Raw genomic sequence first — 211,499 nt, 5'->3', positions numbered from 1 at the left:
GATTTATTTGTAGTTTAGCGTCAGCTGATAAATACCGGATGCCTACAGATTTTTCAATATGACCTTTTCGATCGTTCATTTGAATTTTAAATTTTAATTAGCTGTAATCCCATCAAAAGTGAGCGCCTTCGGGGGGGGGGGGGAGCGGAGGGGAGCGCGGACGGGGCCTGGCCGCGGTTCCCCCAGAAGCGCCTGGGGACAGACCCGGCCACCGCAGGGATCTGCCGCTGAACTCCGGTTGCCGGAGTTCCGGAGCCTCCGCGGGAAGCTGGAGCGTGGCCGGCGGTGGGGATACGCTGAGGGGGATGTCCCGGGAGGCTCCGGCCATGTCAGCGCTAGAGCGGCTGCAGGCGTGAAGCAGCGGGTTGGGGGTCCGGGTCGAGGTTGGTGCTCAGGTTTTTGCTGTCCTTGGAAAAGAAAAGGGACAAGTTTGGGAGTCCTGTTGGGTTTGGGGGGAGCGGAGTTCTGGGGTCACTTCAGAGCTCCCTGCGAGCACCCTACGAGGTGTTGGTCAGAGTCTCTCTCCCATGTCTTAGCCGCCAACGAGTAAAGCAGGGAAACTCCCTTCCCCTGGGTTGCCTTGTCTAGATCATAATAACCGCAGGATAGCAGCTTTTTGCCTTTTTTTTTTTTTTTAAATATGTTTTCTCCAATGCACAATGGTAGTATCAACATCTTAATACATCAGGTTATCAAGTGGTACATTTGTTAGTAACTTAATCCTGGGTTTGGTTATTTTATCTTTGGGCAGTTTGTGAGAGAAGTCAGGGTCCGCACTGCTGACACCACTTTTTTTCTCATGGACCTCAACCTGTTGGCAGTGAATGTCAGGATATTTTGGTGGTTTTGAGCATTGACTGCGTCATCATAGAGCTTTTAGGTATTTGGTAATACTATCATCCATACAGTTCAAATTGTGAAACTGCAGCCCAGAACGTAAAGCTGCCCAGCTCCAGCAAAATAGTTAAAGGTCCTGTGGTTAATTCTGTCACCGTTCAATAAAGCTGAGAGCTTTTATCATTTTGTCCACAATGGCAGACAGGACCAGGGAATGGAGGTCACTCTCATGTTGAAGATGGTCTTATCCTGCAGGTGCAGCCTGATAATACAGCCTGTTTCAAAAGCAGAGCAATTTCTTCCCCAAATTAAAAGTGCTGCTTCCACTAAGTTACTCCGAGGATTTGTTGCCTTGCAGAGTTTCACTGTCTTCATACATTGGAAATGTGAGGCAGTCTCTTGCATTCATATAAACTATGCTGCTTAGCAGAAATCCCTTATTTTGTGTAATTCGTTGTTGATTTTTCCCTCTCCCCTTTAATAATATGGGGAGAAAAAATAAGATTAAAAAAAAAAAACTAAGGCTCTAAGTCCTGCTTGGGTGCTGTAAGCTAGGAATAATTATCTACAATTAGGCAGTGTCTTACTTTTAGTAAACCAATTTCAATTTCACAATAAGCCTGTGGTCACTACCGAGTTTGACATGTCAGAAAACACAATAGCATTCCCATTTTCTCTAGGTATCCATTTTGTGCATTGCTGGCTTGCTTTTCCAGTGCTCAGAAGTGCTATACTCACTTTCACACCAAGACAACGATAGATACAATACAGGTGTTGTACTGATTTAACTACAGTTGTATAAAATACTGGTAGTACAACTCTCTAATGTAAACAAGCCTGAAGTCATTACTGGAGGCAAGGCAACAGGAAGAACTGCCCCAGAAACTTTATTTTGAGTGCTCCTGTGTTTCTGAAAGCCCTTGTGAAAGCACGACACGGGAAGCAAACCCTCAGCTTTCATCTCCCTGGCCCCTGAGCCCTTTGAAGGCTGACAGCTCCCCGACCACGAAGCACTGAAGAGGCTCCGTTTTCAGTCCTTCCTCGAGGGAACAGAGCCAGGCAGCAGCTGTTCGGACGATACGGAACTCTCCAACCAGTGTCTGTGCTCAGGGGAGATCAGAATCATCACACTGCCATTAGTATGGCTGAAAGTGAACAGGAGCTGATGGAAGACATTGGGAGCCACTATGTTAGTCATCCTTGTGCAGCCACGTGCGTTCCTGGGTCTGGCTAAAACCCTCTTGGGTGCCAGTGAGCCTTATGCTGCTTATGGAGCCTTCTATAGTTGATGATGAAGCCTAGGTTTAGGGCAGAGAGAGTGAAAATCAGTGGTGCTGGCACAGCTTTCACTTGCCAAGCAAGGCTAGCCCCACTCCTGGTTGTTTATGTTGCCTGGACACCAGCCAAAGCCCACAGAAATTAGTAGAAAACCCAACTGGATCAGGTCCATAAAGCCTGAGGACTCACTTCCATTCTTACCCCTTTGATCCAACAAGAATATATATTTACTGAGCAGGGCCTCTCTAGCCCTCTTTGTTGGCCAAATGCAGAAGTGGTAACAACAGGTTTTTCATGCGATTTAATCACTTTTTCTCTCACCACATTGGGCAGAAGCCTCTTTGTGTTCATTTCTACATGATTTTAGTGCTTTTATGTTGTTCATTTGCTTTGTTTTGTTTTATTTGTAGGGCAACTTTGTGGTAGTCCAGTCACATTTCATATGCAGAGTCAGGGCCTGAGACTGTTTAATACTTGCGGGATTAATTTAAGTGCGTTGGTCATAGTGAGGTTTATTTGCTGATGTTCTTCCAAACTTTCCCAAAGGTTGGTTTATCTCGTGCAGACATCAAAGGGCATTAGAAGGACTGAATGTTTCATTCTCTCCTCTGAAATGGAGAAATGTAACCCCAAAGGATGCTGAGCCCTGGGGTGGTAAGAGAAGGAGCTGCCATCCGTGTCCATGGATCTTCCCCAATTAGCAATCTACTCCAGTACTTACCCTGCAGTCAAATCTAAGGTCAGGATTCAGGGGGTTGCTCAGTTTTGCAGTCACGTCATAAAAGTGGGCATGACCTTCCCAAAGATCTTTTCAAGCAGGTCATCTAAGACTCAAGGAAGCATTAACTTGCACTATTGCCATTCCAGACATTAATCAGAGCATACATTGCAGTCTCCTCAGAAGTGTGCTTATGTGAGTCGTATTTTGTTTATGGCTGTCCTGCTGATTTCTCCCTGATAACAAGACCCTGTGTGAACTGGAGTATTTGTGAGTACATATTGTAGCAGCTAGGGCCATTGTCAAATCATTCTACCAAATAGATAGGCTCACAGCACTAAGCATATATAAATTACATATTAACTTGGTTTTGCTATAACACAGCTGTCAATCAGAATGCACCAATCTAGTGACATACATTAAGAGCGCAAAGGACTCTGCAGAGGTACCGCTGGCACAGGTAGTGTTCTACTCCACAGCAAGAGCTTGCAACATCCCCGTTTGAACCAGCCAGGCATTTAATGTTACACCTGTACTTCAGCTCCCTTGTCAGCAGCTGGGATACAGCTTCCTCGCAGTTACTCATCTTCAGTAGTTGCACTCAGCTTACCAAACCCTCAGCTTCTGGTTGTTTTTGTTACAATCTGCTGTGTTCTGGATTTCTAGAAATGGTAAATGAAGGTACTTTTTCAGCCTTTAAAAATACACTGTTTTTTTTTCCATAAAGGGAACGCTTCTTGGTTTGCAGTGGTGAAGGAAATTTGCATGGCATTGATAAAACACACTCTCCTCTTTGAGAGGGTTTTTTTCCCTCTTTCACCCCTGCTAATCACCCTGGCAGCCATATTTTAATGTTTCTTGGGTTTCCTTTGGCACATTCAGAATATAATGTGCATCTACTTAAAAAAAAAAAAATCTAATACAATGAAGCCTGTTATTTAATTCTTACGATTTGTTTTATTTAGCCACCCCAAGAATGAAATCTGAGAGCCCATGTTATAAATTAACATGTATATAAAGTAACGTGTATAGAAGTTTGTAGTGGGATATATGGAGAATGACAGTGAAAGGCCTAAATACCAGTGGACAGTAGGAGACAAAATTGATGTCTGCTTTGGGACCAGGCATAAGATTTAGCAGGCCCATGCAAATGTCTTTAAATCAGATGTTGATATTTTCTCAGATCAGCAGAGCAGCACTGGTAGGGTCCAGTGTAGTTACTAATTTCTTATTAAAGGAGAGGTTCTTAATTGGCATTGCTCTATTTGTAAACAAATAATACACTGTGTTAACAATGCACTTTATTTTAGTAACTCCCAGGAGAGGGCTAAATACTGCAGAAGTGTTTTGCTAGATTAGGCCTGGGAAATCTCACAATGGAAATACTTGCTAAGCGAAAGTATAACCTAGAATAAAGGGCTTCATACTAGCAGTGTTCTGGTGCCAGTTTAGAAGCACTCCCTCAGAAAATGTTTTTTTCCCAGGATAAATCAATTTACCTCTAACAATTAGCCTGAGCTTTGTATGTCAGAGAGTTGGCATACCTATCCCACTGTCTGTAAAAGGTCTCTCAAGCAGGATCCATTAATCTTTTGGGACTTGTGGGTTTGGCTGACCATATTCTTATAATAAGTTTTGTGATCCTCATTAGATAAACCAGCAATCTGAGGGCATAAAAGACTCCTATCTTTTCCCATGTGTGTGGCATGTAATCTCGGTCTTCTCTTGAGTTTTGCTTTTCCATGGGGTTTCCAAATCCACCCAGCCTGAGCAAATATAAACAAACAGAAGCATCCCAGATGCCAGTTAAAATAATAAAATCCTAATAATCTTACTTTTCTCCATTCCCCATACTAAAACCTTCATGAGCTACACAGTCCTACGTGTACTACATTGTCATTGCTACAGTTTCTTTGTTGTTGGCCTTAGTGATTCCCACTTCTGCCTTCTCAAACCCATCGACATAGCTGCAGCAATCACCTCTATTGCTTCTTTATCGTTTTATCAGGTACAGAATGAAAACCAAGCTCCTTGCTCCCACCTCCAAGACCCTCGGTAGTTTGGAGTGATCACACTGGCGTTACCTTTAACCCCATTCTGTACCCTCCCTGGACATTTTCTTTTTCCCTCACCCTATAACATTTTTGTGTTGTCATGTGAGGCCCCTTCAGCATGGACATCTGTCTTGCTCTTTGCCATGACTCAACCTTTCTTTGGTGTCATTCACAGTGTAGTCAAAAGGAGCGTGACCAGCAGGTCGAAGGAGGTGATCCTGCCCCTCTCCTCTGCTCTCGTGAGACCTCACTTGGAGTATTGTGTGCAGTTCTGGTGTCCTCAACATAAAAAGGACATGGAACTGTTGGAACTAGTCCAGAGGAGGGCCACGGGGATGATCAGGGGACTGGAGCACCTCCCGTATGAAGACAGGCTGAGAAAGTTGGGGCTGTTCAGCCTGGAGAAGAGAAGGCTGTGTGGAGACCTCATAGCAGCCTTCCAATATCTGAAGGGGGGCTATAGGGATGCTGAGGAGGGACTCTTCATTAGAGACTGTAGTGACAGGACAAGGGGTAACGGGTTAAAACTTAAACAGGGGAAGTTTAAGTTGGATATAAGGAAGAAGTTCTTTCCTGTTAGGGTGGTGAGGCACTGGGATGGGTTGCCCAGGGAAGTTGTGAATGCTCCATCCCTGGCAGTGTTCAAGACCAGGTTGGACAGAGCCTTCGGTGGCATGGTTTAGTGTGAGGTGTCCTTGCCCATGGCAGGGGGTTGGAACTGGGTGATCTTAAAGTCCTTTCCAACCCTAACTGTTCTATGAGTCTGTGATTCCATGATTCTAGTTAGAGGAGCTGGGATGCGGATTTTGAGAGAAGTGGCACTGGATAGGAAGGATTTTGGGGTAAGTCAGGGAGCTCTGTGCAGTGAGAACCTGGGCTTGGTATGCTCTCAACCTCTGCTTGACTCCTTTTGGTGCCTGGATGCCAAACCCATGCCTCTTGCAGCAGCCCATCCCCCAGGGATGGAAAGAGAAATGGGAGGCTGGGGAGCAAGACAGAGGGTTTTTTTCTGGTCAAACAGAGCTGCTGTTTCTTGGGACTGTATAATAGTCATCACACTGGTCGCTCTACTTCCCTCTGATGTATTCCAGGTGGAGGGGAAGTCCAGAGAGTGTCATGTAAGAAATGCAAATAAAAATATCTTTCTAGACTTCCTTCTCTTACGTACTGTCTGCCAAAAATCTTCACTCCCCTCTTTTACTGTTTTGCCTATGGATGCGCTTTACACTTTTATCTTGCTTTTCTGGTAAAAGAAGAAGTACTTGCTGTGAGTTTACATAACTTGCCTTTTACTGCTCTGGAAATGCATGTGGAACTTTGGTCTTAATTAAACTCTCAGTGTAAGTCCTGTTTTAATGAATCACTAAAATATGTGAATAGCATTAAACTTCAGAATATGGCTGCAGGCTGGTCACCTGGCTGGGTCTGTGGAGCACTGAGCACCTAGGTGAAGGGATGCTCTATAACCTGAGTAGGTTTGAATTTAGCTTCAGGTAGACCCATCGGCCTGTGGAAGGTTTTGTTCCTGTCTATTGAACACTGCTCCTGCTTTATGGCTTCACTGTGCAACTAAGTGATGCACTTCATGGCATTGGGGGTTCAAGCTGCAGATTGGGATCCCAGCTATTATATTACCTAGTTCCTCCTGCACCACAGCTAAGAGCCTGAGCTCCACCTGCACTCATGGAGGAGAATGTTTTTAGTAGGTTGCTTTTGGAAATGGAGTGGATGGTGAAGATGCCAGAAAACATGCAAAACCTTGGGAAAAAATACCAGTTCTTTAAGACATACTCCTGATGTTCTGCAAAGTGTCAGTCTTGTCTGGAGAACCCAGTGACACTTATTAAAGAACATTTGAAAAAAAAGGCTTCCAAAAGACACTTAGCACCATGCTTAACTGGAGGTTAGCCTGTAACAGTTAATAAGTGAAAGGAAACAACCTGGAATGGTAATCACCTGCTGGGGACCTTGGGCATCTCTGGTAGGATGTTGTCTGGTCAAAGCAGGATGGGACAAAGGGACCACTGTCATGGAAATGGTGCTGATGGCAGCATTTCCATGTGCTATACAAAGGGGTTTTGCAGAAGTTGGCACAACAATGAAGTGTTCCTTTGCAGGGGAAAAAAGAAAAGGGGGGGGGGGGGGGAATTAAGAGTACAACTAAATGGACAAGGAGATTTGCAGAAGAAGTAGCAGTGAGCCAAAACCCTGTGTTTTTTACTTCTCTCTTAGTTTGGATGACCTTCAAGACCCAGACAGGAGGATGTGCCTTGATGGTCCTTTTGGCTGGTATGACCATAGGACTTTAGTTTCTGTAGCCAGCAGCGTACACAAAGTGATGTGCTGCTGCTCATGTCTGCTTTTAATTCCACAGTCCAAAAGGCTAAGTACTTATTTTCATCCAAGTGAAGCCGAGATAGCTTCCAGTTCAAGTCCAGAGCAACGTTCAAACTACACCTTTGTAATAGGGATACTCACCAGCTCTCTGATGTGTCTTAGTGATGAATATGGGGGAAGATTTGTGACTACACATGTTTAGACCAGACTTGTAAGAAGGCAATGCAAGAAACGTATAGCAGAGGTCCTTTTAAGACCAGTTATGATAAAGAAACCCCTGAAATTTTGGGCTTTTGTTTGGTTATCAGAAGTTACCAAGACTCTCCCAGCTCTTCCAGCGCTGCATTTGATGCAGAATCACTACTGAGAAGACTGACTCTGATGCAGAAACTGAAATCCAAACAATCTCTCTCTCCTAACAAGGAGATCAGATTGCCAATTTAACTTATGTCTGCTGGTAAGGTGGGCAAATGTAAGGAGATTTCTATAAAGCAGAGATTGGAAAGAAAGAAATTGCAAGTTAAATGGTGTTTGAAGTGATAGGGAACTCTGGGGAAATAGGCAAAACCTGAAGAGCTGCGAAAGAATAAAAATGGTGAAGCTCTCCAGAGAGGCTGAAAACAGTACATTTTATTTACTGGAAAAGTAAGATGGGTAAAGGCCAAATCCCACAATCCCTTACTCATGCAAGGAATCCTGTTGACTTAAATACTTGTGCAAAAGTATTTTTGCGGGTAAAGGATTTGTTGGACTGCGTCCAAAGCTGGGTTAAGGCTGGTGTTTTCACAGAGGTGGCAGTCTTCCGTGCGCCAGCCCAGGCAGCGAGCGGCAACCAGGGCACACGTTTCACAGGGCGCGCCGAATAAACGAAATACCCTCCCCGCCGCTTTGCCTAAGCGTGCGGGAGCGCGGGGCGCGCGGGAGGGTGGCGCAGTGACCTGGGGCCGGGTCGGCGGTTACAGCTCTGCCGCGGCCGAGCGCGGACCCTCTGCCGCAGGACGCGGCTGCCAGCGCAAACTCGCACAAGTTGTTTTGGCGCCTGGCCTAGAACAACACGGGGCTGTTTTTTCCCGTCTGTGCTCCACTCAGTTGCACCGGGACAATGTGAGATTTTTAATTTTATGCACAGGAGGAAGAAAGAACGCAACCTTTTTATTTCTTTTTCTTGTTGTTTTTTGGTTGGGTTTTGGGTTTTTTGTTGTTGTTTTTTGTTTTTTTTCTCTGTACTCATCTTTATGTGTGGTGTTACAAAGCCAGGTCAGCAAATACTTTATTCTGGTGACAAGTTTTCGTGCAAAGGTCACAAGGGGCAGCTGTGCGTGACCGGGGCACCTGAAATAGTCACAGACAGAAGAGAAACCCCAGGGTGCGCTGCTCTGATTCGGAGAAAACTCCCCCTTTGTCTCAGCCACCACCTTTAGCTTTCTGCAATGGGCTCCTTAGTTGAGGGCTGCTGGGTCCAGCTGAAGCAGAAAGAGGAGGAGAGCAATGAGCAGAGCAGAAGGGAAGTTTTAGGTGCTTAAACCCCTGCAGACGGATGAGACAAATCTCTCCTGTGCCCTGCTCTTGACACCAATGACTCAGGGAGCCAAGATGCAAATCTTGCACTAGTCCAGGTGTGCCTGGATGGAGATGAGTGACTCTGGACATGCACAACTCTTTCCACATCTTCAGTGCAGCCGTCAGAGTGACAGCAGCACCAGGAAGGGCTCCATCTGCCTGCATAAGCGCCATCTGAGAAAAATGAAGGATGCTCATCATCCTTATCCTCCTTCAGGACTCTGTAGAAGATGCCATGAACATGCAAAGCCCCAGTGTCATTGAGGCTTAGCACTAGACAGGTGCTCCCTGGATCAGGACCTAAATGGTTAATTTTCAAGTGTCTTCTTAGAGCAGATGTTCCCATGTGTATCCCCTCCTTCCCTCTTCTGACACATTTCCTACACAAACAGCAGATTGCATTGCTGCTGTCCTTTTGATCTGCGGGAGGGGAAGGAAAATCCCACACAAATGATATTAGTTTGCTTATCAAGCAGGCTGGTGACGGTGCAAAGGGGCATGAACCTCCCTCCCACCTCTCCCTGCCCAGATGTGTTTTCTGGGACTTTCTTCTTCAGCCTCTCCCCACTTCTGGAGCTGCTTTTAAGGTTGCTTCCCTTAAAGTAAGTCTGGAAGGAAAGAGGAGGTAAAGTTGGACAAATAGTGAAAAAATTACAACTGCAGAACATCTCTGTCTCTCTAAACACATGCAGAGGCTGGGTACAGGACAATCCGTCTGGTGACACACTGCTGGCACTTGTGTCCCTGTGCTCCTTCTGGGTACCAATGAATTAAGCCACACTGCCTGGTAAGGCTTAAGATCTTATCAGAGAGGAGACTCTCTTTGAGCTTGTGCCTGAGACCATTCCCAAACCCAAACTTACTGTCCAGGTTGGTGGAATGTTGACTCACATGTCTGCCTGGCCTCAGGGTGGTTGCAGAGGGATGGCTCTTGCAGCCTCCGTGCAAAGCAGCTTGGGGAGGGCTGGCAGGAGCCTACAGGATCAGATCAGTACAGGGAGATCAGTCCTTCCCTCTTTCTTCCAGGATAAGAACCAGGAACAGCAGATGAACTTGGCAAGATGGCAGATTTAGGATGAATCAAAGGAGGTGATTTTGTATGGGATTGTACTTAACGTGTGGATCTCCTTGATACAGCATCTTCAGTGCACCAATACTGCATGGTTTTGGAGGACCATGAGAAAATTTAATGGTCAATAAATTCACCAAAAGCTGTTAAATTCAGTGTTCTGGTTTTGGCTTAGAAAGTCACATAGTGTCGACAGCATGAAGAATATTCCGGGGAACCATCACTGATTGCTCACCCTGATCTTACATCCATCTCTCTATAATCACTGCTGTTTGTTGAAGAGAAGGCACTAGACTATGTGTACCTTTGGTCTGCCACAGGATGGCCTTTTTTATATTACTATCTTGAGATAAGGCAGAAAGCTTGCTTTTGCTCTGCTGCAGGTGGTAGTTCTGAAAGTCCTCTAAACTTGGTGGAGATGATGGAGGTAGGTGTGGTGGCCACTGATTTTTCTAGCATTGTCCTCTTAATTCCTTCCTGTGACTTGACTGGTGTGAAAAAGGCAAATAATTCTGCCTGAGCTCTTTCCTAGAAAGACCAGACATCATTGTTCAGGAAGACCCTTTGGGATGCTTAGAGCTGCCAGTGTCACTGGCCTTGCCACAGCAGCCAGGTGGATGCAGTGACATGGAGCAGGACACATGCATGAACTAGCCTAACACTGAGCTGGCTGCTGCTGAGAAACCTAAACATAGCTGGTGGAATTTGGGAAATTGGATCTTTTTCTGCTTTTGATTTTGTCTTCTTTCCCTGCTTTAGCACCATCCTCATTTCTAACCCCTAGCGGTAGGCTCATAGCATCAGTGCTCTCTCCTGTTTTATTTAGAGGCTTCTATAACAAACACCTGATTATTATGAAATAATGTTTCTTGAGGCAGGGATGGGGAAGCTCAAACGTGACACTGTCACCAGCCAAAACAGCAAGCCAGGGAGTGACTGGTTTAAATGCTCTAAATAACAAATTCTTTTAAACCAAAAACAATTCCAAAGAGATTCAGCATATTTGCAGATGTTATTCATATAAGAGGAGAGTCAAATATCATTAAATAACTCACTAAGCCTGACTGGCTCACTGGCTTAGAGAGGATACACCAAGCTTTGCTCTCTATTTCACTTGGTTTCTTGAGCTTTTAACCAGAATCAGGCAGTTTGCAGCAGTCAGCCCACATGTTCAGTTCAGCTCCTTCTTCTGTGGTTAAAATTTCTCAAAAGTATGTAATGAAAACAGCTCTGTGTGACTGTTCACCAGCATTTCCACAGAGGCATAAAGTACTCATGGATGCTGGGTGGGCTTATGTGGCTGTGTGCATTAGGGAGAGTACATGCAGTGATGCAGGCTGGCATGGGCAGTGCCATCACCTCTGCTCTCCTAGCATCAGAACATCTGCCCCCAGTGCTGCTCTTGGAGTGAGCTCAGCCCTTTGCAGCAGTCAGGCAGAAAGTATGCACAGGCAGCAGTGGGGAAAGGGAAGAACAGGTTGTATTTCTTTCATGGCATTTCAAATGCAGCAGCTTTTCCAGTTGCATTTGGGATATTTCTTGGATGGCAGTTTTCTGATATCCTTGGATTTCATAAATTTCTGATGTTTAGTGTTTCATCTTGGCTCCAGGTGAAAAAAAAACCTTCCCAGTTCTTTCTTTCCATTTACATTTTCTTATTATTCCTCTATTGCAACAAATCAAGTGAGCTCTCATTTCAAAAAGTGTGGGGTAAAAAATCTAGAGTTTAGTGTACTTTAATTTTCCTGTAACTATTCTGAAGCTGATAAAGTTATGAGAAGTTAGAGACTGAAAGAAAAGCAGTTGGGAAAATGGGGACAAATAAATCATTCCCGTTCCCCACCGTGGCACTTCCCCAACATTTTGTTCAGCAATAAGAACAATAGGAAACAGAATTATTTATTAAGTCACCAAATGTCCTTTGTGAATGCTAAAGAAAGTGTTTTTTTTTAGTTTATTTCCATTAAGTACTGATCTTCGTTGCTGTACATTTTTAGGGTATTCAAAAGGGGGGTTGTTTTTTGGGAGCATACGTTTAGTTGAAAGGACACCAGAACTGCCTGAAGCAAATTTGTTTCAAATTCAGATGAAATCAGGTGAGGGAGGGGGGAAAATAGGAAAAGCTAAAAATAAAAGCTTTGGAGAAAAGCAGGTTATGGTAGGCTCATTCCCAGCCATCAGGAGTTCATGCTAAATATGGGAAGCAAGGATTCACCTAGAAGTGTGAGAAGAACAGGGTGTCCATCAGGCCATAATCACTCTGTGATACGAGTAGAAGCTGAAAACAATTTCTCTGTGCCTTTCCCAAAGTTGCCAGCATCTCTCATTCCCACCCCATCGTTCACGTGGTACAAGCTCCCTTTCCCAGCTGCATTTGCAGGTCCCACCAGAAGTGTTACCAGAGCTCAGGCTTTAGGTGGTTGCCCTCCACATCAGTAGACCATATGATGTCTTTCAGCATTTAAATAAATAATTTTGTCAGTTTCATTGCGTTGTGTGTAATATATATTTATGAAATGTGTGTCCATATGATTTCTACCACTGAGCTTCTAACCCTGTGGCGGCCTTAAGTCTTAGTAGACTTACACACAGCAAGACTCAAATTCTTTAACATCAAATCATTCATTGCTTGTTGTTGGCAATAATATAATCATATGCAGGGCTTAATCCTGTAAACATACACAAGTAAAGTTACTTACATATCTTAGACTTTGGTGCATGCAGCCATTTGAATAAACTCCTCAGCCTGAAAGTGCATCTGTACAGTATTTAATGCGAAGGGTTTAAGCCAGCCTGGGGTCTTTGAGCTAAATATATAATAATTATTATAATGAGAGTATTAATGATTTGTTTGTGTGCTGCTCTTGGATCTAGTGCCAAATATTATATAGAATGCGTATCTGGGAATAATTCAGCCCTTTGTATTTTACATCTGTAATGATCCATGAGTGAGTTGCTGGATTCCGTCTCATTTGTATATGCCGTATTTTTTTCCAGAACATCTGTTTAAACCCACACTGGATAGCTGCCAGATTAGTGGAAAGGATATGATATACAGAAGACTTTTGTTTCCTCCGAGCAAGGAAAAAACTCAAGTTACAAGTTGGTGCATATTGCCGAGAAGAAGCAACTTTTTCTCTCCAGAAGCAGATGTCCTGTAGTGTTTGAAAATGAAATGTTTTTGTGTCTTGCAGGCAAAGGTTCTGTGCTTCAACAATATTGATTGTCAGTTAGTACAGGCTGTCAGCCTGCCGTGGTTAACCTACCAGTTGTTGGAGAGACAATCACAAGCAATTAAGAATCACATTTCGCAGTTTCAAATGCATCCATATTGCCACTTTATTCAAAATCCTTTTTTTCATGTTGGAAAGTACATTGGTGAGAGAGAAGTTTTCTTCTTTCCCCCTGCCAACCATATTTTCATTGCTGGCCAAATTAAGAGAGATATATATTGCTCATAAACTTGCTGCAGCTTCTTGATTAAAATCTTACATCCAACACTCCTTTCAACATCAATCTATAATAATAAGGAGGGAGCACATTGCCTTGCATGTCTTTGTGTTGTGCCTCAGATGCAAAGCACCAGGGAAGCATCAGGGAAAGATTCAGCTGCAGAACCAGCAGTAGTGCAAAGATAAAAGGACAGACCTTTGAGGTTTGAAACATGGAAAAGAATAGTAAGATTAAAACTAAGGGCCAAAGGCTTAGCAGCTGCAGGTACAATGGTGCTGGCTATGCAGTGGTTATGGGGTAGCAAAGTGCTGAAATCAACCTGTTATACCAAGAAAAACATCCTACGTGGGATGAAACACAGAGTGCTATACACCCCCTGAATCAGCAGCACCTGGAGAACTTGTGGCTCTTGTCAACCCTCTGACAAGCCTCTTTCAAGGCTTTGGTAACTGGAGGTCTTTTACAGGTAAATATTGGACACTGGGCCTTGGCATTCTCTTCCCATAACTCAGTGTGTTACAAAGCCTAGTTGCCAGGCACTATGCACATTATGTTTGACAAACTGTGCATACAGTCACCTTGGCTGGTGGTTTTGGTCCAAACATCTGGGAACCATCTCAATCTCATAAGCCAACATGACTTAGAAGGACTTCAGGCAAAAACAAATCCTGTCTCCTTTTCCAGAACTCTTCCAAACCAAATCACTTCCTAAAAGTAACAAAAATCCATCAGTTCTTCCAAGAGAGCACACCACTCACAGCCTTGAAGAGATTTCTGACCAGCAGATGACTCTCCCCATGGGGTTTCTCAGCACCCTGAACTTCAGAAGCCCTTCTCATGCCTCAGCCATCCACCTCTCATGAACTCCATATGTGGTCTGGGTCCAGAATGCCCAGGGGAATGGGATCAGAAGCAGCACTGGCAGGTTTTGCTGGCGGGAATATGTCCCTTGAAGGACAAATGAAGTTCTGCCTTACACACAGGAAAGGCAAGTAAATCTAAAGGCCTAAGCAAAACCCTATACATCAATCAGAGATGATTGGCAAGACCTCTAGTAGAAATGTCAGCATGCACTTACACAATTGAGAGGCTCAGAAAAACAAGTTGTCTGTGAACCTGTCCATGGAAAGGGTTTCTTTCCCACCTCGCATTCCCCTCCATCCCTTCATCATTACAAAAACCCCAAACCCTGAGCAACATTCAAAGCAGAGCAAGCCAGCAATGGACCTGAATCGAGTCCCATGCTGCTGCCTTGGCAGTGCAGCACTGACGGATTAATCAAGTGAAATCTTCATGATGTAGGATCTCAGCAGAAGTATTTCAGAAATGATCAACGATTTGGGGCAGCAGTACTAACAAATAAAAGGTGCTGAAAATGGGGAATCACAAGAGAAAGGGAAATTATGTGGCTGAATAATATTGAAAAGTCGTTTCCCATGCACGAATGTACACAGGTTCTGATACCAAGGCTGGTATGAGTATAAAAGTGAAGAGTTTTGCCTTAGTAAGACTTTGTCAATTCAAAACTTAGGTAAAAGGGGTTCCTGTGCAATAGCTCTCTTATTCGTCTCTCCATATTCATCTCTCCATATTCATCTCTCCTTCATACAAAACACAAGTTTGTGGTTTCACAATCACATTTTCCCATTTTTAAAACACATTTTCTCTTGCTTTGTGAGAAAGATACTGAAACTGCAAATGAAACTGTCTTGACGGAGAAAACAGAAATGGTTTTGTGTAGGACACATGAACAACGGAGCAAAGTAAACACTGACGAAAATAGGAAAGAGTGGTTTATTTTCTCTCTGATCTTTAATTTTTAGGGAATGTGGAGAACTTCCAACATTTCAGGCAAATGGGAAATTTGTAAACAACTAATGTAATAGCGAGTTTAGGTGTTAGCATGCAATGAAACAGTATCTTATTCTTACTGACAGCAGGATACAAAGATTTTTTGTATTAAGGACTCTTCCTGAAACTAGCAAGAATGATGGACAAATATCTTTAAATGGACTGCAGATCTTTGCATCACACTCAGCAACTGAATGTTCTACCTTTTTAATTCTTCTAGGATTAAACATTCAAGAAAACTAAACATGATTTTCCCCCTCTCCTATGTTTGCCATTGAGTTAAGTAGAAGGTTTTTATTGAGTGATTCAAGCTATGGAAAACATCAAGTACCCTGAGCATCTTATTATGATTTACAATCCCCAAAATCTTGATCCTGGTACCAAAGATGAGAAACTTGGATCCATATTGAGAAAATAACTTGGATTTATGCTAATCCTGATCAAACTGTTGACATAAAGCAAAGATACTAAGGTGTAATTACATTTTCCACTGATCTATGAAATATTCATGTAATAATAATGAATACATACATGCAATCATACAATATCATCATCATATACTGTGGTCAAATACATATGATATTTGCAATGCTTATACCTTGCTCATATAAATAAATATTCATTAGAACTAAAACTAACTACTGCATGGTTGGTGACAGCTGAGAATATTAAGCACTGCTACTGAATTACACCTTCAAAGGCAATTTTGAAATGACATTAATTTTCAAGTTGTGGTTCAGTTTATTTGTCCAGCTATGATAATACTTTTTCCAATGGAAAGAGTAATGTTTATACTAATTGTCATGAGAATGTCTAAGCATTTTCTGTGACTAGTAATCAAATTAGGGAGCTGTGAGTGTCTGTAAGTACACCAATGTTATTCTATTTTCATATTTAAAACTGGCCTTTCCCACAGCTCATTGAAGTTTATGTTCTAGCCACATGTCCCACAGATAAATAAACAGATGCTCTATATAAAGAGTTAGATCGTATTTTGAATGAGTGAGGAACATATGTCATCATTAAGGGAAGCTTTGGTGCCAATGCTGGCATTAAGGTAGAGGAAAGAAAACAAGGAAGAACTTGAAATAGAGCAACATAATCCCAAGGAAGTTGTCAAAACCAGAAGAGAGGTTATTTGTACTAGAGTTGGCAAGAAAACGTTGTTTGGCAGGTTTTGCTGAAAAACAAAAGAATAACAAGAGAAAATTTTGATTTTTAATTAAAAAACATCCTTTGTTGTTGGTAGTTTTGGGCTGAAACCAGAAAATATGTTTTCTTTACCTCAATGCGCCAAGCCCCTAAGTTTTGTTTGAACAGAACTTTTTGTGAGGGATTTAAGGTGCCCAGTTTTCCAATTAAAACAATGACAAAACGAATAAAACTGAAAAGCCCCGAGAATATTTCTCTCTGTTGTAAATCTGATGTTTTTTTCTTAGTAGAAAATTTTCATGCAAGTTTTTTTTTTTCACATGCCACTGGTGAAAGGAGGATATCCAGATATAGATGATAATAGATCTTTACTGTCTGAATGCAACTAGATGACATTGTTTTTATTGTTACTGTTGTGTGCTTCATAAATAGAGACTGCAAAGACAGTTCAGGCCCAAGAGATCATTGTAATCTAAATATAAGTCTAGAGACTTTATTTATAAAATGTACAGAATCAGGGTTTTTTAATTGCAAGCAGAAATATTGTTCGTAGAAAAATACCGTGTTCACAAAAAGAATTTTAGTTTCCAGGTTTGGAAAAAACTCATGATATAAAAAAAAAAAAAAGAAAGAAAACCAAAAAAAGGAAAATTTATCTGCAAAGGCCTCGTTAATTTATCTGCAATTTGAACATAGGAAATGAGCAGACAACTAACACTGAAAATCTGGAAAGGACCAAATTGCTTCTTGAAGTAGCAGAAGAGGCAGGGAAGTGTGTGAGGGGTAGAGGGGTGATCACTGATGCAATTAGAAGGCTTATGTAGGATATTGTTTCCAGGTGATGGTTGATTTTCTAATCACAAACTTCCTAAGATACATCTGAAAGTGCAGTGCATAATAATACACAAGGCACTGGAAGGATACAGCTGCTGTTACACTGATTTGTATCTCTAAAGTACCTAGAAAAGGGTTTATTTCTGGGATGAAATCCACAAGAACCAGGGGAGCCAAGGATAGGAAGGGAGAGACTGTCTCAAGGAAAGGAAAACACCCATTTCTGTGCTATCAGTGTAGCACAGTGGGATCAAGAAATCAGGGGACATGCTGAGGAGCCTCTAGCTGGTGGTACAGAGGGGAGGTGGGATGTTCTGCATCTGCACTTCAGGCATCACCTCTGGAGGAGTTTGCTGGATTCAGTGAGCTGCTTTTGGCTGCCAGTTGCATTGGCCAGTGGCAGTGTGTAAAGATTTGGCAGTACGCGGCCGGATCCGTGTGAGACTTGGCTGCCTGCACCATCTTTTTATGCACTTAATTTGAGAAATAAGTACATGACAGAAATTTCTAATGGTGTGACACAACAGAAAACATCCATTGCTCCATAGGCTGAAAACCTCCTATAAAGCCCCACATCCAGCTATTCCTATCTGAAGGAAACACCTACCTGGCACTCTGGATTTGGAAAAGAAACTTTATCAGGGAAGCTGGAAGGTTTGGGGGTTTGGGTTGTTTTTTTTTTTTTGTTTGTTTGTTTGTTTGTTGTTTTTTTTTTTTCTGGAACAGGACCATTCACACTGAAAAGCTTTGAGTTATTTCTTGTCCACATTGTGCAACTGCCCTTCTGCCTAGGTTTTCAGCCGTGCCTCTAAATGAGGCACCCACACCAACCAGCCCCTGCCAACGGGTCCTGAACGTTTAGGAGTGAGGGGCAGCCTGGTCCAGGATAGCCACTTAAATTGTCTTCTCCCAGTTGTTGGTCCCATCACCACTTGCTCTAGATCTCCTGGATGGGTAGGTCTTCTGAGGGTGACTGGAAGGAGAGCAGAGGCATGGTTTGCCAAATGCAGTCAGTGGGCATTGGCAGCCGATCGGCAATCAGGTACATTCCTACCTTGCTCCAGCTCTTTCATTTATGTGACAGTTTGTGGGAAACATCTGGCACAGCAGCTGACTGACACATTTCCAGCTACAGAAAGCTGAGAAAAATCAAAGCAGCCACCAGGGATAACAAAATGTGGGTTTATGCATCTTAAGCCTCACTCTCTTCTCGCAGTCACCAGACCTGAGCCAGGCGTAATTCAGCTAAGGTCAGTGAAGGACAAGCTAAAGATAACATGAACTTTGGTTAAAATGTTCCTGACTGATGAGACAATCCATGAACTAGGCCATCCAGGTACCCCTACTTGCACCATCACTGATTTTGTGTAGGACCTTGGACAAGTCATTTTTCTTTCCTTCTCCTCCGTTTCTCTCTCTCAGTGAGGGAAACAAGACAGTGTCACACATTTTGATATCTGCCAGTGCTGTCTATAAAAGTTAAACATAACTACAGCCATTCCAGTTCCATCAATGACTGTATGTAATTCTTGGTGATTATCCAGCAGCCAAAGGTAAAACAGGACTAGGAGCTGGAAGGTGAAATGTTTTCAGTTCAGCCAAAATGTGTAAAGCATGTTTTTACGGCAGATGATGAAGCACTGCAACAGCTTACCAGTGACTATGGCAGATTCTCCACACAGAATACCTACAGGCAGTCTGGGTATTTTTCTGACATGAAAGACAGAGGTTCTAGAGGACTAGAAATATGTTTTAACGTTCAGCTTTTGAAAGAACATCCAACAGCTGTTGTCCTTGCTACTATAAATTAAAGATAATACTATTATATGAGGGAAACCCAGGTCTCTGCAGGGCTCAGATGAATAATCCACTTACTGTGAGTGACATCAATTTGATGGATGGACCACTCGGTGGATAAAGAACTGGCTGGCTGCCGCACACAAAGAGTTGTGGTCAATGGCTCAATGTGCAGCTGGAGACCAGTAACGAGTGGTGTCCCTCAGGGATCGGTGTTGGGACCGGTCTTGTTTAACATCTTTGTCGCTGACATGGACAGTGGGATTGAGTGCGCCCTCAGCAAGTTTGCCGATGACACCAAGCTGTGTGGTTCAGTTGATACCCTGGAGGGAAGGAATGCCATCCAGATGGACCTAGACACGCTTGTGAGGTGGGCTGATGCCAACCTCATGAGGTTTAACCATGCCAAGTGCAAGGTCCTACACCTGGGTTGGAGCAATCCCAGGCACAGCTACAGGTTGGGCAGACAAGAGATTCAGAGCAGCCCTGCGGAGAAGGACTTGGGGGTGTTGGTGGATGAGAAAAGGAACATGAGCTGGCTTCAGTGTGCGCTTGCAGCCCAGAAAGCCAACTGTATCCTGGGCTGCATCAAAAGGAGCGTGACTAGCAGGTTGAAGGAGGTGAACCTGCCCCTCTCCTCTGCTCTTGTGAGACCTCACCTGGAGTTGTGTGCAGTTCTGGTGTCCTCAACATAAAAAGGACATGGAACTGTTGGAACAAGTCCAGAGAAGGGCCGCGAGGATGATCAGGGGACTGGAGCACCTCCTGTATGAAGACAGGCTGAGAAAGTCAGGGCTGTTCAGGCTGGAGAAGAGAAGGCTGCATGGAGACCTCATAGCAGCCTTCCAGTATCTGAAGGGGGGCTATAGGGATGCTGGAGAGGTACTCTTCATTAGAGACTGTAGTGATAGGACAAGGGGTAATGGGTTAAAACTTAAACAGGGGAAGTTTAGATTGGATATAAGAAGGAAATTCTTTCCTGTTAGGGTGGTGAGGCACTGGAACAGGTTGCCCAGGGAGGTTGTGAATGCTCCATCCCTGGCAGTGTTCAAGACCAGGTTGGACGAGGCCTTGGGTGATCTGATTTAGCATAAGGTGTCCCTGCCCATGGCAGAGGGGGTTGGAACTTGATGATCTTAAGGTCCTTTCCAACCCTAACGATTCTATGATTCTATGATTCTATGAACAAGCTACCTCATGGCAGCTGAGATGCGGTAATTCTGTGGGTTCTTGCTCCTACAAGCAATAACAATGGCTCTCTATAGCAACTGTGTGCTATTTCAGATTTGCATTCTCCACCACAAGAAGTGCGGCTCCACTTCCTTTTCAAGAGATGAAGCATGCACATGGTCATTAACAGTCCCCCACTCAGTTGGGCTGAAAAGCATTAGCTTGTCAAATGACAGTAACTTGATCAAATATCTGAGCACTAATATTGAAACTCCACTAGAAATGAGCAGACTTCTTTGGAGATGTGTTCATTCTTAGGACATTATAAATGTGGATGTGATTTTACGAAGTTCAAACAGGTAGACTCACATCTTCTGCCTTTGTCTACGTAAAGCTCTCCAGCTTCATAGCCAGTTACTGCTGCTGCTATCCAAAGTTACTGCCTAAAATACCCTCTGCTGTTGGAATAAACCACAACACCCCTCCTCCCACATCCAACCCTCATACAGAATGATCTAAATGCAAAAGAAATGACAAAAAGAGTGGTTTTGGAAATAATTAGGTCAATTAGAATGTAACAAGGAAAGTGGTCTAGACATAGATGGGATTTAAATTAGCAACAAACTGCTCCATTTGGGTTCTTCAGTTCAATCAGCTATTTAATCATCAATCCATCTATGTGAATTCCTAGCAAATTAAAGAATTTGCTAATTTAACATACCCTGAAGGTGGTGACTAAATTATGTATCAATGTCACTGATGCCTGCTCTGTCTAAAGCGTAAGAGAAACGCAACCAGACTCTTCAGAGGGGGGTTTTGGTGTCATACGCTAAGGATCATACAGAATGCTTCATTTTAGAAAGGTCTGTAAGTTTAAAAAAGACACTTTGGTTCTGCATTAGCCAATCTGAATTTCATTTAAACCTCCCTCGCTCAAACCTGAAGCCCATGTACAAAGCTGCCGATAAAAGAGAGGAAACTGAAATAAATTTCATTCTCAACATGTCCTGTACTCCAGAGTGGCACGTAGCCCTTTTAAAGCCAAAAGTAATGAACAATAACCACTTCTATAAGTGGCACAGTATAAGCAGATCTAAAAGTGGAGATGATATTGGGGACAATAGAGTTCTCTTACATGATATGCTAAGAGCCTAATCCTGTGGCTTGTATAGGACTTCTCCCAGGCCATACAAGATGCAGTCAGTCTCTCCTAGTGGGGCTAACCCTTCCCTAGGTGAAACTGGCCCCTATAGAAAGCCTGTGCAAGAGTTATCCATCACACAGGTCACTATTTGCAAGCAGCACATAAAAAAAAAAAAAAAATGCATTCTGGCTTTATAATTGATGCCCTGCCAGAAGCCAAAGTGTCCTTCTTCCAGGGCTCAGCTGTGATCCTCTCATGTCCTCCTTCAGAACTGACACAGTGAGGCTGAAATCAAGCTCTGAAGAAAACAAGTATATGGTCCTTCTCTGAAAGGGATCTTTGCAGAAAACGTGGGTGGGGAGGGAATGGAAGATGAGGAAGTTGGGTGGGGAACAAATCTGGAAGGAAAACAGACCTGGAATTTTTGAAAACTCTAATTTTATGCTGTACAACCTGCATGTTTTGTCCTCTTTCCTGTTCACTTTCATTTTAGACTCAGCAATATGAGGAAGCCCCTACTGTGTAGTCAGTAACAGATTGAGGATTCAATCTCAGGCCCTGCCTAGAGCAAAAAAGATGGTATTATTTGTCACACTCAGTAGCTCTGCTTAGACATACCCTAGAAAAGGGCATGCTCCTGTCTGATGAGACCAGGCTGACAGTCCTATAGATCCTTTCAGGTGTGGTGAATGGAGCGGTACTTCTACATGTAAGAGGCAGCATAGTTCCAGTGAGAGGTGCGCTTTGTCAGCACAATGACATGGGCAGGGGTTTCTGAGAGGTCTCTTGAAAACAGGCCTACAGTCAGAGTTCACATGCTTCTTGCGTGGTATTCAAATGCCCAGAAATATAGGGATGGGTGCAGCTTTGGCAAGATTTTAAAAGCAAGATAAGGAGAAATGAATAATTAGGCATCTGACTGGAGCTGAAAATTCACATCTCTCCTCAGGATTGGTGAACTGCTTTGGCTAAAATAAGATACAATTTGAATCTTTGCCAGTTGCCTCTATTAAATTGAACCTTTTTTTCCCTTAAGATCAGAGATTGCTTTGTTCAATGTTGGAGCAAGTCAGAAATTCTTCTGTGATCTCTGGAAGTTTAAGTGAGGGGGGTGGAGAAGGAGTTACCATATTGCTGCCTTTGGCACCAGATGCAACCAAGTGAATACTGCCTCCAGGTCTGGGTCTGTGTTTCATCAGGGATTCTGATGAATTAAAGAGGCTGCACAGATGCAGGTACCCACCTCACTACCTCTCCATGCCTATTTTAGGCCATTTGGCTTGGTTAAATATAAACTCCAAAGAGAGGGTCCCTCTGCCCACCCTGGGGCTGGCTGCTTTCACACAGGTTTTGCCCTTCAGCCCAGGACCTTGCACAGAGACCAGCTTTCCTCCATAGCCACTTGCTGGCTTTAAAATGACTTGTTGCCTTCCTAGATGGGCCTGATAACAACTCAGAAGTGGCTGACCACAAGTCTCGCAGGTTGTTAAATCAGATCAAGCACCACCACTGCAGCCCAGAGTAGAGCCAAAAGAAGGGTTACTAGAAAAACCCCCTTTGACTTCAGCCAAAAGTGAGATTATTTGGGCAATAAATGAATACAGCAAGCATATACTAATGTGGCCAGATCTGAAATGAAAATTAAGACAATTTTATCATTCCTTTACAGTGCCTGATTGAAGAATTTGGTCACATGGCAGGAAAGAAGGTCACTAAAGACAGCTCTTTTAACTGAATCTCATTTGTATTTTAAACTGGTCATATGCCTTTTCATTTGTGTCTTCTCGGATGTGAGTCTCCTCTTCATCTTTATTTACATTGATCTGTTTTCATATTTGGCTTTGAATTGCAAGCAGACTTTGCTAGCCAGTTTGAAGGGGCAGCAGAGGCATCCCCACTTAATTCCCATTTGCCTTGTGCCCAAGAGAAGTAACTTTTCTTGATGAAAGAGCATTACGGCAATTACATTGGCATGACGCATTTTATGCTGACTGGTCAACATCAGTTCTAGAAACAAACTGTAGCATGTGAGTGTTTCTACTCTTCCATTTGTCTCTGCAATCAGGGACACGTCAAATACATTCCATGTCACATCACGGACCAGAACAAAAGGTTTGTAACTAAAACAGTGGGACTCAGCCAACATTATCAGAAGTGTTGCATAGTGATGTTACTATAGCAAAACAGAGATTTCTATCAGAGAAACATATATCACACTCAAAAGGATAGCAGTGTTTGTAAAAATATGCAGTACATAACAAAGAGAATTTCATCATACACAGCAAGAAGATATGTTGGTGGCTACAAAGCAACAGATTTAATTCATACCTGAGAATAATTTGATTTTCAGTTTTCCTCCACACTAGTTACGACATCCAAACAGCTTGTACAAACTACTGACGGGCAGAAATTGTCAGGGAATTATGGTTTTTTAAGATCTGACTTTCTCAGCAGTTGCAAATACAAGAGCAGAATGCTGATTAGCAATAAGATGACATACGCATAAAAAAAGGACCCCAAGAATATAATAATTCAGTGCTACTTAAAATGAAATGTGGTTTTGTAAACATTACGCAAATAATGATTTGGGGAATCTAAGCCCACAGCCAAAAGTCAGGCTAAATGCATTTCCAGGGAATGTGCTGTTAGTACCTCGGCCATGATAAGATTACAGTGAGCATTTTCGACTATTGCTAACTATAAACAGAAATTTGAGCTGTGTGGGTCAATGTGGTGACTCAGCAATCAAAGTTACTTCATCCTGCTGCAGTCAGAGGACTGCAGTTTGGTTTCCAGCACCACGTTTAGGGTTTTCAGGGGGAACAGGAGATGAGTCAGGGAATTAGAGCAACCTTGCATTACTTAACTGGTGCTTGTGCCTTGATCAATGGCCATGGGAAGGCTCTGCTGTAGGGAACCCCTGCAACAGTGTCGCAGTGTCCTCACTGTTCCAGAGCGCTGTGGAGGCTGCCAGTGCTGTCAGATGGGGGGGCGGGGGGGTGAGGGGGGGTGTGGAATAGGAGAGAGAAGGAAAAAAATATGAGAATTTACTGCAGCATCACATGGCAGATAATATTTACCTTATTGTGCATGAAGTGATGCATACTGTGTCCTAGCTGTGATGCAGGTAAACACAAAACTTTATACCCCATGGCTCAAAACCACTGCTGTTTTCAGTCACTGGTAAACTAGCATGCACACAAACCCCATGACATTCCTAGAGCTGGAGTGTGTCTTTACCAGTGTGCTGCAACATCAGGCAGGTAATTAACAAATGCCTGGATAAAATGAGCAAGGTCTTGTTTATCAATCAAGGTACCATTAATTAGCTCACATGTCAATTTTAATTGGAGTTATTTGTATTAATAGTGGTAATCAGTGTAAGTTCTATGGCACACCTGCAGGGATCTGTGCTTGCTCCTGGGCTTAACTTTTGGCAAATATACTAACCTAGAAAATATCTTCACAATTTCAAAGTACAATTTTTTCGAGTGATAACTAGCTGTGTAACTGATGGCTATTTCCTAATAGAACCTATACATGGAAAAACATCATCTAACAACTGCACCTGAAATAAAAACAGAGTAACAGTGTTACGTTAGAAACTGTCTAGCTGAAGCTGTCATAAAAAAGCTCCAATGACACATATAAGGGGCTAACATTATTTGCAAATTATAATAATAGCTTTCCACATCTGTTCTCATGAAGAGGGAAAGCTGTGTGGCTGCTGGTATTTTATTTAAGGTTTGAATACATCCATATTGCTTTACATTTTGGGAAAAAAAAAAAAAAATCCATGACTCTCTTCATTATACCTTTTCTTGCTTTGTTAAAGGCAATGCTGTAGCTCAGGTTACTCTGGGGTTGCCATCATCCCAGGATCAGCTTGAGTCTCTTCAGGAACTGAATCGTCTCAGGTGTGCCTTCAATTTAAAAATGTCTCTATGAGGACAAATATTAAGGCAACCACAGCTGCTTCTGTGCTACTGAACACGCTTGTTATTTTATCATTTATAGGATTGCCAGAGCTCCCTTGTGCTGTGCGGTGTCCTGGCACCTCACAAGAGGCAACGTCTGCCCCAAGGAACCTATAATCAAAAAACAGAGGGGTGGGGGAAGGGAATTAATCAATGATTGACTTTCTCTGTGTTAAATAAAGGAGTGCCTGAGGTATGGAGATTCAACGATTTGGCTAGGTTATTCAGAGTCTATAAAAGAACTCGGAATTGAAAGTAGCCCTCTTCCATCTAAATTCAGCCATGTTGAGTCATCAGTCAATAACAAGACTGATTTCCATGGCAGTAACGTTTGGAGGCTTTAATCAGGTTTCATGTCCTATTATACTGGGTACTGTGTAAATATAGAATAACAGATACTCTCTGCAGGCATGTCCTTAAACAGATCCCCGCTGATTTCAGTGGAACATTACACATCCAGAAGGATATCCTGGGGTAGATCTGATTTTCTAAATAGGGATGAGCTGCAGTAGCAGGGAGTAAAACCTGCAGGATTTATGGGGAACAGATTATAGGTAATGGGATCACAGGGGTGCCAGTGTAAGGCATACGGTATAGCAACTCTGTTGATCATTTGTTTTATTTTGGAAGAGGGTAAGTGAACAAGGAAAAATAAAATTTTTCAGCGGGAGTCTGGTACCTATATGCTTTGTATCTGAGTACTGGTGTTTTACTGAATTGCAAAGTTTTCCTGCCCAAGGATAAATAAAAAACACTTAACTGCAGCAAAGCTCTTCCATTCTTTTCACATGAATAGTCTTTAGCAAAGAGTTATCCTTTTGCTAACTTAAAAGGTGGGACAGTGAAAAGTAATTGGAAAACAAAGATGCTATAATGGGAAGAACCGTCAGCACATTTGGAGGACATCTGCTGAGATGTTATCTGTGGCAAAGAAGCCCTGCCCATTCAGTGACATCATTTTCTACAACTGCCAGCCTGTCCTGGCAGGCTCAGGGGCTGCAGTGGGAACACTGTGTGAGAGCCAGGCTGGATGCGGCAGAAAAATACAGTGAGACTGATTCCCTCCATGCTGGCAACAAGTATGTGGCCGAGGAGCAGCCACTTCTCTTTAGCCAAATGGAGATGATGAGGCTGAGGACAATGGAGACTGCAAGGCAGGTCAACAGGTTGATTTCTTTCACAGTTGCCTTCATTATTTTAATACTTAGCATGTATCTTAGATAAGCACCAAGAAGCTCCTGCAGAGACTGTGCTTGGCACTGGACACGGACATGCTGATAGGTAGATCCTGTTCCACACAGACCCAAAGGGATGGTTATACCAGCTCTTGGTGAACCCAGCTTAATGCATAAGCCATTCTGTTCAAGGCTGGGATAGCAAGTTCAACAGACAGGAAATGCTTGATGACTCGAGGTCCAAGAAAACCAACATTATGTGCTGAGTACAGTGAGGGACAGGGTAGGGAGGGCAACTAAATAGGTACTTGATATATCAGCACGCATGTAGGGTTTTTTAGCCTAAATTTTGCAGTGTCTGTGGAAATGCCTGATTTGTATTCCTAATATCTTCTTAAACTTCTCCTAATACCTTCTTAACTTCTGGATACCATCAGTTTATGTGGCAGCAATGTTTTCAATACCTGAATCTACATTAGCATGTTTGAATCAGGAGTGTGCTTTTGAAGCAAATCTGATCATACCAATTTACTGTGCTTTGGTTTGTATCATGGGCCAGTCTGGGAGTACATAAACTGGGCTCCCTTCCAGTGAGATCCTCCAGACAAGTTCACATGAACTCTGGCCACCACTCAGCATGAAGTCACGGGACCCCATTACAAGCTAGCTCAAATCAGCCCCACTTCACTGAAACAACTTTGGTGTGGAGGCAGGGTCTCAAACACCCCAGAAAACCAGTCCTCCGGGGCCACTACTGCTCACGACGCCTGAGCACGTCTCAGCTTGTTGTCCACAGGAAACTTCAGGCTGGTGGGAGAGAAAGAGGGTTTGGGCTTGGAGAGGAGCCCTGCCCCTCAAAGCAGGATGGACATAACTCACTCAGGCCAGAGAGTGCAGTCACAGTTCTATCTGTAGGCACAGCTAACAAAACCAGCGTAGATGTAGCCAAAGGCTAGAAAAAGCACCTGACAGTTTTGTGCAATAAGAAATCAGGCAGAAAGTAAGACCTCAGTGACTTGACTGAGTACAAGTGGTAGCATGAGCTCAAAACTGGTTAGCCATTGAAGAATCACAGGAGAGAGATGCTCAAACAGTTACACACCCTACTTCCCCCCACCCGCTGCAATACATATTATATATATAAAAATATTTATATTGTATATAAATTATTACCAGGGTTCTTCTTTCATAGGACTGTTTCTTATACTATAAATAAAGCAAAAACTCCTCCCTCTTATTGCTTCATACGGCATTGCTTTTTGGTTGATGTCTGATTGGCATGACTGCAGAAATGAGGACACAGCAGGGCTGTGAAGTAAAGAGAACACTAAAGATACTAATTTATCTTTCCTCTCTTCTCCTGCTTTTATTCATGGTAGTGTCATCTCTTTTACCTATGAGGTGTGAATACAGATGAAGGCATCACTAAGTGCAATTTTATGGCTGCAATAGCCAGAGGGTCAGACCACAATGATGCTGAAATGGTCACTTCTGCCCTCAAAAGTTCCCAAACTGTACATTTTTGAGGAGGTGATTCAAAGTTTCCTCCCACAGATCATTGGAATTTCAGCATTTTCAGGTATCTTTCCAGAACTAAGAACTCATGACATGCTACTTTATAAGCAAGGGGGAAAAGTAGCAGACTTCAGTTCCTTCAGATCAAAGACTGTGCCTTCTGATGTGTCTCTACAGCACCTAACAGCTCCTGGTCCAGATTGGGATTTGTGGTTATTACTGTAACAACAAAAGCAGCTGCGGTGGTGTATGGGACAGAACTGACATATTTGCTATTTTTGTATGTTCTGTGTCTAACTAGCACATTTTCTATGCAAACCAATTTGGTTCCTGTTTATATACCAAATTCCCCATAGCACGTTTGCTGCCTCTTGTCATGGCTATCATTATTCCTGGTGAGGAGCACTGTATTGATCCCACTTCAGTGTTTGTCAACAGCATTCGTGACCAAGCCAGAGAAGCTCTTTGCAGACTGTGAAATGTGCCTTCTTCCTCCAGCTGGAGAAAGCACAAGCATGCTGCCATCCCAGAGCTGTCCAGCTTTAGCACCCTGGAGACCAGGAACAGAAGCTGGAAACCAAACGTAAGCCTCCTGTCTGACCTCTCCCAGGGCTTTTAGCCAGCTAGTGGGAAGAGCTCCCAAAAATGCTTCAGCAAACAGACATCTTTCAGTTTGTGACTCTTCATGTTACCAGATTAGTTAACACCTAGTCTTGTACGAAATTCATTGGAGAAGTACAAACAAAATCATACATTTATATATTCACAAGATGAATTCCTAAAAAGAAAAATGAAAATTTTCAATATGATGCATTTATTGTTTTTTTTCCAGATAGCCTGCTACTGTTTTGCTATTGAGAAGTACACCTTCAAACACTGGGGTTGTTTAATTTCAGAAGCATGGCTATGCTTATTATATTTGCTGCTGTGAAACACACTTCTAATTTGTATTTTTATTGAGCTAGATTTTTGACTGAGACCAAACCTGTTTCTTTAAAAGCTGTTAGTGCCTAGACTGAGATACTAGCTCTGTAATTCCAACACAATGTCATATAGACTCTTCCTTTGAGTACAGCCCACCTTTTAAAAACAGAGGAACAAATCCACTGTTGGACCATGAAAGTGTTGTCATTACTTGCAGTCATGGATCAGAACTTAAGTCTACTGGGGGTTACCTCAATAATTCCACTTCATCTTACCACACTAGAGCTTCTTCTTATGCCTGACTGGCTAAAACCCATTTATATCCAAAGTTGCATAATTTCAGTGTTTTAAAGTAACTTTTAAAAGTTACATTGAATTATATGTTACCTATGTAAGTGTTAAAAATGGATAAGAATAGGAGTACCTGCTCTTCTGGTGTGCTATCGATACACTGGCAATCGATTCTTTGCCACTAACCATTACATTCAGTATTTTCGGATAACATAATATGAAGTTTAAGTTGATGCACCTTATCTTGAAGCACTTAATAAACTAGAGTCGACAGCTGTGAAATTTGAGGAAGCACTCAGGGAAACCTAGGGACTTCCCTAAAAATTAGAGTTTAGAGACTATAACCCCATTGGTGATAACTGAGTAACAAAACCAACATTGTCTGCATTCATAACAATTCTTGAGTAATTTCATTGTTCTCAAAGGAAAAAAAAAAAAAGAAGCTGCTTTTGTTCATTGTTGATACAAAGTCACTTTTGTTGTTGCAGACCAGGCACTTCCTACTTCACCTGGGTATTTTTATCCACAGTACTTTGCTGTGTTTGAGAGATAAGTCCTTACTCCAGACTGTGAATCACACTTCCCCCTCAAATTCAGAGAATGTCAGATCCAGATTGGGATCCAAACTTTCTAGTTTGGGCCTGTTTTTCATCATGGTAAATCAGCAGTCAGAAATTTAAACAATCTGTTCATGTTGAATTTTTTTTTTTTTTTAATTGCACTTCCTTTCTAGCAAACAACAGAGGTTTATTTTCTTCTCTTCAGGACAGAAAACTGTTTACTCGATGACCTTATTTTTTAAACTGCTGCTTCATTTGTAGGGGGAAGTCCTAACGACCTTGCTCACCATGCAGCCTGGGAGCTTATCAATCAGGACAGGGATTGGCAGGAAAACAAGAAAGCTTTCCTGCAATCAGATCTATTATCAGAGATCCCCCTGCCTGGGCAAAAGTGTCTTAAACCAGTGAACATACTCTATATTGCTACACGGAACTGCAGTCTGAAGACTCAAAATTAGTTAATAAATGAATTTTCTTCTTGTTTTTGTTAAGTTCCATACACGTCCTCTGAACTGCCTACAGGCTGTGCACACTGGTGATTAATTTAAATCGTATCTTTAATGCCTGCCTACATTTTAATTTATACTAAATATTCTGTACATAATGCATGGTAGGTTGAAATGTAATCACAAACCCAGACTTTTCCTTTCCATTACCTTTGTGTCTTACAGGGTTCTCACAGCCAGTTCATTCTGCCCCAATATCAACAGAAATCTTTCCACTGACTGCAGCAGATGAAGATCTGCCCCTAAACTAGGTAACTGGGCCTGTACCACAGGGTCTGCTTATTCCACCAAGTTGCCCAAATGGTACATTTTTAAAACTGTGCTGAAATATGTCCTAATAAACCTTAAAGAGAGATACAAAAATACCACACTGGTGTGTCCCAGCTCTGCCAGGAGGAACTGGTCTGTTCCTTGGTGGGAAAAGAGGCCTTGCTCTTTATTTCTTTGCCATGAAGAAAAGTGAAGCTGTTCCGCCTCTGAGTCATCACTGACTCCTCTAGCACACTGGCATATCCAGTGATCCATTTGATGCTCAGGAACCCTCTTGACATATATTATTAGACAGATGGAGTTGACCAAAACAGAAAAAGAAAGTGAATTTCACTAATTGTGTACAATCATTCAAATTATGTAGTAGAAAAGCCTCTTATTAGATCAAATAAGTTTGCTACTAGTGCAAAGCAGGGTCATATTCCCTAGCTTTACTGCTATAAATGCATTCTATGTACCTTTGTGCTGTTAACAGTGCGAAGCTGTGGGAAGATGTGCTGTTGTCTAAATTCCAGATAGCTTGTGATTGCAGAAATGCGATCACTAGTGATCATATGTTTCCGAAGAAATCCAATTAATTCTTATAACCCAGTTAGTGTTTATGGCACCGTCAGTTAGAAAATAAACAAAATCCCTTACTGACCAAAGAGGGCAAATTTTGATACTGGAACTGTGGAGATATAATAAATCTGACAACACCGTTTTTCAGAGCTCTTTAAAATCTTACAATATATTGCCATGCTGTAAGCAACAGTTCAAGTAATTTGTGATTTTGAGACATTCCTGCTGCAAGAGCTGGATGGCCTCAATCACAGCAAGGCAGTGGGAAGCGCACCATCCAGACTTGCCACTCGGGCCCCTCTGCCACCAAGTCCTTGGAGAATTGCTTAACCTTTCCACACCACGCAGCCCGCCTGCTGTGGAAAAGGATATTGAAATATCCTCCAAGGTACAGTGATACCCGATTATTTATTCAATTGGTATTTCGTGGGTGCAAGAGAAAGCTCTGAGGACAAGGTAAGCGGACTGGCACCCCATGCTTTCAAGGAAGCTTGCTGGTAGCATCCCAAGAGATTCACAGGTTCTGGCCCTTCCCAGAGGCTGAAGAGCCAGGGACTGCCCTGGCCTCTCCTCTGCGCAGGGGTCGGTCCCCTACTTTTTGGGGTAAACTGTCCACGTTCCGGGTACCAAGCTCCTAACGCCGGCGGTTCCCGCAAAGCCAGGTTAGGAGGGGCCGTCACACCGCGCGGGGCACGGCGTCCCAAACGCCCAGGTCAAGGGCCGGGCCGGGCCTCAGGGGTGACTCTGCCGCCGGGCCGCCCGGGGCCAGGACGCGCCGGGGACCCGGAAACACCGCCCTCAGGGCCTGGGCCTGGGCCCGGCCTGGTGGGTGGGCGGATGAGGGCGGCTAGAGGGCCGAGCCGCCGGGCGCTGCCCCGCAGCGCTGAGGGGAGCTCCGAGGGCGGCGAAGCGGGGCTGGTCGACGAGGCCCCGGCGGCGGCGGCGGATACCCCCCTCCCCGGGGAGCGGCGCGGAGCGGGACAGCCCCTCGGCACGGTGGGGCGGGCGGGAAGAGGCGCGGCGGCGGTAGGACCCGGCGGCCGCTCCCCGGAGGATGTGAGCGAACGCTGCGGAGACGCGTGTGGGACGAGCCCGGCCTCGGCTGCGGGAGCTCGGCCCGGTGGTGGTGGGGAGGCGGCAGCAGCGGGGCTGCTGAGCGAGACGAGGGGCGGCCTGCCCCTCCCGGCCGGAGGCAGGGCAGTGGCGGGGGCGAGGCGGAGCGGCGGGGGAGGCAAGCCGGCAGCCGGAGCGGGCGTGTGAGCCCCATGGGCCGAGCGCCTGCGAGAGGGGGAGGAGGAGCCGCCCCGCCGCCCGCCGCCCGGGGATGGTGAGGAGGCGGCTGCTGCCGGGAGCCCATTGAGGCCTTCGCTCCGCACCCGCCGGAGAGCCCGCCTCGCCAGCCTTCCCCTTCCCCCCGCTTGCTCGCTGGCTCGCTCCCCCCTTCCCTCCCATTCCCCTGCCTCCTTCCCCGGCTCCCTTCCCCTGCCGCCGCCACCCTCCCATCACCTCCTCCCAGGCTCCAGCCATGTAAGTGACCCACTCCTCCGCCTGGGAAGGGCTGGGGAAAGGAAGCGGCGGGCCGGGGCCTGCTCCGTTCGGCCGCGCTGTGCCAGCCGCATTGTGCGGGGCCGGGAAGGGAAGGGGGCGACCGCCCTCCGCCTCTCCCGGGCGGTGGTTGCAGACCCGCCTAGGCCGCGACGGCGGGTGAGGAGCTGCCCCGCCGCTCCACCTGGGCACCACGGGGCTGCGGCTCTCCGGGGTGGCCGGCGGGGTGGAGGGGTGAGGGGATCCGGGCTGCGGGCGTCCCCGGCCGGCGTCCTGCCGGAGGCGCCCTGGGCGGGCAGGAAGCTGTTGGCTTCCCAGGATGCGGTGGATGAGAGGGCGGGGGATACCCGCGGCGGCCCTCGGGCCTGTCCTGGTCCGTTCGGAGCCGCCGCTCTACCGTGCCGGCCGGGGCTGGGGTCGCCCGGGACCTGCCCGAACGTCCCACGGGAAAGGGGGTGGTGGTGGGACATTTCGTATATTGTGGCAAATAAAGTAGCCAAGTGCCCCCTCCCTCCCTCCCTCCTATTTCTACCCCTTCCCACGCCCCCATTTTTTCTCCTTGTCTTCTGTAGGCGCGTTGTTCAGCCTAGCTCCGCTTTGCGGACCACTAAGTGTTTGCCGACGGGGGTGTGATTATCTCCGTGGGCATTTGGCGTGGGTAGGTGGCTGTGCGGCGTTTGTGGACTTGATACTGTTTTTTTTTGTAGTCGCGTTTTGCAGAACTGTAGGAGCTGTATGCAGCTTCCCCCCCTGCCCCTCCAGGTGGAATTCTGCATTTGTCTAAATGTTCTTTGAGAGTTGTAGGACTTTTGCTTCTGTTCCTCTGTAAAACGCATGATTATAATAAAGTATATGAACGTGCTGGGGCTTACATATTTTACTGACAGTACGCTACTGATGTTAATGTAGCTTGCACCTTATAAATATTCCCACCATTGCCGGTCCCCCGGGGGGGGGGGGGGAGTATTTAACTGTTTTTGCTTTGTTTTCCTACCACCTCTAACACATAAGAAGCAAATCTCTGATTTGCTCGTTTGTTTTATTTATACCACGGAAGGATGTACATTTCAAAATACAGTTATAAAGGGGAGTTCCTAACACTTAATTCAGAAGAATATTTGTTTACAGGTAAATAACATTGACATACTGCATGACTCGTAATTACTTTTATGTAATAGTTAATTTCCTGATGACAGCCACAACATTTGTCTGAGTTAACAGATTTAAAGACACTGTGGAACTACTTTTGATTTTTTAAATAGGAGGGTTTGTATTGTATGCAAGGTTTATAGAACTGTTTTTTAGTGTGCAGCAGTGGTAAATTTAAGAATTGATCCAGCCTCAGGTAACCTGTAGCTCCAACATTCATTTGTCGTCTTACAAAAATGTTCTGTAAGTGATTAAGAATTAAACAGGTTCAGGACTGGCTTGATTTGTTTGGGGACAGAACAAAACTTCTCTTACAAAAACTTTAAAATGGAATTTGATTAAATGCATCTCATGTTGGTACAGGCGTTCTTAGCAGCATGGTTCTTAAATTGCATAAGTGTAAACTATAAAAGGACTTGTTCTTGTTTGGGAACATAAAGAGGATTTTGTCTGGGCTCTGTCTTTGACAGAGAGGATATGAAGAAGTCTCTTACCGGGCATCACTCAGTTTTGAAATAGGCAGTTTAGTTTGTCCTCTTAAACTGTAGCTGTGGTTGTAGCTTTGACAGCTGCATATGGTTAACTCTGGTCCATCACCTGAACAATATTAACCTCCTGTCTATGTGACAAGCTGTACTTGCTTCTGTGAAATACCAGTTTAGACATGGTGTCATTTGTTATAAAATATCTAGTAGCAAATACTGGTGGCCACACCTAACTTGGGGCCCACAGTGCATTTTTGTAAAGCAAACTAAAATGGTGGAACAACCTGGTCCTTCTAAGCTTTCTTGAAAAGCTATCTGCCCAGATTTGGTAACTTTGTCATGGTGCAAAGCTACTGGGGCTTAGAGGGCCTTGAACGTGCTGAAGCCACTGCTGCTCCTGCAAAACACCCTGTGCAGCATGGGAGATATACTTTACTGGTTGAGGCCTGGTAGGGACACCTATCTGTACTCTCCACTTGAAATGTTGGCTGGAGCCCAACACTGTTGTGTCTGTGATGTTCAGCTGCAGTTGGCTGTCAGCTGTGAGTTTACGCTGGGATCTGGGGTCAGCTGTGGGAAGAGAGCTTGGGTTGCTCATGATATCCCATGTAATGGGCCTGAATACACGCCCCATTCTCCGGTTCTTGCGTTTCTCATGACAGTGTCATGTGGCCAAGGTAGGCACACATGGGCAGCTGGATCCTTTTTTACCTGGTCCTCCTGCTGTGTGTTGTAAGAACATGTAAGGATGAACGTTAGGGCTTGGGGTGTCCTGGGAGCATCAGGATTGTGCTAAACCAGGGCAGTGGGCATTGGTAACTGATAGTGTGATGGGCCAAGTATTAATCCAGGAGCATGCTTTGCTGTAGCCTACTTTCTGATCTGGGCTAACTAGTACAGCCTGGATAGTCTAACATGCCAGGTGAGGCAGGGGCAGGGCTGAGGTTGGTGGGTCTCATCCTCCTTCAGTCTCTTGCTTCCTCTCCTTCATGAAGATGAGGTGATTATCATGGAGGTTCCTGCATCCTGTAAGGTTCGGTTTCTGCTTCAACATTATGGAAGAATTCCTTTTCTTCCCACCCTGCTTCAGGATGTGAGTAGAAATTAATATAAATTTCATCTTGGATAGAGGGCAGTGAGGACAGATTCATGTCTTGATTTTTGTAGAGACAAAAGAAGGCGAGCATAATAAACAGAAGAGAACAAGAGAAGGAACCTTAATGCAACTCTCCCAAATACGGAAAAGATGATTCTGCTCCACCTTCTGTTGGGTGGTTGGTTTGACTGATTCCTTAAAGCAGGTTTTGCTGCTGCAGTGTGTAGGGAAGTGAGTTGTTATTTATGAAAAAGTTAATAACCACTAAGGAATTAATATATGCATAAAACCAGCAGCACTGTGATAGGATGCTGATGTCATGCCATTCATGACTTACTCCACTTCAGCTCTGTGAGGATACTTTGGTGTTGAAATAGGTATTACAGAAACGCATATTGAAAAGCAAGCAAACAGAAGGCTAAGAGAAAGAAAGAGTTGTTTAGCTTTTGACAGTATTCAGGCCTATGCAGACACAGGCTGAAGCAGCCAGGTCATACTTACCTCAGATGCCCTCTGTTCACTGGGAACCATTCCTAGATGGCCATAAATGAGGACTGTTAATCATTCCTCTCTTTTTTTTTTTTTTCTTCCCCTCTAAGGGTTTTATGGAAAAGGAACTTTCTCTGGTTTACGCATCTTCAGTAGTACGTTGACCTGGAGTTAACTTGCTCTTCTATTCCGAGAAATTACTCTTACTTGTTGCCACTGTCTTGAATAGAGTCTTTTACTAAAACAGATATATTAGGCACAGCTTGAATGTGTGTTTTAAAATATACCAGGTACAGCAGGTTTGCTGCTGTTGGAGCTGTGTCTATGAACATCTTGTTAGACAATGAGAAGGGATCCTCTGTTCTTCACAGTGTGAATTAAAAATAGCTTAAGTTCCCCCTTATAAAATAAGTGCTCTGGCATAGCTGATTGAAGGACCCAGGTGGAGCTCATGCTGCAGGTTAGTGCTGGATGACATTTAATGTTTTCCTGCTTCCTTGTGCTGTGGTACCAAATCTTCTGTGCATGGCTCCTTTATAATACCCCTTTACCACCTCTCTTCCTTTGAAGGAGACAGGCAGATAAAGACACAACCCTGATAGCAGGACTGCAGTAGCAAGCGGGGAGTGGTTTTTGGGTAGATATTGTAGGGAAAAGGCATTCCAAACTTCCTTGACACAAAGAATAGAAAAAGTAGTTCCTCTGGACTTTGGATTTTTTTGTTGATGTACTTTTTTTGGGCTTTATCGTCATTCAAATTCAGATTACCAGACGACGGTTTAGCCCATAGAGCAGGAGGCTGCCAAGTTGCAATCTTGGCAAGCATTAACGCAGAAACACCTGGAGTAAGTTAGCTGCAGATTGCAGAATTTTGTGCCTTTGTGCTTTTTTTCTGGTTTTAATAATAGGATTGTCCTTTCTACAGACTAGTTTGGCTTGTAGCTTCTTTTTTTACTTGTGGTTATTGGAAAGGATATTGATTTTTTTGAATTTTTTTTTTTTTTAATCCCCCCAATGCACCTAGATTGCTGAATTCAAGGTGCAGAGGTAGGTTGCACGGTCCCTGCATTCTGTTACAGCACAAGGTTAGAAGTGTTAACTTTCACACTTAAGTGTTGCGTTTCCAGACATTCAATCTTAGCAGTTTTGTTCAACAGTTTGCAAATTGCTCAGTGCTTAAACCAAGCCTCCAAACAAGGTCTAGTCTCCTTTTGACATTAACAAGTAAGTCTAGCTCACATGACTACTGTGCATGCAGTTTTGAAGGGAGAGTGAAAGCCTTGAATGTTCATCAGGTTCTATCCTAATTGCTCTGGAACTAAAGGAGTTTGTTCCAAGTAACTCTGGTAGCTGTGGGTTATTGAGCTTTATTCTGCAGGCTATGGTGTTCTCATATTTATTAATGAAATTAAGGAATCCTTACATATCTCTTGTGCCAGCATCAATTTTCATGCATTTCTCCTCTCTAGGCAAGCATCTATTTCTTGGAGTTGATAATTATAACCGGTGAGATATATCAGCTTTGTAATTAAAAAAACCCAAACACTGAACACCTTGTTTCTGGGGGAAAAAACAGAAAATAAAGTGTTACTGGAAAAGCCTGAGGGATACTGATAAACAATAAAATTTCATGGGCTAAGTATGAGGGGAGTGACCTCCCTTCTCCTAGTCCATTTCTGCTGGCAGTGATGGAATTTGTTCAGACTTCACTGCTTTGCTTTGGAGGCTGCCCGTTTCAGAGCACTGATGATGTATGGTACAGAGCCCTCTGTTCGTGCTGTGGTTTCAGTTCTAGGTTGGATTCATTTTGACCACCTGTTTCTTCCATCCAGGGTTGTGGCTTAGTGAGTTACGGGGAATTAGTTGCTTTTTAATCTAGTATCTGATGGATGGCTATCACCTGCAAGCTCAGAGATAATCGATGCATGTGTGCCAGGTGCATACAGAGACTGTGTATATTTGTTAGGTGGGAACGTGATGTCTTTCTGGTTGGAGAGACACTCCGGTAAAAGTCGGGTCTTTGGTGGTGGGTTACAGATGCTTCTGGATTCTGTTTTATTAAACTTCTTGGTTATTGCTGGGAACTTGTCACCAATTACAGTTTTTGATCACCCAAGTAATACCAAATTGAATTGCAGTATGGACACTTTGGAGAACACAGATGTCATTAAAGAAAAACAAACATAAAATTTGTACTGCAAGAAGAAAAATAATCAGATCCAATTTAGAAAATAATAAAAGCTAATGCATTTGGGAAGAGATTACTTTCAGTGAGGGAGAGGAGCGCGAATAACGTTTCTGTGGTAGTCAGCCATGAGCTAGACATGTTTTCAATAAGATATGGCAATTTTGAGCTATTTAGATAAAAATTGCCTCTCATAAACCAGAGGGCTAAAAATCCTAAATTGTGTTTAGGTGTCTTTCATTGCAAGAAGACAACAGCAAGCTGCAGGCATGTTTGGGGAAACGCAATAGGAGAGGTAGGAATTACAAATGTGAGAGAAGACACTTTTTGAGGAGTTTTGGAGATCTGAGGGGGATTAACAGGATGATGCCAAAGGTAGAAAAATCTGTAGCAGAATCTTGGGAATATTTACTGTCAGAGTTTATCCCCAAGATGTACTGTGTGCTAGTTGATAGACTGCTACGCATCAGACTGTAGAGAAACCTTCCAGAAGAGGTTCTGGAAATTGTCTTTCTGGGAAATACTTGAAACTGGACTTTCTGAAATCTCAGAACTTTTGTTGTTGTGAAGAGTGAGGTACTGTTAGGAAGGTGGAGGTCTGCTGGGCAAGGTCTTACGTCCACCTCTGATCCAGATAGTGTGTGGTGATGATGAGAGTCTGACCGCGACCAACCTGCTCAGTGAAGGAGCAGGACTTTAGCAAGTACATATTTTGGTACCTCCGTCTGCCAAGATATAAAAATCTTTGTGAAGAGCTACAGCCCTTATTTAAGATTTGTAATAATAGTAATAATAACGCCCCACACACACTTCCCCAAACCAGCAGCCCAGCAATGAAGGCTACTCCCTGTTGTATCCCTTACTGTACATATGTGACATACTTAAAAATGATGGCACACTCTTCTTTTGATCTTTTTAGAAATAGCTGAGGAGGAGAAAAACAGAAAAGAAACTTCCGTCCCTTTTGTGGAGCCTCCTGCGGAAGTTCAGGAATTTCAACAGAGTGATCTTTGGGCATAAACTGGTTTTTCAAGAGACATTCCTGCCATTATGAATGAAGTAGCAATAGTGAAGGAAGGGTGGCTTCACAAACGAGGTAAGTGTCTCTTCGCTTTAGGACAGCAGACTTTCTCTTGTGCAGCCATCTGTCTTTTAGCAGCATATCTTGAAATAGTCTGTTATTTTCCTCTTCACCCTAATAGGAAATGGCATATAAGGAGCCTGTGTGAGTTGCTCTCGGATTTGAGAAGGTGCACATATAAGGGGTTTTCTTTGGGTGTGTTCATGTCTGTGTGTTCACCAAATCTGTGTTAACTGCTTTGAAAATGGTGATAAAGATAGCAACTGAAGGGGATGGTACTTAGAGTGTTAAGGGTTAAACTGTAGCAAATTATTTTGATCTATATGTAGGTCTGTAGCTTTTCTTTCTGTGTTAGAAGGTAGAATTGTCTTGAGGTGAATCTTCATTTGAACAGTGAAAAATACACCTGTGTTTTGTGAGCAGTGCTGTGTTCTTGCAGACACTTGCTAGGAAATGTGCTGTTTTGTTCGTGTTTGAACCGCTCTTGGTAGCAGTGTCCTAGATCAGAAGAATAGCCATGAGATTATGCATGCTGTACATTTCTGTTGCACCACTAACGGCATTTGATTTTTATGAAAAGTCTTAGTTTTTAGCTGGGTGGCAAAACTGAAGTAGTGTAGTCACAAGGTACCGTTATGCTTTTTGTATTCTTAAATGTTTTATTCCCCAGACGGTGGGTTTGTTCTTTTTCTGGGGATAGAGGGGTGCTTGTTTCTGAGTACTACAGCATTGCTTCTATAAGCTACTTACCCGTTTCTTTGTATTCTGTGATAGTTACTTGGAAAGGAGAGAGCAGTGTTAGGTACTTTCCATAATATCTTATTTTTGGACCAAGAATAGAATCTGTGTGCTCCAGCAGTAGGAAAGCTTGCATGGTTTTGCAGACTCAGGATTTTTCTAGAGGGTTTGCAGCAACTTGCCTGAAGGTGCAAAGGTGTATAATTTTTCTGGAAGAAAAGGGAAATACGTTATCATAACTTTGATAAAGGCTGATGGTTCTTCTGCAATTGTAAGAAATTTCTAAGAATTTAGAAAATGTTCATAATCTGTGTTTTAAAAGGTGAAAACATTTCTAACAGCTGGATACACAGCTTAGTTTAGCAAACTCAAGTCATCTGATGCTTGATGTAAAAATGTTTTGATAAAGTTGTTTCTGTTGAGTGTTTGGGGTTTGTTTTGTGTGTGTTTGGGGTTTGCTTTTTTGTTTTGTTTTTGTTCTGGTTTATTTCAGTTAAAAATGCCTTTTCACTCATTATTTAAATAACTCATTTGATAATTCTGTTGTACGAAGTCTACCTTGTTCTGATAACATTTGAGAATTATGCTGTGTTTGAATAAAGCAGGAGAAAGAAACACTGAATTATGCTTCTCATTCTCATTTATGAATCTAGAAACTCTTCAAATGAGAGATATGTTTGAGAGATGTTTTTAGTTATAAATGATGTTTTAGGCTGAGGTTTTTTTAACTGCCCATTGTTACAATTTTTCTGCACTTACCTGTAACTTTAAAAATAACTATTTTGTTATTTTCAGGAGCACTGTATAAACATTTGGGGAAGAAACATCTCTTTTGGAAAGCATGAAAATGGAATTGTATTTTTAGGAAGTGTCTGAAACTTTAAAACAGTCATGTTGTATTTCAGACTTGTCTGTATTTACATTTGAGAGTTGAATTTTCTTTCTTTCTAGGTTTGCAATAAAGCTACTTTCAAGTAAGACCTCTGGAAGAGGTCTTAGTAAAGGATGCCCTGGTTTTGAATGCTAGGTTTCCTAATCTTTTTAACCTGCTTCCTGTGCCTTTTTGCTTTCCTGGTACGTGTGGTGACACCTATTTCATTCCACTTCATTGACCTTGCAACTATTAATTTGGCATTGTCCATACAAAGAGTGTTTTAGAAAGCGGTGCTATCTCTCCTCCTTGGCTTGCCAGTGTGAGCTCTGTTACTCTCTCGGTGAGCTCTGTTACTGTCTTGGCTTTTGTAGCTGTTTTGGGATCAGTGGACAAATTCATTTTTTTTGGCTGGGGGTAGCTGTGGGGGAAACTGATCCACTTGTGTGTGCGTGTGTTTTGTAAAGAATTTTTTTTGTTTTTTTTTTTAATCACCTATATTTATTGCCAGACCCTATCAGTCTGCTGGCTCTGCAAGATCAAGTGCTTCAACCACAGGATGTTTCCAAAACTGATGTCTGATATTGTGAGCTTCTGAAGTTAAGGCATAAACAGTAATTACTGCAGGGAGGGACTGCTAAAGGAGGAGTTTAGATACAGGAAATGTATATTGCTTGTCTTTTGGATCATTTATAAAACTGCAGGTTGTACTGCATGTGTTCTTTAAAGATCCTAGGGCTTTCCACATGCAAATACAAGTAGTGACTGGCCAAAATCCAGACTGGGCAATGATCTCTTTACCTAACCTTCCCCCATAGCTTTAGTTGGATATGGTGGCTCTCAGTTCATATCATGAGCAGTTGAACAGAATGGCTGTGTGCAGTTAAACAGTTGATACATCTCACCCCAGCAGTGGCTTAATTTTGGTGGTTTTAATGATTTGTGTATGTATAAATCAGGCTGCAAAGTGCTCTGGAGCCCTTCTGGATGGCAGGTGTATATAAGCATAAAGCCATCATTAGCAGAAGCAGGTGTTTTGGCCTGGCAGGGAACTAGCAGGGCTTTGTAGAATTGTGGGGTTGTTTTCTTCTGTCAGCATGCTTTAAATTTCTGTTTTTGTTTCCAAGATTAAAAACACGAATGGAGAAATGAAATTAAACATTGGTGCCTGGCCGAGAGCTCTTGGCAGTTCTGTAAGTCAGTCACTTAAAGGAAGCTCGACTTCCAGTAGCGCAGATGTTTGTGCATCGGCCAGAGTCATCTCTGTGGCATGTCTAACCTCAACCAGGCAGAAATAGAAGAATTAATGAATGAACTTATTTTTTTTCCCTTTTTTTCTCACTGGCAGTGCTCGGTGCTGTTACTGTAGTCACATTGAGGTGATAGATTCTTGTGTGAAGACAGAAACATTAGTTAAAATACTATCCACTCTGCATAACTGCATGGCTGAAGAGTTCAACACACATGTAGAAAATGTGAAGAAACTCAGATTTGGTGTATTGTGTGTAGTCTCTGGTTGTGTTACATTGAAGGTTTGTTAAGTGGGAAAGGAGGGGGGAAATGGGTTGATGCAGAGGTGCTATAATTATGATTGAATATGAGGGGAGAAGGAGAAAATGATCTGACCAAGTTGCTGCTTGCTGAGTCCTGAGATTATAGGTTTTCTGGATGTATGTTATGAGTATTTGATTGTGTATGGTGGAACTTTTTGGATAAAAGAGGTATGCCTGAGTGTATTTTGTTTGCTTTACTGATCCATTTTAAAGATCTCATTGTATTTCTTGCATCTTTCTGCTCTGGTCCCTGGTTATAAAGGTCCTTCTATTGTCTTCAGCCTTCATCCTGTTTTTTCTTTTTTTTTTCTTCAAAGTCTCTCTGCAAGGCTAACAAAGAGAGGGATTGTGCGTTTTGATACTCTGTCATCTCTGTCTTCCCTAGTATGTCCGGTTTTCTTACTAGGGCATAAACTTGTATGGAAAAAGGAGTCTTTTGGAGGCAGGGAAGGAGGGGGAGGGAAAATGTATACTGACATTTAGAAAAGGAAATAGAAATCTCAATTTCTCACTCTGAGAACTCTGAAACAATTATAAGCAGCGGGAGAGACCCATGTATTCATACATTAATATTTAGCAGCAAATGTGAAGCTACTTCTTGCTTTTGTTTTTAAATTGTGTATAAATGCTGCACAGTAATTTTAACCGTGCAAACCAGTGTCAGTTTGTGTGGACTTCAGGTCACTATTTGACTGGTTGAGAGTCGGGCTTCCAAGCTGATTGAAATTAGTAGAGGTCCTTAAATAAGAAATTACACAAAAGATACTTATTCCACTTACGAAGACATTACTTTTGTTGTCGAAGAATTATTTCTGTGTTGAAATGGAGTGACACAGACATCCTCATAAATAACCGTTAGTCCATTGTGATTTGTCTTCTTATGGCTTCATTGCGTAAAATTAATGCAGGATCTGTACATAAAATAGAACCCAGGAATTAAATGCTGATTGTTGCCCTTTTAATTTACTCTAGCAGAATAGCATAGACAGTGAACTTCAGCTTTGCTATTTTGAGGTTCATACTTTCAGTATTCTGTTAGTATGAATCAAAACAGGATCTTACGAGGTATGACCAATAGTTAACTCTTTTAAGCCAGTAGGTGTCTTGTGTTGCTGTGTTTCTTCACCTCTCCTTTCTTTTCCGTTATCACCATGTTCCAACCTCTTTTTGTGTGTGTGTTTTATTTTGGGGTGGGTTTTTTTTTCTCCTTTTGGTTTCTGTCTGTCTCTGCGACATAGCAGTGCACTTTCTTGATGACCTTTGTAGGCAGAACCGCCAAGGTTTGGTTTAGTCTGGCTTTCATGATACCACAGGGGAGTAGCTGTGGCACTTGATACAGAGGTTCCTAAGACACTTTGAAGATGCCGGCTATAGAGGGCATGGCTGTTCTAGAGGAAAAACTGGGGAGAAGAGGACAGGGTAAGAAGCAAAATAGGGGCTGAACAAACAATGGAGTGGGAAAGTTTTTAACAGAGGGAAAGAGGCTGATGCTACTTCTAGAGCTGAAGGGTTGGGTTTATAGGGAAATCTGCTGCTACTCTTATTGGAAACAAAAGATAAGCTGTGTCAGTTTGTGGTTTTTCTTGTGTCTTTTTTTCAACACAAGGGGCAATAATTTTGCAATGCTAGCTCACAGTTGCTTTCATTTTGCTTGCCCTGTTCTGGGAAAAGGAGACTGGGGAGGAACCAGGAAATAGTCGACCAATAAATTTGACCTTGGTGGTAGGCAAGATGCTAGAGACATTAAGAAAGGATGAGATCACAAAACAGCTGGAGAAATATGAGCTGATAATGGCTAGTCAGCTTGACTTTTGGAAGGTAAATCTCATCTGATGCAATTATTTGTGGAGAGATCATGGGGGGGAGGAGGGGTGCGGATTGGCAAGGTGTGATGTCACCGTCAGCTGTGGTGACGTCACGCTGCCCCTGTGATGTCATGGCAGAGTGGAGGCGCAGGGAGGCAATCATGGCCGCCACTCGGCTCACACAGGCGCTGGTGGATCACCTCAACGTGGGCGTGGCACAGGCCTATGTGAAGCAGCAGAAGCTGGACCATGAGGTGAAGACATTGCAGGTCCAGGAAGCACAGTTTGCCAAGCAGACGGGGCAATGGATCACCATGGTGGAGAATTTCAACCAGGCCCTCAAGGAGATCGGTGACGTGGAGAACTGGGTGCGCAGCGTGGAGATGGACATGAGGACCATTGCCACCACGCTGGAGTACGTGTACAAGGGACAGCTCCAGCCACCCTGCTCCTGACACCCCCGGGTCCCGCCTCCCACCCCCCCGCAATAAAGGCTGCTTGTGCCGTGGCCCCCTCAATTTATTTTTTTTTCAATTTTCTTTTTTTTTTTGGTGGGATTGAGTGCGCCCTCAGCAAGTTTGCCGATGACACCAAGCTGTGTGGTTCGGTTGATACGCTGGAGGGAAGGAATGCCATCCAGAGGAACCTCGACACGCTTGTGAGGTGGGCTGATGCCAACCTCATGAAGTTTAACCATGCCAAGTGCAAGGTCCTACACCGGGGTCGGAGCAATCCCAGGCACAGCTACAGGTTGGGCAGAGAAGAGATTCAGAGCAGCCCTGTGGAGAAGGACTTGGGGGTGTTGGTGGATGAGAAAAGGAACATGGGCAGGCAGTGTGCGCTCGCAGCCCAGAAAGCCAGCTGTATCCTGGGCTGCATCAAAAGGAGCATGACCAGCAGGTCGAAGGAGGTGATCCTGCCCCTCTCCTCTGCTCTTGTGAGACCTCACCTGGAGTATTGTGTGCAGTTTTGGTGTCCTCAACATAAAAAGGACATGGAACTTTTGGAACAAGTCCAGAGGAGGGCCATGAGGATGATCAGGGGACTGGAGCAGCCTCCTGTATGAAGACAGGCTGAGGAAGTTTGGGCTATTCAGCCTGGAGAAGAGAAGGCTGCGTGGAGACCTGTATCTGAAGGGGGCCTATAGGGCCTATAGGGATGCTGTAGAGGGACTCTTCATTAGGGACTGTAGTGATAGGACAAGGGGTAATGGGTTAAAACTTAAACAGGGGAAGTTTAGATTGGATATAAGAAGGAAATTCTTTCCTGTTAGGGTGGTGAGGCACTAGAATAGGTTGCCCAGGGAGGTTGTGAATGCTCCATCCCTGGCAGTGTTCAAGACCAGGTTGGACGAGGCCTTGGGTGATATGAGTTAGTATAAGGTGTCCCTGCCCACGGCAGGGGGGTTGGAACTAGATGATCTTAAGGTTCTTTCCAAACCTAATTATTTTATGATTCTATGAAACAGGCTGGATCTAGAGCACTTTAAAAAGTCTGCTTTGGATGACAGGGAATTCAGATGCTGAGTATTACCTAGTACACTATAACTATAGTGTACTACATCTTTGAAAGGGATGGCATAGCCTAAAGATTGCTCATCTTCCTTCCACTGAGCAGACTACTTAAGTCTTTGACCGTCTTTGTTCCTTTCCAGTGTCCTTTTAGAAAAGTCTTTATTCCAGAATATTTTTTTTGTGTAGGAAAACCCATTCTTTAAGCCATTTTTTGAAGGGTGAAATCTAAATAGTTGTCTTTTTTTTTTTTCCTGTAAAAATGTCTCCCTAAAAATCATTATTCCAATGATTTCTCCACCTTTTTTTTGCAAAATACATTCAGTTCTTTAGAGAAGTTGAGCTGTGTTAGATGTTTTTCGCTGTGTGTGTAAACTGACTGTTTGGAGTGACACCAAGTACACTCTCGCTTTCAGTGGCAAAGAGGAAGAGCTCGGATATTGTTGCCCGCATTATTTATGTCAGTCCTGGAAGTTTACTTTCATATTCTGTTTTGTTGTACATCAGAAGAGAAACAAACAAGGTCTCAATTTTATCTCTAAAAGTGGGGTAGAGTAAAAAATTACTGTTACTTGTTTGTTAAAAGAGATCTGAGATTGAGAGATCTAGGACGTTGCAAGCCCTGTTAAAGTGAGCCTGGGAATGTGTGATGCAGTGGATCATGCAGAAACTGCCTGCATTGTCTTTTCATCATCTTTTTCATAGTTCCTTCATTTTCAAGAAAGAAAAGGTAGGCCTCTGCAAAAAGTTGTCCACATACGGGTTTTCTGTTCTTTCAGTAGGCAAACTGAGAAGCCATCAGGTTTGGATTTAGGAAGAAAGAAGTACTAAATGAGTATGCTGGTTTGAGGTAAAGAGAGAGCAAGAGAGTAAGGCTAGCTTGTTGCTCTTGCAGGAGTGGTTTATAGCAAGGTGCTGTGCCATGCATTTTAAATTTGACGCCTTGCCCTCCCTTGAAAATGTCTTCCCCTGTAGCCCCTGTGTGGATGCCAGCAGCTTCCTTCCCTTGCCGCATTCCCTGCTGGTGCACCCCCTGCTTAAGCACCATCATCTGCACCCCTTGCATGTGGCTGCTGCTTCCCCTGCCTGAACTTGGTCTGTGTTAGCACTCTTAGCCCTAGACTTTACCGTCTGAAAAAACCGGTGAGGACTTTGATCCTCTGAGAGCAGTACATGGTGACATGTAGTGTATTTCCTTTTATCCACTTTTTATGTTTGTATTACTAATGATTCCCTTAAAAATTACAGTGGTGATTGGTCTCAGTCTTATTCAGGAACAAACCTTACTGTGTATTGGAAAGAGGGATTTGCTTAACATTTGAGCATTTAGTTTGAATGTGTTTTAAAAGACACAGCATTGTAAAAAAACAACTGTTAGCCTTGTGTTTTTCCCTGTTTTACCTATTGAAGTAACTGATTTGCTAAGAAAAAAAGATTGAGTTAAATCTTCTTTAAAAAGCCATCTCTCATGGGGGGAAGACAGAGGGGGGATTATTATTTTCAGACATATTATGTCACAGGTACAATGTGCCTTTTATAGGGGGGAACAAAAACCAGGAAACTGTGAGGAAAGAGGAAGAAAAAGAATGGCGAAAGAATAGCACCATATTAGGTGTGAAGTAGTGTGCTGCTGGTAGAAATATTTACTGCAGCTGAAAGAGGGGAATAATGAAAACCAACATGGAGTGCAGTTAGAACACATGTTATGGAACTCTGGGATTATCCTCTCACCTCTTCAAGTTGAGCCAAAAATGTGAAAAGGATAGCTGGTCAAACAGTATTGTGAAATTTGTCAATTTATTCGAAAGTGCATGGTCATATTTGAGAACAGCAGAGGTAAACAATCATCACAGACGGTGTCAGTTACTGTTTTCCTGAGTCTCCTGGGTGAGTCAGGAGAGTGTGTTTTGAAGTGCAGTCCAAAGCCCAGGCCATTGGTGAACTGAAATCAGTGGTTCTGTGCGTGACTACAGTGGTATTTCAAGCCAATATTGAGACGGAGTGCAGCATCTGAATCATTTACGGGGCTGTCAAATCAGTCTCCTCTGCTTATTGTTTATTATTGTGTGCAGTTCTGGTGTCCTCAACATAAAAGGGACATGGAACTGTTGGAACAAGTCCAGAGAAGGGCCGCGAGGATGATCAGGGGGCTGGAGCACCTCCCGTATGAAGACAGTCTGAGAAAGTTGGGGCTGTTCAGGCTGGAGAAGAGAAAGCTGCATGGATACCTCATAGCAGCCTTCCAGTATCTGAAGGGGGGTTATAAGAATGCTGGGAAGGGACTCTTCATTAGGGACTGTAGTGACAGGACAAGGGGTAACGGGTTAAAACTTAAACAGGGGAACTTTAGATTGGATATAAGGAAGAAGTTCTTTCCTGTTGAGGGTGGTGAGGCACTGGAATGGGTTGCGCAGGGAAGTTGTGAATGCTCCATCCCTGGCAGTGTTCAAGGCCAGGTTGGACAGAGCCTTAGGTGACATGGTTTAGTGTGAGGCATTGTTGCCTATGGCAGGGAGGTTGGAACTGGATGATCTTAAGGTCCTTTCCAACCCTAACTGTTCTATGATTCTGTGATTCTATTAACATACTCTTAATGAAGACCACAGAACATGCATGTCAGAGAAATGGGTTTTCTGATGGTTGTGAGCCACAGCCTTTGTAGGAGTTAACTTGTTCTGGGAGGAAGCTCTAGTCTTAGAACAGTTCAAGTTGGAAGGGATCTTTAAAAATCATCTAGTCAGCCCCCTTGCCCTGAGCAGGGATATCTTTCAGTAGACCAAGTTGCTCAAAGCACCGTCCAACCTAGCCTTGAGCCCTTCCAGGGATGAGGTAGCCACAGCTGCTCTGGGCTACATCTCACAGTGTTTCACCACCCTTATAGTAAAGAATTTTGTTCTTATATATGCACATTGTAAATTCACTCTCTTGCAGTTTAAAACCATTACCCCTTGTTTTGTCACTGTAGGCTCTGTTAAAAGGCCTCTCAGTCTTTCTTATAAGCCCCTGTTATACGTTCAAAGGCTACAATAAAGTCTCTCAGCCTGTCTTCCTAGGACAGGTCTTCAAGATACGTGTTACTGAGCCTGGTACAAGAGTCAAACTCATGACATTGACACTGGTGTTACTTGGGTGGACTTCAGATGCTGATGGAGGTCAGGGCTGCTTAGGGCAATCACTGCTAATTCTCAAATTTTAAGTGCAGCCATTATGATGTTTATGATGGCTTTATAAATAAGTTTTCACCTGTAGAAGTCACAAGATTTTTAAAGTTTTGTCCTTTTTTCTTTGTGAAACAGGAGCTTGCTAGTCCTAATGACATAGAGAAAAACTGGAAAGCATCACCCGTGTGCCTTCTTCGCTGTTTAGGCTAAGGAGAAGGAAAAGTGCCATTTAATTGCTTCTGATGAAAAATCTCAAAAATCAGAGGATTTAAAATAATTCTCTGAAGTCTTAGCCTTAGCAGTATACCGTGCTATGTCTGCAGTTGCATCAAAGGATCTGCTGATCAAGAAGTGTGTCCTGATTACGCTGCAGAAAGCAGTGATAGGAAAGGATAACTTGCATTTTCTGTGAGAAGCTTGATGGGTCTAATGGCTAATAGAAACATACAAACGAAACTATAATTGAACTGCTTCTTTATCCAGCAAACTCGAGTTAAACTAGATCTCAAGATTTAAGAGAAAAAATATTTAATTTTTTTTTGCCGTGTGTTTCCACAGGAGACTTTGTACATGCTGTATTAAGGCTGCTATTGTAATGCTATCTTGTTCAGAATGATGTAATTACACTGGTGTGGGAAATACTTGCACTAAGTAGGGTTTATGCCCTGAAATACAGGGGTACACACTATTTTGTGTATTCTTGCCATTATGCCTAAGTTGGTGGTTCACAGTTGGGAGTATCAGTAACAAGTTACACCTTTGAACACACTTGGTAAGCAGTTCAAAATCCACTGTCAGTCATCTTCATAGTTGCAAAGTGTGAATACCACCGTTTATTTGCTGTTGCTTTACAGGGCTTCCAGGCATGGATTGCCTGGACTGGTGTGTTTTATGTGTCATACATATCCTTGCCCTTGTCTGTGGTCTGTAAAAACCTTCTATAAATAGCAGTCAGTTAACTAAATGAAAGTGTTTTCTTTGTAATGCAGATTTTTTTGGGGTTTTGTTGTTTGAATTTTTAACTTTTGATCAGGCAGTCTCCTTTCCCTCCTGTCCTCTTCAAGTAGAAATGAAATCTGAGAACACCAAGAGAAAAGGTGGCATTTATTTCTTAATTCAAGACTTGACTTAAATGTGTAGTTGCATAGGTTTAACTATATTGTATGTTTATTATTCCACTGCAGGTTTATGCATGGAGCAGACTGGAATCCAGTTGTGATAATCTATGGTGGTAATGCTGGTTTTGGGGCTTGGAAGGAGTTTTATAGGTGGAAATTGATTTCTTGACATAGGGTATGAATCTTTTGCCACTATAAATTCAGTAATCAAGTCATTCTGTTGTAAGTATTCTTTGTGCTGGTCTGGCAGCATCTTGAGAAGACGATGCTTTAGACTGAGAGGTTAAAAGCCACTAATCATGGCTTTTTCTTCAGTAATTATTAAAAAAAAAGAAATCTTGCCTTTTTACATGGTTTTAATAGAAAAATGGTTTTGCTGCTTTAATACTGCTTCTGGTGATGTGTTTCAAGCAGTGAAGGACTAGGATAGTGGTTTTTCAACTTAAAATTTTCTTTGCATTGGAGATCATTGTAGTTCTAGGTCTTCTTTTCTAGCCTAGGCAGAAATGTTAGAAGGTATATAACTGCTGTATCTCCTAGGGTGGAAGTCAAAGTTGCCTTGTTACTTGGATTATAGGAAAAGTACTTATTCTAAATAAGAATTAGAGACGAATTACTTTTTCATGTGCAAAAAATCCCTATAAACTTGTCAGCAATAGCCTTTAGCTGGCTTGCAGAGATACTGCCTGTTGAACTCTATTGTGACAGCTTGTTTCTGACATTTTGCTGAAGTTTAGCCTGTAAAGTCAAGATAATCTTGATCTGAGAAACGGGGAGATGGTTAAATTACATCATCATGGAAGAATACCAGCATACTTAGCTTTAAAGCCATTCAAGACTACATTGGCACCCCTTTGTTATACAGTGTAGCTGAAAAAGAACTGCAGCAATAATGAACCAATCCATCTAAATCACAGCAGCTGAACAACTGACTGTTGTATCTCGAAATGCAAATGCCTTGTGTAGAATGGATTTAATTGTAAATGTTTGCTTAGTAGGGAATATGAGCCTTTTAGTTTGCAACAATAATTGTGAATACAAAGACCCACAGAATTTTAGGGTTTACATAGCTTGTCCCTGTTCTCATAACAATATTTCAAAGTCAGTTTTTAAAATGTACCATTTGGCTTTTTTCTAGCCAGTGAATAGAACTCTAAATGCCCAATCTCTAGGCGGCATTTCGAAAACTGAAAGATAAATTTAGCTCTATGTATTTAGATCAGGCAGGATTTTCTGTTGTATTTCTTTCAAATCTATGCTAGGGCTTTTATATAGCTTCAGATAATAAAAGGAAAAAAGTGCTGACTTTCAGAGCTTGGATTTGGTTTTGCAGTGCAGAAATGCCAAGTGTAACTTAGAATATTAGCATTTTCTCTGTGGTTCTGGTAAGGTGCCTCTCAAATGATTAAAAGGCTACTGTTAGGAATTTCTTTTCTAGCCAAACATTCTCCTCCCCTACACCCCCCACACCCTCCCAATATTAAAATCTTCATTCTTTGTTAAATTCTTGAAACGTAGCTGCTGAATGAAAGTCATGAGGATGAATCTCTGTCACTGATTTGGATGAATTAAAATAAAGTAGTTTTTCTGTTTTGGGGGGAAAGGGGAAAGCTAACTGAGCTTCACTAATAGAGAGAGAAAGAAGAACTACCTCAGCCTCCAGGCTGTTCCTAGGTGTCTTTCTGTGTAAAGAAAGATAAAACTTTGAAAAAACACACACTCACGGAAAAAGTGTGCATGTTTATGCTTCTGTTGGCATTTTGTGTGTACTGTAATAGCCTTCACATGTGGATTAGTCCTGAAGAAAAGGCAGCTAAGCCCCCTGAAGAATAGGCCTTTGTGATGCTGGAGAAGTTTACTGCGCCAAAGTTATGGTAAGAATTTGTAAATTTTGGCTGCTGAACTACTTCCTTCCTCTGCTATGTTTTTTTATGTTACAAACTTGTGAGAGTGCAGTAGAGGGTGTTTTTTTGTTTATTTGCTGTTGTGTTTTTTTGGTTTTTGTGTTTTGTTTTTTTTTCCCTAAATGACAGTGCGAACATTCATTTCTCAAACTAAACCACCCGTTCACATGAGGCTGCTGGTTGTATCTAAACACCCTGTTGATCTTGTTCTGCAGAAGTCTTCATTGGGCTTCCTGAGTCATACAGAAATGCTCTAGTACTCTTATTGGGGCTGTGCTGGGGATTTAGGCTGTATCTGTTCAGATTTAGTTTGCCAAATTGATGTTCCTGAAATAAATGTTTTTACTTGGAAAAAGTAAAAACAGCTCAAAGCTGGGATGTTTTTCTATGTCTCTTTTTCTAGCTGTGTTTAAAGTAGTTCATTCTGCTGTCATGGGAGTGGGGTTTGTTTTGCCTTTATTCGTCAGATAAAGCTGAACCTGTTGGAGAGATGGTTAGTATTTCTTAGTTGCAAAATTGTTTTTCTCTTACGTATGGCGTTCTTTCTTTACACATATCTCATGTTAAAAGTCTTAATTTGTGGGTAGGCAAATCAGCTTGGGATGAGACCCTGCAGATCGCAGAGGGCCTAGAGGATGCTGGTAGCTACACTGCCAGGTGAACCTTCCCAGCAGCCCAGGACATGGCTACAAGCTGTACAGCACATTTGACTTCTTGGGGGTTTTCTGGAGTAACCAAGGACAGAATTTGAGTCCAAGGCTAGACTGTCATGGTGACAAAATATTTAGAAAACATTTTCTTGCTTGAAACAAAAGCTTGGATTGTGCAACACCAAGTAGCGTCCCAGTGCAATAAATGATGCTGTGTATTTTCAAAGAGTTCTGTGTGTTCCCTGACCATCAGCTCTTGCCAGATTTAGCATGTTCAGGTAAAATGAGGAATTTTTCCTCTGGACTGTTGCCTTCACAACAGGGGGTTAATTCTCCCCCTTTACACACTGGCATTGCAACAATGGAGCAACCAGATCTGGCCTCAGATTTTGAACACAATGAAAAGCCCTGTTGAAGACAAGCAGTGGAGCAGCTTCTTCTCTTCAGCCATGGTGGCTCAGCTACATTAAGAGCAGTTGCTTAAAACTTACACTTTGTCTTTGGTGTAGGCTGGTCTGATCCTGAGTGAGCTCTAGTCCTAGACTTGATGATTGCTTTTATTGGGTTGGAATGTGCTGTTCTTGCTGCAGTAGAAGTCTTCTGTATTGTAGGTGTTTCATCCTTCATAATAACTGCTTAACTTTTTTTTTTAATGCTTCATGTTTTGAGATGTCCCAGCATTACTGATATCTACCCTCTGACTTGAAAGGAAGCCAGAGGTCTAAAGTGGCTGTAGCAGATCGTTCTTTGGGAATAATATAAAATGATTTCAAGGTGAGTAAACCTTGAAATGGTGGCAGCTGAGTGAAGACTACTTCAGTTCAGCATAACTGCACCATTTGGTTAATGCATTTTTTTCTTCCCCAGTCTAGTCTGTGTTTCCTGGGTAATATCAGTTGTAATTTCGGAGAAAAGCATGATTTTGCATGTATACCTCCTTCTCTGCTTGGAGCAGGAGGTGGCCAGATTTCTGTCTGAATAGTGACTTGTCTTGGCTCTACAACAACTATAACCAGATCATCTGTAGAGACTTTTTTTGATCTTCAAGGAAGTTGATGTTTTCAAAGTTGCTGTAGTTGCTGGAGTATACTGTTATTCATGGAAATGGAAAACCAAAGCAAAGTATGGAGGAGGGGGAATATTCTTTTCTAAGGTTTGCATCATCTTGCATCTTTGTATGCTTGGCATGTAACAGTGTCCCATTCAGAGTGCTGCTCTGAACAGGGCAGAGCTCCTTCTTTCCTGCTGCTTTGTTGTTTCTCTAGTTGTACTGAGCTGCAAAACCAGCTGCTTTTGCTTTTCATACCTATTTTTACCATCTCTGATTTGCTATTAAGATGTTAACTTCTGCCTCCAGTTAGCCTAGCATGTTTCTATACTGCAGCTACAACGTGGGGGCAAGCAGACACTTCTCTGCTTTCTCTTGTGCTACCCTTTCACACTTGGGAAACGGTCCCCCATAAACAGCTGCAGTACTGCTTTATTATCCTCTTTAAAAGCTCTCACTCCTTGTGTTCCTTACAAAAGGAACTTGCAGTGCATGTGTACTGAGACCGCTGTTCACTGCAGTGCCCAGTATTGGTCCTCCCTTTTTTGTGTATCTGGCCTTCTGTTATCCTCTTTCTTGTGACAGTAAACTCTGCAGAACAGGGACTGTTTCACTGTTTTATTTGTACAGAAGGTGGCTTAGCTGCAGGTGTGTATCTGAAGCTGCAGTGTACTGCAGTAATACAAATCATTATGTTATAGAAAGCTGTATTTAATATAAGGAAAGAAAAAAAAGATCAGATTTACTGTGGTGAGTTTTACACTTTTTTAAGGGTTGTTTTTTGGTGTATTTTCTGTGGTGGTTTTTGGTTTTTTTTGTTTGGTTGGTTTTTTTTTGTGTTAATCCTCTGACAGGTTACTGGCAGGAATGTGCAAAGATCAGTGTATATATATATATATATATATATATATGAAGTTTTCTTGCCATTTTGAGGAATCCTCCTCCCAATGGCCAGAGGAAAGCTTTCTTAGCAGCTACTCCAGGCTACTAGGAATGGGCTATTTCACGGCAGCTCTTGGTGTCTTGGAGAGGTTTGCTTACTCCTGCAACTAGATTGAGTATGCTCATAGCAGAACCTTGTGTTTCTGGAGATTTTTCTGTTTTCAAGGCACCATTTTAGAAGTGGAATGACACACAACAGGATGTGTGGTTGTCGATACATGTTCACACTTAAGAGGCTGTGCATAGCTTTTTGACCATGTACAATCCTTTGCTATTTGTCTCATCATTCGTGTGGTGAAATAAAGCATGGAGGAACACAGAATTCATTTTTCCTTTTTATGCCAAGTACACACACAGAATGTTTATTGATACTCATCTTTCTGCTAACTCTCACAATCTTCAAACTAGTTTCTGGAGGCAAGGAGATTAAAATGAGGGCGCATGGCCAAGCAGACTTGAGGTTTTGTTCCTCAAATTTGATTTGAAAGTTGCAGTTTGATAAAGTTGCATTCTTTCTGGGTTTTTGCCATGGAATTTTTATAATTCTCTTGAATTATCTACATGTGCTGTTAGTGTCAGGATTTGTATGTAGAGTTTTGAATGGCCCTTCTTTGAGTGGATGATCAGACCACATTGTCTCTAATGGCTCCTTTCAACATAAAGTATTCTATGATTCTTGACCAGTTTGATATTGGGAGTCTCATGTAAAGCCCAGTCTGGTTTTGAAGGAGAATAACCACCCCATTTGTAGAGGTGTTACTGTGGGTGTTTTGTTTTAGTTTTGGTATTCCTTGCAATGGCTGTCAAACAGAAAATAAATACCAGTTCTGTGTTACCAACAGGCCTTTTCACTTTTCAGTGTTCACTGATCTATTCAAATACAGAAGTTGGGTTTTTTCAAGGGAAAGGTTCAAAACATGGAATAATAAATCTTGCTAATTTATAACTTGTTAGCATTCTGGGTCTGTGCTTTGGAACCAAAAGTTGCTTTTTTGCTTTAATTACTAGAATGTCTGGTTTACTAAGATTGCTATATAGCTGTGATGCTGATGGGAATTTTGCTTTCTTTTGGTTGGTTGATTGGTTGTTATTGCTATAAAGCTCGCTATCAGAAAGTAGAAATGTTCCTAACGTCATCCCAGCCTTTCACTCTTTTGTAGTCTTGGTGTAAAAGAAGGGGGAGGAATCGGGGTAACAGGATGCATGATGGGGCTAGCTCTGTTCTTTCCCATCGTCTCCAGGCAAGGCTTCAGTTATGTCACTGATGGAAGTTGAATTAGGTGCTTTGATAGTCACCTTCAGGAATAGCTGGTTGGCTGCAGTTCTTTGGGACTCTGATCATGGCAGAGGAGGTGGGCTTTAGGTTCACATTGTGTTGCTGGTGGCTAAAGTTTACAGCGTCAGCCTTATAAAGGTAGAGACCTGGGCCATAAGGTCCAGCTATCATCAGTGGTGGACAGCATAGCCTACTGATATCTGAGGTGACCTGGAAGCTGAGTGTGAGCTGAGCTGATGCCCTCTGCTAGCACCAACTTGTGAATTTCTTCCTTTGTCCCAGTCAGTATAGTGACTGTGTCCTTCATCGAGGCCTGTTTGTTATGGTTTAATAGTGGGCTGTCATCCTTTGGCCGTTGAGCAGCCACTTTCTGGAGTCAGACTCAATAAAGCAGATGATCCGTAAGGTAATGGAGCTCTGCTGTTTGTTGCAGGGTAATAGTCACCTCAAATGGTTGACATTAAATGCTGCTTTATGAATGCCCTTAAGCTGTAGGAGCTTATTTCGCAACTGGTGCTCTGGATGGCTGCAACTGGGGTCCCAAAGGACACAGTAAATTTTGGACCTAATTTGCCATTTCACTTAGAAAAGAGAGCCTTTGAGTGCAGGGTTGAAGTTTGGCTCAGCCAGAAGTGGGAAACTTGAGCAGTCTCCAGCCTCTGGAATTTGTTTTATCTGAGACAAGATTGTTGTGTGAAGTCTGAAGCCAAGGTCTCCAAATGAAGCTACATCAAACCTGTGTTTGAAATGGGAGAGCTGTAGTTCACAGAATCACAGAAGAGTTGCAGTTGAAAGTGACCCCTGCAGATCATCTAGTCCCCCTGCTACAGCAATTCCAAAGGTTGGGATTTTTTTATTTCTTACTGTTTTATAACCTAAAATCTCTAGAACAGGGAGGTTCTAGAAGGGTGCATGTCTAATACCAGCTTCCTATTAAAACTTTCATTCATTATTTTAAAATTGTACTTACGACCTGACATGGATTTTTTTTTTTTTTTTTTTTACTTCAAAAACTTGATCTGTCTTCCTTCTTTTTCCCACAATACCAGGAAAGTGCTAACTATTTTGGATATTGTTTTCTTTGTTCAGATTTGGACTTCTGAATGCAAACAACACTTGAATCTGATATCCTTTCCCATTTTTGCTAAGCTGGAAATGCTGTTAATAAAAGGCATAAGCATTCCCCATTCCTTGTTGCTGAGGGCATCAAACTGAAGGCAGAGCATCTAGGAACTGAAAAAGTGGCTGGTGTATTAGAGAACCAGCCTGGAACTGAGAATCGAAGCCAGTCCTCCCCTGCTCTGACACAAACTTCCTACTATATGATCACCTCGGATAAGGTTATTTTTATCTCTCTATGCCCCAGTTCCCTATCTGTAAAACAGTGATAACGGCACTTCCCTACTTCACAGGGATGTTGTGAGGACAAATGCAGCTAAGGCTGAGAGGCTTTTGGAAACTTTGGTAACTGGGAGCACAGATGGAAGAAGGGAAATGTTCCGCATAAAAGCTTTCTGTTCTTCAAGCCCAGTGGTAGGTTACAGTGCTTATGTGAGCATGACTTCCACTGAAGTCATGGCTTGACTGGTGCTGTCTTTTCTCTGACTGTTTCCTTGCTCACTACTATGTGCATACCAGCAAAGCACTTAACGTCCTTGCTAAATACTATTGTTTGCATCCTTGGCTGCAGGCTCTGAGAGCCCAAGAGCCTGGGTGAGACTTGCTGCTTGTGTGTTTGCCAGTGTGGGCTGCTCACAGTGACTGAATGGAGTATGTGCTTCTGGCAGCAGCCACCCAGTGCATTTCACAGCTCACTCAGACACTGGAAGGAGTTAAAAATATGTATGAATGAATTTTCACTTGCGAAATTCAAACTACTGTAGCAGTTACTCTGAGGAAGCTGTGGACTGCAGTCTGACCAGAAGCAAGCAATTGTCCTTGATATAAATGGTTAAATTTCATAGAAACCACATCCTTTGTGATACTCCTGACAGCGTAACATTCCTTAACATTTGATTTCAAGTGGTGCTTTATTATCCAGCTGTACATGCAGACATACTTTCTTTGGAAGAATTTCTGTCCAGAGACACCACAGAAAAGTGCAAACCTCTTTCCTTTTTAATGTGGACTTCATAGTACTTGTTTATATATAGTACAAGCAGGTAAGAGACAGGAAACCTTATCTGCTTAACATTTACATTGTCACGTGTCCAAAGGCAGGGATGTGGTGAGTTGAATATTTGTTCAATCAAATCTCGCTCATGCAAATTGAAGTATGTTTTGGGGAAACTTTCAGGCCAGGAGGTAGGAGTGTACTTTGCTTATTGCTTGCTCCTTGAAACATACGGCTCATGTCATCTTCCTTCTTCACCTGCTTTGATAAATTCTATATTTAGTTGACTCAGCCCATCCACTTGAAGAGGACAAAAATAACATCAGTGTAATCCATCCTCTCTGTCCTTTCCTCTCCACCCCTTCCCTCCCCTTTCCTTTCCTGCTCCTGAGTTTAGGGCATTCAGTTGTTTGGGAAGAGATGGATTTTTTTATTTGCTTTGCTTTGTTTCCGCACAAGTGGGGTTGGAGCAGGAGAGAACATTTATACCCTGCAATAAAATTGTTGTGAAGAGTATGCAAACTGTCAGAAACACTTCCTCATCTCTTACAACATTTGCTGAGGGGTAAGAGTGTGCGCAGAGTGCATGGAGGGAGGTGGAGCGGAGGGGTTGGGAAATGACTTGCATGTGGCATACATCTGTCTGACAAAAAGCCAACCGTGCCAGGGGATAAATGGACAAACAAATAGTGTTTCTGTTCTGAACTCGAAGGTTGAACCTGAAGTTTGCACAGGAGCAGCTCTTCAGATAAGTTTCCAATGGACCTTGACTCCTGTTGTGCAAACATGTAGAAGCGAGCACAGAGGAGACTGTTCTCTAAATCCCTGCTCTGGAGAGGATCTGCGTTATAGGCTCTGCTTTATATGGCTTCTCCTGTGTCCAGCAGTGGACATCTAGCTGTCTGTCTATATCTACCTAATCTGTCTGTCTATCTCAATTATAGAATCATAGAATGGTTTGGGTTGGAAATGACCTTAAAGATCATGTAGTTCCAGTGCCCCTGCCACTGGCAGGGACACCTTCCACTAAGCCAGGGTGCTCAAAGTCCTGACCAACCTGGTCTTGATACACTGTCTCACAAATCAACACTGACCAAAACCCCCAGAAGTATTTAAGTAACCTTGTATTTAAGTATTTAACCCCTTGATTTTAGCATGAATTAAAGACAAAATCAGTTCAGCACTTAATGCTAATCTAGCTGTGGATGCTGACTGTTTTTTATCTGCAAATTGGATAAAGAATGTCCACTCAACATACCAAAATATTTGCTGCCTGTGTTATCTGAAATATTACTGTCTTCCACTATTGAGTTGATAGGGATTTGAGGGAAACTATTGTTTTGGTGAAACTGCTTTGAAATACAGCTTGGCAAATTCTTGTATCTTGAGCTGAGTGCTGGGTATGTTGTTGTTCCTGACAGACACATTGTCTGGGGATGTAGAGGTAGTAATTGTTCCCACAAAAAATTGCCACTTTTTGTAACTTCAGCAATTTTTAGGTTGTGTTAAAGGTGGTGATGAGGAGCAGAAAGATTGAGGGGAAAAACCTTCGATTGGTGCCTAACAGAACTCAAGTTGGTTTTCATGATTTTTTTCATTCAATGTCTACGTTTCAAATGAAAGTAAGATTATTTTTTTTTTCCTTAGTTTTGAGTTCATGGAATTACTGTAGGACAGGATGAAGAAAGAATTGGTTTAGAAAATTAGTCACTAATTTAAAGACTAAAATTCTCCTTCCTTCCTCTTGCCTGTGTGCCATGAAAGCCTGAGCCCCATGGCAGTATCAGTGGTAGTGCTGCCCCGTTTTGACTTGCAGCACCCTAAGTGACACAGGTCTGAAGGACAACTAATTGGATCATGTAGGGACTTCTTTGACATGAAGTGTGTTGGGCAGTACAGTGGAGCCACTAACTAAACCTAGCTTTCAGTTAGGAGCCTAAATCCCAGTTTGAGCCCCCAGGCCATAAATTTGTAACAGGACTCACTACTGGAGCCTGCCTTGCCACCTCACCTCTGTTAGGTGGCATCCAGTTGCCTTGGCTCCTGTGCTCTATCTTGCTGTTCAAGCAAAAGACACTTTAGTTTTCAGGCATGTTAATTCCTTACTTTGCAAGCACAAATACATGCTCTGGGTGATTGAAAAGGAGCAGGTCCCAAATTGAGAGTGCACTTCTTATGGTTCCAGGCATAGTCTGAGTTGCATGATGGTACTGGACAGGCCAGCCTGCCTAGCAGGCATCTGCTTCTCTGCCTGTTAAGTCAAGTCAATATTCTCCAAACTGTAATTTTCACTGTAATGATGGATTACACTTGTCACAGTTTACAGCATTTTGTCTTGTGAGTTTAATAAAATAAAACAGATTCTAATGCTTATTATTTCTGAAGTCCAATACGTCTGAACTAAAGCTCAGCATATGCAAGACAAACTATGCTTTAATTTTACAATTGTCTGATGGGACTTTGCGATTTATTTGTTGTTACTTCCTTAATGATGTTGCAGTCAGAGGCACTGTTTTGCTAAATGTTGTGTAAAAAGTAAATTGTAGCACAGCAGATGTTGGTATTTGGATGGATGTCGGTGCAGTGGGGGGACAGCAACAGTCATCTCTGTCAGCTGTCTTCAGGCTCGGCAGGCCTGCTGTGTGGTTACTTTGGTGTGTAAAAACAGCTCGTTTTGCAACTGGGAAGTTTGGCATTACATTTGGCACTGAGCCATGTAACTGGGTTAACGCAAGTGTTTATCCAGGGATTTTCTCAAAATTGGTAACTTGGAGGAAATGTTTGTTAAACTTAAGTACAAAGGAAGGGGGAAACATGACTGGATCCCTTCTTTTTAAAAAGCATTAACGTTTGTAATGCTAAACCCCATATTTTTAATTCTTTTTATTTCCCCCACCCTGTCTGTCTTTTGCTGTTTCATCATCAGCATTTTTGCAGCTTACTGTTTACAGTTTCCTTTTTTAAAGATTAAACCAGGGAAGCATACCTGATGAAATGCAAAGTATATACAGTTCCATAACCATCTTTCTCTCCATCCTGTGTGCTGTCATGAAGTAGGTGCAAAGAACTGAGTGTACTGCAAATGAAGCTATTTAACTGCCTCCACCCCCTGTTCAGTAGAGATTCTAACTGCAGCATGGAACAGGAGCCCTGATCTGCAGAGCGTTTGATTTTTGTATGATAAATTCCTGTAAATTTTTTTTTGGGTTAAGTACAAGAATCCTTGCAGGCCATTAGGAATTTTTCGTAGATCTCCTGTCAATATTGGACATACATCTTTATGGAAAAAGCCATTTGGACTGCATTTTCAGTAAGGTGGGGCAGGAGAAAGCAGTAGTTTTGCAAATCAACAGCAGCAATTTCAATTGGATTTTGTACCTGAAATTTGGAACCTGTTGATTAAAGGTTCATTGAGAAACTTCATCATAATGGAGAAATTTTGGATTTATTTTTCTAGTCTATTCTAATCTTGTACTGCCACTATGATGTCTTCATTGCTTGAAAAGGCTCCCATTTCCCTTGGAAAAGGGAAGGTGATTAAACTAAGAAATTTGGATTCTCTGGTGAGGGGAAGAAAAGTATGTAGATGAACGTATTCTAAAACCAGTGATAGCGACCTGGTAGCGGACTTGTGCTTAGCTAATTTTGTAGTCGAACTGCAGTTTTATCATGAAGTACAGTATCAGGATGGTAATTTTCATGTGGGTCCTTTTTCTCTCTGCCTCTCTCAACAGAGGGTATTGCCTGTACCTCCTGATTTCTGTACCCAAATGTGGGTTCATTTAGAAAACAGTAATTTGCAGGAAGGTCTGCCCACAACAAAGATTAATTTAGTTTGTTGTGGATAAATGAAAATTGGATACTGCTTTTTTGGAAACATTTTTGTCTCTTACTGTGGTACTGAAGCTGATGTTAAAATAGTTTTCACCCACTGTGGAAGGAGAGGAGGAAATAAATGCATGAAAGAGTTAATTTGGGAATAAACTAAAGTTTATAGCTTCCAGTGACCAGAGGATGGGTTGAGTTTTGGAAGATTTCCCTGTGAGCACTGGCTCTGCCTGTGAAAGCAGCAGGGTCAGTGCAGCGATGTGTGCTCATGGCCAGGCTCTGTGCTGGCTCTGTTTAACGTACGTACGTGTGTGTGCGTGTATTTACACGATGTAGCTTTGCTATTTAAACTTGCTTTGATTGGCTGTGTTTCAAGAGGTCCTGAATGGGGAGCAATATTCACCGCATGGGCTGGGCACATCCTGCCCTTCCAGCTGCTCATGTTTCTGCTGGGATGGGACCTGGACCAGGACTGGTGATGGCTACAGCTGGTGTGGCCTAGGGTGGGAGTCAGACTTCCACTTCTCCCTGCCCTGCCTGTTCTCTCAGCAGCCCAGTACCTTCCTCCCTGCTCAGCAGAGATCCAGCTCCAGGGGCACCCCTTTGTCAACACCCTCCTTTCTGATGCAGCCAGAGTGCATCATCTCCAGCCAGAATGGATTCATCTTGGCTCATGTCTGCCACACTATTTGCCCTGTGCAAGGTGCCTCTATGCTCCCCCTTTCTCCTGCTGCTTCCCTCCTGCCTTGTTGGCAGCAGCAGCAGGGTTTTCAGGGTGGTTTTGCTTGGCTTGACCCATGGGGCAGTAGAGGAGCCCCTAGCAGCTGCTGCCTGAGCTGATAGCATCAGATCAGGGACCAGTGGAAGAAAATGCTGTAGCCAGAGTGCGCACTAAGCATAGAACGACAAAGCAGGGTGTGCATGCAGGGTTTTCTGTACATGTGCATCTACCTTCCCTTGCAGAAGTCCCTGAGGCATGACATAGCCCTAGATGACCTTCCTCAGGAACGTTACCCCAGGTGACCTGTAGTTTGGTTTCTCCGTCTCTCTCTCTCTTTCTGCCTTTCTCTATCAACAAGGCAAAACAAAAAACCTCATATATGTGAGTTTGAAGCTTTATTTTACAGCTTTCTGGTGTTCTCATTCTTAAAGTGTGGGAGCATAACTCTCGTGGACAGCTGCTGAAGTTGTTGGAAGTTCTTCTACAAACCCAGAACATAGCTGTAACCTGGCTAGGCAAATGATGTGTTTTGGTGTTTGTTTTGCTTCTGTTCTTTGGGGACATGCAAGTCAAGATGAGCTACAGAGAGCAGAGTGTGCTCAGTTGTGGGACGGGACTTTTGGGATTCAGGTGGTAGAGGGGATGTGCATGGTGAGGAGCAGTCGTATGGTGTGCTGTGCTTGAAAAATCAGGTGCAGAGGAAAGCTGCGGCCCTGACCTCTAAAAATGCAGTGGGGCAAGTGCCAGGTTTGCACATGGGAACTGGTGTGAGTTTAGGGATGGCTGGGGGTGCAGAGCTGTCTTTGGTTTTCCCTTGGGAATGGTAGAAGTTGCAAAAGAGGAGATTGGAATTTTTGCCCTGTCTTCCCAAAACAACAGTTCAGGTCACTGCAGGCTAGAAAGCATTATTCAAGCTCGTGTCTTCCTGTGCCCATCTGTTTTTTGCTTCTGTGTGGTATATACTCCTAATTTTTGATGCCTTTAAAAAAAATAGAAAAAGAAAATTGGCTTTAACATACTGAGATGCTGTTGCAACATTAAAATTAATTCATGGTAACAGTGTCAAGGTAGGTCAGTCTTTATTCAGGTGGATCTTTATTTCATTCCTGCTTGTGAAAGGAACAGCTTTCCATGTTACTGTCTGGAATGCATTTCTCCTGGAGCTTTGAGCAGCTTTGAGAGGTACAGCTTACTAGAATAGATGACTTTGGGGCTCAAAAATAATAGTCACAATTATAGGTATGTGTTTTTAATAGTGCATACATATGTTCCAATATTACAGGGCTAAATTGTGGTACCACTGAAATCCAGCCTGATTATACTGAGACTAAAGATTTTTGGTGGTTCTTGTAAAAATAAATTGAATTTTAGTAGTGTTTAAAGTGACAGAGGTGTGTCCAGCTGAGTCTGTGTCCCTGTTGAGGCAGCATTGTGGATTGTGCTTGGCTTTACAGTGACGAGACACCTAAGTCCAAGGCACAAAAATTCTTCGCAAAGTTTCTTACACCTGCGTTGCTTAGCTGAGCTTAGCACCAGAGCTGCAGCGGCTTTGTGCTCTTATGTTACCCAGTGGTGAAGTTGCTGTAATAAATTCTCAGTATGCAATTAAATTATTTTGCAAAATTCCTCTAAACTGAGGCAGGCACTCCTGTTATCTGGAGGCGACTTTCCTTTCTGAGTTTGGGGTAGTGACTCAGTGAAAGTTATCTCTGGAATACTAAATTTGGAGGAGTAACCAGGAGGTTGCCATGATAACAAATATTAGAACTTGCTTTCTGGGAAGTGCTTGTAATTTTTCCATTGATTGCCATTAAATGGCTCAAGATAAATTAAACTTATTAGAACTAACATGGTCTTCATGTACTTCTCCAGGGTTTTGCAGACTTGGTAGTGATAAAATGAAGAAGGGAAGTCCAAAGTAGCCTCAAACATATAAATAGCACACCCTTTTTTATGTTGCTTCTTATTTTTGCCATTGAAATATTTGTTTAACTTGGCTTTTATGCATGTTTCTATAAAATATTTACCCAGTAACTGTCTGTATAAACATGTTTAAAATTCTGCATTGATTTTTTTTTTTTTTTCCTTGGCACTCTTAAAAAAATTTCCTGTTGCACAGCATGATCACACAATTACTGCTAGAGCTTTTATTGTAAGTGGCCTAAAACAACTCTGTATTTATGTTGAAAATTAGGACTCAGACCCAGAAGCTGAAGGATGGCAATACAATGTGCTAATTTCTCACCCTCCATAAATTGTTCTGCAGCTTAGTTTTCACAAATAGAGCTTTTTTTTCTGTTTCAAACTGCTTCTGAAGTTGGTCCATATTGTCTGTTTTGGAAAAGCTTCTGTTCCCATAAATCTCACCTGATGTCCTTTAGCCCTTTTTTCACCATTTCTTTACCATTCCCTGAGTTTTTGATTTGCTTTGTGAATGACCCAATGATCTAGTAATGGGAGCCTAGAACAGCAAGCCAGGGGCTCACTGCAGATGTTTTCTGCGTGGTTGCATCCTGCATTTTCCCTCCTCTGCTCTTGCTTTCCTATGTGCATCCACCCCCAAGTTATCAGCTCACCTCTCAGCTTCACCAGCTTTGGGATTTTAATGGGGAGCCTCTGCTGTGTAATTTCCAGATTTAATGTTCGCAAAGCAAATAAATGCATCATGAAAACCACTCTTGCCTGAGTGTTTGGCTCTCCTAATCTTTTTTTTTAATGGGGCAGAGTGGGGGAAAGAATTAAAATCAATTTTTAATCAATTAATGATGCTTTTCCTGAATATCCTCTATGTGTTGGCAGCCCTAGGAATACAAGCTAAAACTGTGCTTTCAGACTGACTTTGTTTAATCTCTGGAAGAGCTTTAGTTTGTGTGTGTTTCATTGCTTTGTCCCCTATTACACTATCTGTCAGTCTCTAGACAGTATTTACTGAAGAACAGAACTGGGTATATCATATTCAAATAAGGCATGTGTTCAGATAAACTCAAGAGTCACAGCTAAGGATGCTTATGCTAAGAGTTAAAGTAATTATATCAGCTTTTAGATAATGTCTAGAAAAGCCCTTCATTGTTCTAATAAACCAGGGTGTGGTATGTTTGGTGTTTTTGGTTTGGGTTGTTTTGTTTTTTTTCTCTGTATTTTTAGTAGAGATCATAAAATCTTTGGAGGATTAAGTCACGCCTTTTATATAAATGCATGCAATGTATTTAAGAGCTGGATTTGCAAAAATACTGATTGTATTAACTTCAGTATGAGCTCGAGGAATAGTTGTGGGTGCCTCTCTCCTCTAACGGAAGATATTTAGAAAGTTGGAGAGGCTTACTAGTTTCGGTGCCTTAGCTGCTTGTGCTGTTTACCATCATAGGTAAAAATTACCTGGGGAGAAATAATTGTTCCAAGCATGCTTAATTCAGTTCAGTGAATCTGACACCTCCTCTGTCATTTTTGTGTATTTATAAATATTAGAGAGTTGGGTATCTGTCAAAAGCAGAAGATATGTGATGACACTTTCTGTTACAGGAACTTACTTTGTTAAAATGCTGTAGCTGCTTGCGAGTATACTATAGAAAAGATTTCCCTAATTGTGTTGGATGCCTCATAGCATCATAGAATAGCCAGGGCTGGAAAGGACCTTAAGATCATCAAGTTCCAACCCCCTCTGCCATGGGCAGGGACACTTCACACTAAACCATGCTACCCAAGGCTTTGTCCAACCTGGCCTTGAACACTACCAGGGATGGAGCATTCACAGCCTCCCTGGGCAGCCCATCCCAGTGCCTCACCACCCTAACAGTAAAGAATTTCCTCCTTATGTCCAATGTAAACTTCCCCTGTTTAAGTTTTAACCCGTTACCCCTTGTCCTGTCACTACAGTCCCTAATGAAGAGTCCCTCTCCAGCATCCCTATAGCCCCCCTTCAGATACTGGAAGGCTGCTATGAGGTCTCCACGCAGCCTTCTCTTCTCCAGACTGAACAGCCCCGACTTTCTCAGCCTGTCTTCATACAGGAGGTGCTCCAGTCCCCTGATCATCCTCGCGGCCCTCCTCTGGACTTGTTCCAACAGTTCCATGTCCTTTTTATGTTGAGGACACCAGAACTGCACACAACTCCAGGTGGGGTCTCACAAGAGCAGAGGAGAGGGGCAGGATCACCTCCTTCAACCTGCTAGTCACGCTCCTTTTGATGCACCCCAGGATACGGTTGGCTTTCTGGGCTGCAAGCACACACTGCAGCCGGCTCATGTTCCTTTTCTCATCAACCAACACCCCCAAGTCCTTCTCCGCAGGGCTGCTCTGAATCTCTTCCCTGCCCAACCTGTAGCTGTGCCTGGGATTGCTCTGACCCAGGTGTAGGACCTTGCACTTGGCATGGTTAACCTTCATGAGGTTGGCATCAGCCCACCTCACAAGTGTGTCAAGGTCCCTCTGGATGGCATTCCTTCCCTCCAGCGTATCATCGGCAAACTTGCTGAGGGCACACTCAATCCCACTGTCCATGTCAGCGACAAAGATGTTAAACAAGACCGGTCCCAACACCGATCCCTGAGGGACGTCACTCGTTACTGGTCTCCAGCTGGACATTGAGCCATTGACCACAACTCTTTGCGTGCAGCCATCCAGCCAGTTCTTTATCCACCGAGTGGTCCACCTATCAAATTGATGTCTCTCCAGTTTAGAGACAAGGATGTCGTGTGGGACACTGTCGAACGCTTTGCACAAGTCCAGGTAGATGACGTCAACTTCTCTAGCCCTGTCCATCAGTTCCGTAGCCCGATCATAGAAGGCCACCAAATTGGTCAGGCAGGATTTCCCCTTAGTGAAGCCGTGCTGGCTGTCACCAAGCACCTTGTTGTTTTTTATGTGCCTTAGCATGCCTTCCAGGAGAATCTGCTCCAAGATTTTGCCAGGCACAGAGGTGAGACTGACTGGTCTGTAATTCCCTGGGTCATCCATTTTCCCCTTCTTGAAAATGGGGGTTATATTTCCCTTTTTCCAGTCATTGGGAACTTCACCTGACTGCCATGATTTCTCAAATATGATGGCCAGTGGCTTAGCAACTTCATTCACCAGCTGCTTCAGGACCCGCAGATGGATTTCATCAGGTCCCATGATAATTTTAAGTCTCTTTGCTCCCACTGTGAGGTAGTGGAGATGCAATTCACTCTGAAATTGTTTTCAGTGTAGCCAAAGAAGTCACTTCATACTTCCCTGTAATTTATGTAGCTATCCTTAAAACTGCTGTTTTCTTAATGAAACTTCATTTACATCTTCTCCCACTGGAGACAGCTGTAGGTTAGTACTAGCCTGACTAAGCTGTGCCAAAGGTAGGAGTAAGGAGTTTTTTACATGCTGATTAATTCTCTTTTGCTCCTTTGGGAATATCTGGTATTGCTTAAATTGATTGCTGTAAGCAATATGGCAACATTTTTGACCTTCTAAAGCTGAAATTCAGCAAAAAAAAAGGGGGGGGGGGATGACACAGAACAAGAGGAAACTCTGAGTTTTACATAACCATACAGTTGAAATACAGTGATTAAAAAATACAGAGGTGTCATTTTCTGTAATGGTGGTGTTGGCAGTGATCTCAAACCCTTTGACAGAGATGGAACTGAAGAATGCATTACTTGTCCATCTCCTGCATGGAGAACATACTGGGTGAGAATTTATTTTTCTTTCTCCGTAATCTGCCTTTTCATCTCTCCCGTGGCCTAGCTTTGTGAATCAGAGCACCCATTCCTTGCCTTTGTTAGGTGTTCCCCATCTGCACTGTTGTGTAATTAAAGACAGAGGTAGCTTCCAATACAATTATTTTTCTACACAGTGCACCCATAGAGCTTTGTGGGAAGCGACAAGCCAAGGCTGTTGCTTTCTGAAGTTAATTTAGAGCTGTGGGGTGCCAGGTGACCAGGAGTAGTCCTCATGGGGCTCCCTTTGTTGCTTGAAGGCCAGGCCGCTCAGCCATCCCCCTTCGTTCCCCTCTTCCCTCCCCTCCCATATTCCCCCAAGATATGATAATGAAGCAGGTGCCCTGTATGGCAGCTTTCTGTGAGCGTGAGAAACGACAGTAGGTTTAGAAAAGGCAGAGCCGAGCCGGAGGAGGAGGAGGCATTTCTTCTTAACCTGTTGGCAGTCACATCACTCACAGCCATGTGGGCTGCCGGCATACTCCACAACCTTCCAGCTGCCTGAGGGAGAATAAAGTGGGGAGTGGATTTGCTGTGCACCAAATTATCCCATTGCAGCCACGGGACCCCACATTAGAGGAGCCAGCCTGCGAGCTGCGGAGCCCTGGCCTGGTGCAGACGGGCAATGGGCTGACCTGCTGCCCTGCCAGGGAGCGTGCCAGCAGCAGCCCTGGCTGCCTCATTGACATTCAGGGCACAAGCGGTGCCTCCGCAGCTGTACGCTGGAGGTGGCGGCTGAGGAAGCATCCAGAGAGGGGCCCAAAAACATCATCAAAGAAACTGCCCCCCTTTGCTGTGCCTCTCAATAGGCAGACAAACCAGAGATCCTCTCACTGAGCGTGTTGGGAAGGACATTAACATAACCTCCTTTCCCCCCCCCCCCCTTCTTTCTTTTCCCCAGAACCTGGCACTGTACTTAAATATCTTGTTTCGACAGTTTGTTGAGGAAAGGGAAGAGTGGTGCACCAGCCTGGTGGGTGTCTGTGCAGCTATTTTTAAAAAACAACATATTTGAACTGAGAGTTTTCATTCGGGTCACCCTAGACTTAATTTTTTGGTGTCAAGTCGTTAAGATCCAGAATTAGCTTGCTGTGTTTGGAAAGGGCTTCCTTCCGAGTGCTTTAGAAATGCAAAGGCAAGTTTTCAAGCCCTGCTTTCTGTTTCCAAATCTGTTTTGATTTCAGCAGGTTTTGAAATGAGCAGACGCTTACCCTATTTACTCAAGCAGCACAAACTAACTGTAAATCTGTCCCGCTCTTCAGCACACATGAGATGGCAGGTTCGAAAGCTTCATATCTTTAAGGAAGCTGGCATCTGGTTCACCAAAGCCTTATTAGGCTGACAGGATGCAGACCACTTCTCATAGCCATTGAAGTCTCAGAAATGAGTCACTCTGCCTTTGACCAGTGGCACGTTAACACTGCGATTGGCGTAACTTTCGTGTTTCCCTCGTGCAGATCAGGGCAGTACAATCAAGGAATGTCATACATCTTTGGAGTGTGTGGGAATGTAGGGAAAGCTTGCATAACTCAAAGCTCTAATATTTTGAGTGTTACACTTAATTGTAATTCATGGTGATAGTTTGGATGCTCAGAGCAGAAAGTTTAATGCATTATTTACCCATGGATTTGTGGTGGTCACTTGAGTGCATGTCGTATAACTGAGATATTGTTTTCAGTTGGTTCTCCTGGGCTTATTCGGGTTACTTTGGAGCATAAGAAAGTTAATAGTTGGTCCAACGCTTGTGGAAATATCAAGGGTATCACTGGACACTGATTTAGTTAACCTAATGACTTTTTATTTTCAAACCATTGGTATGTATAAGTTGATTTAAAAAAAAAAAGCAGAGGCTTCTTAAGTGTAGTCTGTTCTGAATTAAAGGGTGTGGTGTTGGCTTTGAATGAGCTTGATGCAGCAACAAGCATGCAGCAGTTGGTAAATAAAGATGGATTTTCTTTTGTTCTGCTGGTGCTTGCTGCTCATTATTCTCCACTTACCCTGTGAGCTTCCCAGGGAGTGGCAGCTGTTTCTGATGTTAGACACTCTATCAGTGGTAGACAGCTCCAGATTCGGTGAGGAGAGGAAAATAACCTAACCCTGCATTATTGTAAATCCTCAGTAGAATTAACTTTTCATGAACCAGAAGAGTTTTGTGTTTAACTTTTTCTGAAATATTCAGGCGTAAGCATGCTTTGCTGTATGTGTTACTGTGAAAAAGCTTTTCTGGCATGAGATGGATTTACATTCTAAGTGTGTGTTAAGTGTTATAATGTGCAGTGTGTGGGCGCAGACACAAGGCAATAAAGGGAAATTGGTCTATAACAATCTTCATGTATATTTCCAGATATATACAGTTTGGGAATCTTTGCAGTTTGGAAATTGCTTGGAGTAAACAGAATGGTGCATAAAGATTTTAAATAATAAAGCTAGCAAGCTACAGAGGAGTCTGTTTGGTTCCAGGATTTTATATGTAGGATTTATAACCCATGCTTTTGCTTTCCTGTCTCTGCAGTGTTAGCATTCTGTTACTGAAAACAAAGAAGGCTTTGCCAGGGCATTACACAAGCAATGAATCAGAGAGGAAAAAATGTTTTGCTTTGTAAATTGTTCATTTTTCCATGGTGGATCATTATTATTATTTTTTTCAGTGTTGTCTGATAGCATTTGCTACACATGCTTGCCTTTACTGTATTCGGTACAGTTCTGGTGTGACTGCATAACTATGAGTATTGGTGACTTCAGGTAGCTTCTTGTGATTCTTAAAAACAAAAACGCAACAGGAGCAAAAAAACACAGGGCAAAAATTGAAACAGCTCAGTTCACTCTTCAGGCATGACAGCTTAGTGCATGTATCAGAGGAAGGAAAAGGTGTTAATGTTTTTCAGTCAGCTTTGTCCAGGTGGTTCCACAGGATTGTTTTTTTCTGTATTGACCAACTCCTTTTCTGCCTAAAATACTCAGACTTGCTGTCATGATTAATGTGGTCCTTCTCACATGTTGCAGAAATTTTGTAGTGTTTTTGGCTAATCGTAAAAATGTAAGTTTGTTTCTCAAGAATACATACTTTGTACATTTTCTTGATGACTGTGTTGTTCAATTCGTGTTTCAGAACTTCTGTAGAGGAAGGACAGTTTGTTCTGGCTTTAGTGTAAAATTATGCTTACAGATGATCTGATTGGGAAGTCATGCACCTGGCAATGTCTTAGCAGTGTGCTGGAAGATACAGAAGTATAACCTTAGTGTGTTATACAATAAAATTTATACCTCTGATACTTCAATGTGCCTCATGCTGCCCTTGGCAAGGGCAGTAATCACTAGTATGTGTTCTTGCCATATTACAGGTTTCATTAAGCTCCATATATGTGGAAAAAGAAGTTTAAAATCACGTTACTTTTTTGCAAATTGAAAGGTGGATCAGGTCCCAGAACCAGCTAAAGCAATAGCTAAGGGAAGGTCCAAGTAGAATGGGCTTTGCAAAATGCCTGGCAATAATGAAATCCTTGAATTTTCACAAAGAAAGAGTGAAGGAAGAGTGAATGTGGAGGAGGATGCTATGTATGTATGTATGGAATACACCATTTTAAAGACTGTGTGATTAATTCTGTTAGATGATATGTTTCTAACAGAAAAACAGATTGGTGGAATAAAGCTGGAAGAGAGTATAAGAGCCAAACATAAGCATCTAATCTAAGAGGAAGAGTCTCTTGTGACATTACAGTGTAATTTTGTGCAAAATTATGCATACTTAGTGAAAATAACCAGATAATAATTTCAGAATTTGCAAAAAAATACATGTCTTTATAAATAGGAGGAAGATGCATAGTGTAGATTAGGAAGTAAGAGAAATGGAAACTGTCTTGCCCCTCTTATTTTTCATCACATCCAATTTGGATTTAGTCCTAAATGCAGGTATGATAAGGGGTATGTGATGGTGCCTAGGTCTTCTGGGTCTGCCTTAAGCAAGAGAGGAGTGTACTGACAAGTCAAGTATGTAAGTGTGTTCCAAAATCATGACAGTCTTGGCAGCTGTCTCCTTACCTGCAAAACCTCTTCTCAAGAGCTATGCTGAGTATGCTGTGCATCTTCTTGTCCCTGTAGTCACATCACTGGTGTAATAGTGAGGTTGGAGTAATCTCACTGACCTGGGCTGAGGTGGACTGATAATTTAAGTGTGAAAGGCTTCCTAATCTCCTACTGATCCCAGAAAGTTTTCAGCTTTTAATTAAGGTTAGAATTAAAAAGATGTTGAAAACAAAACCTTTTACGCTTACTGCCTAGCTTATAAATGTTAAACCATGACAGCTATAGGTGAGGAGTTCTGAAATTCATAAAGCAATGATGACATTCTTGTAAACCCCTTATAGGTTAGTATAATGCAGCTGTAACAGATGTCTCAAAGAAAGACTGAGGTTTGTGCTCAGAGATTCCTTTTTCTCTCTTCCTTGCCCTGCACCCTGTTTCATCAGTGCAAATGGATGTTTTCTGCAGACATGGCAGCTGGAAGGGTGGCTCTGTGTGACTCTCTCCACCAATTCAGTAACTCTGTTTTTTGCTTTAGATGAGAATATTCAAAGCCTAACAAGGGCTGAATAGGTGAAAGCAGCAGCTAGGGGTGCATGCGCCCCTGGCCATGTGGTGTTGGTGTTGGGATTGCTTGTGCTTCTGTATGCAGAAGAAGAAATGGCACAGCTGGTGCCCAAAGCAGGTTGAAACTGCACCACAGAAGGAGAGGAGGTCTGTGAGGAGGGGAAGAGGCAAAGCAGCTGCAGGGGAGTTGCTGGGGCAGTGTGTACATTGCTGGGAGAGAAATTACCGGCGAAAGAGAGCTAAGCAGCAGGGAAACAAGTGTGAGCACAGCCTGGGAGAACAGAAGAGCAGCAGAAGGTTGCTGGAGCCAGTAAATCTGGGGAACCTTTTCTTCTTGCTACTCCTGGTAGTTGTTTGAAGAGCTCACTAGCAGAAGAAATTGTGGGCACTGGGTACCAGCCACTACAAGGGCAGCATCACAGGGTGTGCAAGTCTGCTCCTGCTGCAGCAGACCAGAAGGAAGCTTTTCTCCTGGTGTGCTCCCTCATCCTCTCCCTGGTGTTGAACAGACAAGTGAGAAAAGATATAGAGGGAGGAGGGTATAGGGGCTGACCAGCTGTGGGGGCTTTGTAGTGACTGCTTCTTTATTTAGTATTTTAAAATCAGTTATTGTTGGGGTGAGCAGTTGGAAATGTGTGGCTGGTACCCTGGTTTGAATAGCACCTCAGGTGGGACTTTTGCGATTCACCTGAGTAGAATCATTACTGCAAGACCTTGTAGGACCTAGAGGGCCAGCTTGACAGCATGTAAAGCTGTTTGAGGTTCTGGAGAGACTGCCGCAGAAAGTGACAACAAGGGCAGTGAGCAAGGGGGAAACTGAGGTATGCTGACAAAGTCCCCCAGAAGAGCCACAGGTGGAACCCCTGTCTTCCTTCCCTAAAGCCCAGCTGAGTAAATCAGTAAATAATTGAGGGTTTGATCCACTGTTGGTTTTACTCTGCTGCTGGACATTTTGAATGTGGCTCTGTCACAGTCATGTGACTGTCACCTGTGCAGGTTACTCAGATGAACAGTAGAATGGTGAGAGCAAGGGATGTTTTTTTCTGTCAGAGAAAGGTGGAATATCTTTCACAATAGATGCTTGTTTTCTTCACTGTGGTAGCTATACATCATCCAGTGTTTTCCCCTTCATATTGTGATATATCATCTCATGTTTCATGCTTGAGATGTCATGAGAGGAGTGAGTGATGTTATGTAACATAAGCAGAGAATTATCTTTTTGTGGTCTAAAAGTGACTGTTGGTTTGGTAAAGCAGTTGACTAATTAGTAAATTACCCATTGTTGTTTAAAATACTTGCACTGCAAAATGTAAGTGAAAAAAATTTCTCCGCTTGTCAGTATGAAAAATGACAATAGCAAAAATAATACATAGGACATCTGCTCTGATTTTTTTTAAATTTAAAATGCATTTAAGGCAGATGTTGCAGAATTTGAATGGAAATCGGAGTTGATGGAAGAACAAAACATAGCTGTTTACCTTTTATGATTAACATCTGATAATCATCTGATAACCATTTTATGGTTAACATCTGACTCAGTGCCTGTATTTTTCCGCTGTTTGTATCAGAATGAACTGAGTGTTCTTAAAACTGTTGCTATGTCAGGGTGACATATAGTTTCAATATTAACAAAAACCTAAGTATTGGCAAGCCAGTTTGGGGTGCAGATTATGGGGTGTTTTCTGATCTTCTCTCCCTTTTCCCATCCTTTCTTTCCAGGAGAATACATAAAAACATGGAGGCCGCGGTACTTTCTTCTAAAGAATGATGGCACGTTCATTGGCTACAAGGAACGACCGCAGGATGTTGACCAGCGGGAATCGCCTTTAAATAACTTCTCAGTAGCTCGTAAGTGGTTTTTACCTGCTCTCTCATCCAGTCTGGGGGATGATGTCTTCTTTTAATCATAGCACTGGTAAGCTGGGTCAGTAACATCAGAATCTGCCCAGAGTGATGTATGTAAACACTCAATGTGTTTATTTGAAATGATAACCCCTTCATGTGTTTTTCAGAATGACTGTGGTGTGAAGTTTTTTCTACTAATTTACTATTTCTGGGTATAGAATAAAATGGGTTTATTTGTTAATATTTTGTATGTCTGTTATTCAGCAAGTTGCTTTAAGGTGAAAGTTCACCCAGGTGCGTGTCTTGATACTTGGCAGGTAGGCACAGCTGAAGTGTTTCAGCCTCTGTTCTGCCACCAGGTCTGGATTCTACTGGCATTGACATAGGTTGAAGTTATTTGATTGGTAGCATAAGAGAATGCAGAGCAAGTACTGTTTTTAATGAAATGCACTCCATTTTTCTGAATTTTGAACACAAACTAGTATTTCTTCTATTAGAGCCAATGAAATGGTTTGGAAATAATGACATCTCCTAACCTCTGCACTCTGTCCCATGCAAACATTTCCGACTTTGCTCAGGTGCTGCAGTACAGGATGTGACAGAAGACTCTGAAGAGAATTTCCTTTTCTTGCTCGTGTTTTTAACCTTTCGCTGTATACTTCCAGCTTTTATTTTTCTCCTGTTCTTAATCTTTCCTGTCTCATGATTTCCCTGTGTCTTGTTCTACCACTTAAAAATAGATCATTGTGTTACCTGTTATTAACAACAGTCTGTTCTGTGTTCCTGGTGACTAGTGGGAGTGAACCTCTGCAGAGAGAAAGGGTAGGGACTTTCCTTCTCCATTACAGGGTAACTTGAAATATGTGGGGTTCATCTTTGTAGTTGAACTTTAAGCAGACAGAATTATTTTGGAACACCCTGGGTCTGGAAGAGGGCTGGGCAGAACTAGGAATTAATGCAGATATTAATTTTTTTTTCCACTGGTAGCAGTGTATACCAGTTTTGACTGATGATGGGAATAAATAATGGATGTGCTGTTGCCTGGTTCCTCTGTGCAGGATGCCAAGAGTGCTTTGGCGTTTTTGTCTCATTTTATAGAGGGAATTGTTGTAGTGGTTTTGTTTCAGTAATGACACAGTGCTTTCTTCTTTAGACTGGTATCTCCTTATGGATCAAGAATGTAAAGAAAAGCAGCAGAAAGCCATTAATTCATAAATTAATTCAGTACTTGGTCTGTAGCCAGAAGCTTTTAACAAATACACTTTTTGCAGGACACTTCTATGCTGTTGCAGCCAACTGCATTACTTAAAATAATTAGTTACTGCAGCTCTGTCCTTAGGAGTAAAAAAGAAAAGATGCATCTTTTGCCTTTGTCCAAGTTGCCTTCAGAATGGGTTAACTTAAGTCGGTTTTTACAACAGGAATATGGCGTGCTTTGTTTTGGCAGATTGAGCCCAAGTTTGTTACCATGGTGTCAGAGCGTTGTCGAAAAAGACTCAACACATGCTTTTAGAATAAGATGTAGCCGCCGTAAGAGGGATGGCGGGGAGGGTGCTGAGTGGAAGGATGTTCCTACCAGTGGGTCTTGCCTGGTGAACCAGTGACAGGTCAGCAAGCTGGGGGGAGCTCCTTGCTAGAAGTCATTATTGCGGTTTTGGGCTCATAGAAGCAGCTGTTGCCCCACCAGGATTTAATTTCTCATGTAGGCACAGGCATGCAATGCTGCCAGCATCTGATGTGCCGTTCCCTTCTGGGTACCCTTCACACTTGAATCATTTGGATGTGTTTTGCACCACGAGTTTTCCCTTTGAACCTTCTTGCCTGGTACTTTCATTTAGGTTAACTTGTCGAGTTAGCATGAGTGAACTCAAGCTACCTCGAGGAAGACTCAGGGCAGAATGCAGCCTTGTGCTGCAGAGGCAGCCTGTAGAAGCCTCCTGCCAGTGAAAGGTGGGGAGAATTCAGATTAAATGTTTTGTAAAAATGAATGTCTTTTTTTTTTTTTTTTTTTTTCCCCAAGAGCTTTTGTTAAAAAAAAAACCTGGCTTTTTTGTTAATTAGTGAACTAGATATTTTATTTTTTTTTCCTCTCTTTTTTAATGAGATGGCAGGCTGTCTGTGTCAGTTTGTTCTTTGGAAGTGGTCCCATGTTTTTGATTAAAATCTTTACCCTTTTCTGTTATAAACTAATGTAGGCTTTTTCATCTGTGAATGTAAAAGTGTTTTTTTTCATGACTAGGGGACTCTTCTTACATGTAGTGTAAAACTCATACTAAGTGATTTTTGTCAACCCATGAGAAAGAAGTAGTCCATTCAGGCAAAAGCAGTGCAGAAGAAAACATCTAATGATCATCTGTCTTTTCCTGTAACAGGCATGAAAACACTATTGGTAGTAGGTAGAGTGTGTGTTCCATGTGTTTCCTGGTCTCTTCTTTCTTCTGCATTAGACTTCTCCTTTCAGTCAGTGAAGGTTTTGATGATACATCTTTGAGAACTTGTGTGTAGGCACCCCACGGGTAAAGAAAGGCTTAGGGTTTTTTTTAAGTACCTTTTTCTCCACATAATTTTCAATTTAAAGTAGCTATATTTCTGTGTTTGTAATGTAATAATACGTTTATTTTCCCCAGAGGTTACCTATTGGTGATTTATTAAAAAAAACCCCAACCAAACAACAAGAAAACAAAGCAAATAAAACAAACAAACAAACCCAAACAAAACCCAGCCAACCCAAACAAAACTCCCACCAAAGCAAAATTTAGGAAAGATTGTGCCTGAGCATTTAACTGTGATTTCTGAATCATATTTGTGTTCATATTCTGTACTTCACCACTAGTAAGGTAGAAGGAATAAAAAAGCCTGTAACTAAACAGTTTGCTTCGGAGACCCTGTAGATAAACAACCAATAGAGCCTGTGTTGTAAATCTATGAGATAAATAGCCTTCATACTGATTTTAATCTCAGATTATCATGTATGTCTGCCTGTTAGGTTATAAGCCTTTAAAACCATAGCTGAGAAGAGCAGTATATTGTGAAAAACCACATGGAGGGCGAGGCTATTCCCGTTAGAAAGAAGGGATTATTTCTACTGACTGTCAAAAAGGAGGGTGAGCTGTGGTGGTTTTGTTGTACAGCTGAAAACATAATTGCTCAACAATATGAGTGCTCCTTCTGGGACAGGACTGCATGTCTGCAGTCAAGCATTTATCAGGGGGCACGGGGTGGCCAGATCAGCAGACAGATTTTTTTGTCTGCTGTTACGAGGGGCCATTTTAGTCCAGGTCTGTAACTCAGGGCTCCCAGCTCCTTCCTTTTGCCAAGTTTGGGAGTGAGTCTATATGGCAGTGCCAGCAGAACAAGAGCACTTCAACATAATATTCCTGTTTGCCTTTCCAAAGTTTTATTTATTCATCATTCCTCTTGCCTGATTTACCTTCTTCCCCCATCCCCATCACCTTCCATAAGGAAATCAAAGCAGAAATGGGAAGCATTCTTCCTTGACATTATTGTTTTAAGTGTGATGTCATTATAGAGGAAGCAGAGTTTGACACTTCCATCGAAAGTAATCTGACTCTTAGTTTAAGTGCTGGGGAAGCAAATATTGTGACATTTTAGAAAGTCACTGGGATAATACTAAGTGTCTTTCAAATACAGAATGGTAATTTACATCTGAATGCCTTGGTGTCTATTCCTGTTAGGAACAATTTCTCTGTCCTACTTTAAAAGACCAAATGCCAGGGAAGAATCAAGAGGTTCTTTAGAGCAATTTAAATAATTTTTAACAGGCTGCTGTTTATAGTACTTACTTTGTTTCAAATGTGAAATACTTATGTTGGCCTGTTTGACAGGAAAAACTGTCTTCAGTGTGGATAGTCGACCGTATTTGAAATGTGAATATTTTTATAGGAGAACCCCCAAACATGCCACAAATTAGACATAACATTATACAGCGTTTGTATCTATGCTGTAGTGGTGCATGTTGAGGTACGTGATATCAGGCAAGTTTGGTGCTTCTCTAGCTTGCCAACTACAGTAAAGAGCACAGAGTTGTTTTTAAAAGTAAGAAAAATTTATGGCTTCATTTTTTCATTGGTAAAATCTATGTGATTATCGTACATGGGGAGAGCGAACTGGTAGCTTCAAACTTTGTGAAGCCTATGTTTTGCAGCACTTTGGTAAAGCAATTTAAAAATAAAGCCGTCTGTATTTCTTGATATGTGCTGTTATGATTGAGCAGGGTAATTAGACAGCATATTGTTCACTAAACAAAACGCTTCTATGTGACATTCTTGAATTATAGTGGTTATTAACTGACAAATCTCTATTATTCATCTTGCTGTATGCCTTAAAGATTGCTGGATCAGCAAACTTACCAAATATCAGTGGACAGTGCTGATTTAGGGGAAAAGTGGTGATGTTTAATTGGTCCCCTTCTATGACAGAAAATGCCTTGTGTGGTTTATTGTGCTGAAATTAAATGGTTAAAGTTTAGAGTTTATGGCTAGTTTAAATATCTGTACTGCTACCTAATCTGGAGCACTGAGTCTGAATCTAAAGTCTTAAAATGGTAAGCAAAACCTCTCAGTTTTTTTCTTCATAATGTTGCATTTGTGGGTAAGTACAAACAACTTTGGATTAGCATGAGGTCAGAAATAGGCTGATTTTCTTCTTCAAGTCTTCAGCCAAATTCAGTATCTGTTAGGGCTGCATTATGCAGGGTCATAGGTAACAACCCCAGCCTTAATCTAATCATGTTAAACAGACAAAAATGGGAGACATAACAAAGAAATAACAAAACCAGAAGAGCAGCTAAGCTAAGGTGGGTGATCTGGGAGCATGAATGAGATCTTTTGAGCTGAATTTATTTATCAGTACTGGGCTGCACCACCTCTAATACATTTGTGGTTGGTTTTCATTGCCATTCTGAGAAAGAGGGTGGAGGTGGCTGGAAGGCTAAATAAGGCACTCACTGTGCAGCCACGGCTGTGTCGCTGTGTGGAAGTTCTTTAATCTCGGGGAATAAAGGAATGCCGTTCATCACACTAAAACCTTTTCATGACTCATTAATAAACTTTCTCTTATCTAATTGCACTGTTTTAGTAGGATGCAGTATAACCTCAGTGTGCTATTAAAGAAAAATTAGATTTTGTTGTCATGAAAAATGCAAAGTTACTCATTGAAAACCTTATAATTCCAGTAGCACATGAGGCATGAAATATATTGCCAAAAATACGGTGCCCAAAACCACTGGCAGTAAATATTTTATCTTGGTGCAAATTAAGAGCTTGAACTGAGCTTTCTAAATGTCCACAGTAATAAAATTAACGATACCAGTGTAGCCTTAGTAACATGAACTGTTATCCTGGCCAGATTCAGTCCTCAGCTTGCACATTGCTGATGGTGGAAGATGTTCACAGCTCTAGCAGTGCGCAGAAATTTCTTGTGTTCATAGTGCCTTTTTACGTACTTGGATGTTGATACAGAACATGAATACCAAATAATAGCAAGCTTGTGGTTTCATTAACTGCAAGAAATGCTTAATGTAAGAAGAAAAACAACCCAGTCTCTTCTTTGGCCCCGCTCACTTGGTTTCTTAATTTGACTTCACTTTAACAGGGGCTGTTTAATTAGCATTAGATTTTTCTATTAATATAAAGCTGAAAAATGTGGAGTTTTGGCTTCTGTTATTATTTCATTAATTATTTTTTTTTTCTGATCCTCTCCTTTAATTTAGCTAGTGGACCCTTGATCAGGTGCATTTTCAGGCCAAAATTTGAAGGATAAACACTCATAACACCCAATGAAGCTTAAAATAGTAGGTGTGATTAAAAACCAAGCAAACAAAAAATGCTCAGCGCTCGAGACAGCATTTTTATGAAGGAAGTGGTGGTTTTGCATGTAACCTTACTCCTGTAGCCTTTTTAGGTTGAGCTTAAATACTGGCAATGATGGAAGCTGTTAGCTGTGTGTCCATACAGCATCGCAGCTGTCCCAACAACAGTGTTTTGAACAGGGTCTTTTCAGGGGGTGCCTCTGCAGTATGATGTTCCCTCTAGTGTTTGAGGACTGGAAATGCTAAGGCTTAATTTTCATCAGGTTGCTACAAAATAACTGAACACCCTGCTAGCAACTCTTTGAAAGCCAAGGGTCCATTTAACCTGGGGAAGTCAAAGGGAGGCAGTGTGCAGGCTTGGCTTTGGTTTCAGTGTATATAACTCCTGTGTTACAGCATGACTTTGAGCATGCACTCTGCTCTGAATGACCTTCAGCGTGCAGGGTCTGAGTCGGACCAGCTTCTGTGTCATCCCGTAACTTTTGTACTTACTTCTATGAATAGACCGAATGCAGAGCCTTTCTAAGCAGAATTTGATTTCAGTGCTGCTTAGATGACTACCTCCCAAGCTATTTATTGGTTTCATCAACACGGTAAATTGTCTCAAGTCTCCTAAAGAAGTACTTACAGAGATTTTTATGGCTGATTAATTGCAACAGTTTGCTAGATAGGAATAAAAGACAAAGGATTATTTAAACCTGTTTATGTACCATGACTTTCTTCCTTGATTGTGGTAGAGTGCCAGCTGATGAAGACAGAACGACCTAAACCAAACACATTTATCATTAGATGCCTCCAGTGGACCACAGTAATTGAAAGAACATTTCATGTGGAGACTCCAGAGGAGCGGTATGTTTCATTCATATTTAATACATAAACTATTTGCAAAAGCAGATGCAAGTGTTCAGCATTAATAGCAAGTCCTTTGCTGAAGCTCTTATTTATCAGATGATGTACGTCTAGACTGAAAATCGACAAATAATTTCTGAGCGTCTCTGTTTTAGTGCTTTCCAGTATAAAAGATACCTCAAAGGGGATTTCATAGAGTGGATTTTGAGTAGTATCTGTAAATGAAGTGCTGCTAGGTTGGGTATCCAAAATGGACGGGTGCAGGTATGTACCAGCACATAGGTAGTTATTTCTGGAAACCTAAGGCTCAATTCTCACTTTAAATGTTGTGGTATGTGAAATGCAGGGTTTCTTACCTGAAAGTTTCTGGAAGGATGAGCACAAGTGAAATAGAGATTTGAGCAAAGTTGTGTTGTATGAAAATACTGACCTTTTAAAGTCTTTAGCACACTTTTTAAAGAAAAAAAGTTAGTTGTGTCACTGCTGATTTCTAATGTTTCATGCAAATTAGATAATAAAGGTGATAGTTATCTGCTGCAGGTGCAGATTTCTGTTTCAGCTGTTAGGAAACAAAGCTGAGAGCATACATCCTGTGTTCTCATCATTGGAGAATTGATCTCTTACCTCCTGAGAGAACAGTTTTCCAGCACAGCTATTCTACAACTACAGAGTATTTAAATATTTACTTGCTCTTCAGGAACTGAACTTAAATTATTCCAGTACTGTTGCCCTAGGGAAAGAGGTATTTTAAAACCCTTGTCCTCCCTAGATATGACACTGGCACATGTTTATTTTTAAGATCAGAATATTCTACCTAATCTTTGCTTTTTTTTTTTTACTTTTGTAGCCTTTGCATGCACCAATTTAAATAAGGTTCCTGTTTATTGCTGTTGATTCTATTACAATGATCAGAAGAAGGTGAAATCAAATTAAAAACAAAGAAGAAGAGACTGGTCCTTGTTTCTTTTAGTAGCTTTGTGGTCAGTGACCCTAAAGGGAGTGAATAACAGTTTCCACTTGGGGGAAGATTGTATTTCAGTCTTGTTTTGTTCCCTCCTAACCAATTAAGTCAGCTTTGTGACACTTCAGGGCTCGGAGTGTTAGTCACCTCTGTGTGTATGCCTGAGACATAAAAGCTGAGGGTGAAATTCTGGTCTCCCAGAAATCAAAGATAACTTACTTCAAGAAGGCCGAGATCTCAACAAGTCAATAACGGATCTTAAAAGAGATGTGAAGGTAGATATTCCTTTAGCTTTCTCTGTGCCTTGAAAACCATTCTTTGTTTTTTTGAGAGAGACGGAGAGATAAAAATACAGCAGAAAAAGGTTTTTGTAATCTGAATATGACAAATGACTAGTAAATAAAGGAATGTGTTTGTGATGGTGAATGAAGTAGTCTGTGGTGGGAGGATAGGGAGAATGTTCAGAATGTTTAGCATTACCTTGCTGCCCCAGATAGGGCTGGATAGTGCATGTTCAGACAAAATCCAAAATAAAAAATGTACAGGGCAGGAAAATCCTAATGTGTATTTGGTATAGTTTTTATTAGAATCTTGTGTTGGGTACTATTTCCCATGGACTTTGCTTTCTCTGGGGAATGATCTCCCTGTTCTGTTCATCAGAAAGTGAAATTCACATGTTCAGATAAGATTTTTTTTAATTATTTTCTGTTTTTTTTTTTATTTCCAATAATTTCATGGACTCAGTGAAAAATTTTACATTGATAGGAGGATAGTGTGACTTCATTACACATAGTGCATAGAATTGCTTAACGTCGGCTACTCCTGTTCCTGCTGTAGTATGAACATGTTTTACCTAGGGTGTCCCTGGGAGAAGAGTTTAGCCACTGTCCAGAAAATATCAACTAAACCATTATTCTATACAGAAACAAAAGGTAGTAAAATGCCGTAAATTCACCCAGTCCACTGAACATGTCTTGAGACCAACTGTGCCTTAAAGCCTGTCCCAAAACCCTGTGAGTCCTTATGAGCTGTATGCTTTATGTTCAATAAATTTGCAGTGAGATGAAGTGAAGGCCAAGAACTTTCACTTCAGTAGTTTCCAAAGGTGTGAAATTTCCCAAAGGACTCTGGAGTGGAAGTGGTCTCCATGGGAGTTGAAGGGGTCAGTATCAGAGCACCTATTGCTGAAACAGCTGTGGAAACTTTCTCATAACCAAGACTTATGCCGAAGATAAAATGTTGCTGCTTTGGCTAACATTCTGCTAAAACAAACGTGGGAATTGCTGTACTTCTGTCATCATCTTTACAACACAGGAATAACCTAAGTATCCTGGGCTTTCATGCCTTCTTCTAGAACACTCTTTGCCATTAAAATTCAAGATATGTGTTACAAAGAGAAGGCATAGTGCCCCCAGCAGTTTGATATATGTGTTTCAGTGCACCATAGGAATGGCAAAGCTGTGTTGAATTGTTTTGTGCTGCATGAGAGCCTTTTGCTTTTTGGTTTTGGCAAGTCTGGTTTTGTTATGTAAATCTCTGTATCACCAGGTCATATCTTGAGCTGCTGACTGAATGCCTATTAGAAATTCTGTTGTCTGAAAAGCCTTATATTGTATCCAGACTGTGAGGACTTCAGTTGTCTCTTGTTTCTGGTATGATTAATAAAGATGTATGTTAAAAGTGCTTTTAAAAATGCATTTTTACAGTGCTTGAAAATGCACATAATTCATCGTATGTTGCATTGATTCATCAGAAAGCATTAGTTGCTCTGTATTCCTTGGTGGCTTTGCCGTGGCAGACAGTAATCTGAAGTCACGAGTAATGGATGTCTTTGCTTATATTTTGCCAGGGAAGAATGGACAAAAGCCATCCAAACAGTAGCAGACAGCCTCAAGAAACAAGAGGAGGAGATGATGGATTTTAGATCTGGCTCTCCTAGTGATAATTCGGGTGCTGAAGAAATGGAAGTTTCTATGACAAAGCCAAAACACAAAGTGGTAAGTCAGTGTAACTATTTTTTAGGTCTTCTGAAATGTAGGCAAGAAATAGCCGTTAAGACACCCATAAAAATAACACGGTTGTAAATGCAGCTTCTGGAGGAGACAGTTGTCTGAGCTGAGCAGGTACCAGACAAAGCCTGTCTGGGTCCCCCAGTGTTCCGAGTTCAGATGTCCTTGCTGGATGGCTTTCAAGACCAGCACAGGTCTAAATCTGATTTGCCTGTTTTCCTGTGGTACAGAGCCTGAATTCATATCTCCTGTTGGACAGTGTGACTGTGAAAACTCTTTGCAGGCTGGTGTAAAGATATTCCAGTGAATTTACAGGACTCAGGGTGATCTAGTGGATTTAATTGCTCTGGGTTAAGGGTTTAGGCTAACTCCCAGACAGCTGCTGCATCATCTCTCCATGGTGGTCCTAGAGCTCAGGTCTTTGCATCAGGCTCAGCATTGTCTGAATGCACAGGGCCATCTCAACAATGGCCTTCCATGAAAGAAGTATCTGCCAGAGGAGAGCTTTACCTGTGGGAACCCTTTTAGGTATCTGTCTTCTAGAATTATAGAATGGTTAGGGTTGGAAAGGACCTGAAGATCATCTAGTTCCAACCGCCCTGCCATGAGCAGGGATGCCTTACACGAGACCATGTTGTCTGAGGCTCTGTCCAGCCTGTCCTTAAACACTGCCAGGAATGGAGCATTTATCATTTCTTTGGGCAACCTGTTCCATTGCCTCACCACTCTCACAGTAAAGAATTTCTTCCTCATATCTGACCCAAAGTTCCCCTGTTCAAATTAAAACACATTACCCCTTGTCCTATTACTGCAGTCCCTGATGAAGAGTCCTCTGGCATCCAAGACCAAGGAATGTCTTCAACCTGCCTTCATTTCTTTCTACTTCTCTGTGGTCTCCCATTTGGGTTTCCATTTTCTGAGTGTTCCCACCTGTAAGAGAGAATCCCCAGACATAACAAATGCTGCCTGTGTCATTGCTAATTATGTGTGTCACCCTTTTGTCATGTCAGGGGTTTTAGACTTATGTGGGTGACTACTTACATGTCACTGTGAATTGCAATTGCCATGGGCCTTCCGTGACCTTGAGTGAACAGACACAGCTCTTGCTGAGCAGCTCTTCATAGAAATGCAAGAGCCACCCTGTTGGTCACATGCATGCATTCTTCTGAGACAGTGACTCTCTCTAGGCACGATAGTGAGGATAAGCAAAATTATTACTGGGATCCTGGCATCAACTAGGCAGTGATTAGCAGAAAGTTTCCTAAGCCAGTTCTCGGGAGGGATATGGAAGAAGTTTGCCATGTAGAGCAGCTTAAAATCTTTCCCCAGCTGAGGCTGCAGTAGCCTTTGGCTGTATGTCTTACTGTTGCCATGTTGGCAGTGATCATCGATACGGCAATAGAGAGACTGTTCTTGGCCTGCAACAGATCTTGATTTTCTCCAACATCTTTCCTATGAGTAAGAGTAAGTGGCTAATTTGTGAGGTAGTTCTTTTTTCTGTGAGTTTTGGTGCTGCTTAATGAAGCACAAGAAAGCTGGTCACCTAGAGAGGTGGGGAACATGAGAAAAAAAAGGTACGGGTTTAATCCCTGGAATTAGAGTAATATGTGTTTTTTAGTGAATGTCTGCACTGACAAAGTGATCAAAATGCCAATGGAGTAATAATAATATGTCGAGTGGTATTTACACAGTTGAGTGTTGAGTTGTGAAAGTGTTCTGTTAATTGAAAACTTACAGCCGAAACAGCCTGGTAGATTATCTTTATGAGTGCACTGGTATTCATTTGTGTGGAAGAAGCATTTCTGCTCCTGAATTCTGCTAAGCAAAAGGATTAAAAAACCCCACATATGCAACATATACAGTGCATTCTCACGTGAATGAGAAATTCTAGTCTGAGAATAATATACTTATTAGCTTCTGTAATTCAGTTTTTGTTTTATCTGTACCATTAACAGACCATGAATGAGTTTGAATACCTTAAACTACTGGGAAAAGGCACTTTTGGAAAGGTCATTTTAGTTAAAGAAAAAGCAACTGGACGGTATTATGCTATGAAAATTCTGAAGAAGGAAGTTATTGTAGCAAAGGTGAGTAGATGGGAAACTTGGGCATGTTGATACAGCCTTTGGGAAATTCATACCAATGATTCTCTGAGTGCATGTAAATAATTGCTCTGTTAGTATTTGAAATGGATCTGTGGTCTCGGGAATCACTTTGCTGATTTCCTTCTGCTTGTGTTTCAGGATGAAGTAGCACACACACTGACAGAAAACCGTGTCTTACAGAACTCGCGGCATCCATTCTTAACAGTAAGCATTTCTCCCTCTACAGAGTGTAACTTGACATCATGACAGCCAAGACTTCTCTTACTTTTTGTTACTTATGCAATACTTCCGAGATCTGTGTTTTCAGAGTAGCTTTGTATTTTTGTACCCTTCCATTTTTGGGAGGCAGAGATTAAAATGCTTTTTTAGGTCTTCTGATTCTTGCAGAGCAGGTCCTCAGTACCTCTTGAAGACAGTGTTTCGGGGTGTGGTTTGACTTTATGGCTCACGCACTTAATGGCTTGCTATTTCTGAGAGAAGTATCTGCTTCCCTTGTCCTCCAGATGTTTGGTCTTCTCCTTGTAGCAGAGATCAGGGTGACCCTGATCTTCTGACAGACAAGTTCAGGAAGATATACTTGGGGGAAAACCCTTTAATTTTGCCTGCATTTGTTTTTTTTAAGCTCTCAGAAGCAGCTCACTGTGGAATCAGAGCACTGGTAATGCCAGCTAAATGATAGTGGTGGGAGCATGTGGTGTGGGACAGGAAAGAGCAGGACTATGCTTTATCTGCTTTTCTTTTGGATTGGCTATGCTGTAAAATCAAACCATAATCTCAGTTTAAACCTTTAATGCCAGCAGTCTCTCTGGTTTGGGTTCAGATACATAAGTTCCACCTCAACATTTTGTTTCCAGTATTTATTGCAAGTTGGCTGTGAGTTGTTTCCAACTGCTTAAGCCCTGTAAGAGACTTCTGTGGGATCCTGGTTGTTTCCTTTGTCCAGGTACACAAAGGCCCAGCTGGAATTCAGACCTGTTAAGCGTGGCCTCTGGAAGTAAATATTGGCTGTATTGGGTATAATCAGTAAATGTTTGTTGACGTGTCTAAAGCCAGGTCCTCCCTTTCTCTGTGCAAATATGACTGGTTTAAAAATGCCACACTTAGTAATGAAGACAATGACATCATATGTGGTATTTTCTTTTTAATGCTTTCATAAACCCAAATATCTAAATCAAGAGCTGTCTTGAGAAGTTGGCCGCAAGACTGGGTTTATGACCAGAAAACTTAAGACTCTGTGAAACAAGCTGATGTTCCTCTAGCCACAGGAATACACATGACAAGACTCTACAAAGGCACCTCGTGATGCTTCATCACACCCTTCATCTAGTCTGGTTTTGTAAATTGCTCACAAACTGATATTGACAGCATTGCTCAATCCTTTGGCAGGCTGTCAACTGGGAGCAGTTTCAGGCAGCAGGGCAGAGACCAGGGGGCTGATGTGTATAAATACATCTGTGTTTCCTGTCAGAGAGCTTGTAGCCAGTGCAGTAAAACCTTGGGGTTTGGTTATGGCCTCTTGTCTGTGAGATGAAACTGTGGGAGCTTATGGCCTGGGAAGGAAACTTCAGAGCCACTATTGGTACTTCTATGTCACTGTTAATGGGCCAGGACTTAGTTTCACAGGATTATAGGTGTTACTGGTAGTTTCTGCCAGGGATTGTTTTAATGTTTGATTAAATTTATTTAATTAAATAAGTTAGCAGTGTATCAGTCTTCAGCTACAACAAGGAAATGTAAATATTATATAAGATCCAAGGACAAAAATGAAAAAAAAATCCACTAGAATAGGAATTTTATATCTGTGTTTCTGAAAATCTATTTAAAATGCTCTTATAACTGTTAGTGTGATCTAAGTTTTGATTTAAATCTGTTTTAGGCTTTAAAGTATTCCTTCCAGACACATGATCGCTTGTGTTTTGTCATGGAGTATGCTAATGGAGGGGAGGTAAGGGAAATGTAATAATGTTTAATACTTTAGGACTTTCCTGTATTACTACTAATTCTGCTTGATGTTATTTAGCTAAGGTCCATGTTTGCAATTCTAGTTAACCCAAGCTGTCCCAGTTAAACAGAGCTGTTTGCAGGTTTAACTAATATTAAGACTCTTAATTTTCTTAACTCATTTTCAGAGAATAAAAGTTTTGGGTGTAGCTTCACAGTTTGCATGGTGGCAGCATATTGTAATCTGACACGTAGTAATTCAAGAATACAGGGTTGTTTTCTGGTTGCTCTTCAGACAAGTATTAACACTTTTTAATGAATATTGTGAGTATGTGTTACTTTGGAGGGAAAACTAGATAAAAAACAAGCTACTGTTAGTCAAGAAGAAAAGGCTGGAATATTAACATGAGTGAATCATGTATTGAGCTGTAGCTTTAGTATGTAATTGTACCTCAATCAAAATGGGGTTTTACAATTGTCTGTACATGCGAGAGTGTGGAGCACACAAACTGGTTATCAGTGTGCAGCTGTGAATGTGAGATACAATTGTCTAATCATTTAGTTTGATGCTTTTTAACACATTTGGGCACACAGCTGGGTGCTGGGTGAAGATGGGAAGAGGTTTTCTCTTTGGTAATATCACATTCCAAGCAGGGTGGCCTGCAAAATGTGAGACATAATTCAGAAACGTGCAATCTAACAGTAACAGATTACTGTTCTTGTAGTTATTTTTCCATCTGTCAAGAGAGCGTGTCTTTTCTGAAGACCGGGCTCGGTTTTATGGAGCTGAGATTGTTTCAGCACTGGATTACCTGCATTCAGAGAAGAATGTGGTTTATAGAGATTTGAAGGTATGTAGAAAAACAATACTGTAGGCTTTTTGAATTTGGGCTTTTTGTTCATTAGTCCAAAAGCAAATAAGCCTGAATTATAACAAAGCCTTTCGCTATTGAACTTTAACATAACAGTTATTGCAGCTGTTGGACTTGACTTTACAGGGTGCCTAAACACTTCTATATTAGGTTGTATAATGCATTTTTGAGGACCCTGGCAATGTTTCAGAGAATATGAAGGGGTAGTGAGCTGCTTGAGTTGCATTTACGCTTGCCTGCTTATGTTCGAAGAGAAACCCTGCTGGCTCTTCTGCATGGTGGAACATAATCCTGGGCTTTTCATGCCAGGTCTTACCAGATAGATGCAAATTTATAGTGCATGTATGTTGCACTTCCTTGCACTGTGCTGCGCAGCACTACTTTCGTAGTATGTGCTTGCAGTTAGAAAAAAATGGATAAGCCTCAAGTTGCGTATTTGTTTGGTGAGCACAGAAGGAGAAAAATAAGCAACGCTTCCAAAACCTAACCAAACAAGAAATCTCAGGGCAAGCAAACTTGGGAAACTGAGGAAAATTAAACAATAGCTTGGTTACTAGGTTTTTGTTGTTTTTTTGTTTTCTGAGAAGTGTTTCCAGGTGAGGTTGAGGGGATACTGGTAGTTCATTTAGGAGCAATCTGCAGTGAAGCTTGCTGTAGAATGTTTTCAGGCTATGTCATTTTGGGATTCCTGCTGGGATTTTATCTCCCGTATCACCATGACTCCTTTGAAGGTGTGTTTTACTTCATACACAGTGGAAACTTTATTCTGAAATCTAGATGGCATTTTAAAAAAATTAGTGGTGCAGGCTAGGATAAATACCACAACCACGTGCTGGGTAAATCTGTATTCTCGTGTAAAGGGTCTCCTTGGAAGTTGTTCCTTAGCCTTGCATTTGATTTTTGTTTCATTTGCTGTCCTTTACTGGTACAGTGTATTTCCTAAAATCACTTAGAGTAAAAGCAGGGATGAAGTTCTGTGAGGCACAATACTTAATATATGTTTAAAAGAAGCAGTGTTCTGTTGGCGATAATACTATAGAAGCATTAATATAATGTCTACATTCTGTATTCTCTGTGTATATATAATCAGTTACCAGAGACTGCAAATTGGTGACCTAACGTTTCATAAAGAACTAACGAAAGTGATATAAATGCATATTTACATCATATGTGCTTTGGCAGCTACTGAGGTTCTGACCCCAGTGAGAAAGAGGTTGAAAACTGATCTGCGGAAATTCATTTCCTTCATGGACTTGCTGAGGAGCCAGTGCATGTCCTGTGTAATGATGTCTTTCATTTGGATTGTCTTCCCAGTTGGAAAATCTTATGCTGGACAAAGATGGACACATAAAAATAACAGACTTTGGACTATGTAAAGAAGGCATCAAGGATGGAGCAACAATGAAGACTTTCTGTGGCACTCCAGAGTATCTTGCACCAGAGGTAGGTTTACGTTGGCTGTTGTACTAAATTATTTTCTTAAATGCCATCCATGATAGCAGTAGCGGTACAGAATAATTTCTGTACCATAATGTGTTCATACAGTAACTACTGTTACATAACAACGCATACTGAGAATCTTTTCATTCATCATGTTCTGGGACATATCTTTAGCATAACGATACGTGGCAATTTTCAGGCACGGTAGTACCTTCCTTCCGCTTTAGGGAGTATTTCCATTTTACTGGAACACTGCTTGCTCCTTGTGTCAGAAATATAACAACAAAAAAAAAACCAAATCCTTTTAAATCACTTCTAATTCTACATCTTTGCTTAAGAAGTGAAAGTATTCTCCAGTTCTTTTACTCTTTGAGGACAGCATAAGGCAACATGTTTTAAGAACAGAACAGACCAAGTTTTTTCACAGCCTATAGTATGGTATGCAGTAGAAGCATGGACTGTTTTGTGACTGTTAAGAGCATGAGGTATTTCTCAGTCTTAATTTAAACTTTTTGGTTTCAGAGGAAATATATCCAAGCAGAGGATCTCAGTTCCCAAACCTGATGTTTTGGGGATTTTTTGTACAATTTTTTTTTTCTAAGTGTAAAACACAAACATGTGTTTTCAACTTTCATTCTGGAAATACTCTTCCTGAGAGCTGTGCAACACAGGTGGTGTTATAGCTGTGAGTTAGTTACAAGAAGATCAAAAGGGAAGTTGTGTGATAGAGGATATATGTATATGTGGTATTTTTCAGGCAGACTCTGGTTTTCTCTGCCCACGCTCTGAGCTGTCTGGAAGCAGACTCACTGCATTAGCAGGGCATGGAACCTGAGCTAACCTCATGTGCCTCACAAGAAGGGCTGGTTTCCTCAAAGGGGTGCATTGCTACCCATGGCGTTAAGACTTCCATCCAGCTTGGAGCACAGGCAGAAGCAAGTCTTGGGGTGCTGGCAGATTATATATTGTTGGCACAGCCAGGATATAGCCTTTCTTTGAGGCGGGAGACTTGGGCATTGCAAACCTTTCTTCAGTGAACTATGCAGAAGTACAAAGTATGGAAAGTTAAAGTGGATGAGGAGGAGGAGGAGCATTTCCACTGAAAGCTGGTGCCTTTGCTGATCAGCCTTTGCTGATCTCTGCTTGAAAGCAATGGCAGCATGCTCTTGTTTTTTGTTTGGTTTTGTTTGTTCTTTTTTTCTTAACTGCCAGCTGCTTTCAAGGGCTTCCAGTCTCTGTAATAATGAAGAACGTGGGCACCTGTCAGAGTAGCTTGCATCAAGGAGGTGGAGCCAGTCTCATGATAGCTGCCAGCTCTCCATGGATCACCAGAAGTCTTCAGTGAATCTAAATTGGGGTCCATGCACCACAATTTGAGATTTACTGATGCAGGGAGTAATTAGCAGCATGACAGAGTGTTTATTATTCATAAATAGGGCTTTTATTTTAGCTTCTTTCTTAAAAGCAGTTGCTGAACTTCAGTTTTTCGTCAAGGATTTTATGAGGAGACTAAAACTATTTATTGTTTTGGTTTTGTTTCTTTCTAACTAAACTCTGGAGGCTTTTGTCATCTGGTTGATAGCATGCAAAAAATCTGGAAATTGTGTGTGAGTGATATTCCATGCATTTAGGGTCACACATCCTTAAAGCAGGGTCTCAATCTTCTTGTCTGCATTTGTAACTTGACTCTGGCATAGCAGCGTGTCTGTACAGTTGTTACATCGTTGGTTTTAGGTTCATACTGGAATCTCGTGCATGGATGACAGTGACTGAACCATGTCAACTTTGATGTGTCAGATGCATCAATGGCTGTGATGTTTACAGCTGTTCTTCCTTCTCTTTCAAATTCCATCTCACAGCAGTGTAGAGCTGCTCATTAGGAAATGGTGATCCTATAATGTAAGTGAAATGACCTTGTTACTTTACTGCCCCCCAGCTATTCTGCGTGTGGTAGTAAATCATGAATGAGTGCAATACCTGTTTTGTTACGGTGTATTTTTCATACTAAAACCATTGCTGTGTTTTGTGCAACATGTGTAAAACTCACTAACATGAGCGTATGCTGGTTGTGATAAAGAGATTTGAAGAAATACACATTTTACATCCAGTTTAGGATTAACAGAGGTGAAGGCAAAAGTTGTAGTTAGTAATCTAGATTATAATTCAAAGTATTAATGCGCTTTCTGGAGTAAGATTCAAAGTATTTGCTGTATTTCAGAAGCAACTGTAGCATTTATTACACACACAGCAAAGGCCTTTGTGTTTTTCTTTCTCTTTCAATCTCTCCTATTGCATCTCTTGCAGCAGTTTAAAAAATAAAAACAAAAATTGGAGGCCTGTGACTGTTTTATTTTCAGAATCCCAAGTGTAGGGTAGTGTGAACAGGAAGTGCTCATTGAACGGGGTGACTCAGAGAGCCGTAACTGCATTGTCACACAATATCTCCTGCGAGCTGCAGGGCTGCGATGCCTCGGGAAGGACAGGGCTGGCTCCTGGAATCCTGTCCGGCCGGCAGCTGTGTCAGCCATATACATATATGGGGCAGCTGCACAGCCAGCTGTCGTTTAGTGTGAATCATACAGCAGGGGATGCTGTAAATAGACCAATGTGGGGTAATCTAATACCTGGCAGCCTTTTGATTTTACTGCAGGCCCTTTCCCTCTTTCAGATAATTAAGGGGAATAATTAGTGAATAGAGAGAAGCAGAGTGCAAACAGTTGTTACATGGAGTGTCTCGATGCCTCTTTTTTGTGTGCAAAACACCTTTAGCAAGGTTTTGAAGAAGTTCTAATCCTGCTTTTATTAAACTTGCCTCAACTTAATTTGGCTCTTTCACCCTTTTAATTTTGAGCGTACAGTATTCTGAATTGTAGCAGTGTAAAGTTTATGCTGACACCATGCAGCAAGAAGACCAGATGGTGGTGCAGTCATTATTTGTGCTCTTTACAAAAGTAAGCAGCTCACTGCAAACCCATGAAAAGAGTAAAGATGACAACTAAAACCTGAGGACAGGGTCTGGAATATGAGACGCTTGGTGTCAGCTACAGACAACTGCACAGGAGACACAAAGTCTACAGAAGTCCTCTAACATCCACTCCATAAGCCACAAAACATTCCCTTCAGCAACCTGCAGTGTGGAAGATCAGAAATGCACTGTGACAGGGCTTCTCCCAAGCAAGCAGGAGAGATGGAGGGCACTGCTGGGGTCTCGAGTCCCTGCACCAGCCGTGGCTTTGTTAGGTTAAAGTATCAAGGGAAAACTGAACTGGGTTGGACTTCTGCTGTGAACCCTGGAGAAGTCCACCCCAGTGACAGATCTTGGGTTTGCAGCCCTCTAAGCAGAGGCAGGAGTGTTAGAGCTAGCGAGTAAGTACCTTTGGAAGGGGGGGGGGGTAAAGGGAAGGAGGAGAAACATTTCCAGACAATTTGACTGTTGTTTTATGGCCTTACAGCCGGACAAATGTAAGGACTGGTGTTCTATCTCTTAGTGTTTAATGTCGACTAGTCATTTAGTATTTGTGGGTGGTCTTTCAGGATGTGCAGAGCCACCATTTCGGGGGTGTAGGTTGATATGAAGATGATGGGAATGTTTGGCTTGTTGCTTGTGAAGTAACAGGTTGACGGTCTTCTCCCTGCACTGGCTTCCTGGTAGGTTAGGGTTTTTCTAGAATACTGGTTCCCATTTGGAACAGTTTGTGATGAATAAGTGAGAATTTAACAGCTGGCTCTGTAAGGTGAGAACAGTTCTTAGCCTTTGGGGCTTTCGGAAGTTGTACTTATCACGACCATAATGTGAGGGAGGGTGGGAGGGAGAAGAGAAGGAAGCTGCCATAATGTACCCGCTGCTGCCTTTTTCCCTTCTGCTCACCTAGTGCTGTGAACATGGATGCCAGTTCTTTTCAAATGGATCTTCTGCAAATACTCTTCTGGTAGATTTAGCTGTGACATGAAGAGATGAATTTGGTGGAGTAAATTTTCCCTCTCAAGTTGTGTGTTCATGCCTGATTTGAGAATGTCTTCTAAAGCCTTTTCCTTACATTTCTGCAGGTGCTGGAAGACAATGACTATGGTCGTGCAGTGGACTGGTGGGGTTTAGGAGTTGTGATGTATGAAATGATGTGTGGCCGGCTCCCTTTCTACAATCAGGACCACGAAAAGCTCTTTGAACTCATCCTTATGGAGGAGATTAGATTTCCACGCACTTTGTCACCTGAAGCAAAATCTCTCTTGTCAGGTTTGCTGAAGAAAGATCCTAAGCAAAGGTGAGACTGTTGCAACTTTTAAGCATTCATGGCCTCAGAAATACAAAAAAAAAAGGGCAAAAAATTTTCTTTTAAAGGCTTCACAGAGAAGTTAATGATTGTGCTTTGCAGAGGCGTGTCTGTGAAAGGGAACTGTTCAAGACAGGTGACTTAAAAGTGACTGTTTTTGTGCCACCATATGAAGTGCCCATATCATCATCATTGAAAAACAGCTGCAAATGGTACTGCACAAAGGGCTGTTGCATGCACACATGTGCTAGCTTTGGTTTCTTTAAAATTGAAGAAGGTATTTCTACAAAAATTGTAGTTTTGTTTCTAATCCATTCAAAGCGATCATCTACCAAGATGCAGCAAGTGGACCTCTTTCTGGTTTAACTTCTGACATGAGCTGACGACATAAATAGTGACATGGAGCAGCTTTGATCAGAAGGGTGAACTTCAAAATGTGGTGGCTGCCGTTAGCTCAAACTATAGCCTGGGACTAAGCAAATTAACCTTGCCTCTGGTTATAATGAATCCAATGGCTCTTGTGGATCATAAGCTGCTCTCCACTCTCCCTGTTATTTTTTTTGTTTGCTGTGGAGCGGGTTTCCTGCTATGCTGTATTATTTAAAAAGTAACCTTCGATCTAAAAACATGAAAAAAACCCAACAAAACAATAACCAAGAACTCCAAGCCCGTAATGGCTAAATAAAACAAGATCCAAAAAGGATGTTGACCTTCACACAAAGATAAACATCAGTTTTAAAACCTGCCATCCTGTCAATCCAGACTTTTTTAAAACAAATAATGTTGTGACACTGCCTATGATCCCTTGCCCTGAAACTTTCCACTGTAGATGGGCCCCATATAGGAAATCTTTCATGTGAGGTGTAAGCAGAGTATTCCAGTTTGCTTTCTGATGTTTGTTTAGTCTGTATGTATGTGTGCGTGCACATAGCAGGAAAATGTTTTTTTGCCATATATACTTGTAGCAGGGATTTGTCATCACTGTAGGCTATTTCCATCACTGTTTTTGATGGAAAACCCTGTGGAGATGTCTTGTAATGCAAATCTACAATTTGTACTACCAGAGGGCTCAACTTGGTGATGACATAGGGAACCAGGAACAGCTGTAGTCAGGAACGTGGCCAGCCTTGTACTAGGTGGCAACAGCTGCACACCCCTCCTGAACCCAGTGCCTGCAAGGGGACCTCCAGGAGAAGGTGGTGTAATTGATTAGCAGCCTCCCAGTTTGTTGCTCTGCGAACAAATGTGGCTGCAGCCCCTGCCAAGAGGATTCCAGTCCAGGAAAGCACTGGTTTAAGTACAGTTGTGACCCTTCTGTAGCTTATTCAGGTGGGACCTTTCAATCACTAGAAACACAAGCGGCACCTCTTGTAACTTGTTCTTAAAGGAGCATCTCTGATGACCAAAAATGCAATTTGTTTACAAAGAATGCCCACTTGTTTCTAGTTACAAGGTTTTCCCAATGCAAATAATTACTCCACAATGTGCTCACTTTATATAGCCACTTCTTCATGTGTATCTTCTGCAGGCTTGGAACCTCCGATGCTCTTGATCTTTTGGACAGATGATTTTTCATGCTGCTGATAGAAATAACTATAGACTACAGACAAGCCTGCACACATGCCTGGAGCTTGCTAGTTACACTGATGCTTCCCAAGCTTTTTGGATCATGGACCATTCTTAAATACTGTTTTTTCACCAAGCACTCTTCACCCAACTGTTTAAAAGAAGCTACAGTTGCACAAATCCCCTACACTTCATGGTGTTTCAGGCAGTACAGAGAACTGAGCTGGGAGCCCAAGGTGTAGAAGTCCTGAGTCCTGGCCTTGTACTTTCATGTTCTTTTTGCGGTGTGATCTGTGTGCTGGGGTGGTATCCTGGGTTCAGCTGTAAATGTTTTTCTCCTTCTTAGTAGCTGGTGCAGTGCTATGTTTTTGACTTTAGCCTGAGAACAATATTGATAACACACTATTGTTTTTAGTTGTTGCTAAGTAATGCTTACACTGATCAAGGACTTTTCAGTCTCTAATGCTCTGCCAGTGAGGAGGGGCACAAGAAGCCGGGAGGAAGCAGAGACAGGACACCTGACCTAAACTAGCCAAATGGGTATTCCATACAGAGCACGTCATGCCCAGTATGTATACTGGGGGGAGTTACCCAGAAGGCCCAGATCGCTGCTCAGATCGGGCTGGGTATCAGTTGGTAGGTGGTGAGCAATTACACTGTGCATCACTTGTGTTTGCTTTCTTTCCCTTTTCTCCTTTTAGTTTTATATTCTTTCCCCTTGTTATTTCCCTTGTCATTATTATTATTGGTGGTGGTAGTAGTAGTAGTTTTATATTATACCTTAGTTAGTGGCTGTTCTTATCTCAACCCTTGATTCTCCTCCCCATCCCTCCTGGGGTGGGGGAAGAAGGTGGGGAGTGAGCGAGCGGTTGCATGGTTCTGAGTTACCAGCTGGGCTTAAACCACAACAGGTGGGTGCCTGGCATACTTGGTAGTTGACTCATAGGGAGTTCATGAAGCCGTACTGAAAAAAACCCAGCCAGATAGCTACAAAAATCCATTGAGTGAAAAGTTAAATAATGTGCAATAGTCTGGTTGACATTAGCCTGCTGATGATGCTTTGGGGAGCCACTGTGTAATTCAACAGAAATTCTCTCATCCACAAAGCCCAGTGGTGGACAGAAGTTGGTGTCATCGTAATGCTGTCTGTGTCAGAATTGATAGCATTTAGTAACTGCTGATGAACTTCAGAGTGGGACAGAGGAAACGGTGAGAACCAAGAAAAAAAAAATGAAAATGGGAGATGTCCTTTCCTGTAAAATCCTCAAAAAAAAAAAACCCACCAACGACAAAAGGTTGATATAATGCAGTTCAGTGATGTGGATATTTTAAGTTAAATGTCAAGGAGCTAGGAAACTGTGACCTGCATCAGTGAATTAATTACCTATTGTAACTGAGCTGGTTATATAGAAGCAGTCTTAGCATCTGCCTTCAGTAATGCCAGTTCAGTCTCAGACTCACAGGCATATGGGGAAAATGTGGAGAACAGTGAATTGCGTTCTGCTTTTAATCATGGTGTTTCCTAAATTTGGTCATATAAAATCCATTTTGTAAGAGAAAAGGAATTTTGAAGTTTCTTTTGGGATTGCTGGAAGTTTATTAATCTTGTAATGTGAGCCCTAATTTCCCTAAGAAGGAAAAAAAATCTATTCTGTAAATATTTCCTGTTCTTGTGACCTAAAATTCTCCTTTGTTGCTTTGTGCCATGTATCACATGGAAGGAGGCAGTCAACATTTTTTCACACAAAAACCAGTGTATCTTTTAACTTTTCTTATTCTTTTGGCTGCAGATGCCCAGGAGTATCAGGGTCAATCAAGCTTTTACCTGTATGAAAACCAAACTCCTTGTCTTTTTAAGTTGTGAAAGGAGGTGATTTGTAGTTACAGCATATGTCTGCTTGTGGTGCTCTGCTATGGGAAGGGTAGATGGCTTGAGCAAACCTCTTGGGTGAGAACAGTACACGTGTGAATTTGTAAACAACAGAAATCTGTCACCTAAAAGTGTGACAGTGTCTTCAGATTTGGCCCCCAGTCAGCGTCTGTATTGTGGCTCCTAATATGGTGAAGCACAACCTTATGAATGGCATTATTTGGCAGGGCAGAGAGAAAGTGGTGCTGCCCACTCTCCTCCACTGGGGCTGCCCTTGCTGTAGAAGCTTTTTAACTGTAAAACTAGGAGCTTGTAGGTTTCTTCTTAAAGAGCTGGGAACGGACTTGGGTGCTGAGCACTGTTTACTTTTATGTGGAGAAGCAGAAAAACAATATTTTTCCTGTGATCCACTAACTGCAATCTTCTGGCCTATGATAGCAATACTTCCACTGCTGAATGTGTGTTTAGATGCTATATTTATATTTTTATATATATATAAAAATACAGTACATAAATTTTTAAAGATATTTGCACATGATCTCTCTGTGGATTCATAGCTGATTGCCCTTAGTTTGTGGAGTCCTGTTTATACTATTTTTGGTTCTCCCTGTAGCCTTAAATGCACAGAGTTTAACCTGATTTTACAAGAATCTTTTCAAGAACTGTTACTCCTGATGTATTTTTTTTCAGTATGTCCTTAGGAAGGCAGAGCTGCTGCTCGTTCAGCTTTTGGTGCTTAACTGCAATTTTTGCATTAGGTGCTGATTTAATTTTGTTCTCTTTGAGAGGATCCTTTCATAATTCTGAAAGGAAAGAGTGTATGTTGGAATAAGTCCATATCCAAAATATGAGGTTTCTATCATTCCCCTGCTCATTTTGAATGGATTTGTTTAATAGTACAGATTTTTAAAAGGTAAGTAAAACATCTGGAGTTTTTCTTGGCATTTCCCTGAGTATGTGTTTGCCCTTCATGGAACGAGGGCTCACATTAGCTAACATATCCTCCAAAACACTCATACGTGGCTGCAGGCAGCCAGCCTTCCTGGTTGCTTCTGCAAAACACAATTCAGGTTCTTTTTAGCTTGTAGTCACTCCCGAATTTCTGTGCAGAAGGGCAGTGTGTTGGTATCTGTGGATAAAGAGGATCAACTCCTTCCTCTTCTTCACTGGCCTTCCTCTTCTTGCACTGGGGAAGCAACAGGGAGCCTGGTAGAGATTTGGCAAAGCCTCTAGGTCTGTGTGGAACCACCCGAGAGATGATTACTCACAGAGTTTGTCTCTGTTCCCAGGCTGCCCTGGAGTTTGTTTCTGTTCCAGGCTGCTCTGCAGCTGTATAATGTGCTGCCAGGCAGATGGGAGAGCCATCATCTGGCTTGGTTTGGCCTGTGGGGCTCTAGGGTCAATTTAGGCTTGGTCTTACAGCTTACCTGAGGAAGGAGAGCATCACCCTACACTTTGCTACTGTAAGACTGGGGTACACGTTCCCTCTACTACTGCGCATTTCATGAAGGAATGTGAAGAAGCAGACCCCTTAAGTTACTGTGCAATCATGGGTTCTGAACTGCCAGGCACCTCTGCTGCTTGGTCTCTCTGGTATAGCTGTGGCCTCTTTCAGCTTGCATTCTCTGAAGATGCTGCTTGGGCACAGCTGAGAGGGTTGAGTGCACCAGGATCCATTCCCAGACAGCAGTTTGGACGAGGTGTCACTGAATTTGACTCCTCTGCACTAAATGATTGTCCAACATTTTCTCAGTAGGGTTGTCCCTTCAGCGCACTCTCAGGCTGTAAAAATACCACTTCAGTGGGCTTTAGCACAGCCATCACGTTATCTTTGATATTTTGAACCAACATCCTCCCCTCTGTTCCCAAATAATTATGTGTTAGGGCAGCAGGGTTACCACATGTGGCCTGGAGGAGAGTCAGAGCCAGCTGTTGTGCAGCACGGATGAGGTCTGACCAGGCAGCTTGGCTTCAGGTTCAAAGAACTGTCCTTGGCCCTCTTTCCGTAGCAGTATAGCTCTTGCCTTGGTCACAGAAAGCCATTGTTCCAAGCTCTTAAAATAGGGATAATATCTCAGTTTGCCAGTGGCACCAAGAAGCAGGGAACAGGCAGATCCTAGAGGTCAGCCTGGATGAACATGGTGGCACCTCTTACACTTAAAATCCTGAGCGTCTGCTTAACCTTGTTACCTGAAGTAAGTCTCCTGCTGATTATTTAGTATGTGTGTTGTTTTATCAGTGCATGCCTTTGCTTGCAGATGTGGTTCAGTCTTCTAGAGAACATTTTAACCTCCACAGCAAAATTTAAGTATCTGTTAGCTCAAGACTGCAACTAAACTGATTGCATCTATAAGCTGTGTGGACAGTTTTATTTTGGAATGAAAGTGCTTTATCCTGATAAACCTTAAGTCAATAAAACACCGTTTGTGCTTTCGTGAAGCCAGGGAGGAGGAAAGATTTGCATACAACACGATACTATCACTGCAGTTGTCAACTGTTTAATGGAAATTTAAATCAGGTTGCATAAATCAGTTTGTCTTAAAAATCCTTGCCTCTCTTACACTTCAAAATCAAATTCAGTTTTACTGCTGGCATCTCTCTGCTCTAGAAAATTGTGAGAGGTTGTCACTTGTTAATTTAGAGAGAAGAGTCTGTGGCTCAGACCTTTTATTTGCAGCATCTGCTGTGCTCCCTAGGACAACATCATTCCTGAAGGGCAGGTCTTTGGAATTGTGATTTTATATTTTTTTCCCTTTGTTTAAGAGAGACCTTTATTCTGTGTGTTAGCATGTTTTCAGATCTTTGAGTGGAACTGTGTCGAAGCCTAAAATAGACTCTCCTGCAGCCCTTGCACACGAATATGAAGCAAAGGCTTCCAAATCTATTATATAAACTCAGAATTTCTTTGCCTACTGTTCAGTAAAAATTGTATGAGGAAAAATAACTGTACTCAAACATCTAATTACTTATTTTGCCCCAAACAGGTTAGGTGGCGGTCCGGATGATGCCAAGGAGATTATGCAGCACAAATTCTTTGCTGGCATTGTTTGGCAAGATGTATATGAGAAAAAGGTACTTTTACAACTGCTCTCCTACAGTGCATTGTAGCTGTGGATACACTGAATGTTTCACATCTTGTTGTCCTCTCTTAAGATACAGAAGCCCTCCATGGAAGAGGTTTACAGTTGTTTTTAGGAAGGGTAAATTGTTTCATGTTTCTTAAAATACTGTAGTTGGGTTGCTTTTGAGCCAAAGCTGCTTTTCCACAGTGTATCTCAATGAGATCCTCATTTCTGTGACTGAAGAATTGCTTCCAATCAAAATTGCTTAGAAACTTAGGCAGTATATAAGCTTTTAAAATGGCTTTTCATGTGAATTCTTCTTGTCATTCCTTGCCATCAACTGATGTATCCCTTGTGAGCCCAGGAGCTAATTGTTGGTTCCTAAGAACCTGAAGGAAAACTTAGAAGCAGTAGTGAGAGATGGGCTGTTTGTTCTCCTTTGCATTTTTCCAGTCGTCAGTGATAAAATCAGACTGCATAGGCAAGTGCAGAGCAATGAGGGCTCTTATGTAAACCCAGGGGTAACTTTTTTCCCAACACCCCAGCCATGAGCAGGGTCACCTCACATTAGACCAGGTCCAGCCTGGCCTTGAACACTTCCAGGACTTGAACAGCCACAGCTTCTCTGGGCAACCTGTTCCAGAGTCTCAGCACCCTCACAATAAAGAACCTCTTCCCAATATGTGATCTGTATCTATCCTCTTTCAGTAAAGCAGTTTCCCCTTGTCCTGTTCCTACATGCCTTCGTAAAAAGCCTCTCTCCAGCTTTCTTGTTGGCCCCCTTAGGTATGGAAAGGCTGTTACAAAGTCTCCCCAAAAGCCTTCTCTTCTTCAGGCTGAACAACCCCAGCTCTCTCAGCCTGTCTCCATAGGAGAGGTGCTCCAGCCCTCTAATCATCTTCATGGCCCTTCTCTGGACTCACTCCAACTATTGTCCTCTCACATTTGATTCTCAGCAGCCACATTTTCCATAACATTTATGCAAAATGGAGTGAAGTATAATGTGGGTCTGGTGATTAAAGTCTCCCATCTACTGGTGCCACATGATCTCACTCAATCCCAGCCTTTCCTGATTTCATTCCTTCCTCCTGCAGCCCCTTGTGATACCAGATCCCATTTGATCTCTAAATACAGTTTGGTTCTCCCTCCAGTCAGTTAAAGCAGGTAAAAAACTTAGCAGAAACAGAATTTTAATTCTTTGGATTACTAATACAGTGATCTATTAGCAATGTTTGTATTCTTAAGAAAATAGAGTGTAACACCGCTGGTTCCTGTACAGTAGTGGGAGACCTGTCCAGCGCCTGTATGCAATTATAAGGAGTGTTCTGTTTCTTTCTCTGCTTTCACTTCCTCACAGGTTTGTGTGACTAAAAGGAACCGAAAAATCATAAAGTAAGTTTTTGTGCCTTGAAAGTGTAGATGGAGTTTAGACCTTCAAAGCACCCCTTGAGAGAGAGCTGCGTGCAGTCATGAGGGCAGGAGGGATTTGCAAGGACTTTATTCAGTGTAACCTAAAAAGTAAATCCAAATTACTTTTCTAAACAGGAACGTATCTCCATTTTCACCCAGCTGAATACTTGAGGATTTGCTGCTTTTTTTGCAGTTTTAGGTAAAAAGTTGATAATGGCTCAAATGTCTTAAGTGAAGTTACTTGCTCTTTGATGGTAGTGCTGGTTACCTGAATGGAGGAGAAATCACATAGGCTGGAAGCAGTTTATTTAGTCATAGAACTGAGAAAGCCTTCATACATTGTCCTGCAATAGCACCAACTCAGTTTGTTGCGGAAACTACCAGGAAACTCCAAATGTTACATATTTCTGGAGAAAGCAGTGTGCTGAGACTTATTCTCACCTTGGCATATCCAGGGAGGCCAGATTCTGGGTTTGCTTCTATCCCATTAGTATGTACATCTGAAATAGGTATTCTGTGCAAATGAAGAGATTCCAAAAAGCCTGTGAGTAATTGCTGCCTATTCTCTGGGTGGTCCAAAGAGGATCTTACAGCATTTACCTGAAGTGCAGTCTCACAGATAAAGGCTGAATTTTGTCAGCTGCCTAGAGGTGTTTGTGTGCTAAGCTTGGTTACCCACTGTCTCCAGATAATGTTGAATACATTTATGAATGTAGGCTTGGGGTAATGGGGAGAATGCTTACTTTGTAATTAAGCTTTTTGGAAACATAACTTTGCTTTGAATTATGAGTTTTGAATAACTGGGGTTGTCCCAGGAATTTAAAATATTCATTAGACTCTCCTGGAAGAGGGTTATTTGTCTCTGGTGCAAAGAAAGGTGCATTTTAATTTACAGTATTTTGCCCACCCACAAGCAAAACTTACACAATGAGATTTTAATCACGTCTCTTTTTCTGGCTTTTTTTGTCTCTTAAACCAACATAAGCCTGCGGGTATCATGCTGCTCTCCAGCAGTGGGAGGCTACAGGTGGTACCTCTCTGCTAGTTGGACTGCAGAGCTATTGCAGTGACAGCTTTTCAGTAAAGCAACATCTTTGCTTGGTAGAGCCAGCATTAGAGCTTTCTGCGGCTTCCCCTCTGTTTCTAGCTTAATGTTCTGAATTTGACAGCTAGGGGTAAAAAAAGTTGTCTTGTGGGTGCATCATAATCTGTCTCAAATTGCTTTTAACAGATACTGAAATAAAAGGGAAAATGATCCAGGCAATGCTAGCCCATTACACGTGTTCTGACTTAGGATTGCTGCTCCGAGCCATTCTGATGTGTGTAGTTCAGGTGTGTGCTGCTGTGCCCAAGTCTAAATCACTCTGTGCTGTGCACAGCAAGCCAGAGCAACCGGAAGCGTTGTGAGTGCCAGAACCACCATTAGCTTAAAAGGACAGACAGAACTTCACACACACATGTACGCAGAACTAGTCAAAGGCAAACCGGGGTTGGCTTCAAGGAATAGGCAGAAAACAGCTGTAAGGAGAAAGAGAAGAGAGCTGAAATGTGAAATAAGGAATACTCATCCTTAACAGGGTTTTTACATATAATATGTTTGTGTGACTTGACTGAGAATAATGTTATTACCATTATAATGTAAAGCATTCCCTCTCCAATAGCTTCAGGAGGAAGGCTTAGAGTAGCAGGTGATTTTGGGATATCCTCTTTCCTTTTCCATTTTAAAATCAGGGCGTTAAGACAACTTCTGAATACTTGTGGTTTTTTGACAGGAACATTTTCCAGGCTCCTCTAAGACATTTTTGGGCACAGAGGATCATTAGTAATTGAAAAAAAAAAAAAAAAAAAGACAACAACTACATACTATAATTGTGTTTTCTTAATAATAAAATGTTTATATATCTTAATTTTTAAAGATGGATTTTAAACAGCAAACATTGTTTCATAGTTGGAAATACTGTTGTATGTGTAGATTACATTTCTTAAAGTTTTTACATGGAAAATGAAGGAGTTTCATTGCATTGTTGTGTGTAAGACAGCACAACACTCTGTTGGGTGCTCTCGAAACCAATCAGAAAGATCATTCTGGTGACAGGGAGCTTGAAGCTAGTGCTTTTCTTATTTACCAACTTGCCAAGCAAATGATTCTTCAGATCTAAACAGGACGAAAGGTTAGGATGGGAAAGAAGTGTTTTGTATGTTCAAGCTTTGTTGGTGTTTTCCAGGTAGTGATTTCTGTCAGGGTTGTTACTGTTTCTGTAGGAGCAGAAGTGCAAGTCTGGGGATCACTGCTTACTTCCAGCTGGAGCAATTTCCCATTTACCTTGATAAACCTTTCCCTGCAGTTCCAGATTGAAAGCTGTATACTTCCTCAATCATACTTCTAGATTGTTGCCTGGCATGGCTCTGTGACACTAAAAAATGGCCATGCTTAACCCCAGTGGTGGGTGAACTTAAGCCCAGTGCTGAGCTATTTACGTGTCCTCTGTGGGAGGGCAAAGAACAGTGTTTACATTCTGTTTCTAGCCCACCGTGCAGCAGGGAGGTGAGTGAGGTCTGAATCCCCTGCTCCATTACCCTCCAAAATTGTATGTGTTCCAACTCTGTGCAGCTGTATGCAGCCAGCTCTGCCACCCGCTTTCCAGGCGCGCTCCTCCTCCAGCCCCAGTCAAGCAGCTCCACTCCATCTGGAGTTCTTCTTGCCAGAGCTTGCCTAGGTACACATGGATGATTTCTAGCCTGTCTGCCCAAGTGAGTGTCAAGAATAAAAACCAAACAGCGCGACTTGTGGTGTAACTGGAGGAGGATGTTCTTTGCTAAGTGTGCTTGGTTTTTTGTAAGCACTCCGTTTTTTCTAAGTTCAGAGTGGGTATCAGACTGCTTTTGTGGACCAGGAGTATCAAAGCTTATTGCCGCTCCTGCCTTGTCCTCAGTTCCCCTGGGCTGGTCAGTCGTGCAGCACAGTTGTAGTCAGAGCTGCATGGGCTCAGTAATGTAGCTGAGATTTCTTTTGTGACTGTTACAACCTTTGTGATGACATGCAAGTCCAGCTGATCAGTTTGGTATCACTGAACATCTTTATTACTCTTTTCATCCTTCTTGAGCATAATTCTGACTAGATGCAGTTGATGATAATTTCTGTGTCATTAGGTGGGAAACCAGTATATAATATTAAACATCTGTAAGGATGTTATTTATTAGGATGAAGTAACGTTAGGGTTCTAGGCTTTTCTTCCTGCAACTAAATACTAGAGTCAAAATGCCTCAAATGCCCCATAAGTAGGAAGTGAACACCTTTTTTTTACTCTGTATGGTTCCTTCTTTATGAACTGGTGTTTTTTAAACTTATTTCAGGAACATAGGAAAAGGCACTGTAGCTTGTAACTCTCTTGTCAAATTCTACCTGTTTAAAACTACTGCAAGAACCTGTAAACGTATGGTATATTTTTAATTCTTTTCACAGCTTGTACCTCCATTTAAGCCACAAGTTACATCTGAAACAGATACGAGATACTTTGATGAAGAATTTACAGCACAGATGATAACAATCACTCCTCCTGACCAAGGTAAAGTTTTCCGGAATGTTTCCCACTGTATTCTCTAGACCACCAGAAAGCATATGCTGTAATGTCACCTTGAGGTTACTCTTCAGACCGTGTGAAAAAGCATTAGTTTGAACTTGCTGGTTTTCCATACGTGCATCTGACCATGAAGTTGGTAAATTGATGTGAAACTTTCCATGTGTCTTTTCAGTTGGGAAATGAAAAACCTCTTTTAGAAGACAGTGACATTATTTGTACTGCTGTCTTTTCCAAATCTGCACATTCCCATTGGAAAACAATTCTTTTCACGAGTTTTGCACGTGTACATCTCTGCACATGCACTGTCTATGCAAGCAGTCGATTGGATATGGACCAGTGTCCATATTGAATCAAAGTACCCTTTATTATCATGGCAACTGAGCATGCTCTGAAATAGAAATTACTGGAAATTCAGATCACTGAGTATGGATTTAAGTAATGCAGCTCCTAGCAGTTCTGAATGCACATCCGAATAACTGTTTATGTACAACAACCAGGATCTTCTCTGATGCCCCTATTCAGTGGGATGAGATTTAAGACTTCTGTTTCTTTGTCCGTTCAAGTTATGAAAGAAAAAGACAGTGAAATTTTCAGAAATAACCTTTACCATGCATTATCTTGCTCTTTGTTTCCTTAAAATAGAGAGCAGGAAGCAAATGTTGTCTCCTCTTCATTTTTCAGATGACAGCATGGATTGTGTAGATAACGAGAGAAGACCTCATTTTCCTCAGTTCTCCTATTCAGCCAGTGGAACCGCTTAATGTTTTGCAATGTTTTCCCATTCAGAAACAAAACAGACTGCATTTTGGGGACCGTACTTCAATGGACACTAGAGAACTTTCTATATTATCTGAATTACAAACTGTGTTTGTATTACGATTTAGATGAATTTGTAGGAAGCCTCACAGATCCTGTATTTAAAACGATTCTTTGATGCATTTTTTGAGAAGGAAAACAAATCCATTCTTAAAGTATTACGTCAAGGCTTTTATGCTGAATGACTATAGGTTTTTAAGAATATACACCAAAACTGTTTACTTTAGAAATAATTAAGGTATTCAACATATCAGCAACTCTGACCAGAAAATCCCCACTTTATTTATTTCATACAGTTCATTATCTAAATATAGAATCTGCACTCTGAACAATTAGATTTATATAGGAAGATATAAGACTTTAGTAGCTAGTGCAATAATATAAGCAACAAAGTGAACAAACTCTGGAGGGTTAAGGTTCAAACTCATTTTGGACAGCAGTGAAAATGTCATCCAACTCCAGAAAACCAACTTTAGGAACAGCATTAATGGCCTCAGTGAGGTAAATCAAAAAGCAAAAGTTATTTTTGTTATAACATCTGCTACAAGACATTACATATCAAACTGAATCCAGTGGAATTGCCATGTAGTACAGCTGAGTATTCCATTTTAGACAGTGCGTTTATTCCATTTGCATAGTGTTTAGGAATACTTTGTAGGATTGGCTTCTCAGATCCTAGAAAACACTTGATTTACCAATATAATATGAAATGCAACAATGCAAAATCACCCACTTTCACAACTGTATAAAAATGCTACCCAGGTCTCAGTGAGAAATCATCTTAACCAGTGAGTCAGGCAGGCAAAAGGACATTTTGGCACTGAAGTAATGACTTGTTGCCACTTTTTTTTTTTTTAATGAAAAGATATATGAATATATATAACGACTTAATGATTTTTTGCATCATGCCAGATCATTTCTTCTTTCTTGAGTGTGCATTAAAGGTATCAGCCGACAGTTCATGGTACCTTCTCACTCTTGAAGATTCACTTTAACAGTGTTTCCCATGTATAAGAAAAAAACTAGGTTGAAACTTCATATGTGTTTGAATAATAATGGTGTTCAAAAAGTTACTTTTTTTTGGTTTTGTTTTTCATTTTTAATCTTAGTGGAAATTCCCCACACCCTATTTTTGTTGTATCATGTTTCTTTGTAATTTTCATAAAAGCAGTCTTACTCTGCCTCTGCTGTGAATGAATTTATTCCATTGTAGGTTGCGTTCTCTTAACTTACCTTTTCTTTTTCATTCTCTTGCGTGTATAAAAATGATGACATGTACTGCAGTTAACTAGCATTTAATTTTTTTACCTGAAAGGGAGTATGTTATGAAACCCCTCGCTTCCCCTTTCCATCAGAAACTGCTATGTTTGCACAGAGAGCCCATTACCTTGACTCCTTTTTTTTTAATAACATTCAACTCTAGTATTTTTACTCATGATTCCCTCCAAATACTTAAATAAAAATTGCTTTAACAAGTTAGGTTCTTATTTCTTGTGGTAGGAGCCTTCTGAATCTGTGGAAATGCAAGAACTGCTCCAGTTTCTTGAGTTTGATGTGCCTGTCACTGAGGGATTTTTTGGAGGGATTTAGGCTTTTCTGCCCCTCCTCCGTTTTTTCATCTCAGTGCTGATCATTATGCAAAGATAACTTTGGAAATTGTTTGTTAAAAGAAGTACAGCCTGTACCAGAAGTAGTTTTGTCTTGAGGTGAATGAGGACAGGCCTCATTTTGCTGCCCCCTGATGCCAGTGAGATTGTGTTACTCAGGCCCTATCTTCAAAGTATTTCTATTCCAGTCTTTTGGGCCAGTGTACAATATATAATACTGTGCTTCCTTTCTAGGGACTAGTATGAATTGATTCTAGGAGGTAGTTATACAAGGCTGGAATGTCTTTTTTCGAACAAGGATACAGAGAAGGATAAAAAAGCACCCAAGAACAACTGCAGTGTGCTTCAAACTAAGCACAGATGTTGCAACACTATTAAGCCATTAAACATCCAAAACATTTTTTTGGTTCAGGGAATATGCTGTAATTCCAAGTACAATTTACTGCACATTTATGCCAGGAAGGTCAAAGAAGGGATCTGTGTCTCTGTATGATGCTGAACAGCCTGTCCCATTCTGCAGGTCTGACCTCCTAACTGCACTGCTTCATTTGCTTCCAAGCCTTCATCTGACTTTCCAGCCAGCCCAGGGATGAAGTCCAAAGAGCTCTTCTTCAGATCTACATGCCCTGACAAGTTCTGAACTAAGACACTTCATGCATCCAAATATAGGCAACATGAGTGAGCAAAGGTTACCATTAATCTGCTCCAGGAAAATCTGGTCTTTCAAACGCGGGAAGAGACATAGATCGGATTGTTCTGTTCAGACTGATTATGTCTCAGAACAGTGTTTTTCTGCCAGTTGTTGCTAATGGATTTTTAATTCCCACATATAAAATGGAACTTCACAAAAAAAATGCAGCTGTCAAGAAGTCTGGGAATCGCAAGAAGTCTGGGAATCGTAGTATTGACAGCAAGAGAGCTGTAAGGGCACACCTGAATGCAGGGTCTTCAGGTCTTCTGGATATTTTCCCCCATTTTGCCTGTAACTGGTCAAAAGGCTCTGCCTGTTGTCTATAATTGAATGATTACTGGTGTTACAGCTCCTACCTGCAGGCATAAAACTTGTTCTTTAGATTTGGCACAGAAACGTTAATCCAAAAGTCAGTGACCTGAGTGGTGTTCACTTCAGATTGTTTTTTGTACCATATATGCTGCTTAAATCTTTCAGCTTCTTCAGCTCCTTTATTTGAAAACCCAAAACCTTTCTAACTATCTGTAGAGCCAGAACCTCCTCATTCTTTCTTTTGGCACTGAAAAATGTCACCTTGCTCTGGCATTTGAACATTGCAGCAAAGATGGTGTTCACTGTGAGGTGTCCCTGCCCATGGCAGGGGGGTTGGAACTAGATGATCTTAAGGTCCTTTCCAACCCTAACTATTCTATGATTCTATTCTGTGATTCTGTGATTCTGTGGTGCCCAAGTGTAGAACACTGGTAGTACACATATGGTGCAGCCCAGGAACTTGGTTGTAAGCTTGGACTGAGAGAAAAATAGGAAAAAAAAGAAAAAGCCACCTTTGCAAGAGCAAATAAATACAAAGAGTTCTCCATGTGCCTCTGACTTCATTCAGAAGATGAGGTCAGCTAAGCACTGGCTGAAACAGGCATACGCTGCTGCTTGTGCTGTATGGTGTTAAGAGACATTGGCAGAAGGCAGGTAATTCTGCAAATTCCATTTTACATTCTGTCTGTTACTGAAACATCTAGTACAATCCCATTAGGATATGGCAGGCTGTTCTCCCTACCATGGATTATAGCATTCCTAACTGCACAAACTTGACCTCTCACCTCCCACAATAAACTGTTCTTTCTTCATTTTACCCTCTGTGGCATCACGCCTCAGGCAGGTGACTTCCATGTGCTCTCCAGCTGCTATACTGCTCTCATGCAGGCCTTGAAAATCTCAGCTGCTGTTTGTATTCTTTCCCAGTTTTCCTCTGAGAAACAAATGACAGTAGTTTCTGGAGGTTTGAGGGCAACATCTTCCTGTGATTGTTTGATTTATATGATCTTTGCTTCAAGTGGGGTCAATTTTTGTCTGCTACTTTGATTGCTTATGTGCATTTAAATGCTCAGTATGAGAGCACTGTATTCTTCGTACTCCTACTTGTGTTTTTTTTTAAATCTTTGTCAGAGAATATACCCTTTGCTTTTTAGAGCACCTATGCTAAGTCAGATTTTTATTTCCAGGAACAGGATTTAGGATAGTGGTCCCAACTGGAGGTCACAGCCAGTATTGGGAATGCAAACTCCAAGGAGATGGAGTTGCGGAAGAGAAGCCCACACACGTAAAGCACCTGTGGGAGTTGCGTGGGTTTCTGCCTGAGAACTTTGGGAAATGATAATTCAGGAGGAAGGTTTGATTTATTTCGCTGTATCTAAAAGCTTCAGAGGTGAAAGCGCATTCAAAGAAATGGGTGAATGTAAAAGGACCTTGTTTCTTTGGTGTTGCAAATTTGTGTGTTTGTCTTCCACATTGGCTCGTTTTTTTAATAACAGGGAGGTTAATTGCTACTAGAAGTAAAATGAGAAGAACACACAGTGCCTATAGCAAACGGGAGCTTATTATCCCCGATGCAGCTGAGTGTACAGACGTTTGGTAGCTGTCTAATGGAACATATGTTGCATTCTAATCGGGTGATGACTAGTTGCTCTCTGTCTGAAATCATTTTAAACAAAACCACTTTGTTACACTAGTCCCTGTGTGCTACTTCTTTCCCTTTTTTCAATAATTTTAACTTTTGTAACTGCTGGTTGCCATCCTGGGTTGTGAGCATGGTGGGTTCATTCTTGAGGACCAGATCAAGGACTCTGCATGTGAAAACACTACATTCTTCTGTGGTTTTTCAGCAACCTTGTTGGCTGGTTCTCAGCTTCTCCTTCAATGAAGCACGGCTTCATGCGTTTGTCTGCCTGTTACTGCTCACTACCTGTGTCTCTAGAGATGGACTTTCTGAACTTCTTCCCAGGTTTAATGTAACCCCCGTCTATGCTAAGATTCCATTTTTATGATTTTTTTCCACATTGTTTCTTCATGTCTTCAGTCATATACCATAACTACTTGTATTTTGCATCTTTGTCAGGTTTTTGAGTTTATTTCAAGAAGATGACAACACAGGTGGTAGCTGCTGTGTCTCTGAATTCTGGGGGGTCTCTCAAGTTCTGTATGTTTGAAAATAATGCATAATCTTTCACCCAACAGAAGATGTTATAATTGTTTTGAGTACAAGAATGAAAGTTCTTCACAGAAACAGGAGCCACAATTCCTACCCCAAATGTTGTGATCTTTAGTTATTCATAAACTCTACCATATCTATTTCCTTGCCCTATTGTGTTCTTACAGTACTGATGCTGTTAGCCAGAGAACTGTTGTGTAATACTGAGAAAACTTCTGTTGGAACAAAAAATAGTGATTGTGATCTTCAGCAGTGCCTGGGAAATCATTGAAATCAGATTAAAATGATCATAAAATACATGCTGTAAACATTATATTGTTTGGGGAAAAAGCAAGCCCAACAATACTGGTCTTCCTTCATTTTACTGAATTAGAGTGATTGGAACATCCTGGACTCCTCTGGGGAAGTCTTGCTGACCATGCTTGGAGCAGGGGTGCTGGGCTAAACAGTCTCCAGAAACCCAGCAAACCTCAACTCATTTTTGAGTCTACTTAATGATTTATTTAGGTCCTGGACTTCAGAGCAGGAGCTTTAGTGAAGGACATTCTTTGTGGGGGTTTTCTCAGTCATGTCTGGTATGTATTTGTACTTCCAGACTGACACAGCCTGTCTACTACTTTCATACAATCTATGTGACTCAGCACCAGCCTTGCTTTGAGATGCTTCCAGTAGTACAAATCCTGAGGGTTTTTCTCATTTTCTTTTGTCAGTGCCCCTGGTTATCCCAAGTTTACTGCACTTACTGTTGTAAGCAAAGTATGTATCTTTGTTGGACTTGACTTGTACATATTTTATTGCATAGTATTTTTGTAAGTCATTTTCTCCAGGGTATGACGAGTATGTGGTAATCTGGTGTACTGTCACTTACTGGACTGGAGGTTGTCGGTGCATTCCTCTAAAGCAGGAACACCAACACTTGACCTTGAGACATGGGTCCTGGCAGGACCTTAGGTTTCCTCCTGGTGTGATTAGGAGAGAAAACCCTGAGTGATACTTAGTCTTTCAGGACCCAGGATGCAGGTGAAGGATGATGTCTACTTTGCATTAGAATTTGCCCTCTAAAAGGATCCTTTGGCTGTTCCGGAAAGGCTGCAGTAACAGTATCACTCACTGTCAGGCACTTTCATCTCTGCTTGGTTTTGGTGGTTGAAGCTTTTGCTTTCCACAGCGTCATGCCCAAAATAGATTCCTTTAATGTTCTTTTCACCTGTCTGACACAAGTCACTCAGAAGTTGTTTCTCATGCAGACTGGAGCTGCCAGCTCCCTTAAGGTGGCTTGCACCTGGAGCTGCACATCTGTACCCTGAGGATTTGCATATGTTTCCAGTTTGCCAACTCTTAACGCCGGGTTGACTTGGGTGTCCTGACAGAACTGAATCCAGCAGCTTGCCACACGTCAGCTGTGCCTGAGCGAGAGCCTCAGCATGGCTGTGGGCACAGTCTGTGCTGTGGAGGCTCCTTACCATGAAACTGGCTTTTTAATTCAGTGAAGTGCAGCTCTGACTTTCGAGAACTGCAACACCTTTTCCAACACACACAGGCCTGGAGATGATACAGCATTTCAGTGACTTTAGCTAATGAACTTTTCTAATATATTTGATAAATTCCTCCAATGGTTTTTAAAGACTTTATGGATGTGCAGAAAGATAAAAACATAAGCCCTTTAATGACCCTTAATAATGAAAAGTGGAGTGATACTATTTTTAAGATGGTTGCAGCATATAGTAAGCTTTCCATAAAATATGTTCAGCTGCAATTGTTCCTTATTGCAATATTATTAGGGGAAGTGAAACAAAACAGGACAAGAATACCTGTTGACTGTCCAGTCATGAGTATAAAATGAAACTGCAAAAACAAAGTGAACAAGGTCACTTGGTGCAACTGCAGACTGGAAAGTTGCAGAGGAAGGGAACTATAAGCAAGCAAGCAGAACAAAATGTACTTATTTACACAGGTGAGGTTGTCATAAATTTAATGTGTAACTAAGATAAAGGGATTAAACTTAGTACCCCTTTACTTGATTGTAAAACTTGAAATTGTGTTACCTTTCCAAAGTTTTACTTTCTGTGCTCATTTGCTCAGCTGTTAAGCGGAGATCAAAGGTGGCTGCTTGTTGTTTAAAATGGATTGATTGTTTCTAATTCTAGTAAGCAGCTGAGTTGTGATGAGGGTGATGCTTCCTGGGCAGCCCAGTGGTTTTTCAGGTAACACTGAAAAACACCTGTGCTATGTCAGAGCAGGGAGAGGTATCCTGACATAGGATATCACCAATGAAGTTAATGTGTGTGATGCAGTGTTGCCTGGGGTTCTCCTCTACAAAGGAGTCACTTCAACGTGCTTTTCAGATCACTGCTGGCAACTCTGTTTTTATTATCTATCTCTGGGTAACAAAAAAATGCAGGTGCATGTTACAAGAAAGGAAAAGTCAACAAGGATACTTTTGGAATATAAAGAAAGCCCTAGATGTAAATACGCGTATTTTCCTAACGGGTTCAGCTGAATTTTCACAGCACGGAGATGCCTGCGTGCACAGGTCTGAGGAGCATATGATATGGGTGCGCAGGCTGGTGGAGGCCGCGGACACCCGAGGTCTGCTGGAGAGGAAGGCTGTAGCAACACAAAGAAGCTTCCAACTCCCCATCTGGAAAAAGCCCCCACAGGAGCACAGGCAATAGCAATGCCATCTGTCTGTCTTCTGCAGAGCAGATCTCTCCTGGGAGCAGAAAAAAAGCTGGCACATGAAGGTGGGCTTTCACTTCCCTTCTGCATGGAGGTTAGATGCAGATTGATGGATGTTACCTGTAGAGACCAGGCTGCTCTATTCTGTCCCCTCTCCCTTTTTTTTTGAGTCAGTTTTGTCTGAATTCCAGCTCTTTATTTTGCCTTATGACACTCCTTTCCATGTCTCTTCCCAGCAGCCAAGGAACAATGGATACTTTCATCTGCTTCTCCCCTGCTTTCTCTGATTCTTTTTTATGCCACCTTAGCCTGTTTCTGGTCTTCTGTAGTCCCTTCTAGAGGGTGTGTTATAAACTGACATAATATCCCTTACAAATAATTATTTTCTCTTGGGTAGTGTCCTGATGCTGAATGCTCATTGGAGACTTCAGAGAACCAATATACATCGAAGCTCCATTTTAAATAGTGCAGGGAAGCTGCAAGACCCTCTTTCCTGGGTGTCTCAGACAAATGCAAATGTAATGAGCAACAGGAGGTAGGGAAGTCTCCCATCAGCATGCAAATGTCCTGGCTATAGCCTCCAGTAGGGGCCAGAATTGTGCCTGCTGCTGGCCTGGGTGTGGTGGCTGTCCTAGAAGAAATGAAACACTAAAACCAATTGAGTATGTGACTTCAGGGATGGATGGATTATCTGTACTCAATGAGACGTTAGTTCAGATACTAAAGCTCCTTAATGTAGTAAAGCTAGGTGAGTTTAATTTTTTCACCTGATCCAAACCTATAGGATGACTTCACACTGTCTGTATACATTCTCAAGTTTTCTGTATTTTTGCATGAAATGCTGGTCTAACCAAGGGAAACAGCATGAGATTTGAAGTTATTTCCTATTCCTATTTTTAGTATCAATCTGCTGCAGAAGCACAACTAGAAATCACTAGGGTAAGAAGGAGATAACTGCCTAGCACCTTTCATCACACACTCTTATGTCTTTGGCAGAACTTGAGGGGAGCCAGTTGCTTAAAAAAGTCTTGCCAGATGTCTGGCATTTATTTCCATTCCAGGGTATCCCTGAATTTGCATGGTTTTACCAGCTGATAAACATAAGAAACCTGGGGAAAGCAAAACAGACCATTTCTCTGTCCTTTCTCTAAGTTATCTTTTTCATCATGGATTATTAACCTAGCCAGAGTTCTCTATAAAACTACAGTTAAATCCCTGATAAGACTAAAAATTGCTGATGGAAGACGTTTACAAAGTCTTTTCAAAACTCTTAGACAACTCTTTAAAATATGGGGAACTAACACCAACCTTCAGCATCCTCAAGTTCACTACCTCAGCCTGTACATCCCAAGACCTATTTAATCCACTTTTCTAGTGGTGCAGAACACCTGCAGTCCAACTCAACAAAATTGGCTAAACTCCTGGAACACAAGACTTAACCATATCCTTTCCCATCCTACTCCTGCTGAACCACTGAGGCTTTCTACCCCTGGCGCTCATCCCTCGTTATCCCCTGGGTACCCACTCATCTGATTTTCAAAAGAGGAACTGGGGGGGAAGTCCTGCCAGGCAGCTCTATGGAAGTTGCCCAAGAAGTTTCAACACCCTACTCCTGGATGATACCATCCTATCCTACAGTTACCCTGCCTGGCTCCAGCTAGTCTGCAGATGCAGCTTCCAAATACAATGGAGACAATAACACCTCCATATTGCTCCCTTCCCCTTATTTAGGCAGCTAAGTGAAACACAAACATGGACTCCAGAAATTCTTTTGTAATGGCCTTGTGTTGAACACTCAGCCAAAGCAATGGTTATCATTAAATAAGTAATGACAACACCAAAGCATAACATATATTCATATGCAGGACAAGTTCCTCAACTGTGTAGCTCAGTTTGCCCACTGACACTAGGCTGATTTACACCAGTGTAGGGCTTGGTGTTGGTGCAATCAATCAGCTAACTGCTAAAAATCCAACAATGAAGCGACACAGTCGTCTATTCAGTGCTACTGCAGCTTGCTAAAACTCTAAATGAAATGTTCTGTAGAGTGTGCAGAAGAACAGTACATGAACATTGGCACAGGCTGCCCAGAGAAGTGGTGGAGTCCCTGTCCCTGGAGGTATTGAGAATATATGTAGATGTGGTCCTAAGGGACATGGTTCAGTGGTGGACTTGGCAGTGCTGGGTTTACTGTTGGACTCAATGATCTTAAAGATCTTTCCCAACCTAAATGACTCTATGATAGCAAATCTTTCAATAAACGTATAGCATTGTCAAGAGTATATCTGCAGCTGAACAAACCAGACTTAACCAGCTGAAATGAAATACTGCTAAAGATGGGTTTAAATATAGACTGGGTCAAAAGCACTTGAAGGGCAGTTCTACTGCTGTGGCAAACTGACTCTCAGTAATATGAAATGCCATAGGGAATGTGTCAGGATAGTTTGCTACAACAAACACGCACACAAGACAGCCTACTGAATTTTTCTGGTAATTAATGGTAAAAACATGTGCAATCTAGATATTCCAAAAGCTTTCTGCACAGTAATGAAACTTCAGAGTTTCATTAAAATGACATTAAAAAGTATCAAAATAATTATCTTAAATGACATTAAAATAAGTATCAAAATAATTATCTTAAATTTATGTCACACCTTCCAAGGAGCTCAGTTCATAGCACTTTTGCTTGTGTGGCATCTGACCAGATTGTCAAAAACCATTCTTAGAGGGTGCTGCAGGGTACTATAGCTTAAGTGATTCATGCATGCAGCTGTTGGAACTGCTTGTTGGGTTGTGAAAAAGCTCAGGGTGCCAAGTGCTGATCTAAGAGAACTCAGATCTCCATCAGCCGTCTTGGCTTCAAGTCGTTACTGAACAACAGATGGTAGCATGAGTTAAGCAAACTAAGAAAATATTCTAAGTTAAAAGCCTCACAAGAACTGAAATTCTCAAGAAAATACAGAGAACAAGTGCTGAAGTTTGAACTAGTTTTCCTGTCTAAGGGATGTAGGCCACTAGACTTTAAAGGGCTGTCTCATTTCTAAGTGTTTCTGAAGCATTCATAGTTATGAGAGCTTTCATTTAACTTGGGCAGAAGAGACTACGTGTGAAATTAGTATCACAGACATCTCAGATACAGCTCAAAGCCACAACATTTGTGTATTAAGCTATACTTGCACTGTAAAACACAACCGAAGACAATACCTGGCACTAAGGAAAAGATGAAAGAATGCCAAAACACAGCATTTTGCAGTAAATTACAAGCATCAGCAGTGATGAAGGGACAGCATCATGAGTTTCTACCACCTCTTCAGCAGAGCAAGGCCAGCACTACTACAAAGGCAAAACTTTTGGTTTGGTAAGGTGAACAGAACTGCACAACCTCTTGCTGTATATCCATTACAGGTACCATCAGAAGGGACAAAGTCAGTACAAGATGTAAGAAGAAAGGTTACAGCAATGATCCTTAAAACAAATACATGGATACATGAAAGTGCATGGAGTAAACAAAGAGTGGAATACTTGTACCAGTGAAGAGGGAAAGTCCCTCTAACTTGGTTTACAGTAACTTCTAGATCTTGATCTCACTTAAGACAGTGCACTCCAATATAGGATAGGTGAGGAACAGATGTTTTCAGGACTTGGAGATGCTTGTGTTCAACAGTGCTGATATAACCTCATATTAATGAGGCAGTTTTCAATAGGATAAGAAAGCCCTTGCATTCATGTGAAAATCTGACCTTCTTAAATACACAGGCATCTCCAACCGGCTCTGTTAGTAGCAATACATGCTACTACATGCAACTGAGACCAAGTTCTCTCATTTTCAGAGAGGTGAGTCCCAAGTTTCTAAGCTTGCTTTTTCTGGGTTTAAAAATATTTCAAAATCTAGTTTCGGCAGTAAATAATCTTGCTATTATAGAAAGTGAAATCAGAACAATCAGATTACTCATTTAGTGAGTTATTACTCAGCGCCAGAAAGTGGAGCATCAAGCTCCTAAAACAAAACTTGCTGGGACTGAGATACAAAATTGATGCACTTTTATGTAAGCCACTTGTTTGAAAATACTTTTTTCTTTAGGCTGAGGAATCTATATTCTGCAAAGTGCTGCACTCTACAGCTCAGCCCACCAAAACACTTAAGGATATGAGTAAGTTCTATCATATCAGTAGTTCTAGCAGAATAAACAGGATGTAAGAGTGGACATACTCAGACCACATATCCTTTTGCCAGTTCCTCATTTCATGAGAAAAATCAGTGCTTAGGAGAACAAAAGATTGCAGCAAGTGTAAGTGCTGAAGAGTTTCAACAGTACTATAAATTCCTAAGTGTGTTCAAAAGCACCAGCCTTGCAACCCCAAGAAACATCATAAAATACTTTTGCTTTTGATAAACTCTGAAGGCCACAAACATGTCCCATGTGTGAACTGAAAGTCACCACTTTCAACCCAGCATCATCCAGGGTCTGCTCTGTCCCATTGTTAAGGTAATCAGCAGAGACATCCAATAACATCAAATTCCAGTCACAGTCCCTGAGCAATGCTACTGGTAATCAGGAGCTGGCTGAGTTAGCCCTTTGTATCTGACAGTCCAGCAAAGCTTCTACCCACCTTACAGTTCACTTGTCCAAATCACACTTCACCAGTAGAGCTTCTACAACAGCACTTTTGGGTCTGTGTTTAAAGCCTTGCTAATGTCAAGGTGAATGAGATCCATTTTTCTCATTTCATCCAGTGCTGCTCACAACAGTTAGCTTGGTCAGACATAATTTGCCTTGATAAATCTTTGTTGACTGTTTTTAATTATGGTCTTGCCCTTCATGTGCCTGGATGTACTGCTGGACACAGCGCTTGTGAGAATTCACACTGTGATCTTCCTGCAGACTGAGGTCAGACTGACCAGCCTGTAGTTCCTCAAATTGTTCTCCTCAAAGAATAGCATAACCCTCATCTTCTCTCAGTCACCATGACCATCCCCCAGTTGCTACGGCCATTCAAAGGTGACGGACAGGAGCCTTCTACTGACCTCAGCCTGCTCCCGCAGCACCCTCCAGCACATTTTAAAGTCCAGATTTACAGTCCTGCTATTGGCATAGCAATCACCAGACTCTTCCATATCCTTACAAAAAGGAAGTTGTGCATGATGTATTAATTCAATACAACAAAATGTGGATGTGGAATGTGGGTGTTTTGGTTTTGGGAGCTTGGGGTGGGGGGGAAACAGTTGTTAGAGATTTTTTTTTTCCTTCTTCAAGTGTGATACAAGTTACACATTGCCTGGCATATAAATACCATTGTTTACAATACTGATACCTTAAAATTCAAAGACAAAATTATGTGATCAATTTGTGTTTATACATATGCTTTACATTTTGCTTTTGTCTCCATAGACAGCAAAACGTTCCATTTTGAATTTTAGGCTCTATTTTATGAATGGTACACAGTATTTTAGATAAAAAATTCTGGTTTGGAAACATCTGGTTTGGACCCACAGACTTATGAACAAGGGGGATAGTTAAAACACCCCCACCCACCAGCTGTAAGAGTATCAATCAAGCTGTGAGGTCTGGAAAAAAATAGGAACTTGCATAGCAATCTACACAAAACTAACCTAGCGATGCCATCCTGTGGCTATAAAGTGAAAATTCTACTGAAAAGCAGGATGAATGGTTAAGTTTTATATCAAGTCTTCTGCACAAGGAGCTACTGGCAGGTTTTGGAACTTCAGTGCAAGTTTAAGAGTATATGTATGTAGGATAGATCAAAAAGCAGTAGCTGGTGGTACTATGTGGTTTTTTGACGTTGCTGTGCAGGTTATCAAGTGGACATCTGCCCCTACTACTTACAACTGTGTGCATCAGGGAAAGAAGAAACAGAAAAATACCCATATTTTAAAGTAACTAACAACTGAAAGAAAAGGGATCATGATTTCAACTATTACATTTGAGTAAAACAATGTAAGAGAATACAATTAAAAAATCCTAGTTTAAAGTAACTCCTACAATCGCAAAATGCTTAGAGAGAAGCAGTAACATCTGTCACTAGGTTTTAAGGAAAATCATAACCATGAGAGCTAAAAACTTATAAAAGTGTAAACTATAATAATTTGATTCCAGCTGAGACTTTTCCTAAAGGAAAATACCAAAACAAAAGCCCAGAATACACAACACTAGCAAACACCATGCAAACTTGTATTACAATGGTAGCAGTTCAAAATGTAATCAACTATAAAAAATACAGTACTTTAATATTTTTCAAAATAAAGTATCTATACAAGAGTTATGTATGTAAGTTGAGACAGTCATTAAAATATAGTGTCTCATCACTTTCCCTCTACTGCAATTTTATTAATTTAAAATAGAAAGTATGATTTAAATTATTTTCTTTCAATTTTCTATTCCCAAGCAGCACTGGCCTTTGAATTCCAGAGCTCCTATTTATTTTTTTAAAGAAGCATTAACATTTTCTGAAGCCTTTTGGCTACTTTTTATTGATTAGCCAATTTGCTTCAGTACGAACAACACAACGTTCAAAGCTCTTTTATCTTGCCCTGAAAGATTCAGTAATGAAAAATCCTAAAGAGAGTGGGAGAAACAGCACAAGGACACTCAACAACAGGGTACACATGGTCTTTCTCAGCCTCATCTGCTCTCATGAAAAAGCTTTCTGGAAGAAAGATGCTCTCTTGAAAGAGCCTCCCACCAACCCCCTCATTTCACATTTGCAAACCTGCAATACCCAATGTTATGCTACCCAGTCATGCTATACAGTCTTTGTGCAACTGTAGCAGTTTTGTTCAGCCCATCTGTAGAGTGTTTCCCTTCGGTGGTTTGAGGCTTTCCTTCCTCTGCTTGGACAGCCCCCCATATTTTTACAACAGTTTGTGAGTTAAGCTTAGTCTGACAATCAGTGGTATCTCTGTAACCATACATTTCTAGTGTTTACTTCCATATTAGGCTTAAAAGAAATTGTTTTATAATGACCAGATCAGTGGACTTCCTTTCAGGCATAAAACTGTGCTCTTTCAGTCTTATTTCACCGGTAATGAATGATAAGAAACTTCTGAGGCCTGTTTATCCATCTGTAAAACCATTACTATAGGATGTTTTCACCCCTCAATATGCTGGCTCCTCAGATGACCTCATTCCCTCTGAACAGCAGGCAAACTTTGACTTTTGACACTCTGAACTGAAAATAGGAAGGGAAAAACATATGATGATAACAACAAAGCACAGTATAAAAACCAATTTCCTTCTCAATTAATAAGCCAGACAACTTCTCTGGCTCCCCTATGCAGTCCTAGGAGTACCCAATGTACAGCTCTATGACCCGCGGCAAAGACAAGGCCTTGCGAGTAAAAGTTAACTAGACAAAGAGACCTCTTCCCTTTCAACAGTTTCTATTTCTGCAGGCCATATAAAGATTTAAAATCGTTGCCAGTCCTACATTCCATTGTTTATCTAAGAACTGCAGGACTAGCACAGGAGCTTTCCTCAATAATATTTGAGTCTTTTGGGAGACACAAGCACATAAGAAGCAGTTTTTCACACCTTCTGAAGCCAGAGAAACAAGTGAGCTGGTAACCAGTAAAAAACATTTCTTACAGTATGATGCACCACCCCTATGCAAGAGTTGACAGCTGTTCTGTGCTCCTCCTGCTCTGCTCCTCCCAGCCTCTAACCTTTCTCTTCCAGCCCCCCTGCACCAGGCATCCTAATGAACAACCATCTTTCAAGGGGCAGGCTAGAGGATAACAAATAAGAACTTTAAGCCATGGAATCCATGTAATTGAGGACAGCTTTCTATGAAATACAGCAGTGACTAAATGAGCCAAACATCTATCAACTTCTTTGAAACACAAATTATTTGTAAACAACATGTCTCATCTCCTTGGAAGCCTAGAAGCAAAAGAATATTTTCAGTCTCTCACCCTCGGGAGAGAATGAGAAAAAGCAGACACATACTTAAAGGCTTTGGTTTGAAATGTATGCTTCACTGAAAAACATTTCTGTTCGTTGCTTAAAGCTTCAAATGAATCAAAGCCAATTTTAAAAATTCTTCTCTAAAATTAACATTTAGATTCAGTAACTCACAGATTCTTCCCATTCATAAAATTCAGCTTTGTATTTTAAGATGATCACCACTAGAATAATGTTTTTATATGCCCTATGATAGCTGACAGCTGGGAACTGCACCAGAGATCTGCCACCATCCAGACTTGATCTATTAGCTTTGAAAAGACAGACCATACTGTGGAATTACTGCACACTCTGACTAATACTTTAGGCTCACTTGACTGACTTTGACTTTCTGTTTGCCAGTTTTAAAGGTGGGGATAAGATACGTTTTACAGTTACTCAAAATCAAGACTTGAGTAAAAACTAGTAAACTCTCCCATTTCAAAAAGCTAGAAAGCATGCAGAACCAGGAAACAAGTCAGATCCATCAGCCAGAGCAGGCTAGCACACAAATGGCTGACCCAGCAGCGATGCAACCCCTCTTCCCTCAGGAAATCCTGAAGTGCAAAAATGCTTTTAAACTGTTGCTGTATAGTTATACAAAGTATTAAACTGGGGCTAGAAAGAATGTCAACTTACATCTCCATTGTGGCAAATACATTCAAAGCCATCAAATATGCAGCTATGAAGAGGTACCAATATTCAGCAATAGCTATCATCGTACTCTGCTAATGCATTTACCGTTCCATCTTGTTATAGCTGCAGTATTCTGAAACGTAAAAAATACCCGCTGTGCTTCCAACAGCATGCCAAGTAAAGATGTTGCCACAAGAGAGGTCAGTCTCTCAACTTGCACTGCAAGGACCTTTACCACTTCTTCAAACAGAAATGGCTACAGTAGGGGGAAAGAGGTAAAAGGAAAGAAGTTACTCCACATAAAACGTACTCACAGTTGAGAAGACTGGGAAGCATACATGACAAGACTTGACTTTGGGAATTCAGGCAAATAATTTTGGAAAACAGAGCATTAGCCACACGTACCATAAGAATTTCTATTCCCCCTCTCTCCCCAATCTGTTCTTTTCCTGCAGTGTGAAATCAGCCATTTAAGACATTTTCCCGAGGTAAAGATGACTGCAGTCGTCTTACACATGGTTGGCTTGCAAGATGAAGAGTCCAGTGCTTTTATTTTTAAAAGCATAGGAAAAATAATAAAAGAAAATTATTTTGAGGGGCTTTCCAGTAGTACTTAATGGTAGTTACTCCTACAGCACAAACAATACTAAGCAAACCGGTCTCTGCAGTGATACAAAAGGAAAATAAGGAATGATCTAGTTTATGCAGATGTACACTGAGTGCTGCCCATCTTTCAGACCAGTCCAGGAGCTACCTCTGAGTGGGTTTTCAAGAAAAGATGAAGTTTACAATGTACATAATGAACTTATCAAACAAGCTACTTTCCAAGAAAGTCCTTGCATAAAGTGTATGGTAAAATTAGTCTTTAACGTTCAATTATTGAGAAAAGATATTTTGTTGCTCCAAGCCCGGTGTACTATTTCTATCAAAGTTACCATGGAAAGAACAAGCAAAACCATCCAAACTTGCAATAATCCTAAGTTGTTTGTGACAGTTAAAAAAATTCTAACCAGAAACCAGCAAATTTTCTATTTGAAAAAGCCTGGCTGATTTTTCAAGTTAGCTCACAAAGAAAGTGGTGTGTGTCCAGAACAGATTTACCTGCAAGCACAGAAGGAACAATGGATTTCTATTCTGATCCCACAAAAGTGGGTCCTAACATGACCAACAAATGGAGAGACACTGGACAAATATTCTGAATTCTGTATCACATAAGGTGTATCACCAGGCATGAGCACAGAGTGGCCCCTTCCAGATAAGCACATCAAATTAGGAAAAAGGAGAAAGTTGACTCAAAATAATTTGGAAAGCCTCAAAATATAAAACTTTATTTAGCCACAATATAAAGAAGTATAGTATAAAGATATAAAACATAGAAATTTCATAATTAATTCACATGCTAAAAGGATTAATAGGCCAGCGGCAAGGAGGAGACTTCATAAAATGTACAAACATCTCAGCCATAAAGGCCATTTCATCAAGATTCAGACTTGAAATATTGAACAACCACTGCAGAGAACTTGCTCTCCCACATCACCATAACTAGGAAGGAAAAAGAAAAAAAAAAGGAAGTAAAAAGAAGCAAAGTCAGTGTCCCTACTGTTTCTGGAACATCAAGAATGCCATCCTATTCCATTAACACTGTAACAACAGGACTCCCACACATCACACTCTGTATTTCTTGATATTACAGAACTTAACAATGATGGCAAAAATTAAGATTACTACTTGGGAGTGCACTCATTCATCACTGGCCAGCATACCACATTGCTGGTGGGAAAGCAGATTCTCAAACATTTAAAGGAGAAGTTAAACCTGACTTGCACCAAGGCTGATCAGACCATTTCACAAAGGCATTTTATTTCCCAGAGTTTCAGAGTTTTACTGCTTCATGAGAAGAGCTCAAATCCTTTGAGTGGATGAGCCAGGTATCTGTCAGGTCCTCATATGCTACAGACAACTTTCAGAGCATATATAATTAAAATTAGCTTAAAGATTCAAAAGGCACTTACTCAAGAGTAGAGCACAAAGAGCAGATAACTGTGTTACAGCAGCTGCAGAGGCTGCTGCAGTTCTGACAGACAAGCTGGTCACATTGCGTACACGTTTCCTTGGCATCAGTTCTCACACAGGATGAGCAGGCTTTGGAAGCTCTCACGGGTGCTTGGGAAAGATACAATTAAGACAAGATGTATTTCACAGCAAAACACAGAAAGCACCTGGAAGTTCTAAGGACTGCAGAGCGTGGCGTTTCCCCTCAGCGTTACAGCTACAGGCGGCAGCACTCTGCAGAACACACCTGGTGGCACCAGCACAGCGCTCACTACTTACAACTTTGTGGGTTCCTTTTCTGCTCAACGGCAAGACTGCTGAAAGATTCTCAAGCAGTCAATGCAACAGCCTCCAAAACAGTTAGTGAAGCTCAAATTTAAAAATTTCTTTTTAATAAAGGACCATAAAGAAAAATAACGGAGAGACACCCTCCCCCCAACTCCACGACAGCCCAGCTCACTCAACATCGCGGCGCGGCGCAGCGCAGCGCCGGACGCCTGTCCGCGGTGGGGCCACTCACCTTTCCCTGCAGCTACAGAGCGCCTCAGCAGTTTCCCGTCATGGCCGATGAGCAGCTGCCCGCTCCAGCGGCGCCCCGCACTATCGTCCTGGGCCTCTCCGCCCGGCTCCACCGGGCGGGTCACTGCAGCGGGGCTGGCGGGCCAGGCGCCTTCCATGTACGCCTGGGCGCCCCTGAAGAGCAGCCGCCGGGTCCTCTCTGTGGGGGGAGAGGAAAGGAAAGTTAGGAGCGGCTTCTCCCCATCACCGCCCGCCATCAGGCCCGAGGGGAGGCGGCTGGAGGCCTGCGGGTACAGGCCGGGCCCGGGGGCCGACAGCTCCGGCGCTCTCCCTCAGTGCCCCCTCCTCACCAAAGATCTCCCGCCGATACTCTTCGCCCCGCACGCCGCGGCTCAGCTCGCGCAGCCCCACGCGGGTTTTCAGCTGGAGCGGGGCCGCCTCCCCGAAGGGGCAGGAGCGCTTCGGCATGGCGGGCCCGGCCCGGCCCAGCACGGCAGGGCACCGCCTCCCACGGACCGCCCCTCTCCGTCGCGTCACGGCCAATGGCGGCGCGGCAGCGGGAGGGGCGAGGGGGCGGGCGAGGGGCGGTGGAGCCGCCTCAGGAAGCCAAGACCTGCCTTGCGTTGCCTGAGATATTCAAAGGTCGGCGCCGCTCGGATCTGTTCCCCCGGAATTTTCTGTTCGCTTTTCTGTGCGCCCTGTCCGTGGTGTAGAGAATCCGGCTGGACAAAGCAAAACATGGGTTTGAAACTCGGTTTTGTCAATAAACTTTCTCCCCCCATAGGTGTTTCTGAACTCGTCTTCCTTTCTGCAGATCCTGAGGGTTACGCCTGTGTTCAGGCTCACCTAGCTCTTCCTAAACCACCGGTCAAAGTTAGAGCTGCCCAAATGCCACAGAACCAGCGAAAATGCGCACAAGTGGAAGAATTCATTCACTTTCTCTAAAGCCAGCGAGGAGGCTGGAGAAACTCCAGCTGGTCAGGTCTCCTCAGTACCTGCCAGCAGTGGCAGCGGGTCCACCACTCAGTGCGCAGTGAGGTTTCAGGGACTGATGCCCGCATTCCACTACACCACGGGGCTAAACCCTGAGGCTTTCTGCGGTCACTGTGCGACAGGGAATTACTGCAGTTTATTGGAACTGTCTCCGCAGTGAACTGGTGGATTCCCCAATGTCAAGCCACTTAAGACTTGGCTGGACAGGGTGCTGGGCCATGCTTTGCCTAGAAAGGTTGGGCCAGATAATCCTTGAGGTCCTTTCCAACCTGGTATTCTATGATTCTGTGATACAATTAAATGGCTATTTATAAGTAAGCTTTCTATAGCAGTCTAGGCATTGTTTCATGGATTAAAAGCCTCACGTTCAATTCCAAGTCACAGTCAGCCCGGTTACTGTGCATATTTTGAAAATACACTGTTTTTCTCTGGGCAAACAACCTTTAAAACTGGTGTTGATGTCCCTAGTGCGATATTTTGTGTGATTTGAAGAACACAGTAAGTCACAACATCTGTATTTCTTCCAGAGAGGTTTCTGAATTCAAACCTTCACCTGAATTCAAACCTTCACATGTATGCATGTAAAAGTCACAAGCAAGTACAGGAGTGATTTTTCCATCAAGGAACACCAAAACCACATTTCATCAGCACTAACTTCTGAACTGCTACTAGTTTGCAGGTAAAATCACACCGATTTCATACAGGTTAATGTTATTTTATGTATTTTCTTTTTTTTTCCTGTAGCGCTTCTCAGCCTAGCCTTGTGGTCTGTGGAGTAGAGTGGAAGCTCATGCACAGCATTGAAAATCCTTTCTGAGCTCCAAGTCTTACTCCTTCCACACTTCCTTTAGCTGTGAAGATTTCTACTTCAACTTTTTCTGCATGTACTTGCAAATGCATGCTTAAAGATGTTCAGCAGACAGCTTCCCACTGAACATTGAAAACTCACAGTCGTTTCGTCCTCTCTAAGGAAATGTCTTTGTGAATATTCATTAGACATAAACTCTGCTGTCCCTGAAGCTCTCTCGGGAATATGCATGAAGGGAATCTCAGTAAAGACAGAGGGCAGCAGATCACGTGTTTTATTAACAATGTCTAAGATAAACGTGGATGGAACTCGCCTGAGAGCTGTATGAAACACAAAGTGCTGTTCTGCTTGTGAAGAAGGAGTGTTCTAAAACACTCATCTCAGAATATGAAGTAGATTTGAAAATGAGAAGCACATGCTGCAGCAGTGCTGCTGGTGCTGTCACCAAAGGGTAAATTTAAGGTAAATTCCCTGAGGGATGACTACATTTACATGGGCCACCACCACCCCACTGCAGGGCAGGTGCAGAAATCTGTTGTAGCTGACTCAGCCTCAGGTGGTGACATCTCTCAATCTTAACATCTGTTACTGATCAGCTACTTCCTATTTGCAAGATATGAGGGCAAAATAATTCTGTCTAGTCTGTACCAATGTACCTCAGCATTCTGCAGGGGGGAAATGGCTCATCTGCCAGTCTGTTGACTTCTTACCCAATAGAATGATTCTGAGTATTTTATTACTTTCATAGCAGTAAGCCTTGAGGAAGATCCACTGGTGATTTGGAAGCAGAAGACAGGCTGAGATGTGATTTGGCAAAGCTTGCTGGCATGGAGAATTCACGAAAATTAATGCTGACGATTTCCCAGTTTAGTTAATGAGATTGCATGTTACATTGCACAGCTTCTGAATGGGAAAAAGTGACCCCCAAAACCCCAAACCAGTAATAGTAATTGTAAAATACGATGATTTTGGTTTATCCTTGAAAATGCCTTTGTGAAAAAAAGCAGAGAATAAAAATTACAGTCTTTCTCTTGCCACTTTGCTTCTCTTGTGCCTATGTGAATGTTACAGACGAATTACCTGGTTGATAGCTTTGTCAGTCACAGAACAAAGAAAAAATAAATGTCATTTTTTTCAATAGTTTCTACTTCCAGTAAGCAAATTTAAAGAGCAAAATGGACTGTGCTCTCTAAGTCTGTCTTTCCTAATTTATTTCTATCAGCGCCTCAAGAAAGTCAGGGTAGACACAGAAGAACTCTGGCCATAGTTCAGCTTCATCACTTTTAGCAGTTTAGAGCTCAGAAATTCTCCAAGCCAAAATTTCTGTCTAGATCTTAATATTTAATAGCTGCCAGTATGCTTGTTCTTCACAAATTTGTCCAGTCCCCTTCACAAAACTGGTAACGTTTCATTTCTTTTACTCCAAGGTCTGTAACTGTGTAATGTTATTATTAAAAAATGCTTCATCAGGTTTTCTTCCAGTTTGACACCTGTTAATTTCCTTGGGGGCCTCCTATGTCTAGTTTTATAAAAAGTAGCAGGTAGCAATTCCCTATTGACTCTCTGCATAACATCCATGACTATAAAGATCCCTCCTGTAACATCCTCCCTCATATTTTATTCAAGCCAAAACATTTTATTATGTTGAAGCACTCGTTTGCACTGTGTCCCACCTCAGATCCCCTGTGCTACATCCCAGTGCATGGCACAGGAAGCCTAAGGCATGCACTGGTGCTCTGGAGAGCGACTGGGGTGCATGGGAAGGGATGGAGGGTGCCCTGAGAGCTCTGGGCAGGAGGGGACTGGATGTCTGAGAACTCCCTGCAAACCTAGGCTGCAGGGTATAGATAGCCTCACTCCTTTTACATACCTCCCATGGTCTCTTAACATCCTTCCTGAAGCTAGGTGGCCAGTGTGCTGGCTGTGGGCATGCCGTGCAGGTGGACCACACAAATCCAAAGGTGTTTTTTTCTTGGTCCCTCCCCTAGTAATTCCTAAAATTTTGTCATTTTGATTACTACTGAAGTACCAAACCGGTGCTTTCAGGGGACTATTCATACATGGTTCACAGCATCACTCCCCTGATCACTTAGTTCAGAACTCATCACTGCATGTATATAACTGGGGTTATTTTCCCCCCATGCATACTGCTTACTTACACTGCCAATTTATTGCCTGCTTGGTATTGTAAGAGCCTTGAAAACACACAGCTGTAGTTCATCCCAGTTGGCTTTCAGATTTGACTTTTAACAATAATGCAGCAAATACTGATACCTCACGGCTCATCTCCCTTCCTCAGAGTACTTTATGCTGAGTTGCCAGCAGCTTTCCAAGTTTACCAATAGTCAGGAGTACACCAATCCCTTCATAAGAACTGACATCACATTCCTTTTGCACTGAGACCAATTTAATCAAATATATCACATTCAGACCTGAACTACAATAGAATTTGCCTACAAAATTTAGAGATTTACATTTTAAGTACTCCACTAAGTGATTACAGATGTTAAGATTTTTTGTTTCTGAACCATCTGTAAGACAATTATAATAAATGTTTGCCTGTCAGCCAATGCTTCCAACTACTCCAAAATATAATCAGAAGTAAACAAGCAGACTGGAGTAAAAATCACAGACAGTGTAAATCACAGGCATGGCAAATCAAGACTGGATGCTTTCTTAAAAGGAAAAGAACTTGCAAGCTTGTAAAAGAGCAAATTGAGGAAAATTATGCCTTCTGGTTTAGACAGGGTCAGACAAAATATCCACAACGGCAGATTTGTGAATCTAAATATTCATCAGTCTTACTTCTTCCCCTCTATGCCTGGCTCTGGAACAATCTTTCTCTGCTTACTATAACAAGTGTTCCATTTTAGGAACAGGTGGCAGATAAATAGCAACCCAGGAGATGATACCAGGTTTTAAACTGCTCCAAATGCCTAATAGTAGGTTCTCATAAACATCAGAAGAGCCTTAAAAATCATTTACCTTTCTCTCCACCTTCACTTATACCAAAGCTCTCCCCTCCCTGTGCTTGTAGTAAAAATTCCCCATATATTCTATTTTTTCATTATTAGGCTATTTAGAAAAAAATCAAAACACCATGCCTAGATATGGGACTGTTTCTCACACCACTTCAAGTAAGGCATTTCCTTAACAGAATCATAGATTCATAGAATAGAATCACAGAATAGTTAGGGTTGGAAAGGACCTTAAGATCATCCAGTTCCAACCCCGCTGCCATGGGCAGGGACACCTCACACTAAACCATGCCACCCAAGGCTCTGTCCAACCTGGACTTGAACACTGCCAGGAATGGAGCATACACAACTTCCTGGGCAACCATTCCAGTGCCTCACCACCCTCAACAGTAAATAACTTCTTCCTTACATCCAATCTAAACTTCCCCTGTTTAAGTTTTAATCTGTTACCCCTTGCCTATCACTACAGTCTCTAATGAAGAGTCCCTCCCCAGAATCCCTATAGGCTCCCTTGACTGGGGAGGGACTCTTCATTAGGGACTGAAGTGATAGAACAAGGGGTAACAGATTCAAACTTAAACAGGGGAAGTTTAGGTTGGATATAAGAAGGAAATTCTTTCCTGTTAGGGTGGTGAGGCACTGGAATAGGTTGCCCAGGGAGGTTGTGAATGCTCCATCCCTGGCAGCGTTCAAGACCAGGTTGGACGAGGCCTTGGGTGGTATGATTTAGCGTAAGGTGTCCCTGCCCATGGCAGGGGGGTTGGAACTAGATGATCTTAAGGTCCTTTCCAACCCTAACTATTCTATGATTCTATGATCTTTATAGTCCCCCTTCAGATACTGGAAGGCTGCTATGAGGTCTCCATGCAGCCTTCTCTTCTCCAGGCTGAACAGCCCCAACTTTCTCAGCCTATCTTCATACGGGAGGTGCTCCAGTCCCCTGATCATCCTTGTGGCCCTCCTCTCAATTTATCTCAATTTATAATGATTCCTCTCAATTTGTATTGATATAAAAAGAGTGGATTTTGGCCAACTCACTGGTTATTTTCTACTATTTAATGCTAAAACAGTTAAAGGAATGTTCTAGAAATTCTTTTAAGCAGAATATATTATATTTGCTGATGAATTGGGCTGTGGAGCAGCATGCAGGCTGTGCTAAATCAGACAGAATATCAGGACACACACACATGCTCTGTCACAACTAGAGTAAAGCACTGCACCCCATGTTCTCAGTCCCACTGTACTCTTTTTTTCTATGCTCCGCAATACGGATTCCAAGATTAAAAAAAAACAACAACTCCTTGAATAAACCTGTTTTTCCTAGAATGGCTCAGGGCTGTTTCGTTTCTTCTGTACCCTTTTCCTATAGTGCTGTAGCTTGTCAGCCTTAAGAGACAACATGTTTATAACTCAGATCAAAAGACTGCACCCAATTTCAGATGTTATCTGTTTGCAACTGCATGTCATTTTACTCTGAATCATTAGCAACAGAGTTTGTGCCCTGATCTTGATGAGTCGGTTCACACATCAAAAAATATTTGGTAAGCCAGTGATGTGCAGGTTTAAGGGCTGGCTTTTGAACTATGCTGCTAAGCCAAGGTTCTGCCATCCTGGCATGGCAACCCAGTGCTTGCTCTTAAACTAGCACGATGTGGTTGGATTTCATAGCATGTTTCTACTCTGTGAGCTATGAGATAGACCAGTTCTGCTCACTGGATCAAAACTCTCGACGGTCCTGCTCACACTAGAGGGCACTCTCAAGACTATAAATTGTTTTTTTCGCTGTTGCAAAGATTTTACTGTTTTGACAGCAACGTGCAGGGTTTACCAACACGCCACTTTCTCCAGGCTTTTCTTTCATGGTTGTTGTTCCTGGCCTGTCCAGTTGTTTGCCTTCATTTCTGCTGCACACAGGTTTCTCTTATTTTGCCTCTTTCCAGATTATTTTAACCTATCACACACACATCCCACACCCCCCAAAAGGAAATAGAGCTGACAGTGTTAACTGCCATTCCTGACCTAATGTGGTGCCTCAGTGCTCTGGTTTCTTTCTCTGAAGGGTACAATGTTTTCCATTTAATACTAGATAGTTGTCCTAAGAATTCTTATAATCTGTGTCCAAATGGTACTATTCCATTATTCAATGTAGATTTACCAGGGAGAGGCTGTAGGTACCTCTGCCCTTTCACTAGCCCCACACAGTACAAAACATCCTCTCCCTCACATGGCATGGAAGGGGCTGGGCAAAACCCTCCTCCCTTCACACTGCAGCTGCCTCCAGCCCTGGTCTTGTTATTTTGCTGTTGAAATGAATCATTGCTTCTAGACAGCTTTGCATGTTGTGCCTCGCATGCTTACCTTAATCCATCCCCTAAAGAATCTGTTTAGGTGGAATTAACTCAGGATACATCCATTCAGCTCAAGGGGACTGTGTAAGTGTACGCTGGCAGAGGACTTGGCTCTCTACACTCACCATGTCTAACAAACGATTCCCCAGCAGAAGCCCACAAAGTGTGTTTAAGTATGTGTGGCTGTATTGTCAGTCCTGGATAAGGAAGGTATCTGTCCAGAAAACAGAAACTGCACAGAGTCAAAGCACGTTCCCAAACATTGCAGGAGAACATACCACAGCTACAGGGACCATCACTAGGGCTATGTGGGAATTTTCTTAGAACAGCCTTTTTGGTTGAAATCTATTTACACTGAAAGTCTTGAAGGCACTCATTTTCTTTGCTGAGCAGTTCACATGAGTGGTGTGGTATAAGCTATAAAAGTAATGTTCAGTCAAGGCCTAACTTCCAGGGTGTCAATTAATACAGTGAGGCTTTTTTGTGCTGCAGGCATGTATCCCCAAATGGAAATCATCAATACATTTTCCGTAGGGCTCAGACTTCCATCAGCACCAGCTTTGGTATTTTAATTTTGTAGTCTGCTGCAATCAATCTCTAATATACAATCTCTAATATACAAAATGTCTTATGCCACTTGTAATGCCTTAACTAGCTAACATCTTTTATTTCTCTCACTTAAAAGTCTTTTTCATGCATATTAAAATGCATTTCAAGGAAAGACTCACTAAAAATATGGAGGTAAATGCAAAATTGGGTAATTTTGCATTTTACCCAATTTTGCATTTATGCAAAATGGATGTAAAAACAGATTGCTCCTGAGTAGCTTGGATAATATCTGATTTTATGGACAAAGGAAATGCAGTGGTTATAATCTATTTAGACTTCATTAAGCATTTTATATAGAAACATACAGGAAATAATTACTTATTAGTTAGGTATTAGTATAAATTAAACAACTGGATAAAGGGAGATGGAATGGCTGATGCCGATGCAAGCAGTGCAACACTACAGGAAGAAATACAGAAAGCAGTTGGTGATCAGGACCCAATATCCACACCACTGATGGAGGGCTGTTTCTGACCAGCTCTTGTCTGGTCCTGTGGACTCAACTCATATTAGCATCTGGAGCATAACAGGGCACTACTGGAGAATGTCTCTTGCTCAGTTTCATCCAAAAGGAACCCAGTTTCCACTAGGTGCACTACTTCATAGTGCGAACAAAGCATGGAACAGTGACAGCAGTCATTGCAGAGCAGGATGAAGCCACCACAAGGGCATAGCCTCAATGACTGAACAACTGGAGGAGAAGAAAATTGGAGTACGAAATGCAAAGTTCAAAATTTGAATTGCATCGCCTATTTTTGATGCTATAGGGCGCTAATTAATCAGTAAAACTGTAACCGTAGTACTGACATACATGTGTCTGTGCACTGGGACAGTAGCTGGTTTTATCTGTAGCAAGGAAGATTCTTGAAACAAGAATGTCACACCATCTTCCCAGTTCTCATTTTCTTCTTCACCCATTTACTAAGGACACAATCACAATGGATGCTAGTGGACATTTAACATGAATCAGTGGTACTACTCACCAATATGAGTAGTGGAAAATACCTTCCCTCCATTTCCTGGCCACATCCTTCTGGTATAGGCCTGCTTTATTCAAGATGTAAATGTATCGCTGCCTTATATTCACCCTGGCATCTGCTATAAACCCAGGTCCTTTTGAGCAGAGCTGCTTATAAGCCAGGTGCTTCTCAGTCTGTACTGAGACATGGGGAACCCTGTGCTTTTTCCTGAGTTTCGTGAGCTTTCCACTGCCCAGCCCTCAAGCTTATCAGTGTCTTTGCCATTTCTTGTCAGCCACTCTGGAATTCAGAACTCAAAGGACAGGTTTCCATTCATGGCAAAGCACTGCACTATTCTAGGAATCTCAACGGAAACATAACTTTAAATACAATACATTTGTAACAAGGAGTTTCCTCATCAGAAACAATATCATGAAACAGCTTTTCATGACAGTGACTGGTAATACACAGTATCTCCAAGTTTATCATTTTGTCAGACTTCCCAAAGATTGACAGCAGGAGCCCTTAAATAGGACCATCTCCATTTACAGGCCAGCTGGCCTTCCACAAACCTCAGCGGCAAGCACCATTTCTATATATTTAAAGAATTAGGCCCAGTTAGGATTAGAAGTTTTGTCTCATATAGGGGAGAATGAAGGTAGATACCACCACTGTAAGGGCACATATAGCTGATGTATTCTGCAGTCCTTAAGAAAACATGACTCCAGTGCTCCTGCCGAGGGTATTTTAAGGATTTCAGCAGCCACCTCAACTGTGTGAAGTGCTCTGCCACTTATCAAGCACTATAAAGGTGTCTCCTGAAACCTAACACTGTTGTCTGAGGCACTGTTTACTGGCCTGTAATGCAAACTCTGGTGCATGTATTCCACTTCTAAAAGGTGATGCTATGTCAAAGGAAGGGTGCATTAGCTCAAGGCTGCAAAAATATTCAAATAGAAGAGTGTTCTTTTTTTATGACAAAGACATTTCGTCACCACAGACATTTTTACAGAGAGTGTTAAAACTGGTACTGTTTCCAGCCACTAAAAGATGCAGCTGCTGGCCAAGATCTCCTATGTTAAAGGAAGCCATAAAGTATAGACAATCTTTTTCCCTGTCTGTTTGGGGGGTTCTGGTATTGGTTTGTGGCTTGGTTTGTTTTTTTTTTTTTTCTTTTTTCTTGCAGTCACATAGAGCTGATGGGCAGTCTCTACTACAGAAATGAACACGTATTAATAACACCTGAAGGCATTTTAGAACAACTGATTTCCTGTTAGTATACAAGAGATTAAAATGCAAAAATCTTGAAATCCTTATATACACTTTAATGCCTCACTCTATGGCTGACATCTACATGAATAAATTTTAATGTTAAATCTGAGCAGTACATAAGGGTTCAGCCAGCCTGATTCAAGAGTAAAAAGCACTCCTTACCAAAGCTTGTGATGGACCTGTGATTTGGGAAGGAAAGGACCATCTCCTACCTCCCTGAAGCAGGCTGTACACCACCACTTCTCCCACACCATGAATCTCGTGTAGCACTGTGGCAGTCAAGCAGGCTCCATGCCTCTGGCACCCTTTTTTTCACTGGCAACACAGATCTAATAAAGAGACAAAACCACAACTAACAAACTCACTTGAATTAGTAGCCAACAAATCCACTCCCCTGACAGAGTGTCTATACGACAAACAGGACTTTTGTAAAGGTAAGATAGCTGGATGGATACAAAGGAAAATAAGAAATACTAGTTAATTAGCAGAACAGTTCTCCTACAGCTCTCAGACAATGCCCCGAGTTGTGTATTAACCTGCCATCATTTACTGGGCAGTGTGTTCCAGGCTCCTTCTAAAATGGATGAGAAAACCAGTGATTTCTATAATGGCTTCTGGAACCCAGACAGTATTTGTCCGAAGTCCAGGTTTTGGAGGTGGCAATTATTTATCTGAGCCAGTATCTACCTTTTCTTTCTAGCCCAGTGCTAGCTGATAGAGTTATATGGAATTCACATCAGCTGTTCTGAGCCAGCTGATGTGGCAAGAACATTTTTGCATCAATTAGAAAATGTGTTTTTTTTTTTAATCAGAAAACCACTGTTCACTCAGGTGAGATAATGACAGATGACTGACCATGAATTTCCAGTGGTAGAGTTGCATCCCTGCTCCATGTGTAAATGGGAAAGTGTGACACAGTTTATAGAACATGTTAAAAAATGCCAAACACTAAGAATCTGTAGACAGAAAGAAAATACCCGTTCATTCAGTAATGCTGCTAGGTCTTTTTTTTAAATCTATGAAATACTGCATCAGCTTTTTGTATTAAAAAAAAAGAAAAAAAAAGAGAGAGAAATAGAGAGCAAGCAGTTACTTTAAATTGGGTTTAATATCTCTTTCAGGACAAAATAAACAGGTGTGGATCCAAAATTCATCTGAAAAAATCTGCGTAAGGTGTAATTATAGTTTGCACATTACTATGGAAATGCTTAGTTTTCTTTCCGTTTATAAAGTGCATTATGCCAGAACTGTAAGACCATATACAGCAAATTAAAAATTACAAAAGCTTCAAAATCCTATACTGCATGTATTAGAAAGCATACACTTTACTATGAAGGCCATACTGCAAGGATAAGTGTGAGAAAATATGTCAAACACATTAATGTGCACGAGTGAATCAGTAAATGCTACTTTTAAAAAACTATAATCTTTACCACAAATTATGCCACTCTGGTAGAAGTTTACCCTTATTCTTCCATCCTGATATTTAACAGGATGATGCATCAACTGGTTTTAGTTGTTATTATTATTGCATTTGGCTGCGGAGAAAGAAGAAATCAAATTTATCACAGTGATTGTTATTAAGATAAAATTCCAAACAATACAAAATAATACACACCGGAAATCGCAAAAATGAAAGCAAATTTACATAAGAATGTTCTTATTAAGCACTGTGTCACTCAGTAGATTAAAGAGGTTTTTGATAAAAGGCTAAACTTACCCCCATTTAACTCAATGACAACACATAGGAAATTCAATAGGAATAGAGCTCTCATTAAAAAAAATCTATGCTATGAAATGAAATGCATAATATTATTTTTACAATAACAGAGTAAGATAATTGCCTATTACATCATGCCCACTGACAATGTTACTGGGTTTTTGATGAATCCTTGAATGCAAAGCAGGCAACATGGACTTAATGGAAAAATTACTTAACAGAAAATAAAAAGATTAGGTGAAAAAGAACAAATAATCCTGTGAAAATTAAGCTATAAAACCTAATACTTTCAATATGCCAAATACTTCATTTAGAGTTGTTCATTTATTCCACTTACTCAGCACACTGAGTGGCTTGTTAGTCATTGCGGACTTTGCCTATAAATCAGCCAGAGCTTAAATATAGTGGCTGCCTCCTAGCACAAATGCATAGATGAAGATGGGGCCAAGAAAAGGAACATGTCTAGATCATCCTGTAAACAAGTGTCACAAGGTTAAGCCATGTGAAAACAAAACTTAATTACTGTACCTCCAAGCATTTTTATGCTTAAAAAACCTCAGCAAATGAAGCACATTTCACAGTGCTTGTAGTAATTACCACGCACCTTTCAGAAGTGCTTTGCAAACATTAAGAAAGGTCAGAAATCTCATTGCTCTTTCATTTGAACACCCATAAATTCGAAGCAGACAGCTTCCTCCATGTCAGAGCAAGGACTGCAGGGCTTGACCTGCAGGCCTCCAAAAAGCAGTGCAGAAGAGGTGAGGGGGTACTCCTAATTGCTATTTTACAGATTGAAAAAACAGTAGCAGAAAGATTAAACCACTTGTCAAAGCTGAACAACAATGGAGTTGTAGCTGAATTTAGATTCATAGCTTTGGGCTGGGGTCTTTGTGTCTTTTTTTTAAGAGATAAAGGTATCTCCTTGTGGCATAAAGCCACAGCCTGTGCTGAACTGGGGTATAAAGAGATTGCTCTGCAGCTGGAGAGTGTAAGAATTCTGTGTTACAAGCAGCAATACATCAGTTAAATGTAGAGCTTGTACCCTTACTTTTGTAATTACTCCTTCAAACCCCCTTCAAATGGGTTTGAATATTAACCGTTATTTAATACTGAGTGAGAAAAGACAAAGGGGATGAGTATGACAGAAGATATTCCAGGTAGGTTTTTCTTTCTCCCCCATCTTGGATGCAAAGAATGTCACCACTTTGTACCCCTGGAGTTATCATCCAAGAAAAAGGGTATTTTCACATACTACATAAAGGCATTACTGGGGTTGTGATGCCATTTCCACAGCCCCTGGGAATGATACAAAAATATTGTTCTAGCTCTCTGAGACACATACAGGAAAAGAACATTTACTGTGAAAATTCTGCAGTTAAGGAATAACTCTATTTCTAGTGTACTCTTTTCCTTTTACAAGAGATAGGCCTCTTTTGAGAGCTCTTGGTGTATGACTAATATAAATTAGAAGATCCACAAAGAAATCCAAATGTATTCTTGACAGGTTGGGCAGAGAACAAATTCAGAGCAGCCCTGCGGAGAAGGACTTGGGGGTGTTGGTTGATGAGAAAATGAACATGAGCCAGCTTCAGTGTGCGCTCGCAGCCCAGAAAGCCAACCGTATCCTGGGCTGCATCAAAAGGAGCATGACCAGCAGGTCGAAGGAGCTGATCCTGTCCCTTTACTCTGCTCTCATGAGACCTCACTTGGAGTACTGTGTACAGTTCTCGTGTCCTCAACATAAAAAGGACATGGAACTCTTGGAACAAGTCCAGAGGAGGGCCACGAGGGTGATCAGGGGACTGGAGCACCTCCCATATGAAGACAGGCTGGGACAGTTGGGGCTGTTCAGCCTGGAGAAGAGAAAGCTGCGTGGAGACCTCATAGCAGCCTTCCAGTATCTGAAGGGGGCCTATAAGGGTGCTGGGGAGGGACTATTCATTAGGGACTGAAGTGACAGAACAAGGGGTAACAGATTCAAACTTAAACAGGGAAAGTTTAGATTGGATATAAAGAAGAAGTTATTTACTTTAAGGGTGGTGAGGCACTGGAATGGGTTGCCCAAGGAAGTTGTGAATGCTCCATCCCTGGTGGTGTTCGAGGCCAGGCTGGACAGAGCCTTGGGTGACATGGTTCAGTGTGAGGTGTCCCTGCCCATGGCAGGGAGGCTGGAACTAGATGATCTTAAGGTCCCTTCCAACCCTAACTATTCTACGAGCCTATGATTCTGGGACCTCTCCATGGCTTCTACGTGTCCCAGCCCTGGCTGCCACATGTCATCCCCTTCTATAAATAGGCATTGCGTTTTGCTGAGAAAGGTCAAAATGTGTGAGGGGTGTAAATACTGCAGCAGTCATCATTAAGCCATGCATTGATTTATTCTTGGAAACCTAGATGCTGTGGAAACAAGTGTGCCTTAGAGCCACAAGTCCTGTGCCCCTCAACAGAGAACTACAGTAAAACTTCGGAAATTACAGTCACTCCACTTGCAGGAAGGAAAGCCTCAGGTTGGCTGAGGAAACACAGCGTACTGTCTCAGCTCCACCCTCCCATGTGTTTTGTACCCTGAGGACACTCTTCCTTCCACCTTCACTCAATCCTTCCCTACTGCATAAAGACTGCACATCTGGCAGTCTCCATAGGGACTGTCTGTCAGTGCACAGGATATTTGAAAGAATTATTAGACAGGTCAACTTTCCCCAGTTTGGCCCCTCTACAGATGTTATTTCAGATATGGGGATAGGCTCTGTGATAAAAATACTTCAGCTGCACTCCATTCATTTTAGGGCTGTTAAAAAATCATGATATAAAGATTACACATAACTCTGCTTTGCTTTGTGCAGTCAAAAATTAGAACACCCATAAAGCTCTCTACCAAACTTCACTGTATTTTAGGTACTGAAAATCTGTAAAATTCAACAGTATCTGTCTCATTACTGCCAACCCAGATACAGAGACATTTTAACATCTGAAGTTGAAGAACAAATCCAAGCTTCACAATCCTAAAGTTACCCAAGTGAGTACTGGAAAAAGGCTTAATACTGGTTTCAGCAAGAAGAAATAACTCTATATGGATGTAAAATATACTTTCAAACAGCAACATGACTCAAATTTTTTAAAAATATTTTTCCTTATTTTGTTAATAATATTTATCCATTTTGTTTTAGGTGATGGCCTCCAAGGAGATTTTACACCAAATTTACTGAGAACTTAAGTAAAATGCTACAATACAGAATATGCATTTTGTTTCTATTTAATTCCTAGAAGAACATGTTGGTTTTAAATAGCATCTCCATTTAAAGAGGAACCAGTAAGGAACAGATGAACTCCAAATTGTTCTTCTCATCGCAGAAGTTCCTTCTTTGTTTAAAATAGCTGGATCATTGACTCTCTTGATTTTCCAACTCCGACCCATTTAACTAGGGAGCAAAACACATTTATTAGAACAATTACTGAGAGAAAATATTATAATCAATGAATTGAAACAATTTTCACCTTTCATCACGCTTCACTACAAACTGTCCAGTTTTGTGCTGAAACAAAACACTAGGAAGTTTTACTGTCAAAAAACACTTCACTCCTGCTGCAGTACCTGAGTAGAGGTGCAATATACTGAAGTTTGAAAGCATGAAACAATTGTATCATAAACACAAAGCATTGCAGATGGAAGACCTAACAGAAGGTCAAGCATGTATTTTGCAGGTTTCACTGTCACTGCTTTGAGTGATAGGATGTCTATCTAAATCCCTGAAGAGAAGAAATCGAGAGCTCTGCCAGGATGTGAAGTTTTCTTGATACGGAGAAGGAGACAGTGATGCACATGTAGTATAACATTGTTAAATGTAAGGCTGCAATTAAAAACATTATCCAGCCTGAGCAGCCACCTCAAATATCATACTATAATTGTTTCACTACAGTTCATGCAAGTGGAACATACTTTAGTTTCTATAATATAGAAATTACATTATAGAATACTATAGTTTCTCTAATCAATTGCCCATTGATACTATAGAATTGACTGTAGGCAGGTCTCTTTTAGCCATCAAACCCACCAAGGTACCCTGCCTTCACACAGAAAACCAGAGAAATAAAATAAGGGGAGCTTTATTTTCATATCCCATTGCTCACATCTGTGTCTATGACCACGCACGGACTATTCACCAAGTTTCAGGCTTCCTAACCCATGAACATGACTGGAATTGCCAGAGTTGTCAGTATCCTGTACTCCCTAAATGCGACCTTTGAGTGCTTTATGGAAAGCAAAAGCACACATGCCATCTTTCTAAATTTGCTGCTGTGGAAATTCCTACTATTCATGCCATACCTCCTCGCACCTCTAGAACTCCAGCAATTAGGTTTGAAGAAAACTGGGTGGCTTAACCTTTGGAGATTGATTATGTTAAGATTCTCACTTTTCCAAAGTGGCCGAAGTGGGCTAAACAATCTTACACCCATTAAGCAATAATCTCCTTATATGGGTAAGTATGGAAAAGAGTTGGGAAAAAAAAAAAGAAAAAGGGAAGTCTGATTCTATGTTCAACAGGGATGCAAGTGCAGGAAGTGAAATTAAGAGATTAAGACATTGAACTAACTGCACTGAAGCATGGTACGCAGATCCCTAAGTTTTCACTCACACAAGGCAGCAGTTTGCCAAGAACAATACATGTTTATCTTTCCTCTGGTTAAATCCTTGTCAGACCATCTTGGAGCTCTCTGCAACACTGCAGACCTGCCTGCAAAACACCCAGCTTTGCTACTTTTTGGCAAGCTGTCGTTTACCATCATCAGCCCATCCATAGGTAGCTACATTGCCTCCCTCCCAAACCAAGCCACTCCCCAACTAAGGACTTGAGCACTTTTATACAGCTGTTCCCAACTGCTGTGGCATCCTCATATATACATCTACAGAAAGATCTACCTGGCACTCCAACATGGTTTTCCACACAGCGGATGTAATTCTGGGCCTTGGGTGGGAGGTCCTCCCACTTTCGTGCACCAGTCGTATCCGTCTTCCAACCAGGCATTGTTTCATACTCTACTTCCACCTTCTGTAGTATTTCCTGATTAGCTGTGGGAGAACATTTTTGTCACAGCTGATTTTAGCTACTTCACCTTAAAAGAACACACCTAAGGTACTTGACCAACAAAGTCTTTTGACAACATTTAAAATCTCATATATGAATAAACACTATTTCTACTGGTCAGTTCATTCATTCATAATTTAAGATTAATTTCTGTTACTTAGGAAGGTAACTGTGACTCAGGAGGATCCAGGAATACAGTTTTCTCTTCTAAAAACTGTAGGATGCACTCTATGTTGTCAGAAGATTAGAGTCTCATTTTTGAAGAAACAAATTATTTGAAGTTTACAGGAGTTCCACTTTTTGGTTCAGGTTTGCACATAATAAAATATAAGTCCTCCTGTAGACAAGGCACTACTGTCTCAAATGTTTTTATTTTTTGGAACAGTATTAAATCAAGGTTGCTAAAAATTTAAGTATCTGCAAGCTTTTCCACACAGGAATTGCCCACAGCCAGGAACCACCATGAGTGGTGGGAAAGCCAGCTGCTGCCAGCCCTCCCCATGCCCCTAGAGTCCACATCCTAGCAGAACACACCCTTTATCTTGGCACAGTCTGTTACAGGTATCTTGAAAACGTCATTAATGTAAGAAAATTACATATTGCCACATCTTAAAAGTTGTGGTAATCATGTTGATAGGCAATATACATTTTCATTAACTACACTGTTGTTGCTGTTAATTACAGTTATATGATGGTATACCATAAACAGCTTTATTCTGCTTGTATCTGTCTCATTTTTGCACAGCTTAATCACTGCTTTTGATTTTGCTTTGCTTCATTCAAAGCTTATTGCCAATAATACACAGTCACTGATTCAGTCTTGCTGACTTTCAGATCCCTGGTGTTGCAAATAAAAAAAATCTAACAGGACAAGGCACAGAGCCCCTAACAAAAGATTTCATTTGCTCTGAACTTCTTGTCAGCATATGTACAGATGCAAGGTGAATGGAAAATACTAATGTACTGATACAGCACCCTTTATACTCATACTACAGTTCCACAGATTTCTACAGGAGGTCTAACATAAAAGAAATCAAGACTGATTTTAAAAAGCAAACAGGTCTTACCCACCAGGTGTGACTTAACAGGCAGGAGAGAGAAAAATGATCATAGATACCTAACAACATACCTGGAAAATACGGAATTCTTTTTCCACCCAGTTTGTAAGCAACACCGATTTTAATTTCATCAAGGACATCAAGAATATCCAGTTTTGTTAATGCCAAACTGTACAGAAAACATAAATTAGTTACACCCATGATGGAACGCCTCTTTAATCCTTTACACCTGTCTTTTTCATATACATACCTTCCCCCCCCACCTTCTAGTTTTGTACTCACAAGTCCAACCAAGGCAACCCAGCAAGCAGAAACACACAACTAAATTAAACTATGAATGCTGCTAATTGAATTAACACCTCTGGAATGAATACATATCTGAGTTACTAAGAATTCCAAATGCTTCGCTGCTCATACAGGTGCGGTGTTCAATTCAGTGCATGAAAATGCAAGCCTATTATGTAAAGTGGCACTTAACTGGACTTGGTCTGGGTGTGTATGACAGCATGTCACTTTACATCACTACTAGTGATTATTTCTGTTACTCCTACTGATTCAGAACAACTTTAAGACAGACTTATTTACTAAACTGCACTTTCAAAACAGACTTCACAAGCATAAGCTGGCTACTAAATCACATACACAGTTCAATAGGAAGGACCCCAGCCTGACTTTCAATGCCTGGGTTGTGCTACCAAGGTTGTCAGTTTAATGAACCTTTTCTCATCTTGTGAATGAACACAATGGAACACAACAATGGAACCTCAAGAAGACAGTGCAGTATTCACTGATCAGAATAAAGCTGCATTTTAAAACTAGTCAAGACTAGTGCCTGGTAAAAATATGAGTAGCTAAGGACTTTGACAGGTAAGTGCATAACAGTCCATGCCATATGTGCTCAATAAGTATATGATGAATGCAGTGATTAAATGAAAAGACCTTTTGGGAAAGAAGCAGTCTCTCCATGTTTTTTAACTGTCACAGTTACCAGAGATGACATAGTTTTGTTGACAGAAGTGCAATAATAGAACTGAAATGGGAGGAAACATAATGCCTTCCTAACACTATTTCTACATAAACTAGAGCTGTGAAAGTTAAAAATAAATATAAACCCAAGTAAAAAAAATATTTCCTTTCTTCTAACAAACTAATGAACAAAGACCTCTATTATTTTGTAACATGAGTAGCATAAACAACTATTAAGTCTCAGTTTATAAGATATTTAAATGCCTAGGCTCATGTGTTTGCATAAATAAACAAGTTTGCCTGAATGCATGAGTAAGTCTACACTTCATGTGAACAAACCTGCAATTAAAGGTCTGCAACTTTCTCTGAAAATATAGATTGGTAATTAGTTATAAATAAATAGCTTGTGTCAGTTATTAGCATTAGACAAAAGCTAGCTTGATAGCATTACGGTCTTGAACAGTTCCTTTTAAAGGACCACTTTTCCTTTAAAATGTCAATTTAATATATAATTTTAATTACAATAATTTATCAACCAAGTAAGTCACTCAGTCACAAAGAATATAAATCTCAGCCCATTAAATGCATAATTTATAATATATTATATTATAACTTTGCAAATAAATGAACCTGTCAGGACCAGAATGAAAGCTGTGCCACCTGCTGTACACTTTGTGTCATCCCGCTCACGTAACTTAAAGAGGCAGTGGTTCCAAAGGATGAAGAATTGTTCTAACAAGTATGCTCCATTTCAGTCAACCAAAGCTCAAAACCAGTAGGTTTTAAATCATGACATAGGTCAGTATGAATGCACTGTATCAAGAACACTGACAGAAAACTGACACATTGACCCAATCTACATCAGCCATCTGATATAAGCAAAGTGAAAACACATTGAAAAAGAACTGCTGCTATGATGTTGTAAAATCACTTCATTTGAAAAAAGTCAAAGGAATTAAATCACTATTAGCATTAAAATAATTTGCAGTTGCCCACTGTGAATTATTTTATTGCTTAAAATGCAACACTTTACTGGACTTATATTAATGTTACCTACATATTTATTCTGTGAAGCACAAAATTATCGCTTCCAAATGTAGCGCAAAATCAGTGATGCTTACGCAGTGAATCCGTTGATCATATGAACATATTTCAAACTGACAAGATCTAACCAGCCACAGCGTCTCTTTCTGCCTGTAGTTACTCCCCATTCATGGCCACGGGACTGTAAAAGATCTCCAATTTCCTAAAATAAGACAAAAAGAATACTGATGGCATTTCATTGAAAAATAGCAGAAAATGAATATAAACAATTACGGATGAATAGCAAGATAAATACAGTTGTTTAATTCCAAGGCCTTTTTGTAGGAAAAAATAGAAAAAAAAAATGAAGTTTTATTAAGAGGGGACTAAGGTGAAGAACAAAGCCCTTCATCCACAGGATTTCTGTATTTCAGTCACTAGCATTTCCAAAATACTTATTTAATATGACTATTTCATGTTCCAAGGAGACACGTTTCTTCCTTCTTCCTCTGACTGGAAGATTTCCTTGATGGTACAGCCCTGGTTTTAATTTTGTTTCCATGCACCTTCTTCATCTGTTTGGCAACTACTGTTTTTTTGTGAGCAAGACTGTAAATGCTTGGGACAAGACCAATGCTTGTACAATGTCCAGGTCAACAGACTCCTTGACCACACCTAGGGCTCTCAGGTTCTACCACAGCATGCAACTGCCAACTGTTCCCTTCGGATTGTCAGTGTTTATAATGTGTTAAAAATGAAGAAGAAACTTTACATTCATGATTCATAAAACTAAAAGGTATCACCAATTCACTTGAGCCACTAGAGAAAGGATTTTCATAACTAAATCCTTAAATTAGATTCAGATCACTGACCTAGAGATTGCTGTGTGCATAGCTCATAATCAATACCCTGAGCTTTCTAGTTTCTTGAAAATAAAAACACAATGGACAGTCTAAAAGAACCAAAATCTCTTCCCTTCTTCGTACTGACCAATTTGTGATTGACTGGCTGAAGCACACATCACGCTTATTCTACAAATCACACAGAACACAGGCTGTCAAGCACAGAAGTTGTATATTGTAATTTAAGCTTTCCTGTGATGCACTGACAGTTCCACTCTACAACAAACTCTTACCACTGAAACACACCCAACAATATTACATAAAATGATGAAATCTGGTTTCACATCATTCATTACAACAGAAGTGTGGTCACTGTAATATAACATCATCACATTCACGTTTCTCTCCTCTGAAGAAAAATACCTTAATGTAATTCTCTTCTTGAGTGACTACTCGGCATTATTATTATGGTACTTGTTTATCACTGGTTTACCTTTACCCTATTCCACTGTCCTTATTTTTTTGCTACTATATATATCACATTTTATAACATTAAACCTACATTAATCTGCTCAGTGGGAAATGCTCCAATTCCCACCCGAGTAGTATATGCCTTCACCACACCGTAAACATCACCAACATGCTGGGGAGGAACACCAAGTCCAGTGCATACACCACCTACAGTGCAGTTCGATGAAGTCACAAAAGGATATGTGCCTGTCAGAAAAACACAAGAGCACAACCCTGTTTCAGCAATGACAAGAAATAAAGATTGCTTTTTCCTTTGTGAATTGAAAGGAGATTTTCACCTGCATGTTTGGCTTTAAAGCTAAACTGAAACAGCAGCCAAAGAGTAAAACGAGATCTCCTTAATACATGTACCCATTTTGCTTTTAAGAGAACATATAAAGCTGTTCTTCCCCAAATTGCTTCCTCTTCTTGTGAATAATACATACTTAGTTTTCTAAAGCTCCACAGAAACCCTTCAAAATGAAGGAGTTTTTCCATTCAAATAGCTGAGTCATCCTGGCAATATGTATAAGCATATTATTAGTGAGCAAGAAATTCACACAGACAAATAAAACACACTACTTTCCTACAGTTTCTTACAATGAGTTTTTAAGTATGCGCTATCTCTTCCAATGCGCAAGCTTTTCTGCTTTCATCCTTTGCTACTCTCACTGAGGACTGCCCAGAAGGGAGAAATTTAAAAGCATCTGAATACTACTTAGGCACTGGATCTATTATAGAACACTGCTGCTGTGTAAAGCTTTTTTCACTGTCCTGTGTATCACAGAAAGTATTTCTGCTACATCCACAGAGAGCCTGGTCACAGGCTGACATTCCCAGCGCTCTACACAAGCAGTTCTGAATATCTACAGCAAATTTTCTAAGTCTTAAAAGGCTATTCACATTCTCTACACTGTGACTCTGGGTTGGAGAACCTCTCCAGTTCTTAATTTCATTTTCATGGAGACCTAAGTGGTTTAATTAGACTCTGGGTAAGAAAGCAGAGATCAGCTGAAGAAGCTAGGCTTACAGGTTATCTGCACCAGTTTAATCCTCCCTCCACTGCAGAGTAATTATCTCAGCAGCACTGCAATGGGTGACTGGAATGTATGGCAATGTGAACACACATTTAAAAGTAACAAAGAACATCTGGAACGCAATTTCAACTCCACCAGAATAAACTTCAGTAAAAAACAATATCTAAGCACTTAATCCTGTTAATGATACAATCTCTGGCTTACTGTGCTTTACTTCTGGGTAGATCTGTTCCTATTAAAGACTATTTTGTTGCTGCATTTTCCTGCTCTTTGCAAAGCTGATATAAACACAAATCAAAACCAATCTCCTACAAGTTAAATTATGTTTAGAATTTAACATACCAAAGTCAATATCAAGTAATGCTGCATTGGCTCCTTCAACAAGAATCTTTTTTGGGGAGCCATGAAGAGCTTCGTACATAAAATAAATGCCATCTCGAACCATGGGTCTTATTTTTTCAGCATATCCCTGCAAATTTAAGTAGAAATGTTAGTTTCCCCAGACAACGGCTGGATGCAGAGAACACTGCTCACTTTTGAAATGCAAAACATACAAATAACCCTAACACACCAGCCTCAATTAACTATGTTTTACCTGAAAAATACAACCATTAGCTTGTATTTCACTTAAAAAAATCAGTAAGTGTGTTGAACAACTCACATAAGAAAACATGACTTGTAATGGCATTAGAATCCTGTAATTTCTGTACAATTTCTATTCACAGAGATGTTGTAAACCCACCTCTTTTTGTTAATAAGACTCTCCATGTGTTTACAGTCTAGACACAATGAGAGTGGACTTAGAAATAGTTCAAGTTCCAGAAGAAAAAAAAAAGTCAAAACCGCTACTCACAAATACTAAAAAGTATCTTTAAATGTAGTACCCTACAACAAGCACCAGCAAAACTTGGGAAAGGTAAGACTTTTTTTAGCATCCTTCTTTACTACATATTCATGAAAGATGTTTTACGAGTGGCTCTTCAGAATTCATTTATAAAAACACATTTTTGAAACACAGCTTCCACAAACAATTCTTCAGTAAGCATGGTAGTCTCTCAGACAGACTACATCAGTCATGGCTGGAGACTGTTAACCAGGAGTGCCACCCTGTGCTCTCTTGGCTACTTTAATACAACAGTTGTTTCATGTCAAAAAAGCAAAGTATTACAGGGGAATTAAATAATAAAAAAAAAATCATTTAAATGCACACATTAAGAGAACATTCTATTACAATGCACAGGTACTGCTTATTAAAAGGCTTTGTAATAGTGAAGAGACACATTTTTCATTTAAATTGATTAATTAGTTTAATAAATAGGAGTTCTGGTTCTCATAATTTTTACTTTTAAAATTAAGTATTACTGTTTTCTTCTATATTTTCCCTGAAACTGAACAAATATTACAAGTGTTAAATCCTTACCTTTAGCTTTTTCAATTGTCCTTCTATATCTATTTCCAGTGTGGGAAACATTGACTTGTACTGTTGTGCCAGATTTTTAAATCTGTAAAATATTGAAATCATATCTATGAAGAATATAGTTACTGTTCATAGAACCTTTGGCAAGAACTCAGTTTATATTATATAAGGATATACTCGGAGCTATACAGAGAAAACACCCAGAACTTTGATACCTCAACCACAGCATTACCCAAGGTACAGAATTACATTTTAAACTGTAAGAAATATTGTGAAGTACAGGAAATAAACATACACATTCTTTCCATTTTTTTTTCTCCTTTTAGACAATTTATATACAAAATTCAGACACATATTTAAAAAAATCTTGTTAAAAGCAAGTTTGTCAGCCAAAATGTATCACTCTTTGACATAATATTTAGAAATTAAAACAGTTGTACCTTGAAGAAAATTCATCAAAGTCAGAAAGAAGGTCACAAATTCGAAGGCCTGTGCGTGCAGCTTTGGAAGAATAAGTTGGTCCAATTCCCTTCTTTGTTGTGCCAATACTAATTAAAGATAAACCGCAAACATGGAATAAATATATGCAAAAATACGCTTTATGTTAGGTAATACTATTAAAGCTCTTCAATATATCATACAATATACCATACACTGGGAAAGAGGTCTAAGAGAGAAAAAAAACAACTAAAGTTCTAAATAGTAAAAGATACATCCATTTTCATGCTTCAGTAGATTTGCATGAATATTGCTAATATTCATTGTATAGAGTAAAGCTTTAAGCGTTGGGTCTGGCTGACACAAGCTTAATTGAAGCTGTTTGTATATCCACATATTATAAGGTCATAATGGTTATTACACTATCCTGTGGTATTGTACATCCCTTAACACAAACAATAGGAAACAGCGGTCATTTTCGTATTTCCACAGTTGCAGCACTGCCTATAGTTGTAAACAACAACCAGCTGAAACAACAAATCAGTTGCAACAATTAAACTGTTTCCCTGTCCCATGCCTATTTGAGAAATGCATTTTAGAAATACAGTAATATTGAGATCTTTATTTGTATGCTAAGTTTGACTGAAATTGTTCAATGGATCAAAAACTAATAGGTTAACAGAGAGAAAAAACACAGTATGTTCAGGTAAACCTTCACTCTTTCAGAAACCAGAATAATGAAATATGAGGTTACACACTGCGCTAAAGTGTAAGATTAAAATTAAAATAGAAACCAGTATCTCCATGAAGCACAAGTGAATATATGATAAAAGATTACAAGCATGGAACCTAATCATGCCACTTCAGAGCTGATTCAAAAGAGCATCACTAGTCTGATATCAAACTGGATTGAAAACATCATTTTAATGGAAATGAGTTTTGAGAATTTGGCAGGAATTTCAAAATGTCTCTATATGTTGCAGAGAACCAAAAAATGGAAATATGGAGAAATTCATACTCCACCTTTTCAGTAATACCTCAGAGTTTGTTCACTAACGTAAGTAGGAGCAGAACAAGTCACAGAAATAGTAACTTTAGAAAGGCTCTTTTGAGATACATTGCCTTCCTGCTTTCCAAAATTACACTGATTTTTCACATTTGCTTAATTATTAATGAAATGAAAGTGCTGAAAATACTTACTTTTTTCCTTCTTGTGCTTGACGTTGCACTTCCTGGAGCCCGTCTACAGCCTGGTGGAAGTCAAACACTGCAATGGAAATATAATGGACAGAGTGGAAGATCAAAGGAGAAAAATGTTCTTTAAATCACAGACATTCAGAATTTCAAGACAAAGCGCCTTTGTTATCATTGACAGTCCACAGGCCTCCTTGTGTGGAAACATTGTGAAAACGTGTAAAACGTCACTCTTTAGTGGATACAAATTCCATTATTATGCTTCAGATAGATGACACATAAAGAAGACATATTAGATCAAATACATGACTATTTTGTGGAGTAATAATGTAATTTAGCACCATGAGCTAAGCAAACATTTATGAGATTTTCCCCCTTCAATCGTGACTTACCTATATGTGCTCTATCTGATATAATCAGTCTTTTCTCCCAATCTTTCAAACCTGTCAGAAGATAAAAAGTAGGATTTCAGATGCACTGATTGATCAAAATTTGTTTTTCAATTTTTCTGTCTTCTACTTTATATAGCTTCCTATTAAGAAGACTGCTGACAAAATGGATAAACCTTAAGTGAATATCAAATATCAGCAAAGTTTTCATTAACATTATTTTATACTTTTTCAGCTTTCTCATTTTGGTATGGACAAAGATACTCACTACTTCTTAATGCCAGAACACTGTGGCTTACACATGATTTCTTTTCTGGAAAGATTCTTGTCTAACTTGCAACACAATAAATCAGTTAAACTCCATTTGTGCCTCCGAAAATAGAGAATTTATATATATAAAATCATAAAACAATATAAGATGTGAGGAAACTCTGAAGGTCATCTGGTCCAAAGGTTTGCTCAAAGCAGAAGCAACTGAGTTCATACTCTGGCACAGAAATGGAGACACAGAAACTCTGGGTTAAATCATCTCATTTTGAGGTCAAAGGAAGCTTTGCCACACTCTTTAGGACTTACATTGTATCTAATATGGTATCAAATGCCACAGAACTCCCTAAAACCCCATGAGAAGATAGCTTTTGAAAATCTGTGTGAATACTACAACACCATTCCATGTTTTAAATAAAGTTTTCCTCAGTATTTAAAATCCAGAATGTTATTGCACTTCATATTTATGGTCAGACACAAAGGTTTAAGAAAACCCTCACCTGGCTGCCAATTTAAAGAAAGATTAAGAATTACAAACCTTTCTTTTCATTCTTTTCAGCTTCTTCAAACAGGCCTGGTAAATGTATAACCACTCCATTACCTTTGGGAACACAAATGATTTATTTTAAAGCAAGAAATAAAATATTCATTCGTAGGATGTAAGGCATGTAAACACCTGCTGTCCGAAATTGCATTTAAAAGGTAAGGCTAAGTTTCTCATGTTTTTCACAAAGGATAAATCCTCATTTTGGTGAAGCACCTACAAACCTGCTAAAATCAGAAAAAACAGAGCTTGCTTGTTTCAGATGTGAATGCCGGGCGTGCTCCAAAGCCAGCTGAGGTAAGCGGATTCTTGCCTTTGTTTGTGGTGGACTTTGCACCACAACTTCAGCCTCAATTGTTCACTGGTAAAAGCTCAAAGAAGTCCATGGCCTTACAGCACTGACAATCCTATGTGACAATATTTAAACTTTCTACAGTATTTCCGTATTTGTTTTAAACTCAGCTCAAACTAGTGCAATCTTCTCCTTTTGTAGCTTTTGAGCTACGATACAGAATTCAAAAGCAATATGGAGCATTACTGATGAGACATGGAGGATTAGTGCTGTAGTGGGCTGAAAACAGCTGCTGTTTTTTCTTGGGAGCATCAAAAATATATTCAAGAGCCTATCTCAGCCTAAGTTTAGGATGGCTTAAGTTATAGTTTTTACTACCTGACAAGGGAAAGGAAGACCATGCTCAGCAGAGAGAAAAAAGTTTAATACATTTCTATCATCCATTCGGAAATTAACAAACAGAACAAAACTGAAAGTCCATGACTCACTGACACTCTAAGTCGTTTCTTGCACATTCTGCATATGTTTTTTCTCTCAGAAACAAACATAATTTTGGGCAATAAGAGGCTTAAATTTGCCTACGACTTAACTATGAGTTTAAAGTCCAGCAAGCAATGTGAACTTTTTTATGATGCCATCTGCATCCAATATCTTTACAGCAAAATACAACATCACCATAAACAGTTGGTCATGTGAACAAACAGGAGACTGTATTATAACCTTCCAAGCACACCCCTGTATCTTGCGGCCTATTTCCAGAAAACTGGTAAAGAAATACCAGAGATAAATTATGTTATTCATTTAGCCTAAGTGCTGGGGTTTGCATCCTCAAAAAATAGCATATGTACTTCTGAAAGTATAAAAGGATTGTGCAAGTAGAGGGTGGGATCCAAACCTGTACCATAAAGGGTGAGAAAGAGCAACATGGTAGAAAGAGGGGGTTCTTAGTTCCAATTTTCTAGTAGCAGAAACTAAATTGACACTGAAAGTAGCGTAACTCTTCATGTTAAAGCAGATGCAAAAGAAAAGTCAAACAGCTGAAGCTAAACCAAATCTGTCAGCCAAGTATATGTTTTTCTTTGCTGCTATAAAATATGGTTGCATCTACCCACCGTGTAATGTTATTTTATTTAGTAAGTTCCAATATTGACTTACCAATAAAAGAAATTGCCTTTGGATTAATGATGCCACTAGGAAATAGGTGAAAATCATATTCTTTCCCATCAACAACCACAGTATGGCCTGCGTTATTCCCACCCTGCAACAGAAACAAATACCTTAAGATTAATGGTCTTATACCACCACTCTGAACTCTCAGCAGATGATTTGACAAAATCATCTTCTTTTATTTATACATTCATATCTTAGGTCACTGCTTTCTCCATCTTACAGTTTCCTGAGGTGCTGTAGTATCGTAAAAAGGGCTCAGAAAGGACAATTAGAGGGCTGAAAGAAGTAGTAGTATCATGAAGCAGGACAATACCATGGAGTCAAGGCAGAACTGGGGCAGAGCAAGAATAAATGCAGGAGTGGCAGAAGAACCTAGAAGAGAACTAAAGCTTCTGGGAACATAACTGCACCGAACTACTACCCATGGAGTCCTGTCTCCGATGTGCCAATGCAAGCCCATGCCTTTTCAGGCATCTTCTGTACATGGTCATTTCTCTGAGTTTAAGCCTTCAACACCAAGTAGTTCCTTCTGAGTGGAAGCTCTTCCTGCTTGCCTACCCACAAACAGCTACTGCTTTTCTACGTATTCCAGATGGAAGTTCTATATAAAGTTGGGAGCATGTGTAGTCTTTGCAGATTTGTGGAATCTCCCCATCAAGGGATGATCTACTTTTTGGAGTCTCCTACAATTCACATGTTACACAAGTACCTACGAGACCTGAAAATACCAGCTGGTATTTTCCTCAAGAAACTGATTTTTTGTGAATGGCTTTAAAAGAGCATAATGAGACAACACACAAACTTGGGAAGAGGTGAGTAAATCAAGGTCATGAGGTGATTTGAACAGAAACAGTAAAGTTTAAAAATTCAAGGTCCAGTTTTCTCAGTATGCTTAACTTTTGCTGCTTTCTGTTACCATGTAACTTTTTCTCCTGATAGGGTTTGGAAACCTGACTACTTGTCTGCTCTGGTGCTACAGACCTTCATTTTCCAAACAATTACAAATCTTTGTGGATTTGATATGAGGTCTGAATGATGTAGAAGTGTCTGGAATGAGGGTATCTACTGAAAGGAGAATTGAGACTGTCACTGGTAATTTGCAAATAATGAAGAATGTTGGCTGAATACAGGCAATTATATGAAAACTCTAAGAAAGGTCAGTAATTGATAAAAATTAATAATATAATACATGTTCTTCCAGAGGTTCATTTACTCATTTGCTCATTTCTTTGCATGTGATATACAGGAAAATGGCAACCAACATTCCTTTCAAAATGTAGACATATGCTGAAACACAACATTAAGAAAATAATAACTATGGGTTATAAAAATAAAAATCAAGCATTTTTTAAGGAGGGGGATGGAGCAAAACACTAGAAACATGCCTTTAAATATGACCAAAGTAATTCCCATGTGCTGGAAGACGTGAGCTCAACAATGACATTTAAACAGACAACCTGCTAAGAACAAACTGAGTACAAGTTGTAACAGAAAAACTGGTGCATGCACAAATCTCACTTGATTTAGCAAACTGATGGGTATCTCATCCTTGGGTTGGGAAGGACTCCTGAATGTTCTGCTAATGCAGGGTTATAAGTTGTCTGGAGAATCCGGAAGCAAGCAGAACCATCCTATGTACTTAGCTTGCCTCCCAGATACAAGAAGCCAGTTGCAGAAACCTAGATCTAGTTAAAGATACTGAACTAGCTAGCAGGCTAATAAATCAGCAGGAAAGTACTTCACGTGATATTTAAGAGGTCTGGAACTGGACAGACTGCACTGGTTGAAACACTAATTTATTTTATTATAGAGGTATCAAGTTTGAGAAAGAGGCTTGTGATGTCTTCTGAGACAAGCTGGTATGTTGTCACTTACACTACAGTTAAATTATGCTTTTCTAAATCAACATGAGTAGAAACAAATGAAATCAGGCTTGAGGACTCAATTTGAAATAACAGCACTCCTAAATTATACTCAGATGTCCCCCTGCACTGCTGCAGGGTGAGAAGGTAGAGAATTTGAGAGTAAAGTTGAGTGCAGGAAGAAGGGAGGAAGGGAGAGATGTTTTTAAAACTCTAGGTTTATTTCTCATTATCCTACTCCGTTTTGATTGGTAATAAATTAAACTGATTTCCCCAAGTCAAGTCTGTTTTGCCCATGACAGTAATTGTCAAGTGAAGTCTCCCTGTCTTGATTTTTACTCACAAGCCTTTCATTATATTCTCTCCCTGTCCAACTGAGTAGAGGAGTGACAGAGTAGCTTTAGTGGGCACTTGGGGACCAGGGTTAACCCACCACAGTAGCCTGCAGTGGAAAATTAGTATTCAGCCTTCTGAAAGCACCTACATTGCTTAATAAGTCCGTTTTTTATTAACTTTGAAAGTGCTAGAAGTTGAAGCCCTATTAACAGCATTAATATGTATAACTCCAATATATTTTGCCTCAGGAACACTTTACTACCTTGTGGTGCTGAAAACTATGCCTTCTTTTTATTAAAACCCAGCAGACCACCAGCAATGTGGTTTAAATTCAACAACCTAAAATGCCTATCATTTCAGGTTCAAAACAGACTTCAAGTTAATAGAAATAACTGCAATATGTTGTTTTCGAAGAGTTAAACAACAGGAAACATAGTAGACATTATTTTCAGAGCACGGTATCCAATATGGTGAGGTTCAGGTTTTTGTCTTTAATTATTTTTAAAGAATATTTAAGTTGGACTCAGATAAAAACTGGATTTTTCTGGAATATTTTAATCTACATTTTCAGACTTACAATAATAATAGTGTAAAGTTATATATTGTCCCAGTACCAGAAGGAGCTAGAGGAACTTAACATCCTGATGGTTTTTTTTGTTCAGTACATTAATTTTAAAAGAAAATGCATTTCCAAGCTTTTTACATGCTGATCTACTCATGACATTGATTCTTCTACTGAAGTAATGTACTTTGGTTACTATTCCATAGTATGTGAAACAAGAACTATGTCAAAACACTGAACTGAGAAGCTATTGCATCTTACCGGTGTTAACAACTGTCTGCTGATATAAACACTATCTTTCAGAGGATTAACAATGATTATGAACAGGTTGGCAGAGGACAACACATAGTCTTCATCTCTTTAGTAGAACTTACAAAGCAGAAAGAGAAACAAACACACTTTCCAAAGAGCTCTGCCATTTAAAGGCTGGTCTTTCTTTCTGTATTACTTTTTAAAAAAAATCATTCTCTGCAGTAGAAACAACCCAAGGTAGAAATAGAATTTGTATTCAGAGCAGCAGTGAGGCTGTTCAGCACCTGCAGCAAGCACTCTCTTCCCCAGCTGGCCTCAAGATACCTGTTTGAATAGGAATGAAATGTGCCCCGATGCTCAGATGTGTTTCTGCCTGCTCCTGCCAGCCAGGTAGCGTGCAGGAGACTACATTCTGCATGTGTCAAGAGGATTGTTTCCAGATACTCCACTGGTTTCCACTGGTTATCACATCCTTCATTTGCTTAATGCTCCCCACAAAGCCCAAACATAACTGAATTAACTAGACTGATACAAAAAAATCATCAGAGCACGTGCCTTAAAACCTGATGACAGTTTCAAATTATAGCTAGAGGATGAACACAAAGCAGGTGTGTTTCTGATGAGTGCCACAGTGGTCAATTCACACCCTCTTCCAGCTAGTAATGATAATCAATGAAATCGAGAGAAAACAGAAATTCATTCTTGAAGATACGAAGCCAGCACAGCAATCATTTGAGCACTGTACCAGAAGTACACAGCAGTCTGAGCTCCTTAGCCAGTTGGCCTATGCAGTGAATGTAAACCTGTCAACCAGGTTTAGAATAAATTAATTAGAAACAAAAAGATGGGCTGAAATCTGGATTGGAGATATCTAAGCTAGGAAGCACATAGAGGCATCTGAACACAGTTGCAGTGCTTGCCAATATGCCTAAGGCAAACCTTGCATGTATAAATGGGAATATCAAGTAGGAGTAGAGAGATTGTATTACCTCTCCTTTTGGCAGTGGTGCAACTGCTACTAGAATACTGTGTCCTTGGTACTCGGACAAGATTACAAAATGATCCCCCTCTGGCATTATAATCCATGAATTTATAATCTATGAATTGGAATACCAGATACAAACCAGAAGTTTGAGAAGTCTGCATGTGAAAACCAATAGTATGATTCAAACAAATGCTTTATTCCTGGCAGTGTTCAAGGCCAGGTTGGACAGAGCTTTGGGCAACATGGTCTAGATGAGGCATCCCTGCCCATGGGAGCTTGAACTAGATGAATTTAAGATCCTTTCCAACCCTAACCATTCTATGATTTCTGTCTATTTCTCTTCATTGTATTTCACCTCTACTAATTCCACCCATCAATTAAGCAAAACATTTCCTGAAATTCAGCTACATCTGCAGACCAAATACCTCTCATCACAGAATCATAGAATAGTTAGGGTTGGAAAGGACCTTAAGATGATCTAGTTCCAACCCCCCTGCCATGGGCAGGGACACCTCCCACTAAACCATGCCACCCAAGGCTTTGTCCAACCTGGCCTTATAGAATCATAGAATAGTTAGGGTTGGAAATCATACTGTCAAAGAAACTATAAAATGAGTTTTCTTATCTAGATTGAGTAACTTTCTTCCATTTACAGCATTTCATATGTAATTCTGAATAAACAAGAAGGAGCATTGTCACATAAACTGCTTGTTCTTTCTCTTTACAATTTAATTAACAGTGGCTATTTCTTTCTAACTTACATTAGCAACTGACTGGAACTAACTTGAGTAAAAGTAGATATTCAGTGTTACCAGCATAACTGGCTTTGACATGACCTTTATAATAATACAAATCCATCGTCTTTCTTGGTGTTTCTCTTGATCTACACCATTGCAAATGATCTTAGAACATCATTGGTTTAAAAAAAATAAATAAAATCCAACACACAGATGAATGCAATGCACCAAGTGCTCTGACCACCAAGGCCCTCAGACACCGTGTCACAAAACCACCTGCGTATTAAAGGTTCTCAGATGACTGAAAGTGCTGTACATTACAGCTGTGAGGTTGCTGCCATAGGTTCTAGTTATAGCTTCCTTTACTGCAAGCTTTTCCTTGCCATTTTCTCCAGTTAACTCTCATCTGATAGCCATCAACTCAGTCCCAAGAAGTGGATCACAATTATTTTTTTTTTTTAAGTTAGCCATTGGAAGGAGCTGGGTTACAGAATAATCACAAGTGTACTCAGACCAGAAGACCTGAAGGAGCAGTGATTTCTAAAGCGACGGTGGTGACAAAGATGTGGAATGAGTTGCAAGTATTTAACTCCTGACAACAACTGTCATCGGTCAAATCTAGTTTTACCTTCCCAAAGAATATGCTTGCAATAAACTTCAAGAACCACTCTGCATAGAACTGCTATATCCAATTCCTGCATCTGGTCAAGTATGTTCCTTCAGTATTCCTTGTCACGTCTCACAGAATAAGCAAAATCCAAAGGATCCCACCTTCCTATTTAAAACAGTGATCTCTTCAAAAACTCCTGAATTCCCATGGAAAGAGACCTTCTAAAGCCTACTGAGACAATTAGTATGATTATAAATACAAACACTCCTGAGAAGAGCTGAGCAAAACTTTTGACCTTTTAAAAAAAAATGTAAAAACATTTCTTGCACAAGTATCAAAAACTGAAGCTTAGATCATATTTTCACTAATAACGTAGTATTTTTCCTTCATGACAAATGAAGAGTGGCCCTAACTTATATGGATATATTGGTCTTCCTAAGTGTCTGGAAAATGCAACTGAAAAAGCCAGGTCTAACTCAACTCGGGTTTCAAACAGCAGTCAGTGTAGGCAAACTAGACACTGAAACTCAAGTTATTTTCTCTCAAACAGAATTCAAAGTTTTGTCAAGCCACATAAAAGCAATCTACTACAACAGACCACAGCAACAAAACACACACTTAACTCCAGCAGAAGATGTAAAGAAAGTAAGAAAATCAAGTTATATTGATAGAAAATTCTATAGTGAAAAAAAATTGACTCATAATCCTAAAATAAAGAAAAACGAACATGAAAAACCTAGACATGTCTGCTCATCTTTAGTCCCCTCTTCTGAAGAGGCATAGTCATGCCCCTGTGGGAAGTAATATGATCCAAGGATATGAACATTACTTTTCTTATATCTGTAAACAAGTTAACAACAGCTAGCGAGTTACAACAGGAACGAAATAGAACAGATGTCATTTCAGCTTAATTTTCAGCTGCTTTCTTCTGATGCTTGTAGAGGATAATAAATTCATCAGGCTTTATAAAGGGGATTGAAAATTAAGATTGCTTTCTTATGGAGATTTGGAAACTTTAAACCTGACCTTCTCATACAGTATTTATAATCCTGGTGGTCCTGAGATGATCTCGCTGATGTCCAAAGGAGAGGCTAGTTTAAAATAGCAATGTCACTATGTTGCTCTAAAGCCTAAAATGATACAGCATAGGATGTAAGTACAAGCAAAATGAAAACTAAAATTTGGACAAAATACCCTACAAGCAACAGATTGCTGCAATAAGGTTTCATTTTTTTTTAAAGGGTGGAATTCTGTATTGTATGTAAGGAAACTACTCACACTTCATGAACCCTCCCCTGTGTGGAATAGGAAAATAAATCTCCTTGCTTTTTTGCAGCAATCTTGCGAAAGAATTACTTAAAGAAATGTGCCCGTATGATTGTACACATTCTGTAAGTGGGATTATCAACCTTCCCAAACATCGGAGAAATCAAACAGTCCTGCACTACTGCATACTCATGACTCCAAGGCCACCAATCTCTTCACTGAAGACTGTCAAGCACTAAATCACTAGGAGATTAAAGTATTTACATACTATTTTATTCTGTAGGGAGAAATTATACTAAATATGAGGGTTAAACCTCACTGAATGGAGAGCAACACGTTACATACATACATACAGAAAAAAACAGTATCCAACAAGCACCTCTAACGCATAATCATCACAGAACACTGCCCTAATTTAACACCCGCTGCACACAGTTCCAGCAGCCCATGATCAATAAGGACAGTCACAACAATGTGCGGCTGCTTTGCCCTGCCATGTCAGCCATACAGTAGAGGAACAAAGCACCCTGTCTTGTACCTAAACCACTAAGAAAAACTTCTCATCTGGCATTTCCCCCACATCTCATGTTTATTATTCGATCACTTGCCCATGGTATGCTCCTTTGCATTCTTCAAAGTTCCACTTCTAATATACATGGTATTTACTTTGCACTAGAGCAAGGAAATAAGGAAACTAGCAATGATACCAATAGTTATTTTTATCTTAAGCTTTGGGCACGTCCCTTCACTCTTAGATAGATTGTCTCTAATGTTGCAATGGTATCTCAAGCTGAAAAACATTGTTATGCTTTTCTTACTGGTTAGCCCCTCTCAACCTCGTTAACATCCACTACATCAAGAAAACAAGCCACTCAACACCCTTGGTGTATGACTTAATTAAACCTCTCAGGTTCAAATGACTGTGAACCACTTAATGACAAAAGACCTTAACAGCAAGATTTTCTGGTACCTTTTTCAACCTCCTCAGCTTTTTTTCCAGTATTAACATGACTGTAATTTTTGTCCATCTGTCTCAAAAGATCAGACAATCCCTTTTTAAAGCCAGAAGCAATTCTTAACTTGAAAGCATACTGACTTAGGTAGAGGAAATATTTTAATAAAAAGTGACTGCATACTTAGTGAAAAATGACAGCACATTAATATGAGCAACTTAAGAAATCTAACAGCTCTTCTTACTGCAATCACATTCCTACAATTTGGTGGTGTTTCTTCAATGCCAGTTCTTAAGGGAATGCTCATAACATCAGACAGATTGTTTCCAGACTTCCAGAAGGCAGAAGTGTCACAGGTCTGGCACATGAAGCATTGTCATGGGCAACACTGGAACAGCAGTGCCAAACAAAGGCTTGAAAAATCTGAGAACCTGTCTTGGACGAGTAACTGCTGCTGAATCGTTGCCACTGGTTTTGGTATGAAGTGCAGGAAAGACATGCATTTGTGCCACAACTGTTAGAGCAATCTATTTGGTAACTGAGATCAAACTCACTGCAGCAATGGTTATTATCACAGGGTCTCTACTAATTTACCAGCAGTATTTTCTGTATCTTTCACATTGAGCTTTTGGATTATCTTTTTCCTCTCCTTCAATTTGTTTTATCAAATTGTTTATGAAGCATTTTTTTATAGTGCTTTTGGATGTTCTGTTGAAAAACAATTTATTACACAAGAAAACTTCATCAAGAAAGACAGAACTGTTTACTCTCCATTACAACAGGAACTCTTAGACATTTTTGGCACGTGCCTGAGTTATAAAACAGAAAGTGCCTCATGAGTAATTTACTATTACTGGCAAAGATGCATAGTACTTGTCCTGCCATATATGACAATGGACACTGTTTCCTTTTCCATTCACACCGATACAGAACTGTGCAGTAAATGTTCAGTGAAAAGTTGCTATTACAAGTGTACCTTACGTAGTCACAGCTTAAGGAAACAGCTAGATCTGTATGAGCACTAGCAGTTCTCAGTGAACTGTGAGCTTACTACAGCGGTTCTATATACACCATTTTGGGAACAGATTAGTTTAGTGGTGCCTCTGGAGGCACATCACCTCAGCAGTTGTGACAGTTGCCCATTTGTCTGATCATGCTCCAAGACACATCGGAGAAATCATCTAATTAAAACCCAGGCAGGTAAAACCAGCCACAAGCTCTAGCTTTGACAGTAACCACACAACAACATATAAGGTGATGTGAGAAGCATACAGCTGGAATGAGAGCTGCCACTGAAGAAACCACCATCTGAAACCATGCTTTGAACAATGCCAAACCTCTCTTCATTAGTATGGTATATGCAACCAAATTACTAAAACTTACATTAGGACTTTTGCTTTATGACAACATGCTAAGAAGCTTGGTAAAAAACAAACTTCCTTCTTCAATATTCTAACTGTTAAAAGCTTTAAACAAATGCACAAAACCTGTTTTTGAAGGAAACGATAAAATGAAACATCTGCAATTCAACTCTTTGATTATACTCTTTCCTGAAAAATATACCAGGAATTAAAAAGTACTGCAAAGCATAATGTGACAGTTCTATGCCCCAGGAGGCCACAATAAGAAACAAATATTACCCTCTGTCATTTGCTCCTGAATGCTTTTGCTTGCCGAAAAGGCAATCTAGAGAAAAATGTTCCTGATGTTCTTCATTAATAACCTGAACTTTCACAAACCTACTAGATCCTTAACAGCCCTAAACTGCCTGTTGTTAATATTTAGAAATACCTTTTCTTCTTGTTCATATGGGTATGTGTGCCCTTATATCTGGTATTTTAATGAAAGCAGCCTCTGAAAAGTTTTGTTCAGCATCATTACAAGAATATCCATAAATATTTTAACTTTATTAAAACATTATTTTTCACAAAAAATGCTTCAGGTATACAGGTAAATGAAATTAAACTACTTCAGGTGAGTAAAATTTCATATTCAAATTGTGTCACACATTTCACTTGCTACTAAAAAGTAGGTGAATTATAGTGTGCACCCAACTCGTTTGGGCTTAGACTGTGTATAATCAAAGTACTGTGAAAGACTGAAGCAACGCGATCAACCAATTGAGACTCTTCAATTCATGCAAAATTTAATTCTGCAATCTCAGGAAAATTAAAGTGGCTGGGGATTTAATGCAGAATTTTCTTTATTTAACAGATTTTGAAGCTTCCCTTCTGTCTGTGAAGGACTTCCTATTCCCATTTGCCTGCTTGCCTTTCCAGTATCCCAGGAGAAAATACCATTTCATTTCCCTGTAGCAATATAAATGGCACAGATTTTTCTCACAAAATCAACACACTAAAAATACATGAGAAATATTTAATAAAAAAATATTTCCTTTCATAGAAAGATATAAAGAAGTTCTTTACTGTGAGGGTGGTGAGGCACTGCAACAGGTTGCCCAAGGAAGTTGTAAATGCTCCATCCCTGGCAGTGTCCAAGGCTGAACTCAGGACACTGCCCATCACAGGGGGGTTGGAACTAGATGACCTTAAGATACTTTCCAACCCTAACTATTCTATGGTTCTATGAATCAGGAACGACTATTTTGAGAAAGCTCTTCAAACTCAAATTTGGCCCTGAATTTAAATTTCTCTTCAGGAGGAAATACAAAACAAAACAAACAAAAAAAAAACCAACCCAAAAATCAAAAATAAAACCAATCTCTTTAAAATGATAGCTCAAGGAGTATCTTACAGCGATGAAGAATTAATCTAGACAAGGCATTGTTTTAGAAGACACAAACATGCCCCTTTCAGACATTCATTTTCTAGCTTTACCTGCTTTCGTATTGCTGAGGACTAAAACAAGCTATCAAGCAGTGTTTCCATTAACATCTTGGAAAACAGAGTATACGGGACATCAGGAAATAACTGTTAATCACCATATTCTAAACAACAAAAAAATTCCTGATGGAACCTTTTCTGACTTTTTCCTCTACAGTTCCTGATAAACGAGATATTCAGTTTTTCTAGTTTAAGCAATCTCTTCTAATACACAAGTGCTATTGCACTCTGAAAGTTTTTCTTAGTTTCTAGGAGGAACATGAACCAAGCAAGGTTCTGGTCCAAACATTAAGGTTTTTCATGGCAATACACAGCATTAATGAAGTCCCTCTCAAACTGATTAAGCTTACAAGTGAATGACCTACAACTCATCAGTACTGTTCACGTGCTTTAAACAGATGTGTATCTTCTCTAAACCTTAATGGCCCCATCTGATTTCTCACAGAAGCAAAAATCATACACCATCATCTACTTGCATGATTGGCTTTGAAAGCATGAAATACTGTACTATTAAAATGGCATCTTTTAAAACAGCATCCTCAAAACTGCCAAATGCACAAACCCCTCATTAAGTATTAAAAAAGCCCCACTTCTGAAGTCGTATCACTGTTGCTACTCAGAAATAACTTGCTACTTGTATTTTGTCTTTCAAATGTTTTATATTCTTTCTTAAAACTCTAATCCTGAAGACACTTCCATTAAATCAGTGTATCTGTAATCCTGCTGTAGTCTCATACAGCGTGTGTGTGTGCATGTATTGGTTAACACAGTTCTGAGAGTAGGGAGCAATTCTAGATCCACCTGCCTTCCATCCATACCAGTCTCATCATCAGGCTACAGAAAGATGATCTAGATGTGCCCAGCAGCCTATTAAACCATGAGCCACTAGCCTGCTGTTAACAGACACCCTTCCAGCATGCTCATGCATGCATACACATGCGAGTCCTGCATCCTTCAAAGAGGCTGCACCTGGGGGCCATGTTTACAAATTAGTTCTCTGGATGCAGAGCAAATCCGGCTTGAAAGCAGCCTTAGGGCATCTCTCAGAAGTGGGTCTAAAAATGAACAATATGACTTCTTGCAGAACTAGCAGTAATCCCATGAGAAAGCACCATTCCAATGGGGCCTATATGAAATAGTCCTCAGCTAAAACATTTAGCTTTCATTGTCTCACCAAAGCAATTATGAGACCGGTCTTTAAATTCCTAGCCACACATTACTGAGGGAGAAGTGGGAAATAAAGATGGAAAAGTAGCTGTAGTCCTCATAATACATATTCATTAACTTCATAAACTTCTCCCCAAGGTGACTGAAGAACTTGGGAGTTTAATGTCCTAACTGAAAATACTTCCTCCACCTTCTAAATATTTAACTTGCATGACAACATTTATTTATGTAACATACTTGATTACACCAATGTCCTTGGGTTTATCAGTTAGATTCAAGGATATCTGCATCTTTTTAATAGCTATCACATCTTTAAAGCAGAATAAATTTCATGATACATACCAACTGAGCTGACTACTCATTAATGTGATCACATATCTCCCAGGGACAACTGAGCAGATTACTAGGTGTACTGGTCTAATATGTTCATAATTAATGTTTGAAAACAGTTCTTTAAAAAGGTGAGTCTAATTTGATTTATAGTAGACAAATAAGTTTTAAGAATCTCTGCATTACAGTCAAAAAATACATATAAGCAAAGCATGTAAAAATCATAGAATCGTAAATGTTCCCTGTTTTCATCTAACTGTTTAAATCTTGTACTTTTACATAAGTTGCTTTTTCCATTTTAATCACGCTCCACTTTGAAATATTCTTAGGATAAACTTCCAGGCGTCTTGCGGGGAACACTACCTGCCCATCCCAACAAGCCCCTGTTGTAAAACTCTGGAAAATTCATGAGGCTTATCAGCAGCTGGTCCTCAAGCCGGCTCATAAGTGTGTTTTCCCGGAGGACCAAGCGACCCAACAGCCTCACAAGCAGCGTCACATCCTTGCAAGCCGCTGACCCCAACCCATGCCCTGGGGCTTTGCTTCCCGAGGCAACCCAGCGCCGGCGAGCACCCGCAGCGCGGCCCATCTGGTCCCGGCCGCGGCAGGCCCCGGCCCCCGGCAGCACCGCCCCTCGTGCCCACGCCTGCCGGCACCTCGGGATCCCGTGTCGCTTATCGTTAAGGGTCAGCTATTTATATTTATAGTGCAGGGCTCTTTCTTTCCGAGTGGCATTTCGAGGCGCAGCCTCCAGGGTTGGGAGAGTGCGGGGGCACACAGCTGCCCACCGGGTCGCATTTGTGTCCCGCCGTTCGCTGCGGGAGAGGGCCAGAGGGAACAAAGAGGAGTAAGGTGCGGGGAAGGGACTAAATACCCACAGGAGCGAGGAGCGACACAAGATAGAAGCTGGCGGAAGGAAACAGAGCTGGAGGGGAGAAACAGGGGGAGAGAGAGAAAGGAGCACCGGAGAGAGGGGACCCGGAAGGAGAGGAGGGCGCCGGGCCGAGGGGAGCGCGGGTAAAGCGGTGGCCGAGAACAGCGTGAAACGCAGGGCAGAGAAGCACCGAGGGGCAGCGGCAGGCGAAGCCGGCCTGACACCCACCTGGCACCGACACACAATGTCCGACTCAGTGGCCAGCAGGTCGACCACCTTGCCCTTGCCTTCGTCCCCCCATTGCGCCCCCAGCACCACCGTCACTTTGTTGCCGCCCGGCTCGCTGCGCGCCCGCTTGAGCCCGCCGCCGGAGTGGCTGCTGCGGTCGTTGGACGCCCGGGTGCCTGACATGATGGGTGGGAGAGTGGCTGGAACGGCCGCCGCCTCGCTCCCCCGCCGGCGCCAAACCCTGCCCCTGCGCGTTTCCCGCGCCGCGCCGCCGCCGTCGGCCTTTAACGGCGCCGCCGCCACCCGCCCCACGCGGCGCGCTGACGTGAGGAGCCGGCTGCCCCGCCGGGCTCGGCCGGCCGCCACCGCGTTCACACGCCGCGGTCCGCACGCAAACACGATGGGCACAGCACAGACACACGGACGGTCCGCACGCACACACGCGCGGTCTTTTCACACACACACCGAACTCCAAGGCGCAGAGGCTGTGAGGCACGTGCAGTCCTGAGGCTGACACACAGCCTGACGTGAGTCCTGACACTGCCACCTCAGAGGGACATGGGCCTGTGTCACCCTCAGACAGACATGCTTGTCTGGGGCATGGGCCTCCGGCACAGATGGACAGACAGACCGACAGACAGACGTCGGGGTGGGTCACCCGGGGCTGTGTCACTGCTAGGAATGCTCACACAAGGGTCTGAGGCTTGTGGCTGTGTCACTGTCAGGGGTTGGAGGCACATGGCTGTCATGGAGGGACACAGCACACATGTCCGAGGCATGTGGCTGTCATTGCAGTCTGAGGCCCACGGGGCTGTGTCAGAGGGACTTGCAGACACGTGTTATCCTGAGGTCTGTGACTGTCACTGTGAGACACATGAGCAGTGCTGACAGTGACAAGACAAATCTTTGCACTGGTCTTGGGCACAGGGGGTGCGTCACTGTGAGACACACTCAAAGTCCTGAGGTGCATGAGCCTGTGTCACTGACAGACAGAGACAGACAGACACCCGCCTGAGGAGCACAGGCTGCTGCCACTGCAAGACAGATGTTGGTGTGAGGCATTTGAGACTTGCTGTCAGACGCACAGAGTATCCTGGCACATAAGCAGGTGCACTCAGGCTGTGTACGTAACAGTGGAGAAGGGCAAGCACGCAAGCAGCTCTGGCACACACGGATCATGAGACACAAACATCCACCCGCTGGCCCCAGAAACATGGGCAGGCGCAGTTGGAGTTTGACAGACACACACGCTACCCTAAAATACAGACGACTTGTTACTAAGCTGGCACATACCCTGTTGACAGGCACATACTAGCCTGTTCTGGTGGCCTGAGACACCCAAGACCGTTTCAGCCAAGCACACACAGTCACCCACGCATACGCTCACACACTGACCTGAAAAAACACTGCACCATCACTGTGAGACAAATAAGCAAGGCACATGGAGCTGTGTCACAGGGACAGGTTTATGTGCCTGCTTCCCTCACATGACAGGCGAGCAGACAGTGCCTGGCACCCAAACCCCCTCCCCATGCACAAGCCATACACTGGGTCTGATTTTTTTCCATAACATGTATCCTCCAGCTCCAGGCACATAGCACCATGTCCTTAAAACAGCAACTTGAAAAGCATGAGCTTACAGATTAGTCTGAGGTACATGCAACTGTGTTAGTATGATGCATATATATGCCAGCACACACGCGCATGCACAGAAGCAAAACACCACTAGAACATATGAGGTTGCAGCTTCAGGCAGGTGGAACTGCTTGCACACTCCTCCTGGTGAGTGCATGCGTGTGATTCCTACCAAGAGTGCAACTGACAGAAATTCAGCATTTTCAAGTGACATATTCCTTCTTTTACCCTGTGGCTTGGATGAGATGCCGTTGATGTATGAGATCACACAAACATGTTGTCTATGCAATGGTGAAAATGCAGAAGGTACTCATGCAATCTGTTACTCTGGTGTAAGGATGAAAAGAAAATACTGGAATACCTGAACTCCTGAGAAATAAAAATCCAGCAGCATGCACAGCTCTTTTCCAGTATGCATATGCGGGCTCTGTATGTGTGCAGTATGCATATACACAAGCATCTATGCATGCTTATACACAGACATGTATATGTATGTGCATGTATAGAAATAGTTTAGAGCACACTCCAGACTTCAGCATTTTGTAAAATTCATGTTGGCAAACAGCAGATATTTGTTCTATTTCTTTTTTAGTATTTGCAGTATTTCCTCTAGGAAAAGGAGGTAAAGAAGATTTAACACTCTGTATTCTCCAGCTGAGTATTTAGCATTGATCTGTGGAGGTGAGAAATACGGAAAGCTGGAGGAGAGCTCCTAATATTTGAACCTTCTTCCCCCTGCTACTGCAGTCAACTAAATCACACAAAACTTCACTGCTCCTACAAGAGTTATTCTAGGTAGAAATCTCTGCTAATTTGAAGCCTTCTGGCCAATTTATAGCACATGTTCTGTGCTGATGTTGCCATTTAGTTTAAATACTACTTCCTTTCCTGTGTATGCATTTATAGAAGGAATTACATCCAGTCTCTGGTTTTATTTTGCTCAGCAGAAAAAGACAAGTTTTTTACTTTACTCTGAAGACTGGCTCTCAATTTACTCGTTGCTGTCACCTGCCTGCCCTACATATGTGCTGAATTTGGTTCATGTTTCTTAGACTCATAGAATCGTAGAATAGTTAGGGTTGGAAAGGACTTTAAGATCATCTAGTTCCAGCTCCCCCTGCCATGGGCAGGGACACCTTACTCTAAATCATATCACCCAGGGCCTCATACAACCTGCTCTTGAACACTGCCAAGGATGGAGCATTCACAACCTCCTTGGGCAACCCATTCCAGTGCCTCACCACCCTAACAGGAAAGAATTTCCTCCTTATGTCCAATCTAAAATTCCCCTGTTTAAGTTTTAACCTGTTACCCCTTGTCCTATCACTACAGTCTCTAATGAAGAGTCCCTCCCCAGCATCCTTATAGCCCCCCTTCAGATACTGGAAGGCTGCTATGAGGTCTCCACGCAGCCTTCTCTTCTCCAGGCTGAACAGCCCCAACTTCCTCAGCCTGTCTTCATACAGGAGGTGCTCCAGTCCCCTGATCATCCTCGTGGCCCTTCACTGGACTTGTTCCAACAGTTCCATGTCCTTTTTATGTTGAGGATACCAGAACTGCACACCATACTCCAGGTGAGGTCTCACAAGAGCAGAGTAGAGGGGCAGGATCACCTCCTTCAACCTGCTGGTCACCCTCCTTTTGATGCAGTCCAGGATACGGTTGGCTATCTGGGCTGTAAGCGCACATTGCTGGCCCATGTTCATTTTCTCATCAACCAACACCCCCAAGTCCTTCTCCACAGGGCTGCTCTGAACCTTTTCTCTGCCCAACCTGTAGCTGTGCCTGGGATTGCTCTGACCCAGGTGTAGGACCTTGCACTTGGCTTGGTTAAACTTCATGAGGTTGGCATCAGCCCACCTCACAAGCGTGTTGAGGTCCCTCTGGATGGCATTCCTTCCCTCCAGCGTATCAACCGAACCACACAGCTTGGTGTCATCGGCAAACTTGCTGAGGGCGCACTCAATCCCACTGTCCATGTCAGCGACAAAGATGTTGAACAAGACTGGTCCCAACACCGATCCCTGAGGGACACCACTCATTACTGGTCTCCAGCTGGACATTGAGCCATTGACCACAACTCTTTGTGTGCGGCCATCCAGCCAGTTCTTTATCCACCGAGTGGTCCATCCATCACATTGATATCGCTCCAATTTAGAGACAAGGATGTCGTGTGGGACAGTGTCGAACACTTTACACAAGTCCAGGTAGATGACATCAACTGCTCTACCCCTGTCCATCAGATGTAGCCCCATCAGAGATGCCCACCAAGTTGGTCAGGCAGGATTTCCCCTTAGTGAAGCCATGCTGGCTGTCACCAAGCACCTTGTTGATTTTCATGTGCCTTAGCATGCCTTCCAGGAGAATCTGCTCCACGATTTTGCCAGGCACAGAGGTGAGACTGACTGGTCTGTAATTCCCCGGGTCATCCATTTTCCCCTTCTTGAAAATGGGGGTTATATTTTCCTTTTTCCAGTCATCAGAAACTTCACCTGACTGCCATGATTTCTCAAATATGATGGCCAGCGGCTTCGCAACTTCATTCACCAGCTCCTTCAGGACCCGCAGATGGATCTCATCAGGACCCATGGACTTGTGCACGTTCAGATTTTTAAGATGGTCTCAAACCAGATCCTCTCCTACAGTGGGCCCAGCGTCTTCATTCTCACAGTCCCTGCATTTGCCTTCCAAGACTTGGGTGGTTTGGTCAGAGCCTTTGCCAGTGAAGAGTGAGGCAAAGAAGTCATTCAGAACCTCAGCCTTCTCCAAATCCTGTGTAGCCAGTTCTCCCGAGAGCTTCCTGAGGGGGCCTACATTCTCCCTCATCTGTTTTTTATTTGCTATGTACTTGTAGAATCCGTTCCTGTTATCTTTAATACCCCTAGCTAAGTTTAATTCTAACTGGGCCTTAGCTTTCCTAACCTGGTCCCTAGCTTCCCGGACAACATCCCCGTACTCTTCCCATGCCACCTGTCCTTGCTTCCACTTATTATAAGCCTCTTTTTTTCATTTGAATTTTCCTCAGCAGCTCCTTATCCATCCAAGGAGGTCTCCTGGCCCTCCTGCTGCACTTCCTTCTGGTTGGGATGCAACACTCCTGAGCTTGGAGCAGGTGATCCTTGAATATCAACCAACAGTCTTGGGCCCCTCTGCCCTCTAGAGTTGTATCCCATGGAACCTTCCTAAGCAGGTTCCTGAAGGGGCCAAGGTCTGCTCTCTTGAAGTCCAGGGCAGTGAGCTTGCTGCACACTCTTCTCACTGTCCTGAGGATCTCAAATTCTTGAATATGGACAGCTAGACTTTGTACACTGTGGTCCACGTAAAGTTCCCTACTACCCTCTTAATTAAAGTCTTCTTTCAGCTGAAAATATCACACTGGGAGACATTCCTGGACTTGTCAAGTTTCACATATGTAGTGAAAGTTAGCTCCTCTCCCACACTTCTTAACTACACTGCTGGTACCTCACATACTTAACTCTTTCGAACTGCTACCTCTTTCTGCTATTGCACATGCATAATAGAATTCCTTGGTATTTTGTGTATATACTCACAGCCAGATGCCATGTGCAGTCTAACATGGCCTGAAAGATAAGCCCTCCAGCTCAGGTTTCAGAATTTTGCATTGTAGAATTTTAAACTTTGCTTTTATTTTGACCATTATTTCAGTTGTCAGGATGGAGGGTTACTGTGAGGTCTTTAAAACCATTTGGTTCCTACACATCAAATATCTGGCCACAACTTCTCAAGCATGGAGACCTCATAGCAGGACATGGAACTGTTGGAACAAGTCGAGGGAAGGGCCATGAGGAGGATCAAGGGACTGGAGCACCTCCTGTATGAAGATAGGCTAAGAAAGTTGGGGCTGTTCATCCTGGAGAAGAGAAGGCTGTGTGGAGATCTCATAGCAGCCTTCCAGTATCTGAAGGGGGGTTATAAGGATGCTGGGGAGGGACTCTTCATTAGGGACTGTAGTGATAGGACAAGGGGTAACAGGTTAAAACTTAAACAGGGGCAGTTTAGATTGGATATAAGGAGGAAGTTCTTTACTGTAAGGGTGGTGAGGCACTGGAATGGGTTGCCCAGGGAAGTTGTGAATGCTCCATCCCTGGCAGTGTTCAAGGCCAGATTGGACAGAGCCTTGGGTGGCATGGTTTAGTGTGAGGTGTCCCTGCCCATGGCAGGGGGTTGGAACTTGATGATCTTAAGTTCTTTTCCAACCCTAACTATTCTATGAATCTATGATTCTGTGATTAGCTTTATGCCAAGCTCTTTGGGCTTCTTGTCCTGGTGCTGGCCAGTCTAGTGATGCCCAGCATCCCAGACTAGTCGAGCTTGAACTTGTTCTACCTGACACAGGAAAGGACAGCACTGGACATGTTTCTCTTCACAGCCATGCACTGACAGCTCATGGACGTCCTCTGACAAACTTCTGCTCTGCTCTGTCATTTCCTCAATCATTTGCAGCCAACCTGGTCCTGCTATGCAACAGAAATTCTTGTTAATGACTTAAACTTCTCTTTATTTGATACCTTAGCTGCCTTTGTAATTGTACTTACCCTACACTGTGCACCACATTGAGTGTCTTAATGAAGTCCACGTCTACTGCGTTTGGTCTGTCTTGATAGTTGGCAAAGGAAGCCAGTGCCAGAGTGATCTGTTTCTACTTTTGCTTGTCCCTTTTGTACTTTATCCCAGTTTAGTTCCTCTTCAGGCTTTGTTTACTTTCAAAATGTCTTCTAAAGCTTTCCTTACTGTTCCATCAATTCTTTTAGATTTTTATTTTGTCACTTAATAGCAAAATAATAAAACTTGTGTCATGTCATTGTGGAGTGTCTGTTAGGCATTATGTTTGTGGTTATTTTTGGAATTTGAAAACATGAGCACTAAGGACAGCAAAATGTAGCAGTGATGTCACTCAGTTCCCTCACACATACACTAATTCTTCTCAAAACTGAGAGATTGTGTGTCTGTTCCACACAGCTATAGTAAAAATACCTTTTGCTGCAAAAAGTGTATGTTCATGGTGCTGTTTCAGAAGGTGCTGTATACAGCTACATTTTGAAGTCAGAGAGGATCCCACTGTTATATTTATTATGGCATTTAGCATTGCCAGTCTTGCATAACTTTTTCCCTCTCTATACGATACTCTACACCTATTAGCATAGGAACTTAAATCTTTTTCCAGAGTAATGTTATTGCTGTTCTTTTGGTTCCTTGATTTCTGGTTATGCTCTCTCTTGGTTTGTTTTGGTTTTTCTGTTTGGTTGGTTGGTTTTGTTTTATGGGTTTGGTTTTGTTGTTTTTTTTTTGGTTTTGTTTTTTTTTTTGGGGGGGGGGTGGGGTGTTGTTTGCTTGTTTGTTTGTTCTTTTGGTTGGTTTTCTTTTGTTTGTTTTTTTTTAAGCAAATCATCCTGGCATGACTAGATGTAAATTGTCCTGCTTAAGGAAAGAACTTGGCCTTTTTAACAGGAGATGCATAGTGTTTTCCACTATTTGTTCTTTGTGGCTCTCAGCAACAAGGAATACGTTAATAGCTTTCATATTTCCTCAAAATGACTGGCTTGGTGGAAATTTCTGCAATTTTTTGTGCAAAGAAAAGCGCAGTTTCTCGCTTTTAGCAGCCGGAAAGTGTTCTAACATATTCTAGGGGTTTCTTCTTATGTTATTTCAGATGATGTAGCAAACTTGAATTTTATTTTTATATTCTTTTCAGCATTTCTGCAATCAGTTCTACTGTCATTCTGAGATGCTCAGAAACTCCAGTCGTATTTTTTTTCCAGTGCCAAAAAGGGCAAACCTTCAAATTCTTTAAACTGTTCTACATGAAAAAATTACTGTACACTTTGCCAGCAACATGATCAAGCAGGGGAGCACTTCTCTTAAAGTATTCTCGTCTCTTGTCTATAAAAGTTCAAACCATGTAACTTAGCATAGAAATAATATGAAGCAGTTAATTACTTGAAGTGATTTATTATTCTTTTACACCAATTTAAAAGCAAACTCGAGTCCACCAAACTCAATGGATTTAAATCCATTTTGATATGTTAGGGGAAAAAAGAAAATCAAACCTTCAAGGTAGATTTTTCCCAGTTAAAAGCAAATGTTTGACTTATAAATTGAGTAATGTGTATAATTAACAGGGAGGTCATTCAGACTGACATGAGATTTGTTAAGAGCTGCAGGTATGCATGTCCCCAGTGAGTCACCTAGTGCTGGTACTGACAAAGATGGGAACAAACCATTAACTCAGTAATCAGTACCTGTCTCAGAGGAGTTCCCTGTTCCTCAGAGCTCTTCCATCAAAACCACTTCACCTGAAAATACTTGACCTTTGCAAATTCCCAGAAAAACTGCCAAGCATTTACATTCTCAGACAAAACAAAACAAAAAACCACAGTGCTTTTACTTTAGGGCAACTAATAAGAGCAAAATACAGCCACATGATTAAAGCAGTGCACTTGAGATTTACTGCAGAATAAATTAACCAGAACTGTACCATTTCTTTTCAGAATTATGTTTTTACCTAACAGTTGTATGCTCACAGCTGTAATAAAAATAGTAAAGCGGTGCAAAAGCATGTGAAGATGTATCCTTGGGGAGTAGTAAAGAATGATTTATTTGGACAAAGTGAACATCAAATCGTTAAGGCCCTGTTTGGGGTTCAAAATATTTTCTGTTTCCATGAAAGACCTGGAGTGTGCAATACGGTGCATTCATTGTATGTGCAGATGGCATGAAGCTGGAAGCAACAATTGTCGTGCTGGAGACCAGGATGCTTCTCTGAATAGGAGTCAAAATGCTGCATGGTTGCAGAAGTCAAACATCATGCTAAGATGGAAGAACAACCTGTAAAAGGCAGGAAGATGTCCTTTCACTCTCCTCAACCCTGCTGAACTGCCCAACTGGAGATACAGCACTGTGCTGTGGGGAAGGTGAGATCCAGTTGAAGGAAATCTAGAAAAGTGCCACAAGTGCATGAACACAGATTTGGAAAACCCTAGGATAAAAATAACTCAGAAAGTCTCAGGCTGAAAAACTGAAAAGGCTGGGGTTGTCAGTCTAGGAAAAAGAAGACTAGAGGTGACATGATAACAGCCTCTGAATATGTAAAATAGAGCGGTAGTCTATTTTCTCTGTGGTAGATAGGATGAAATGAAAAGCATTTGCATCTTTTAGTAGACTAACCCACTGATGTGATAAACATGGACATGGACAAACTTGAAGGCATATAAAGCTTTATTAAGCTTGAAACAAGCTGTGAGTAACACCAGCTTTGCTCAAGTACTGCTCCTAAGGATAGCATTTTAGTGCCGTCTTAGCAGAGCAACAGTTTGCACAGGCTATGGGATTCCTGTGTCCTTGGGCATTTTTGAGAAGAGATAACACAAAAATGATTCAATATTAACTGCTTTGAGTTAGACCAGCTTTACTAACTGAATAACTCTCAGTGCTGTAGGTCTTTTCTGAAGACTTTAGCCCAAACCCTCAGAAAGTATTTATCACCTGTTTAGGTGCTAGGTCGAATACTAAAGCAACACTTAAAAAGCAGTTCAGCTGCCACCAAATTCTGTAATCACGTGTCTGTGAGTGAGCACATTTATTCCACTGTTTGTTGTGTCAAGCTATGAGAGGGGTATCACATCAGGTACTTTGCTACCAAGTCCCTCATGAATAGGGAATATATAAACCAGAGCTAATGTCCCACAACATGGTGTTTGGACTGTCACTAAAGGAACATTTTAATGAAATGAGTTCAATTTGAATCACCTCTCCAGACAGCATAATGAGTGGGAGATTCTGCAGGGAGATGTATGTTTTGAAAGATTAAGGGAGCAATGCAATACGGTTATGCTCCATTTGCCTACGAGAGCATGTCCCGAAGTCTGCCAGACTCCCAGGAAAAGAACTTCATGAAACTCATTGACTCCAGGGCACAGGGTCAATCTTTTTTATAAGAAAATCTTTGCAGTTTCCAGTTCATGTGGAATTAACTTAACTGCTTAACAGTTTCATATTGCCAGATGCAATTAAGAAGCTTTTTCTCAATTATTCACCATCTTCTTTGGGCGATTAAAAGCCATATAGTCTGTCCTTTCAGTTGCAATTAAAAATAAATAAAAACCCCACAACAGTTTTCACTATCAGCACAAGAGAAGCAGTTGCTTGGGATCTTATTTGCTAGAATGTGATTTAAAAACACAACTAATGAGCCTCACAGATTTGTTTATGTCTGTTTACTAAAATGAACATACACAAAAATGAAATACATCCTGGATTACAAATACATACAAGAGTACAATGCACTAAGTAAGCTCTGCATTGAAAGCTGTACTTGTCATTAATACACAGTTTTTAAACCATTATTACATGCTTTAAAAAAGCAAAGCCAACCAACACAACAGTAACCCAGTAAGCAGTAGGCTTTTAGCAGCAGCTCTTGAAGAGTAGATGGTTTTACTATTGCAAGACCAATTTATGCTGATGACATTTTATCATCTATCAGTTTGTTACTCACAGCCGAATGAGTAAGTCCTGTGTTAAGTACAGACAATAAGAATTTTGCCAGAGAAAAACTCTCTTGAATTTGGCCCTGAATATATCAACATAAGAAATTGGTCTGTGGTCTTTGCAGTTGGATTCTGTATGGAGTGCTGGTAGTTACGCTGTGGGACTCCCGTTCTTCAAAATTTACTTGCTTTGGATCTTTTAATAGCATTTTGTTTCCGCTGCAGTTACAATATCAAAGTGACATAATACATAAATTCTCACCAAGTATTTAAGTGCACACTTCTGTGGTTTTTTTTCTAAGTGTTTTTATTCTGTCACTTACTCTGGTCATTAGCTGTGTCTTCAAATTTCCATTAAAAGCAGCTCATTTTTCACTTGATTAGCTAAGGAAACCTCTGTATGTTATTTATTTTGAAATAACACATATATAAATATATTAGATGTTATTTTTTATTTGAAATAAGATCTAGAATTGGTCTTTGTAAGTATCTGATATAATTCTCCTGAAGAATTTAAATGCGCAGTAACTGAAGCTGCTGCAACAGAAACTGGAGAAAGTAAATCAGGATAGTTGTTTAATCCATTATCAGGCATGGAAAAAAAAAGTCAATGCAAATATATATGTAAACATGTTCAGAGAAGTTGAAAAAAACCCTAGATGTCTGGGCCCCTAGAAACAGCAGGAGCATTATTATTTTGGAAATCCTATCTTAAATTCACAGAAAAGTGGTTTTTAATACATGTAATCAACTAGGATATTGCTCTGTTCTCTTTATCATGCCTGTGGGAAAATGGGGGAAGTTAGAGGCTGCCTCCCCCCAGCCCCCTGAAGTTTTAACACTAAGGAAATCTTAGAGTAAAATGCAGCTGCTACTTCTAGGATGGGATGCATGGAATCTACCCTGTGATAGTTCCCCAGGCAACCCTGCAACCTTGGCATATGCTAAGAGAAACTGAACAGAGGGTAGGGTGGAGTGGAGTGGAATCACCACGGCCAGGCTCTGTTATACTCCCTGTAGGAGCAAGAACTTGAAGGTACAATGTGCCGATAGCAGCATAGCAGCTGCCAAGCAAGGAAAATATATTTGCATTTTTAAAAGCAAAGCTACAGAATTTTACACCATTCTGTAGCAAAATACGCATGACTAGAGTCACTCAAGCGCCATAGGCTTATAGTTAAAAAATTGAAACCTGTGCTACTAAGGAAAGGCCTGGACAGCTATAAGGGCCTCCTACAAGGTCAGGATGAACAACACTGGCGAACAAAGAACTGACAGCAGGAGAGGAGGCTTTGCCCCTCTATAGGCAGATTAAGAAACAGAGCTAACAAATCTCTACTCAGGAAGGACTGGAAGTACACAGACATCGTCGACATACAGCTTCACACATCAGCAAAGCATGACTAGGGTGTCCTTTCAATGAAAATGATGTAACATTATGTAAATTAACTGACCAATCAAAAAATGTGGGAGGTTCATGGGGAGTTGTTAGTAACCTGAATCAAATTGTATAAATATGTGAAATTAGGAAAGGAGGGATGACTCTGTTGTAACTTCTGGGATCAGCTGATGCGCTGAACCTGTCTTCTCCCCCATAGGGATGCCTCTTGAGTAAGAACTGTATCTTATGCGTGCTAAATGACTAACTCATGCTACCTGTTATTAGCAATTATAGTCAGGTTGTGTGTCACTTCAAGCCTGTTTTTGCAGACCTCATCACTGGCAATATCTGAACATTACCCTGTCACAAACTTCTATTTTGTGTAGTAAAAGACTTCAGCTGAAGTCTGTTCTGTGCAAGTCTCCAGAGACTTGAATAATTGAAATAAGGGGTTTGAAAAGACATTGTTGGTGCAGGTTCCTGAACAGGTTAGATGAATCACCCTCCGGGCTGTCCGATAGGTTCCCTATAATGGGATGCAGATGGGCTGGTCAGACACAAGAATCTCATCTTTCTTGGGAAACTGGCAGGCTGCTCAAATATACAGGGTCTGACGAAACCTCCCTTGTAATGTGACAGTGTTGGAGGGACAAATTTGGACAAGAAGGTGCAAGCACTACACAATCTTTAGGCATAAATCAAGTCTGAGACTAGGATTGGATCCAGCTGAACCCAGCCCCTCTAATATCAGCTGGAAAGCAAGGGGGTGCTTTCTAAACCTCATGACTCAATGGAGGGGTCTCCCTAACACCTGTTGTCTACTGGCCAAAGGCGACCACCCATTCTGTGACAATGCCATACATTTGAATTACATACATTTTGGTAATAACTTCTGACTCAGCTTGGTTCTCAGCAGTCTTTCAGGAGTAGCTGCAAGCCCTGCCTTGTGATCTGTGAATAATATATCAGCAATGGGTACTACTATCTTCACCTCTTTTGTCTGTCCTTGCCAATTTACTGTCTTTTCATTCCCCCCCCTCAGAAAATTAATACAAAAGATAATTAACTTGCCAACTATATGATAAATGAAGAAAAAAAAAAGGTTTTACATAAACTGAAGAATGTTAAGGTGTGCTCCAACATCTTGCCATGCCAGATGTGATACACTCTGTAATTTATGTCACCACATCCTGATGGAGATTAAAATAGATTTTAAAAATGTCTTATTCTCATTGTCACCAGTGCTACACATACCTTTCTAAAATAAGAACAGAAAAATAATTCAGTCTAAATGCTCTCTCGAGTTTATGTTTATATGCCAAGAATTAAATCTGCCTTCTCACAAAGACCAAAAATAATGACAATTCCCTCTAAATTTCATGTTGGAAGTGCAGAAGGTTCTTCTGGTCAGGTGCTTCTTCTCTTCACAGGGTTGAAGCACATCTTCAATATTTACAGCTGTTGAATGTCACTTTATAATTTTATTTTACCATATACTAAATTACTTTTCTGTATTTACAGCAAAAAGGTTTATTGTTCTAATCTGCAGCCTTACATTAAGCATGTTATGATTACAAAGTACATAAAATATATTTGCAGTGCAGCATATTGTTAAGACAATATTGAAAACTTTGTTTTGGTCAGTTTTCAATGAAGTTTATGCATTTTTAAAATTTATTCCTATATAATATTTCTTATTATAAAAAGGAGTAACTGTGAAAGAGGAGCTAAAAGAAGACGTCTGATACAAGGGAAATTACAGCCTTCCAGAGGGTGAGCATCTGGTGTAATATTTACTTGAACTCCAATCATATTTATTAATGCCATTTTTGCAGTGATTCTCTGAAGAATCAAGAATCATAACCAAATGTTATTGGCAGAAATTGTCAAGGAAAGTGGATGACAAGTATTTTCCAAAATAGAATTTTAAAACATACACATGCCAATGGTAGCACTAGAAATGCTTTACACCCAGGTAGGCCCAGCCCAACAAAAGCTTTCCGGTATTTATGTCAATCAGCTGTGTTTCAGCAAAGCAGTCACCCTTTTAGAGCACACTCATAACCACTTTAAGGAATCAGACATCTAATCAGAAAAAGGCAAATGTTGTGGTAACAGTAACGTGTAACATGACTTGCCTACCACAGTGACACAGCGCAGCTTGAAGTTCAAGTGTATGCAACTTTCTACACCCTAAAAAGTCTTCCAACAGCTATTCATTGCTATAGCAGGGTATCACCTACCTCTAAGCAAAATAGTAGTAACTTGCTCATTGGAAGTGATGTTTTTTTCTAACATCACTCTCATGATTTCTTCCAAGAATTCACATGCACTTGAGAATTTATGTCTTACTATACTATCTGCATGGCAAGCGCATCAACCATGGCTAAATCACTCTCATTGTATTAGATCAACTACAGCTAAACAGATAATTTCCTCCTAGTTAACAAAAGACTGGCTGATAAAATCAGAATTATTTTTTGTTAAATGTACTTCCATACTCTCTCTTTGGCCTCTTTGCATCCTCTTCTTTAAGCTGTTTTTTCCTTTTCTCAGACTTTGCAGCTTGTCCCTTTCTTTCTTGATTTTCCTGCATTCAGACAGAAGGACAAAAAAAAATGAGAGTTACTGAAAGAAAAGCTGGTTAAGAAACTCTCAATTTGCAATGAATAGCTATTCTGAATATGTCCTATGCACATTGAAAGCTTTCAGCTGCTGGGGTTCGAGGGTAAATAGCAGACCAGCTTCCCGGTCAATCCCTTGGGCATTCTCCATATGATGATGTTACAAGCAAACAATTTCATTAGCTTTAACTGAAACATTCAACTATGGACTGAAATGCATTCTTCTTAATTAGCCCATTTGTCCACAAAACAGAACATTATCTTAACTTAATTAGCATGTTAGAAATTTATTCCATAGCAACCTTGATTTTATATTGTTTGCATTCAGGGATTTCTACCAGAAATTTCAGGAACTCTTCAACTTGCCTTAAACAGCAATTCACAGTTTCTTTTCAGGCACCCATTAAATTTGCCAGCTGTATTGCTTCACTAGTGTTCAGTGGCAGACTCAAGGCTGGATGTCTGTTGGTACCAGTCAAACAACTGCCAAGATGGCGTAAATCCTGTTGGGATTTATTCAGACAGGCAGGACTCTGATTTCCACAGAGCTGCTGGTACCAAGATGATATGATTAATGGAGGAAGAGAAAGCAATTGAATGATTACTCCTAATAAAGGAAGACCTTGGCTCAGTGGAAGAGTATTTCTGGGTTTTGGTAAGTATCACAATTGAGGGTAGTTCTGAACAACTGGGATAACTGCAGCAGAACATCCAGATGGCAAAAGCCATTTTCTTAAAAGCTTATGCAGTCCTTGTTGCAGAGCTGCAGTCATCAACAGAACAATGCCACCACCACCTCGAAGCTTGACTGCTTTTGTCTGCTATCAGCCAGTAGTTTATCTACGTATTGTTGGTAGATTAGTAGTTATTTGTCCTGCTGTCCTAGAGATGTGTGATGCTAAGAGAAGGGTGCTGCTGTACCACAGTACAAAATTTAATAATGCCCAGGAAGATGTTGATGATTTGATGCAGATAGGATTCTTGATGAGACATGTATGGTCTTCTCTGGGGGAGGGGGGGGGGGGAGTTTGGTATCAGGAAAGACATTTTCCCATTATAGTGATAGATTTGGTTGATTGCTGTGGGTCATCTGCCACTATTTCCATAAGATGGGCTGAAGAAGTCCCAGGAAGCATGCACAAGTTTCTTAGAGACCTTATAGAAAATAAAATCCTAGAATTCTTTGGTCCAAAGAGATTTCCAGACAAATAAGGAAAATTTATGAACCTTAATAGAGTCAGTCTTTCTGAAATATAGAAGCATTATGGGCTCAAGGTTATGGTGCACCTTCACTGGATGCCTAAAAGAGGAGAGAAAAAATCATGTACTTTTGACAAAGAAGACCACATGTTTGCTCCGAATGGAGGGTGCTTCTGAAAGAAAGAGGTGCAGGTGGTGCTGTCTTATGGGGAGGTTAAAAGCTTTTCATCACTGCATGCCTCCTATGTGCTTGCCTGATAAATTCCTAGCATAATATCTTTGAGATATTATGGCTGTTTAGAAACTTGCAGATCTGTGGGCCCTGGGAGAATATCTCTATGTAACATGCCACAAGGAATAAAGAAGGTGAATTCAGGGGTACATTACTTGAGCAGCACACACACAGTACTGAAAACAAATCGAAATACATTAAGAATAAATTCATGGATTGAGCAAGCCTGAACAGAATTGTTCAGAGAATTTTTTTTTAAATACACAGAACGATTTGACACAAATACACTTTCAACAGAGTTTCTTCACCATAAGAAAGCTCAACAAGGTAGCTTGGTAACAAGGCAGAGGAATGAGTATTCACAATCACTTCTCCATCTCCTAGATTACTGAAGGCAGCTTTATGGATGAGACTGAATGAAAGACGGTATCACTTTGGATTTGCACTTTGTGGGATGTTAGATATTTGCCTGATCTTTGAATTAAAAGATGCTCCACAACAACTGTTTATCCCCACACTAACTAAAAGCACATCCTGTTCTGACACCATGTGCACCCTACTGAGGAGCAGCTGCTCTGGTTTGATAATCCTAGGGGAGAACTCAAAGGAACTATATCTGCACAGAGCTGTCTATATAACCTCTGTCAACTGAATACTTCCTAAAGCATATTCTGTTTAACATTTTTCTCCTTTGTCTGAGATTAGACAGCCTCTTTTTTGGGAACTCCCCTCTTTGAACAGCTGCAACTACTAAGGGAAATCAAATGTTTCTCCCAATCTCCTATAATCACACAGTGTTTCTTTTCCGCACAATTTTACAACTCAGTTCTCAGTATATCTCCAATTATGTTTTTTTAACCTTGAGCTGGGAAGCTACTTTCTCCTTGTCTCCTTCCTCCTGCCATCTGCTCCTTTTATTTTTTAAGAGTTGGTGAAACAATCATCAGTCCCAGGTGACAAACCAGCTCCTTTTCGGTTCTGGGGGTAACTTGAGTGACTTTGAAAAGCCCTCCCCCCTCTTCCCTCACTTCAAGTAGATGAAGAGGAAGAGGGCAGGTTCTTACGATAGTAATTTCATTTGTGTAGCCCATTTTTTGTTACCTAAAAAATGAGACACCAGAAAGAACTCTCGGGGAATGGAAAAAGGTTTTGTTTAAACAAGGATACAAACCCGAAATCTTTCTATTTAAGGCTAGGAGATATAAAGTATCAGTCTATATCATAGTTGTTTCCCTTCTTATGTAGTGTGAGAATGGAAAGACAGCACTAGCTACTTTGGTAGTGCTAAGAGATCTGCTTTACACAGAAGATATCTCAAAATATAGGTTACACCTCAGCCTTAAAACTTACATCAAATGGCACTGTAAAGAGATGCACATGGCTGATTCTAGTGTAAAAATGAAAACTGCACAACAAAAATATGCTTTAAAAACTAAAACCTTCAAGTTTCCAGCATGTTGTCATTTCAAGCATAGAGAGTATCTTTACTACAGTAATAAGAGAAAGCAAGGTAAGAAGGGAGAGGAGATTACATTACAGGTCTGCAATAGCAGTAACAAAGATGCATACCATGGGGCTAACAGCTGTGGTACCTCTGAGGTGAGGTGCTGCTGAGAAATGAAACCAAAAATAGGATGAAAAGGAGTTTATAAGTTGAGTAGATAAAAAGAAGCTTCTTTCTAGTTGCTCCAACCGAATTGTGAACAAGCAGCACCCAAACAAGTAGTTTGAATCTTCTGAAGCAGTACTAGGACAGTACATAACTTTTATTGGTACTGCTTCTTAGAAGAACTGCAGTTGTTACATTTACCCTTCACAGCAATTTCCCAGTATATCTATCCACATATGCTGAGCCATTATGTTCTTAACTCTTAATTCTATCATTCCTGCCTACAGCTTTAGGAACTATAAGGATCAAGCGTATTGACAGAAGATCTGTGGTTCATAGGGTTTATTTTCCACACCGTCTGCGGTGCTATAGCATCGCTTTGGAGCCTGGACAGCTGTATTGCTTGCAAAATTGAAGCCCAGTTCCTCACAGGACAACCAGGTAGTGGGAACATTCAGGATATATTTTTCATCTTTCATCTTCCACCACTTCCCCAGAAGCTCCTTTGTTTTCATCTGAAACTATGATGTATGGAATAGCACTCCTTCAACCTCTCTTGCCTTGACATTGCCCAGCATAGATGTCTGTATTCTTGCAATATTTCTTGTAATGTGGATGATTTTCTCTATAAAAGGCAAATCCAGTCTGGGGCTCTCCTGGATTCAGCAAAGGAGCGGGTGATTGTTGCTGTTAAAATACGTAAATCTGAAGCCACTCTCACCTGGCTTAAGGGGTGATAAAAAGGGGTGTTAAGAAAACCCTAAAGGAAATATGTTAGTTCAGGAGTGAAGTAGAGAGTAGGGGCTGTGAAACTGTGAAGGCCTCTAGAGAACCAGCTGGAAGGTGCTCTACACAACATTTGTGGTAGATTTCCTGTTTTCTTACTCCTTATTGCAAGCCTTATAAATTGATAAAGTGCCAAATATAATCTCTTGTGAGATACCTTGTTTTGTATGGGACACAAAACGTACTGTTTTGAGCTAACTAGTACAATAAAACACCTAGATGTAAATATATCTTCCAATTAGATTTGTCTATTGGAAAATTCATCTTTTGTCTATTGGCAAAGCCTATAAAGCATGTCAGGCTGTTCATTTTTTCCACACACCACTAAGCTTTTATTGCATTGAGGCCTGATTAATAATTTTGCAATGGAATGGCAACTTGGAGGTTTCCTAGTTCTCCAGAAAAGAAAGAAAAAAAAAATAAGAAAAATCAATCACATTTTATATTTGCCCATGTGCTTATTTCTTGCTTCATGTTACAAGAAGATAAAGAATTACACTCATTTACTTCTGCAGCCGGGGTTTAGCCCAGCATGGAGTAGAAATAAAAAAGAAATTCTTGCTTGGTTAAAAAACCACGAAAGTTCTCAACCTATTTCTAAATGGTCACAAAAGGAAACCACCTGTAAGGCCTTGAGGAAGAGCTCTCTGAAGGTTTTCATTGTCCTAAAAACATCTTCTAAAGACAATTTTGTTCGGTCTTCACAAAGATAATCAGCAAGTTCTTCTTTTTTCCTTTCAATGTTGGCAAATTCCTTCTGCAGGTCCTTTGAAGCATCGAGACTGTCCTGAGACACAGTTTACAACAAAGTTTATGTACATATAGCAAGTAACATATTCTGAGCTGCCCAGAAGACTCAAACCTGTTAGAGCAGTTAGTTTAAAAAAACCTGACTATTAAGAACAGTTCACAATATGTGATAGTTTCTTCTTCATTGAACCATCTGCTTTACCCACTTCCATTTGTCCCAAAGCAGCTTATTGCATGTTGCCACTTTCATCACAGCACCATGTGGTAATTGGCACAACCTGGGATGACTGATCAAGGCAGATATAGCACTAGGGTTTCTGCCTTTTAGCTTTACTTAAGTGACCCTGTTTTGAGAACATGAAAAGCTGGAATGTTTGGAAATATGTGCAAAGGAGGAAAAAAAAACAAAAAAAGCATATTGCAAATCTGTTCACTTTTTTCCCCAAAGAGCATCGAGACAAAACATATTTCTGTACTGCACTGTCTGCATTTATAGTTGCATCCTACATTTCATTTTTAGGGCCTTCCTTCCTTCTGCCCACACACAAAGCTGACTAGTCCTCAGCTGTTTCCTCATCACAATACCACATTACAGAAGTGGTATTGGGATATGGGATGCTCCTTCCAACAGGGTGCAGGGGGAGTGTAGCTATGACCCCTTTCCCATAGAGCTCTATGTGCAAATGCAACCTGAATTACGGTGGGTTTGAGAAGAGATTTAAAGTGTTTGGGAAGAAGGATGGGAAGTGTGTCACATCCACATTACCTACCTGGACAGATTTTGCATGCTGCATTTTTACATCATCTGTCGACAAAAATAAGCGCTTCTCTATTTCCAACAGTTTCTTCAAATTGGCACCTGCCTCCGCCCGCATAGCATCAAAGTGGATTCTGAAAGGTCCACAAAAAGGACAGTACACTGAAGGGGTGAGTCTTTTGTTTTCATTAAGTTAAAAGATTATTGCAAACAGTAACATCTCTGCAAATGAATGTAGAGCTAATCATCCAACCCAGACCCTGCTTTTGCAGTAGATCTCTAGATAAGTCCTTTTTGGTGTCCTCAAACCCTTATTTAAGAAAGAATCTGTGCTATGTCTTTGTGCCAGATAAAAAATACTGAATTTCTCAGTATTTTTTGTGTTTCTCAGTGCCTCCAGGTGTGAGCAGCATTAGAAGAGTCCCTTGCAGGGTTTGCATTGTAAACAGCTCTCCACAGGTCAGCTCTGTAAGTTTGACTAAAGTAGAAGGCAATTATTTAAAACCCAGCACATTTCTGTCACTGACCATCAAGATTTAGTTTCAGGTAACAAAAGTATTTCTATTATGACACAACCCCAAAATAAATTCATGTTTCAGAACAGCATCCAACTTAAATTCTGCACAGATAACTCAGGAAAGCCATAATATCTTCTGTTGCGCTACTAAATAAAAATACATTAAAAAAAACCAAAACCAAACCAGCTACTTAACAAATGCTAATTCATTTCCAGGTTTAAAAGTTATCCCTGCTTCTAGATACAAGGAAATCTCGCACATTGCAAGGTTCCTATGAATCCATAGCAGGATTTAAAAATGTTATTTCTGATGCTATAAATTTGGATTCTGATTAGTGTAATTTAACATATCTCTCTGCGATTCTTCTGAGCTCAACAGAAGGAGTTGGCACTAGACTCATGAGGCTTTCAGACACACAGGGGAAAGTCTGCAGAAACAGACTTTATTCTTTTTACCCAGATACATTAAAAACTTTTGTTAGAAACTTGCTCTAGAAACTCAGGGACTCCTGAGGACCCCCATTTGCTAGTAAATCACCCCAGTCGTTCCCTTCTTACACCAGCTCTGCGCGTGTACCTCCTGATGGGCTTGCACATGAATATGACTAAGAATTTCAGGGAAATTGCATGTTTTTATTGCATTATTGAAAATGAGGGAGTTCACCATTTGTGAAGTTTTAGTAATGGATCATCCAAAATAAAAATCCACATGAAAAGTCTTAACCAGATTAATTACAAATCTCAACATTATTTGGTGTTAGAAGGGAACCTCTCCCACAGGAGAGAAGTCCTGTGACCTTATTACAGCATCATAAAATGACTCAGCTCCTTGTTAGCCTTAACGAGGTTAGTAATTTATACATGACAAAAACCAAACAATAATGTCCTACCCTGCTGCCTTGGAAACAAAGTCAAGATCTTTAGGAAGCTGCAGCAGATCTCTGTGGTTCTTTTCTATCTCCTAAAATTGAAGTGAAAAATGGTTACCTCGCACAGTCACTCAGAGTATGAAAGTTTTTCAGCTATACAACATCATGATTGAAAAATTAACACTTCAGTTTTCATTCTTATAAGTGTAGGGATAAATTTCATCTCGTTCATTCTTTTTCTCAATTTGGCATGCATAGGGAGTTAAAAAGAAAGCAAAAGGTCTTTTAACTGCTCAAGCTTACATCCCATGTGCTGCCACAGTGCACAAGCTGACCCAAGAATTTGTCATCATACCACTAAAATTAATTTCATTTGACAGATGAGTTTGGAAGAGATGTCAACACAAGACAGAAGCTGGAGAAGAAAAGATAGAAAACAGCAAGCAGATATGTTAAGTGAACTTGAGAAAGGAAATTTAATGTTAACCCTCTAAACATTAATTTGGATTTCATCCCATCTGCACAGAGAGATGTGGAGAAGTTTTCGGTGTATTTCAGGCACAGAGGCTCACCTCCAGATACCTACAGTAGGGTGCTACTTAGGTCAAAGCCCCTTAGTTTCTGACAGATAAATATTTGAGAATAATGCACACAGGAACAATTTCACAGTTTTGTTATACCTCCAAAATATAGTGAAGCAGAGTAATGTGGCTTTGGTTTGCTTTTGTTTCTGTTAGTCTGAGCAGGGCACTAATTTTAAAGCCTCCAGCATCTCCAGTGTGATGCCCCTAGAAGATACAGAAAAATATTCCTTCCTTTGGTTTCCAAGTCTTGCATTTGTATTTTCTGTTAATCTTTAGAAATACAGCAATTAAAGAAATCAGTTTACTTACATAGTTCAGAAAGTTTCCAACTTTAAGAATCAATTGGCAGAAAACTAGCAGTCGGTGACTGGTAAGAAGTGCTGAAAAATAAGAAGAGAGACATTTTCAATATATTAAATTATTTGAAACAGGATTTTCCTTAGGTTTGACAGTGGCAGTAACAAAATTCTTATCCAAGATTACATCAAGCCATCGTTACAGATTTGGAAATACACCAGTACAGAAATAAATCAGCTGAATGGAAGTAGAATGAGTAAGTTTCTATTGTGATCTCTTCTCTGCAAATGGATGGAAAACTAGTTTTCCCATCGAGTTTGGAGTATAGATGTGTCATCTCTGCAGCTGCTTATGAGGGAGAACTGCATATGAAAAAGTGTATAAACTTGTGAATGACTATAGCCCCCATTTCCAGCACATACTGGTCTAAGCTAAGAAAAGCAAAGGGCTTTTTGCCTCATTTTCATCCTTAGTGAGAGTGATAACCAGAAGCTGTGCATTTTAGCAGGAGAAACTGGGTCAAGAATAAAGCTTTTGGGAGAAATAGAACAGAAACCCTGATCCATGCAACAGGATGGACGGAGGACAAAGACGAACAGTTGGGACTGCAGTGTGCTATTGATTATAGTGCAGTAAAGAGAAACTATAGCACTGACACCAGACAGCCAGGTATAGCCAATTTTGTGCTCAAACATAAACAAGTTTTGAAGTTTAAATGTTCAATAGCAGGTCACTGACTCTCAAATTACTGAACTGAAGCAAGAATCCAAGAGCAACTTCAAGAAAGATGACTTAAAACTAGGACCAAGGCTAATTTTGAGTGGAGGGGGTTCCTGAAACACTGGTGAGCATCACTTGGGGCATCCATTTTGGAAGTCAGACCAGATTCTGGTATGTCACTGAGGCCTGCTACACTACGGAGCTAAGCTGGACTGTGACCAGTGTGCACTAGAGGAAAAACTGGAACCAATTTATTGTTACAGACAAAAATCTCCACTGCACATCAAAATTTGACCTATATTCAAACAGAATCTGGCATGGACAGAAAGGAAGTTTCCTTCCTCTCTGCAGAACCACTGATAGGAGAGAGGTGTGTGTTACTCATGTTGACAGAAGGTCCACTTCAGAGCAGGACAGCACAACTGCAATTCTGCAAAATGAATCCTAGAAGAAGGAATCTGTAGAATAACTTTTACATTCATGACATATTCAGCAATTAAATAGTTAATTTTTATTGGATTGTAGCATATGCTACCACTGATGCTATTCAAGTAAAAGAGAGGCTTCCTATGACTGTGCCTGGGCATAGGCACAGCACTGATGCACTTACTTTCACAGGCTGTCCTGATGGCTTGTGCTTTTGGCCACAGACACTCCAGCTGAATTTTTGTTTCCTCACAAATCAGCATACATTCAATCCGCAAATGATAGCTAAAAGAGAAAAAAACCCTAACAAAACAACCCCACAAAAACAAACCTCACATGCCAGATTAATTGACTTGTGTTCAGCCCATTTTTAGGCAAAGCTCAGTACCAGCATTATGTTCTCCTTAATGCTCTGACACAAGAACTGGATTATAAATAAATCAAAGACATACTTCCAAAGATGTCCTAGAAACAATTGTCTCCTCTTTCAGAAAGCAATGTTGCACTGACATCTGGCAGTGACTTCCTTGCATAAGGAAGCCATATTTTTTTCCCAGTTCCTAGGCAGCACTAACCAGGATTTTTGATCCTCCTTTTAACTTCCCAAACAGAAATTTAAAATATTTTTGCAGTGATGTCCTTTAACGGTATTTATGCCTCACCATGGATTAAAGTTGTGGAAGAGCCATGAAAACATTTTCTAAAGTACTTTTAAAGGTAGATATAAGTTTTAGACAATTAAAAGCCCCATTTTCACTGTGAAATTTTTGAAAAAGCATCTCTGGTTGTGGCATGGCAACCGATCAGATTTATGGAGGGCTATTGGTATGAATTACAACGTATCAACATGTTTTTATGAACAGCATAAAGATTTCTCTGTGTATACCTCATCTGACTGGGTGAAAGCACAGGCACTGCTGTGATTCACTCATGGGTTTGTGGGCTGTCTTTGGCAGACTGGAATCTCTAAACCAGTGGTGCAGTGAATCAGCAGGCCTGTGGTAGGATGCAGTCTGCAACTTGCTGCCATACAGATAGTTACTGTACACCAGTCAAGAGTTTCCTCATATCAAGGTTAAACTAACTGTAGTTTGCCAAAGGTGTCTGAAAGCCTCTTCAGCCTTTGGGAAGAAAAAGTTTCTCAAACCAGCTCTAGAAATAGCAGTCAGGTGATTTATCCTGAAGACTGAATATCAGGAACATCTTTCTAGCACAGGAAACAGAGGTCTTAATTCTTACAGACAAACCTTACAAGAACCACACTCATAGACTGAAGACAAGGAAAATTTTGCTTACCTAGGAACTTCCAAGAGATGGAGATAAAACTGATCAGCATTTGCTAATTCTGTTCTTTCTTCTTTGAAAGACTTCAGGCTATTTATCTAACAGGGAATGAAACAGTAAAATAAGCACACAAATATTTCTGGTGCCTATTGCTTCATACAAGCATGAAGCTGGGTTTTCTGAACTTGTTGTGTGCACAGACAATAGCAGTAAGGCAGTTATACAATAAATCTCATATATGAACTGGTTTGTAAGGGCAAGCACATAGGTTTTGTTTTGACTGGAAGGTCACCTGCATTTGTACAGCATCTTGTAGGATGAATCCCTGATCCGTAGGCAGGGATTCAGCAAGTTGCAGTGCACAGAAGTCCAGCAACCCTTTGAGAAAGATAGGTACTTTCCCTTTATCCTCACTGAAACCTGCTCTGGAAGGCTCTTTATTCACCTAAGTCCGCAAATGCTAACGTACTTCATCCATCTAATTAAAACAATGTGAATAAAGAACAGCACTTGATCTACAGCAGTGTTGAGTCTCCCAACAGGCTGTTGCCTAACCCCTGTGTGAAGAGACCAGTCTGTTGCTGGGGAAGACTTCCCACCACTCTACCTTAGAAAATCATTGACTGAGATGGTGCAGGGGTTGTGGATTCCAGTTGTAGCTTCTTGCTTTTGTAGTGATAGTGTTTTAAGCTGAGCACAAAACACACTGAACTCCATCAGAATAACACACTTAATAGATACCTCATGGTCTTCAGGCAGCAGTTTAAGTAGCTGCTTCAGTATCTCAGTGTCCAACTTAGAACTGTCCCCTTTCTGAATCATGGCAGCAATCTCTTCATTGGAGCTGTATGAAAGAGAAGTGCTATAGAGCAATGGTGTAGGGAGGAGTAACATGACTAACAGAAGAGATCCAAATCTCTCAGCTAGCACTTTAGGAGTAAATGAAGTAATTTTTATTATACCTGCCTCACATTACATTTTGGATCTTAGTCCTCAGAAGTACAGTGTAGATATGAAAAAGCAAAGGATTTTTTTAAACCTAAAGTAGTGTTACTTGTAAACTACATGTGCTTTCTGGGCTTTGTTCATTTTTACACAACAAACCCTGAAGGCTCTCCTTTTCCTGCAGGCATCCAGTGTCACTGAGAAAAGATTTACTTTTGAATTTCTCCACTCCTTACAGCAAAGCCAATACTAAAACCAATGGCTTTCCTCCTGCTTAGAAGTATTTATAAAGATCCCAGAAGGTTTTACTGCAAATCCTTTCCTGAAACTTAGGCAGACAACATGTCTTTGAAATGGGTCCAGACTGCTCTGGTTTGGTCTCTGGAGAGCTTGTTTCCTGGTAGCTACCAGTGCTAACAGAGGCAGCACCCAGTTGCAGAGCAGCCTCATCCCTCATGAGTGCAAGCAGGGCTCAATTCTTTGATCCCACAGTCACTAGCTGCCAGGAGAGCTTAACTGCTGCCCAGGGAATCATGCAGAGGGAGGAAATAGCAACTGGATTAGGTTATGCACAGTTTTTCCCCACTGAGACGCAGTTTGCAATGAGAAAATAATAATATAAAAAATAAAAATATTCCTCTGACTGATTCAGATTTATTCTTAACACAAAGGAGCTTCTAGGCTGAGTTTCTTTTTGAAGCCCTTGCAATACAGGCCATTGCACAAAGAAAAGGGAGAGCGCAGAACATGCTGCAGTAGATTCAGAGAATCCAGGAGTAAAGATATTTTGCCAAAAGCTAGAACAGACTCTTTTATTTTGTTTGTTTGTTTGGTGGTTTATTTTTTTTTCTCTCCCTGTAAGGACTGTGACTTGGTAAATTTCCATTTGTTTAATTATAGAAACCGTTTCCTATTTATAGAAAATCTGCAGATATAGACTATATACCATATTGGATCTGAACCCCTGGAGATGCCTCTTTAAAATCAATTAAATAACTTGAAATTTCCAGTCAGGAATCTTCACTAATGCTTGCTGCCAGCAGTTCATATTTATGTCAATAATAGCAAAGACAAATATGTTTTCACATGATTTTGCTGTTAATTGTGACTATTGTGTCTTTAGGAATTAGTGGTCCATTTTATGTCTAATAAAATTTGAGACGTGGTATTAATTGTCTGGAAAGAGACTGCCAAATCTTATTGGTTTATTGTTTGCATTTGTTTGTTTTTTTTTAAAATAAAATAGAAATTTGACTCCTTGCTAAAGAAAGATAAAATATAAATGTAAAGTATTTCTGCCAAATTTACCTAATTTAATGTCTCAATAAACAGAGACAACATCAAATAAGTAATTCACATGGAACTCTCCAGATCTTACCACTTAAATTGCTTCAGAAGTATACTCAGAAGGAGGCTCTTTTTTGGACCTATGAATGTAATCTGTGGGGAGAAGAAAAAAAAGGCAGTGAGCTAGAAATACCCTGATTTTAACAGAAATTTTAGAGCTCTTGTTTGTAGGGCAAGATTAATTCTTCATAATAACATTATCAACACTCTTCCTTCATAAAATCATAGAATGGGTTGGAAAAAACCTTTAAGATGATCAGATCCAATCAATATTACCCAGGACTGCCAAGCTTATCAAACTCAGAGCAATTTGAAACAGTACAGGTCATTAGATCTGTTTTAGAAAGAGAAAGAGGCAAAGGCACAGAGAAGGGAATTGATTTGTCCAGAATATTCCGATTGATAAGAGTTAATATTGAAATTCCCATGTCCTCCTTCTCTCAGATGAAGACCTGTCCCTCAGCAAAGTTACTTCATGTTTAATTCTAAACCTCTCAAATGCTTCTTTTAGATAATCTCAGGAAATGATAAAAATATTTCAAGCTTTCTTATTATGAATTATTGACAGCAATAAAGAGTGAATAAGCTTTTAAATTTCAAGGATTTTGCCTGGTTCTACAAAAAGTGAGCAGTCCAAGTACCTCTTTTATTTTCTTTATTTTTGGCCTCATTTTCTCCATAGGTGCTGTTGGTGGGACAGAGAAAAGTAGCTCCAAGCTTGCATAGTCAGGCTCTACAAGCTCCTTGCTGCTGCTTGGCATCACAGCCCACATGGAGCGGCTTTCTAGAAGAGAGAAACACAATAAAGGACAGTTGCAAGACACTCACCGGTGATGGGCCAGGAGTTCATTAGGAAGAACCATGGGGCATGACTGTTCAACAGATCTTTCCACTCAACACAAGAGTATTTTGTAATCTCCAAGACGGACCACAGAGGTAAAGGAGCACTTTCAAGGCAGTGTGATTGTGGAACACACAATTTAGAAGATGAATGAAATAGAACGCTAATTAGTCCTGGACAAATGTTAATTATTTAAGAGTGGCAGCTCCCACAGATAGCATCCTAAAGATTTGAAGCCTAATTAAACCTGGAAAACTATTGCCACATTTGATTCACTGAACCAAAGACAGCAGATAAATTTAATGGGCTGCTTCACATTCTCTCTGCTATTGCTGACTGGTTACACATTGCACAGTTGTGGTACCCAAAACAGGGATGTTGCATCCAATTAGGTAAATGTCTCTCTTTGCAAAAGACAGGGACGTCCAAGCCCAACCCTATTACCAGAATCATCAGGAGCCATCTGAGTAACACATGGCACTTCAAAACATGAACTGGTCTGCAACAAGGATCTCGCCTCCTTTTTCTTTAGGAGAGACTGCCACAGTGAAACTGAAGATACTGGGGATGAATCTGAATTTAGATCTCTGCCCAAGAAAACATATATTGGTTTTGTTTGTTTTTTTTTTTTTACATGCATGTTTATATATTTTATCATAGCAGCAAGTTCTTATTCTCTGATGTCAAGGCCTAGCCCCTCAACAGTACTGTTTTATTTGGATGTGAAGTAAATGAACCAATCAGCCCAGGGATAAAAAGAAGTACGTACGTCTCACCACATCAGAAGGGAGCTTTTGCCAGTGAAATATCTTCATCCTCAATGTTGGCGTCTTCTTAGGGTGAGGCTGCCCCCCACAGCCACAAGTAAGATGGTTGCATTCAGGATTGCTGCACGGCTGGAGAGGTGGGAGTGATGGTGCAGTTATGCCAGGCACAAGAAGTGGTGGAAGAGGCACTTTATTTCCAGGGGGTAAGGGTGGAGGGGCTGGCAGCTGTGGTAGCAGAGCTGACAGAGCAGACTGTACTTGGGAAGATGAGGAAACACCTTGCTGGGAAGGTGACATGTTCCCTGGACATAGCTGCAGCTTCCTGGAAAGGCCAGTTGGAGAAAGGCTCAGGTCTGCACAGGCGTTCTCCTCTTCCAAGTCCATATAAACTTGAATGCATTTGTTTACCTTTTGAACAGATCTTTTAGACACTCTTTTGAGGTGATTTGGGCACTGCATGCTTGATAGCAGGTTCTCTGTGGCTTGCCCCAGTCCCATTTTCCTGCTCTAAAAAAACAAGATGGTGCATGGATTAGCAAAGTTCTTCACAACCAGTAGCTCCCACAGAGAAACTGAAATAACAGTGACCTTCTCATTAAGGTAACAGAGGAAATATTTTTATCTGCTTTGCAAGCAACATATTGTGGTGCTTTCAGCTGCGATAAGTCAGGAGCAAAGCAGTACTGCTGGTTATAAGACTCCTTTCTGAATTCTCTTGATCCTTCTGCTTTCTTGTTGTGACATTTAAAGAAAAGAAGAACAAATGCTATCAGCACAGTAAATTTCTACCTGGTTGCTTTTTTCCCCTTGTTGCTCAGCCATTCAGGGGGATTTTTCTCCTGAATGGGTAAATAGATGCCTCCTATGGAAGTTGCTATAGCAGTCTACAGATGGAACTTCTCAAACAGCAAGGCCACACTTGTTCCTGAGAACCCATGTTACTACATCTTATCTTGAATGCAGAAGGGTGGGGATTTTGAGAGAAACTCTCAAACTAGCCTAACAAATAAAACAAGCTACAGCTGAGGAGTATTCAGCCTGAGCTGCTTAGTGACCACCCAGGGAAAGGATGGGTGAACATTTTAACGAGTAAGATGGTTTTTGCCCTGCAACCAAATCTTCATCTAGGATAAATCTTTACATTTGCACTAAATCTATACAGTTTCTCTCAGAGTCTCTTGCAACAGACTGTGGAAGTCCCCATGTTGTAGGTATGCCCAATTTTACGCATGGAAGTGGACCAACTGAAGTTAGTAAAGCACTTGCTGACTCAGAACTTGGTTTTGTTTGCTTGAGTGAACAAACCTTTCTTTTGCAAACACTTGCGTTTCTTGTGGATGAACAGTGTCCTGAGGCACTTAATTTCAGTAGCTAGCAGTTGTCTTCTGATTTCTCTCTTTATCTTCTATAGCAAGGGTCATCAGCAATGGTAGAAACACCACATGTTAAATGGGGAGCAATGAGCAGACCATCAAAACTTCAGAGATGACACAGTGGGTGCAGCCTTTTTGAGACTGTATGTAGACAGGAATGAAGACTCTTGTCATCCTAGCCCTTGCACAAGCCTTTAACGAAACACACATTAGTAGCATCAGCAGCTTTAATGGCATTAACTGTATGGAAACTTTCAATTTTATGTTTAGTGTATGATCAGGAAGTAATGTTTATGTTTCCAATGGACTAGATACATGGGGAAAATACTTCCCTAGTTAATAGTTACGAATTACCATTTTCCTCCTGACAAGGTAATTTTAAGTAATGACTTAATGCAGAAAAAACCTTTTTAATGAAGATGCATCTCTAGTCCATCATACAGCTCTAAAGCATCCCCTGTAATCTGAAATAGCTTGATTTTGAAACCTAGCAGTTCATATTCAGCTCTTACAACAGCCTCAGTAAAATTGTGAACCAGTGGATCCAAGGCAGAAGAAATTAAAAAAATCTTTTGATTTGTGTTTTAAATCTTAATTTAGTAAGAAAGACCTACATAAAAAAAATAAAATTAAATCTACTAGAAAATAACACTTGATTTACATACAAAGTGGAAAGTTAAAATAGCTGAGCCAAAAGCCTATCACAGAAAATGAGCATTAACTATATTTGCTGTTTACATGAATTAATTCGTTGGCTTCTGTAAATACTTTTTGCACAAATAAGCACTAACACTTCCCCAAAGGTAAAGCAGGCTTACATTTAATTTATACAAACAACTTACTGTATCCTCTTTAGGACTTCAAAATCTCTATGCTAAACTTGTACAGATGTCTGTAATTACTGTAACAGGACAAGTGAGGGATTCAGCACTATGAAAGAGCCTAATGAGAAATAAGCCGCTTTACACTAGAAATATTACAAGTAAAATGAGCTGATTAAAAAAAAAAATCTTATTAAAAGTAATCGTTTTAGGATTCTGCTGCTTGTTTATTTTAATTAAACTCTTGGAGGAATCACTAAAAGACTATTAATTAGGCAGCTCTTGTTTTTTATTCAATCAGAGTGATCTTCTGAATTGCTATGGGGGTTGTGGAAAGGAAAGACTTGTTTTTAAAAATCCTAACAAATAAGTAATACAACACAAGAAACAGCTAATATACCTTGAATGATAAATAGGCTTATAATAATGTACCTCCAAAGATTATACTTTAAAGACTGTAGAGAAATCCATGCTGTTAGGAAGATTAAAGCTTTGGAATAGCGTCAAGGCAGCTGTAACCTGCATTGCTGATCATGTTCAAATAAGCTTGTGGGTATATTTGGAAAATAAAACAAAACAAAATTTCTCCTTAGAAAGTGTGAAAAATCACCTCTGGTAAATATACACGTATATACACACACATACCTCAGTTCAACCAGACAAGGACTACCATACTGCAGAAAGCTCCAAAAGCTCAGTAATTGGCAGGCATCACTTTTGGCAGGGCAGAGAAGGGAGATGATTGACTCAATGCACCAGCTCAATTCTGATGATCCAGTTGAAATCAATTAACTTGCAATTAACTATGAAGCTGTTTTCAGTGCTTTGCTACTCTACCTTTTGGGTTAGTGGGAAAGCTGCTGATGTTTGAGGACTGTTACAATACAGGCTTTCCTTTCCATCTGCTTATTGACATGCTGAAAAATAGGCATATTTTTCATTAGCCTGAAAAGAGAAGTATGTTGATGGCATAGGGTTTAGATTTTTAAGTCAGATCTAAAAAACACCTTACCTCTGTGTCTTGGGCCACGTAAACACTCTTATTTTTTTTCGTTTCTGTTGTTGCCAATGGGCTGATGTGGGGCTATGTTATTTTGCAAAACTTGATTTTCTTTGTAGCTGGAAGTTCATTTATTGGTCATTATTATGCTGGAAACAGGGATCTCAGTGAGTGCTTCCGAAAACCTGGTTATTTCCCCTTGTGTGCTATTCCCAAAGGGTTTCTTTGAAGTGGGGAGGAGTAGTTTTTTAAAACTTATGGCCCATACACTTCCATGGTAACCATCAAAAGTGTAAGTATAAAGTCAATATCTGCAATGCAAGAAGTCTTTGAGGGTAAGAAGGTATACTGCTTACCAGATGGATGGAAGTGAGCTACAGGATATATAACCCAATTATGGAAAGCATTAGTCACTTGGTTATGCAGGTATATGGTCCCTAACTGGTGATGGTCTCTAATTAAAACAAAGCTACCGGTCATTGCTTCCCAGTGCTATGGTTGCACTTGCCATGGTTTGGATTTATAGATCTGCTTGCATTTCAGAAGCTCCCAGTGCAATATTCTTCACTGTTGACTTTTCAACAGGTGTAACCTGTTTTGATGTTTATGATTCTTACAGGAGTAAAAAGTAGAAGAAATTAGAGATCTTAATCCTTTCTTGCACAAGCAATCTTGTTGCTATAAGAGTCATCTTCTTCATTTCAGATGCATTCCTAGAGGTTTCTAATGGTTTTCTGCACTCTGGATTCATGGAAGTCTTAGGGGAACCACAGTTCTTTGAAAGTTACCCTCTTCCTTTTGTTTTGAGGCTAACATGGCTGCAAACGTGTGTTATGATATCAGAAAAGAGAAAATTATAAGGTTTTGTTTTTTTTTTCTTATTACTAACAGTATTTCTTTTGTGGTGTTTTTCATCAACAGTTGTCCAAGTATTTTAAAGGATGTAATTGCCCCCATTTTATAGATGTGGAAGCTAAGGTACAGAGAAATGGCTTCCACAGTCACTTAGGAAGCCAGCAGCATAAAATGAGTGATCCAGTAGCCCAAGTCCCCAGCATTTCATTTCAATGCTGTTTAGTCTTTGCAACCTAGCAAGTTACCCACCTCTCCCTTATTAAGATCCAGCTACTGCCTCCATTTTCTTACATCAAAAAGCTGGAAACACTTTCCACTCTTTAACTGCCTCCGCTGCTGGTTGGAGCATGTCTGTGAAGTCTATGCACTTAATGTCTCTGGGCTCGGTGCTAGCAATAGAGTTAATGAAAAAGCCCTCTAAGGGAACTGGCTGCAGCTTTTGGCAGCTGGTGGGAAGGCAGGAGCCTTGGGATCTGCTGCAGACGGAGCCTGGACCAACAGCAGCTGCAGGTTGCAGACACTAGGGGAGACTGCTGTTAAGACCTGGTCTTTGTGCGCTGCAGCAAAGTGGTGAGGCAGCTCAATCAAGGAACCATATGAAGGTGTATGTAGAGCATGGAAGTGTGATGTGAAAGGTAAGAGGCTGGGAGAACATGCATATTAGCACCAAGGGCTTTGTAGAGAGTAGGAATGAACTCTTCAAAATTGAATGTCAACAGTTATTTTAATTGGGGCTTGTATAGTTAGCTGAAGGGATTAGTGACAGGATATAATAGGTGTAATCTTTGGATTAAAGCTATTTGGATTTGCTAGGTTTGAGATATGTCATGATTTGAAAGAGATTATTACCATGTTGCTGTCATTTGATATACATGCAGTTATGCTATGGTCTGCACCTAGGCCTCTGCAGGCAGCCAGCAGTACGTGTCATAGAATGTGCCTTGCAGAGGTCAAGTCTCCCCTCTGTCTTCTAGACCCCTACAAGCAAAGTGGAGCAGCTGAAAATACCTGGAGGGAGAAGAACCCTTCTGTCCTTCTGTTTTTCCTGAGATCATGTCAATTAAGGAGGTATTTTAGAAAAACAAGCTATTTGTTTGTGATTCAGGATGGGTTAGTAGACTGTTACTGTAGTAAATGTAGTCAATGCTCCTGGGGCATATTCTTCTGAGTGTATGATGCTGGTTCACCAAAGAGGATTAACATATAGACCTGAAAGGGTTTCTGGACTCTTGCTACTATCTTTTCTAAACTACACTGCTTGTCTTGTATCTAATTCTTGCCAAACAGAGAATCAAAGAAATGTTGGTTGGGAGGCACCCTGAAAATGGTCTTGCCCAAGCTCCCCTTCAGGGGACTATCGCCACCACAACAGATCAGATCAGCTATGGTTTTGTCTACTTGGGCTGTGAAAACCTTGAAGAAGGGAGATAATAAAACATGGCAAAGAGTGCAAAAAAGATCTGTTTTGTTGCTGTCAAAGGATCACTCCTGGAAATTGTGTGCTATTGGGGGTTTCATTTAGATTACAGAAGAGTTGTCAGTTTTGAAGGATCACAGCAGCAGACATTGTAAGATGTTACCTTTTTTACCTGTGCTGCCTATTTTTCTTTGCACAAACACTCTCTGTAGTAGTTCTGACTTTCTCCATCTATTCTAATGGATTTGGTAATTAATTGTCACTAATTCATGACTAAACTCATTGCAGATTATGTTGTACAAAGCTGCGGAAGTGCTAAAAGACACATAGGGTTCTACATGCCCAGAGCAGAGCAAACTAACCATAACCATCATGTAGATGTTGCCAGCAAAGACTGCTGATCCTAGAAAAAAATCTACTTGGACAGGCTGAGAGTCTATCTAAACTGATTTGATAAGAGCTGACTATCACAGACTGATTCTTGTCTTCTGACTTTGAGTAATGTAAACTGAGTCTGCTTAAACTCTCCATGGCAGAGGAGCAGACCTCCTGCTAATTCTTATTGACATCTGTCTCTGTGTGAGCTGTCACGCGCTGTTCTGGCAAGAGCTGTTCATGCTGCAGCAAAGAGACCGCTGGAGAGTCCCTAACATGAATTAAGTACTAGCACAGAATGGATGGAGGAGTGACTTATGCTTACAGTGTTGAATATGCTGATTAACTTGCAGTGATTAAATTCTCCACTAGTATATAAGGTCTGCTACCTGCTCTACACTAAGGAGCTGGAAACCTTCCTCTGTACTGTGGACCTTATTTCCATTGCAAATCCTGAAAGCAATGCTGTTAGTCTGCAAGATTGTTACTGTGTAGTAACTGCAACCACTTAGAGAGGTCCTGTCATTACCACCGTCCCATTTTTAACACTCTTTATTTGCTTTTCTAGATATGGCAAAGCTGTCTTTCATATCCCATCTACAGCCTGATTATGAGGTGACCAAACAAAATGTGGTTTGTGACGGCTCATGACTGTATTTGCTTTCAGATACATTAGGTGAACATAACTAACATGTTCACCCATATTTCATGGCTGTGACTATTACCACATAGATAGAATAAGACTGGTACAGTGCTGACTTTTATTATTGGCAAGCTTGTATGTTGTCCTCGGTTGACCGCTGTGTACAAAAAACTAGAAATGTGACACTGTAGATCCAGGCTTCATGTTTGAACAGAATGAAAACTGGTTAATTTTGCTGAAATGGGCTTGTGCATTTTTATTTCATCTCTCTTTCTAAGCAGAAGGCATTTCTCAGCCCCCTCTGTGAAATACATTCTCTACTGAATGTAGGAGAAGACCAAACGATATGCCCAAACTTAAAGATATTGGCATACCTTTGGACACAGATTTCAGCTCTGCTTTAAGTACAGTGCAACACTGGTGATGTCCATGTACTAGGTATAGCTCCATTTATACATCACTTTTTCTTTGAGAGAAAACAATGGGTAATTATTACTAAGCATACAGGACAATTATACGCTTAGTTGCCTTATAAACTATGTGGAAAATATAGGACTTTGATGGACAAATTCTGGTGAATCATAGGTCTTCCCCATTCCCACAGGAGAAGGGGAACTTATCAAATACTTATTTTATTCTAAACTTTGATGGGGTTTCAGTATTGAAATAAAAAAAAACTATAATCCCCACAACAAAACAGAAAATAAAAACAAAACTCCCAGAAAACTAACCCTAAAAATCCATCTCATAAACACATGTGAATTCTGATGTGAAATACTTGGAACAGACTTATACTGATACCTTTCATAGCTTCATTTTATCATATAACCAATGCTTAGTTAAGGAATACACAGTTATTTGGCAGCTAGAAACTTGTGGCATTCACAGCCTGGTTTACATACTGGACTCCATGTGCAGTTGCTGTAATATACCAGAAAAAAATCTTTTCTGAGGTCCAGACTCATTGTTGACTTAAATGACCACAGACCTGTTCAAGTAGCTGCAAGTAACATTTTTACCTGCAGTTAATTTAGCCTTGCAAACACTGAAAAATCTTCAGGATTGTGAACTTTATTTTAGGGTAAAAATGGAGCAAAACTGCACATCCCAGTTGAACACCTTTCTTTGACCTGCTTTGGTTCTGTCCCTCTGTTTTTCATAGTCACTGTAATGGAAGCAGAGCTGCTCTGGAGTAATAAATTATAAATGCTGTGCTTCAGCCTGCATATTGGGATATGATTGGGATATGATAATTTAACGTAGTTTTCACAGATGACTATGAAACAAATAACTGGCAGTGGCTCAAAATAACCCATTTTTTCATAAACTCTTGAGGGCAGTGGAAAGATAATGCCAAGCATCCTCTCTTTGATGGCCAAGGTAAGAACACAGCAACAAAATTTCTGGCTGTGTGGAAAGAGCTGCTCTCTCTAGGTAGAAATGGGGTATAGCTGAAAGGCCCAGACAGAGAAGTGGACACCTGCTGAAGCAAGCAGTCTGCAGAGCATTAGCAGGTAAGGTTCCCTAGGTAACACCCAGAAAGCCTGTTTGTTCCCGAGTCTTGAATCTCCAAATGATGTTCCTATTGACAGAACAGTAGGGTAGGGAGGAGGAGGCTGGCGAGCCTGGGCTAGCAGAAACACAGAGATTGCAAAGTTGCTGGGAAAATGTGTTTAATAATCAGATTTTTGAAGCCTGGGGTCTAATATGAAAGCAGAGAAGCCAGACTAAAGAGCAAAAGGATGATGCTTGGGTGATGTGCTCTGAGAGAGGAAAAGAGGAAAAAAGAAATGGGAAAACCTGTAAATGTGATAGAGCCAGTCCTGCAAGTCAAGCCTGAGGTGGGTTACGTGATTATCCAGGAAACGGTGGGGCTCTGCCTGCTTCTGCCAGCCGGGAATGGAATTTCAGTTGACAAAGGGCTGTGCCGCTCTGTGGGGTCTTCTGAACTGAAGCTGCCCATGTGTCTACTCTCAACGCATCTCTGCTTTTGTTTACCGATTCTCAATATGCTAATGCCAATGTTTTGGTTAAAATAAACCAGTGATTTAATTCTTGATTTAACTTCCAACTTAGTCCAGAAAAGTTTTTACAAAAATAAGTCCTGTTAAGCAAAGCAAAATAAGCTTTAGCCTGAACATCAGTCTAGCCACAGTGAGTTACCATATAAAGGCATAGTTCTTAGATGTATCCAGCTCTTCCACTTTGATTCATGTTTCAACACAGTATCACACTATAGATTCAACAAACACAGATAATTTTAAATTGACAGCTATGTACAAAACTATGATACAATGTTATTACAAAACTTAAGAAATAAATCTCTGAATTTTGAAAACACAATACTGCACATTCCCAGCTTTAAAGCAAAAGTAACATGAATCTACACATTCTACAGCTTGAACATGAAGAATATTGAGTGCAAGCGCTGACTACAGAATTCAAACCCAGAGATCTACCAAAGGATGAGCTGAAATGTGTCTGATAAAGCACTCTGGAAAACCTCTGTTGCTTTAGTAAGAGGAACTGGGGCCCTGGATCTCTGAAAGTTCATGGATGCATCTGCGTGTGTAAGAAGACTGCAAGACTACTGATATGCTTCAACTTGCACATAAGCATCATGCAGAACCAGACACTCTTTATATGGCCATATGCTTACTAAAATACATACCTTTTTTTTTTTTAAAAAATTTTTTTTTTCTCCTGTAACCAATTTCCCTGGGTTTAAATGATTGAGAGTGAAAATACTTTTCTCTGATCTGGGTCTTGGATCTGGTCCTATATAAAATTGTCAGTGGGCGATGAGAAGAGGGAGTTAACATGCTTCCACCTGTGATGGTACAGACACTGCTTAATTTATACCCTACTTTGGTTGAGGCACTGCTATTTTTAAGATTCCTCTGAGAGCTAAACACTGAGGTCCTTTCTTGGGCCATACTTGGCTGTCGTTTCAAGTGGAGTTTGGCCTAAGAGCAGGTTGAAAGATCTGGTTTCCAGGGCAGCAGATGACAGCTCTGACCCTTTCATGTCACCATGCACAGAACTGGCCCCCCAGCCCTGTGAGTGCCCAGCATGAGAGATGAGGCGAGGGGTCCAAAGTCTCCAGGGAGGCTCTCTGCGTCTTGGGGAGGGAGCAAAAGGCTGCACGAAGAGAAGCAGTGAGTCCTATTGGGCAGAGGTGACAACAGTGGCGTTTTGGCGATGCAGAACCTGGCTTCTGAAAAGCTGGCAGCGCTCTTAGGACACGTGAGTGGTTCACTAGGTCCCTGTTATTTCTTCTGCCTTGTTGTGACACCTGCAGGAGGAGGGGAAAATGCAAACTGTTTGTAACTATAAGACAAAAGCAGTATGGTTTTGCATGTGCGTGTATCTAATGGTCAGCGTGCTATTAGGGAAATCAGACTCAGGTTCCCCCAATAACCTAAACCCAGGTAGAGCTAAATGTTTATGTTCTAATAAAAGCTTCGTGTTTCCAGAACTGATTCTGATGTTCAAGATTTTGGGCAACTCTGGTTTTAAGCTGGGTGCTAGTTCAGTCCAACAACATGAGTCTTGTGTTTTCCAAGCAGAACACTGGAATATGCTTCAAGGTATTAAACTGCTGAACTTACTAAACCTAGAGGATTTAGCAGGACTGTCAGAAGGATGGGGCTGCACACTATCATTTTAAAAGCTTGTCTCACTCATAACCAAAACAAATACCATTTCTAACGGCAGACATGAAGGCAAAGGCCATACAGGAAGATGAGCATTAGCTTGGATGCATTACCATGGTCTATAAGAAAACTGCCCACAGACAATACTGAGTCTGCAGAAGCAGATGTGAAGCATCTGTTCTCTAGTATTAAAAGAAAACAAATTAAAAGAAAAAAAAGGAAAACCTGGACCCTCAAATCCTGATGTGTCTGTGGGAAGAGGCTGACGTCCTACTGTGCCATGTATTTGTCATAGCTGCTGACAGTATTGTGCTCCCCTCCTGCCCTCTGCCTGCATCGTTACCAGGCTGTGGTTTTCAAGCACTGGCCTATGCTCCCAGTTTGGTTTGTCCTTTTACTTCATAGGGAATAAGTCAAGTAGATTTGTGAGCAGGGAAACTGTCAAAGCCTGGTTGAGACTTGTGCTTTCAAGACTTTTGTTTCCCCTAACCTTGCTAAGTGACATAAAGATGGGAGGAGAGGAAAAGGGAGCTGCACAAACAGATGTGAACATTTGTCTGTAGCAATCCTCTGGGGTTTAAGTCAAGGGAATTCAAAGAGCACCTACCCTGAGTTCAGGCATTTGTGCAGTCCCTTCTGGGTTTGACTGTCAGCTTTTGTTAAATGGTCCTTCAAGCTTTTTCAGATTTGGTAGGAAATGAGTTCAGATGTTAACAGGGCGCACACAGAGTGTGACACCAGTGCCTTGATACCACAGAAAAACCAGCTAAACCATTTCTTTCATGAATATGGAGATAATGTGGGATACCACTCTTTGGGTGTAAAAGCTGACATTTGAAGAATATTAATATCAATACAGAAATTGCTGCATAACATGATACAGTCAAAGTGAGGCAAGAGCTCTGTACCTGATTTTAACAGTGTTTTACTGCTCTGAAATTTTATTTTACAGGCCCTTACTCTGCTGCTGTTACAGAAGCTCTAAAAACTGGTAAGGGGATTGCGTCTTAATCCTTGCAGCTGGATCTGCGCAAGAAGAAAGAAGATTCCTATGACTTCACTGAGACCCATCAACTTCCACATCCAGCAAATCCACCAGAGAGAAATACCCTGTACGAAAAGAGAACTGGTGCTGTGACCTGACCAGACCATGTGTGTTTGGGACAGAAAAGAAAATAAAAAAACAAATCATGTAGAACATCCTAGAAAAAATATTGATGGCAGCACTCTAGGCTTGCTAAGTCTGTTGTATCAAGAGGGACAGACTTGAGCTGCATCTGAGTAAGGAAGCTGGAGATTTAAGAGAAGCAAACAGGTTTTTGTTTCGGCTAACCTTTCCAAGTGACATAAGGATGGGAGGAGAGGAACAAGGGAATTGCAGGTTTCAAGGTGCAGCTCGTCACTGCCCTCTGGGCACCAAAGCACTGGTGGGTGCTGCTGATGCAATGCAGCTGTGCCAGGCACTGCATTTTGAGGATGTGCTGGAACTCCTGCCTGTATCAGTCACTTTATAAACATAGTTTGTCCATGCATTCCTCTGTGTTGCTTTCCTATGTCTGCTAAGGAGAATGCAGAGCTGTCTATGTCTGTTTTTTTTTTTCAACTGGGACTGTTTTTAGGCCTGCATGTTGGAATCCCTGTGCTTAAAAATACATAATGTGAATTATGCTTAACTCGCAGTTTCAGCTGCCCTCCCTGGGCATGGCTCCTGACATACTTCTTCCTTATGCTTCACTGCTATGATTTTCTGCTCTTGCAGTAAATCTTCCATAGGACTTTTAAACCAACAGAGCTACTTCCCTTTTCCACTTGATATAATCCTGCAGCACATCACAGAAAGGGCCAAGAGGAGGGCAGTAGTAGTCAGGACTGCCTAACTACCTAATTAGTATCTCATTTTCTCTTGTTAGAAATGATGCTCCAGGTGAAGGAACAAAAGCAACCCTGTGTGGAAATCCTGCAGACATTCCTCAGTTCTGCCACTCCAGGAGCTGGAGCAGATGGGCTGTGTGGGAACAGGGCTCCCAGCTGGGCCCCCAGCCCCAGGCACTGGGGGAACTGAAGAATAAATACATTCCTTTCAGGAAATGAGACAGAGGGAGGTTTGATGTTATTGATTCAGCTCATAAGAGATGCTCATCAGCATGGAAAGGACAATGCATAACTATGCAATTTCAGTACAGTGGGTATTTTGAATGTTTATTTTTCTTGCTTTTCTTTCCACTTGCTATAAAAACAGGCAAAGTTTTGCAAATGAAAATCTCATTCTGAAACTCCTCAAGTTTTCTTTTGAGAGGCAATTATATGTTGCCAGCATCAGTGAAGGATGCAGCAAACTTGGTACACTGTTTCACTAGAAATTTGGTTACCTGTATTATTTTTTTTGGTAACAAAAGCCAAATGACTTACCCCCACCCCCATCCCAGAAAGCTGCATGAATGCACCTAAGAAGCATGCGCAGTCTGTTTGCTCCAATGGACTAGTCTGTGTGCAACTCTAGAACTGAATTTAGCTTTTAGTGGGAGTTGGTGTCTTACCCCAACTAGTACTTCTCCCAGGGTTCAGTGTTCTACTCCCTTTTCCAGGTACCTATATTTAAACAGTGCTATAGGAAGTGATCACCTGCAAGCAAACCAAACACTGTACTTTGCAAGGAGTAGGTACTGAAATTGCATTTTTACAGTTTATGAGAAAATAATGGGATCAAAGCAAAGACTCTTTATCACATGAAGCTGGATTCACTTGGTTAGAATAATGACTTTTAATTATCTGCAGGGAAAGGTGGTTTGGTTGCTGCTGACACAGAGGACAGACATGTGGGCTGCGACCCTGTGTCAAGGGGAGATCAGCACTGACTCCACTCAACGCAAGATCAACACCCTGGAGAGGAAAAATCAGAGTAACAAATTTATTTTACATGTATTTGTGATTAGACACAAGGACAAAAAAGCTTAGCTGATATGCTGAATACTGATTAGGTCTGTAAAGTCCCAATGCTGTGGTTAGTTCACGTAAAAACACCTTTGCGAGTTACATACCTCATTGTACCACACAACCTTTTTTTGTTTTATTATCTCCAGTATCAGTCTCAACCTCTGCTTTTAAACAAAAGAGAGACACTAAATACATCTGATCATGGCAAGGCAAATATAACAACAGGGAACTTTTTATAATGAAAACATTGTCTAGTAGCAGACAGTTTCCTAAGAAGCCATACCTGGATGCCCAGGGAATCCTGTGGCTTTTGGGGGAGTCAGTTCCTTAAGCCAGAAATACTCATTTCAGACATCAGGAAAGCATCACCATGTGGTTCCATGCTGGGAGCGTGGGCTGCTCCCATTGCTGCAGCTCCTGCTGCCTTGTGGGAAGCAAGTTTGGGAACCACTGCTCCACAGAAACCACTTCTGGTTTGTGAAAGTGGCAAGTTTAGAAATGTAAAAAACTACAGCTCCAGGGCATACTGGCAGTATAAGGTAAGTCCCTCAGTGGTAGACGCTCATGTTTCTGAGCAGTGGGTATTCAAACCCCTCTTTCCTTTCTCCTTCACTTTCTTTGGAAGGAAAATCATTAAACATTGATAAAAAGACACTTTCACCACTTTTCTGCCCATTTGACCCCAGGATCTTGCAGAAAACAGGCTTTGGACAGTATATTAGTATACTGTGTCTTTCTAAAGGCTGACAGACCCATGTGTCCTCACTGTGAGACACCTCAATTTTAGGATTCAAGTACCCACCCAAGGGTGGCTTCAGTTCAGTAGACTTTGAGGGACTTGGATGCATCTCCCAGGTTTGGGACCAGCAGTGGACATCTCCCATGAGGCAGAGACGTGGGTGGCTCCATGCCTCCCGTGGCTGAGCTCTCTCCCAGTACCAGTGGGGCAACCCAGTGTGAAGGATTGATTTGGCTGACCAAAGCCAATCCTTCACAGAAGCATTAACAAGATCACCTTTTCTAATTGCTGACTTTCCCCCCTCTTCCTATAGTGATGATTTGAGGGCCTGAAGTTCAGGACCCACCTAAGTCCCCCTGTGGCAGGCTATCAAGTGACTGCAGGCAAAATGTTGTTGCAAGGAGGCTTTAGGAGAGTTAAAAACAACCAACCCCAGGTCAGCACTGATATTGCTGCATTTATGTGTTTGTAAGTAGTTGGGAGGAGGTGATGGCTGATTAAGTACGCAGTATTAACTGCTCTTAATCACTGCTCTGGAGTCTAATGGGGCTCTTGTTTGCACATAACCGTGCCTTGTAGCTGTCTTTAGCACACTTGACAGATGTGCTTATTGCCATCTTTACTGCTTATGTGTAATGGGCTTTTTAATTATTGATTCATCATTACCCTTTTATAAACTACTTGTAAATGTCAAGAGAATGAACTATGCCTATGTTTTTCTTTTTCAGCCTCTTTCAGGTTTAAAAAAAATAACAGCTCCATGAAACAGTGTGGCTCTAGGGGCAGGGGGCACTGGACCTTGAAGTGGGGAGGAACAGATGTATACAAATATAAGAGGAAGCTTCCCCAGTTTAACTCGGTCCCCAAGCACTATATGTGAAAAAGGCTACCTGAGTAGCTTTTGCTGTGCCTCTTCTTCTTCCTCCTTTTCCCAGATGACCTCTGCCTTTCCCTGTCGGTGTGAGTTTGCTCTGGAGGAAGTGTTGCTGAACAAGAAGAGTCAGTGGCTGGCTCCTCCGAGAAGGACTTCTCTTGAGAGGTGTCCAACAGTGAGTTTGCACCAGGGTCTTCATTTTCTTTCACCATCTCTTTTGACTCTGCTTGATGAGACCCACAGAGAGCAGACTGAGCACTGCCAGGGTCAACCCCGCTCTTGCTCAGCTGGGTTTCTGGCTCCTGCGCCAGCCCATAGCGCTCCAGGCCATCAGCTGGGCATTCCTTGTCCTGGACTTCTGAGATGGCCCCGCTGGTCCATCTGTGTTGGTCTCTCAGAGCAGTGGCGGAACTACTGCTCACAAACGTTATCCCTGTACCCATGTTAGCAGTAGAGAAGGCAATGGAGCCGCCCTTCGTGCTTGGCTGGAGGCTTACCCAGCTGTCTGTCTGCTTCATCCCAGTGCCTGGCATGGGCTGACGGGCCCCATCAGCTTCTACCAAGCTTACTGAGGGGCTTTCCATCGGGGTCTCTGGTGGCAAATCTCCTCCAGCACTGTGTTTAGATAATGCCTGGTTTGAAGCTGAAGCATCTGTAACATCTCCACCCACCTCCGTCAAAGTAGTGTTTGATGGGGAAGTGCTTTCTGAGGGATGACCAAGGTTGTTTTCCTTGGTCTTATCATCCATCTCCTTTCCTGCTGCTTGTGGATCCTTAATGCTGTTTCCTTTGAACAAGAAACATGCAATTAGCCACAGATGCAAAGTTGCATCTGGGATCAATCAATGTGTTTCTGCCACTGAGAATGCTTACTAAGAGCTAGCAGCTGCCTGGGGAGGGTGCACTGACCCTAAAGAAGCTGTGCAAAGGCAGCACCATTTTATCCTCCTTATATCCCATGTGGCCACCCCAGCTGGAATCCAAGGCTCCAGCTCAGAAAAGCCTCTGCTCTGTTTTCAGCAGGTATTTCTGTGTCTTTGCTGCCAACCAGCTGATTTCCATGGAAGCCCCTGGACTCAACAAGGGTGCCTGAAAGCCTATGGCAGGAAGAGGGAACCCACCTGCGAGGTCCAGAACCAGGTGGGATTGCTGGCTTGGCTGCATGAGCACTTCAAAACTGCCCATCAGCCAGCCTAATCCTGCCCTTTCAGAGCAGGTTTAGGAGAGCCACAGTGCACAACTCAGGTTCTATGGCAGGCCAATGTCCTTAGACTTACCTAACGCACACTGACAAGGTCAAAAGACCAAACAAAAGCTAAACCCAAGGGCTGTTTCCTAATAAGCACATAAGGACTTAGGTCTTTCTGTAATTAAGAGTTTTTGAATCTGTTTTTTTAAGGGCTTCTTTGGGCTTCCAAACAGACTAAGACAGGGTGCAGCAAGCTCCAAGGCAGTGACAAGCTGTGCTACTGAGACTTGATAGCACAGAAGGGACTTGTGTGGGGATGACACCAGTGCCCCATCAGAACGGTTGTGTGGCTGACCTGCAGGCCATGCCTCTCAGAGGGTTTATCAGCATGGGTACAAGGCCATACTGCTCTAAATTGCTGCTAATTCTGGGACAGACCAGGCTGGCAACAGTTCAGGGCTCTGCTCTTCCCCACAGCACTGCCTGCAAAGCCTCCTTAAATAAAATGCCCCAAATACAAACATAAAGGCTTCTTGCTTATGTGCTTGGCTCAGGCTCAGAGGCAAATGGGAATGAATAGCTGCAGGTACAGTAGCATCTGTGTTCTTACCAGACTGGCTCTCCTCCGGGCCCTCTGCAGGCAAGGTTTTAGGAATTGCATCCAACTCGTGTCTGTTCTTTGTCTTTCTCAGCGTGAACCCTTTCCTTATGTCAGCTAGCAGCGCATCGATGACACACATCTCCTCTTGCTTCACCACCCCCTTCTTAACTGGGAGAGAGACAGATTGGGGTGTTAAATCTGCACATGAGGTGGGGCAGAAGGAGACTGCAGTGATGCTATTGCTTGGGGTTGGTACTGCTGTGCTGGAACAAGCAACCACTGGGCAAAACCAAGGCACCAATGCCAGGCCTGGCAGCAGCCCATGCTCCTTGCCCCCGCAGCAGTGTGTCCATTCTGAAGCCAAAAGGTATACCCCAAACTCTGGGTGCTACA

At 41.3% G+C, this 211,499-nt stretch overlaps 6 protein-coding genes and 2 long non-coding RNA genes across 16 annotated transcripts in view; 3 read left to right on the top strand and 5 right to left on the bottom strand.

The window, feature by feature from the left end:
* The first annotated feature begins 32,468 nt into the window (after positions 1-32,468).
* AKT1 (AKT serine/threonine kinase 1) lies at positions 32,469-108,476 on the top strand. Of its 2 annotated transcripts, none has more exons than XM_062628094.1 (14): positions 32,469-32,560; positions 38,902-39,078; positions 74,293-74,421; positions 80,986-81,097; positions 83,908-84,055; positions 86,023-86,154; positions 86,311-86,376; positions 88,049-88,117; positions 88,839-88,964; positions 90,300-90,428; positions 94,473-94,687; positions 101,117-101,204; positions 106,068-106,170; positions 106,867-108,476. In XM_062628094.1, the coding sequence occupies exons 2-14, from the start codon at positions 39,033-39,035 to the stop codon at positions 106,944-106,946; spliced, it is 1,443 nt and encodes a 480-aa protein (XP_062484078.1). In that variant the 5' UTR covers positions 32,469-32,560; positions 38,902-39,032; the 3' UTR covers positions 106,947-108,476. The 2 variants fall into 2 exon arrangements, with proteins under 2 accessions (XP_062484078.1, XP_062484079.1); XM_062628095.1 differs by lacking the exon at positions 32,469-32,560 and adding an exon at positions 33,630-33,706.
* Positions 44,113-44,508, top strand: LOC134168460 (biogenesis of lysosome-related organelles complex 1 subunit 1-like). The gene has a single exon (XM_062628169.1). The coding sequence runs from the start codon at positions 44,117-44,119 to the stop codon at positions 44,483-44,485; it is 369 nt and encodes a 122-aa protein (XP_062484153.1). The 5' UTR covers positions 44,113-44,116; the 3' UTR covers positions 44,486-44,508.
* Positions 108,477-109,518: 1,042 nt separating the features above from the next.
* On the bottom strand, positions 109,519-110,104 carry LOC134168424 (uncharacterized). Its single transcript, XR_009966539.1, has 2 exons — positions 110,041-110,104; positions 109,519-109,926 (listed from the first exon to the last, which is right to left on the bottom strand). It is a non-coding gene; the product is annotated as an uncharacterized LOC134168424 (long non-coding RNA).
* A 273-nt stretch (positions 110,105-110,377) lies between these two features.
* LOC134168422 (uncharacterized) lies at positions 110,378-112,081 on the top strand. Its single transcript, XR_009966537.1, has 2 exons — positions 110,378-110,634; positions 110,799-112,081. It is a non-coding gene; the product is annotated as an uncharacterized LOC134168422 (long non-coding RNA).
* Positions 112,082-124,355: 12,274 nt separating this feature from the next.
* SIVA1 (SIVA1 apoptosis inducing factor) lies at positions 124,356-126,142 on the bottom strand. The gene is made up of 4 exons (XM_062628098.1): positions 125,979-126,142; positions 125,630-125,827; positions 125,070-125,220; positions 124,356-124,599 (listed from the first exon to the last, which is right to left on the bottom strand). Exons 1-4 carry the CDS (start codon positions 126,094-126,096, stop codon positions 124,542-124,544), a joined length of 525 nt encoding a protein of 174 aa, XP_062484082.1. The 5' UTR covers positions 126,097-126,142; the 3' UTR covers positions 124,356-124,541.
* Positions 126,143-140,554: 14,412 nt separating this feature from the next.
* On the bottom strand, positions 140,555-166,845 carry ADSS1 (adenylosuccinate synthase 1). Its single transcript, XM_062628096.1, has 13 exons — positions 166,552-166,845; positions 153,532-153,634; positions 152,079-152,141; positions 151,277-151,327; positions 150,891-150,957; positions 149,693-149,800; positions 149,256-149,337; positions 148,178-148,304; positions 146,851-147,005; positions 145,545-145,669; positions 143,529-143,626; positions 142,234-142,383; positions 140,555-140,734 (listed from the first exon to the last, which is right to left on the bottom strand). The coding sequence occupies exons 1-13, from the start codon at positions 166,732-166,734 to the stop codon at positions 140,682-140,684; spliced, it is 1,365 nt and encodes a 454-aa protein (XP_062484080.1). The 5' UTR covers positions 166,735-166,845; the 3' UTR covers positions 140,555-140,681.
* Positions 166,846-176,624: 9,779 nt separating this feature from the next.
* LOC134168416 (inverted formin-2-like) lies at positions 176,625-195,921 on the bottom strand. 8 transcript variants are annotated; one of them, XM_062628085.1, is made up of 13 exons: positions 195,419-195,920; positions 194,632-195,136; positions 193,663-193,805; positions 193,053-193,114; positions 191,471-191,573; positions 190,742-190,827; positions 189,630-189,730; positions 188,312-188,382; positions 188,099-188,206; positions 187,440-187,510; positions 186,046-186,166; positions 185,145-185,312; positions 176,625-180,664 (listed from the first exon to the last, which is right to left on the bottom strand). In XM_062628085.1, the coding sequence occupies exons 1-13, from the start codon at positions 195,449-195,451 to the stop codon at positions 180,548-180,550; spliced, it is 1,689 nt and encodes a 562-aa protein (XP_062484069.1). In that variant the 5' UTR covers positions 195,452-195,920; the 3' UTR covers positions 176,625-180,547. The 8 variants fall into 8 exon arrangements, with proteins under 8 accessions (XP_062484069.1, XP_062484072.1, XP_062484070.1 ...); XM_062628088.1 differs by having other exon boundaries at positions 185,145-185,291; XM_062628086.1 differs by having other exon boundaries at positions 185,148-185,312; positions 195,419-195,919.
* A 6,247-nt stretch (positions 195,922-202,168) lies between these two features.
* The window catches only part of LOC134168415 (inverted formin-2-like), an 18,016-nt gene continuing 8,685 nt past the window's right edge, over positions 202,169-211,499 (bottom strand). The window contains exons 11-14 of the mRNA XM_062628084.1: positions 211,116-211,274; positions 209,333-210,103; positions 207,808-207,867; positions 202,169-204,408 (exon numbers count right to left, since the gene is read on the bottom strand). Coding sequence (XP_062484068.1) covers positions 207,809-207,867; positions 209,333-210,103; positions 211,116-211,274 — 989 coding nt within the window. The 3' untranslated portion in view covers positions 202,169-204,408; position 207,808. The remainder of the gene's footprint in view (positions 204,409-207,807; positions 207,868-209,332; positions 210,104-211,115; positions 211,275-211,499) is intronic.

This window comes from Pezoporus occidentalis, unplaced genomic scaffold (assembly GCF_034315485.1).
Source record: "Pezoporus occidentalis ecotype Australia unplaced genomic scaffold, CSIRO_AGI_Poc_V1 ctg31, whole genome shotgun sequence".
In the NCBI taxonomy this organism is placed as follows: Eukaryota; Metazoa; Chordata; class Aves; order Psittaciformes; family Psittacidae; genus Pezoporus; species Pezoporus occidentalis.
This window is presented reverse-complemented; position numbering and strand designations above follow the sequence as displayed.

Bases quoted from the DNA above. Each gene is read 5' to 3' on its own strand.
- LOC134168460 (XM_062628169.1), top strand. From the start codon at position 44,117: ATGTCACCGTCAGCTGTGGTGACGTCACGCTGCCCCTGTGATGTCATG.
- AKT1 (XM_062628094.1), top strand. From the start codon at position 39,033: ATGAATGAAGTAGCAATAGTGAAGGAAGGGTGGCTTCACAAACGAG. The intron at 81,098-83,907 runs GTATGTTTCATT...ATATTTTGCCAG, and splicing joins GTGGAGACTCCAGAGGAGCG to GGAAGAATGGACAAAAGCCA. The intron at 101,205-106,067 runs GTACTTTTACAA...TTCTTTTCACAG, and splicing joins AAGATGTATATGAGAAAAAG to CTTGTACCTCCATTTAAGCC.
- SIVA1 (XM_062628098.1), bottom strand. From the start codon at position 126,096: ATGCCGAAGCGCTCCTGCCCCTTCGGGGAGGCGGCCCCGCTCCAGCTG. The intron at 125,221-125,629 runs GTGAGTGGCCCC...ATCTTTCCCAAG, and splicing joins CTCTGTAGCTGCAGGGAAAG to CACCCGTGAGAGCTTCCAAA. The intron at 124,600-125,069 runs GTAAGTGCCTTT...TTTCCTTCCTAG, and splicing joins TCTTTGTGCTCTACTCTTGA to TTATGGTGATGTGGGAGAGC.
- LOC134168416 (XM_062628085.1), bottom strand. From the start codon at position 195,451: ATGGCTGAGCAACAAGGGGAAAAAAGCAACCAG. The intron at 187,511-188,098 runs GTATAACAAAAC...CTTCAATTTTAG, and splicing joins TGCTTCACTATATTTTGGAG to GAGATAGAAAAGAACCACAG. The intron at 186,167-187,439 runs GTAGGACATTAT...TGGACCTTTCAG, and splicing joins TTTGTTTCCAAGGCAGCAGG to AATCCACTTTGATGCTATGC.
- ADSS1 (XM_062628096.1), bottom strand. From the start codon at position 166,734: ATGTCAGGCACCCGGGCGTCCAACGACCGCAGCAGCCACTCCGGCGGC. The intron at 152,142-153,531 runs GTAAGTCAATAT...GTGTTCCCAAAG, and splicing joins AAAGGCAATTTCTTTTATTG to GTAATGGAGTGGTTATACAT. The intron at 142,384-143,528 runs GTATGTTGTTAG...GTTCTCCCACAG, and splicing joins AAGAATTCCGTATTTTCCAG to CTAATCAGGAAATACTACAG.